This window comes from Somniosus microcephalus, unplaced genomic scaffold, assembly GCF_052327205.1.
Source record: "Somniosus microcephalus isolate GS21.2 unplaced genomic scaffold, FLI_Smic_1.0 unresolved_chr9, whole genome shotgun sequence".
NCBI lineage: Eukaryota > Metazoa > Chordata > Chondrichthyes > Squaliformes > Somniosidae > Somniosus > Somniosus microcephalus.
The window spans coordinates 10,030,609-10,318,966 of NW_028225187.1; the positions used below are offsets into that span (position 1 = coordinate 10,030,609).

At 48.6% G+C, this 288,358-nt stretch overlaps 1 long non-coding RNA gene and 1 pseudogene across 1 annotated transcript; one reads left to right on the plus strand and one right to left on the minus strand.

Moving 5' to 3' along the window:
* Positions 1–23,297: 23,297 nt before the first annotated feature.
* Positions 23,298–200,587, minus strand: LOC147084739 (uncharacterized; annotated as a pseudogene).
* Positions 200,588–230,722: 30,135 nt separating this feature from the next.
* On the plus strand, positions 230,723–284,696 carry LOC147084740 (uncharacterized). The gene is made up of 4 exons (XR_015075853.1): positions 230,723–230,783; positions 235,786–235,815; positions 274,803–274,967; positions 284,607–284,696. It is a non-coding gene; the product is annotated as an uncharacterized LOC147084740 (long non-coding RNA).
* Positions 284,697–288,358: the final 3,662 nt, after the last annotated feature.

The following is a 288,358-nucleotide window of genomic DNA, read 5'->3' on the forward strand; positions in this document are numbered from 1 at the left end:
TGCAGAGAAGGTTCACGAGGTTGATTCCTGGGATGAAGGGCTTGACGTATGACGAAAGGTTGAGCAGGTTGGGCCTATGCTCATTGGAGTTTTGAAGAATGAGAGGTGACCTTATTGAAACATATAAGATTCTGAGGGGGATTGACAGGGTGGATGCTGAGAGGATGTTTCCCCGAGTGGGGGAATCTAGAACTAGGGGGCATAGTTTCAGAATAAGGGATCGCCCATTTAGGACGGTGATGAGGAGGAATTTATTCTCTGAGGGTCGTGAATCTTTGGAATTCTCTACCCCGGAGAGCTGTGGAGGCGGAGTCATTGAATATACACAAGGCTGTGATTGACAGATATTTCAACTACAAGAGAGTCAAGGGGTATGGGGAGAGAGCAGGGAAGTGGTGTTGAGGCCAAGATTGGATTAGCCATGATCTTATTGAATGATGGAGCAGGCTCGAAGGTCCGATTTGCCGACTCCTGCTTCTGGTTCTTATGTTTTCCTTATGTATCTAACCTGTGCTGTACCTGCCCCGGGCGTGTATGATGGGACAATGTAGACGGAGCTTTACTCTGTATCTAACCCGTGCTGTACCTGCCCTGGGAGTGTTTGATGGGAAAGTGTAGAGGGAGCCTTACTCTGTATCTAAACCCGTGCTGTACCTGCCCTGGGAGTGTTTGATGGGACATTGTAGAGGGAGCGTTACTCTGTATCTAACCCTGTGCTGTACCTGGCCTGCGAGTGTTTGATGGGACAGTGTAGATGGAGCTTTACTGTGTATCTAACCCGTGCTGTACCTGCCCTGGGCGTGTTTGATGGGAAAGTGTAGAGGGAGCTTTAATCTGTATCTAACCCCGTGCTGTACCTGCCCTGGGAGTGTTTGATGGGACAGTGTAGATGGAGCTTTACTCTGTATCTAACCCCGTGCTGTACCTGCCCTGGGAGTGTTTGATGGGACAATGTAGAGGGAGCATTACTCTGTATTTAACCCGTCCTGTGCCTGTCCTGGGAGTGTTTGGTGGGACAGTGTAGAGGGAGGTTTACTCTGTATCTAACCCGTGCTGTACCTGCCCTGGGAGTGTTTGATGGACAGTGTAGAGGGAGCTTTAGTCTGTATCTAACCTGTGCTGTTCCTGTCCTGGGAGTGTTTGATGGGACAGTGTAGAGGGAGCTTTACCCTGTATCTAACCCATCCTGTACCTGCCCCAGGAGTGTTTGATGGGACAGTGTAGATGGAGCTCTACTCTGTATCTAACCCGTGCTGTACCTGGGCCAGGAGTGTTTGATGGGACAGTGTAGATGGAGCTTTACTCTGTATCTAACCCATCCTGTACCTGCCCTGGGAGTGTTTGATGGGACAATGTAGGGGGAGCTTTACTCTGTATCTAACCCATGCTGTACCTGCCCTGGGAGTGTTTGATGGAACAGTGTAGAGGGAGCTTTACTCTGTATCCAACCCATCCTGTACCTGCCCTGTGAGTGTTTAATGGGACAGTGTAGAGGGAGCTTTACTCTGTATCTAAGCCGTTCTGTACTTACCCTCGGAGTGTTTGAGCGGAGATTCTAGATGGAGCTTTACTCTGTATCTAACCACTTCTGATACAGAACAACGTTTTCAGGTGATACACTTGGAAACGTAGATGATAGTGATGAGAATGGTCATAGTCGTCAGGGTGACATAGCAAGGATTTTGCAATGGAAGAAGCATGGCAGGGAAGTGCGGAGAAGTGTGAAGTGATGCATTTTGGGAGGACTAAAATGGAAAGACAGTGTGCTATAAATGGCTCAGTGACAGGAAGCCAGTGGTGGACGTGAATGGATGTTTTTTCAGACTGGGGGCGATGTTAGGGTTGGGAGATAGTTGTTCATGGTGTTCATCAAGCGTCATTTTGGGCCTTCAACTTTGCACCACATTTGCAAAAGACCATCCACTTTGGACCCAAGTAAGATAACTCGGAGTATTTTCTAAATGATGGGAAGCTATTAACTTGAGGAGCAAAGAGGTTTGTGAGTCCCAGTTCACAAAGCATTAAAAACTAGTATACATGTGCAAAGATGTGTTTGATAATTCCGGCATAAGTGAATGTTAGCTAAACTTGATGCTCGTGGAATTGAAGGCAAATTATTGTCCAGGTTAGGAAATTGGTTGAGTGACAGGATTCAGAGTGTACGGATAATGGGCAGGTACTTCAGTTGGCAGGATATGACTAGTGGTGTCCTGAGGGTTCTGTGTTGAGGGCCTTTACTATTCACCATATTTATTAACGACTTAGATGATGAGATTGAGAGCCACATATCAAAGTTGGATGATGACACAGATAGGCGGCATTGTAAGCAGTGTAGATGGAAGCATAACATTACATAGAGATATTAATAGATTAAGGGAATGGGCAAAGTTGTGGCAACTGGATTTACGTATTGAGGAAGGTTGTATTAGCTTTGGAGATATTAAGGTGAACTAATAGGGGAGATATAAAGAAACAATGTGTGATGGTTGTGAAGTCTAGGACTAGGGGACAAAGCCTCAAAAATTAGAGCCAGGAGTGAAGTTAGGAAACAATTCGATTTGCAAAGGGTGGTAGAAATTTGGAAATTCCTTTGATAAATGGCATTTCTTTCAGAGGTGAGGTGAGAGTGACTGTCCTTGACATGAAGGCAGCATTTGACTGAGTGCAGCATCAAAGGACACTAGTAAAATTGAAGTTAATGGTAATCAGGGGTAAAACTCTCCACTTGCTGGAGTCATACCGAGCACAAAGGAAGATGGTTGTGGCTGCTGCAGGCCAAACATTTCAGCCCCAGGACAGCGCTGCAGGAGCTCCTCAGGGCAATGTCCCAGGACCAACCATCTTCAGCTGCTTCATGAATGACCTTCCCCCCAGCATAAGGTCACAAGTGGAAATGTTCGCTGATGATTGAACAGTGTTCAGTTCCATTCGCAAATCTTCAGATAATGAAGCAGTCCATGCCTGCATGCAGCAAGACCTGGATGACATTCAGGGTTGGGCTGATAAATGGCAAGTAATATTCGCACCACACAAGTGCCAGACAATGACTACCTCCAACAAGCAAGAGTCTAACCACCGTATCTTGAAATTCAATGTGATTACTGTCGCCGAATCCCTGACCATCTACATCCTGGGGGTCACCATTGACCAGAAACTAAACTGGACCAGCCACGTAAATACTGTGTCTACAAGAGCAGGTCAGAGGCTGGGTATTCTGTGGCATGTGTCTCACCTCCTGACTCCCCAAAGCCTTTCCACCATCTACAAGGCACAAGTAAGGAGTGTTGTGGAATAATTTCCACTTGGCGGGACGGGTGCTGCTCCAATAACACTCCAGAAGCTCCACACCATCCAAGATAAAGAAGCCCGCTTGATTGGCACCCCATTCCACCACCTTAAACATTCACTCCCTGTAACACCGGCGCTCCTGCAGTGTGTACAATCTACAAGATGGCAACTCGCCAAGGCTTCTTCGAAAGCACCTCCCAAACCTGTGACCTCTACCACCTAGAAGGACAAGGGCAGGAGGCGCAGGGGAACAGCAACACCTCCAATTTCCCTCTGTTAGATCCGTATGTTAATGGAGACACGGAATGCAGGAGTTGATTAACAAGTGTTTACTGAACAAAGTCTGGAGGTGAACTAACAACACAAAACGCTACACAGGCTTATATACCCGAGTGGTCACTACTGGTACTACAGCATACAGGGGCTACAAAAACATAGTTCCTCTTAAAGGTACATAGACTACAATTCCTCCCCTTTTTGATAAATAGTACATAACATTTTAAGTAATCATTAAATAACATTTTTACAAGAACAATGATATACACATTTGCTGAAGTTAATCAATTACAAATTCAGTCTCTCTGGAAGCTTCCTGACTCGGTCTGGATAACGCCTCGGTGGTGTAGTAGGTTCTTTTCGCAAGGTCGATTCGGCTTCAATGCCAGTGTCGGGTTCATCTGGTTCCAGTATCACCAAATCAGAGGTAGATACTATGGGTGTCTCTGCTTCATCACTGGGCGTATAGACTTGTGGTGTAGGTTGTCCTTTTTTGGATGACTCTATGATCTGGTCAGCATGGCGCCTTATTATGCTTTCTCCAATGTCCACGGTATACATCAGCGGTCCTAGTCATGTGCAAATAGTTCCAGGATGCCATTCCTCAGTACGGTAGTCCCGGGACAAAACTGGTTGACCTATCCGGAAGGTTCTAGTTGGCCTTTCATTCATGCTTTGAAATTGCCGGTTCTCTACGTCCCTTCTGACATTTGGCTTGACCAAATCCAGCCGGCATCTTAGTCTTCTATTGAAAAACATCATGGCGGGGGTTTGGTTTGTAACCACATGTGTTGCATTCCTGTACGCAAACAAGAACTTATCAACCTTATGTTGTAGATTTATGTCTTCATTACCCATGGCCTTTATGGCCTTCTTGAAGGTCTGGACAAACCTTTCAGCCAATCCACTGGTGGCGGGATGGTATGAGGCGGACGTGTTGTGCTTAAACCCATTGTTTTTTAAGAACTTCCTGAATTCTTTGGATACAAATTGCGGTCCATTAACAGAACAGACCTGTTCAGGCAGCCCATTACTGGCGAATATGGTCCTTAATACTGTGATGGTTTTTTCCGTGGTGGTGGAGGACATCTTTATTACCTCCGGCCACTTGGAGTGTGCATCCACCGCGATTAAGAACATTGAGTCCATAAATGGACCAGCAAAGTCGATATGTACCCTTTGCCATGGAGATGAGGGCCACTCCCATGGATGTAGAGGGGCTTGTGGTGGGACGTTTTGGACCTTCTGGCATCCTGGACAGCTCTTGGTCATTTCTCCATCGATACCTGGCCACCACACAAAGGCTCTGGCTAACTTCTTCATTTTCATTCCACCCAGATGCCCCTCATGGAGCTCCTTTAGCACTCTATCCTTGAGTTTGTGAGGAATCACCACTCTGGATCCACACATCAAGGTTCCTCGGCACACTGACAGCTGTTCTCTTCTTTGCGAGAATGCTGGCAACAGTGGTTCTCCATGTGCTGGCCATCCCTTCACCGTTAATTCGTAGACTTGTGAGAGAGTTGGGTCATTTCGCGTTTCCTTTTCAATGCTAGAATTTGTCACCGGTAGACATTCCACTATGGTCGAGTGGAATATCTCCACTGGGTCCACTGTAGGCGCCTCTTCCACCGTTGGCAACGGTAGGCGCAATAACCCGTCAGCATTCCCATGCTGTTTTGTTCCTTTGTACTCTATGTCATACTGGTGTGCCCCTAGGAAAAGGGACCACCTCTGTCGCCTTTGCACTGTCATAATGGGAACGCCCTTTTTAGGGTTGAATATGGAGACGAGGGGTTGATGGTTAGTAAACAAGGCAAATTTTTGTCCGTGTAGTTAATGGTTGAATTTCTTCACCCCCCCACACCAGGCTGAGTGCCTCCCTGTCGATCTGGGCATAGTTACGCTCAGCTGAGTTCAATGAGCGTGACGCAAAAGCTATCGGCCGCTCCGAGCCATCAGGGAATCTATGTGATAATACCACTCCCACGCCATAAGAGGATGCATCGCACGCCACTCTGATTGGCAGTGATGGGTTGTAATGAGCCAACACTTCCCTAGACGTGATCAAGCCTTTGCAGTTATAGAAGGCACATTTACAGTCTTCGCTCCATTTCCAAACTACTCCCGTTTGTAGCAGTGCGTTAAGTGGGTGCAGAACCGTCGAAAAGTTTGGTAAAAATTTATGATAGTAATTTATTAATCACAGGAACGACCTTAATTGTGAGACATTTTCAGGTGCTGGGGCCTTTACGACTGCTTCAATTTTTTCAGCTGACTTATGCAACCCTTCTTCGTCAATGACATGACCACAATATGATATTTGTTTCTGGAAAAATTCGCACTTGGGGCGATTTGCTCGTAGGCTCCATTCTCTCAGCCTCGTGAGCACCTGCTCCACGTTGGCAAGGTGCTCGTTGTCGTTTTCTCCTGTTACAAGGATGTCGTCTAGGTAGCATTGAGTCCCCGGAATCTCTTGCAGGACTTGCTCCATATCTCTTTCCCAGATAGCCGGAACTGATGCCACTCCGAAAACCAGTCGATTGTACTGGTACAGGCCTTTGTGTGTGTTAATCGTGAGATACTTTTTAGAGGCCTCCTCAACCGCCATCTGTAGATATGCCTGTGCGAAGTCAATTTTGGTGAAACGTTTCCCTCTGGATAGTGAGGCGAAAATATCTTCTATCCTCGGAAGAGGATACTGTACCATGTGAAGAACCGGGTTTACAGTCACCTTGAAGTCCCCACAGATGCGAACTTTTCTCTGTTCTTCAGATTTATCATTATTCAACGTTTTCTTTATGACCGGGACGATGGGTGTTGCCCTCTCGCTCCAATCTACCTGGGATAACACGCCTGCTTTTTCCAAATTCTCCAGCTCTGCCTCGACGGCTGGACAAATTGCGTATGGCACCGGCCTTGCCTTAAAACACTTGGGAATTGCCGCTTCTTCCACTTTTATTGAGGTGGTGGTGTGTTTCAGGGTTCCTAGTTCCTGTTGAAACACTTCTTTGGCGTTAGCCAAGATTTCTTTTAACCGTCCAGGTATGACGTGATCATCTTTTTTTCTTACTGGTCACCGTCAGTGTCTGAATGGAGTGCCAGTCTAAACGTATCTTTCTGATCCATTCACGTCCCAACAATGGTGGACCACCATCTTGCAGAACGTATAAATACAACTTCTGTATTTCCTTGCCGTTGTATACAACAGGCACCCTTAATTTCCCTCTGGGGTATACTTTCTGCCCCTTATATGTCTTCAAGACAATGGATGTGTCTTTCAAAGGTATATGCGGAAATAGCCGCTCATAATCCCATCGACTCATGACGGTCAGAGCTGATCCTGTATCTAGCTCCATTTTGACTGGGGACCCCGCTATCGTGAGGGTAACCCAAATGGTCTGGTAATCTTCTTTGGCAATTACATTATGTAATTTGAGGCAGCTTAGTCTCTTGTTTCCGGAGTCGCTATCGCTCTTCTGGTCTTTGGAGCTACTGTCCGTCATCATTTGTACCTTTCTGTACTTTTCCTTATTGGCCTTTTTACTGTCAGTGGATTTCTTTTCAGATCTGCACACACATGCAATATGTCCCAACTTTCCGCAGTGCCTGCATGCTTTGTCCTTGAACCAGCAGTCGTTCTGGTCATGGGTGGATCTGCTGCAGCGATAACATCTCTCGAAATCCCGTGTCATTTCATGGGTGCCGAAGTCCTGCGTCTTTTGCTATATCTCTGCAGCTCATCTTGCTGCTGCTTTGTATGATACAGCCACACTGAAAGCCTTGTCCAGTGTCAAATCTTTCTCAGAAAGTAGCCTTTTCTGTGTTCCTTCGCTTAGGAGACCGCAGACAAATTTGTCTCGTAGCGAATCTGCCAGTCCTGCCCTGATTTGGCAGTGCTTTGACAGCTTTCGTAATTCGGTGAGGTAATCAGCGTTACTTTCATTCTTGTGCTGATTCCTCCTGAAGAATTTGAATCGTTCCGCTATCAGCAGCGGAGTTTAGTTTAAGTGCTCCTGTAAGTTATCAACAATCTCATTAAAATTCTTGTCCATCGGTTTGGCTGGAGTGATCAAGTTTCGTAACAGCCTGTATGTCCTTGCACCCATCAGATTTAGAAGTACCGATGCCTTTTTATCATCCGCTACTTCATTTGCCTTGCAATATACCTCCACTCTTTCCACATATGTGGTCCAATCTTCTATATCACTATCGAAAGCAGTAATATTGCCAGTCTTCGGCATCTTGAAAATCTAAAATGGCACTTCCCGCGCTTTTCCTCCATCCCCAATGGATCAAAATGGTGCCTCCCGCGCTTTTGTTTCTTCCCCGCTGCATTAAGATGGCGCCTCCCGCGCTTTCCCGCCACTGCCACTGCTGCCAATGCTGTTGCTGGCGATTAATTTATTTATTTATAATGGGGACGCACTATGGTCTTTGCGCCTCCCCAATCGCTGCTGCCAATGCTGCTCTCTGCGGTTCCCGTTGCGACCTGCAGCTTTTTGAGGTGTTTTTTAATTTTTTTTATATCGCTTCAATATTCTCTCCATAATTGAAGAACCATTCCCGTCGTATAGTGGACCCTCTGCGACTTCTTTTTTTATAGTACTTCAATAGTTTCTCCGTTACTTGAAGAACTGTTCCCGTCATGGAGCAGACCCTCTGGGACTTTCCCTTCCCTCTGCTTCGTCCGAACGCCGACCTGCTTCACAGCACCAGCTGCGCCGAGTGCTCCACCCCCTCTCTCTCTTTGCTTCTGCTTCCCGACTCGCTGCCCGGCCCCATTGCAGAGCCACCTGATCGAGCTATAGACCGCCGCAGCCCAGGAAGGATCAGTGCACTACCTGCCACCAACCCGTTTAGCTGGGGAAACCAGAGACTGGAGACCAAGCCTGGCCCTCGACAGTCTCTCCTGCAACTTTTTACTTCGATGATTTAGAGGGCGGTTGCCCACGGTCGACACCCATTTTTTGAGTTTCTTCGAGTTATTTCTTTTTTCTTGCTTCTGGCTTCGACCTTCATCTGAGGAATCGATCCCCTTGAGGTGCTGCCGAATTTCAGGTAAGTTCGTTTCTAACTCATCGCCACTGTTAGATCCGTGTGTTAATGGAGACACGGAATGCAGGAGTTGATTTAACAAGCATTTACTGAACAAAGTCTGGAGGTGAACTAACAACACAAAACGCTACACAGGCTTATATACCCGAGTGGTCACTACTGGTACTACAGTATACAGGGGCATCAAAAACATAGTTCCTCTTAAAGGTACATAGACTACACCGTCCAAATCACATATGATCCTGACTTGGAAATATATCACCATTCCTTCATTGTTGCTGGGACAAAATCCTGGAACTCCCTTCCTAACAGCAATGTGGGAGTACCTTCACCACTCAGACTATAGCAGTTCACGAAGGTGGCTCACCACCACCTTCTCAAGGGACAGTTAGGAATAGGACTTTAATGCTGGCCTTGCCAGCGACGCCCACATCACACGAATGAAGAAAAGAAGTTATTGGTGAAGATTAAAAAAATATATAATTCATTATTTTTTAACCTTTTCTTTTGTCTCTTGTATCTCTCACTCTCTTTTATTCACATATTGATTTTCTTTCTGCATTGAGGGTTGATGAGGGCAATGCGGTTGATGTGGTGTACATGGACTTCCAAAAAGCGTTCGATAAAGTGTCACATAATAGGATTGCCAGGAAAGTTGAAGCCCATGGAATAAAAGGGACAGTGGCAGCATGGTACGCAATTGGCTAAGTGACAGTACACAGAGAGTAGTGGTGAATGGTTGTTTTTCAGACTGGAGGAAAGTATGCAGTGGTGTTCCCCAGGGGCCGGTACCAGGACCACTGCTTTACTGGATATATATTAATGACTTGGACATGGGTATACAGGGCACAATTTCAAAATATGCAGATGACACAAATCTCGGAAGTATAGTGAACAGTGAGGAGGGTAGTGATAGACTTCAGGAAGACATGGACAGGCTAAGAGTGAATCGGTGGACACCTGGCAGATGAAATTTAACCCAGAAATGTGTGAATGATACATTTCGGTAGGAAGAATGAAAAGAGGCAATATAAACTAAAGGGTACGATAGCAAAATACTGCAGATGTTGGAAATCCAAAATAACAAAAGAAAATGCTGGAAAAACTCAGCAGGTCAGGCCTCTCCACGGATGGTGCCTGACCTGCTGAGTTTTTCCAGCATTTTCTGCTGTTATTTATAAACTAAAGGGTACAATTCTAAAGGGGGTGCATGAACAGAGTAACCTGGGTGTAGATGTGCACAAATCGTTGAAGGTGGCAGGGTAGGTTGGGAAAGCAGAATCCTGGGCTTCATAAATAGGGGCATAGAGTAGAAAAGTACAGAAGTTGTGATGGACCTTTACAAAACACTGTTTCGGTCTCAACTGCAGCATTGTGTCCAATTCATGGGACCACACTTTAGGAAGGAGGTGAAGGCCTCAGTGAGGATGCAGAAAAGATTTACAAGAATGGTTCCAGGTATGAGGGACTTCAGTTACATGGATAGGCTGGAGAAGCTGGGGTTGTTCTCCTTAGAGCTGTGAAGTTTGAGAGGAGATTTGATAGAGGTGTTCAAAATCATGAGGTGTATAGTCAGAGTAGAGAGAGGAAAACTGTTCCCATTGGTGGAAGGGTCGTGAACCAGAGGACACAGCTTTAAGGTGATTGGCAGAAGAACCAAAAACAACATGAGGGAAAAAGAATTATGCAACGAATGGTTATGATCTGGAATGCCCTGCCTGAAAATGTGGTGGAGGCAGATTCAATCGTGGTTTTCAAAAGGGAATTGGATAAGAACATGAAGGAAAAATTACCAGGGCTACGGGGACAGGGAAGGGGAGTGGGTCTAGTTCAAGTTCTCTTGCAGAGAGCTGGCAGGGGCCCGACGGGCCGAATGGCCTCTTTCTATGTGGTAAATTTGTCTAATTTTATTATTGTCCTTTGCAATGAAATAGCACTTTACAATGGAATAGATCTTTTCAATATAATAGTACTTTACAATGGAATAGCACTTTGCAGTATAATTGTGCTTTTCGGTGGACTGTGAATTTAAATGGGCGCCACTTGTGTTGCAGGATGGGGTCCCGCGCCGCTGCTTTGTGCCATTGTCTGGAGCCACTCACAGGCTGTGCTGTTGCTCACACATACCCAGGCAGGCAACACATGGTGCAGGAAGGAAGGAAGGAAGGAATGGCAGCTGCAGCTCGCCAGCTCGGCTCCTGTGTGTGAGTGAGTGTGGAGCTCAGGACCACAAGGGGCTGGGGGATTGGCGGGGGTGAAAATGAATGTAGGGGGTGATTGACGCCCCAGGAGATGGGCACAGAGGGAGGGTGAATAGAAACAAATACAATCAAGAGTAAATAATAATAACAACATATGGACTTTACTTCTGTAAATGAAGTGTCTGCATTCTGTGATTTGAATGGAGTGAAATAAAATGAATGGAAAGATCCCACAGCAGCTTTTGCTCTGGAAACACTCCAGAAACCTTCTGCAATAGAGCCCAGTCCAGAAAAACATCAAATGGACTATTCTGAAAATAATAAAATAAATATAATATATATATATATATATACTTTGTTTTTACAAAATCTTGTCTTTTCTTTGTTGTGTTGGGAATTAAAGGGAGAGCAAGGTCCCACAGCAGGATATGCTCTGACACTTCCCACAAACATTCCCCGATAAAGTCCAGTCCAGAAAAAAATCAAATGGCTTGTTTTATTTATGTAGCTTTGATTTTTACAAGTCTTGAAAGAAAGGCAAAGTAAGATCCCACAGCAGTGCGGTCTGGAATGAAATCAGTATGATCTAATGGTGTACACTTTGTTTTTACAGACATGAGATGCAGTACCAATGCACATGGCAGATAACTTGAACACAGACAAGCCCTTCCTACACACCAGCTTTTGCTCTCTGTCTCTCTTTCTCACACACACACAAGGACAGGCCAGCCTGCAATATTTCCACACAACACTGTCAGCAATGAAAGAAAGTTGATTTCTCTCATTGCTCTGCTGTGTTTGGCAGTTTAAAAGTAAAAAAACACTTTTCAGTTTCTTATCTTTTCATTTTGCGGCCTGCAGAATTAAGCTTTCTATTTTGCATCAAAAGCAAAATACTGCAGAAGCTGGAAATCTGAAATTAAAACAGAAAATGCTGCAAATACTCAGCAGGTCAGGCAGCATCTGTGGAGAGAGAGAGAAACAGAGTTAATTCAGCTCGATGACCTTTCGTCAGATTCTGGCAAGGTTCTGTCGACAGGTCATCGAACTGAAACGTTAACTATGTTTCTCCCTCTCTCCAGGTGCTGCCTGACCTGGAGTATTTCCAGCATTTTCTGTTTGGATTTCTATTCTGCCTGTTGTCTTAATTGCATGTGTCTCTCTCATTGCCTACCTGCCTTGTCTTGATTTGAGTGGAGTGGAATAAAAAGATTGCAATGATCTCAGAGCAGCTTTTACTGTCAGGCAGTCCAAAAGGACATTTTTCACTATCGCACTGACTGACTGTCTGTCTTACATAGATACATAGAAGATAGGAGCAGGAGTAGGCCATTCGGCCCTTCGTGCCTGCTCCGCCATTCGATGAGATCATGGCTGATCCTTTAATTCAGTATCCCGTCCCCGCCTTCTCTCCGTAACCCTTAACCCCTTTTGCCCGTAGAAATATATCTAATTCCCTCTTAAATATATTTAATGAGCTGGCGTACACTGCCCTCTGTGGCAATGAGTTCCACAGGTTCACCACTCTCTGAGTGAAGAAATTCCCCCTCATCTCTGTCCTAAATGGTTTAGCCCTTATCCTTAAATTATGTCCTCTAGTTCTGTTCTCACCCGCCAAGGGAAACATTCCTTCTGCATCCAGTCTGTCTAGACCTGTCAGAATTTTATACACTTCTATGAGGTCCCCTCTCAATCTTCTAAACTCCAGTGTGTACATCCCTAAACTACATAGTCTCTCCTCATAGGTCATTCCCGCCATTCCTGGTATCAGCCTGGTGAATCGCCGCTGCACCCCCTCCATGGCAAGAACATCCTTCCTCAGATGAGGCGACCAAAACTGTACACAGTACTCGAGGTGTGGTCTCACCAGTGCCCTGTACAGCTGCAGCAAGGTATCCCTGTTCCTGTATTCTAACCCTTTTGCTATGAAGGCCAGCATACCGTTTGCCTTCTTGACCGCCTGTTGCACCTGCATGCTCGCCTTCAGTGACTGGTGTACAAGAACACCCAGGTCTCTCTGTACTTCCCCCTCTCCCAATCTATTGCCATTTAAATAATAATTTGCCCTCCCGTTCCTGCACCCAAGGTGGATAACTTCGCACTTGTCCACATTATAGTGCATCTGCCATTTATCCGCCCAATCGCCCAGTCTGTCCAAATCGCTCTGGAGCTTCCTGGTCTCTTCCTCTGAGCCCACCCCCCCTCCTAGTTTAGTGTCGTCTGCAAATTTGGAAATGCTGCATCCGACTCCCTGATCCAGGTCATTAATGTAAATTGTGAACAGCTGGGGGCCCAGGACAGATCCCTGTGGTACCCCACTTGTTACTGCCTGCCATTCAGAAAATGAGCCGTTTATTCCAACTCTCTGTTTTCTATCTGACAGCCAGTTCCCTATCCACGCCAAAACTTTCCCCTTTATCCCATGAGCCTCAATTTTCCATGCTAATCTTTTATGTGGGACCTTATCGAAGGCCTTTTGGAAGTCCAGGTACACCACATCTACTGGCTCTCCCCCATCTATTCTACCAGTTACTCCCTCAAAAAATTCCAATAGATTAGTCAAGCACGATTTACCCTTTGTAAATCCATGTTGACTCTGTCCTATCCTGTCCCCATTTGCTAAGTGCTCCGCTATTTCATCCTTAATGATGGACTCCAGCATTTTGCCCACAACTGATGTAAGGCTTACAGGTCTGTAATTACCTGCTTTTTCCCTACCCCCCTTTTTGAATAGTGGGGTAACGTTAGCTACCCTCCAATCCATCGGTACTGTTCCCGAGTCTAATGAATTCTGAAAAATCATCCTTAGTGCATCCGCTATCTCTAGGGCCACCTCCTTCAGTACCCTAGGATGCATGTTATCAGGCCCTGGGGATTTGTCCACCTTCAATCCCTTTAGCTTCCTTAACACCATATCCTTAGAGATATTGATTTGCGTCAGTTCCTCCTTTGCCAATGTCCCTATTTTTCCCGATATCCCAGGGAGGTTTTTTGTGTCTTCCTTCGTAAAGACTGACCCAAAGTATGCATTTAGTTGATCTGCCATTTCCTTATTTCCCATTATATATTCCCCCGTATCTGACTGCAATGGACCAACTTTGGTTTTCACCAGTCTTTTCCTTTTGATATACTTATAAAAGCTTTTGGAGTTAGTTTTTATATTTTCCGCCAGCTTGTTTTCGTAAGCTATTTTGCCCCTCTTGATTATGCCCTTTGCCCTCCTTTGCTCTATCTTAAACTGTTCCCAATCTTCCGCTCTGGCGCTTTTTTTGGCTATTTTATACGCCCTATCTTTGGATTTTATGCTGTCTCTAATTTCCCCTGTTATCCACGGTTGAGTCACCTTTTTAGATTTCCTTTTATGCCAGATTGGTATAAACAATTTTTGCAATTTTGTCATTCTATCTTTAAATGTTTGCCATTGTTTATCTACCTCCAGTCCTCCCAGGAACGTTGTCCACTCAGACCTACTCAGTTCCCGTCTCATGGCATCATAATTCCCCTTGTTTAAATTCAGGACCTTAGTCTCTGAGTCAATTTCTTCGCTCTCCATTTCGAGTGAGAAATCGATCATGTTATGATCGCTCTGACCCAAGGGTCCCCGTACAACAAGATTACTGATTAGTCCCTTCTCATTGCACAGTACCCAGTCCAATATAGCCTGTTCCCGAGTTGGTTCCTCGACATATTGATCCAGATAACCATCCCTCAAACACTCAAGGAATTCCTCCTCCTCATTATTTTTACTGATTAGGCTAGTCCAATCTATATGTAAGTTAAAGTCACCTATGATGACAGCTGTGCTCTTATTGCACGCTTCTCTAATTTCCCTCGTGATGCCCTCCCTAACCTCTATTTTACTATTTGGAGGCCTATATACCACTCCTATTAATGTTTTTCGCCCCTCGCTATTTCTTAGCTCCACCCATATAGATTCTGTATTAACTGAGTTAATATCCTTCCTTTCAATTGCATTTATCCCCTCTTTTACTAGCAATGCTACCCCTCCTCCCTTTCTTTTTTGTCGATCCTTCCTAAATACTGAATACCCCTGTATGTTAAGCTCCCAGCCCTGCTCACCCTGCAACCATGTTTCCGTAATCCCAATTAGATCATAATTATTAACCTCTATTTCCACAGCTAATTCATCTACCTTGTTCCTGATGCTTCTCGCATTAAGGTATAAAACCCTCAGGCTTTTTGTATGCTCACATTTTTTATGAATTAGTTTGGCCCTTTGTTTTTTGTTCCTCACCCTTTTATCATTTATTTCTGTCTGCCTTTCACTTTCCTCTATTTCACTACATAGGTTTCTAGCCCCCTGCCATACTAGTTTAAATGCTCCCGAACTGCTTTATCAAAAATTACCCCGAGAACATCAGTTCCATCTCTGCACAGGTGTAGACCGTCCCTTTTGTATAGGTCACACCTACCACAAAACTGGTTCCAATGCCTCAAAAATTTAAAACCCTCCCTCTTACACCACTGATCAAGCCACGTATTTAGCCTAACTATCCTGTTCTCTGTACTCTTACTAGCACGTGGCACTGGTAGTAAGTGCAATAAAGTGATGCACAGCAGCATTACATGTGGACCAGGCCAGAATGAAATCAATAGCGTTTAATACAACAACAGCAGATAATAAGACAGCAGACCACATCTCACACAAACACGAGCTTTTGCTCTCTTTCACACACACACAGCCTGGCCAGCCTGCAGAATGATGACTGCAGTGTTGGAAAATTAAAACCAGAAATACTTTTCTGTAACTTATCTTTTCACTTTGTGGCCTACAGAAACAGGCTTTCTGTTCTGCATCTTGCCTTTTGATTTCATGTCTCGCTCTCACTGGCTGTCTGTCTGTCTCTCACTCATTCACACTCCCTCCCATCCACAGTGAACTAAAACTTAGTGACATGACACACAGACACTCACAGACTCTGCAATTTGCAGACACACAGACACCCATGCACATACAGACACACACACACAGACTCTGCAATTTACAGACACACAGACACCCACTCACATACAGACATACTCACACAGACTCTGCAATTCGCAGAAACTCACACACACACATCCATTATGAAAGGGGTGCAGCCTGTGAGTGTCTTTTTTTGATGATGTCCCTTCCTGGCTGTGTGTCCATGTTTGATGAGGTCAATCCAACAGGAAGAACGGAAGCCGAGGCCCCAGAAATCCGGGTCCCTGAGAGGAAATGAAAGCCTGGGAGGGTGAAAAGAAGTAAATACAATCAGGAATAAATAATAATATATATACTTTACTTCTGTTAATTAAATGTCTGCCTGTCTGTGGTTTGCCTGGAGCGTAATAAAATGAATGGAAAGATCGCACAGCAGCTTTTGCTCTGAAAACATCCCAAGCACGTTCCCCAATAAAGCCCAGTCCAGAAAAAAATCAAATGGATTGTTCTGAAAATAATTTTTAAAATATATACTTTTATTTACAAATATCTTGTCTTGTTTGGGGAGGGATGATGGGGAGAGTAAGGTCTCACAGCAGGATATGCCATGAAACACCCCACAAACATTCCCCTATAAAGTCCAGCCCAGAAAATATCAAATGGCTTGATGTATAGATGTAGATTTGCTTCTTACAAAATTCTTGAATGAAAGGCAAAGTAAGATCCCACAACAGTGCAGTCTGGAATTAAATCAGTGTGATCTAATGGTATATACTTTGTTATTTCAGACATGAGATGCAATACCAATTCACACAGCAGATAACTTGAACACAGACAAGCCCTGCATACACACCAGCTTTTGCTCTCAGAGTCATAGAGTTTTACAGCACAGAAACAGGCCCTTCAGCCCATCGTGTCTGCACCGTCCATCAATCCCTGTCCAGTCTAATCACATTTTCCAGCATTTGGTCCATAGCCTTGTATGCAATGGCATTTCAAGTGCTCATCCAAATGCTTCTTGAATGTTGTGAGGGTTCCTGCCTCTACCACCCTTTCAGGCAGTGAGTTCCAGCTTCCAACCACCCTCTGGGTGAAAATGTTCCTCCTCAAATCCCCCCTAAATCTCCAGCCCCTTACCCTGAATCTGTGCCCCCTTCTTATTGACCCCCTACTAAGGGGAAAAGTTCCTCTTTGTCTACCCTATCTATGCACCTCATCATTTTGTACACCTCAATCAGGTCCCCCCTCAGCCTTCTTTGCTCCAAGGAAAACAACCCCAGCCTGTCCAGTCTCTCTTCATAGCTGAGGCGCTCCATCCCAGGTAACATCCTGGTGAATCTTCTCTGCACCCTCTCCAAAGCAATCACATCCTTCCTATAGTGAGGCGACCAGAACTGCACACAGTACTCCAGCTGTGGTTCACCAGCGTTTTGTACAGCTCCATCATAACCTCCCTGCTCTTATATTCTATGCCTCTGCTAATGAAGGCAAGTATCCCATAAGCCTTTTTAACCACCTTATCTACCTGTTCCGCTGCCTTCAGGGATCTATGTACATGTACACCAAGGTCCCTCTGACCCTCTGTACTTCCTAGAGTCCTACCACTCATTGTGTATTCCCTTGCCTTATTTGTCCGTCCAAAATGCATCACCTCGCACTTTTCCGGGTTAAATTCCATTTGCCACTTTTCCGCCCATCTGACCAACCCGTTAATATTGTCCTGTAGCCTGAGGCTTTCCTCCTTGCAATTTACCACCCCACCAATTTTCGTGTCATCCGCGAACTTACTGATCATACCCTTTACATTCTCATCCAAATCATTAATATAGATCACAAACAGCAAGGGACCCAGCACCGATCCCTGAGCTACCCCACTGGACACAGGCTTCCAGTCACAAAAGCAACCTTCGACCATCACCCTCTGCCTCCTGCCACTCAGCCAGTTTAGGATCCAACACGCCAAGGCCCCCTGGGTCCCATGGGCTCTTACCTTCTTGACCAGTCTCCTATGCGGGACCTTGTCAAAAGCTTTACTGAAGTCCATGTAAACCACATCCACAGCATTTCCCTCATCCACACACCTAGTCCGGGTTCCTCAGAGCCACAGCCACTAGTTTCACTCCCGAATCTCCCAGATTATTATAACCCAGGTCCAGATCTGTCAGTGAGCGGTTTGTACTGAGAGCGGAGGCGAGATCCTCGACACAAGAATGTATGAGACCGACATCATTCAACCTGGGGATCAGAGAGAGAAATAACAGGAATCAGAGTAATACCCAGAGTTTATTAATAACGCTATTACTGATACTAATAATAATGTACAGTGTCAGACATCCAGTTATTATAAACACAATCTCACACATCTGGTACTTACCCCAGCTTCTGTATTTTACAGTCCGGGTTCCTCAGAGCAGCAGACAGTGGTTTCACTCCTGAATCTCCCAGTTTATTGTGACTCATTCTAAACACAAACAGAGAGAGAGAAACCAACTGAATCCAAGCCTGGATCTGATATTTTTCTCTGTCGGATATTACAAAAATCACTGAAAGTACTTCAGGACATTAATAACCCAGTTTCCCCCAACGAATTCCCACCTGGGCGGGTTGGTGGCCGGGGGACCGGGGTGGGTGGGGGGCTGCTGCTTGGGTCGAGTCGGGTGTCCCTCAGTCCAGTCTCATTCCCTGATGATCAGAATTACCCTCCTGGAGCTCAGTGACCGGCCTCGTCATGTTTGGAGAAACTTGTCTCATTTCTGCTGCTCCTTAAATCCCGGACTTTATGGGAATGGGGCGATTTTCCCAGAATTAAATGATGAAGCGGCAATTCCCTGCACTTTCTGCTCTCTGCATTATATTAATCTGTATAATATCTTGGGGTGAGTTATATTGTGAAACGCTATCTGCTGCTGTAAAATCCACCCCCCAGGATTTTATATAACATGGAGAATTTATTCTGAATTAAAACAGGAAATACCCAGCAGGTCAGGCAGCATCTATAGAGAGAGAAACAGAGTTAATGTTTCAGGTCAAGGACCCCTACGTCAGAACCGGAACAAGTTACAGATGTAACAGATTTTTAAGCAAGTGTCGGGGCCGGGAAAGGTTGGGGGAGCGGAGGAAAGAACAAAAGGGAAGGTCTGTGATAGGGCGGAAGACAGGAGAGATTAAAAGACAAAAGGGATGATGGTGCAAGCAAAAGGAGGTGGTAATGGGACAAGTTAAAAATCAAAGGATGAATCTAGATGAAGTGTGAATGTCAATGACAGAATCATCAACAGCTGACACGCAAGAAGAACAAGGGAAAAGGAAAAACAATAATGAAACAAATAAAACAGGGGCCGAGTTTATAGTCTGAAATTGTTGAACTCGATGTTGAGTCCAGAAGGCTGTAAAGTGCCTCATTGAAAGATGAGGTGCTGTTCCTCGATCTTATATTGTACTTTGTTGGAAGAGTGTAAGAGGCTGAGAAGGGAGAGATCAGAGTGGGAGTGGAGCAGAGAATAAAGCGATAGGCAACCAGAAGCTCAGGGTCACACTTACAGACTGAGCAGAGGTGTTCCACAAAGCGATCACCCAATCTGCATATTTCTCCCCAATGTAGAGGAGACCGCATCGTGAGCAGCGAATACAGTAATACTAAATTGCAAGAAGTAAAAGTAAATCACTGTTTCACCTGGAAGGAGCGTTTGGGGCCCTGGACAGTGGGAAGGGAAGAGATAAAAGGGCAGGTGTAGCATCTCCTGCGCTTGCATGTGAAGCTGATGTGGGAAGGGGAATGGGTGTTGGGGTGTTTGAGGAGTGGACCAGGATGTCGAGGAGGGAGCAGTCCCTTCAGAATGCTGAAAGGGGAGGTGAGAGGAAGATGTGTTTGGTGGTGGGATCACGCTGGCTGTGGCGGAAATGGCGGAGGATGATCCGTTGAATGCAGAGGCTGGTGGGGTGAAAGGCGAGGACAAGGTGAACCCTATCATGGTTCTGGGAGGGAGGGGAAGGGGTGAGAGCAGAAATGCGGGAGATAGAATGAACATGGTGAAGAGCCGTGTCAACCACGGTGGAGGGGAATCCTCGGTTGTGGAAAAAGGAAGACATGTCGGAAGCACTAATATGGAAGGTGGCATCATCAGAGCAGATGTGGCAGGGACATAAAAACTGGGAGAATGAACATGCATTCTTACAGGAAGCGAGGTGGGAGGAACTGTATTCCAGGTAGCTGTGGGAGTCAGAAGGCTTATAGTGAACGTTTGTCAATAGCAGCAATAGAGTTTATTCTGTCCCGTTACAAGTTTTAAATGTCCCTGTGCTTCGAGTTTATAGGGGAGGGGAGTCTCTCACTTAATTCCCATTAAACTGGCTCTACAGTTTTTGGGGAATTTTCTGACGTTCCCTCCCCGAGCGGGGCCTCACACAGAGGGAGTGGATTATGGGGAATTCCCGGGTTCACTGCCCCCGGTTTACCCAGGAGCCACCCGCTGTGTGCGAGGCCCCACCGCTGGCCGGTGTGTGTCCGTACTCCAGTTAGATTGGAACCTTTTCACCGGCAGGTTTAAGATCCTGAATATCAATCTTTACTCAATGTTCAGGACTGTGAATAATTGTAAACATTTACAGCTGAAAGAATTACCGATTCCCCAATATTCCCAATACAGGAAAATAACCCCTCGACAGGACACACCCTGCACGGTATTGGAGTAAATATCGAACTGTTAGTGATTTAAACTCGGGTTTCTCTCCTGTTTTCAGTTGAAATGGTGGATGTGGAAAACATTTTAAATTAATTTTATCTTTACTGCCGGATTATATTTTATACATAGATACATAGAAGATAGGAGCAGGAGTAGGCCATTCGGCCCTTCGTGCCTGCTCCGCCATTTAATGAGATCATGGCTGATCCTTTAATTCAGTATCCCGTCCCCGCCTTCTCTCCGTAACCCTTAACCCCTTTTGCCCGTAGAAATATATCTAATTCCCTCTTAAATATATTTAATGAGCTGGCGTACACTGCCCTCTGTGGCAATGAGTTCCACAGGTTCACCACTCTCTGAGTGAAGAAATTCCCCCTCATCTCTGTCCTAAATGGTTTAGCCCTTATCCTTAAATTATGTCCTCTAGTTCTGTTCTCACCCGCCAAGGGAAACATTCCTTCTGCATCCAGTCTGTCTAGACCTGTCAGAATTTTATACACTTCTATGAGGTCCCCTCTCAATCTTCTAAACTCCAGTGTGTACATCCCTAAACTACATAGTCTCTCCTCATAGGTCATTCCCGCCATTCCTGGTATCAGCCTGGTGAATCGCCGCTGCACCCCCTCCATGGCAAGAACATCCTTCCTCAGATGAGGCGACCAAAACTGTACACAGTACTCGAGGTGTGGTCTCACCAGTGCCCTGTACAGCTGCAGCAAGGTATCCCTGTTCCTGTATTCTAACCCTTTTGCTATGAAGGCCAGCATACCGTTTGCCTTCTTGACCGCCTGTTGCACCTGCATGCTCGCCTTCAGTGACTGGTGTACAAGAACACCCAGGTCTCTCTGTACTTCCCCCTCTCCCAATCTATTGCCATTTAAATAATAATTTGCCCTCCCGTTCCTGCACCCAAGGTGGATAACTTCGCACTTGTCCACATTATAGTGCATCTGCCATTTATCCGCCCAATCGCCCAGTCTGTCCAAATCGCTCTGGAGCTTCCTGGTCTCTTCCTCTGAGCCCACCCCACCTCCTAGTTTAGTGTCGTCTGCAAATTTGGAAATGCTGCATCCGACTCCCTGATCCAGGTCATTAATGTAAATTGTGAACAGCTGGGGGCCCAGGACAGATCCCTGTGGTACCCCACTTGTTACTGCCTGCCATTCAGAAAATGAGCCGTTTATTCCGCTGTCCAGCCTCATTAAATATGATTTATTGTAATTAAATTATCAGACTCTCAGTGACCTGCATCTGCTGATCCGATAAAGACTGTAAAATCCCTACTTGTTCACAAGGATCCAATTTAGATTCTCCAGTCCTTGGGGAATTACTGACCGATCCTCTTATTATTGGTCATATTTGTGTTGAATCTGCTTTTCTCTGGTTTAACCGAACTGTTTGTTTCCCTACATTATGGAGCAACAACACAATCCGTGACTGTTCTGCAATTCACCCAACAGTTAGAGACAAATAAACAGTTACCTCAAAACCCAGCATTTGTGCAGTACGGGTCCCAGCCGCTGGAGTCCTTCACACTGAATGGAGCAGCTCTCCAGATCGAGGTCTTTTATTGTATCACAGAGTCCAATGATGTGAGACAAGACCGCACAGTCAATCGGGGTCAATGGCAATCCTCTAAATTTAAGTTTTTTCACAGATCCCACTGTGGTCCGAGCCAGTGCTTTATTCTGGGACTCAAACAGGTAGTGGAATGTGTTCAGGAGGTTCCTTTTACCAGTTTCACTCTCTGTGTCTCCAATCTGTCCTTCAATCTTCCCCTTCACCCAGTCAATCACTCGGCAGGTGGTTTAATGAAGAAATGGGCCCAGAAACTCCTCCAGGGGCCGAGCTGCCTGTGGGGAGGAGAGACCAGCAACAAAACAGAGAAATATCTCAAATCGCCCATCTTTCTTGCTGTGGGCTTTTCTGAGGAGTTTCAGGATGTCCCCGGGATCTGGAGTCAGGAATTGAGAGAGTGCGGCTACAAACTCTTGGATGGTGAGGTGCGGGAATGTGTACACCATGCTCTGGACAGAATCATCTCTCTCCAGAAGTTCCATCATGAATCCAGACAGGAACTGGGAAGGTTGCAGATTGTACTTGATCAAATCTCCATTTCTAAACACAATCTTCTTCTCGGAGACTCCTGTGAAGGCCATCTCACAAAGCTTCAGTAACACATCACGGGGGCTTTCAATCTCTCGGCCATGGTTTTTCAGAATGTTGTCAATATAGTAGGAATCTAGTTGGGTGATGGTCTTGGGAACTCGCTGCTGTTTCCTGTCTCTTTGTGTAAAGAAGGGACCCAGTGACAGACCGAGGATCCAGCAGTAGCAAGGGTTGTAGCACATGGTGTACAGGATCTCGTTCTCCTCCACATGTTTGAAAACAGCTGCTGCCACCGTCTAATCTTCAAAAAACTTGTTGAAATATTCCTTCCATTCTTCACCAACAAATCCCAGGATTTCAGCCCAGACACTGATCTCAGCCTTTTCCAATAAATGTAATGCAATGGGGCGGCTGGTCACTAGCACTGAACATCCTGGGAGCAGCTTGTGCTGTATTAAACTGTACACAATGTCAGACACTTCACACCAGTCTTCAGGATCTGTGCACATGTGCTGAGGTTCTTTATTTCTCTGATTGTCTGCAAAATCGATGCTGTCCTTAAATTCATCCAAACCATCGAATATAAACAGCAATCCCTCTGGGTTCTTCCAGAGCTCCCTAAGAATATTCCCAAAGTAAGGATACTGATCCAGTATCAGATTCCTCAGGTTTATTCTACAGTTAATAGCGTTCAAATCCCGGAATTTAAAACAGTAATAAAATTGAAAGTTTAGGTATATTTTCCCAGTGGCCCAGTCATGAACAATCTTTTGTACCATTGTAGTTTTTCCAATCCCTGGGACTCCGCTCACTGCTCGTGAACTCCCAGATTTGGATTTTTTCTGGGAAAAACTGCTGTGGAACAATTGATCAGCTCGGATTTTCTCCAGTTCTCAGTCATAGAGTCATAGAGTTTTACAGCACAGAAAGAGGCCCTTCGGCACATCGTGCCTGCGCCGTCCATCAATCCCTGTCCAGTCTAATCCCATTATCCAGCATTTGGTCCATAGCCTTGTATGCAATGGCATTTCAAGTGCTCATCCAAATGCTTCTTGAATGTTGTGAGGGTTCCTGCCTCTACCATCCTTTCAGGCAGTGAGTTCCAGATTCCAACCACCCTCTGGGTGAAAAAATTCCTCCTCAAATCCCCTCTAAATCTCCTGCCCCTTACCCTGAATCTATGCCCCCTTGTTATTGACCCCCCTACTAAGGGGAAAAGTTCCTCTTTATCTACCCTATCTATGCCCCTCATCATTTTGTACACCTCAATCATGTCCCCCCTCAGCCTTCTTTGCTCCAAGGAAAAGAACCCAACCTGTTTAGCCTTTCTTCATAGCTGAGGCGCTCCATCCCAGGTAACATCCTGGTGAATATTATCTGCACCCTCTCCAAAGCAATCCCATCCTTCCTATAGTGAGGCGACCAGAACTGCACACAGTACTCCAGCTGTGGCCTCACCAGCGTTTTGTACAGCTCCATCATAACCTCCCTGCTCTTATATTGTATGCCTCGGCTAATGAAGGCAGGTATCCCATATGCCTTTTAACCACTTTATCTACCTGTTCCACTGCCTTCAGTGATCTATGTACATGTACACCAAGGTCCCTCTGACCCTCAGTACTTCCTGGGGTACTACCACTCATTATGTACTCCCTTGCCTTATTTGTCCGTCCAAAATGCATCACCTCGCACTTTTCAGGGTTAAATTCCATTTGCCACTTTTCCGCCCATCTGACCAACCCGTTTATATCGTCCTGTAGCCTGAGGCTTTCCTCCTCGCAATTTACCATCCCACCAATTTTCGTGTCATCTGCGAACTTACTGATCATACATTTACATTCTCATCCAAATCATTTATGTAGATCACAAACAGCAAGGGACCTAGCACCGATCCCTGAGGAACCCCACTGGACACAGGCTTCCAGTCACAAAACCAACCTTCGACCATCACCCTCTGCCTGCTGCCACTCAGCCAGTTTAGGATCCAACGCGCCAAGGCACCCTGGATCCCATGGGCTCTTACCTTCTTGACCAGTCTCCTATGCGGGACTTTGTCAAAAGCTTTACTGAAGTCCATGTAAACCACATCCACAGCATTCCCCTCATCCACACACCTAGTCACCCCCTCGAAAAATTCAATCAGATTGGTCAGACATGATTTACCCTTGACAAAGCCATGCTGACTATCCCTGATTAATCCTTGCCTCTCCAAGTGGTGACTAATTTTGTCCCTCAGAATTTTTTCCAATAATTTCCCTACCACAGATGTCAGGCTCACTGGCCTATAATTCCCTGGTTTATCCCTGCTACCCTTCTTGAATAATGGTACTAAGTTAGCTGTTCTCCAGTCCTCTGGTACATCCCCTGTGGCCAGAGAGGTTCTGAAAATTTGTGTCATAGCCCCTGCAATCTCCTCCTTTGCCTCACACAACAGCCTGGGATACATCTCGTCTGGGCCTGGGGATTTATCCAATTTTTGGCCTGCTAAAACCGCTAGTACCTCCTCCCTCTCGATGCTAATATGTTCAAGTATGTCACAGTCCCCTTGCCCGATTTCTATGTCTACATCGTCTTTCTCCATAGTGAACACAGATGCAAAAAATTCATTTAACACCCCGCCTACATCATCTGGCTCTACACACAGATTGCCACTATGGTCCCTAATCGGCCCTACCCTTTCCCTGGTTATCCTCTTGCCCTTAATATACTTATAAAACATCTTAGGATTTTCCTTTATTTTGCTCGCCAGTGTTATTTCATGGCCCCTCCTCGCCCTCCTAATTTCTCTTTTAATATGCCCCTGCACTTTTTATACTCCTCTAGGGCTTCCTCCGTTTTTAGTCTTTTGCAACTGCCAAAAGCCCCCCTTTTTTTCCTAATGCATTTTTGTATATCCCTTGTCATCCAAGGTTACCTTTGCTTGTTGGTCCCTCCCTTGACCTTTACAGGAACATGTTGGCGTTGTACTCTCTCTATTTCCCTTCTGAAAGTCTCCCACTGTTTTAATGTGGATTTTTCTATAAGTAGCTGCTCCCAGTCCACTTTGGCCAGAACCTGACTTATCATATTAAAATCGGCCTTCCCCCAAATTAGAACCCTTATTTCCGGGCCGTCTTTGTCTTTTTCCATGACCCCCTTAAATCTCACCGAATTATGGTCACTGTCGCCAAAATGTTCTCCTACTGACACTTCCACCACTTGCCCGGCTACATTCCCTAGAATTAGGTCCAGTACCGCCCCCTCTCTTGTAGGACTTTCCACATGTTGGCTGAAAAAGCTCTCCTGGGTGCACTTTAAGAATTCTGCACCCTCTAAGCCTTTCACACTCTAACTATCCCAATTTCTATTGGGGAAGTTGAAATCCCCCACTATTACTACCCTATTATTTTCGCACTTCTCTGAGATTTGCCTACATATCTGTTCCTCTATCTCCCCCTGACTGTTTGGGAGCCTATAGTACACTCCCAGCAAAGTGCTTGCCCCTTTTTGTTTTTAAGTTCTACCCATATGGCCTCATTAGAGGAACCCGCTAATATATCGTCCCTCCTTACAGCAGTAATTGAATCATTAATTAATATTGCAACACCCCCTCCCCTTTTACACCCCCCTCTGTCTCGCCTGAAGATTCTATACCCCGGAATATTGAGCTGCCAGTCCTGACCCTCCCTCAACCATGTCTCCGTGATAGCAACAATATCGGACTCCCATGTGTTCAACAACAACTTCAGTTCATCCACCTTATTTGCAAGACTCCTTGCATTAAAATAAATGCCTTCCAGGCCTGCCATATTCCCTTTTGCCTTCACATATTTGCTCTGCCTTCCCAGCTGACTTGTTTTTCCCTCCGTATTTGGCTGTAACTCACCCCTACTATCGCTCCACTCTGTATCCCATCCCCCTGCCACGTTAGTTTAAACCTCCCCCAGCAGTGCTAGCAAACCTCCCCGCAAGGATATTGGTTCCCCTCTGGTTCAGGTGTAAACCGTCCGACTTGTACAAGTCCCACCTTTCCCAGATGCAGACCCAGTGATCCAGGAAACTAAAGCCCTCCCTCCTGCACCATCCCTTTATCCACGCATTCATCTGTTCTATCTTCCTATTCCTATACTCACTAGCACGTGGAGATGTTGTTTTCTCCACTCTTCATGGTCTCGGCCTCTTGCCAGCAGTTCATGTTCTACAAGTGCCCGATCGCGAACAGTAGAAATGACCGTTAGCTCAGCGTATCGATCAATCAGCTGGAAAATCTTAACCTTCTCGTTTATTAGGATAGTGTTCACTCTCAGTGTTTCAGTTTGTACCGGGAGTGTTTCCATGTGTTTCTGTTGAACATCTTCAATTAGAACAGACAGAAAATGGTTCTTAATGTTAGTTGTATTGACATAAAACAACTTCTCAATACTATTTAATGTTCAGCAAAATATTGCAAGGTTTAATTCACAGCTTCAATAGAGGTGCGTGCTGAAATTAAATCTCAGTTAATGGAAACCTCACTTGAAAGTGAACAATGGCCGAGAAAAGTTTCAAATCCTCAGTTAATTCTAATATTCAATGAACACGGAGATTTCTATGAAGGTGATATTATCCCTCTGATGATTAATATTATCCGGCCTGCCCTGTGCTTCAGAAATCACGTTACAAATCCACACATGATCCTGTTTATACGACAGTAGATGCTCTAGTGGATCAATCTCTGAAACCGTCTGTGGTGATTCCCTTCAGCAGCAATGGAAAATGGGATTGATTGCTCAGCAAGAAAAATCATGTACAGAAGATCCGCCGTTACTGTATCAGACCGTGGGCAGGTTATCTGGGTTAGTGTGTACACTGGGAGACGGACAGACTGTGAATGGACAGAATTTGCACTGTTACTGCATCAGACCGTGGGCAGGTTACCTGGGTTAGTGTGTACACTGGGAGAGGGACAGACTGTGAATGGACAGAAGTTGCACTGTTACTGAATCAGACCGTGGGCAGGTTATCTGGGTTAGTGTGTACACTGGGAGAGGGACAGACTGTGAATGGACAGAACTTGCACTGTTACTGTATCAGACCGTGGACAGGTTATCTGGGTTAGTGTGTACACTGGGAGAGGGAGAGACTGTGAATGGACAGAACTTGCACTGTTACTGTATCAGACTGTGGGCAGGTTATCTGGGTTAGTGTGTACACTGGGAGAGGGACAGACTGTGAATGGACAGAACTTGCACTGTTACTGTATTCGACCGTCGCAGGTTATCTGGGTTAGTGTGTACACTGGGAGAGGGACAGACTGTGAATGGACAGAACTTGCACTGTTACCGTATCATACGGTGGGCAGGTTATCTGGGTTAGTGTGTACACTGGGAGAGGGACAGACTGTGAATGGACAGAACTTGCACTGTTACTGTATCAAACCGTGGGCATGTTATCTGCGTTAGTGTGTACACTGGGAGAGGGACAGATTGTGAATGGACAGAACTTGCACTGTTACTGTATCAGACCGTGGGCAGGTTATCTGGGTTAGTGTGTACACTGGGAGAGGGACAGACTGTGAATGGACAGAACTTGCACTGTTACTGTATCAGACCGTGGACAGGTTATCTGGGTTAGTGTGTACACTGGGAGAGGGAGAGACTGTGAATGGACAGAACTTGCACTGTTACTGTATCAGACTGTGGGCAGGTTATCTGGGTTAGTGTGTACACTGGGAGAGGGACAGTCTGTGAATGGACAGAACTTGCACTGTTACTGTATTCGACCGTCGCAGGTTATCTGGGTTAGTGTGTACACTGGGAGAGGGACAGACTGTGAATGGACAGAACTTGCACTGTTACCGTATCATACGGTGGGCAGGTTATCTGGGTTAGTGTGTACACTGGGAGAGGGACAGACTGTGAATGGACAGAGCTTGCACTGTTACTGTATCAGACCGTGGGCATGTTATCTGCGTTAGTGTGTACACTGGGAGAGGGACAGACTGTGAATGGACAGAACTTGCACTGTGACTGTATCAGAACGTGGGCAGGTTATCTGTGTTAGCGTATACACTAGGAGAGGGACAGACTGTGAATGGACTGAAATTGCACTGTTACTGTATCAGAACGTGGGCAGGTTAACTGGGTTAGTGCTTACACTGGGGGAGGGACAGACTGTGAATGGACAGAACTTGCACTGTTACTATATCAGACCGTGGGCAGGTTATCTGGGGTAGTGTGTACACTGGGAGAGGGACAGACTGTGAATGGACAGAACTTGCACAGTTACTGTATCAGACCGTGGGCAGGTTATCTCGGTTAGTGTGTACACTGGGAGAGGGACAGACTGTGAATGGACAGAACTTGCACTGTTACTGTATCTGGCCGTGGGCAGGTTATCTGGGTTAATGTGTACACTGGGAGAGGGACAGATTGTGAATGGACAGAACTTGCACTGTTACTGTATCAGACTATGGGCAGGTTATCCGTGTTAGTGTGTACACTGGGAGAGGGACAGACAGTGAATGGACATAACTTGCACTGTTACTGTATCAGACCATGGTTATGTTATCTGGGTTAGTGTGTACACTGGGAGCGGGACAGACTGTGAATGGACAGAACTTGCACTGTTATTGTATCAGACCGTGGGCAGGTTATCTGTGTTAGTGTGTACACTGGGAGAGGGTCAGACTGTAAATGGACAGAACTTGCACTCTTACTGTATCAGACCGTGTGCAGTTTATCTGGTTTAGTTTGTACACTGTGAGCGGGACAGACTGTGAATGGACAGAACTTGCACTGTTACTGTATCAGACCGTGGGCAGGTTATCTGGGTTAGTGTGTACACTGGGAGAGGGACAGACTGTGAATGGACAGAACTTGTACTGTTACTGTAGCAGACCGTGGGCAGGTATTCTGGGTTAGTGTGTACACTGGGAGAGTGACAGACTGTGAATGGACAGAACTTGAACTGTTAATGTATCAGACCGTGGGCAGGTTATCTGGGTTAGTGTGTACACTGGGAGAGGGACAGACTATGAATGGACAGAACTTGCACTGTTACTGTATCAGACCGTGGGCAGGTTATCTGTGTTAGTGTGTACACTGGGAGACGGACAGACTGTGAATGGACAGAACTTGCACTGTTACTGTATCAGACCATGTGCAGGGTATCTGGGTTAGCGTATAAACTGGGAGAGGGACAGACTGTGAATGGACAGAACTTGCACTGTTACTGTATCAGACCGTGGGCAGGTTATCTGTGTTAGTGTGTACACTGGGAGAGGGACAGTCTGTGAATGGACAGAACTTGCACTGTTACTGTATCAGGACGTGGGCAGGTTATCTGGATTAGTGTGTACACTGGGAGAGGGACAGACTGTGAATGGACAGAACGTGCACTGTTACTGTATCAGACCGTGGGCAGGTTATCAGGGTTAGTGTGTACACTGGGAGAGGGGCAGACTGCGAATCGACAGAACTTGCACTTTTACTGTATCAGACCGTGGGCATGTTATCTGGGTTAGTGTGTACACTGGGAGAGGGACAGACTGTGAATGGACAGAACTTTCAGTTAATGTATCAGACTGTGGGCAGTTTATCTGGGTTATTGTGTACACTGGGAGAGGGAGAGACTGTGATTGGACAGAACTTGCAGTTACTGTATCAGACCGCGGGCAGGTTATCTGTGTTAGTGTGTACACTGGGAGAGGGATAGACTGTGAATGGACAGAACTTGCACTGTTACTGTATCAGACCGTGGGCAGGTTATCTGGGTTAGTGTGTACACTGGGAGAGGGACAGACTGTGAATGGACAGAGCTTGTACTGTTACTGTATCAGACCGTGGGCAGGTTATCTGGGTTAGTGTGTACACTGAGAGAGTGACAGACTGTGAATGGACAGATCTTGCACTGTTACTGTATCAGACCGTGGGCAGGTTATCTGGGTTAGTGTGTACACTGGGAGAGGGACAGTCTGTGAATGGACAGAATTTGCACTGTTACCGTATCAGACCGTGGGCAAGTTATCTACGTTAGTGTGTACACTGGGAGAGGGACAGAGTGTGAATGGACAGAACTTGCACTGTTACTGTATCAGACCATGGTTAAGTTATCTGGGTTAGTGCGTACACTGGGAGAGGGACAGACTGTGAATGGTCAGAACTTGCACTCTTACTGTATCAGACCTTGGGCAGGTTAACTGTGTTAGTGTGTCCACTGTGAGAGGGACAGACTGTGAATGGACAGAACTTGCACTGTTACTGTATCAGACCTTGGGCAGGTTATCTGTGTTAGTGTGTACATTGGGAGAGAGACAGACTGTGAATGGACAGAATTTGCACTCTTACTGTATCAGACCGTGTGCAGTTTATCTGGTTTAGTTTGTACACTGGGAGCGGGGCAGACTGTGAATGGACAGAACTTGCACTGTTACTGTATCAGACCGTGTGCAGTTTATCTGGTTTAGTTTGTACACTGGGAGCGGGGCAGACTGTGAATGGACAGAACTTGCACTGTTACTGTATCAGACCGTGGGCAGGTTATCTGGGTTAGTGTGTACACTGGGAGAGGGACAGACTATGAATGGACAGAACTTGCACTGTTACTGTATCAGACCATGGGCAGGTTATCTGGGTTAGTGTGTACACTGGGAGAGGGACAGACTGTGAATGGACAGAACTTGCACTGTTACTGTATCAGACCGTGGGCATGTTACCTGGGTTAGTGTGTAAACTGGGAGAGGGACAGACTGTGAATGGACAGTACTTGCACTGTTACTGTATCAGACCGTGGGCAGGTTATCTGTTTTAGTGTGTACACTGGGAGAGGGACAGACTGTGAATGGACAGTACTTGCACTGTTACTGTATCAGACCGTGGGCAGGTTATCTGGGTTAGTGTGTACACTGGGAGAGGGACAGACTGTGAATGGACAGAACGTGCACTGTTACTGTATCAGACCGTGGGCAGGTTATCAGTGTTATTGTGTACACTGGGAGAGGGGCAGACTGCGAATGGGCAGAACTTGCACTGTTACTGTATCAGACCGTGGGCATGTTATCTGGGTTAGTGTGTACACTGGGAGAGGGACAGACTGTGAATGGACATAACTTGCAGTTAATGTATCAGACTGTGGGCAGGTCATCTGGGTTAGTGTGTACACTGGGAGAGGGAGAGACTGAATGGACAGAACTTGCACTGTTACTGTATCAGACCGTGGGCAGGTTATCTGGGTTAGTGTGTACCCTGGGAGAGGGCCAGACAGTGAATGGACAGAACGAGCACTGTTACTATATCGGACCATGGGCAGGTTATCTGGTTTAGTGTATACACTGGGAGAGGGACAGACTGTGAATGGACAGAACTTGCACTGTTAATGTATCAGACCGTGGGCAGGTTATCTGGCTTAGTGTGTTCACTGGGAGAGGTACAGACTGTGAATGGACAGAACGTGCACTGTTACTGTATCAGACCGTGGGCAGGTTATCTGGGTTAGAGTGTTCACTGGGAGAGGGACAGACTGTGAATGGACAGAACTTGCACTGTTACTGTATCAGACCGTGGGCAGGTTATCTGGGTTGGCGTGTACACTGGGAGAGGGACAGAGTGTGAATGGACAGAATTTGCACTGTTACTGTATCAGACCGTGGGCAGGTTAGCTGGGTTAGTGTGTACACTGGGAGAGGGACAGACTGTGAATGGACAGAACTTGCACTTTTACTGTATCAGAACGTGGGCAGGTTATCTGGGGTAGTGTGTACACTGGGACAGGGACAGACAGTGACTGGACAGAACTTGCACTTTTACTGTATCAGACCGTGGGCTGGTTATCTGGGTTTGTGTGTACACTGGGAGAGGGACAGACTGTGAATGGACAGAACTTGCACTGTTACTGTATCAGACCGTGTGCAGTTTATTTGGTTTAGTTTGTACACCGGGAGCGGGGCAGACTGTGAATGGACAGAACTTGCACTGTTACTGTATCAGACCGTGGGCAGTTTATCTGGGTTAGTGTGTACACTGGGAGAGGGACAGACTGTGAATTGACAGAACTTGTACTGTTACTATATCAGACCGTGGGCAGGTTATGTGGGTTAGTGTGTACACTGGGAGAGTGACAGACTGTGAATGGACAGAACTTGCACTGTTACTGAATCAGACCGTGGGCAGGTTATCTGGGTTAGTGTGTACACTGGGAGAGGGACAGACTGTGAATGGACAGAACTTGCACTGTTACTGTATCAGACCATGGGCATGTTATCTGGGTTAGTGTGTACACTGGGAGAGGGACAGACTGTGAATGGACAGAACTTGCACTGTTACTGTATCAGACCGTGGGCAGGTTATCTGGGTTAGTGTGTAAACTGGGAGAGGGACAGACTGTGAATGGACAGAACTTGCACTGTTACTGTATCAGACCGTGGGCAGGTTATCTGTGTTCGTGTGTACACTGGGTGAGGGACAGACTGTGAATGGACAGAACTTGCATTGTTACTGTATCAGACCGTGGGCAGGTTATCTGGGTTAGTGTGTACACTGGGAGAGGGACAGACTGTGAATGGACAGAACGTGCACTGTTACTGTTTCAGACCGTGGGCAGGTTATCAGTGTTAGTGTGTACACTGGGAGAGGGGCAGCCTGCGAATGGACAGAACGAGCACTGTTACTGTATCGGACCATGGGCAGGTTATCTGGTTTAGTGTATACACTGGGAGAGGGACAGACTGTGAATGGACATAACTTGCAGTTAATGTATCAGACTGTGGGCAGGTTATCTGGCTTAGTGTGTACACTGGGAGAGGTACAGACTGTGAATGGACAGAACGTGCACTGTTACTGTATCAGACCGTGGGCAGGTTATCTGGGTTAGTGTGTTCACTGGGAGAGGGACAGAATGTGAATGGACAGAACTTACACTGTTACTGTATCAGACCGTGGGCAGGTTATCTGGCTTAGTGTGTACACTGGGAGAGGTACAGACTGTGAATGGACAGAACGTGCACTGTTACTGTATCAGACCGTGGGCAGGTTATCTGGGTTAGTGTGTTCACTGGGAGAGGGACAGACTGTGAATGGACAGAACTTGCACTGTTACTGTATCAGACCGTGGGCAGGTTATCTGGGTTGGTGTGTACACTGGGAGAGGGACAGACTGTGAATGGACAGAACTTGCACTGTTACTGTATCAGACCGTGGGCAGGTTAGCTGCGTTAGTGTGTACACTGGGAGAGGGACAGACTGTGAATGGACAGAACTTGCACTGTTACTGTATCAGACCGTGGGCAGGTTATCTGGGTTGGTGTGTACACTGGGAGAGGGACAGACTGTGAATGGACAGAACTTGCACTGTTACTGTATCAGACCGTGGGCAGGTTATCAGTATTAGTGTGTACACTGGGGGAGGGACAGACTGTGAATGGACAGAACTTGCACTGTTACTGTATCAGACCGTGGGCAGGTTATCTGGGGTAGTGCGTACACTGGGACAGGGAAAGACAGTGACTGGACAGAACTTGCACTTTTACTGTATCAGACCTTTGGCTGGTTATCTGGGTTTGTGTGTACACTGGGAGAGGGACAGAATGTGAATGGACAGAACTTACACTGTTACTGTATCAGACCGTGGGCAGGTTATCTGGGTTAGTGTGCACACTGGGAGAGGGACAGACTGTGAATGGACAGAACCTGCACTGTTACTGTATCAGACCGTGGGCAGCTTATCTGGGTTAATGTGTACACTGGGAGAGGGACAGATTGTGAATGGACAGAACGTGCACTGTTACTGTATCAGACCGTGGGCAGGTTATCAGTGTGAGTGTGTACACTGGGAGAGGGGCAGACTGCGAATGGACAGATCTTGCACTCTTGCTTTATCAGACCGTGGGCAGGTTATCTGGGTTAGTGTGTGCACTTGGAGAGGGACAGACTGTGAATGGACAGAACTTGCACTGTGACTGTATCAGAACGTGGGCAGGTTAACTGCGTTAGTGCTTACACTGGGGGAGGGACAGACTGTGAATGGACAGACCTTGCACTGTTACTGTATCAGACCGTGGGCAGGTTATCTGGGGTAGTGTGTACACTGGGACAGGGACAGACAGTGACTGGACAGAACTTGCACTTTTACTTTATCAGCCCGTGGGCAGGTTATCTGGGTTTGTGTGTACACTGGGAGAGGGACAGACTGTGAATGGACAGAACTTGCACTGTTACTGTATCAGACCGTGGGCAGGTTATCTGGGTTAGTGTGTGCACTTGGAGAGGGACAGACTGTGAATGGACAGAACTTGCACTGTTACTGTATCAGACCGTGGGCAGGTTATCTGAGTTAATGTGTACACTGGGAGAGGGACAAACTGTGAATGGACAGAACTTGCACTGTTACTGTATCAGACCATGGGCAGGTTATCTGCGTTAGTGTGTACACTGGGATAGGGACAGTCTGTGAATGGACAGAATTTGCACTGTTACTGTATCAGTCCGTGGGCAGGTTATCTACGTTAGTGTGTACATTGGGAGAGGGACAGACTGTGAATGGACAGAACTTGCACTGTTACTGTATCAGACCGTGGTTAAGTTATCTGGGTTAGTGTGTACACTGGGAGAGGGACAGACTGTGAATGGTCAGAATTTGCACTGTTACTGCATCAGACCATGGGCAGGTTATCTGTGTTAGTGTGTCCACTGGGAGAGGGACAGCTGTGAATGGACAGAACCTGCACTGTTACTGTATCAGACCGTGATCAGGTTATCTGTGTTAGTGTGTACACTGGGAGAGGGACAGACTGTGAATGGACAGAACTTGCACTCTTACTGTATCAGACGGTGTGCAGTTTATCTGGTTTCGTTTGTACACTGGGAGCGGGACAATCTGTGAATGGACAGAACTTGCACTGTTACTGTATCAGACAGTGGGCAGGTTACCTGGGTTAGTGTGTACACTGGGAGAGGGACAGACTGTGAATGGACAGAACTTGTACTGTCACTGTATCAGACCGTGGGCGGGTTATCTGGGTTAGTGTGTACACTGGGAAAGTGACAGACTGTGAATGGACAGAACTTGCACTGTTACTGAATCAGACCGTGGGCAGGTTATCTGGGTTAGTGTGTACACTGGGAGAGGGACAGACTATGAATGGACAGAACTTGCACTGCTACTGTATCAGACCGTGGGCAGGTTATCTGTGTTAGTGTGTACACTGGGAGAGGGACAGATTGTGAATGGACAGAACTTGCACTGTTACTGTATCAGACCGTGGGCAGGTTATCTGGGTAAGTGTGTACACTGGGAGAGGGACAGACTGTGAATGGACAGAACGTGCACTGTTACTGTATCAGACCGTGGGCAGGTTATCAGTGTTAGTGTGTACACTGGGAGAGGGGCAGACTGCGAATGGACAGAACTTGCACTGTTACTGTATCAGACCGTGGGCATGTTATCTGGGTTAGTGTGTACACTGGGAGAGGGACAGACTGTGAATGGACATAACTTGCAGTTAATGTATCAGACTGTGGGCAGGTTATCTGGGTTAGTGTGTACACTGGGAGAGGGATAGACTGAATGGACAGAACTTGCACTGTTCCTGTATCAGACCGTGGGCAGGTTATCTGGGTTAGTGTGTACCCTGAGAGAGGGCCAGACAGTGAATGGACAGAACGAGCACTGTTACTGTATCGGACCATGGGCAGGTTATCTGGTTTAGTGTATACACTGGGAGAGGGACAGGCTGTGAATGGACAGAACTTGCACTGTTAATGTATCAGACCGTGGGCAGGTTATCTGGGTTAGTGTGTACACTGGGAGAGGTACAGACTGTGAATGGACAGAACTTGCAATGTTACTGTATCAGACCGGGGGCAGCTTATCTGGGTTATTGTGTTCACTGGGAGAGGGACAGACTGTGAATGGACAGAACTTGCACTGTTACTGTATCAGACCGTGGGCAGGTTATCTGGGTTGGTGTGTACACTGGGAAAGGGACAGAGTGTGAATGGACAGAATTTGCACTGTTACTGTATCAGACCGTGGGCAGGTTAGCTGGGTTAGTGTGTACACTGGGAGAGGGACAGACTGTGAATGGACAGAACTTGCACTGTTACTGTATCAGACCGTGGGCAGGTTATCTGGGGTAGTGTGCACACTGGCACAGGGACAGACAGTGACTGGACAGAACTTGCACTTTTACTGTATCAGACCGTGGGCTGGTTATCTGGGTTTGTGTGGACACTGGGAGAGGGACAGACTGTGAATGGACAGAACTTGCACTGTTACTGTATCAGACCGTGGGCAGGTTATCTGGGTTAGTGTGTACACTGGGAGAGGGTCAGACTGTGAATGGACAGAACTTGCACTGTTACTGTATCAGACCGTGGGCAGGTTATCTGTGTTAGTGTGTACACTGGGAGAGTGACAGACTGTGAATGGACAGAACTTGCACTGTTACTGTATCAGACCGTGGGCAGGTTATCTGGGTTAGTGTCTACACTGGGAGAGGGACAGACTGTGAATGGACAGAACTTGCACTGTTACTGTATCAGACCGTGGGCAGGTTATCAGTGTTAGTGTGTACACTGGGAGAGGGGCAGACTGCGAATGGACAGAACTTGCACTGTTACTGTATCAGACCGTGGGCATGTTATCTGGGTTAGTGTGTACACTGGGAGAGGGACAGGCTGTGAATGGACATAACTTGCAGTTAATGTATCAGACTGTGGGCAGGTTATCTGGGTTAGTGTGTACACTGGGAGAGGGAGAGACTGTGAATGGACAGAACTTGCAGTTACTGTATCAGACCGCGGGCAGTTTATCTGGGTTAGTGTGTACACTGGGAGAGGGATAGACAGAATGGACAGAACTTCCACTGTTACTGTATCAGACCGTGGGCAGGTTATCTGGGTTAGTGTGTACCCTGGGAGAGGGCCAGACAGTGTATGGACAGAACGAGCACTGTTACTGTGTCGGACCATGGGCAGGTTATCTGGTTTATTGTTTCCACTGGGAGAGGGACAGACTGTGAATGGACAGAACTTGCACTGTTAATGTATCAGACCGTGGGCAGGTTATCTGGGTTAGTGTGTACACTGGGAGAGGTACAGACTGTGAATGGACAGAACATGCACTGTTACTGTATCAGACCGTGGGTAGGTTATCTGGGTTTGTGTGTTCAATGGGAGAGGGACAGACTGTGAATGGACAGAACTTGCACTGTTACTGTATCAGACCGTGGGCAGGTTATCTGGGTTAGTGTGTACCCTGGGAGAGGGCCAGACAGTGAATGGACAGAACGAGCACTGTTACTGTATCGGACCATGGGCAGGTTATCTGGTTTAGTGTATACACTGGGAGAGGGACAGACTGTGAATGGACAGAACTTGCACTGTTAATGTATCAGACCGTGGGCAGGTTATCTGGTTTAGTGTATACACTGGGAGAGGGACAGACTGTGAATGGACAGAATGTGCACTGTTACTGTATCAGACCGTGGGCAGGTTATCTGGGTTAGTGTGTTCACTGGGAGAGTGACAGACTGTGAATGGACAGAACTTGCACTGTTACAGTATCAGACCGTGGGCAGGTTATCTGGGTTGGTGTGTACACTGGGAGAAGGACAGACTGTGAATGGACAGAACTTGCACTGTTACTGTATCAGACCGTGGGCAGGTTATCTGGGTTAGTGTGTACACTGGGAGAGGGACAGACTGTGAATGGACAGAACTTGCACTGTTACTGTATCAGACCGTGGGCAGGTTATCTGGGGTAGTGTGTACACTGGGACAGGGAAAGACAGTGACTGGACAGAACTTGCACTTTTACTGTATCAGACCGTTGGCTGGTTATCTGGGTTTGTGTGTACACTGGGAGAGGGACAGACTGTGAATGGACAGAACTTGCACTATTACTGTATCAGACCGTGGGCAGGTTATCTGGGTTAGTGTGCACACTGGGAGAGGGACAGACTGTGAATGGACAGAACTTGCACTGTTACTGTATCAGACCGTGGGCAGCTTATCTGGGTTAATGTGTACACTGGGAGAGGGACAGATTGTGAATGGACAGAACGTGCACTGTTACTGTATCAGACCGTGGGCAGGTTATCAGTGTGAGTGTGTACACTGGGAGAGGGGCAGACTGCGAATGGACAGAACTTGCTCTGTTACTGTATCAGACCGTGGGCATGTTATCTGGGTTAGTGTGAACACTGGGAGAGGGACAGGCTGTGAATGGACATAACTTGCAGTTAATGTATCAGACTGTGGGCAGGTTATCTGGGTTAGTGTGTACACTGGGAGAGGGAGAGACTGTGAATGGACAGAACTTGCAGTTACTGTATCAGACCGCGGGCCGGTTATCTGGGTTAGTGTGTACACTGGGAGAGGGATAGACTGAATGGACAGAACTTCCACTGTTACTGTATAAGACCGTGGGCAGGTTATCTGGGTTAGTGTGTACCCTGGGAGAGGGCCAGACAGTGTATGGACAGAACGAGCACTGTTACTGTGTCGGACCATGGGCAGGTTATCTGGTTTAGTGTATAAACTGGGAGAGGGACAGACTGTGAATGGACAGAACTTGCACTGTTAATGTATCAGACCGTGGGCAGGTTATCTGGGTTAGTGTGTACACTGGGAGAGGTACAGACTGTGAATGGACAGAACATGCACTGTTACTGTAACAGACCGTGGGCAGGTTATCTGGCTTAGTGTGTACACTGGGAGAGGTACAGACTGTGAATGGACAGAACATGCACTGTTACTGTATCAGACCGTGGGCAGGTTATCTGGCTTAGTGTGTACACTGGGAGAGGGACAGACTGTGAATGGACAGAACGTGCACTGTTACTGTATCAGACCGTGGGCAGGTTATCTGGGTTAGTGTGTTCACTGGGAGAGGGACAGACTGTGAATGGACAGAACTTGCACTGTTACTGTATCAGACCGTGGGCAGGTTATCTGGGTTGGTGTGTACACTGGGAGAGGGACAGAGTGTGAATGGACAGAACTTGCACTGTTACTGTATCAGACCGTGGGCAGGTTATCTGGGTTGGTGTGTACACTGGGAGAGGGACAGAGTGTGAATGGACAGAATTTGCACTGTTACTGTATCAGACCGTGGGCAGGTTAGCTGGGTTAGTGTGTACACTGGGAGAGGGACAGACTGTGAATGGACAGAACTTGCACTGTTACTGTATCAGACCGTGGGCAGGTTATCAGTGTTAGTGTGTACACTGGGAGAGGGGCAGACTGCGAATGGACAGAACTTGCACTGTTACTGTATCAGAACGTGGGTAGGTTATCTGGGTTTGTGTGTTCACTGGGAGAGGGACAGACTGTGAATGGACAGAACTTGCACTGTTACTGTATCAGACCGTGGGCAGGTTATCTGGGTTAGTGTGTACCCTGGGAGAGTGCCAGACAGTGAATGGACAGAACGAGCACTGTTACTGTATCGGACCATGGGCAGTTTATCTGGTTTAGTGTATACACTGGGAGAGGGACAGACTGTGAATGGACAGAACTTGCACTGTTAATGTATCAGACCGTGGGCAGGTTATCTGGCTTAGTGTGTACACTGGGAGAGGTACAGACTGTGAATGGACAGAACGTGCACTGTTACTGTATCAGACCGTGGGCAGGTTATCTGGGTTAGTGTGTTCACTGGGAGAGGGACAGACTGTGAATGGACAGAACTTGCACTGTTACTGTATCAGACCGTGGGCAGGTTATCTGGGTTGGTGTGTACACTGGGAGAGGGACAGACTGTGAATGGACAGAACTTGCACTGTTACTGTATCAGACCGTGGGCAGGTTATCTGGGTTAGTGTGTTCACTGGGAGAGGGACAGACTGTGAATGGACAGATCTTGCACTGTTACTGTATCAGACCGTGGGCAGGTTAGCTGCGTTAGTGTGCACACTGGGAGAGGTACAGACAGTGAATGGACAGAACTTGCACTGTTACTGTATCAGACAAGGGGCAGGTTATCTGGGTTGGTGTGTACACTGGGAGAGGGACAGACTGTGAATGGACAGAACTTGCACTGTTACTGTATCAGACCGTGGACAGGTTATCTGGGTTAGTGTGTACACTGGGAGAGGGACAGACTGTGAATGGACAGAACTTGCACTGTTACTGTATCAGACCGTGGGCAGGTTATCTGGGGTAGTGTGTACACTGGGACAGGGAAAGACAGTGACTGGACAGAACTTGCACTGTTACTGTATCAGACCGTGGGCAGCTTATCTGGGTTAATGTGTACACTGGGAGAGGGACAGATTGTGAATGGACAGAACGTGCACTGTTACTGTATCAGACCGTGGGCAGGTTATCAGTGTGAGTGTGTACACTGGGAGAGGGGCAGACTGCGAATGGACAGATCTTGCACTCTTGCTTTATCAGACCGTGGGCATGTTATCTGGGTTAGTGTGTACACTGGGAGAGGGACAGACTGTGAATGGACAGAACTTGCAGTTAATGTATCAGACTGTGGGCAGGTTATCTGGTTTAGTGTGTACACTGGGAGAGGGAGAGACTGTGAATGGGCAGAACTTGCAGTTACTGTATCAGACCGTGGGCAGGTTACCTGGGTTAGTGTGTACACTGGGAGAGGGACAGAATGCGAATGGACTGAACTTGCACTGTTACTGTATCAGAACGTGGGCAGGTTAACTGCATTAGTGCTTACACTGGGGGAGGGACAGACTGTGAATGGACAGACCTTGCACTGTTACTGTATCAGACCGTGGGGAGGTTATCTGGGGTAGTGTGTACACTGGGACAGGGACAGACAGTGACTCGACAGAACTTGCACTTTTACTTTATCAGCCCGTGGGCAGGTTATCTGGGTTAGTGTGTACACTGGGAGAGGGACAGACTGTGAATGGACAGAACTTGCACTGTTACTGTATCAGACCGTGGGCAGGTTATCTGGGTTAGTGTGTGCACTTGGAGAGGGACAGACTGTGAATGGACAGAACTTGCACTGTTACTGTATCAGACCGTGGGCAGGTTATCTGAATTAATGTGTACACTGGGAGAGGGACAAACTGTGAATGGACAGAACTTGCACTGTTACTGTATCGGACCATGGGCAGGTTATCTGTGTCAGTGTGTACACTGGGATAGGGACAGTCTGTGAATGGACAGAATTTGCACTGTTACTGTATCAGACCGTGGGCAGGTTATCTACGTTAGTGTGTACACTGGGAGAGGGACAGACTGTGAATGGACAGAACTTGCACTGTTACTGTATCACACCGTGGTTAAGTTATCTGGGTTAGTGTGTACACTGGGAGAGGGACAGACTGTGAATGGTCAGAATTTGCACTGTTACTGCATCAGACCATGGGCAGGTTATCTGTGTTAGTGTGTCCACTGGGAGAGGGACAGACTGTGAATGGACAGAACCTGCACTGTTACTGTATCAGACCGTGGGCAGGTTATCTGTGTTAGTGTGTACACTGGGAGAGGGACAGACTGTGAATGGACAGAACTTGCACTCTTACTGTATCAGACCGTGTGCAGTTTATCTGGTTTAGTTTGTACACTGGGAGCGGGACAGTCTGTGAATGGACAGAACTTGCACTGTTACTGTATCAGACCGTGGGCAGGTTACCTGGGTTAGTGTGTACACTGGGAGAGGGACAGACTGTGAATGGACAGAACTTGTACTGTCACTGTATCAGACCGTGGGCAGGTTATCTGGGTTAGTGTGTACACTGGGAGAGTGACAGACTGTGAATGGACAGAACTTGCACTGTTACTGAATCAGACCGTGGGCAGGTTATCTGGGTTAGTGTGTACACTGGGAGAGGGACAGACTGTGAATGGACAGAACGTGCACTGTTACTGTATCAGACCGTGGGCAGGTTATCTGGGTTAGTGTGTACACTGGGAGAGGGACAGACTGTGAATGGACAGAACGTGCACTGTTACTGTATCAGACCGTGGGCAGGTTATCAGTGTTAGTGTGTACACTGGGAGAGGGGCAGACTGCGAATGGACAGAACGTGCACTGTTACTGTATCAGACCGTGGGCAGGTTATCAGTGTTAGTGTGTACACTGGGAGAGGGACAGATTGTGAATGGACAGAACTTGCTCTGTTACTGTATCAGACCGTGGACAGGTTATCTGGGTTAGTGTGTACACTGGGAGAGGGACAGACTGTGAATGGACAGAACGTGCACTGTTACTGTATCAGACCGTGGGCAGGTTATCAGTGTTAGTGTGTACACTGGGAGAGGGGCAGACTGCGAATGGACAGAACTTGCACTGTTACTGTATCAGACCGTGGGCATGTTATCTGGGTTAGTGTGTACACTGGGAGAGGGACAGACTGTGAATGGACATAACTTGCAGTTAATGTATCAGACTGTGGGCAGGTTATCTGGGTTAGTGTGTACACTGGGAGAGGGATAGACTGAATGGACAGAACTTGCACTGTTCCTGTATCAGACCTTGGGCAGGTTATCTGGGTTAGTGTGTACCCTGGGAGAGGGCCAGACAGTGAATGGACAGAACTTGCACTGTTACTGTATCAGACCATGGGCAGGTTATCTGTGTTAGTGTGTACACTGGGATAGGGACAGTCTGTGAATGGACAGAATTTGCACTGTTACTGTATCAGACCGTGGGCAGGTTATCTACGTTAGTGTGTACACTGGGAGAGGGACAGACTGTGAATGGACAGAACTTGCACTGTTACTGTATCACACCGTGGTTAAGTTATCTGGGTTAGTGTGTACACTGGGAGAGGGACAGACTGTGAATGGTCAGAATTTGCACTGTTACTGCATCAGACCATGGGCAGGTTATCTGTGTTAGTGTGTCCACTGGGAGAGGGACAGACTGTGAATGGACAGAACCTGCACTGTTACTGTATCAGACCGTGGGCAGGTTATCTGTGTTAGTGTGTACACTGGGAGAGGGACAGACTGTGAATGGACAGAACTTGCACTCTTACTGTATCAGACCGTGTGCAGTTTATCTGGTTTAGTTTGTACACTGGGAGCGGGACAGTCTGTGAATGGACAGAACTTGCACTGTTACTGTATCAGACCGTGGGCAGGTTACCTGGGTTAGTGTGTACACTGGGAGAGGGACAGACTGTGAATGGACAGAACTTGTACTGTCACTGTATCAGACCGTGGGCAGGTTATCTGGGTTAGTGTGTACACTGGGAGAGTGACAGACTGTGAATGGACAGAACTTGCACTGTTACTGAATCAGACCGTGGGCAGGTTATCTGGGTTAGTGTGTACACTGGGAGAGGGACAGACTATGAATGGACAGAACTTGCACTGCTACTGTATCAGACCGTGGGCAGGTTATCTGTGTTAGTGTGTACACTGGGAGAGGGACAGATTGTGAATGGACAGAACTTGCTCTGTTACTGTATCAGACCGTGGGCAGGTTATCTGGGTTAGTGTGTACACTGGGAGAGGGACAGACTGTGAATGGACAGAACGTGCACTGTTACTGTATCAGACCGTGGGCAGGTTATCAGTGTTAGTGTGTACACTGGGAGAGGGGCAGACTGCGAATGGACAGAACTTGCACTGTTACTGTATCAGACCGTGGGCATGTTATCTGGGTTAGTGTGTACACTGGGAGAGGGACAGACTGTGAATGGACATAACTTGCAGTTAATGTATCAGACTGTGGGCAGGTTATCTGGGTTAGTGTGTACACTGGGAGAGGGATAGACTGAATGGACAGAACTTGCACTGTTCCTGTATCAGACCTTGGGCAGGTTATCTGGGTTAGTGTGTACCCTGGGAGAGGGCCAGACAGTGAATGGACAGAACGAGCACTGTTACTGTATCGGACCATGGGCAGGTTATCTGGTTTAGTGTATACACTGGGAGAGGGACAGGCTGTGAATGGACAGAACTTGCACTGTTAATGTATCAGACCGTGGGCAGGTTATCTGGGTTAGTGTGTACACTGGGAGAGGTACAGACTGTGAATGGACAGAACTTGCAATGTTACTGTATCAGACCGGGGGCAGCTTATCTGGGTTATTGTGTTCACTGGGAGAGGGACAGACTGTGAATGGACAGAACTTGCACTGTTACTGTATCAGACCGTGGGCAGGTTATCTGGGTTGGTGTGTACACTGGGAGATGGACAGAGTGTGAATGGACAGAATTTGCACTGTTACTGTATCAGACCGTTGTCTGGTTAGCTGGGTTAGTGTGTGCACTGGGAGAGGGACAGACTGTGAATGGACAGAACATGCACTGTTAATGTATCAGACCGTGGGCAGGTTATCTGGGGTCGTGTGCACACTGGCACAGGGACAGACAGTGACTGGACAGAACTTGCACTTTTACTGTATCAGACCGTGGGCTGGTTATCTGGGTTTGTGTGGACACTGGGAGAGGGATAGACTGTGAATGGACAGAACTTGCACTGTTACTGTATCAGACCGTGGGCAGGTTATCTGGGTTAGTGTGTACACTGGGAGAGGGTCAGACTGTGAATGGACAGAACTTGCACTGTTACTGTATCAGACCGTGGGCAGGTTATCTGTGTTAGTGTGTACACTGGGAGAGGGACAGACTGTGAATGGACAGAACTTGCACTGTTACTGTGTCAGACCGTGATCAGGTTATCTGGGTTAGTGTCTACACTGGGAGAGGGACAGACTGTGAATGGACAGAACTTGCACTGTTACTGTATCAGACCGTGGGCAGGTTATCAGTGTTAGTATGTACACTGGGAGAGGGGCAGACTGCGAATGGACAGAACTTGCACTGTTACTGTATCAGACCGTGGGCATGTTATCTGGGTTAGTGTGTACACTGGGAGAGGGACAGGCTGTGAATGGACATAACTTGCAGTTAATGTATCAGACTATGGGCAGGTTATCTGGGTTAGTGTGTACACTGGGAGAGGGAGAGACTGTGAATGGGCAGAACTTGCAGTTACTGTATCAGACCACGGGCAGGTTATCTGGGTTAGTGTGTACACTGGGAGAGGGATAGACTGAATGGACAGAACTTCCACTGTAACTGTATCAGACCGTGGGCAGGTTATCTGGGTTAGTGTGTACCCTGGGAGAGGGCCAGACAGTGTATGGACAGAACGAGCACTGTTACTGTGTCGGACCATGGGCAGGTTATCTGGTTTAGTGTATACACTGGGAGAGGGACAGACTGTGAATGGACAGAGCTTGCACTGTTAATGTATCAGACCGTGGGCAGGTTATCTGGGTTAGTGTGTACACTGGGAGAGGTACAGACTGTGAATGGACAGAACATGCACTGTTACTGTATCAGACCGTGGGTAGGTTATCTGGATTTGTGTGTTCACTGGGAGAGGGACAGACTGTGAATGGACAGAACTTGCACTGTTACTGTATCAGACCGTGGGCAGGTTATCTGGGTTGGTGTGTACACTGGGAGATGGACAGAGTGTGAATGGACAGAATTTGCACTGTTACTGTATCAGACCGTGGGCAGGTTAGCTGGGTTAGTGTGTACACTGGGAGAGGGACAGACTGTGAATGGACAGAAATTGCAATGTTACTGTATCAGACCGTGGGCAGGTTATCTGGGGTAGTGTGTACACTGGGACAGGGACAGACAGTGACTGGACAGAACTTGCACTTTTACTGTATCAGACCGTGGGCTGGTTATCTGGGTTTGTGTGTACACTGGGAGAGGTTCAGACTGTGAATGGACAGAACTCGCACTGTTACTGTATCAGACCGTGGGCAGGTTATCTGGGTTAGTGTGTACACTGGGAGAGGGACAGACTGTGAATGGACCGAACTTGCACTGTTACTGTGTCCGACCGTGGGCAGCTTATCTGGGTTAATGTGTACACTGGGAGAGGGACAGACTGTGAATGGACAGAACGTGCACTGTTACTGTATCAGACCGTGGGCAGGTTATCAGTGTTAGTGTGTACACTGGGAGAGGGGCAGACTGCGAATGTACAGAACTTGCACTGTTACTGTATCAGACCGTGGGCATGTTATCTGGGTTAGTGTGTACACTGGGAGAGGGACAGACTGTGAATGGACATAACTTGCAGATAATGTATCAGACTGTGGACAGGTTATCTGGGTTAGTGTGTACACTGGGAGAGGGAGAGACTGTGAATGGACAGAACTTGCAGTTACTGTATCAGACCGCGGGCAGGTTATCTGGGTTACTGTGTACACTGGGAGAGGGATAGACTGAATGGACAGAACTTGCACTGTTACTGTATCAGACCGTGGGCAGGTTATCTGGGTTAGTGAGTACCCTGTGAGAGGGCCAGACAGTGAATGGACAGAACGAGCACTGTTACTGTATCGGACCATGGGCAGGTTATCTGGTTTAGTGTATACACTGGGAGAGGGACAGACTGTGAATGGACAGAACTTGCACTGTTAATGTATCAGACCGTGGGCAGGTTATCTGGCTTAATGTGCACTGGGAGAGGTACAGACTGTGAATGGACAGAACGTGCACTGTTACTGTATCAGACCGTGGGCAGGTTATCTGGGTTAGTGAGTTCACTGGGAGAGGGACAGACTGTGAATGGACAGAACTTGCACTGTTACTGTATCAGACCGTGGGCAGGTTATCTGGGTTGGTGTGTACACTGGGAGAGGGACAGAGTGTGAATGGACAGAATTTGCACTGTTACTGTATCAGACCGTGGGCAGGTTAGCTGGGTTAGTGTGTACACTGGGAGAGGGACAGACTGTGAATGGACAGAACTTGCACTGTTACTGTATCAGAACGTGGGCAGGTTATCTGGGGTAGTGTGTACACTGGGACAGGGACAGACAGTGACTGGACAGAACTTGCACTTTTACTGTATCAGACCGTGGGCTGGTTATCTGGGTTTGTGTGTACACTGGGAGAGGGACAGACTGTGAATGGACAGAACTTGCACTGTAACTGTATCAGACGGTGGGCAGGTTATCTGTGTTAGTGTGCACACTGGGAGCGGGACAGACTGTGAATGGACAGAACTTGCACTGTTACTGTATCAGACCGTGGGCAGCTTATCTGGGTTAATGTGTACACTGGGAGAGGGACAGATTGTGAATGGACAGAACGTGCACTGTTACTGTATCAGACCTTGGGCAGGTTATCTGGGTTAGTGTGTACACTGGGAGAGGGACAGACTGTGAATGGACAGAACGTGCACTGTTACTGTATCAGACAGTGGGCAGGTTATCAGTGTGAGTGTGTACACTGGGAGAGGGGCAGACGGCGAATGGACAGATCTTGCACTCTTGCTTTATCAGACCGTGGGCATGTTATCTGGGTTAGTGTGTACACTGGGAGAGGGACAGACTGTGAATGGACATAACTTGCAGTTAATGTATCAGATTGTGGGCAGGTTATCTGGTTTAGTGTGTACACTGGGAGAGGGACAGAATGCGAATGGACAGAACTTGCACTGTTACTGTATCATACCGTGGGCAGGTAATCTGGGTTAGTGTGTACACTGGGAGAGGGACAGACTGTGAATGGACAGAACTTGCAGTTACTGTATCAGAACGTGGGCAGGTTAACTGCGTTAGTGCTTACACTGGGGGAGGGACAGACTGTGAATGGACAGAACTTGCACTGTTACTGTATCTGACCGTTGGCAGGTTAACTGTGTTAGTGTGTACACTGGGAGAGGGACAGACTGTGAATGGACAGACCTTGCACTGTTACTGTATCAGACCGTGGGCAGGTAATCTGGGGTAGTGTGTACACTGGGACAGGGACAGACAGTGACTGGACAGAACTTGCACTTTTACTGTATCAGCCCGTGGGCAGGTTATCTGGGTTTGTGTGTACACTGGGAGAGGGACAGACTGTGAATGGACAGAACTTGCACTGTTACTGTATCAGACCGTGGGCAGGCTATCTGGGTTAGTGTGTACACTGGGAGAGGGACAGACTGTGAATGGACAGAGCTTGCTATGTTACTGTATCAGACCGTGGGCAGGTTATCTGGGTTAGTGTGTACACTGGGAGAGTGACAGACTGTGAATGGACAGAACTTGCACTGTTACTGAATCAGACCGTGGGCAGGTTATCTGGGTTAGTGTGTACACTGGGAGAGGGACAGACTATGAATGGACAGAACTTGCACTGTTACTGTATCAGACCATGGGCAGGTTATCTGGGTTAGTGTGTACACTGGGAGAGGGACAGACTGTGAATGGACAGAACCTGCTCTGTTACTGTATCAGACCGTGGGCAGGTTATCTGGGTTAGTGTGTAAACTGGGAGAGGGACAGACTGTGAATGGACAGAACGTGCACTGTTACTGTATCAGACCGTGGGCAGGTTATCAGTGTTAGTGTGTACACTGGGAGAGGGGCAGACAGCGAATGGACAGAACTTGCACTGTTACTGTATCAGACCGTGGGCAGGTTATCTGGGTTAGTGTGTACACTGGGAGAGGGACAGACTCTGAATGGACAGAACTTGCACTGTTACTGTATCAGACCGTGGGCATGTTATCTGGGTTAGTGTGTACACTGGGAGAGGGACAGACTGTGAATGGACATAACTTGCAGATAATGTATCAGACTGTGGGAAGGTTATCTGGGTTAGTGTGTACACTGGGAGAGGGAGAGACTGTGAATGGACAGAACTTGCAGTTACTGTATCAGACCGCGGGCAGGTTATCTGGGTTACTGTGTACACTGGGAGAGGGATAGACTGAATTGACAGAACTTGCACTGTTACTGTATCAGACCGTGGGCAGGTTATCTGGGTGAGTGTGTACCCTGGGAGAGGGCCAGACAGTGAATGGACAGAACGAGCACTGTTACTGTATCGGACCATGGGCAGGTTATCTGGTTTAGTGTATACACTGGGAGAGGGACAGACTGTGAATGGACAGAACTTGCACTGTTAATGTATCAGACCGTGGGCAGGTTATCTGGCTTAATGTGCACTGGGAGAGGTACAGACTGTGAATGGACAGAACGTGCACTGTTACTGTATCAGACCGTGGGCAGGTTATCTGGGTTAGTGAGTTCACTGGGAGAGTGACAGACTGTGAATGGACAGAACTTGCACTGTTACTGTATCAGACCGTGGGCAGGTTATCTGGGTTGGTGTGTACACTGGGAGAGGGACAGAGTGTGAATGGACAGAATTTGCACTGTTACTGTATCAGACCGTGGGCAGGTTAGCTGGGTTAGTGTGTACACTGGGAGAGGGACAGACTGTGAATGGACAGAACTTGCACTGTTACTGTATCAGAACGTGGGCAGGTTATCTGGGGTAGTGTGTACACTGGGACAGGGACAGACAGTGACTGGACAGAACTTGCACTTTTACTGTATCAGACCGTGGGCTGGTTATCTGGGTTTGTGTGTACACTGGGAGAGGGACAGACTGTGAATGGACAGAACTTGCACTGTAACTGTATCAGACGGTGGGCAGGTTATCTGTGTTAGTGTGCACACTGGGAGCGGGACAGACTGTGAATGGACAGAACTTGCACTGTTACTGTATCAGACCGTGGGCAGCTTATCTGGGTTAATGTGTACACTGGGAGAGGGACAGATTGTGAATGGACAGAACGTGCACTGTTACTGTATCAGACCTTGGGCAGGTTATCTGGGTTAGTGTGTACACTGGGAGAGGGACAGACTGTGAATGGACAGAACGTGCACTGTTACTGTATCAGACAGTGGGCAGGTTATCAGTGTGAGTGTGTACACTGGGAGAGGGGCAGACGGCGAATGGACAGATCTTGCACTCTTGCTTTATCAGACCGTGGGCATGTTATCTGGGTTAGTGTGTACACTGGGAGAGGGACAGACTGTGAATGGACATAACTTGCAGTTAATGTATCAGATTGTGGGCAGGTTATCTGGTTTAGTGTGTACACTGGGAGAGGGACAGAATGCGAATGGACAGAACTTGCACTGTTACTGTATCATACCGTGGGCAGGTAATCTGGGTTAGTGTGTACACTGGGAGAGGGACAGACTGTGAATGGACAGAACTTGCAGTTACTGTATCAGAACGTGGGCAGGTTAACTGCGTTAGTGCTTACACTGGGGGAGGGACAGACTGTGAATGGACAGAACTTGCACTGTTACTGTATCTGACCGTTGGCAGGTTAACTGTGTTAGTGTGTACACTGGGAGAGGGACAGACTGTGAATGGACAGACCTTGCACTGTTACTGTATCAGACCGTGGGCAGGTAATCTGGGGTAGTGTGTACACTGGGACAGGGACAGACAGTGACTGGACAGAACTTGCACTTTTACTGTATCAGCCCGTGGGCAGGTTATCTGGGTTTGTGTGTACACTGGGAGAGGGACAGACTGTGAATGGACAGAACTTGCACTGTTACTGTATCAGACCGTGGGCAGGCTATCTGGGTTAGTGTGTACACTGGGAGAGGGACAGACTGTGAATGGACAGAGCTTGCTATGTTACTGTATCAGACCGTGGGCAGGTTATCTGGGTTAGTGTGTACACTGGGAGAGTGACAGACTGTGAATGGACAGAACTTGCACTGTTACTGAATCAGACCGTGGGCAGGTTATCTGGGTTAGTGTGTACACTGGGAGAGGGACAGACTATGAATGGACAGAACTTGCACTGTTACTGTATCAGACCATGGGCAGGTTATCTGGGTTAGTGTGTACACTGGGAGAGGGACAGACTGTGAATGGACAGAACCTGCTCTGTTACTGTATCAGACCGTGGGCAGGTTATCTGGGTTAGTGTGTAAACTGGGAGAGGGACAGACTGTGAATGGACAGAACGTGCACTGTTACTGTATCAGACCGTGGGCAGGTTATCAGTGTTAGTGTGTACACTGGGAGAGGGGCAGACAGCGAATGGACAGAACTTGCACTGTTACTGTATCAGACCGTGGGCAGGTTATCTGGGTTAGTGTGTACACTGGGAGAGGGACAGACTCTGAATGGACAGAACTTGCACTGTTACTGTATCAGACCGTGGGCATGTTATCTGGGTTAGTGTGTACACTGGGAGAGGGACAGACTGTGAATGGACATAACTTGCAGATAATGTATCAGACTGTGGGAAGGTTATCTGGGTTAGTGTGTACACTGGGAGAGGGAGAGACTGTGAATGGACAGAACTTGCAGTTACTGTATCAGACCGCGGGCAGGTTATCTGGGTTACTGTGTACACTGGGAGAGGGATAGACTGAATTGACAGAACTTGCACTGTTACTGTATCAGACCGTGGGCAGGTTATCTGGGTGAGTGTGTACCCTGGGAGAGGGCCAGACAGTGAATGGACAGAACGAGCACTGTTACTGTATCGGACCATGGGCAGGTTATCTGGTTTAGTGTATACACTGGGAGAGGGACAGACTGTGAATGGACAGAACTTGCACTGTTAATGTATCAGACCGTGGGCAGGTTATCTGGCTTAGTATGTACACTGGGAGAGGTACAGACTGTGAATGGACAGAACGTGCACTGTTACTGTATCAGACCGTGGGCAGGTTATCTGGGTTAGTGTGTTCACTGGGAGTGGGACAGACTGTGAATGGACAGAACTTGCACTGTTACTGTATCAGACCGTGGGCAGGTTATCTGGGTTGGTGTGTACACTGGGAGAGGGACAGAGTGTGAATGGACAGAATTTGCACTGTTACTGGATCAGACCGTGGGCAGGTTAGCTGGTTTAGTGTGTACACTGGGAGAGGGACAGACTGTGAATGGACAGAACTTGCACTGTTACTGTATCAGAACGTGGGCAGGTTATCTGGGGTAGTGTGTACACTGGGACAGGGACAGACAGTGACTGGACAGAACTTGCACTTTTACTGTATCAGACCGTGGGCTGATTATCTGGGTTTGTGTGTACACTGGGAGAGGGACAGACTGTGAATGGACAGAACTTGCACTGTTACTGTATCAGACGGTGGGCAGGTTATCTGTGTTAGTGTGCACACTGGGAGAGGGACAGACTGTGAATGGACAGAACTTGCACTGTTACTGTATCAGACCGTGGGCAGCTTATCTGGGTTAATGTGTACACTGGGAGAGGGACAGATTGTGAATGGACAGAACGTGCACTGTTACTGTATCAGACCTTGGGCAGGTTATCTGGGTTAGTGTGTACACTGGGAGAGGGACAGACTGTGAATGGACAGAACGTGCACTGTTACTGTATCAGACCGTGGGCAGGTTATCAGTGTGAGTGTGTACACTGGGAGAGGGACAGACGGCGAATGGACAGATCTTGCACTCTTGCTTTATCAGACCGTGGGCATGTTATCTGGGTTAGTGTGTACACCTAGAGAGGGACAGACTGTGAATGGACAGAACTTGCAGTTAATGTATCAGACTGTGGGCAGGTTATCTGGTTTGTGTGTACACTGGGAGAGGGAGAGACTGTGAATGGACAGAACTTGCAGTTACTGTATCAGACCGTGGGCAGTTTACATGGGTTAGTGTGTACACTGGGAGAGGGACAGAATGCGAATGGACAGAACTTGCACTGTTACTGTATCATACCGTGGGCAGTTAATCTGGGTTAGTTTGTACACTGGGAGAGGGACAGACTGTGAATGGACAGAACTTGCAGTTACTGTATCAGAACGTGGGCAGGTTAACTGCGTTAGTGCTTACACTGGGGGAGGGACAGACTGTGAATGGACAGAACTTGCACTGTTACTGTATCTGACCGTTGGCAGGTTAACTGTGTTAGTGTGTACACTGGGAGAGGGACAGACTGTGAATGGACAGACCTTGCACTGTTACTGTATCAGACCGTGGGCAGGTAATCTGGGGTAGTGTGTACACTGGGACAGGGACAGACAGTGACTGGACAGAACTTGCACTTTTAGTGTATCAGCCCGTGGGCAGGTTATCTGGGTTTGTGTGTACACTGGGAGAGGGACAGACTGCGAATGGACAGAACTTGCACTGTTACTGTATCAGACCGTGGGCAGGCTATCTGGGTTAGTGTGTACACTGGGAGAGGGACAGACTGTGAATGGACAGAACTTGCTATGTTACTGTATCAGACCGTGGGCAGGTTATCTGGGTTAGTGTGTACACTGGGAGAGTGACAGACTGTGAATGGACAGAACTTGCACTGTTACTGAATCAGACCGTGGGCAGGTTATCTGGGTTAGTGTGTACACTGGGAGAGGGACAGACTATGAATGGACAGAACTTGCACTGTTACTGTATCAGACCATGGGCAGGTTATCTGGGTTAGTGTCTACACTGGGAGAGGGACAGACTGTGAATGGACAGAACTTGCACTGTTACTGTATCAGACCGTGGGCAGGTTATCTGGGTTAGTGTGTAAACTGGGAGAGGGAGAGACTGTGAATGGACAGAACTTGCACTGTTACTGTATCAGACCATGGGCAGGTTATCTGTGTTAGTGTGTACACTGGGAGAGGGACAGACTGTGAATGGACAGAAATTGCACTGTTACTGTATCAGACCGTGGGCAGATTATCTGGGTTAGTGTGTACACTGGGAGAGGGACAGACTGTGAATGGACAGAACTTGCACTGTTAATGTATCAGACCGTGGGCAGGTTATCTGGCTTAGTGTGTACACTGGGAGAGGTACAGTCTGTGAATGGACAGAACGTGCACTGTTACTGTATCAGACCATGGGCAGGTTATCTGGGTTAGTGAGTTCACTGGGAGAGGGACAGACTGTGAATGGACAGAACTTGCACTGTTACTGTATCAGACCGTGGGCAGGTTATCTGGGTTGGTGTGTACACTGGGAGAGGGACAGAGTGTGAATGGACAGAATTTGCACTGTTACTGTATCAGACCGTGGGCAGGGTAGCTGGGTTAGTGTGTACACTGGGAGAGGGACAGACTGTGAATGGACAGAACTTGCACTGTTACTGTATCAGACCGTGGGCAGGTTATCTGGGGTAGTGTGTACACCTGGACAGGGACAGAAAGTGACTGGACAGAACTTGCACTTTTACTGTATCAGACCGTGGGCTGGTTATCTGGGTTTGTGTGTACACTGGGAGAGGGACAGACTGTGAATCGACAGAACTTGCTCTGTTACTGTATCAGACCGTGGGCAGGTTATCTGGGTTAGTGTGCACACTGGCAGAGGGACAGACTGTGAATGGACAGAACTTGCACTGTTACTGTATCAGACCGTGGGCAGCTTATCTGGGTTAATGTGTACACTGGGAGAGGGACAGATTGTGAATGGACAGAACGTGCACTGTTACTGTATCAGACCTTGGGCAGGTTATCTGGGTTAGTGTGTACACTGGGAGAGGGACAGACTGTGAATGGACAGAACGTGCACTGTTACTGTATCATACCGTGGGCAGGTTATCAGTGTGAGTGTGTACACTGGGAGAGGGGCAGACGGCGAATGGACAGATCTTGCACTCTTGCTTTATCAGACCGTGGGCATGTTATCTGGGTTAGTGTGTACACTGGGAGAGGGACAGACTGTGAATGGACAGAACTTGCAGTTAATGTATCAGACTGTGGGCAGGTTATCTGGTTTAGTGTGTACACTGGGAGAGGGAGAGACTGTGAATGGACAGAACTTGCAGTTACTGTATCAGACCGTGGGCAGGTTACATGGGTTAGTGTGTACACTGGGAGAGGGACAGAATGCGAATGGACAGAACTTGCACTGTTACTGTATCATACCGTGGGCAGGTAATCTGGGTTAGTGTGTACACTGGGAGAGGGACAGACTGTGAATGGACAGAACTTGCAGTTACTGTATCAGAACGTGGGGAAGGTTAACTGCGTTAGTGCTTACACTGGGGGAGGGACAGACTGTGAATGGACAGAACTTGCACTGTTACTGTATCTGACCGTTGGCAGGTTAACTGTGTTAGTGTGTACACTGGGAGAGGGACAGACTGTGAATGGACAGACCTTGCACTGTTACTGTATCAGACCGTGGGCAGGTAATCTGGGGTAGTGTGTACACTGGGACAGGGACAGACAGTGACTGGACAGAACTTGCACTTTTACTGTATCAGCCCGTGGGCAGGTTATCTGGGTTTGTGTGTACACTGGGAGAGGGACAGACTGTGAATGGACAGAACTTGCACTGTTACTGTATCAGACCGTGGGCAGGTTATCTGAGTTAATGTGTACACTGGGAGAGGGACAAACTGTGAATGGACAGAACTTGCACTGTTACTGTATCAGACCATGGGCAGGTTATCTGTGTTAGTGTGTACACTGGGAGAGGGACAGTCTGTGAATGGACAGAATTTGCACTGTTACTGTATCAGACTGTGGGCAGGTTATCTACGTTAGTGTGTACACTGGGAGAGGGACAGACTGTGAATGGACAGAACTTGCACTGTTACTGTATCAGACCGTGGTTAAGTTATCTGGGTTAGTGTGTACACTGGGAGAGGGACAGACTGTGAATGGTCAGAACTTGCACTGTTACTGTATCAGACCGTGGGCAGGTTATCTGTGTTAGTGTGTCCACTGGGAGAGGGACAGACTGTGAATGGACAGAACTTGCACTGTTACTGTATCAGACCGTGGGCAGGTTATCTGTGTTAGTGTGTACACTGGGAGAGGGACAGACTGTGAATGGACAGAACTTGCACTGTTACTGTATCAGACCGTGGGCAGGTTATCTGGGTTAGTGTGTACACTGGGAGAGGGACAGACTGTGAATGGACAGAACTTGTACTGTTACTGTATCAGACCGAGGGCAGGTTATCTGGGTTAGTGTGTACACTGGGAGAGGGACAGACTGTGAATGGACAGAACTTGCAGTTAATGTATCAGACTGTGGGCAGGTTATCTGGTTTAGTGTGTACACTGGGAGAGGGAGAGACTGTGAATGGACAGAACTTGCAGTTACTGTATCAGACCGTGGGCAGGTTACATGGTTTAGTGTGTACACTGGGAGAGGGACAGAATGCGAATGGACAGAACTTGCACTGTTACTGTATCATACCGTGGGCAGGTAATCTGGGTTAGTGTGTACACTGGGAGAGGGACAGACTGTGAATGGACAGAACTTGCAGTTACTGTATCAGAACGTGGGCAGGTTAACTGCGTTAGTGCTTACACTGGGGGAGGGACAGACTGTGAATGGACAGAACTTGCACTGTTACTGTATCTGACCGTTGGCAGGTTAACTGTGTTAGTGTATACACTGGGAGAGGGACAGACTGTGAATGGACAGACCTTGCACTGTTCCTGTATCAGACCGTGGGCAAGTAATCTGGGGTAGTGTGTACACTGGGACAGGAACAGACAGTGACTGGACAGAACTTGCACTTTTACTGTATCAGCCCGTGGGCAGGTTATCTGGGTTTGTGTGTACACTGGGAGAGGGACAGACTGTGAATGGACAGAACTTGCACTGTTACTGTATCAGACCGTGGGCAGGCTATCTGGGTTAGTGTGTACACTGGGAGAGGGACAGACTGTGAATGGACAGAACTAGCACTGTTACTGTATCAGACCGTGGGCAGGTTATCTGAGTTAATGTGTACACTGGGAGAGGGACAAACTGTGAATGGACAGAACTTGCACTGTTACTGTATCAGACCATGGGCAGGTTATCTGTGTTAGTGTGTACACATGGAGAGGGACAGTCTGTGAATGGACAGAATTTGCACTGTTACTGTATCAGACCGTGGGCAGGTTATCTACGTTAGTGTGTACACTGGGAGAGGGACAGACTGTGAATGGACAGAACTTGCACTGTTACTGTATCAGACCGTGGTTAAGTTCCCTGGGTTAGTGTGTACACTGGGAGAGGGACAGACTGTGAATGGTCAGAACTTGCACTCTTACTGTATCAGACCGTGTGCAGTTTATCTGGTTTAGTTTGTAATCTGGGAGCGGGACAGACTGTGAATGGACAGAACTTGCACTGTTACTGTATCAGACCGTGGGCAGGTTATCTGGGTTAGTGTGTACACTGCGAGAGGGACAGACTGTGAATGGACAGAACTTGTACTGTTACTGTATCAGACCGTGGGCAGGTTATCTGGGTTAGTGTGTACACTGGGACAGTGACAGACTGTGAATGGACAGAACTTGCACTGTTACTGAATCAGACCGTGGGCAGGTTATCTGGGTTAGTGTGTACACTGGGAGAGGGACAGGCTGTGAATGGACAGAACTTGCACTGTTACTGTATCAGACCGTGGGCAGGTTATCTGGGTTAGTGTGTACACTGGGAGAGGGACAGACTGTGAATGGACAGAACTTGCACTGTTACTGTATCAGACCGTGGGCAGGTTATCTGTGTTAGTGTGTACACTGGGAGAGGGACAGACTGTGAATGGACAGAACTTGCACTGTTACTGTATCAGACCGTGGGCAGGTTATCTGGGTTTGTGTGTACACTGGGAGAGGGACAGACTGTGAATGGACAGAACGTGCACTGTTACTGTATCAGACCGTGGGCAGGTTATCAGTGTTAGTGTGTAAACTGGGAGAGGGGCAGACTGCGAATGGACAGAACTTGCACTGTTACTGTATCAGACCGTGGGCATGTTATCTGGGTTAGTGTGTACACTGGGAGAGGGACAGCCTGTGAATGGACATAACTTGCAGTTAATGTTTCAGACTGTGGGCAGGTTATCTGGGTTAGTGTGTACACTGGGAGAGGGATAGACTGAATGGACAGAACTTGCACTGTTACTGTATCAGACCGTGGGCAGGTTATCTGGGTCAGTGTGTACCCTGGGAGAGGGCCAGACAGTGAATGGACAGAACGAGCACTGTTACTGTATCGGACCATGGGCAGGTTATCTGGTTTAGTGTATACACTGGGAGAGGGACAGGCTGTGAATGGACAGAACTTGCACTGTTAATGTATCAGACCGTGGGCAGGTTATCTGGGTTGGTGTGTACACTGGGAGAGGTACAGACTGTGAATGGACAGAACGTGCACTGTTACTGTATCAGACCGTGGGCAGGTTATCTGGGTTAGTGTGTTCACTGGGAGAGGGACAGACTGTGAATGGACAGAACTTGCACTGTTACTGTATCAGACCGTGGGCAGGTTATCTGGGTTGGTGTGTACACTGGGAGAGGGACAGAGTGTGAATGGACAGAATTTGCACTGTTACTGTATCAGACCATTGGCAGGTTAGCTGGGTTAGTTTGTACACTGGGAGAGGGACAGACTGTGAATGGACAGAACTTGCACTGTTACTGTATCAGACCGTGGGCAGGTTATCTGGGGTAGTGTGTACACTGGGACAGGGACGGACAGTGACTGGACAGAACTTGCACTTTTACTGTATCAGACCGTGGGCTGGTTATCTGGGTTTGTGTGGACACTGGTAGAGGGACAGACTGTGAATGGACAGAACTTGCACTGTTACTGTATCAGGCCGTGGGCAGGTTATCTGGGTTAATGTGTACACTGGGAGAGGGTCAGACTGTGAATGGACAGAACTTGCACTGTTACTGTATCAGACCATGGGCAGGTTATCTGTGTTAGTGTGTACACTGGGAGAGGGACAGACTGTGAATGGACAGAACTTGCACTGTTACTGTATCAGACAGTGGGCAGGTTATCTGGGTTAGTGTGTACACTGGGAGAGGGACAGACTGTGAATGGACAGAACTTGCACTGTTACTGTATCAGACCGTGGGCAGGTTATCTGTGTTAGTGTGTACACTGGGAGAGGGACAGACTGTGAATGGACAGAACTTGCACTGTTACTGTATCAGACCGTGGGCAGGTTATCTGGGTTTGTGTGTACACTGGGAGAGGGACAGACTGTGAATGGACAGAACGTGCACTGTTACTGTATCAGACCGTGGGCAGGTTATCAGTGTTAGTGTGTAAACTGGGAGAGGGGCAGACTGCGAATGGACAGAACTTGCACTGTTACTGTATCAGACCGTGGGCATGTTATCTGGGTTAGTGTGTACACTGGGAGAGGGACAGCCTGTGAATGGACATAACTTGCAGTTAATGTTTCAGACTGTGGGCAGGTTATCTGGGTTAGTGTGTACACTGGGAGAGGGATAGACTGAATGGACAGAACTTGCACTGTTACTGTATCAGACCGTGGGCAGGTTATCTGGGTCAGTGTGTACCCTGGGAGAGGGCCAGACAGTGAATGGACAGAACGAGCACTGTTACTGTATCGGACCATGGGCAGGTTATCTGGTTTAGTGTATACACTGGGAGAGGGACAGGCTGTGAATGGACAGAACTTGCACTGTTAATGTATCAGACCGTGGGCAGGTTATCTGGGTTGGTGTGTACACTGGGAGAGGTACAGACTGTGAATGGACAGAACGTGCACTGTTACTGTATCAGACCGTGGGCAGGTTATCTGGGTTAGTGTGTTCACTGGGAGAGGGACAGACTGTGAATGGACAGAACTTGCACTGTTACTGTATCAGACCGTGGGCAGGTTATCTGGGTTGGTGTGTACACTGGGAGAGGGACAGAGTGTGAATGGACAGAATTTGCACTGTTACTGTATCAGACCATTGGCAGGTTAGCTGGGTTAGTTTGTACACTGGGAGAGGGACAGACTGTGAATGGACAGAACTTGCACTGTTACTGTATCAGACCGTGGGCAGGTTATCTGGGGTAGTGTGTACACTGGGACAGGGACGGACAGTGACTGGACAGAACTTGCACTTTTACTGTATCAGACCGTGGGCTGGTTATCTGGGTTTGTGTGGACACTGGTAGAGGGACAGACTGTGAATGGACAGAACTTGCACTGTTACTGTATCAGGCCGTGGGCAGGTTATCTGGGTTAATGTGTACACTGGGAGAGGGTCAGACTGTGAATGGACAGAACTTGCACTGTTACTGTATCAGACCATGGGCAGGTTATCTGTGTTAGTGTGTACACTGGGAGAGGGACAGACTGTGAATGGACAGAACTTGCACTGTTACTGTATCAGACAGTGGGCAGGTTATCTGGGTTAGTGTGTACACTGGGAGAGGGACAGACTGTGAATGGACAGAACTTGCACTGTTACTGTATCAGACCGTGGGCAGGTTATCAGTGTTAGTGTGTACACTGGGAGAGGGGCAGTCTGCGAATGGACAGAACTTGCACTGTTACTGTATCAGACCGTGGGCATGTTATCTGGGTGAGTGTGTACACTGGGAGAGGGACAGACTGTGAATGGACATAACTTGCAGTTAATGTATCAGACTGTGGGCAGGTTATCTGGGTTAGTGTGTACACTGGGAGAGGGGGAGACTGTGAATGGACAGAACTTGCAGTTACTGTATCAGACCGCGGGCAGGTTATCTGGGTTAGTGTGTACACTGGGAGAGGGATAGACTGAATGGACAGAACTTGCACTGTTACTGTATCAGACCGTGGGCAGGTTATCTGGGTTAGTGTGTACCCTGGGAGAGGGCCAGACAGTGAATGGACAGAACGAACACTGTGACTGTGTCGGACCATGGGCAGGTTATCTGGTTTAGTGTATACACTGGGAGAGGGACAGACTGTGAATGGACAGAACTTGCTCTGTTAATGTATCAGACCGTGGGCAGGTTATCTGGGTTAGTGTGTACACTGGGAGAGGTACAGACTGTGAATGGACAGAACATGCACTGTTACTGTATCAGACCGTGGGCAGGTTATCTGGGTTAGTGTGTTCATTGGGAGAGGGACAGAGTGTGAATGGACATAATTTGCACTGTTACTGTATCAGACCGTGGGCAGGTTACCTGGGTTAATGTGTACACTGGGAGAGGAACAGAGTGTGAATGGACAGAATATGCACTGTTACTGTATCAGACCGTGGGCAGGTTAGCTGTGTTAGTGTGTACACTGGGACAGGGACAGACAGTGACTGAACAGAACTTGCACTTTTACTGTATCAGACATAGGGCTGGTTATCTGGGTTTGTTTGTACACTGGGAGAGGGACAGACTGTGAATGGACAGAACTTGCACTGTTACTGTATCCGACCGTGGGCAGGTTATCTGGGTTAGTGTGTACACTGGGAGAGTAACAGACTGTGAATGGACCGAACTTGCACTGTTACTGTATCAGACCGTGGGCAGCTTATCTGGGTTAATGTGTACACTGGGAGAGGGACAGATTGTGAATGGACAGAACGTGCACTGTTACTGTATCAGACAGTGGGCAGGTTATCTGGGTTAGTGTGTACACTGGGAGAGGGACAGACTGTGAATGGACAGAACTTGCACTGTTACTGTATCAGACCGTGGGCAGGTTATCAGTGTTAGTGTGTACACTGGGAGAGGGGCAGTCTGCGAATGGACAGAACTTGCACTGTTACTGTATCAGACCGTGGGCATGTTATCTGGGTGAGTGTGTACACTGGGAGAGGGACAGACTGTGAATGGACATAACTTGCAGTTAATGTATCAGACTGTGGGCAGGTTATCTGGGTTAGTGTGTACACTGGGAGAGGGGGAGACTGTGAATGGACAGAACTTGCAGTTACTGTATCAGACCGCGGGCAGGTTATCTGGGTTAGTGTGTACACTGGGAGAGGGATAGACTGAATGGACAGAACATGCACTGTTACTGTATCAGACCGTGGGCAGGTTATCTGGGTTAGTGTGTACCCTGGGAGAGGGCCAGACAGTGAATGGACAGAACGAACACTGTGACTGTGTCGGACCATGGGCAGGTTATCTGGTTTAGTGTATACACTGGGAGAGGGACAGACTGTGAATGGACAGAACTTGCTCTGTTAATGTATCAGACCGTGGGCAGGTTATCTGGGTTAGTGTGTACACTGGGAGAGGTACAGACTGTGAATGGACAGAACATGCACTGTTACTGTATCAGACCGTGGGCAGGTTATCTGGGTTAGGGTGTTCATTGGTAGAGGGACAGAGTGTGAATGGACAGAATTTGCACTGTTACTGTATCAGACCGTGGGCAGGTTACCTGGGTTAGTGTGTACACTGGGAGAGGAACAGAGTGTGAATGGACAGAATATGCACTGTTACTGTATCAGACCGTGGGCAGGTTATCAGTGTTAGTGTGTACACTGGGAGAGGGACAGACTGTGAATGGACAGAACTTGCACTGTTACTGTATCAGACAGTGGGCAGGTTATCTGGGTTAGTGTGTACACTGGGAGAGGGACAGACTGTGAATGGACAGAACTTGCACTGTTACTGTATCAGACCGTGGGCAGGTTATCAGGGCTAGTGTGTACACTGGGAGAGGGGCAGACTGCGAATGGACAGATCTTGCACTCTTACTGTATCAGTCCGTGGGCATGTTATCTGGGTTAGTGTGTACACTGGGACAGGGACAGACTGTGAATGGACAGAACTTTCAGTTGATGTATCAGACTGTGGGCACGTTATCTGGGTTAGTGTGTACACTGGGAGAGGGAGAGACTGTGAGTGGACAGAACTTGCAGTTACTGTATCAGACTTGGGCAGGTTATCTGGGTTAGTGTGTACACTGGGAGAGGGATAGACTGTGAATGGACAGAACTTGCACTGTTACTGTATCAGACAGTTTGCAGGTTATCTGGGTTAGTGTGTACCCTGGGAGAGGGCCAGACAGTGAATGGGCAGAACGTGCACTGTTACTGTATCGGACCGTGGGCAGGTTATCTGGGTTAGTGTATACACTGGGAGAGGGACAGACTGTGAATGGACAGAACTTGCACTGTTACTGTATCAGACCGTGGGCAGGTTATCCGTGTTAGTGTGTTCACTGGGAGAGGGACAGACTGTGAATGGACAGAACTTGCACTGTTACTGTATCAGACCGTGGGCAGGTTATCTGGGTTAGTGTGTGCACTGGGAGAGGGACAGGGTGTGAATGGACAGAATTTGCACTGTTACTGTATCAGACCGTGGGCAGGTTAGCTGGGTTAGTGTATACACTGGGAGAGGGACAGACTGTGAATGGACAGAACTTGCACTGTTACTGTATCAGACCGTGGGCAGGTTATCTGGGTTAGTGTGTACGCTGGGACAGGGACAGACAGTGACTGGACAGAACTTGCACTTTTACTGAATCAGACCGTGGGCAGGTTATCTGGGTTTGTGTGTACACTGGGAGAGGGACAGACTGTGAATGGACATAACTTGCACTGTTACTGTATCAGACCGTGGGCAAGTTATCTGGGTTAGTGTGTACACTGGGAGAGGGACAGAGTGTGAATGGACAGAACTTGCACTTTTACTGTATCAGACCGTGGGCAGGTTATCTGGGTTAGTGTGTACACTGGGAGAGGGCCAGACAGTGAATGGACAGAACGAACACTGTGATTGTGTCGGACCATGGGCAGGTTATCTGGTTTAGTGTATACACTGGGAGAGGGACAGACTGTGAATGGACAGAACTTGCTCTGTTAATGTATCAGACCGTGGGCAGGTTATCTGGGTTAGTGTGTACACTGGGAGAGGTACAGACTGTGAATGGACAGAACATGCACTGTTACTGTATCAGACCGTGGGCAGGTTATCTGGGTTAGTGTGTTCATTGGGAGAGGGACAGAGTGTGAATGGACAGAATTTGCACTGTTACTGTATCAGACCGTGGGCAGGTTACCTGGGTTAGTGTGTACACTGGGAGAGGAACAGAGTGTGAATGGACAGAATATGCACTGTTACTGTATCAGACCGTGGGCAGGTTAGCTGGGTTAGTGTGTACACTGGGACAGGGACAGACAGTGACTGAACAGAACTTGCACTTTTACTGTATCAGACATTGGGCTGGTTATCTGGGTTTGTGTGTACACTGGGAGAGGGACAGACTGTGAATGGACAGAACTTGCACTGTTACTGTATCCGACCGTGGGCAGGTTATCTGGGTTAGTGTGTACACTGGGAGAGTAACAGACTGTGAATGGACCGAACTTGCACTGTTACTGTATCAGACCGTGGGCAGCTTATCTGGGTTAATGTGTACACTGGGAGAGGGACAGATTGTGAATGGACAGAACGTGCACTGTTACTGTATCAGACAGTGGGCAGGTTATCTGGGTTAGTGTGTACACTGGGAGAGGGACAGACTGTGAATGGACAGAACTTGCACTGTTACTGTATCAGACCGTGGGCATGTTATCTGGGTGAGTGTGTACACTGGGAGAGGGACAGAATGTGAATGGACATAACTTGCAGTTAATGTATCAGACTGTGGGCAGGTTATCTGGGTTAGTGTGTACACTGGGAGAGGGGGAGACTGTGAATGGACAGAACTTGCAGTTACTGTATCAGACCGCGGGCAGGTTATCTGGGTTAGTGTGTACACTGGGAGAGGGATAGACTGAATGGACAGAACTTGCACTGTTACTGTATCAGACCGTGGGCAGGTTATCTGGGTTAGTGTGTACCCTGGGAGAGGGCCAGACAGTGAATGGACAGAACGAACACTGTGACTGTGTCGGACCATGGGCAGGTTATCTGGTTTAGTGTATACACTGGGAGAGGGACAGACTGTGAATGGACAGAACTTGCTCTGTTAATGTCTCAGACCGTGGGCAGGTTATCTGGGTTAGTGTGTACACTGGGAGAGGTACAGACTGTGAATGGACAGAACATGCACTGTTACTGTATCAGACCGTGGGCAGGTTATCTGGGTTAGTGTGTTCATTGGGAGAGGGACAGAGTGTGAATGGACAGAATTTGCACTGTTACTGTATCAGACCGTGGGCAGGTTACCTGGGTTAGTGTGTACACTGGGAGAGGAACAGAGTGTGAATGGACAGAATATGCACTGTTACTGTATCAGACCGTGGGCAGGTTAGCTGGGTTAGTGTGTACACTGGGACAGGGACAGACAGTGACTGAACAGAACTTGCACTTTTACTGTATCAGACATTGGGCTGGTTATCTGGGTTTGTGTGTACACTGGGAGAGGGACAGACTGTGAATGGACAGAACTTGCACTGTTACTGTATCCGACCGTGGGCAGGTTATCTGGGTTAGTGTGTACACTGGGAGAGTAACAGACTGTGAATGGACCGAACTTGCACTGTTACTGTATCAGACCGTGGGCAGCTTATCTGGGTTAATGTGTATACTGGGAGAGGGACAGATTGTGAATGGACAGAACGTGCACTGTTACTGTATCAGACCGTGGGCAGGTTATCTGGGTTAGTGTGTACACTGGGAGAGGGACAGAGTGTGAATGGACAGAATTTGCACTGTTACTGTATCAGACCGTGGGCAGGTTACCTGGGTTAGTGTGTACACTGGGAGAGGGACAGACTGTGAATGGACAGAACTTGCACTGTTACTGTATCAGACCGTGGGCAGGTTATCAGTGTTAGTGTGTACACTGGGAGAGGGACAGACTGTGAATGGACAGAACTTGCACTGTTACTGTATCAGACAGTGGGCAGGTTATCTGGGTTAGTGTGTACACTGGGAGAGGGACAGACTGTGAATGGACAGAACTTGCACTGTTACTGTATCAGACCGTGGGCAGGTTATCAGGGTTAGTGTGTACACTGGGAGAGGGGCAGACTGCGAATGGACAGATCTTGCACTCTTACTGTATCAGTCCGTGGGCATGTTATCTGGGTTAGTGTGTACACTGGGACAGGGACAGACTGTGAATGGACAGAACTTTCAGTTGATGTATCAGACTGTGGGCACGTTATCTGGGTTAGTGTGTACACTGGGAGAGGGAGAGACTGTGAGTGGACAGAACTTGCAGTTACTGTATCAGACTTGGGCAGGTTATCTGGGTTAGTGTGTACACTGGGAGAGGGATAGACTGTGAATGGACAGAACTTGCACTGTTACTGTATCAGACAGTTTGCAGGTTATCTGGGTTAGTGTGTACCCTGGGAGAGGGCCAGACAGTGAATGGGCAGAACGTGCACTGTTACTGTATCAGACCGTGGGCAGGTTATCTGGGTTAGTGTATACACTGGGAGAGGGACAGACTGTGAATGGACAGAACTTGCACTGTTACTGTATCGGACCGTGGACAGGTTATCCGTGTTAGTGTGTTCACTGGGAGAGGGACAGACTGTGAATGGACAGAACTTGCACTGTTACTGTATCAGACCGTGGGCAGGTTATCTGGGTTAGTGTGTGCACTGGGAGAGGGACAGGGTGTGAATGGACAGAATTTGCACTGTTACTGTATCAGACCGTGGGCAGGTTATCTGGGTTAGTGTGTACACTGGGAGAGGGACAGACTGTGAATGGACCGAACTTGCACTGTTACTGTATCAGACCGTGGGCAGCTTATCTGGGTTAATGTGTACACTGGGAGAGGGCCAGATTGTGAATGGCCAGAACGTGCACTGTTACTGTATCAGACCGTGGGCAGGTTATCTGGGTTAGTGTGTACACTGGGAGAGGGACAGAGTGTGAATGGACAGAATTTGCACTGTTACTGTATCAGACCGTGGGCAGGTTACCTGGGTTAGTGTGTACACTGGGAGAGGGACAGACTGTGAATGGACAGAACTTGCACTGTTACTGTATCAGACCGTGGGCAGGTTATCAGGGTTAGTGTGTACACTGGGAGAGGGGCAGACTGCGAATGGACAGATCTTGCACTCTTACTGTATCAGACCGTGGGCATGTTATCTGGGTTAGTATGTACACTGGGAGAGGGACAGACTGTGAATGGACAGATCTTTCAGTTAATGTATCAGACTGTGGGCAGGTTATCTGGGTTAGTGTGTACACTGGGAGAGGGAGAGACTGTGAATGGACAGAACTTGCAGTTACTGTATCAGACCGTGGGCAGGTTATCTGGGTTAGTGTGTACACTGGGAGAGGGATAGACTGTGAATGGATAGAACTTGCACTGTTACTGTATCAGACAGTGGGCAGGTTATCTGGGTTAGTGTGTACCCTGGGAGAGGGCCAGACAGTGAATGGACAGAACGTGCACTGTCACTGTATCGGACCGTGGGCAGGTTATCTGGGTTAGTGTATACACTGGGAGAGGGACAGACTGTGAATGGACAGATCTTGCACTGTTACTGTATCAGACCGTGGGCAGGTTTTCTGGGTTAGTGTGTACACTGGGAGAGGGACAGAGTGTGAATGGACAGAATTTGCACTGTTACTGTATCAGACAGTGGGCAGGTTAGCTGGGTTAGTGTGTACACTGGGAGAGGGACAGACTGTGAATGGACAGAATTTGCACTGTTACTGTATCAGACCGTGGGCAGGTTATCTGGGGTAGTGTGTACACTGGGACAGGGACAGACAGTGACTGGACAGAACTTGCACTTTTACTGTATCAGACCGTGGGCAGGTTATCTGGGTTTGTGTGTACACTGGGAGAGGGACAGACCGTGAATGGACATAACTTGCACTGTTACTGTATCAGACCGTGGGCAGGTTATCTGGGTTAGTGTGTACACTGGGAGAGGGACAGACTGTGAATGGACAGAACTTGCACTGTTACTGTATCATACCGTGGGCAGCTTTTCTGGGTTAATGTGTACACTGGGAGAGGGACAGATTGTGAATGGGCAGAACGTGCACTGTTACTGTATCAGACCGTGGGCAGGTTATCTGGGTTAGTGTGTACACTGGGAGAGGGACAGAGTGTGAATGGACAGAATTTGCACTGTTACTGTATCAGACCGTGGGCAGGTTACCTGGGTTAGTGTGTACACTGGGAGAGGGACAGACTGTGAATGGACAGAACTTGCACTATTATGTATCAGACCATGGGCAGGTTATCAGGGTTAGTGTGTACACTGGGAGAGGGGCAGACTGCGAATGGACAGATCTTGCACTCTTACTGTATCAGGCCGTGGGCATGTTATCTGGGTTAGTGTGTACACTGGGAGAGGGACAGACTGTGAATGGACAGAACTTTCAGTTAATGTATCAGACTGTGGGCAGGTTATCTGGGTTAGTGTGTACACTGGGAGAGGGAGAGACTGTGAATGGACAGAACTTGCAGTTACTGTATCAGACCGTGGGCAGGTTATCTGGGTTAGTGTGCACACTGGGAGAGGGATAGACTGTGAATGGACAGAACTTGCACTGTTACTGTATCAGACAGTGGGCAGGATATCTGGGTTAGTGTGTACCCTGGGAGAGGGCCAGACAGTGAATGGACAGAACGTGCACTGTTACTGTATCGGACCGTGGGCAGGTTATCTGGGTTAGTGTATATACTGGGAGAGGGACAGACTGTGAATGGACAGAACTTGCACTGTAACTGTATCAGACCGTGGGCAGGTTATCTGGGATAGTGTGTACACTGGGAGAGGTACAGAGTGTGAATGGACAGAACGTGCACTGTTACTGTTTCAGACCTTGGGCAGGTTATCTGGGTTAGTGTGTTCTCTGGGCGAGGGACAGACTGTGAATGGACAGAACTTGCACTGTTACTGTATCAGACCGTGGGCAGGATACCTGGGTTAGTGTGTACACTGGGAGAGGGACAGACTGTGAATCGACAGAATTTGCACTGTTACTGCATCAGACCGTGGGCAGGTTACCTGGGTTAGTGTGTAAACTGGGAGAGGGATAGACTGTGAATGGACAGAACTTGCACTGTTACTGTATCATACCGTGGGCAGGTTATCTGGGTTAGTGTGTACTCTGGGAGAGGGACAGACTGTGAATGGACAGAACTTGCACTGTCACTGTATCAGACCGTGGGCATGTTATCTGGGTTAGTGTGTACACTGGGAGAGGGACAGACTGTGAATGGACTGAAGTTGCAGTGTTACTGTATCAGAACGTGGGCAGGTTATCTGTGTTAGCGTATACACTAGGAGAGGGACAGACTGTGAATGGACAGAACTTGCACTGTTGCTGTATCAGACCGTGGGCAGCTTATCTGGGTTAATGTGTACACTGGGAGAGGGACAGATTGTGAATGGACAGAACGTGCACTGTTACTGTATCAGACCGTGGGCAGCTTATCTGGGTTAGTGTGTACACTGGGAGAGGGACAGAGTGTGAATGGACAGAATTTTCACTGTTACTGTATCAGACCGTGGGCAGGTTACCTGAGTTAGTGTGTACACTGGGAGAGGGACAGACTGTGAATGGGCAGAACTTTCATTTAATGTATCAGACTATGGGCAGGTTATCTGGGTTAGTGTGTACACTGGGAGAGGGAGAGACTGTGAATGGACAGAACTTCCAGTTTCTGTATCAGACCGTGGGCAGGTTATCTGGGTTAGTGTGTACACCGGGAGAGGGATAGACTGTGAATGGACAGAACTTGCACTGTTACAGAATCAGACAGTGGGCAGGTTATCTGGGTTAGTGTGTACCCTGGGAGAGGGCCAGACAGTGAATGGACAGAACGTGCACTGTTACTGTATCGGACCGTGGGCAGTTTATCTGGGTTAGTGTATAAACTGGGAGAGGGACAGACTGAATGGACAGAACTTGCACTGTTACTGTATCAGACCGTGGGCAGGTTATCTGGGTTAGTGTGTACACTGGGAGAGGGACAGACTGTGAATGGACAGAACTTGCACTGTTACTGTATCAGACTGTGGGCAGGTTATCTGGGTTAGTGTGTACACTGGGAGAGGGACAGACTGTGAATGGACAGAACTTGCACTGTTACTGTATCAGACCGTGGGCAGGTTACCTGGGTTAGTGTGTACACTGGGAGAGGGACAGACTGTGAATGGACAGAACTTGCACTGTTACTGTATCAGACCGTGGGCATGTTATCTGGGTTAGTGTGTACACTGGGAGAGGGACAGACTGTGAATGGACTGAAGTTGCGTTGTTACTGTATCAGAACGTGGGCAGGTTATCTGTGTTAGCGTGTACACTTGGAGAGGGACAGACTGTGAATGGACAGAACTTGCACTGTTACTGTATCAGAACGTGGGCAGGTTAACTGGGTTAGTGCTCACACTGGGGGAGGGACAGACTGTGAATGGACAGAATTGCACTGTTACTGTATCAGACCATGGGCAGGTTATCAGGGTTAGTGTGTACACTGGGAGAGGGGCAGACTGCGAATGGACAGATCTTGCACTCTTACTGTATCAGGCCGTGGGCATGTTATCTGGGTTAGTGTGTACACTGGGAGAGGGACAGACTGTGAATGGACAGAACTTTCATTTCATGTATCAGACTGTGGGCAGGTTATCTGGGTTAGTGTGTACACTGGGAGAGGGAGAGACTGTGAATGGACAGAACTTGCAGTTACTGTATCAGACCGTGGGCAGGTTATCTGGGTTAGTGTGTACACTGGGAGAGGGATAGACTGTGAATGGACAGAACTTGCACCGTTACTGTATCAGACAGTGGGCAGGATATCTGGGTTAGTGTGTACCCTGGGAGAGGGCCAGACAGTGAATGGACAGAACGTGCACTGTTACTGTATCGGACCTTGGGCAGGTTATCTGGGTTAGTGTATATACTGGGAGAGGGACAGATTGTGAATGGACAGAACTTGCACTGTAACTGTATCAGACCGTGGGCAGGTTATCTGGGATAGTGTGTACACTGGGAGAGGTGCAGAGTGTGAATGGACAGAACGTGCACTGTTACTGTATCAGACCTTGGGCAGGTTACCTGGGTTAGTGTGTTCACTGGGCGAGGGACAGACTGTGAATGGACAGAACTTGCACTGTTACTGTATCAGACCGTGGGCAGGTTACCTGAGTTAGTGTGTACTCTGGGAGAGGGACAGACTGTGAATGGACAGAATTTGCACTGTTACTGCATCAGACCGTGGGCAGGTTACCTGGGTTAGTGTGTACACTGGGAGAGGGATAGACTGTGAATGGACAGAACTTGCACTGTTCCTGTATCATACTGTGGGCAGGTTATCTGGGTTAGTGTGTACTCTGGGAGAGGGACAGACTGTGAATGGACAGAACTTGCACTGTCACTGTATCAGACCGTGGGCATGTTATCTGGGTTACTGTGTACACTGGGAGAGGGACAGACTGTGAATGGACTGAAGTTGCAGTGTTACTGTATCAGAACGTAGGCAGGTTATCTGTGTTAGCGTATACACTAGGAGAGGGACAGACTGTGAATGGACAGAACTTGCACTGTTACTGTATCAGACCGTGGGCAGCTTATCTGGGTTAATGTGTACACTGGGAGAGGGACAGATTGTGAATGGACAGAACGTGCACTGTTACTGTATCAGACCGTGGGCAGGTTATCTGGGTTAGTGTTTACACTGGGAGAGGGACAGAGTGTGAATGGACAGAATTTGCACTGTTACTGTATCAGACCGTGGGCAGGTTACCTGGGTTAGTGTGTACACTGGGAGAGGGACAGACTGTGAATGGACAGAACTTTCATTTAATGTATCAGACTGTGGGCAGGTTATCTGGGTTAGTGTGTACACTGGGAGAGGTAGAGAATGTGAATGGACAGAACTTCCAGTTACTGTATCAGACCGTGGGCAGGTTATCTGGGTTAGTGTGCACACTGGGAGAGGGATAGACTGTGAATGGACAGAACTTGCACTGTTACTGTATCAGACAGTGGGCAGGATATCTGGGTTAGTGTGTACCCTGGGAGAGGGCCAGACAGTGAATGGACAGAACGTGCACTGTTACTGTATCGGACCGTGGGCAGGTTATCTGGGTTAGTGTATATACTGGGAGAGGGACAGACTGTGAATGGACAGAACTTGCACTGTAACTGTATCAGACCGTGGGCAGGTTATCTGGGATAGTGTGTACACTGGGAGAGGTACAGAGTGTGAATGGACAGAACGTGCACTGTTACTGTTTCAGACCTTGGGCAGGTTATCTGGGTTAGTGTGTTCTCTGGGCGAGGGACAGACTGTGAATGGACAGAACTTGCACTGTTACTGTATCAGACCGTGGGCAGGATACCTGGGTTAGTGTGTACACTGGGAGAGGGACAGACTGTGAATCGACAGAATTTGCACTGTTACTGCATCAGACCGTGGGCAGGTTACCTGGGTTAGTGTGTAAACTGGGAGAGGGATAGACTGTGAATGGACAGAACTTGCACTGTTACTGTATCATACCGTGGGCAGGTTATCTGGGTTAGTGTGTACTCTGGGAGAGGGACAGACTGTGAATGGACAGAACTTGCACTGTCACTGTATCAGACCGTGGGCATGTTATCTGGGTTAGTGTGTACACTGGGAGAGGGACAGACTGTGAATGGACTGAAGTTGCAGTGTTACTGTATCAGAACGTGGGCAGGTTATCTGTGTTAGCGTATACACTAGGAGAGGGACAGACTGTGAATGGACAGAACTTGCACTGTTGCTGTATCAGACCGTGGGCAGCTTATCTGGGTTAATGTGTACACTGGGAGAGGGACAGATTGTGAATGGACAGAACGTGCACTGTTACTGTATCAGACCGTGGGCAGCTTATCTGGGTTAGTGTGTACACTGGGAGAGGGACAGAGTGTGAATGGACAGAATTTTCACTGTTACTGTATCAGACCGTGGGCAGGTTACCTGAGTTAGTGTGTACACTGGGAGAGGGACAGACTGTGAATGGGCAGAACTTTCATTTAATGTATCAGACTATGGGCAGGTTATCTGGGTTAGTGTGTACACTGGGAGAGGGAGAGACTGTGAATGGACAGAACTTCCAGTTTCTGTATCAGACCGTGGGCAGGTTATCTGGGTTAGTGTGTACACCGGGAGAGGGATAGACTGTGAATGGACAGAACTTGCACTGTTACAGAATCAGACAGTGGGCAGGTTATCTGGGTTAGTGTGTACCCTGGGAGAGGGCCAGACAGTGAATGGACAGAACGTGCACTGTTACTGTATCGGACCGTGGGCAGTTTATCTGGGTTAGTGTATAAACTGGGAGAGGGACAGACTGAATGGACAGAACTTGCACTGTTACTGTATCAGACCGTGGGCAGGTTATCTGGGTTAGTGTGTACACTGGGAGAGGGACAGACTGTGAATGGACAGAACTTGCACTGTTACTGTATCAGACTGTGGGCAGGTTATCTGGGTTAGTGTGTACACTGGGAGAGGGACAGACTGTGAATGGACAGAACTTGCACTGTTACTGTATCAGACCGTGGGCAGGTTACCTGGGTTAGTGTGTACACTGGGAGAGGGACAGACTGTGAATGGACAGAACTTGCACTGTTACTGTATCAGACCGTGGGCATGTTATCTGGGTTAGTGTGTACACTGGGAGAGGGACAGACTGTGAATGGACTGAAGTTGCGTTGTTACTGTATCAGAACGTGGGCAGGTTATCTGTGTTAGCGTGTACACTTGGAGAGGGACAGACTGTGAATGGACAGAACTTGCACTGTTACTGTATCAGAACGTGGGCAGGTTAACTGGGTTAGTGCTCACACTGGGGGAGGGACAGACTGTGAATGGACAGAATTGCACTGTTACTGTATCAGACCATGGGCAGGTTATCAGGGTTAGTGTGTACACTGGGAGAGGGGCAGACTGCGAATGGACAGATCTTGCACTCTTACTGTATCAGGCCGTGGGCATGTTATCTGGGTTAGTGTGTACACTGGGAGAGGGACAGACTGTGAATGGACAGAACTTTCATTTCATGTATCAGACTGTGGGCAGGTTATCTGGGTTAGTGTGTACACTGGGAGAGGGAGAGACTGTGAATGGACAGAACTTGCAGTTACTGTATCAGACCGTGGGCAGGTTATCTGGGTTAGTGTGTACACTGGGAGAGGGATAGACTGTGAATGGACAGAACTTGCACCGTTACTGTATCAGACAGTGGGCAGGATATCTGGGTTAGTGTGTACCCTGGGAGAGGGCCAGACAGTGAATGGACAGAACGTGCACTGTTACTGTATCGGACCTTGGGCAGGTTATCTGGGTTAGTGTATATACTGGGAGAGGGACAGATTGTGAATGGACAGAACTTGCACTGTAACTGTATCAGACCGTGGGCAGGTTATCTGGGATAGTGTGTACACTGGGAGAGGTGCAGAGTGTGAATGGACAGAACGTGCACTGTTACTGTATCAGACCTTGGGCAGGTTACCTGGGTTAGTGTGTTCACTGGGCGAGGGACAGACTGTGAATGGACAGAACTTGCACTGTTACTGTATCAGACCGTGGGCAGGTTACCTGAGTTAGTGTGTACTCTGGGAGAGGGACAGACTGTGAATGGACAGAATTTGCACTGTTACTGCATCAGACCGTGGGCAGGTTACCTGGGTTAGTGTGTACACTGGGAGAGGGATAGACTGTGAATGGACAGAACTTGCACTGTTCCTGTATCATACTGTGGGCAGGTTATCTGGGTTAGTGTGTACTCTGGGAGAGGGACAGACTGTGAATGGACAGAACTTGCACTGTCACTGTATCAGACCGTGGGCATGTTATCTGGGTTACTGTGTACACTGGGAGAGGGACAGACTGTGAATGGACTGAAGTTGCAGTGTTACTGTATCAGAACGTAGGCAGGTTATCTGTGTTAGCGTATACACTAGGAGAGGGACAGACTGTGAATGGACAGAACTTGCACTGTTACTGTATCAGACCGTGGGCAGCTTATCTGGGTTAATGTGTACACTGGGAGAGGGACAGATTGTGAATGGACAGAACGTGCACTGTTACTGTATCAGACCGTGGGCAGGTTATCTGGGTTAGTGTTTACACTGGGAGAGGGACAGAGTGTGAATGGACAGAATTTGCACTGTTACTGTATCAGACCGTGGGCAGGTTACCTGGGTTAGTGTGTACACTGGGAGAGGGACAGACTGTGAATGGACAGAACTTTCATTTAATGTATCAGACTGTGGGCAGGTTATCTGGGTTAGTGTGTACACTGGGAGAGGTAGAGAATGTGAATGGACAGAACTTCCAGTTACTGTATCAGACCGTGGGCAGGTTATCTGGTTTAGTGTGTACACCGGGAGAGGGATAGACTGTGAATGGACAGAACTTGCACTGTTACTGTATCAGACAGTGGGCAGGTTATCTGGGTAAGTGTGTACCCTGGGAGAGGGCCAGACAGTGAATGGACAGAACGTGCACTGTTACTGTATCGGACCGTGGGCAGGTTATCTGGGTGAGTGTATAAACTGGGAGAGGGACAGACTGTGAATGGACAGAACTTGCACTGTTACTGTATCAGACCGTGGGCAGGTTATCTGGGTTAGTGTGTATACTGGGAGAGGGACAGACTGTGAATGGACAGAACTTGCACTGTTACTGTATCAGAACGTGGGCAGGTTATCTGGGTTAGTGTGTACACTGGGAGAGGGACAGACTGTGAATGGACAGAACTTGCACTGTTACTGTATCAGACCGTGGGCAGGTTACCTGGGTTAGTGTGTACACTGGGAGAGGGACAGGCTGTGAATGGACAGAATTTGCACTGTTACTGCATCAGACCGTGGGCAGGTTTATGGGTTAGTGTGTACACTGGGAGAGGGACAGACTGTGAATGGACAGAACTTGCACTGTTACTGTATCATACCGTGGGCAGGTTACCTGGGTTAGTGTGTAAACTGGGAGAGGGGCAGACTGTGAATGGACAGAACTTGCACTGTCACTGTATCAGACCGTGCGCATGTTATCTGGGTTAGTGTGTACACTGGGAGAGGGACAGACTGTGAATGGACTGAAGTTGCAGTGATACTGTATCAGAACGTGGGCAGGTTATCTGTGTTAGCGTGTACACTAGGAGAGGGACAGACTGTGAATGGACAGAACTTGCACTGTTGCTGTATCAGAATGTGGGCAGGTTAACTGGGTTAGTGCTCACACTGGGGGAGGGACAGACTGTGAATGGACAGAACTTGCACTGTTACTGTATCTGACCGTTGGCAGGTTAACTGTGTTAGTGTGTACACTGGGAGAGGGACAGACTGTGAATGGACAGAACTTGCACTGTTACTGTATCAGACCGTGGGCAGGTTATCTGGGTTAGCGTGTACACTGGGACAGGGACAGACAGTGACTGGACAGAACTTGCACTTTTACTGTATCAGACCGTGGGCAGGTTATCTGGGTTTGTGTGTACACTGGGAGAGGGGCAGACTGTGAATGGACAGAACTTGCACTTTTACTGTATCATACTGTGGGCAGCTTATCTGGGTTAATGTGTACACTGGGAGAGGGACAGATTGTGAATGGACAGAGAGTGCACTGTTTCTGTATCAGACCGTGGGCAGGTTATCTGGGTTAGTGTGTACACTGGGAGAGGGACAGAGTGTGAATGGACAGAATTTGCACTGTTACTGTATCAGACAGTGGGCAGGTTACCTGGGTTAGTGTGTATACTGGGAGAGGGACAGACTGTGAATGGACAGAACTTGCACTGCTACTGTATCAGACCATGGGCAGGTTATCAGGGTTAGTGTGTACACTGGGAGAGGGGCAGACTGCGAATGGACAGATCTTGCACTCTTACTGTATCAGGCCGTGGGCATGTTATCTGGGTTAGTGTGTACACTGGGAGAGGGACAGACTGTGAATGGACAGAACTTTCAGTTAATGTATCAGACTGTGGGCAGGTTATCTGGGTAAGTGTGTACACTGGGAGAGGGAGAGACTGTGAATGGACAGAATTTGCAGTTACTGTATCAGACCGTGGGCAGGTTATCTGGGTTAGTGTGTACACTGGGAGAGTGATAGACTGTGAATGGACAGAACTTGCACTGTTACTGTATCAGACAGTGGGCAGGATATCTGGGTTAGTGTGTACCCTGGGAGAGGGCCAGACAGTGAATGGACAGAACGTGCACTGTTACTGTATCGGACCGTGGGCAGGTTATCTGGGTTAGTGTATTTCCTGGGAGAGGGACAGACTGTGAATGGACAGAACTTGCACTGTAACTGTATCAGACCGTGGGCAGGTTATCTGGGATAGTGTGTACACTGGGAGAGGTACAGAGTGTGAATGGACAGAACGTGCACTGTTACTGTATCAGACCTTGGGCAGGTTATCTGGGTTAGTGTGCTCACTGGGCGAGGGACAGACTGTGAATGGACAGAACTTGCACTGTTACTGTATCAGACCGTGGGCAGGTTACCTGGTTTAGTGTGTGCACTGGGAGAGGGACAGACTGTGAATGGACAGAATTTGCACTGTTACTGCATCAGACCGTGGGCAGGTTACCTGGGTTAGTGTGTACACTGGGAGAGGGATAGACTGTGAATGGACAGAACTTGCACTGTTACTGTATCATACCGTGGGCAGGTAATCTGGGTTAGTGTGTACTCTGGGAGAGGGACAGACTGTGAATGGACAGAACCTGCACTGTCACTGTATCAGACCGTGGGCATGTTATCCGTGTTAGTGTGTACACTGGGAGAGGGACAGACTGTGAATGGACTGAAGATGCAGTGTTACTGTATCAGAACGTGGGCAGGTTATCTGTGTTAGCGTATACACTAGGAGAGGGACAGACTGTGAATGGACAGAACTTGCACTGTTACTGTATCAGACCGTGGGCAGCTTATCTGGGTTAATGTGTACACTGGGAGAGGGACAGATTGTGAATGGACAGAACGTGCACTTTTACTGTATCAGACCGTGGGCAGGTTATCTGGGTTAGTGTGTACACTGGGAGAGGGACAGAGTGTGAATGGACAGAATTTGCACTGTTACTGTATCAGACCGTGGGCAGGTTACCTGGGTTAGTGTGTACACTGGGAGAGGGACAGACTGTGAATGGACAGAACTTCCAGTTACTGTATCAGACCATGGGCAGGTTATCTGGGTTAGTGTGTACACCGGGAGAGGGATAGACTGTGAATGGACAGAACTTGCACTGTTACAGTATCAGACATTGGGCAGGTTATCTGGGTTAGTGTGTACCCTGGGAGTGGGCCAGACAGTGAATGGACAGAACGTGCACTGTTACTGTATCGGACCGTGGGCAGGTTATCTGGGTTAGTGTATAAACTGGGAGAGGGACAGACTGTGAATGGACAGAACTTGCACTGTTACTGTATCAGACCGTGGGTAGGTTATCTGGGTTAGTGTGTACACTGGGAGAGGGACAGACTGTGAATGGACAGAACTTGCACTGTTACTGTATCAGACCGTGGGCAGGTTATCTGGGTTAGTGTGTACACTGGGAGAGGGACAGACTGTGAATGGACAGAACTTGCACTGTTACTGTATCAGAACGTGGGCAGGTTAACTGGGTTAGTGCTCACACTGGGGGAGGGACAGACTGTGAATGGACAGAACTTGCACTGTTACTGTATCTGACCGTTGGCAGGTTAACTGTGTTAGTGTGTACACTGGGAGAGGGACAGACTGTGAATGGACAGAACTTGCACTGTTACTGTATCAGACCGTGGGCAGGTTATCTGGGTTAGCGTGTACACTGGGACAGGGACAGACAGTGACTGGACAGAACTTGCATTTTACTGTATCAGACCGTGGGCAGGTTATCTGGGTTTGTGTGTACACTGGGAGAGGGGCAGACTGTGAATGGACAGAACTTGCACTTTTACTGTATCATACCGTGGGCAGCTTATCTGGGTTAATGTGTACACTGGGAGAGGGACAGATTGTGAATGGACAGAACTTGCACTGCTACTGTATCAGACCACGGGCAGGTTATCAGGGTTAGTGTGTACACTGGGAGAGGGGCAGACTGCGAATGGACAGATCTTGCACTCTTACTGTATCAGGCCGTGGGCATGTTATCTGGGTTAGTGTGTACACTGGGAGAGGGACAGACTGTGAATGGAGAGAACTTTCAGTTAATGTATCAGACTGTGGGCAGGTTATCTGGGTTAGTGTGTACACTGGGAGAGGGAGAGACTGTGAATGGACAGAATTTGCAGTTACTGTATCAGACCGTGGGCAGGTTATCTGGGTTAGTGTGTACACTGGGAGAGTGATAGACTGTGAATGGACAGAACTTGCACTGTTACTGTATCAGACAGTGGGCAGGATATCTGGGTTAGTGTGTACCCTGGGAGAGGGCCAGACAGTGAATGGACAGAACTTGCACTGTTACTGTATCAGACCGTGGGCAGGTTATCTGGGTTAGCGTGTACACTGGGACAGGGACAGACAGTGACTGGACAGAACTTGCACTTTTACTGTATCAGACCGTGGGCAGGTTATCTGGGTTTGTGTGTACACTGGGAGAGGGGCAGACTGTGAATGGACAGAACTTGCACTTTTACTGTATCATACAGTGGGCAGCTTATCTGGGTTAATGTGTACACTGGGAGAGGGACAGATTGTGAATGGACAGAGAGTGCACTGTTTCTGTATCAGACCGTGGGCAGGTTATCTGGGTTAGTGTGTACACTGGGAGAGGGATAGAGTGTGAATGGACAGAATTTGCACTGTTAATGTATCAGACCGTGGGCAGGTTACCTGGGTTAGTGTGTATACTGGGAGAGGGCCAGACTGTGAATGGACAGAACTTGCACTGCTACTGTATCAGACCATGGGCAGGTTATCAGGGTTAGTGTGTACACTGGGAGAGGGGCAGACTGCGAATGGACAGATCTTGCACTCTTACTGTATCAGGCCGTGAGCATGTTATCTGGGTTAGTGTGTACACTGGGAGAGGGACAGACTGTGAATGGACAGAACTTTCAGTTAATGTATCAGACTGTGGGCAGGTTATCTGGGTAAGTGTGTACACTGGGAGAGGGAGAGACTGTGAATGGACAGAATTTGCAGTTACTGTATCAGACCGTGGGCAGGTTATCTGGGTTAGTGTGAACACTGGGAGAGTGATAGACTGTGAATGGACAGAACTTGCACTGTTACTGTATCAGACAGTGGGCAGGATATCTGGGTTAGTGTGTACCCTGGGAGAGGGCCAGACAGTGAATGGACAGAACGTGCACTGTTACTGTATCGGACCGTGGGCAGGTTATCTGGGTTAGTGTATTTCCTGGGAGAGGGACAGACTGTGAATGGACAGAACTTGCACTGTAACTGTATCAGACCGTGGGCAGGTTATCTGGGATAGTGTGTACACTGGGAGAGGTACAGAGTGTGAATGGACAGAACGTGCACTGTTACTGTATCAGACCTTGGGCAGGTTATCTGGGTTAGTGTGTACTCTGGGAGAGGGACAGACTGTGAATGGACAGAACTTGCACTGTCACTGTATCAGACCGTGGGCATGTTATCCGTGTTAGTGTGTACACTGGGAGAGGGACAGACTGTGAATGGACTGAAGTTGCAGTGTTACTGTATCAGAACGTGGGCAGGTTATCTGTGTTAGCGTATACACTAGGAGAGGGACAGACTGTGAATGGACAGAACTTGCACTGTTACTGTATCAGACCGTGGGCAGCTTATCTGGGTTAATGTGTACACTGGGAGAGGGACAGATTGTGAATGGACAGAACGTGCACTTTTACTGTATCAGACCTTGGGCAGGTTATCTGGGTTAGTGTGTACACTGGGAGAGGGACAGAGTGTGAATGGACAGAATTTGCACTGTTACTGTATCAGACCGTGGGCAGGTTACCTGGGTTAGTGTGTACACTGGGAGAGGGACAGACTGTGAATGGACAGAACTTCCAGTTACTGTATCAGACCATGGGCAGGTTATCTGGGTTAGTGTGTACACCGGGAGAGGGATAGACTGTGAATGGACAGAACTTGCACTGTTACAGTATCAGACATTGGGCAGGTTATCTGGGTTAGTGTGTACCCTGGGAGAGGGCCAGACAGTGAATGGACAGAACGTGCACTGTTACTGTATCGGACCGTGGGCAGGTTATCTGGGTTAGTGTATAAACTGGGAGAGGGACAGACTGTGAATGGACAGAACTTGCACTGTTACTGTATCAGACCGTGGGCAGGTAATCTGGGTTAGTGTGTACACTGGGAGAGGGGCAGACTGTGAATGGACAGAACTTGCACTGTTACTGTATCAGACCGTGGGCAGGTTATCTGGGTTAGTGTGTACACTGGGAGAGGGACAGACTGTGAATGGACAGAACTTGCACTGTTACTGTATCAGACCGTGGGCAGGTTACCTGGGTTAGTGTGTACACTGGGAGAGGGGCAGACTGTGAATGGACAGAACTTGCACTGTCACTGTATCAGACCGTGGGCATGTTATCTGGGTTAGTTTGTACACTGGGAGAGGGACAGACTGTGAATGGACTGAAGTTGCAGTGTTACTGTATCAGAACGTGGGCAGGTTATCTGTGTTAGCGTGTACACTAGGAGAGGGACAGACTGTGAATGGACAGAACTTGCACTGTTACTGTATCAGAACGTGGGCAGGTTAACTGGGTTAGTGCTCACACTGGGGGAGGGACAGACTGTGAATGGACAGAACTTGCACTGTTACTGTATCTGACCGTTGGCAGGTTAACTGTGTTAGTGTGTACACTGGGAGAGGGACAGACTGTGAATGGACAGAACTTGCACTGTTACTGTATCAGACCGTGGGCAGGTTATCTGGGTTAGCGTGTACACTGGGACAGGGACAGACAGTGACTGGACAGAACTTGCATTTTACTGTATCAGACCGTGGGCAGGTTATCTGGGTTTGTGTGTACACTGGGAGAGGGGCAGACTGTGAATGGACAGAACTTGCACTTTTACTGTATCATACCGTGGGCAGCTTATCTGGGTTAATGTGTACACTGGGAGAGGGACAGATTGTGAATGGACAGAACTTGCACTGCTACTGTATCAGACCACGGGCAGGTTATCAGGGTTAGTGTGTACACTGGGAGAGGGGCAGACTGCGAATGGACAGATCTTGCACTCTTACTGTATCAGGCCGTGGGCATGTTATCTGGGTTAGTGTGTACACTGGGAGAGGGACAGACTGTGAATGGACAGAACTTTCAGTTAATGTATCAGACTGTGGGCAGGTTATCTGGGTTAGTGTGTACACTGGGAGAGGGAGAGACTGTGAATGGACAGAATTTGCAGTTACTGTATCAGACCGTGGGCAGGTTATCTGGGTTAGTGTGTACACTGGGAGAGTGATAGACTGTGAATGGACAGAACTTGCACTGTTACTGTATCAGACAGTGGGCAGGATATCTGGGTTAGTGTGTACCCTGGGAGAGGGCCAGACAGTGAATGGACAGAACGTGCACTGTTACTGTATCGGACCGTGGGCAGGTTATCTGGGTTAGTGTATTTCCTGGGAGAGGGACAGACTGTGAATGGACAGAACTTGCACTGTAACTGTATCAGACCGTGGGCAGGTTATCTGGGATAGTGTGTACACTGGGAGAGGTACAGAGTGTGAATGGACAGAACGTGCTCTGTTACTGTATCAGACCTTGGGCAGGTTATCTGGGTTAGTGTGCTCACTGGGCGAGGGACAGACTGTGAATGGACATAACTTGCACTGTTACTGTATCAGACCGTGGGCAGGTTACCTGGTTTAGTGTGTGCACTGGGAGAGGGACAGACTGTGAATGGACAGAATTTGCACTGTTGCTGCATCAGACCGTGGGCAGGTTACCTGGGTTAGTGTGTACACTGGGAGAGGGATAGACTGTGAATGGACAGAACTTGCGCTGTTACTGTATCATACCGTGGGCAGGTTATCTGGGTTAGTGTGTACTCTGGGAGAGGGACAGACTGTGAATGGACAGAACTTGCACTGTCACTGTATCAGACCGTGGGCATGTTATCTGGGTTAGTGTGTACACTGGGAGAGGGACAGACTGTGAACGAACTGAAGTTGCAGTGTTACTGTATCAGAACGTGGGCAGGTTATCTGTGTTAGCGTATACACTAGGAGAGGGACAGACTGTGAATGGACAGAACTTGCACTGTTACTGTATCAGACCGTGGGCAGCTTATCTGGGTTAATGTGTACACTGGGAGAGGGACAGATTGTGAATGGACAGAACGTGCACTGTTACTGTATCAGACCGTGGGCAGGTTATCTGGGTTAGTGTGTACACTGGGAGAGGTAGAGAATGTGAATGGACAGAACTTCCAGTTACTGTATCAGACCGTGGGCAGGTTATCTGGTTTAGTGTGTACACCGGGAGAGGGATAGACTGTGAATGGACAGAACTTGCACTGTTACAGTATCAGACAGTGGGCAGGTTATCTGGGTAAGTGTGTACCCTGGGAGAGGGCCAGACAGTGAATGGACAGAACGTGCACTGTTACTGTATCGGACCGTGGGCAGGTTATCTGGGTGAGTGTATAAACTGGGAGAGGGACAGACTGTGAATGGACAGAACTTGCACTGTTACTGTATCAGACCGTGGGCAGGTTATCTGGGTTAGTATGTATACTGGGAGAGGGACAGACTGTGAATGGACAGAACTTGCACTGTTACTGTATCAGAACGTGGGCAGGTTATCTGGGTTAGTGTGTACACTGGGAGAGGGACAGACTGTGAATGGACAGAACTTGCACTGTTACTGTATCAGACCGTGGGCAGGTTACCTGGGTTAGTGTGTACACTGGGAGAGGGACAGGCTGTGAATGGACAGAATTTGCACTGTTACTGCATCAGACCGTGGGCAGGTTACCTGGGTTAGTGTGTACACTGGGAGAGGGACAGACTGTGAATGGACAGAACTTGCACTGTTACTGTATCATACCGTGGGCAGGTTACCTGGGTTAGTGTGTACACTGGGAGAGGGGCAGACTGTGAATGGACAGAACTTGCACTGTCACTGTATCAGACCGTGGGCATTTTATCTGGGTTAGTGTGTACACTGGGAAAGGGACAGACTGTGAATGGACTGAAGTTGCAGTGTTACTGTATCAGAACGTGGGCAGGTTATCTGTGTTAGCGTGTACACTAGGAGAGGGACAGACTGTGAATGGACAGAACTTGCACTGTTACTGTATCAGAACGTGGGCAGGTTAACTGGGTTAGTGCTCACACTGGGGGAGGGACAGACTGTGAATGGACAGAACTTGCACTGTTACTGTATCTGATCTTGGCAGGTTAAATGTGTTAGTGTGTACACTGGGAGAGGGACAGACTGTGAATGGACAGAACTTGCACTGTTACTGTATCAGACCGTGGGCAGGTTATCTGGGTTAGCGTGTACACTGGGACAGGGACAGACAGTGACTGGACAGAACTTGCACTTTTACTGTATCAGACCGTGGGCAGGTTATCTGGGTTTGTGTGTACACTGGGAGAGGGGCAGACTGTGAATGGACAGAACTTGCACTTTTACTGTATCATACCGTGGGCAGCTTATCTGGGTGAATGTGTATACTGGGAGAGGGACAGATTGTGAATGGACAGAGAGTGCACTGTTTCTGTATCAGACCGTGAGCAGGTTACCTGGGTTAGTGTGTACACTGGGAGAGGGACAGACTGTGAATGGACAGAACTTGCACTGCTACTGTATCAGACCATGGGCAGGTTATCAGGGTTAGTGTGTACACTGGGAGAGGGGCAGACTGCGAATGGACAGATCTTGCACTCTTACTGTATCAGGCCGTGGGCATGTTGTCTGGGTTAGTGTGTACACTGGGAGAGGGACAGACTGTGAATGGACAGAACTTTCAGTTAATGTATCAGACTGTGGGCAGGTTATCTGGGTAAGTGTGTACACTGGGAGAGGGAGAGACTGTGAATGGACAGAATTTGCAGTTACTGTATCAGACCGTGGGCAGGTTATCTGGGTTAGTGTGTACACTGGGAGAGTGATAGACTGTGAATGGACAGAACTTGCACTGTTACTGTATCAGACAGTGGGCAGGATATCTGGGTTAGTGTGTACCCTGGGAGAGGGCCAGACAGTGAATGGACAGAACGTGCACTGTTACTGTATCGGACCGTGGGCAGGTTATCTGGGTTAGTGTATTTCCTGGGAGAGGGACCGACTGTGAATGGACAGAACTTGCACTGTAACTGTATCAGACCGTGGGCAGGTTATCTGGGATAGTGTGTACACTGGGAGAGGTACAGAGTGTGAATGGACAGAACGTGCACTGTTACTGTATCAGACCTTGGGCAGGTTATCTGGGTTAGTGTGCTCACTGGGCGAGGGACAGACTGTGAATGGACAGAACTTGCACTGTTACTGTATCAGACCGTGGGCAGGTTACCTGGTTTAGTGTGTGCACTGGGAGAGGGACAGACTGTGAATGGACAGAATTTGCACTGTTACTGCATCAGACCGTGGGCAGGTTACCTGGGTTAGTGTGTACACTGGGCGAGGGACAGACTGTGAATGGACAGAACTTGCACTGTTACTGTATCAGACCGTGGGCAGGTTACCTGGTTTAGTGTGTGCACTGGGAGACGGACAGACTGTGAATGGACAGAACTTGCACTGTCACTGTATCAGACCGTGGGCATGTTATCTGTGTTAGTGTGTACACTGGGAGAGGGACAGACTGTGAATGGACTGAAGTTGCAGTGTTACTGTATCAGAACGTGGGCAGGTTATCTGTGTTAGCGTATACACTAGGAGAGGGACAGACTGTGAATGGACAGAACTTGCACTGTTACTGTATCAGACCGTGGGCAGCTTATCTGGGTTAATGTGTACACTGGGAGAGGGACAGATTGTGAATGGACAGAACGTGCACTGTTACTGTATCAGACCGTGGGCAGGATATATGGGTTAGTGTGTACACTGGGAGAGGGACAGAGTGTGAATGGACAGAATTTGCACTGTTACTGTATCAGACCGTGGGCAGGTTACCTGGGTTAGTGTGTACACTGGGAGGGGGACAGACTGTGAATGGACAGAACTTCCAGTTACTGTATCAGACCATGGGCAGGTTATCTGGGTTAGTGTGTACACCGGGAGAGGGATAGACTGTGAATGGACAGAAATTGCACTGTTACAGTATCAGACAGTGGGCAGGTTATCTGGGTTAGTGTGTACCCTGGGAGAGGGGCAGACTGTGAATGGACAGAACTTGCACTGTCACTGTATCAGACCGTGGGCATGTTATCTGGGTTAGTTTGTACACTGGGAGAGGGACAGACTGTGAATGGACTGAAGTTGCAGTGTTACTGTATCAGAACGTGGGCAGGTTATCTGTGTTAGCGTGTACACTAGGAGAGGGACAGACTGTGAATGGACAGAACTTGCACTGTTACTGTATCAGAACGTGGGCAGGTTAACTGGGTTAGTGCTCACACTGGGGGAGGGACAGACTGTGAATGGACAGAACTTGCACTGTTACTGTATCTGACCGTTGGCAGGTTAACTGTGTTAGTGTGTACACTGGGAGAGGGACAGACTGTGAATGGACAGAACTTGCACTGTTACTGTATCAGACCGTGGGCAGGTTATCTGGGTTAGCGTGTACACTGGGACAGGGACAGACAGTGTCTGGACAGAACTTGCACTTTTACTGTATCAGACCGTGGGCAGGTTATCTGGGTTTGTGTGTACACTGGGAGAGGGGCAGACTGTGAATGGACAGAACTTGCACTTTTACTGTATCATACCGTGGGCAGCTTATCTGGGTTAATGTGTACACTGGGAGAGGGACAGATTGTGAATGGACAGAACTTGCACTGCTACTGTATCAGACCATGGGCAGGTTATCAGGGTTAGTGTGTACACTGGGAGAGGGGCAGACTGCGAATGGACAGATCATGCACTCTTACTGTATCAGGCCGTGGGCATGTTATCTGGGTTAGTGTGTACACTGGGAGAGGGACAGACTGTGAATGGACAGAACTTTCAGTTAATGTATCAGACTGTGGGCAGGTTATCTGGGTTAGTGTGTACACTGGGAGAGGGAGAGACTGTGAATGGACAGAATTTGCAGTTACTGTATCAGACCGTGGGCAGGTTATCTGTGTTAGTGTGTACACTGGGAGAGTGATAGACTGTGAATGGACAGAACTTGCACTGTTACTGTATCAGACAGTGGGCAGGATATCTGGGTTAGTGTGTACCCTGGGAGAGGGCCAGACAGTGAATGGACAGAACGTGCACTGTTACTGTATCGGACCGTGGGCAGGTTATCTGGGTTAGTGTATTTCCTGGGAGAGGGACAGACTGTGAATGGACAGAACTTGCACTGTAACTGTATCAGACCGTGGGCAGGTTATCTGGGATAGTGTGTACACTTCGAGAGGTACAGAGTGTGAATGGACAGAACGTGCACTGTTACTGTATCAGACCTTGGGCAGGTTATCTGGGTTAGTGTGCTCACTGGGCGAGGGACAGACTGTGAATGGACAGAACTTGCACTGTTACTGTATCAGACCGTGGGCAGGTTACCTGGTTTAGTGTGTGCACTGGGAGAGGGACAGACTGTGAATGGACAGAATTTGCACTGTTACTGCATCAGACCGTGGGCAGGTTACCTGTGTTAGTGTGTACACTGGGAGAGGGATAGACTGTGAATGGACAGAACTTGCACTGTTACTGTATCATACCGTGGGCAGGTTATCTGGGTTAGTGTGTACTCTGGGAGAGGGACAGACTGTGAATGGACAGAACTTGCACTGTCACTGTATCAGACCGTGGGCATGTTATCTGGGTTAGTGTGTACACTGGGAGAGGGACAGACTGTGAACGAACTGAAGTTGCAGTGTTGCTGTATCAGAACGTGGGCAGGTTATCTGTGTTAGCGTATACACTAGGAGAGGGACAGACTGTGAATGGACAGAACTTGCACTGTTACTGTATCAGACCGTGGGCAGCTTATCTGGGTTAATGTGTACACTGGGAGAGGGACAGATTGTGAATGGACAGAACGTGCACTGTTACTGTATCAGACCGTGGGCAGGTTATCTGGGTTAGTGTGTACACTGGGAGAGGGACAGATTGTGAATGGACAGAATTTGCACTGTTACTGTATCAGACCGTGGGCAGGTTACCTGAGTTAGTGTGTACACTGGGAGAGGGACAGACTGTGAATGGACAGAACTTCCAATTACTGTATCAGACCGTGGGCAGGTTATCTGGGTTAGTGTGTACACCGGGAGAGGGATAGACTGTGAATGGACAGAACTTGCACTGTTACAGTATCAGACAGTGGGCAGGTTATCTGGGTTAGTGTGTACCCTGGGAGAGGGCCAGACAGTGAATGGACAGAACGTGCACTGTTACTGTATCGGACCGTGGGCAGGTTATCTGGGTTAGTGTATAAACTGGGAGAGGGACAGACTGTGAATGGACAGAACTTGCACTGTTAATGTATCAGACCGTGGGCAGGTTATCTGGGTTAGTGTGTACACTGGGAGAGGGACAGACTGTGAATGGACAGAACTTGCACTGTTACTGTATCAGACCGTGGGCAGGTTATCTGGGTTAGTGTGTACACTGGGAGAGGGACAGACTGTGAATGGACAGAACTTGCACTGTTACTGTATCAGACCGTGGGCAGGTTACCTGGGTTAGTGTGTACACTGGGAGAGGGACAGGCTGTGAATGGACAGAATTTGCACTGTTACTGCATCAGACCGTGGGCAGGTTACCTGGGTTAGTGTGTACACTGGGAGAGGGACAGACTGTGAATGGACAGAACTTGCACTGTTACTGTATCATACCGTGGGCAGGTTACCTGGGTTAGTGTGTACACTGGGAGAGGGCAGACTGTGAATGGACAGAACTTGCACTGTCACTGTATCAGACCGTGGGCATGTTATCTGGGTTAGTGTGTACACTGGGAGAGGGGCAGACTGTGAATGGACTGAAGTTGCAGTGTTACTGTATCAGAACGTGGGCAGGTTATCTGTGTTAGCGTGTACACTAGGAGAGGGACAGACTGTGAATGGACAGAACTTGCACTGTTACTGTATCAGAACGTGGGCAGGTTAACTGGGTTAGTGCTCACACTGGGGGAGGGACAGACTGTGAATGGACAGAACTTGCACTGTTACTGTATCTGACCGTTGGCAGGTTACCTGGGTTAGCGTGTACACTGGGACAGGGACAGACAGTGACTGGACAGAACTTGCACTTTTACTGTATCAGACCGTGGGCAGGTTATCTGGGTTTGTGTGTACACTGGGAGAGGGGCAGACTGTGAATGGACAGAACTTGCACTGTTACTGTATCATACCGTGGGCAGCTTATCTGGGTTAATGTGTACACTGGGAGAGGGACAGATTGTGAATGGACAGAAAGTGCACTGTTTCTGTTTCAGACCGTGGGCAGGTTATCTGGTTTAGTGTGTACACTGGGAGAGGGACAGAGTGTGAATGGACAGAATTTGCACTGTTACTGTATCAGACCGTGGGGAGGTTACTTGGGTTAGTGTGTACACTGGGAGAGGGACAGACTGTGAATGGACAGAACTTGCACTGCTACTGTATCAGACCATGGGCAGGTTATCAGGGTTAGTGTGTACACCGGGAGAGGGATAGACTGTGAATGGACAGAACTTGCACTGTTACAGTATCAGACAGTGGGCAGGTTATCTGGGTTAGTGTGTACCCTGGGAGAGGGCCAGACAGTGAATGGACAGAACGTGCACTGTTACTGTATCGGACCGTGGGCAGGTTATCTGGGTTAGTGTATAAACTGGGAGAGGGACAGACTGTGAATGGACAGAACTTGCACTGTTAATGTATCAGACCGTGGGCAGGTTATCTGGGTTAGTGTGTACACTGGGAGAGGGACAGACTGTGAATGGACAGAACTTGCACTGTTACTGTATCAGACCGTGGGCAGGTTACCTGGGTTAGTGTGTACACTGGGAGAGGGACAGGCTGTGAATGGACAGAATTTGCACTGTTACTGCATCAGACCGTGGGCAGGTTACCTGGGTTAGTGTTTACACTGGGAGAGGGACAGACTGTGAATGGACAGAACTTGCACTGTTACTGTATCATACCGTGGGCAGGTTACCTGGGTTAGTGTGTACACTGGGAGAGGGGCAGACTGTGAATGGACAGAACTTGCACTGTCACTGTATCAGACCGTGGGCATGTTATCTGGGTTAGTGTGTACACTGGGAGAGGGACAGACTGTGAATGGACTGAAGTTGCAGTGTTACTGTATCAGAACGTGGGCAGGTTATCTGTGTTAGCGTGTACACTTGGAGAGGGACAGACTGTGAATGGACAGAACTTGCACTGTTACTGTATCAGAACGTGGGCAGGTTAAGTGGGTTAGTGCTCACACTGGGGGAGGGACAGACTGTGAATGGACAGAACTTGCACTGTTACAGTATCAGACAGTGGGCAGGTTATCTGGGTTAGTGTGTACACTGGGAGAGGGACAGACTGTGAATGGACAGAAAGTGCACTGTTTCTGTATCAGACCGTGGGCAGGTTATCTGGGTTAGTGTGTACACTGGGAGAGGGACGGAGTGTGAATGGACAGAATTTGCACTGTTACTGTATGAGACCGTGGGCAGGTTACCTGGGTTAGTGTGTACACTGGGAGAGGGACAGACTGTGAATGGACAGAACTTGCACTGTCACTGTATCAGACCGTGGGCATGTTATCTGGGTTAGTGTGTACACTGGGAGAGGGACAGATTGTGAATGGACAGAAAGTGCACTGTTTCTGTATCAGACCGTGGGCAGGTTATCTGGGTTAGTGTGTACACTGGGAGAGGGACGGAGTGTGAATGGACAGAATTTGCACTGTTACTGTATGAGACCGTGGGCAGGTTACCTGGGTTAGTGTGTACACTGGGAGAGGGACAGACTGTGAATGGACAGAACTTGCACTGCTACTGTATCAGACCATGGGCAGGTTATCAGGGTTAGTGTGTACACTGGGAGAGGGGCAGACTGCGAATGGACAGATCTTGCACTCTTACTGTATCAGGCCGTGGGCATGTTATCTGGATTAGTGTGTACACTGGGAGAGGGACAGACTGTGAATGGACAGAACTTTCAGTTAATGTATCAGACTGTGGGCAGGTTATCTGGGTTAGTGTGAACACTGGGAGAGGGAGAGACTGTTAATGGACAGAATTTGCAGTTACTTTATCAGACCGTGGGCAGGTTATCTGGGTTAGTGTGTACACTGGGAGAGGGATAGACTGTGAATGGACAGAACTTGCACTGTTACTGTATCAGACAGTGGGCAGGATATCTGGGTTAGTGTGTACCCTGGGAGAGGGCCAGACAGTGAATGGACAGAACGTGCACTGTTACTGTATCGGACCGTGGGCAGGTTATCTGGGTTAGTGTATATACTGGGAGAGGGACAGACTGTGAATGGACAGAACGTGCACTGTTACTGTATCAGACCTTGGGCAGGTTATCTGGGTTAGTGTGCTCACTGGGCGAGGGACAGACTGTGAATGGACAGAACTTGCACTGTTACTGTATCAGACCGTGGGCAGGTTACCTGGTTCAGTGTGTACACTGGGAGAGGGACAGACTGTGAATGGACAGAATTTGCACTGTTACTGCATCAGACCGTGGGCAGGTTACCTGGGTTAGTGTGTACACTGGGAGAGGGATAGACTGTGAATGGACAGAACTTGCACTGTTACTGTATCATTCCGTGGGCAGGTTATCTGTGTTAGTGTGTACTCTGGGAGAGGGACAGACTGTGAATGGACAGAACTTGCACTGTCACTGTATCAGACCGTGGGCATGTTATCTGGGTTAGTGTGTACACTGGGAGAGGGACAGACTGTGAATGGACTGAAGTTGCAGTGTTACTGTATCAGAACGTGGGCAGGTTATCTGTGTTAGCGTATACACTAGGAGAGGGACAGACTGTGAATGGACTGAAGTTGCAGTGTTACTGTATCAGAACGTGGGCAGGTTATCTGGGTTAGTGTGTACACTGGGAGAGAGAGAGACTGTGAATGGACAGAACTTCCAGTTACTGTATCAGACCGTGGGCAGGTTATCTGGGTTAGTGTGTACACTGGGAGAGGGATAGACTGTGAATGGACAGAACTTGCACTGTTACAGTATCAGACAGTGGACAGGTTATCTGGGTTAGTGTGTACCCTGGGAGAGGGCCAGACAGTGAATGGACAGAACGTGCACTGTTACTGTATCGGACCATGGGCAGGTTATCTGGGTTAGTGTATAAACTGGGAGAGGGACAGACTGTGAATGGACAGAACCTGCACTGTTACTGTATCAGACCGTGGGCAGGTTATCTGGGTTAGTGTGTACACTGGGAGAGGGACAGACTGTGAATGGACAGAACTTGCACTGTTCCTGTATCAGACCGTGGGCAGGTTACCTGGGTTAGTGTGTACACTGGGAGAGGGACAGACTGTGAATGGACAGAATTTGCACTGTTACTGCATCAGACCGTGGGCAGGTTACCTGGGTTAGTGTGTACACTGGGAGAGGGACAGACTGTGAATGGACAGAACATGCACTGTTACTGTATCATACCGTGGGCAGGTTATCTGGGTTAATGTGTACACTGGGAGAGGGGCAGACTGTGAATGGACAGAACTTGCACTGTCACTGTATCAGACCGTGGGCATGTTATCTGGGTTAGTGTGTACACTGGGAGAGGGACAGACTGTGAATGGACTGAAGTTGCAGTGTTACTGTATCAGAACGTGGGCAGGTTATCTGTGTTAGCGTATAAACTAGGAGAGGGACAGACTGTGAATGGACAGAACTTGCACTGTTACTGTATCAGAACGTGGGCAGGTTAACTGGGTTAGTGCTTACACTGGGGGAGGGACAGACTGTGAATGGACAGAACTTGCACTGTTACTGTATCTGACCGTTGGCAGGTTAACTGTGTTAGTGTGTACACTGGGAGAGGGACAGACTGTGAATGGACAGAACTTGCACTCTTACTGTATCAGACCGTGGGCAGGTTATCTGGGTTAGCGTGTACACTGGGACAGGGACAGACAGTGACTGGACAGAACTTGCACTTTTACTGTATCAGACCGTGGGCAGGTTATCTGAGTTTGTGTGTACACTGGGAGAGGGGCAGACTGTGAATGGACAGAACTTGCACTGTTACTGTATCAGACCGTGGGCAGGTTATCTGGGTTAGTGTGTACACTGGGAGAGGGACAGACTGTGAATGGACAGAACTTGCTCTGTTACTGTATCAGACCATGGGCAGGTTATCTGTGTTAGTGTGTACAATGGGAGAGGGACAGTCTGTGAATGGACAGAATTTGCACTGTTACTGTATCAGACCGTGGGCAGGTTATCTACGTTAGTGTGTGCACTGGGAGAGGGACAGACTGTGAATGGACAGAACTTGCACTGTTATTGTATCATACCGTGGGCAGGTTATCTGGGTTAGTGTGTACACTGGGAGAGGGGCAGACTGTGAATGGACAGAACTTGCACTGTCACTGTATCAGACCGTGGGCATGTTATCTGGGTTAGTGTGTACACTGGGAGAGGGACAGACTGTGAATGGACTGAAGTTGCAGTGTTACTGTATCAGAACGTGGGCAGGTTATCTGTGTTAGCGTGTACACTAGGAGAGGGACAGACTGTGAATGGACAGAACTTGCACTGTTACTGTATCAGACCGTGGGCACGTTACCTGGGTTAGTGTGTACACTGGGACAGGGACAGAGTGTGAATGGACAGAATTTGCACTGTTACTGTATCAGACCGTGGGCAGGTTACCTGGGTTAGTGTGTATACTGGGAGAGGGACAGACTGTGAATGGACAGAACTAGCACTGCTACTGTATCAGACCATGGGCAGGTTATCAGGGTTAGTGTGTACACCGGGAGAGGGATAGACTGTGAATGGACAGAACTTGCACTGTTACAGTATCAGACAGTGGGCAGGTTATCTGGGTTAGTGTGTACCCTGGGAGAGGGCCAGACAGTGAATGGACAGAACGTGCACTGTTACTGTATCGGACCGTGGGCAGGTTATCTGGGTTAGCGTGTACACTGGGACAGGGACAGACAGTGACTGGACAGAACTTGCACTTTTACTGTATCAGACCGTGGGCAGGTTATCTGAGTTTGTGTGTACACTGGGAGAGGGGCAGACTGTGAATGGACAGAACTTGCACTGTTACTGTATCAGACCGTGGGCAGGTTATCTGGGTTAGTGTGTACACTGGGAGAGGGACAGACTGTGAATGGACAGAAATTGCTCTGTTACTGTATCAGACCATGGGCAGGTTATCTGTGTTAGTGTGTACAATGGGAGAGGGACAGTCTGTGAATGGACAGAATTTGCACTGTTACTGTATCAGACCGTGGGCAGGTTATCTACGTTAGTGTGTGCACTGGGAGAGGGACAGACTGTGAATGGACAGAACTTGCACTGTTATTGTATCATACCGTGGGCAGGTTATCTGGGTTAGTGTGTACACTGGGAGAGGGGCAGACTGTGAATGGACAGAACTTGCACTGTCACTGTATCAGACCGTGGGCATGTTATCTGGGTTAGTGTGTACACTGGGAGAGGGACAGACTGTGAATGGACTGAAGTTGCAGTGTTACTGTATCAGAACGTGGGCAGGTTATCTGTGTTAGCGTGTACACTAGGAGAGGGACAGACTGTGAATGGACAGAACTTGCACTGTTACTGTATCAGACCGTGGGCAGGTTACCTGGGTTAGCGTGTACACTGGGACAGGGACAGACAGTGACTGGACAGAACTTGCACTTTTACTGTATCAGACCTTGGGCAGGTTATCTGGGTTTGTGTGTACACTGGGAGAGGGGCAGACTGTGAATGGACAGAACTTGCACTGTTACTGTATCATACCGTGGGCAGCTTATCTGGGTTAATGTGTACACTGGGAGAGGGACAGATTGTGAATGGACAGAAAGTGCACTGTTTCTGTATCAGACCGTGGGCACGTTATCTGGGTTAGTGTGTACACTGGGAGAGGGACAGAGTGTGAATGGACAGAATTTGCACTGTTACTGTATCAGACCGTGGGCAGGTTACCTGGGTTAGTGTGTACACTGGGAGAGGGACAGACTGTGAATGGACAGAACTAGCACTGCTACTGTATCAGACCATGGGCAGGTTATCAGGGTTAGTGTGTACACCGGGAGAGGGATAGACTGTGAATGGACAGAACTTGCACTGTTACAGTATCAGACAGTGGGCAGGTTATCTGGGTTAGTGTGTACCCTGGGAGAGGGCCAGACAGTGAATGGACAGAACGTGCACTGTTACTGTATCGGACCGTGGGCAGGTTATCTGGGTTAGTGTATAAACTGGGAGAGGCACAGACTGTGAATGGACAGAACTTGCACTGTTACTGTATCAGACCGTGGGCAGGTTATCTGGGTTAGTGTGTACACTGGGAGAGGGACAGACTGTGAATGGACAGAACTTGCACTGTTACTGCTTCAGACCGTGGGCAGGTTATCTGGGTTAGTGTGTACACTGGGAGAGGGACAGACTGTGAATGGACAGAACTTGCACTGTTACTGTATCAGACCGTGGGCAGGTTACCTGGGTTAGTGTGTACACTGGGAGAGGGACAGGCTGTGAATGGACAGAATTTGCACTGTCACTGCATCAGACCGTGGGCAGGTTACCTGGGTTAGTGTGTACACTGGAAGAGGGACAGACTGTGAATGGACAGAACTTGCACTGTTACTGTATCATACCGTGGGCAGGTTACCTGGGTTAGTGTGTACACTGGGAGAGGGGCAGACTGTGAATGGACAGAACTTGCACTGTCACGGTATCAGACCGTGGGCATGTTATCTGGGTTAGTGTGTACACTGGGAGAGGGACAGACTGTGAATGGACTGAAGTTGCAGTGTTACTGTATCAGAACGTGGGCAGGTTATCTGTGTTAGCGTGTACACTAGGAGAGGGACAGACTGTGAATGGACAGAACTTGCACTGTTACTGTATCAGAACGTGGGCAGGTTAACTGGGTTAGTGCTCACACTGGGGGAGGGACAGACAGTGAATGGACAGAACTTGCACTGTTACTGTATCTGACCGTTGGCAGGTTAACTGTGTTAGTGTGTACACTGGGAGAGGGACAGACTGTGAATGGACAGAACTTGCACTGTTACTGTATCATACCGTGGGCAGGTTACCTGGGTTAGCGTGTACACTGGGACAGGGACAGACAGTGACTGGACAGAACTTGCACTTTTACTGTATCAGACCGTGGGCAGGTTATCTGGGTTCGTGTGTACACTGGGAGAGGGACAGACTGTGAATGGACAGAACTTGCACTGTTACTGTATCATACCGTGGGCAGGTTATCTGGGTTAATGTGTACACTGGGAGAGGGGCAGACTGTGAATGGACAGAACTTGCACTGTCACTGTATCAGACCGTGGGCATGTTATCTGGGTTAGTGTGTACACTGGGAGAGGGACAGACTGTGAATGGACTGAAGTTGCAGTGTTACTGTATCAGAACGTGGGCAGGTTATCTGTGTTAGCGTATAAACTAGGAGAGGGACAGACTGTGAATGGACAGAACTTGCACTGTTACTGTATCAGAACGTGGGCAGGTTAACTGGGTTAGTGCTTACACTGGGGGAGGGACAGACTGTGAATGGACAGAACTTGCACTGTTACTGTATCTGACCGTTGGCAGGTTAACTGTGTTAGTGTGTACACTGGGAGAGGGACAGACTGTGAATGGACAGAACTTGCACTCTTACTGTATCAGACCGTGGGCAGGTTATCTGGGTTAGCGTGTACAGTGGGACAGGGACAGACAGTGACTGGACAGAACTTGCACTTTTACTGTATCAGACCGTGGGCAGGTTATCTGAGTTTGTGTGTACACTGGGAGAGGGGCAGACTGTGAATGGACAGAACTTGCACTGTTACTGTATCAGACCGTGGGCAGGTTATCTGGGTGAGTGTGTACACTGGGAGAGGGACAGACTGTGAATGGACAGAACTTGCTCTGTTACTGTATCAGACCATGGGCAGGTTATCTGTGTTAGTGTGTACAATGGGAGAGGGACAGTCTGTGAATGGACAGAATTTGCACTGTTACTGTATCAGACCGTGGGCAGGTTATCTACGTTAGTGTGTGCACTGGGAGAGGGACAGACTGTGAATGGACAGAACTTGCACTGTTATTGTATCATACCGTGGGCAGGTTATCTGGGTTAGTGTGTACACTGGGAGAGGGGCAGACTGTGAATGGACAGAACTTGCACTGTCACTGTATCAGACCGTGGGCATGTTATCTGGGTTAGTGTGTACACTGGGAGAGGGACAGACTGTGAATGGACTGAAGTTGCAGTGTTACTGTATCAGAACGTGGGCAGGTTATCTGTGTTAGCGTGTACACTAGGAGAGGGACAGACTGTGAATGGACAGAACTTGCACTGTTACTGTATCAGACCGTGGGCAGGTTACCTGGGTTAGCGTGTACACTGGGACAGGGACAGACAGTGACTGGACAGAACTTGCACTTTTACTGTATCAGACCGTGGGCAGGTTATCTGGGTTTGTGTGTACACTGGGAGAGGGGCAGACTGTGAATGGACAGAACTTGCACTGTTACTGTATCATACCGTGGGCAGCTTATCTGGGTTAATGTGTACACTGGGAGAGGGACAGATTGTGAATGGACAGAAAGTGCACTGTTTCTGTATCAGACCGTGGGCACGTTATCTGGGTTACATAGATACATAGAAGATAGGAGCAGGAGTAGGCCATTCGGCCCTTCGTGCCTGCTCCGCCATTCGATGAGATCATGGCTGATCCTTTAATTCAGTATCCCGTCCCCGCCTTCTCTCCGTAACCCTTAACCCCTTTTGCCCGTAGAAATATATCTAATTCCCTCTTAAATATATTTAATGAGCTGGCGTACACTGCCCTCTGTGGCAATGAGTTCCACAGGTTCACCACTCTCTGAGTGAAGAAATTCCCCCTCATCTCTGTCCTAAATGGTTTAGCCCTTATCCTTAAATTATGTCCTCTAGTTCTGTTCTCACCCGCCAAGGGAAACATTCCTTCTGCATCCAGTCTGTCTAGACCTGTCAGAATTTTATACACTTCTATGAGGTCCCCTCTCAATCTTCTAAACTCCAGTGTGTACATCCCTAAACTACATAGTCTCTCCTCATAGGTCATTCCCGCCATTCCTGGTATCAGCCTGGTGAATCGCCGCTGCACCCCCTCCATGGCAAGAACATCCTTCCTCAGATGAGGCGACCAAAACTGTACACAGTACTCGAGGTGTGGTCTCACCAGTGCCCTGTACAGCTGCAGCAAGGTATCCCTGTTCCTGTATTCTAACCCTTTTGCTATGAAGGCCAGCATACCGTTTGCCTTCTTGACCGCCTGTTGCACCTGCATGTTCGCCTTCAGTGACTGGTGTACAAGAACACCCAGGTCTCTCTGTACTTCCCCCTCTCCCAATCTATTGCCATTTAAATAATAATTTGCCCTCCCGTTCCTGCACCCAAGGTGGATAACTTCGCACTTGTCCACATTATAGTGCATCTGCCATTTATCCGCCCAATCGCCCAGTCTGTCCAAATCGCTCTGGAGCTTCCTGGTCTCTTCCTCTGAGCCCACCCCCCCTCCTAGTTTAGTGTCGTCTGCAAATTTGGAAATGCTGCATCCGACTCCCTGATCCAGGTCATTAATGTAAATTGTGAACAGCTGGGGGCCCAGGACAGATCCCTGTGGTACCCCACTTGTTACTGCCTGCCATTCAGAAAATGAGCCGTTTATTCCAACTCTCTGTTTTCTATCTGACAGCCAGTTCCCTATCCACGCCAAAACTTTCCCCTTTATCCCATGAGCCTCAATTTTCCATGCTAATCTTTTATGTGGGACCTTATCGAAGGCCTTTTGGAAGTCCAGGTACACCACATCTACTGGCTCTCCCCCATCTATTCTACCAGTTACTCCCTCAAAAAATTCCAATAGATTAGTCAAGCACGATTTACCCTTTGTAAATCCATGTTGACTCTGTCCTATCCTGTCCCCATTTGCTAAGTGCTCCGCTATTTCATCCTTAATGATGCACTCCAGCATTTTGCCCACAACTGATGTAAGGCTTACAGGTCTGTAATTACCTGCTTTTTCCCTACCCCCCTTTTTGAATAGTGGGGTAACGTTAGCTACCCTCCAATCCATCGGCACTGTTCCCGAGTCTAATGAATTCTGAAAAATCATCCTTAGTGCATCCGCTATCTCTAGGGCCACCTCCTTCAGTACCCTAGGATGCATGTTATCAGGCCCTGGGGATTTGTCCACCTTCAATCCCTTTAGCTTCCTTAACACCATATCCTTAGAGATATTGATTTGCGTCAGTTCCTCCTTTGCCAATGTCCCTATTTTTCCCTATATCCCAGGGAGGTTTTTTGTGTCTTCCTTCGTAAAGACTGACCCAAAGTATGCATTTAGTTGATCTGCCATTTCCTTATTTCCCATTATATATTCCCCCGTATCTGACTGCAATGGACCAACTTTGGTTTTCACCAGTCTTTTCCTTTTGATATACTTATAAAAGCTTTTGGAGTTAGTTTTTATATTTTCCGCCAGCTTGTTTTCGTAAGCTATTTTGCCCCTCTTGATTATGCCCTTTGCCCTCCTTTGCTCAATCTTAAACTGTTCCCAATCTTCCGCTCTGGCGCTTTTTTTGGCTATTTTATACGCCCTATCTTTGCATTTTATGCTGTCTCTAATTTCCCCTGTTATCCACGGTTGAGTCACCTTTTTAGATTTCCTTTTATGCCAGATTGGTATAAACAATTTTTGCAATTTTGTCATTCTATCTTTAAATGTTTGCCATTGTTTATCTACCTCCAGTCCTCCCAGGAACGTTGTCCAATCAGACCTACTCAGTTCCCGTCTCATGGCATCATAATTCCCCTTGTTTAAATTCAGGACCTTAGTCTCTGAGTCAATTTCTTCGCTCTCCATTTCGAGTGAGAAATCGATCATGTTATGATCGCTCTGACCCAAGGGTCCCCGTACAACAAGATTACTGATTAGTCCCTTCTCATTGCACAGTACCCAGTCCAATATAGCCTGTTCCCGAGTTGGTTCCTCGACATATTGATCCAGATAACCATCCCTCAAACACTCAAGGAATTCCTCCTCCTCATTATTTTTACTGATTAGGCTAGTCCAATCTATATGTAAGTTAAAGTCACCTATGATGACAGCTGTGCTCTTATTGCACGCTTCTCTAATTTCCCTCGTGATGCCCTCCCTAACCTCTATTTTACTATTTGGAGGCCTATATACCACTCCTATTAATGTTTTTCGCCCCTCGCTATTTCTTAGCTCCACCCATATAGATTCTGTATTAACTGAGTTAATATCCTTCCTTTCAATTGCATTTATCCCCTCTTTTACTAGCAATGCTACCCCTCCTCCCTTTCTTTTTTGTCGATCCTTCCTAAATACTGAATACCCCTGTATGTTAAGCTCCCAGCCCTGCTCACCCTGCAACCATGTTTCCGTAATCCCAATTAGGTCATAATTATTAACCTCTATTTCCACAGCTAATTCATCTACCTTGTTCCTGATGCTTCTCGCATTAAGGTATAAAACCCTCAGGCTTTGTTTATGCTCACATTTTTTATGAATTAGTTTGGCCCTTTGTTTTTTGTTCCTCACCCTTTTATCATTTATTTCTGTCTGCCTTTCACTTTCCTCTATTTCACTACATAGGTTTCTAGCCCCCTGCCATACTAGTTTAAATGCTCCCGAACTGCTTTATCAAAAATTACCCCGAGAACATCAGTTCCATCTCTGCACAGGTGTAGACCGTCCCTTTTGTATAGGTCACACCTACCACAAAACTGGTTCCAATGCCTCAAAAATTTAAAACCCTCCCTCTTACACCACTGCTCAAGCCACGTATTTAGCCTAACTATCCTGTTCTCTGTACTCTTACTAGCACGTGGCACTGGTAGTAATCCAGAGATTACTACCTTCGAGGTCCTACTTTTTAGCTTGGCTCCTAACTCCCGAAATTCTACTTGTAGGACCTCTTCCCTTTTTTTAGCTACGTCGTTGGTACCAACATGTATCACGACAACTGGCTGTTCCCCCTCCCCCTCCAGAATGTTCTGCACCCGCGCCGAGACATCCTTGACCCTTGCACCAGGGAGGCAACATACCATCCTGGAGTCTCGGTCGTGTACACTGGGAGAGGGACAGAGTGTGAATGGACAGAATTTGCACTGTTACTGTATCAGACCGTGGGCAGGTTACCTGGGTTAGTGTGTACACTGGGAGAGGGACAGACTGTGAATGGACAGAACTAGCACTGCTACTGTATCAGACCATGGGCAGGTTATCAGGGTTAGTGTGTACACCGGGAGAGGGATAGACTGTGAATGGACAGAACTTGCACTGTTACAGTATCAGACAGTGGGCAGGTTATCTGGGTTAGTGTGTACCCTGGGAGAGGGCCAGACAGTGAATGGACAGAACGTGCACTGTTACTGTATCGGACCGTGGGCAGGTTATCTGGGTTAGTGTATAAACTGGGAGAGGCACAGACTGTGAATGGACAGAACTTGCACTGTTACTGTATCAGACCGTGGGCAGGTTATCTGGGTTAGTGTGTACACTGGGAGAGGGACAGACTGTGAATGGACAGAACTTGCACTGTTACTGTTTCAGACCGTGGGCAGGTTATCTGGGTTAGTGTGTACACTGGGAGAGGGACAGACTGTGAATGGACAGAACTTGCACTGTTACTGTATCAGACCGTGGGCAGGTTACCTGGGTTAGTGTGTACACTGGGAGAGGGACAGGCTGTGAATGGACAGAATTTGCACTGTCACTGCATCAGACCGTGGGCAGGTTACCTGGGTTAGTGTGTACACTGGAAGAGGGACAGACTGTGAATGGACAGAACTTGCACTGTTACTGTATCATACCGTGGGCAGGTTACCTGGGTTAGTGTGTACACTGGGAGAGGGGCAGACTGTGAATGGACAGAACTTGCACTGTCACGGTATCAGAACGTGGGCATGTTATCTGGGTTAGTGTGTACACTGGGAGAGGGACAGACTGTGAATGGACTGAAGTTGCAGTGTTACTGTATCAGAACGTGGGCAGGTTATCTGTGTTAGCGTGTACACTAGGAGAGGGACAGACTGTGAATGGACAGAACTTGCACTGTTACTGTATCAGAACGTGGGCAGGTTAACTGGGTTAGTGCTCACACTGGGGGAGGGACAGACAGTGAATGGACAGAACTTGCACTGTTACTGTATCTGACCGTTGGCAGGTTAACTGTGTTAGTGTGTACACTGGGAGAGGGACAGACTGTGAATGGACAGAACTTGCACTGTTACTGTATCAGACCGTGGGCAGGTTACCTGGGTTAGCGTGTACACTGGGACAGGGACAGACAGTGACTGGACAGAACTTGCACTTTTACTGTATCAGACCGTGGGCAGGTTATCTGGGTTTGTGTGTACACTGGGAGAGGGGCAGACTGTGAATGGACAGAACTTGCACTGTTACTGTATCATACCGTGGGCAGCTTATCTGGGTTAATGTGTACACTGGGAGAGGGACAGATTGTGAATGGACAGAAAGTGCACTGTTTCTGTATCAGACCGTGGGCAGGTTATCTGGGTTAGTGTGTACACTGGGAGAGGGACAGAGTGTGAATGGACAGAATTTGCACTGTTACTGTATCAGACCGTGGGCAGGTTACCTGGGTTAGTGTGTACACTGGGAGAGGGACAGACTGTGAATGGACAGAACTTGCACTGCTACTGTATCAGACCATGGGCAGGTTATCAGGGTTAGTGTGTACACCGGGAGAGGGATAGACTGTGAATGGACAGAACTTGCACTGTTACAGTATCAGACAGTGGGCAGGTTATCTGGGTTAGTGTGTACCCTGGGAGAGGGCCAGACAGTGAATGGACAGAACGTGCACTGTTACTGTATCGGACCGTGGGCAGGTTATCTGGGTTAGTGTATAAACTGGGAGAGGGACAGACTGTGAATGGACAGAACTTGCACTGTTACTGTATCAGACCGTGGGCATGTTATCTGGGTTAGTGTGTACACTGGGAGAGGGACAGACTGTGAATGGACAGAACTTGCACTGTTACTGTATCAGACCGTGGGCAGGTTATCTGGGTTAGTGTGTACACTGGGAGAGGGACAGACTGTGAATGGACAGAACTTGCACTGTTACTGTATCAGACCGAGGGCAGGTTATCTGTGTTAGTGTGTACAATGGGAGAGGGACAGTCTGTGAATGGACAGAATTTGCACTGTTACTGTATCAGACCGTGGGCAGCTTATCTACGTTAGTGTGTGCACTGGGAGAGGGACAGACTGTGAATGGACAGAACTTGCACTGTTATTGTATCATACCGTGGGCAGGTTATCTGGGTTAGTGTGTACACTGGGAGAGGGGCAGACTGTGAATGGACAGAAATTGCACTGTCACTGTATCAGACCGTGGGCATGTTATCTGGGTTAGTGTGTACACTGGGAGAGGGACAGACTGTGAATGGACTGAAGTTGCAGTGTTACTGTATCAGAACGTGGGCAGGTTATCTGTGTTAGCGTGTACACTAGGAGAGGGACAGACTGTGAATGGACAGAACTTGCACTGTTACTGTATCAGAACGTGGGCAGGTTAACTGGGTTAGTGCTCACACTGGGGGAGGGACAGACTGTGAATGGACAGAACTTGCACTGTTACTGTATCTGACCGTTGGCAGGTTAACTGTGTTAGTGTGTACACTGGGAGAGGGGCAGACTGTGAATGGACAGAACTTGCACTGTTACTGTATCATACCGTGGGCAGCTTATCTGGGTTAAGGTGTACACTGGGAGAGGGACAGATTGTGAATGGACAGAAAGTGCACTGTTTCTGTATCAGACCGTGGGCAGGTTATCTGGGTTAGTGTGTACACTGGGAGAGGGACAGAGTGTGAATGGACAGAATTTGCACTGTTACTGTATCAGACCGTGGGCAGGTTACCTGGGTTAGTGTGTACACTGGGAGAGGGACAGACTGTGAATGGAAAGAACTTGCACTGCTACTGTATCAGACCATGGGCAGGTTATCAGGGTTAGTGTGTACACCGGGAGAGGGATAGACTGTGAATGGACAGAACTTGCACTGTTACAGTATCAGACAGTGGGCAGGTTATGTGGGTTAGTGTGTACCCTGGGAGAGGGTCGGACAGTGAATGGACAGAACGTGCACTGTTACTGTATCGGACCGTGGGCAGGTTATCTGGGTTAGTGTATAAACTGGGAGAGGGACAGACTGTGAATGGACAGAACTTGCACTGTTACTGTATCAGACCGTGGGCATGTTATCTGGGTTAGTGTGTACACTGGGAGAGGGACAGACTGTGAATGGACAGAACTTGCACTGTTACTGTATCAGACCGTGGGCAGGTTATCTGGGTTAGTGTGTACACTGGGAGAGGGACAGACTGTGAATGGACAGAACTTGCACTGTTACTGTATCAGACCGTGGGCAGGTTATCTGTGTTAGTGTGTACAATGGGAGAGGGACAGTCTGTGAATGGACAGAATTTGCACTGTTACTGTATCAGACCGTGGGCAGGTTATCTACGTTAGTGTGTGCACTGGGAGAGGGACAGACTGTGAATGGACAGAACTTGCACTGTTATTGTATCATACCGTGGGCAGGTTATCTGGGTTAGTGTGTACACTGGGAGAGGGGCAGACTGTGAATGGACAGAACTTGCACTGTCACGGTATCAGACCGTGGGCATGTTATCTGGGTTAGTGTGTACACTGGGAGAGGGACAGACTGTGAATGGACTGAAGTTGCAGTGTTACTGTATCAGAACGTGGGCAGGTTATCTGTGTTAGCGTGTACACTAGGAGAGGGACAGACTGTGAATGGACAGAACTTGCACTGTTACTGTATCAGAACGTGGGCAGGTTAACTGGGTTAGTGCTCACACTGGGGGAGGGACAGACTGTGAATGGACAGAACTTGCACTGTTACTGTATCTGACCGTTGGCAGGTTAACTGTGTTAGTGTGTACACTGGGAGAGGGACAGACTGTGAATGGACAGAACTTGCACTGTTACTGTATCAGACCGTGGGCAGGTTACCTGGGTTAGCGTGTACACTGGGACAGGGACAGACAGTGACTGGACAGAACTTGCACTTTTACTGTATCAGACCGTGGGCAGGTTATCTGGGTTTGTGTGTACACTGGGAGAGGGGCAGACTGTGAATGGACAGAACTTGCACTGTTACTGTATCATACCGTGGGCAGCTTATCTGGGTTAATGTGTACACTGGGAGAGGGACAGATTGTGAATGGACAGAAAGTGCACTGTTTCTGTATCAGACCGTGGGCACGTTATCTGGGTTAGTGTGTACACTGGGAGGGGGACAGAGTGTGAATGGACAGAATTTGCACTGTTACTGTATCAGACCGTGGGCAGGTTACCTGGGTTAGTGTGTACACTGGGAGAGGGACAGACTGTGAATGGACAGAACTTGCACTCCTACTGTATCAGACCATGGGCAGGTTATCAGGGTTAGTGTGTACACCGGGAGAGGGATAGACTGTGAATGGACAGAACTTGCACTGTTACAGTATCAGACAGTGGGCAGGTTATCTGGGTTAGTGTGTACCCTGGGAGAGGGCCAGACAGTGAATGGACAGAACGTGCACTGTTACTGTATCGGACCGTGGGCAGGTTATCTGGGTTAGTGTATAAACTGGGAGAGGGACAGACTGTGAATGGACAGAACTTGCACTGTTACTGTATCAGACCGTGGGCATGTTATCTGGGTTAGTGTGTACACTGGGAGAGGGACAGACTGTGAATGGACAGAACTTGCACTGTTACTGTTTCAGACCGTGGGCAGGTTATCTGGGTTAGTGTGTACACTGGGAGAGGGACAGACTGTGAATGGACAGAACTTGCACTGTTACTGTATCAGACCGTGGGCAGGTTACCTGGGTTAGTGTGTACACTGGGAGAGGGACAGGCTGTGAATGGACTGAAGTTGCAGTGTTACTGTATCAGAACGTGGGCAGGTTATCTGTGTTAGCGTGTACACTAGGAGAGGGACAGACTGTGAATGGACAGAACTTGCACTGTTACTGTATGCGAACGTGGGCAGGTTAACTGGGTTCGTGCTCACACTGGGGGAGGGACAGACTGTGAATGGACAGAACGTGCACTGTTACTGTATCTGACCGTTGGCAGGTTAACTGTGTTAGTGTGTACACTGGGAGAGGGACAGACTGTGAATGGACAGAACTTGCACTGTTACTGTATCAGACCGTGGGCAGGTTACCTGGGTTAGCGTGTACACTGGGACAGGGACAGACAGTGACTGGACAGAACTTGCACTTTTACTGTATCAGACCGTGGGCAGGTTATCTGGGTTTGTGTGTACACTGGGAGAGGGGCAGACTGTGAATGGACAGAACTTGCACTGTTACTGTATCATACCGTGGGCAGCTTATCTGGGTTAATGTGTACACTGGGAGAGGGACAGATTGTGAATGGACAGAAAGTGCACTGTTTCTGTATCAGACCGTGGGCAGGTTATCTGGCTTAGTGTGTACACTGGGAGAGGGACAGAGTGTGAATGGACATAATTTGCACTGTTACTGTATCAGACCGTGGGCAGGTTACCTGGGTTAGTGTGTTCACTGGGAGAGGGACAGACTGTGAATGGACAGAACTTGCACTGCTACTGTATCAGACCATGGGCAGGTTATCAGGGTTAGTGTGTACACCGGGAGAGGGATAGACTGTGAATGGACAGAACTTGCACTGTTACAGTATCAGACAGTGGGCAGGTTATCTGGGTTAGTGTGTACCCTGGGAGAGGGCCAGACAGTGAATGGACAGAACGTGCACTGTTACTGTATCGGACCGTGGGCAGGTTATCTGGGTTAGTGTATAAACTGGGAGAGGGACAGACTGTGAATGGAGAGAACTTGCACTGTTACTGTATCAGACCGTGGGCAGGTTATCTGGGTTAGTGTGTACACTGGGAGAGGGACAGACTGTGAATGGACAGAACTTGCACTGTTACTGTATCAGACCGTGGGCAGGTTATCTGGGTTAGTGTGTACACTGGGAGAGGGACAGACTGTGAATGGACAGAACTTGCACTGTTACTGTATCAGACCGTGGGCAGGTTACCTGGGTTAGTGTGTACACTGGGAGAGGGACAGGCTGTGAATGGACAGAATTTGCACTGTTACTGCATCAGACCGTGGGCAGGTTACCTGGGTTAGTGTGTACACTGGGATAGGGACAGACTGTGAATGGACAGAACTTGCACTGTTACTGTATCATACCGTGGGCAGGTTACCTGGGTTAGTGTGTACACTGGGAGAGGGGCAGACTGTGAATGGACAGAACTTGCACTGTCACGGTATCAGACCGTGGGCAGGTTATCTGTGTTAGCGTGTACACTAGGAGAGGGACAGACTGTGAATGGACAGAACTTGCACTGTTACTGTATCAGAACGTGGGCAGGTTAACTGGGTTAGTGCTCACACTGGGGGAGGGACAGACTGTGAATGGACAGAACTTGCACTGTTACTGTATCTGACCGTTGGAAGGTTAACTGTGTTAGTGTGTACACTGGGAGAGGGACAGACTGTGAATGGACAGAACTTGCACTGTTACTGTATCAGACCGTGGGCAGGTTACCTGGGTTAGCGTGTACACTGGGACAGGGACAGACAGTGACTGGACAGAACTTGCACTTTTACTGTATCAGACCGTGGGCAGGTTATCTGGGTTTGTGTGTACACTGGGAGAGGGGCAGACTGTGAATGGACAGAACTTGCACTGTTACTGTATCATACCGTGGGCAGCTTATCTGGGTTAATGTGTACACTGGGAGAGGGACAGATTGTGAATGGACAGAAAGTGCACTGTATCTGTATCAGACCGTGGGCAGGTTATCTGGGTTAGTGTGTACACTGGGAGAGGGACAGAGTGTGAATGGACAGAATTTGCACTGTTACTGTATCAGACCGTGGGCAGGTTACCTGGGTTAGTGTGTACACTGGGAGAGGGACAGACTGTGAATGGACAGAACTTGCACTGCTACTGTATCAGACCATGGGCAGGTTATCAGGGTTAGTGTGTAAACCGGGAGAGGGATAGACTGTGAATGGACAGAACTTGCACTGTTACAGTATCAGACAGTGGGCAGGTTATCTGGGTTAGTGTGTACCCTGGGAGAGGGCCAGACAGTGAATGGACAGAACGTGCACTGTTACTGTACCGGACCGTGGGCAGGTTATCTGGGTTAGTGTATAAACTGGGAGAGGGACAGACTGTGAATGGACAGAACTTGCACTGTTACTGTATCAGACCATGGGCATGTTATCTGGGTTAGTGTGTACACTGGGAGAGGGACAGACTGTGAATGGTCAGAACTTGCACTGTTACTGTATCAGACCGTGGGCAGGTTACCTGGGTTAGTGTGTACACTGGGAGAGGGACAGACTGTGAATGGACAGAACTTGCACTGTTACTGTATCAGGCCGTGGGCAGGTTACCTGGGTTAGTGTGTACACTGGGAGAGGGACAGGCTGTGAATGGACAGAATTTGCACTGTTACTGCATCAGACCGTGGGCAGGTTACCTGGGTTAGTGTGTACACTGGGAGAGGGACAGACTGTGAATGGACAGAACTTGCACTGTTACTGTATCATACCGTGGGCAGGTTACCTGGGTTAGTGTGTACACTGGGAGAGGGGCAGACTGTGAATGGACAGAACTTGCACTGTCACTGTATCAGACCGTGGGCATGTTATCTGGGTTAGTGTGTACACTGGGAGAGGGACAGACTGTGAATGGACTGAAGTTGCAGTGTTACTGTATCAGAACGTGGGCAGGTTATCTGTGTTAGCGTGTACACTAGGAGAGGGACAGACTGTGAATGGACTGAACTTGCACTGTTACTGTATCAGAACGTGGGCAGGTTAACTGGGTTAGTGCTCACACTGGGGGAGGGACAGACTGTGAATGGACAGAACTTGCACTGTTACTGTATCTGACCGTTGGCAGGTTAACTGTGTTAGTGTGTACACTGGGAGAGGGACAGACTGTGAATGGACAGAACTTGCACTGTTACTGTATCAGACCGTGGGCAGGTTACCTGGGTTAGCGTGTACACTGGGACAGGGACAGACAGTGACTGGACAGAACTTGCACATTTACTGTATCAGACCGTGGGCAGGTTATCTGGGTTTGTGTGTACACTGGGAGAGGGGCAGACTGTGAATGGACAGAACTTGCACTGTTACTGTATCATACCGTGGGCAGCTTATCTGGGTTAATGTGTACACTGGGAGAGGGACAGATTGTGAATGGACAGAAAGTGCACTGTTTCTGTATCAGACCGTGGGCAGGTTATCTGGGTTAGTGTGTACACTGGGAGAGGGACAGAGTGTGAACGGACAGAATTTGCACTGTTAATGTATCAGACCGTGGGCAGGTTACCTGGGTTAGTGTGTACACTGGGAGAGGGACAGACTGTGAATGGACAGAACTTGCACTGCTACTGTATCAGACCATGGGCAGGTTATCAGGGTTAGTGTGTACACTGGGAGAGGGGCAGACTGCGAATGGACAGATCTTGCACTCTTACTGTATCAGGCCGTGGGCATGTTATCTGGGTTAGTGTGTACACTGGGAGAGGGACAGACTGTGAATGGACAGAACTTACAGTTAATGTATCAGACTGTGGGCAGTTTATCTGGGTTAGTGTGTACACTGGGAGAGGGAGAGACTGTGAATGGACAGAATTTGCAGTTACTGTATCAGACCGTGGGCAGGTTATCTGGGTTAGTGTGTACACTGGGAGAGGGATAGACTGTGAATGGACAGAACTTGCACTGTTACTGTATCAGACAGTGGGCAGGATATCTGGGTTAGTGTGTACCCTGGGAGAGGGCCAGACAGTGAATGGACAGAACGTGCACTGTTACTGTATCGGACCGTGGGCAGGTTATCTGGGTTAGTGTATATACTGGGAGAGGGACAGACTGTGAATGGACAGAACTTGCACTGTAACTGTATCAGACCGTGGGCAGGTTATCTGGGATAGTGTGTACACTGGGAGAGGTACAGAGTGTGAATGGACAGAACGTGCACTGTTACTGTATCAGACCTTGGGCAGGTTATCTGTGTTAGTGTGCTCACTGGGCGAGGGACAGACTGTGAATGGACAGAACTTGCACTGTTACTGTATCAGACCGTGGGCAGGTTACCTGGTTTAGTGTGTACACTGGGAGAGAGATAGACTGTGAATGGACAGAACTTGCACTGTTACTGTATGATACCGTGGGCAGGTTATCTGGGTTAGTGTGTACTCTGGGAGAGGGACAGACTGTGAATGGACAGAACTTGCACTGTTACTGTATCAGACCGTGGGCAGCTTATCTGGGTTAATGTGTACACTGGGAGAGGGACAGATTGTGAATGGACAGAACGTGCACTGTTACTGTATCAGACCGTGGGCAGGTTATCTGGGTTAGTGTGTACACTGGGAGAGGGACAGAGTGTGATTGGACAGAATTTGCACTGTTACTGTATCAGACCGTGGGCAGGTTACCTGGGTTAGTGTGTACACTGGGAGAGGGACAGACTGTGAATGGACAGAACTTTCAGTTAATGTATCAGACTGTGGGCAGGTTATCTGGGATAGTGTGTACACTGGGAGAGAGAGAGACTGTGAATGGACAGAACATCCAGTTACTGTATCAGACCGTCGGCAGGTTATCTGGGTTAGTGTGTACACTGGGAGAGGGATAGACTGTGAATGGACAGAACTTGCACTGTTACAGTATCAGACAGTGGACAGGTTATCTGGGTTAGTGTGTACCCTGGGAGAGGGCCAGACAGTGAATGGACAGAACGTGCACTGTTACTGTATCGGACCGTGGGCAGGTTATCTGGGTTAGTGTATAAACTGGGAGAGGGACAGACTGTGAATGGACAGAACTTGCACTGTTACTGTATCTGACCGTTGGCAGGTTAACTGTGTTAGTGTGTACACTGGGAGAGGGACAGACTGTGAATGGACAGAACTTGCACTGTTACTGTATCAGACCGTGGGCAGGTTACCTGGGTTAGCGTGTACACTGGGACAGGGACAGACAGTGACTGGACAGAACTTGCACTTTTACTGTATCAGACCGTGGGCAGGTTATCTGGGTTTGTGTGTACACTGGGAGAGGGGCAGACTGTGAATGGACAGAACTTGCACTGTTACTGTATCATACCGTGGGCAGCTTATCTGGGTTAATGTGTACACTGGGAGAGGGACAGATTGTGAATGGACAGAAAGTGCACTGTTTCTGTATCAGACCGTGGGCAGGTTATCTGGGTTAGTGTATAAACTGGGAGAGGGACAGACTGTGAATGGAGAGAACTTGCACTGTTACTGTATCAGACCGTGGGCAGGTTATCTGGGTTAGTGTGTACACTGGGAGAGGGACAGACTGTGAATGGACAGAACTTGCACTGTTACTGTATCAGACCGTGGGCAGGTTATCTGGGTTAGTGTGTACACTGGGAGAGGGACAGACTGTGAATGGACAGAACTTGCACTGTTACTGTATCAGACCGTGGGCAGGTTACCTGGGTTAGTGTGTACACTGGGAGAGGGACAGGCTGTGAATGGACAGAATTTGCACTGTTACTGCATCAGACTGTGGGCAGGTTACCTGGGTTAGTGTGTACACTGGGATAGGGACAGACTGTGAATGGACAGAACTTGCACTGTTACTGTATCATACCGTGGGCAGGTTACCTGGGTTAGTGTGTACACTGGGAGAGGGGCAGACTGTGAATGGACAGAACTTGCACTGTCACGGTATCAGACCGTGGGCAGGTTATCTGTGTTAGCGTGTACACTAGGAGAGGGACAGACTGTGAATGGACAGAACTTGCACTGTTACTGTATCAGAACGTGGGCAGGTTAACTGGGTTAGTGCTCACACTGGGGGAGGGACAGACTGTGAATGGACAGAACTTGCACTGTTACTGTATCTGACCGTTGGAAGGTTAACTGTGTTAGTGTGTACACTGGGAGAGGGACAGACTGTGAATGGACAGAACTTGCACTGTTACTGTATCAGACCGTGGGCAGGTTACCTGGGTTAGCGTGTACACTGGGACAGGGACAGACAGTGACTGGACAGAACTTGCACTTTTACTGTATCAGACCGTGGGCAGGTTATCTGGGTTTGTGTGTACACTGGGAGAGGGGCAGACTGTGAATGGACAGAACTTGCACTGTTACTGTATCATACCGTGGGCAGCTTATCTGGGTTAATGTGTACACTGGGAGAGGGACATATTGTGAATGGACAGAAAGTGCACTGTATCTGTATCAGACCGTGGGCAGGTTATCTGGGTTAGTGTGTACACTGGGAGAGGGACAGAGTGTGAATGGACAGAATTTGCACTGTTACTGTATCAGACCGTGGGCAGGTTACCTGGGTTAGTGTGTACACTGGGAGAGGGACAGACTGTGAATGGACAGAACTTGCACTGCTACTGTATCAGACCATGGGCAGGTTATCAGGGTTAGTGTGTACACCGGGAGAGGGATAGACTGTGAATGGACAGAACTTGCACTGTTACAGTATCAGACAGTGGGCAGGTTATCTGGGTTAGTGTGTACCCTGGGAGAGGGCCAGACAGTGAATGGACAGAACGTGCACTGTTACTGTACCGGTCCGTGGGCAGGTTATCTGGGTTAGTGTATAAACTGGGAGAGGGACAGACTGTGAATGGACAGAACTTGCACTGTTACTGTATCAGACCATGGGCATGTTATCTGGGTTAGTGTGTACACTGGGAGAGGGACAGACTGTGAATGGTCAGAACTTGCACTGTTACTGTATCAGACCGTGGGCAGGTTACCTGGGTTAGTGTGTACACTGGGAGAGGGACAGACTGTGAATGGACAGAACTTGCACTGTTACTGTATCAGGCCGTGGGCAGGTTACCTGGGTTAGTGTGTACACTGGGAGAGGGACAGGCTGTGAATGGACAGAATTTGCACTGTTACTGCATCAGACCGTGGGCAGGTTACCTGGGTTAGTGTGTACACTGGGAGAGGGACAGACTGTGAATGGACAGAACTTGCACTGTTACTGTATCATACCGTGGGCAGGTTCCCTGGGTTAGTGTGTACACTGGGAGAGGGGCAGACTGTGAATGGACAGAACTTGCACTGTCACTGTATGAGACCGTGGGCATGTTATCTGGGTTAGTGTGTACACTGGGAGAGGGACAGACTGTGAATGGACTGAAGTTGCAGTGTTACTGTATCAGAACGTGGGCAGGTTATCTGTGTGAGCGTGTACACTAGGAGAGGGACAGACTGTGAATGGACTGAACTTGCACTGTTACTGTATCAGAACGTGGGCAGGTTAACTGGGTTAGTGCTCACACTGGGGGAGGGACAGACTGTGAATGGACAGAACTTGCACTGTTACTGTATCTGACCGTTGGCAGGTTAACTGTGTTAGTGTGTACACTGGGAGAGGGACAGACTGTGAATGGACAGAACTTGCACTGTTACTGTATCAGACCGTGGGCAGGTTACCTGGGTTAGCGTGTACACTGGGACAGGGACAGACAGTGACTGGACAGAACTTGCACATTTACTGCATCAGACCGTGGGCAGGTTATCTGGGTTTCTGTGTACACTGGGAGAGGGGCAGACTGTGAATGGACAGAACTTGCACTGTTACTGTATCATACCGTGGGCAGCTTATCTGGGTTAATGTGTACACTGGGAGAGGGACAGATTGTGAATGGACAGAAAGTGCACTGTTTCTGTATCAGACCGTGGGCAGGTTATCTGGGTTAGTGTGTACACTGGGAGAGGGACAGAGTGTGAATGGACAGAATTTGCACTGTTACTGTATCAGACCGTGGGCAGGTTACCTGGGTTAGTGTGTACACTGGGAGAGGGACAGACTGTGAATGGACAGAACTTGCACTGCTACTGTATCAGACCATGGGCAGGTTATCAGGGTTAGTGTGTACACTGGGAGAGGGGCAGACTGCGAATGGACAGATCTTGCACTCTTACTGTATCAGGCCGTGGGCATGTTATCTGGGTTAGTGTGTACACTGGGAGAGGGACAGACTGTGAATGGACAGAACTTACAGTTAATGTATCAGACTGTGGGCAGTTTATCTGGGTTAGTGTGTACACTGGGAGAGGGAGAGACTGTGAATGGACAGAATTTGCAGTTACTGTATCAGACCGTGGGCAGGTTATCTGGGTTAGTGTGTACACTGGGAGAGGGATAGACTGTGAATGGACAGAACTTGCACTGTTACTGTATCAGACAGTGGGCAGGATATCTGGGTTAGTGTGTACCCTGGGAGAGGGCCAGACAGTGAATGGACAGAACGTGCACTGTTACTGTATCGGACCGTGGGCAGGTTATCTGAGTTAGTGTATATACTGGGAGAGGGACAGACTGTGAATGGACAGAACTTGCACTGTAACTGTATCAGACCGTGGGCAGGTTATCTGGGATAGTGTGTACACTGGGAGAGGTACAGAGTGTGAATGGACAGAACGTGCACTGTTACTGTATCAGACCTTGGGCAGGTTATCTGTGTTAGTGTGCTCACTGGGCGAGGGACAGACTGTGAATGGACAGAACTTGCACTGTTACTGTATCAGACCGTGGGCAGGTTACCTGGTTTAGTGTGTACACTGGGAGAGAGATAGACTGTGAATGGACAGAACTTGCACTGTTACTGTATGATACCGTGGGCAGGTTATCTGGGTTAGTGTGTACTCTGGGAGAGGGACAGACTGTGAATGGACAGAACTTGCACTGTCACTGTATCAGACCGTGGGCATGTTATCTGGGTTAGTGTGTACACTGGGAGAGGGACAGACTGTGAATGGACTGAAGTTGCAGTGTTACTGTATCAGAACGTGGGCAGGTTATCTGTGTTAGCGTATACACTAGGAGAGGGACAGACTGTGAATGGACAGAACTTGCACTGTTACTGTATCAGACCGTGGGCAGCTTATCTGGGTTAATGTGTACACTGGGAGAGGGACAGATTGTGAATGGACAGAACGTGCACTGTTACTGTATCAGACCGTGGGCAGGTTATCTGGGTTAGTGTGTACACTGGGAGAGGGACAGAGTGTGATTGGACAGAATTTGCACTGTTACTGTATCAGACCGTGGGCAGGTTACCTGGGTTAGTGTGTACACTGGGAGAGGGACAGACTGTGAATGGACAGAACTTTCAGTTAATGTATCAGACTGTGGGCAAGTTATCTGGGATAGTGTGTACACTGGGAGAGAGAGAGACTGTGAATGGACAGAACATCCAGTTACTGTATCAGACCGTCGGCAGGTTATCTGGGTTAGTGTGTACACTGGGATAGGGATAGACTGTGAATGGACAGAACTTGCACTGTTACAGTATCAGACAGTGGACAGGTTATCTGGGTTAGTGTGTACCCTGGGAGAGGGCCAGACAGTGAATGGACAGAACGTGCACTGTTACTGTATCGGACCGTGGGCAGGTTATCTGGGTTAGTGTATAAACTGGGAGAGGGACAGACTGTGAATGGACAGAACTTGCACTGTTACTGTATCAGACCGTGGGCAGGTTATCTGGGTTAGTGTGTACACTGGGAGAGGGACAGACTGTGAATGGACAGAACTTGCACTGTTACTGTATCAGACCGTGGGCAGGTGACCTGGGTTAGTGTGTACACTGGGAGAGGGACAGACTGTGAATGGACAGAATTTGCACTGTTACTGCATCAGACCGTGGGCAGGTTACCGGGTTAGTGTGTACACTGGGAGAGGGAAAGACTGTGAATGGACAGAACTTGCACTGTTACTGTATCATACCGTGGGCAGGTTATCTGGGTTAGTGTGTACACTGGGAGAGGGGCAGACTGTGAATGGACAGAACTTGCAGTGTTACTGTATCAGAACGTGGGCAGGTTATCTGTGTTAGCGTATAAACTAGGAGAGGGACAGACTGTGAATGGACAGAACTTGCACTGTTACTGTATCAGAATGTGGGCAGGTTAACTGGGTTAGTGCTTACACTGGGGGAGGGACAGACTGTGAATGGACAGAACTTGCACTGTTACTGTATCTGACCGTTGGCAGGTTAACTGTGTTAGTGTGTACACTGGGAGAGGGACAGACTGTGAATGGACAGAACTTGCACTCTTACTGTATCAGACCGTGGGCAGGTTATCTGGGTTAGCGTGTACACTGGGACAGGGACAGACAGTGACTGGACATAACTTGCACTTTTACTGTATCAGACCGTGGGCAGGTTATCTGAGTTTGTGTGTACACTGGGAGAGGGGCAGACTGTGAATGGACAGAACTTGCACTGTTACTGTATCAGACCGTGGGCAGGTTATCTGGGTTAGTGTGTACACTGGGAGAGGGACAGACTGTGAATGGACAGAACTTGCTCTGTTACTGTATCAGACCATGGGCAGGTTATCTGTGTTAGTGTGTACAATGGGAGAGGGACAGTCTGTGAATGGACAGAATTTGTACTGTTACTGTATCAGACCGTGGGCAGGTTATCTACGTTAGTGTGTGCACTGGGAGAGGGACAGACTGTGAATGGACAGAACTTGCACTGTTATTGCATCATACCGTGGGCAGGTTATCTGGGTTAGTGTGTACACTGGGAGAGGGGCAGACTGTGAATGGACAGAACTTGCACTGTCACTGTATCAGACCGTGGGCATGTTATCTGGGTTAGTGTGTACACTGGGAGAGGGACAGACTGTGAATGGACTGAAGTTGCAGTGTTACTGTGTCAGAACGTGGGCAGGTTATCTGTGTTAGCGTATACACGAGGAGAGGGACAGACTGTGAATGGACAGAACTTGCACTGTTACTGTATCAGAACGTGGGCAGGTTAACTGGGTTAGTGCTTACACTGGGGGAGGGACAGACTGTGAATGGACAGAACTTGCACTGTTACTGTATCTGACCGTTGGCAGGTTAACTGTGTTAGTGTGTACACTGGGAGAGGGACAGACTGTGAATGGACAGAACATGCACTGTTACTGTATCAGACCGTGGGCAGGTTATCTGGGTTAGCGTGTACACTGGGACAGGGACAGACAGTGACTGGACAGAACTTGCACTTTTACTGTATCAGACCGTGGGCAGGTTATCTGGGTTTGTGTGTACACTGGGAGAGGGGCAGACTGTGAATGGACAGAACTTGCACTGTTACTGTATCAGACCGTGGGCAGGTTATCTGGGTTAGTGTGTACACTGGGAGAGGGACAGACTGTGAATGGACAGAACTTGCTCTGTTACTGTATCAGACCATGGGCAGCTTATCTGTGTTAGTGTGTACAATGGGAGAGGGACAGTCTGTGAATGGACAGAATTTGCACTGTTACTGTATCAGACCGTGGGCAGGTTATCTACGTTAGTGTGTGCACTGGGAGAGGGACAGACTGTGAATGGACAGAACTTGAACTGTTACTGTATCAGACCATGGTTAAGTTATCTGGGTTAGTGTGTACACTGGGAGAGGGACAGACTATGAATGGTCAGAACTTGCACTGTTACTGTATCAGACCGTGGGCAGGTTATCTGTGTTAGTGTGTCCACTGGGAGAGGGACAGACTGTGAATGGACAGAACTTGCACTGTTATTGTATCAGACCGTGGGCAGGTGATCTGGGTTAGTGTGTACACTGGGAGAGTGACAGACTCTGAATGGACAGAGCTTGCACTGTTACTGTATCAGACCGTGGGCAGGTTATCTGTGTTAGTGTATCCACTGGGAGAGGGACAGACTGTGAATGGACAGAACTTGCACTGTTTCTGTATCAGACCGTGTGCAGTTTATCTGGATTAGTTTGTACACTGGGAGCGGGACAGACTGTGAATGGACAGAACTTGCACTGTTACGGTATCAGACCGTGGGTCGGTTATCTGGGTTAGTGTGTACACTGGGAGAGGGACAGACTCTGAATGGACAGAACTTGTACTGTTACTGTATCAGACCATGGGCAGGTTATCTGGGTTAGTGTGTACACTGGGAGAGTGACAGACTGTGAATGGATAGAACTTGCACTGTTACTGTATCAGACCGTGGGCAGGTTACCGGGTTAGTGTGTACACTGGAGGAGGGACAGACTGTGAATGGACAGAACTTGCACTGTTACTGTATCATACCGTGGGCAGGTTATCTGGGTTAGTGTGTACACTGGGAGAGGGGCAGACTGTGAATGGACAGAACTTGCACTGTCACTGTATCAGACCATGGGCATGTTATCTGGGAATAGTGTGTACACTGGGAGAGGGACAGACTGTGAATGGACTGAAGTTGCAGTGTTACTGTATCAGAACGTGGGCAGGTTATCTGTGTTAGCGTATAAACTAGGAGAGGTACAGACTGTGAATGGACAGAACTTGCACTGTTACTGTATCAGAACGTGGGCAGGTTAACTGGGTTAGTGCTTACACTGGGGGAGGGACAGACTGTGAATGGACAGAACTTGCACTGTTACTGTATCTGACCGTTGGCAGGTTAACTGTGTTAGTGTGTACACTGGGAGAGGGACAGACTGTGAATGGACAGAACTTGCACTCTTACTGTATCAGACCGTGGGCAGGTTATCTGGGTTAGCGTGTACACTGGGACAGGGACAGACAGTGACTGGACAGAAATTGCACTTTTACTGTATCAGACCGTGGGCAGGTTATCTGAGTTTGTGTGTACACTGGGAGAGGGGCAGACTGTGAATGGACAGAACTTGCACTGTTACTGTATCAGACCGTGGGCAGGTTATCTGGGTTAGTGTGTACACTGGGAGAGGGACAGACTGTGAATGGACAGAACTTGCTCAGTTACTGTATCAGACCATGGGCAGGTTATCTGTGTGAGTGTGTACAATGGGAGAGGGACAGTCTGTGAATGGACAGAATTTGCACTGTTACTGTATCAGACCGGGGGCAGCTTATCTACGTTAGTGTGTGCACTGGGAGAGGGACAGACTGTGAATGGACAGAACTTGCACTGTTATTGTATCATACCGTGGGCAGGTTATCTGGGTTAGTGTGTACACTGGGAGAGGGGCAGACTGTGAATGGACAGAACTTGCACTGTCACTGTATCAGACCATGGGCATGTTATCTGGGTTAGTGTGTACACTGGGAGAGGGACAGACTGTGAATGGACTGAAGTTGCAGTGTTACTGTATCATAACGTGGGCAGGTTATCTGTGTTAGCGTATACACTCGGAGAGGGACAGACTGTGAATGGACAGAACTTGCACTGTTACTGTATCAGAACGTGGGCAGGTTAACTGGGTTAGTGCTTACACTGGGGGAGGGACAGACTGTGAATGGACAGAACTTGCACTGTTACTGTATCTGACCGTTGGCAGGTTAACTGTGTAAGTGTGTACACTGGGAGAGGGACAGACTGTGAATGGACAGAACATGCACTGTTACTGTATCAGACCGTGGGCAGGTTATCTGGGTTAACGTGTACACTGGGACAGGGACAGACAGTGACTGGACAGAACTTGCACTTTTACTGTATCAGACCGTGGGCAGGTTATCTGGGTTTGTGTGTACACTGGGAGAGGGGCAGACTGTGAATGGACAGAACTTGCACTGTTACTTTATCAGACCGTGGGCAGGTTATCTGGGTTAATGTGTACACTGGGAGAGGGACAGACTGTGAATGGACAGAACTTGCTCTGTTAATGTATCAGACCATGGGCAGCTTATCTGTGTTAGTGTGTACAATGGGAGAGGGACAGTCTGTGAATGGACAGAATTTGCACTGTTACTGTATCAGACCGTGGGCAGGTTATCTACGTTAGTGTGTGCACTGGGAGAGGGACAGACTGTGAATGGACAGAACTTGAACTGTTACTGTATCAGACCATGGTTAAGTTATCTGGGTTAGTGTGTACACTGGGAGAGGGACAGACTATGAATGGTCAGAACTTGCACTGTTACTGTATCAGACCGTGGGCAGGTTATCTGTGTTAGTGTGTCCACTGGGAGAGGGACAGACTGTGAATGGACAGAACTTGCACTGTTACTGTATCAGACCGTGGGCAGGTTATCTGTGTTAGTGTATCCACTGGGAGAGGGACAGTGTATCAGGGTCCTGCCATGTGTGTATGGGGTTTCACAGTGTATCAGGATCCTGCCATGTGAGTATGGGGTTTCACAGTGTTTCAGGATCCTGCCGGGTATTTATGGGGTTTCACAGTGTATCAGGGTCCTGCCAGGTGTGTATGGGGCTTCACAGTGTATCCGGATCCTGCCAGGTGTGTATGTGGTTTCACAGTGTATCAGGATCCTGCCAGGTGTTTATGGGGTTTCACAGTTTATCAGGTTCCTGCCGGAGTGTATGGGGTTTCACAGTGAATCAGGATCCTCCCAGGTGTATATGGGGTTTCACAGTGTATCAGGATCCTGCCAGGTGTGTTTGGGGTTTCACAGTGTACCAGGATCCTGCCAGGTGGGTATGGTGTTTCACAGTGTGTCAGGATCCTGCCAGGTGCGTATGGGGTTTCACAGTGTATCTGGATCCTGCCAGGTGTGTATGGGGTTTCACAGTCTATCAGGATCCTTTCAGGTGTGTATGGGGTTTCACAGTGTATCATTATCCTGCCAGGTGTGTTTGGTGTTTCACAGTGTATCAGGATCCTGCCAGGTGTGTATGGGGTTTCACAGTTTATCATGACCTGCCAGGTGTGTATGGGGTTTCACAGTGTATCGGGATCCTGCCAGGTGTGTATGGGGTTTCACATTGTATCAGGATCCTGCCAGGTGTGTATGGGGTTTCACAGTGTATCAGGAACGTGCCAGGTGTGTATGGGTTTAAACAGTGTATCAGGAGCGTGCCAGGTGTGTATGGGGTTTCAAATAGTTTTAGGATCCTGCCAGGTATGTATGGGGTTTACCAGTGTAACAGGATCCTGCCAGGTGTGTATGGGGATTCACAGTGTATCAGGATCCTGCCAGGTGTGTCTGGGGTTTCACAGTGTATCAGGACCTGCCAGGTGTGTATGGGGTTTCACAGTGTATCAGGATCCTGCCAGGTGTGTTTGGGGTTTCACAGTGTATCAGGATCCTGCCAGGTGTGTTTGGGGTTTCACAGTGTACCAGGATCCTGCCAGGTGTGTATGGGGTTTCACAGTGTGTCAGGATCCTGCCAGGTGTGTATGGAGTTTCACAGTGTATCGGGATCCTGCCAGGTGTGTATGGGGTTTCACAGTGTATCAGGGCCCTGCCAGGTGTGCATGGGGTTTCACAGTTATCAGGATCCTGCCAGGTGTTTATGGGGTTTCACAGTGTATCATGATCCTGCCAGGTGTCTATGGGGTTTCACAGTGTATCAGGATTCTGCCAGGTGTGTATGGGGTATCAGTGTATAAGGATCCTGCCAGGTGTGGATGGGGTTTCACAGTGTTTCAGGATCCTGCCGGGTATGTATGGGGTTTCATAGTGCATCAGGATCCCGCCAGGTGAGTATGCGGTTTCACAGTGTATCAGGATCCTGCCAGGTGTGTATGGGGTTTCACAGTGTATCAGGTTCCTGCCAGGTGTGTTTGGGGTTTCACAGTGTATCAGGATCCTGCCAGGTGTGTATGGGGTTTCACAGTGTATCAGGTTCCTGCCAGGTATGTTTGGGGTTTCGCAGTGTATCAGGATCCTGCCAGGTGTGCATGGGGTTTCACAGAGTATCAGGATCCTGCCAGGTGTGTATGGGGTTTCACATTGTATCAGGATCCTGCCAGGTGTGTATGGGGTTTACCAGTGTAACAGGATCCTGCCAGGTGTGTATGGGGTTTCACAGTGTATCAGGATCCTGCCAGGTTTGCCTGGGATTTCACAGTGTATCAGGATCCTGACAGGTGTGTATGGGGTTTCACAGTGTATCAGGATCCTGCCAGGTGTGTATAGTGTTTCGCAGTGTATCAGGATCCTGCCAGGTTTGTATGGGGTTTCACAGTGTATCAGGTTCCTGCCAGGTGTGTATGTGGTTTCACAGTGTATCAGGATCCTGCCAGGTGAGTATGGTGTTTCACAGTGTATCAGGATTCTGCCAGGTGTGTATGGGGTTTCACAGTGTATCAGGATCCTGCCAGGTGTGTATGAGGTTTCACAGTGTATCAGGATCCTGCCAGGTGTGTATGGGGTTTCACAGTGTATCAGGATCCTGCCAGGTGTGTATAGGGTTTCACAGTGTATCAGGACCCTGCCAGGTGTGTATGGGGTTTCACAGTGTATCAGGATCCTGCCAGGTGTGTATGAGGTTTCACAGTGTATCAGGATCCTGCCAGGTGTGTATGGGGTTTCACAGTGTATCAGGATCCTGCCAGGTGTGTATAGGGTTTCACAGTGTATCAGGATCCTGCCAGGTGTGTATGGGGTTTCACAGTGTATCAGGATCCTGCCAGGTGTGTATAGGGTTTCACAGTGTATCAGGATCCTGCCAGGTGTGTGTGAGGTTTCACAGTGTATCAGGATCCTGCCAGGTGTGTTTGGGGTTTCACAGTGTATCAGGATCCTGCCAGGTGTGTATAGGGTTTCACAGTGTATCAGGATCCTGCCAGGTGTGTATGGGGTTTCACAGTGTATCAGGATCCTGCCAGGTGTGTATAGGGTTTCACAGTGTATCAGGATCCTGCCAGGTGTGAATGGGGTTTCAAAGTGTATCAGGATCCTGCCAGGTGTGTATAGGGTTTCACAGTGCATCAGAATCCTGCCAGGTGTGTATGGGTTTTCACAGGGTATCAGGTTCCTGCCAGGTGTGTATGAGGTTTCACAGTGTATCACGATCCTGTCAGGTGATTATGGGGTTCCACAGTGTATCCGGATCCTGCCAGGTGTGTATGGGGTTCCACAGTGTATCAGGATAGTGCCAGGCATGTATGGGGTTTCAGTGGTTCAGGATCCTGCCAAGTGTGTATGGGGTTTCCCAGTGTATCAGGATCCTGCCAGCTGTGTATGGGGATTCACAGTGTATCAGGATCCTGCCAGGTGTGTATGAGGTTTCACAGTGTATCAGGATCCTGCCAGGTGTGTATGGGGTTTCACAGTGTATCAGGATCCGGCCAGATGTGTGTGGGATTTCACAGTGTATCAGGATTCTGCCAGGTGTGTATGGGGTATCAGTGTATAAGGATCCTGCAGGTGTGTATGGAGTTTCACAGTGTTTCAGGATCCTGCCGCGTATGTATGGGGTTTCATAGTGTATCAGGATCCTGCCAGGTGTGTATGGGGTTTCACCGTGTATCAGGATCCTGCCAGGTGTGTATGGGGGTTCACAGTGTATCAGGATCCTGCCAGGTGTGTATGGCGTTTCACAGTGTATCAGGATCCTGCCAGGTGTGTATGGGGTTTCACAGTGTAACAGGATCCTGCCAGGTGTTTATGGGGTTTCACGGTGTATCAGGATCCTGCCAGGTGTGTATGGGGTTTCACGGTGTATCAGGATCCTGCCAGGGGTGTATGGGGTTCACAGTCTATCAGGATCCTGCCAGGTGTGTATGGGGTTTCACAGTGTATCAGGGTCCTGCCAGGTGTGTATGGGTTTTCAGAGTGTATCAGGATCCTGCCATGTGAGTATGGGGATTCACAGTGTATCAGGATCCTGCCAGATGTGTATGGGGTTTCACAGTGTATCAGGATCCTGCCAGGTGTGTATGGGTTTCACAGTGTATCAGGATCCTGCCAGGTGTGTATGGGGTTTCACAGTGTATCAGGATCCTTCCAGGTGTGTATGGGGTTTCACAGTGTATCAGGATCCTGCCAGGTGTGTATGGGATTTCACAGTGTATCAGGATCCTGCCAGTTGTGTATGGGGTTTCACAGTGTATCAGGATCCTTCCAGGTGTGTATGGGGTTTCACAGTGTATCAGGTTCCTGCCAGGTGTGTTTGGGGTTTCGCAGTGTATCATGATCCTGCCAGGTGTGCATGGGGTTTCACAGTGTATCAGGATCCTGCCAGGTGTGTATGGGGTTTCACATTTTATCAGGATCCTGCCAGGTGTGTATGGGGTTTACCAGTGTAACAGGATCCTGCCAGGTGTGTATGGGGTTTCACAGTGTATCAGGGTCCTGCCAGGTTTGTCTGGGGTTTCACAGTGTATCTGGATCCTGACAGGTTTGTATGGGGTTTCACAGTGTATCAGGATCCTGCCAGGTGTGTATAGGGTTTCGCAGTGTATCAGGATCCTGCCAGGTGTGTATGGGGTTTCACAGTGTATCAGGTTCCTGCCAGGTGTGTATGGGGTTTCACAGTGTATCAGGATCCTGCAAGGTGCGTATGGTGTTTCACAGTGTATCAGGATTCTGCCAGGTGTGTATGGGGTGTCACAGTGTATCAGGATCCTGCCAGGTGTGTATGAGGTTTCACAGTGTATCAGGATCCTGCCAGGTGTGTATGGGGTTTCACAGTGTATCAAGATCCTGCCAGGTGTGTATAGGGTTTCCCAGTGTATCAGGACCCTGGCAGGTGTGAATGGGGTTTCAAAGTGTATCAGGATCCTGCCAGGTGTGTATAGGGTTTCACAGTGTATCAGGATCCTGCCAGGTGTGTATGGGGTTTCACAGGGTATCAGGTTCCTGCCAGGTGTGTATGGGTTTCACAGTGTATCAGGATCCTGCCAGGTGTGTATAGGGTTTCACAGTGTACTAGGATCCTGCCAGGTGTGTATGGGGTTTCACAGTGTATCAGGATCCTGCCAGGTGTGTATAGGGTTTCACAGTGTATCAGGATCCTGCCAGGTGTGTATGAGGTTTCACAGTGTATCAGGATCCTGCCAGGTGTGTATGGGGTTTCACAGTGTATCAGGATCCTGCCAGGTGTGTATAGGGTTTCACAGTGTATCAGGATCCTGCCAGGTGTGTATGGGGTTTCACAGTGTATCAGGATCCTGCCAGGTGTGTATAGGGTTTCACAGTGTATCAGGATCCTGCCAGGTGTGAATGGGGTTTCAAAGTGTATCAGGATCCTGCCAGGTGTGTATAGGGTTTCACAGTGCATCAGAATCCTGCCAGGTGTGTATGGGTTTTCACAGGGTATCAGGTTCCTGCCAGGTGTGTATGAGGTTTCACAGTGTATCACGATCCTGTCAGGTGATTATGGGGTTCCACAGTGTATCCGGATCCTGCCAGGTGTGTATGGGGCTCCACAGTGTATCAGGATAGTGCCAGGCATGTATGGGGTTTCAGTGGTTCAGGATCCTGCCAAGTGTGTATGGGGTTTCACAGTGTATCAGGATCCTGCCAGCTGTGTATGGGGATTCACAGTGTATCAGGATCCTGCCAGGTGTGTATGAGGTTTCACAGTGTATCAGGATCCTGCCAGGTGTGTATGGGGTTTCACAGTGTATCAGGATCCGGCCAGGTGTGTGTGGGATTTCACAGTGTATCAGGATTCTGCCAGGTGTGTATGGGGTATCAGTGTATAAGGATCCTGCCAGGTGTGTATGGGGTTTCACAGTGTTTCAGGATCCTGCCGCGTATGTATGGGGTTTCATAGTGTATCAGGATCCTGCCAGGTGTGTATGGGTTTTCACCGTGTATCAGGATCCTGCCAGGTGTGTATGGGTGTTCACAGTGTATCAGGATCCTGCCAGGTGTGTATGGCGTTTCACAGTGTATCAGGATCCTGCCAGGTGTGTATGGGGTTTCACAGTGTAACAGGATCCTGCCAGGTGTTTATGGGGTTTCACGGTGTATCAGGATCCTGCCAGGTGTGTATCGGGTTTCACGGTGTATCAGGATCCTGCCAGGGGTGTATGGGGTTCACAGTCTATCAGGATCCTGCCAGGTGTGTATGGGGTTTCACAGTGTATCAGGGTCCTGCCAGGTGTGTATGGGTTTTCAGAGTGTATCAGGATCCTGCCATGTGAGTATGGGGATTCACAGTGTAACAGGATCCTGCCAGATGTGTATGGGGTTTCACAGTGTATCAGGATCCTGCCAGGTGTGTATGGGTTTCACAGTGTATCAGGATCCTGCCAGGTGTGTATGGGGTTTCACAGTGTATCAGGATCCTTCCAGCTGTGTATGGGGTTTCACAGTGTATCAGGATCCTGCCAGGTGTGTATGGGATTTCACAGTGTATCAGGATCCTGCCAGTTGTGTATGGGGTTTCACAGTGTATCAGGATCCTTCCAGGTGTTTATGGGGTTTCACAGTGTATCAGGTTCCTGCCAGGTGTGTTTGGGGTTTCGCAGTGTATCATGATCCTGCCAGGTGTGCATGGGGTTTCACAGTGTATCAGGATCCTGCCAGGTGTGTATGGGGTTTCACATTTTATCAGGATCCTGCCAGGTGTGTATGGGGTTTACCAGTGTAACAGGATCCTGCCAGGTGTGTATGGGGTTTCACAGTGTATCAGGGTCCTGCCAGGTTTGTCTGGGGTTTCACAGTGTATCAGGATTCTGACAGGTTTGTATGGGGTTTCACAGTGTATCAGGATCCTGCCAGGTGTGTATAGGTTTTCGCAGTGTATCAGGATCCTGCCAGGCGTGTATGGGGTTTCACAGTGTATCAGGTTCCTGCCAGGTGTGTATGGGGTTTCACAGTGTATCAGGATCCTGCAAGGTGCGTATGGTGTTTCACAGTGTATCAGGATTCTGCCAGGTGTGTATGGGGTGTCACAGTGTATCAGGATCCTGCCAGGTGTGTATGAGGTTTCACAGTGTATCAGGATCCTGCCAGGTGTGTATGGGGTTTCACAGTGTATCAAGATCCTGCCAGGTGTGTATAGGGTTTCACAGTGTATCAGGACCCTGGCAGGTGTGAATGGGGTTTCAAAGTGTATCAGGATCCTGCCAGGTGTGTATAGGGTTTCACAGTGTATCAGGATCCTGCCAGGTGTGTATGGGGTTTCACAGGGTATCAGGTTCCTGCCAGGTGTGTATGGGTTTCACAGTGTATCAGGATCCTGCCAGGTGTGTATGGGGTTCCACAGTGTATCAGGATCCTTCCAGGTGTGTATGGGGTTTCACAGTGTATCAGGAACCTGCCAGGTGTGTTTGGGGTTTCACAGTGTATCAGGATCCTGCCATTTGTGTATGGGGTTTCACCGTGTATCAGGATCCTGCCAGGTGTGTATGGGGTTTCACAGTGTATCAGGTTCCTGCCAGGTGTGTTTGGGGTTGCGCAGTGTATCAGGATCCTGCCAGGTGTGCATGGGGTTTCACAGTGTATCAGGATCCTGCCAGGTGTCTATGGGGTTTCACAGTGTATCAGGATTCTGCCAGGTGTGTATGGGGTATCAGTGTATAAGGATCCTGCCAGGTGTGTATGGGGTTTCACAGTGTTTCAGGATCCTGCCGGGTATGTATGGGGTTTCATAGTGCATCAGGATCCCGCCAGGTGAGTATGCGGTTTCACAGTGTATCAGGATCCTGCCAGGTGTGTATGGGGTTTCACAGTGTATCAGGTTCCTGCCAGGTGTGTTTGGGGTTTCGCAGTGTATCAGGATCCTGCCAGGTGTGCATGGGGTTTCACAGAGTATCAGGATCCTGCCAGGTGTGTATGGGGTTTCACATTGTATCAGGATCCTGCCAGGTGTGTATGGGGTTTACCAGTGTAACAGGATCCTGCCAGGTGTGTATGGGGTTTCACAGTGTATCAGGATCCTGCCAGGTCTGCCTGGGGTTTCACAGTGTATCAGGATCCTGACAGGTGTGTATGGGGTTTCACAGTGTATCAGGATCCTGCCAGGTGTGTATAGTGTTTCGCAGTGTATCAGGATCCTGCCAGGTGTGTATGGGGTTTCACAGTGTTTCAGGTTCCTGCCAGGTGTGTATGGGGTTTCACAGTGTATCAGGATCCTGCCAGGTGAGTATGGTGTTTCACAGTGTATCAGGATTCTGCCAGGTGTGTATGGGGTTTCACAGTGTATCAGGATCCTGCCAGGTGTTTATGAGGTTTCACAGTGTATCAGGATCCTGCCAGGTGTGTATGGGGTTTCACAGTGTATCAGGATCCTGCCAGGTGTGTATAGGGTTTCACAGTGTATCAGGATCCTGCCAGGTATGTATGGGGTTTCACAGTGTATCAGGATCCTGCCAGGTGTGTATAGGGTTTCACAGTGTATCAGGATCCTGCCAGGTGTGAATGGGGTTTCAAAGTGTATCAGGATCCTGCCAGGTGTGTATAGGGTTTCACAGTGCATCAGAATCCTGCCAGGTGTGTATGGGGTTTCACAGGGTATCAGGTTCCTGCCAGGTGTGTATGAGGTTTCACAGTGTATCACGATCCTGTCAGGTGATTATGGGGTTCCACAGTGTATGTGGATCCTGCCAGGTGTGTATGGGGTTCCACAGTGTATCAGGATAGTGCCAGGCATGTATGGGGTTTCAGTGGTTCAGGATCCTTCCAAGTGTGTATGGGGTTTCACAGTGTATCAGGATCCTGCCAGCTGTGTATGGGGATTCACAGTGTATCAGGATCCTGCCAGGTGTGTATGAGGTTTCACAGTGTATCAGGATCCTGCCAGGTGTGTATGGGGTTTCACAGTGTATCAGGATCCGGCCAGGTGTGTGTGGGATTTCACAGTTTATCAGGATTCTGCCAGGTGTGTATGGGGTATCAGTGTATAAGGATCCTGCCAGGTGTGTATGGGGTTTCACAGTGTTTCAGGATCCTGCCGCGTATGGATGGGGTTTCATAGTGTATCAGGATCCTGCCAGGTGTGTATGGGGTTTCACCGTGTATCAGGATCCTGCCAGGTGTGTATGGGGGTTCACAGTGTATCAGGATCCTGCCAGGTGTGTATGGGGTTTCACAGTGTATCAGGGTCCTGCCAGGTTTGTCTGGGGTTTCACAGTGTATCAGGATCCTGACAGGTTTGTATGGGGTTTCACAGTGTATCAGAATCCTGCCAGGTGTGTATAGGGTTTCGCAGTGAATCAGGATCCTGCCAGGTGTGTATGGGGTTTCACAGTGTATCAGGTTCCTGCCAGGTGTGTATGGGGTTTCACAGTGTATCAGGTTCCTGCCAGGTGTGTGTGGGGTTTCACAGTGTATCAGGATCCTGCCAGGTGCGTATGGTGTTTCACAGTGTATCAGGATTCTGCCAGGTGTGTATGGGGTGTCACAGTGTATCAGGATCCTGCCAGGTGTGGATGAGGTTTCACAGTGTATCAGGATCCTGCCAGGTGTGGATGAGGTTTCACAGTGTATCAGGATCCTGCCAGGTGCGTATGGTGTTTCACAGTGTATCAGGATTCTGCCAGGTGTGTATGGGGTGTCACAGTGTATCAGGATCCTGCCAGGTGTGTATGGGGTTTCACAGTGTATCAGGATCCTGCCAGGTGTGTATGGGATTTCACAGTGTATCAAGATCCTGCCAGGTGTGTATAGGGTTTCACAGTGTATCAGGACCCTGCCAGGTGTGAATGGGGTTTCAAAGTGTATCAGGATCCTGCCAGGTGTGTGTAGGGTTTCACAGTGTATCAGGATCCTGCCAGGTGTGTATGGGATTTCACAGGGTATCAGGTTCCTGCCAGGTGTGTATGGGTTTCACAGTGTATCAGGATCCTGCCAGGTGTGTATGGGTTTCACATTGTATCAGGATCCTGCCAGGTGTGTATGAGGTTTCACAGTGTATCAGGATCCTGCCAGGTGTGTATGGGGTTTCACAGTGTATCAGGATCCGGCCAGGTGTGTGTGGGATTTCACAGTGTATCAGGATTCTGCCAGGTGTGTATGGGGTATCAGTGTATAAGGATCCTGCCAGGTGTGTATGGGGTTTCACAGTGTTTCAGGATCCTGCCGCGTATGTATGGGGTTTCATAGTGTATCAGGATCCAGCCAGGTGTGTATGGGGTTTCACCGTGTATCAGGATCCTGCCAGGTGTGTATGGGGGTTCACAGTGTATCAGGATCCTGCCAGGTGTGTATGGCGTTTCACAGTGTATCAGGATCCTGCCAGGTGTGTATGGGGTTTCACAGTGTAACAGGATCCTGCCAGGTGTTTATGGGGTTTCACGGTGTATCAGGATCCTGCCAGGTGTGTATGGGGTTTCACGGTGTATCAGGATCCTGCCAGGGGTGTATGGGGTTCACAGTCTATCAGGATCCTGCCAGGTGTGTATGGGGTTTCACAGTGTATCAGGGTCCTGCCAGGTGTGTATGGGTTTTCACAGTGTATCAGGATCCTGCCATGTGAGTATGGGGATTCACAGTGTATCAGGATCCTGCCAGATGTGTATGGGGTTTCACAGTGTATCAGGATCCTGCCAGGTGTGTATGGGTTTCACAGTGTATCAGGATCCTGCCAGGTGTGTATGGGGTTTCACAGTGTATCAGGATCCTTCCAGGTGTGTATGGGGTTTCACAGTGTATCAGGATCCTGCCAGGTGTGTATGGGATTTCACAGTGTATCAGGATCCTGCCAGTTGTGTATGGGGTTTCACAGTGTATCAGGATCCTGCCAGGTGTGTATGGGGTTTCACAGTGTATCAGGTTCCTGCCAGGTGTGTTTGGGGTTTCGCAGTGTATCATGATCCTGCCAGGTGTGCATGGGGTTTCACAGTGTATCAGGATCCTGCCAGGTGTGTATGGGGTTTCACATTGTATCAGGATCCTGCCAGGTGTGTATGGGGTTTACCAGTGTAACAGGATCCTGCCAGGTGTGTATGGGGTTTCACAGTGTATCAGGGTCCTGCCAGGTTTGTCTGGGGTTTCACAGTGTATCAGGATCCTGACAGGTTTGTATGGGGTTTCACAATGTATCTGGATCCTGCCAGGTGTGTATATGGTTTCGCAGTGAATCAGGATCCTGCCAGGTGTGTATGGGGTTTCACAGTGTATCAGGTTCCTGCCAGGTGTGTATGGGGTTTCACAGTGTATCAGGTTCCTGCCAGGTGTGTGTGGGGTTTCACAGTGTATCAGGATCCTGCCAGGTGCGTATGGTGTTTCACAGTGTATCAGGATTCTGCCAGGTGTGTATGGGGTGTCACAGTGTCTCAGGATCCTGCCAGGTGTGTATGAGGTTTCACAGTGTATCAGGATCCTGCCAGGTGTGTATGGGATTTCACAGTGTATCAAGATCCTGCCAGGTGTGTGTAGGGTTTCACAGTGTATCAGGATCCTGCCAGGTGTGATTGGGGTTTCAAAGTGTATCAGGATCCTGCCAGGTGTGTATGGGTTTCACAGTGTATCAGGATCCTGCCAGGTGTGTATGGGGTTTCACAGTGTATCAGGATCCTTTTGGTGTGTATGGGGTTTCACAGGATATCCGGTTCCTGCCAGGTGTGTATGGGTTTCACAGTGTATCAGGATCCTGCCAGGTGTGTATGGGTTTCACATTGTATCAGGATCCTGCCAGGTGTGTATGGGGTTTCACAGTGTATCAGGATCCTTCTAGGTGTGTATGGGGTTTCACAGTGTATCAGGATCCTTCCAGGTGTGTTTGGGGTCTCACAGTGTATCAGGATCCTGCCATTTGTGTATGGGGTTTCACAGTGTATCAGGATCCTGCCAGGTGTGTATGGGGTTTCACAGTGTATCAGGTTCCTGCCAGTTGTGTTTGGGGTTGCGCAGTGTATCAGGATCCTGCCAGGTGTGCATGGGGTTTCACAGTGTATCAGGATCCTGCCAGGTGTGCATGGGGTTTCACATTGTATCAGGATCCTGCCAGGTGTGTATGGGTTTTACCAGTGTAACAGGATCCTGCCAGGTGTGTATGGGGTTTCACAGTGTATCAGGATCCTGCCAGTTTTGTCTGGGGTTTCACAGTGTATCAGGATCCTGACAGGTGTGTATGGGGTTTCACAGTGTATCAGGATCCTGCCAGGTGTGTATAGGGTTTTGCAGTGTATCAGGATCCTGCCAGGTGTGTATGGGGTTTCAGAGTATCAGGATCCTGCCAGGTGTGTATGGGGTTTCACAGTGTATCAGGTTCCTGCCAGGTGTGTATGGGGTTTCACAGTGTATCAGGATCCTGCCAGGTGCGTATGGTGTTTCACAGTGTACCAGGATTCTGCCAGGTGTTTATTGGGTTTCACAGTGTATCAGGATCCTGCCAGGTGTGTATGAGGTTTCACAGTGTATCAGGATCCTGCCAGGTGTGTATGGGGTTTCACAGTGTATCAGGATCCTGCCAGGTGTGTATGGGGTTTCACAGTGTATCAGGTGCCTGCCAGGTGTGTATGGGGTTTCACAGTGTATCAGGACCCTGCCAGGTGTGAATGGGGTTTCAAAGTGTACAGGATCCTGCCAGGTGTGTATAGGGTTTCACAGTGTATCAGGATCCTGCCAGGTGTGTATGGGGTTTCACAGGGTATCAGGTTCCTGTCAGGTGTGTATGAGGTTTCACAGTGTATCACGATCCTGTCAGGTCAGTATGGGGTTCCACATGTATCAGGATTCTGCCAGGTGTGTATGGGGTTCCACAGTGTATCAGGATCCTGCCAGGCATGTATGGGGTTTCAGTGATTCAGGATCCTGCCAGGTGTGTATGAGGTTTCACAGTGCATCAGGATCCTGCCAGGTGTGTATGGGGTTTCACAGTGTATCAGGATCCGGCCAGGTGTGTGTGGGGTTTCACAGTTTATCAGGATTCAGCCAGGTGTGTATGGGGTATCAGTGTATAAGGATCCTGCCAGGTGTGTATGGGGTTTCACAGTGTTTCAGGATCCTGCTGCGTATGTATGGGGTTTCATAGTGTATCAGGATCCTGCCAGGTGTGTATGGGGTTTCACCGTGTATCAGGATCCTGCCAGGTGTGTATGGGGGTTCACAGTGTATCAGGATCCTGCCAGGTGTGTATGGCGTTTCACAGTGTATCAGGATCCTGCCAGGTGTGTATGGGATTACACAGTGTAACAGGATCCTGCCAGGTGTGTATGGGGATTCACGGTGTATCAGGATCCTGCCAGGTGTTTATGGGGTTTCACGGTGTATCAGGTTCCTGCCAGGGGTGTATGGGGTTCACAGTCTATCAGGATCCTGCCAGGTGTGTATGGGGTTTCACAGTGTATCGGGGTCCTGCCAGGTGTGTATGGGTTTTCACAGTGTATCAGGATCCTGCCATGTGTGTATGGGGTATCACAGTGTATCAGGATCCTGCCAGATGTGTATGGGGTTTCACAGTGTATCAGGAACCTGCCAGGTGTGTATGGGTTTCACAGTGTATCAGGATCCTGCCAGGTGTGTATGGGGTTTCACAGTGTATCAGGATCCCTCCAGGTGTGTATGGGTTTCACAGTGTATCAGGATACTGCCAGGTGTGTTTGGGGTTTCACAGTGTATCAGGATCCTGCTATTTGTGTATGGGGTTTCACAGTGTATCAGGATCCTGCCAGGTGTGTATGGGGTTTCACAGTGTATCAGGTTCCTGCCAAGTATGTTTGGGGTTGCGCAGTGTATCAGGATCCTGCCAGGTGTGCATGGGGTTTCACAGTGTATCAGGATCCTGCCAGGTGTGCATGGGGTTTCACATTGTATCAGGATCCTGCCAGGTGTGTATGGGGTTTACCAGTGTAACAGGATCCTGCCAGGTGTGTATGGGGTTTCACAGTGTATCAGGATCCTGCCAGGTTTGTCTGGGGTTTCACAGTGTATCAGGATCCTGACAGGTGTGTATGGGGTTTCACAGTGTATCAGGATCCTGCCAGGTGTGTATAGGGTTTTGCAGTGTATCAGGATCCTGCCAGGTGTGTATGGGGTTTCACAGTGTATCAGGTTCCTGCCAGGTGTGTATGGGGTTTCACAGTGTATCAGGATTCTGCCAGGTGCGTATGGTGTTTCACAGTGTACCAGGATTCTGCCAGGTGTTTATGGGGTTTCACAGTGTATCAGGATCCTGCCAGGTGTGTATGAGGTTTCACAGTGTATCAGGATCCTGCCAGGTGTGTATGGGGTTTCACAGTGTATCAGGATCCTGCCAGGTGTGTATGGGGTTTCACAGTGTATCAGGATCCTGCCAGGTGTGTATGAGGTTTCACAGTGTATCAGGATCCTGCCAGGTGTGTATGGGGTTTCACAGTGTATCAGGATCCTGCCAGGTGTGTATGAGGTTTCACAGTGTATCAGGATCCTGCCAGGTGTGTATAGGGTTTCACAGTGTATCAGGACCCTGCCAGGTGTGAATGGGGTTTCAAAGTGTACAGGATCCTGCCAGGTGTGTATAGGGTTTCACAGTGTATCAGGATCCTGCCAGGTGTGTATGGGGTTTCACAGGGTATCAGGTTCCTGCCAGGTGTGTATGAGGTTTCACAGTGTATCACGATCCTGTCAGGTGAGTATGGGGTTCCACATGAATCAGGATCCTGCCAGGTGTGTATGGGGCTCCACAGTGTATCAGGATCCTGCCAGGCATGTATGGGGTTTCAGTGATTCAGGATCCTGCCAGGTGTGTATGGGGGTTCACAGTGTATCAGGATCCTGCCAGGTGTGTATGGGGATTCACAGTGTATCAGGATCCTGCCAGGTGTGTATGAGGTTTCACAGTGCATCAGGATCCTGCCAGGTGTGTGTGGGGTTTCACAGTTTATCAGGATTCAGCCAGGTGTGTATGGGGTATCAGTGTATAAGGATCCTGCCAGGTGTGTATGGGGTTTCACAGTGTTTCAGGATCCTGCCGCGTATGTATGGGGTTTCATAGTGTATCAGGATCCTGCCAGGTGTGTATGGGGTTTCACCGTGTATCAGGATCCTGCCAGGTGTGTATGGGGGTTCACAGTGTATCAGGATCCTGCCAGGTGTGTATGGCGTTTCACAGTGTATCAGGATCCTGCCAGGTGTGTATGGGTTTTCACAGTGTAACAGGATCCTGCCAGTTGTGTATGGGGTTTCACGGTGTATCAGGATTCTGCCAGGTGTTTATGGGGTTTCACGGTGTATCAGGATCCTGCCAGGGGTGTATGGGGTTCACAGTCTATCAGGATCCTGCCAGGTGTGTATGGGGTTTCACAGTGTATCGGGGTCCTGCCAGGTGTGTATGGGTTTTCACAGTGTATCAGGATCCTGCCATGTGTGTATGGGGTATCACAGTGTATCAGGATCCTGCCAGATGTGTATGGGGTTTCACAGTGTATCAGGATCCTGCCAGGTGTGTATGGGTTTCACAGTGTATCAGGATCCTGCCAGGTGTGTATGGGGTTTCACAGTGTATCAGGATCCTTCCAGGTGTGTATGGGGTTTCACAGTGTATCAGGATCCTGCCAGGTGTGTATGGGGTTTCACAGTGTATCAGGATCCTGCCAGTTGTGTATGGGGTTTCACAGTGTATCAGGATCCTGCCAGGTGTGTATGGGGTTCCACAGTGTATCAGGACCCTGCCAGGTGTGTATGGGATTTCACAGTGTATCAGGATCCTTCCAAGTGTGTATGGGGTTTCACAGTGTATCAGGTTCCCACCCAAGTGTGTATTGGGTTTCACAGTGTCTCAGATTACTGCCAGGTGAGTATGGGGTTTCACAGTGTATCAAGATCCTGCCAGGTGTGTATGGGGTTTCACAGTATATCAGGATCTGCCAGGTGTGTATGGGGTTACACAGTGTATCAGGATCCTGCCAGGTGTGCTTGGGGTTTCACACTGTACCAGGATCCTGCCAGCTGTGTATGGTGTTTCACAGTGTGTCAGGATTCTGCCATGTGTGTATGGAGTTTCACAGTGTATCAGGATCCTGCCAGGTGTGCATGGGGTTTCACAGTGTATCAGGATCCTGCCAGGCGTGTATGGGGTTATACAGTGTATCAGGAACCTGCCAGGTGTGTATGGGGATTCACAGTGTATCAGGATCCTGCCAGGTGTGTGTGGGGTTTCACAGTGTATCAGGATTCTGCCAGGTTTGTATGGGGTATCAGTGTATAAGGATCCTGCCAGGTGTCTATGGTGCTTCTCAGTGTATCAGGATCCTGCCAGGTGTGTATGGGGTTTCACAGGGTATCAGGATACTGCCAGGTGTGTATGGGGTTTCAAAGTGTATCAGGATCCTGCCAGGTGTGTATGGGGTTTCACAGTGTAACAGTATCCTGCCAGGTGGATATGGGGTTTCACGGTGTATCAGGATCATGCCAGGTGTGTATGGGGTTTCACGGTGTATCAGGATCCTGCCAGGTGTGTATGGGGTTTCACAGTGTATCAGGATCCTGCCAGGTGTGTATGGGGTTTCACAGTGTATCAGGATCCTGCCAGGTGTGTATGGGGTTTCACAGTGTATCAGGCTCCTGCCAGGTGTGTATGGGGTTTCACAGTGTATCAGGATCCTGCCAGGTGTGTATGGGGTTTCAGTGAATCAGGATCCTGCCAGGTATGTATGAGATTTCACAGTGTATCAGGATCCTGCCAGGTGTATATGGGGTTTCACAGTGTATCAGGATCCTGACAGGTGTGTATGGGGTTTCACAGTGTATCACGACCCTGTCAGGTGAGTATGGGGTTTCACAGTGTATCATGTTCCTGCCAGGTGTGTATGGGGTTTTGCAGTGTATCAGGATCCTGCCAGGTGTGTATGGGGTTTCACAGTGTATCACGTTCCTGTCAGGTGAGTATGGGGTTTCACAGTGTAACAGGATCCTGCCAGGCGTGTATGGGGTTTCACAGTGCACCAGGATACTGCCAGGTGTGTATGGGGTTTCTCAGTGTATCAGGATCCTGCCAGGTGAGTATGTGGTTTCACATGGTATCAGGATCCTGCCAGGTATATATGGGATTTCACAGTGTATCAGGATCCTGCCAGGTGTGTATGGGGTTTCTCAGTGTCTCAGCCTCCTGCCAGGAGTGTGTGGGGTTTCACAGTGTATCAGGATCCTGCCAGGTGTGTGTGGGGTTTCACAGTGTATCACGATACTGTCAATTGTGTATGGGGTTTCACAGTGTATCAGGATCCTGCCAGGTGTGTATGGGGCTTCACAGTGTATCAGGATCCTGCCAGGTGTGTATGTGGTTTCACAGTGTATCAGGATCCTGCCAGGTGTGTATGGGGTTTCACAGTTTATCAGGTTCCTGCCAGGAGTGTATGGGGTTTCACAGTGTATCAGGATCCTCCCAGGTGTATATGGGGTTTCACAGTGTATCAGGATCCTGCCAGGTGTGTTTGGGGTTTCACAGTGTACCAGGATCCTGCCAGTTGTGTATGGTGTTTCACAGTGTGTCAGGGTCTTGCCAGGTGTGTATGGGGTTTCAAAGTGTATCAGGATCCTGCGAGGTGTATATGGGGTTTCACAGTGTATCAGGATCCTGCCAGGTGTGCATGGGGTTTCACAGTGTATCATTATCCTGCCAGGAGTGTTTGGTGTTTCACAGAGTATCAGGATCCTGCCAGGTGTGTATGGGGTTTCACAGTGTATCAGAGCCTGCCAGGTTTGTATGGGGTTTCACAGTGTATCAGGATCCTGCCAGGTGTGTCTGGGGTTTCACATTGCATCAGGATCCTGCCAGGTGTGTATGGGGTGTCACAGTGTATCAGGATCGTGCCAGATGTGTATGGGTTTTAACAGTGTATCAGGAGCCTGCCAGGTGTGTATGGGGTTTCACATTGTTTCAGGATCCTGCCAGTTATGTATGCGGTTTACCGGTGTAACAGGATCCTGCCAGGTGTGTATGGGGATTCACAGTGTATCAGGATCCTGCCAGGTGTGTCTGGGGTTTCACAGTGTATCAGGACCTGCCAGGTGTGTATGGGGGTTCACAGTGTATCAGGATCCTGCCAGGTGTGTTTGGGGTTTCACAGTGTACCAGGATCCTGCCAGGTGTGTATGGGGTTTCAAAGTGTGTCAGGATCCTGCCAGGTGTGTATGGAGTTTCACAGTGTATCGGGATCCTGCCAGGTGTGTATGGGGTTTCACAGTGTATCAGGATCCTGCCAGGTGTGCATGGGGTTTCACAGTGTATCAGGATCCTGCCAGGTGTGTATGGGGTTTCACAGTGTATCATGATCCTGCCAGGTGTCTATGGGGTTTCACAGTATATCAGGATACTGCCAGGTGTGTATGGGGTATCAGTGTATAAGGATCCTGCCAGGTGTGTATGGGGTTTCACAGTGTTTCAGGAACCTGCCGGGTATGTATGGGGTTTCATAGTGCATCAGGATCCTGCCAGGTGAGAATGCGGTTTCACAGTGTATCAGGATCCTGCCAGGTGTGTATGGGGTTTCACAGTGTATCAGGTTCCTGCCAGGTGTGCATGGGGTTTCGCAGTGTATCAGGATCCTGCCAGGTGTGTATGGGGTTTCACAGTGTTTCAGGTTCCTGCCAGGTGTGTTTGGGGTTTCGCAGTGTATCAGGATCCTGCCAGGTGTGCATGGGGTTTCACAGTGTATCAGGAGCCTGCCAGGTGTGTATGGGGTTTCACATTGTATCAGGATCCTGCCAGGTGTGTACAGGGTTTACCAGTGTAACAGGATCGTGCCAGGTGTGTATGGGGTTTCACAGTGTATCAGGTTCCTGCCAGGTGTGTATGGGGCTTCACAGTGTATCAGGATCCTGCCAGGTGCGTATGGGGTTTCAAAGTGTATCAGGATTCTGCCAGGTGTGTTTGGCGTTTCACAGTGTATCAGGATCCTGCCAGGTGTGTATGAGGTTTCACAGTGTATCAGGATCCTGCCAGGTGTGTATGGGGTTTCACAGTGTATCAGGATCCTGCCAGGTGTGTATGGGGTTTCACTGGGTATCAGGATCCTGCCAGGTGTGTATGGGGTTTCACAGGGTATCAGGTTCCTGCCAGGTGTGTATGAGGTTTCACAGTGTATCACGATCCTGTCAGGTGAGTATGGGGTTCCACAGTGTATCAGGATCCTGCCAGGTGTGAATGGGGTTTCAAAGTGTATCAGGATCCTGCCAGGTGTGTATGGGGTTTCACAGGGTATCAGGTTCCTGCCAGGTGTGTATGAGGTTTCACAGTGTATCACGATCCTGTCAGGTGAGTATGGGGTTCCACAGTGTATCAGGATCCTGCCAGGTGTGTATGGGGTTCCACAGTTTATCAGGATCCTGCCAGGCATGTATGGGGTTTCAGTGGATCAGGATCCTGCCAGGTGTGTATGGGGTTTCACAGTGTATCAGGTTCCTGCCTGGTGTGTATGGGGATTCACAGTGTGTCAGGATCCTGCCAGGTGTGTATGAGGTTTCACAGTGTATCAGGATCCTGCCAGGTGTGTATGGGGTTTCACAGTGTATCAGGATCCGGCCGGGTGTGTGTGGGGTTTCACAGTGTATCAGGATTCTGCCAGATGTGTATGGGGTATCAGTGTATAAGGATCCTGCCAGGTGTGTACGGGGTTTCACAGTGTTTCAGGATCCTGCCGCGTATGTATGGGGTTTCATAGTGTATCAGGATCCTGCCAGGTGTGTATGGGGTTTCACAGTGTATCAGGATCCTGCCATGTGTGTATGGGGTTTCACAGTGTAACAGGATCCTGCCAGCTTTGTATGGGGTTTCACGGTGTATCAGGATCCTGCCAGATGTGTATGGGGTTTCACGGTGTATCAGGATCCTGCCAGGGGTGTATGGGGTTCACAGTCTCTCAGGATCCTGCCAGGTGTGTATGGGGTTTCACAGTGTATCAGGGTCCTGCCAGGTGTGTATGGGCTTCACAGTGTATCAGGATCCTGCCAGGTGTGTATGGGGTTTCACAGTGTATCAGGATCCTGACAGGTGTGTATGGGGTTTCACAGTGTGTCAGGATCCTGCCAGGTGTGTATGGGGTTTCACAGTGTATCAGGATCCTGCCAGTTGTGTATGGGTTTTCACAGTGTATCAGGATCCGGCCAGGTGTGTATGGGGTTTCACAGTGTATCAGGATCCTGCCAGGTGTGTATGGCGTTTCGCAGTGTATCAGGATCGTTCCAAGTGTGTATGGGGTTTCACAGTGTATCAGGTTCCCACCAAGTGTGTATGGGGTTTCACAGTGTCTCAGGAAACTGCCAGGTGAGTATGGGGTTTCACAGTGTATCAAGATCCTGGCAGGTGTGTATGGGGTTTCACAGTGTATCAGGACCCTGCCAGGTGTTAATGGGGTTTCACAGTCTATCAGGATCCTGCCAGGTGTGTATGAGGTTTCACAGTGTATCAATATCCTGCCAGGTGTGTATGGTGTTTCACAGTGTATCAGGATCCTGCCAGGTGTGTATGGGGTTTCACAGTGTATCAGGATCTGCCAGGTGTGTATGGGGTTTCACAGTGCATCAGCATCCTGCCAGGTGTGTTTGGGGTTTCACACTGTACAAGGATCCCGCCAGGTGTGTATGGTGTTTCACAGTGTGCCAGGATCCTGCCAGGTGTGTATGGGGTTTCACAGTGAATAAGGATCCTGCCAGGTGTGTATGGAGTTTCACAGTGTATCAGGATCCTGCCAGGTGTGCATGGGGTTTCACAGTGTATCAGGATCCTGCCAGGTGTGTATGGGGTTTCTCAGTGTATCAGGATCCTGCCAGGTGAGTATGTGGTTTCACATGGTATCAGGATCCTGCCAGGTGTATATGGGATTTCACAGTGTATCAGGATCCTGCCAGGTGTGTATGGGGTTTCTCAGTGTCTCAGCATCCTGCCAGGAGTGTGTGGGGTTTCACAGTGTATCAGGATCCTGCCAGGTGTGTGTGGGGTTTCACAGTGTATCACGATACTGTCAATTGTGTATGGGGTTTCACAGTGTATCAGGATCCTGCCTGGTGTGTATGGGGCTTCATAGTGTATCAGGATCCTGCCAGGTGTGTATGTGGTTTCACAGTGTATCAGGATCCTGCCAGGTGTGTATGGGGTTTCACAGTTTATCAGGTTCCTGCCAGGAGTGTATGGGGTTTCACAGTGTATCAGGATCCTCCCAGGTGTATATGGGGTTTCACAGTGTATCAGGATCCTGCCAGGTGTGTTTGGGGTTTCACAGTGTACCAGGATCCTGCCAGGTGTGTATGGTGTTTCACAGTGTGTCAGGGTCTTGCCAGGTGTGTATGTGGTTTCAAAGTGTATCAGGATCCTGCGAGGTGTATATGGGGTTTCACAGTGTATCAGGATCCTGCCAGGTGTGCATGGGGTTTCACAGTGTATCATTATCCTGCCAGGTGTGTTTGGTGTTTCACAGAGTATCAGGATCCTGCCAGGTGTGTATGGGGTTTCACAGTGTATCAGAGCCTGCCAGGTGTGTATGGGGTTTCACAGTGTATCAGGATCCTGCCAGGTGTGTCTGGGGTTTCACATTGCATCAGGATCCTGCCAGGTGTGTATGGGGTGTCACAGTGTATCAGGATCGTGCCAGATGTGTATGGGTTTTAACAGTGTATCAGGAGCCTGCCAGGTGTGTATGGGGTTTCACATTGTTTCAGGATCCTGCCAGGTATGTATGCGGTTTACCGGTGTAACAGGATCCTGCCAGGTGTGTATGGGGATTCACAGTGTATCAGGATCCTGCCAGGTGTGTCTGGGTTTCACAGTGTATCAGGACCTGCCAGGTGTGTATGGGGGTTCACAGTGTATCAGGATCCTGCCAGGTGTGTTTGGGGTTTCACAGTGTACCAGGATCCTGCCAGGTGTGTATGGGGTTTCAAAGTGTGTCAGGATCCTGCCAGGTGTGTATGGAGTTTCACAGTGTATCGGGATCCTGCCAGGTGTGTATGGGGTTTCACAGTGTATCAGGATCCTGCCAGGTGTGCATGGGGTTTCACAGTGTATCAGGATCCTGCCAGGTGTGTATGGGGTTTCACAGTGTATCATGATCCTGCCAGGTGTCTATGGGGTTTCACAGTATATCAGGATACTGCCAGGTGTGTATGGGGTATCAGTGTATAAGGATCCTGCCAGGTGTGTATGGGGTTTCACAGTGTTTCAGGAACCTGCCGGGTATGTATGGGGTTTCATAGTGCATCAGGATCCTGCCAGGTGAGAATGCGGTTTCACAGTGTATCAGGATCCTGCCAGGTGTGTATGGGGTTTCACAGTGTATCAGGTTCCTGCCAGGTGTGCATGGGGTTTCGCAGTGTATCAGGACCCTGCCAGGTGTGTATGGGGTTTCACAGTGTTTCAGGTTCCTGCCAGGTGTGTTTGGGGTTTCGCAGTGTATCAGGATCCTGCCAGGTGTGCATGGGGTTTCACAGTGTATCAGGAGCCTGCCAGGTGTGTATGGGGTTTCACATTGTATCAGGATCCTGCCAGGTGTGTACAGGGTTTACCAGTGTAACAGGATCGTGCCAGGTGTGTATGGGGTTTCACAGTGTATCAGGTACCTGCCAGGTGTGTATGGGGCTTCACAGTGTATCAGGATCCTGCCAGGTGCGTATGGGGTTTCAAAGTGTATCAGGATTCTGCCAGGTGTGTTTGGCGTTTCACAGTGTATCAGGATCCTGCCAGGTGTCTATGAGGTTTCACAGTGTATCAGGATCCTGCCAGGTGTGTATGGGGTTTCACAGTGTATCAGGATCCTGCCAGGTGTGTATGGGGTTTCACTGGGTATCAGGATCCTGCCAGGTGTGTATGGGGTTTCACAGGGTATCAGGTTCCTGCCAGGTGTGTATGAGGTTTCACAGTGTATCACGATCCTGTCAGGTGAGTATGGGGTTCCACAGTGTATCAGGATCCTGCCAGGTGTGAATGGGGTTTCAAAGTGTATCAGGATCCTGCCAGGTGTGTATGGGGTTTCACAGGGTATCAGGTTCCTGCCAGGTGTGTATGAGGTTTCACAGTGTATCACGATCCTGTCAGGTGAGTATGGGGTTCCACAGTGTATCAGGATCCTGCCAGGTGTGTATGGGGTTCCACAGTTTATCAGGATCCTGCCAGGCATGTATGGGGTTTCAGTGGATCAGGATCCTGCCAGGTGTGTATGGGGTTTCACAGTGTATCAGGTTCCTGCCAGGTGTGTATGGGGATTCACAGTGTGTCAGGATCCTGCCAGGTGTGTATGAGGTTTCACAGTGTATCAGGATCCTGCCAGGTGTGTATGGGGTTTCACAGTGTATCAGGATCCGGCCGGGTGTGTGTGGGGTTTCACAGTGTATCAGGATTCTGCCAGATGTGTATTAGGTATCAGTGTATAAGGATCCTGCCAGGTGTGTACGGGGTTTCACAGTGTTTCAGGATCCTGCCGCGTATGTATGGGGTTTCATAGTGTATCAGGATCCTGCCAGGAGTGTATGGTGTTTCACAGTGTATCAGGACCCTGCCATGTGTGTATGGGGTTTCACAGTGTAACAGGATCCTGCCAGGTGTGTATGGGGTTTCACGGTGTATCACGATCCTGCCAGATGTGTATGGGGTTTCACGGTGTATCAGGATCCTGCCAGGGGTGTATGGGGTTCACAGTCTATCAGGATCCTGCCAGGTGTGTATGGGGTTTCACAGTGTATCAGGGTCCTGCCAGGTGTGTATGGGTTTTCACAGTGTATCAGGATCCTGCCATGTGAGTATAGGGTTTCACAGTGTATCAGGATCCTGCCAGATGTTTATGGGGTTTCACAGTGTATCAGGAACCTGCCAGGTGTGTATGGGCTTCACAGTGTATCAGGATCCTGCCAGGTGTGTATGGGGTTTCACAGTGTATCAGGATCCTGCCAGGTGTGTATGGGGTTTCACAGTGTGTCAGGATCCTGCCAGGTGTGCATGGGGTTTCACAGTGTATCAGGATCCTGCCAGTTGTGTATGGGTTTTCACAGTGTATCAGGATCCTGCCAGGTGTGTATGGGGTTTCACAGTGTATCAGGATCCTGCCAGGTGTGTATGGCGTTTCGCAGTGTATCAGGATCGTTCCAAGTGTGTATGGGGTTTCACAGTGTATCAGGTTCCCGCCAAGTGTGTATGGGGTTTCACAGTGTCTCAGGAAACTGCCAGGTGAGTATGGGGTTTCACAGTGTATCAAGATCCTGGCAGGTGTGTATGGGGTTTCACAGTGTATCAGGACCCTGCCAGGTGTGTATGGGGTTTCACAGTCTATCAGGATCCTGCCAGGTGTGTATGAGGTTTCACAGTGTATCAATATCCTGCCAGGTGTGTATGGTGTTTCACAGTGTATCAGGATCCTGCCAGGTGTGTATGGGGTTTCACAGTGTATCAGGATCTGCCAGGTGTGTATGGGGTTTCACAGTGCATCAGCATCCTGCCAGGTGTGTTTGGGGTTTCACACTGTACAAGGATCCTGCCAGGTGTGTATGGTGTTTCACAGTGTGCCAGGATCCTGGCAGGTGTGTATGGGGTTTCACAGTGAATAAGGATCCTGCCAGGTGTGTATGGAGTTTCACAGTGTATCAGGATCCTGCCAGGTGTGCATGGGGTTTCACAGTGTATCAGGATCCTGCCAGGTGTGTATGGGGTTAAACAGTGTATCAGGAAGCTGCCAGGTGTGTATGGGGATTCACAGTGTATCAGGATCATGCCAGGTGTGTGTGGGGTTTCACAGTGTCTCAGGATCCTGCCGGGTATGCATGGGGTTTCATAGTGTATCAGGATCCTGCCAGGTGTGTATGGTGCTTCACAGTGTATCAGGATCCTGCCAGGTGTGTATGGGGTTTCACAGTGTATCAGGATCCTGCCAGGTGTGTATGGGGTTTCACTGTTTATCAGGATCCTGCCAGGTGTGTATGGAGTTTCACAGTGTAACAGTATCCTGCCAGGTGTATATGGGGTTTCACGGTGTATCAGGATCCTGCCAGGTGTGTATGGGGTTTCACGGTGTATCAGGATCCTGCCAGGTGTGTATGGGGTTTCACAGTGTATCAGGATCCTGCCAGGTGTGTATGGGGTTTCACAGTGTATCAGTATCCTGCCAGGTGAGTATGGGGTTTCACAGTGTATCAGGCTCCTGCCAGGTGTGTATGGGGTTTCACAGTGTATCAGGATCCTGCCAGGTGTGTATGGGGTTTCAGTGAATCAGGATCCTGCCAGGTATGTATGAGATTTCACAGTGTATCAGGATCCTGCCAGGTGTATATGGGGTTTCACAGTGTATCAGGATCCTGCCAGGTGTGTATGGGGTTTCACAGTGTATCAGGATCATGCCAGGTTGGTATGGATTTTCACAGTGTATCAGGATCCTGCCAGGTTGGTATGGGTTTTCACAGTGTATCAGGATCATGCCAGGTGTGTATGAGGTTTCACAGTGTATCAGGATCCGGACAGGTGTGTATGGGGTTTCACAGTGTATCACGATCCTGTCAGGTGAGTATGGGGTTTCACAGTGTATCATTATCCTGCCAGGTGTGTATGGGGTTTTACAGTGTATCAGGATCCTGCCAGGTGTGTATGAGGTTTCACAGTGTAGCACGATCCTGTCAGGTGAGTATGGGGTTTCACAGTGTAACAGGATCCTGCCAGGCGTGTATGAGGTTTCACAGTGTACCAGGATACTGCCAGGTGTGTAATGGGTTTCACAGTGTATCAGGATCCTGCCAGGTGTGTATGGGGTTTCACAGTGTATCAGGATCCTGCCAGGTGTATATGGGATTTCACAGTGTATCAGGATCCTGCCAGGTGTGTATGGGGTTTCACAGTGTCTCAGCATCCTGCCAGGAGTGTGTGGGGTTTCACAGTGTGTCAGGATCCTGCCAGGTGTGTGTGGGGTTTCACAGTGTATCACGATACTGTCAATTGCGTATGGGGTTTCACAGTGTATCAGGATCCTGCCAGGTGTGTATGGGGTTTCAGTGAATCAGGATCCTGCCAGGTATGTATGAGATTTCACAGTGTATTAGGATCCTGCCAGGTGTATATGGGGTTTCACAGTGTATCAGGATCCTGCCAGGTGTGTATGGGGTTTCACAGTGTATCAGGATCCTGCCAGGTGTGTATGGGGTTTCACAGTGTAACAGGACCCTGCCAGGTTGGTATGGGTTTTCACAGTGTATCAGGATAATGCCAGGTGTGTATGAGGTTTCACAGTGTATCAGGATCCTGACAGGTGTGTATGGGGTTTCACAGTTTATCACGATCCTGTCAGGTGAGTATGGGGTTTCACAGTGTATCATGATCCTGGCAGGTGTGTATGGGGTTTTACAGTGTATCAGGATCCTGCCAGGTGTGTATGGGGTTTCACAGTGTATAAGGATCCTGCCAGGCTGTTATGGGTTTTCACAGTGTATCAGGATCATGCCAGGTGTGTATGAGGTTTCACAGAGTATCAGGATCCTGACAGGTGTGTATGGGGTTTCACAGTGTATCACGATCCTGTCAGGTGAGTATGGGGTTTCACAGTGTATCATGTTCCTGCCAGGTGTGTATGGGGTTTTGCAGTGTATCAGGATCCAGCCAGGTGTGTATGAGGTTTCACAGTGTATCACGATCCTGTCAGGTGTGTATGGGGTTTCACAGTGTAACAGGATCCTGCCAGGCATGTATGGGGTTTCACAGTGCACCAGGATACTGCCAGGTGTGTATGGGGTTTCACAGTGTATCAGGATCCTGCCAGGTGAATATGGGGTTTCACAGGGTATCAGGATCCTGCCAGGTGTATATGGGATTTCACAGTGTATCAGGATCCTGCCAGGTGTGTATGGGGTTTCTCAGTGTCTCAGCATCCTGCCAGGAGTGTGTGGGGTTTCACAGTGTATCAGGATCCTGCCAGGTGTGTGTGGGGTTTCACAGTGTATCACGATACTGTCAATTGTGTATGGGGTTTCACAGTGTATCAGGATCCTGCCAGGTGTGTATGGGGCTTCACAGTGTATCAGGATCCTGCCAGGTGTGTATGTGGTTTCACAGTGTATCAGGATCCTGCCAGGTGTGTATGGGGTTTCACAGTTTATCAGGTTCCTGCCAGGAATGTATGGGGTTTCACAGTGTATCAGGATCCTCCCAGGTGTATATGGGGTTTCACAGTGTATCAGGATCCTGCCAGGTGTGTTTGGGGTTTCACAGGGCACCAGGATCCTGCCAGGTGTGTATGGTGTTTCACAGTGAGTCAGGGTCTTGCCAGGTGTGTATGGGGTTTCAAAGTGTATCAGGATCCTGCCAGGTGTGTATGGGGTTTCACAGTCTATCAGGATCCTGCCAGGTGTGTATGGGGTTTCGCAGTGTATCATTATCCTTCCAGGTGTGTTTGGTGTTTCACAGTGTATCAGGATCCTGCCAGGTGTGTATGGGGTTTCAGATTGTATCAGGGCCTGCCAGGTGTGTATGGGGTTTCACAGTGTATCAGGATCCTGCCAGGTGTGTCTGGGGTTTCACATTGCATCAGGATCCTGCCAGGTGTGTATGGGGTTTCACAGTGTATCAGGATCGTGCCAGATGTGTATGGGATTTAACAGTGTATCAGGAGCCTGCCAGGTGTGTATGGGGTTTCACATTGTTTCAGGATCCTGCCAGGTATGTATGCGGTTTACCGGTGTAACAGGATCCTGCCAGGTGTGTATGGGTATTCACAGTGTATCAGGATCCTGCCAGGTGTGTCTGGGGTTTCAAAGTGTATCAGGACCTGCCAGGTGTGTATGGGGGTCCACAGTGTATCAGGATCCTGCCAGGTGTGTTTGGGGTTTCACAGTGTACCAGGATCCTGCCAGGTGTGTATGGGGTTTCACAGTGTGTCAGGATCCTGCCAGGTGTGTATGGAGTTTCACAGTGTATCTGGATCCTGCCAGGTGTGTATGGGGTTTCACAGTGTATCAGGATCCTGCCAGGTGTGCATGGGGTTTCTCAGTGTATCAGGATCCTGCCAGGTGTGTATGGGGTTTCACAGTGTATCATGATCCTGCCAGGTGTCTATGGGGTTTCACAGTGTATCAGGATACTGCCAGGTGTGTATGGGGTATCAGTGTATAAGGATCCTGCCAGGTGTGTATGGGGTTTCACAGTGTCTCAGGAACCTGCCGGGTATGTATGGGGTTTCATAGTGCATCATGATCCTGCCAGTTGAGAATGCGGTTTCACAGTGTATCAGGATCCTGCCAGGTGTGTATGGCGTTTCACAGTGTATCAGGTTCCTGCCAGGTGTGTATGGGGTTTCGCAGTGTATCAGGATCCTGCCAGGTGTGTATGGGGTTTCACAGTGCATCAGGTTCCTGCCAGGTGTGTTTGGGGTTTCGCAGTGTATCAGGATCCTGCCAGGTGTGCATGGGGTTTCACAGTGTATCAGGATCCTGCCAGGTGTGTATGGGGTTTCACATTGTATCAGGATCCTGCCAGGTGTGTACAGGGTTTACCAGTGTAACAGGATCCTGCCAGGTGTGTATGGGGTTTCACAGTGTATCAGGACCCTGCCAGGTTTGCCTGGGTTTTAACAGTGTATCAGGATCCTGACAGGTTTGTATGGGGTTTCACAGTGTATCAGGATCCTGCCAGGTGTGTATAGGGTTTCGCAGTGTATCAGGATCCTGCCAGGTGTGTATAGGGTTTCACAGTGTATCAGGACCCTGCCAGGTGTGTATGGGGTTTCACAGTGTATCAGGATTCTGCCAGGTGTGTATGGGGTTTCACAGTGTATCAGGACCCTGCCAGGTGTGTATGGGGTTTCACAGTGTATCAGGATTCTGCCAGGTGTGTATGGGGTTTCACAGTGTATCAGGATCCTGCCAGGTGTGTATAGGGTTTCACAGTGTATCAGGACCCTGCCAGGTGTGTATGGGGTTTCACAGTGTATCAGGATTCTGCCAGGTGTGTATGGGGTTTCACAGTGTATCAGGATCCTGCCAGGTGTGTATCGGGTTTCACAGTGTATCAGGACCCTGCCAGGTGTGAATGGGGTTTCAAAGTGTATCAGGATTCTGCCAGGTGTGTATGGGGTTTCACAGTGTATCAGGATCCTGCCAGGTGTGTATAGGGTTTCACAGTGTATCAGGACCCTGCCAGGTGTGTATGGGGTTTCACAGTGTATCAGGATCCTGCCAGGTGTGAATGGGGTTTCAAAGTGTATCAGGATCCTGCCAGGTGTGAATGGGGTTTCACAGTGTATCAGGATCCTGCCAGGTGTGTATGGGGTTTCACAGTGTATCAGGACCCTGCCAGGTGTGAATGGGGTTTCAAAGTGTATCAGGATCCTGCCAGGTGTGAATGGGGTTTCACAGTGTATCAGGATCCTGCCAGGTGTGAATGGGGTTTCACAGTGTATCAGGATTCTGCCAGGTGTGTATGGGGTTTCAAAGTGTATCAGGATCCTGCCAGGTGTGTATAGGGTTTCACAGTGTATCAGGACCCTGCCAGGTGTGAATGGGGTTTCAAAGTGTATCAGGATTCTGCCAGGTGTGTATGGGGTTTCACAGTGTATCAGGATCCTGCCAGGTGTGTATGAGGTTTCACAGTGTATCAGGATCCTGCCAGGTGTGTATGAGGTTTCACAGTGTATCAGGATCCTGCCAGGTGTGTATGGGGTTTCACAGTGTATCAGGATCCTGCCAGGTGTGTATGGGGTTTCACAGGGTATCAGGTTCCTGCCAGGTGTGTATGAGGTTTCACAGTGTATCACGATCCTGTCAGGTGAGTATGGGGTTCCACAGTGTATCAGGATCCTGCCAGGTGTGTATGGGGTTCCACAGTTTATCAGGATCCTGCCAGGTGTGTATGGGGTTTCAGTGGATCAGGATCCTGCCAGGTGTGTATGGGGTTTCATAGTGTATCAGGTTCCTGCCAGGTGTGTATGGGGATTCACAGTGTGTCAGGATCCTGCCAGGTGTGTATGAGGTTTCACAGTGTATCAGGATCCTGCCAGGTGTGTATGGGGTTTCACAGTGTATCAGGATCCGGCCGGGTGTGTGTGGGGTTTCACAGTGTATCAGGATTCTGCCAGGTGTGTATGGGGTATCAGTGTATAAGGATCCTGCCAGGTATGTACGGGGTTTCACAGTGTTTCAGGATTCTGCCGCGTATGTATGGGGTTTCATAGTGTATCAGGATCCTGCCAGGTGTGTATGGGGTTTCACAGTGTATCAGGATCCTGCTAGGTGTGTATGGGGTTTCACAGTGTAACAGGATCCTGCCAGGTGTGTATGGGGTTTCACGGTGTATCAGGATCCTGCCAGATGTGTATGGGGTTTCACGGTGTATCAGGATCCTGCCAGGGGTGTATGGGGTTCACAGTCTATCAGGATCCTGCCAGGTGTGTATGGGGTTTCACAGTGTATCAGGGTCCTGCCAGGTGTGTATGGGTTTTCACAGTGTATCAGGATCCTGCCATGTGAGTATGGGGTTTCACAGTGTATCAGGATCCTGCCAGATGTGTATGGGGTTTCACAGATTATCAGGATCCTGCCAGGTGTGTATGGGCTTCACAGTGTATCAGGATCCTGCCAGGTGTGTATGGGGTTTCACAGTGTATCAGGATCCTGCCAGGTGTGTATGGGGTTTCACAGTGTGTCAGGATCCTGCCAGGTGTGTATGGGGTTTCACAGTGTATCAGGATCCTGCCAGTTTTGCATGGGTTTTCACAGTGTATCAGGATCCTGCCAGGTGTGTATGGGGTTTCACAGTGTATCAGGAACCTGCCAGGTGTGTATGGGGTTTCGCAGTGTATCAGGATCGTTCCAAGTGTGTATGGGGTTTCACAGTGTATCAGGTTCCCGCCAAGTGTGTATGGGGTTTCACAGTGTCTCAGGATACTGCCAGGTGAGTATGGGGTTTCACAGTGTATCAAGATCCTGCCAGGTGTGTATGGGGTTTCACAGTGTATCAGGACCCTGCCAGGTGTTTATGGGGTTTCACAGTCTATCAGGATCCTGCCAGGTGTGTATGGGGTTTCACAGTGTATCAGGATCTTGCCAGGTGTGTATGGGGTTTCACTGTTTATCAGGATCCTGCCAGGTGTGTATGGAGTTTCACAGTGTAACAGTATCCTGCCAGGTTTATATGGGGTTTCACGGTGTATCAGGATCCTGCCAGGTGTGTATGGGGTTTCACGGTGTATCAGGATCCTGCCAGGTGTGTATGGGGTTTCACAGTGTATCAGGATCCTGCCAGGTGTGTATGGGGTTTCACAGTGTATCAGGATCCTGCCAGGTGAGTATGGGGTTTCACAGTGTATCAGGCTCCTGCCAGGTGTGTATGGGGTTTCACAGTGTATCAGGATCCTGCCAGGTGTGTATGGGGTTTCAGTGAATCAGGATCCTGCCAGGTATGTATGAGATTTCACAGTGTATCAGGATCCTGCAAGGTGTATATGGGGTTTCAAAGTGTATCAGGATCCTGCCAGGTGTGTATGGGGTTTCACAGTGTATCAGGATCCTGCCAGGTTGGTATGGGTTTTCACAGTGTATCAGGATCCTGCCAGGTTGGTATGGGTTTTCACAGTGTATCAGGATCATGCCAGGTGTGTATGAGGTTTCACAGTGTATCAGGATCCGGACAGGTGTGTATGGGGTTTCACAGTGTATCACGATCCTGTCAGGTGAGTATGGGGTTTCACAGTGTATCATGATCCTGCCAGGTGTGTATGGGGTTTTACAGTGTATCAGGATCCTGCCAGGTGTGTCTGAGGTTTCACAGTGTATCACGATCCTGTCAGGTGAGTATGGGGTTTCACAGTGTAACAGGATCCTGCCAGGCGTGTATGGGGTTTCACAGTGTACCAGGATACTGTCAATTGCGTATGGGGTTTCACAGTGTATCAGGATCCTGCCAGGTGTGTATGGGGTTTCAGTGAATCAGGATCCTGCCAGGTATGTATGAGATTTCACAGTGTATTAGGATCCTGCCAGGTGTATATGGGGTTTCACAGTGTATCAGGATCCTGCCAGGTGTGTATGGGGTTTCACAGTGTATCAGGATCCTGCCAGGTGTGTATGGGGTTTCACAGTGTATCAGGATCCTGACAGGTGTATATGGGGTTTCACAGTGTATCAGGATCCTGCCAGGTGTGTATGGGGTTTCACAGTGTACCAGGATACTGCCAGGTGTGTAATGGGTTTCACAGTGTATCAGGATCCTGCCAGGTGCGTCTGGGGTTTCACAGTGTATCAGGATCCTGCCAGGTGTATATGGGATTTCACAGTGTATCAGGATCCTGCCAGGTGTGTATGGGGTTTCACAGTGTCTCAGCATCCTGCCAGGAGTGTGTGGGGTTTCACAGTGTGTCAGGATCCTGCCAGGTGTGTGTGGGGTTTCACAGTGTATCACGATACTGTCAATTGCGTATGGGGTTTCACAGTGTATCAGGATCCTGCCAGGTGTGTATGGGGTTTCAGTGAATCAGGATCCTGCCAGGTATGTATGAGATTTCACAGTGTATTAGGATCCTGCCAGGTGTATATGGGGTTTCACAGTGCATCAGGATCCTGCCAGGTGTGTATGGGGTTTCACAGTGTATCAGGATCCTGCCAGGTGTGTATGGGGTTTCACAGTGTATCAGGATCCTGACAGGTGTATATGGGGTTTCACAGTTTATCAGGATCCTGCCAGGTGTGTATGGGGTTTCACAGTGTATCAGGATCCTGCCAGGTTGGTATGGGTTTTCACAGTGTATCAGGATCCTGCCAGGTTGGTATGGGTTTTCACAGTGTATCAGGATCATGCCAGGTGTGTATGAGGTTTCACAGTGTATCAGGATCCGGACAGGTGTGTATGGGGTTTCACAGTGTATCACGATCCTGTCAGGTGAGTATGGGGTTTCACAGTGTATCATGATCCTGCCAGGTGTGTATGGGGTTTTACAGTGTATCAGGATCCTGCCAGGTGTGTATGAGGTTTCACAGTGTATCACGATCCTGTCAGGTGAGTATGGGGTTTCACAGTGTAACAGGATCCTGCCAGGCGTGTATGGGGTTTCACAGTGTACCAGGATCCTGCCAGGTGTGTATAGGGTTTCACAGTGTATCAGGATTCTGCCAGGTGTGTATGGGGTTTCACAGTGTATCAGGATCCTGCCAGGTGTGTATCGGGTTTCACAGTGTATCAGGACCCTGCCAGGTGTGAATGGGGTTTCAAAGTGTATCAGGATTCTGCGAGGTGTGTATGGGGTTTCACAGTGTATCAGGATCCTGCCAGGTGTGTATAGGGTTTCACAGTGTATCAGGACCCTGCCAGGTGTGTATGGGGTTTCACAGTGTATCAGGATCCTGCCAGGTGTGAATGGGGTTTCAAAGTGTATCAGGATCCTGCCAGGTGTGAATGGGGTTTCACAGTGTATCAGGATCCTGCCAGGTGTGTATGGGGTTTCACAGTGTATCAGGACCCTGCCAGGTGTGAATGGGGTTTCAAAGTGTATCAGGATCCTGCCAGGTGTGAATGGGGTTTCACAGTGTATCAGGATCCTGCCAGGTGTGAATGGGGTTTCACAGTGTATCAGGATTCTGCCAGGTGTGTATGGGGTTTCAAAGTGTATCAGGATCCTGCCAGGTGTCTATAGGGTTTCACAGTGTATCAGGACCCTGCCAGGTGTGAATGGGGTTTCAAAGTGTATCAGGATTCTGCCAGGTGTGTATGGGGTTTCACAGTGTATCAGGATCCTGCCAGGTGTGTATGAGGTTTCACAGTGTATCAGGATCCTGCCAGGTGTGTATGAGGTTTCACAGTGTATCAGGATCCTGCCAGGTGTGTATGGGGTTTCACAGTGTATCAGGATCCTGCCAGGTGTGTATGGGGTTTCACAGGGTATCAGGTTCCTGCCAGGTGTGTATGAGGTTTCACAGTGTATCACGATCCTGTCAGGTGAGTATGGGGTTCCACAGTGTATCAGGATCCTGCCAGGTGTGTATGGGGTTCCACAGTTTATCAGGATCCTGCCAGGTGTGTATGGGGTTTCAGTGGATCAGGATCCTGCCAGGTGTGTATGGGGTTTCATAGTGTATCAGGTTCCTGCCAGGTGTGTATGGGGATTCACAGTGTGTCAGGATCCTGCCAGGTGTGTATGAGGTTTCACAGTGTATCAGGATCCTGCCAGGTGTGTATGGGGTTTCACAGTGTATCAGGATCCGGCCGGGTGTGTGTGGGGTTTCACAGTGTATCAGGATTCTGCCAGGTGTGTATGGGGTATCAGTGTATAAGGATCCTGCCAGGTATGTACGGGGTTTCACAGTGTTTCAGGATTCTGCCGCGTATGTATGGGGTTTCATAGTGTATCAGGATCCTGCCAGGTGTGTATGGGGTTTCACAGTGTATCAGGATCCTGCTAGGTGTGTATGGGGTTTCACAGTGTAACAGGATCCTGCCAGGTGTGTATGGGGTTTCACGGTGTATCAGGATCCTGCCAGATGTGTATGGGGTTTCACGGTGTATCAGGATCCTGCCAGGGGTGTATGGGGTTCACAGTCTATCAGGATCCTGCCAGGTGTGTATGGGGTTTCACAGTGTATCAGGGTCCTGCCAGGTGTGTATGGGTTTTCACAGTGTATCAGGATCCTGCCATGTGAGTATGGGGTTTCACAGTGTATCAGGATCCTGCCAGATGTGTATGGGGTTTCACAGATTATCAGGATCCTGCCAGGTGTGTATGGGCTGCACAGTGTATCAGGATCCTGCCAGGTGTGTATGGGGTTTCACAGTGTATCAGGATCCTGCCAGGTGTGTATGGGGTTTCACAGTGTGTCAGGATCCTGCCAGGTGTGTATGGGGTTTCACAGTGTATCAGGATCCTGCCAGTTGTGCATGGGTTTTCACAGTGTATCAGGATCCTGCCAGGTGTGTATGGGGTTTCACAGTGTATCAGGAACCTGCCAGGTGTGTATGGGGTTTCGCAGTGTATCAGGATCGTTCCAAGTGTGTATGGGGTTTCACAGTGTATCAGGTTCCCGCCAAGTGTGTATGGGGTTTCACAGTGTCTCAGGATACTGCCAGGTGAGTATGGGGTTTCACAGTGTATCAAGATCCTGCCAGGTGTGTATGGGGTTTCACAGTGTATCAGGACCCTGCCAGGTGTTTATGGGGTTTCACAGTCTATCAGGATCCTGCCAGGTGTGTATGGGGTTTCACAGTGTATCAGGATCTTGCCAGGTGTGTATGGGGTTTCACTGTTTATCAGGATCCTGCCAGGTGTGTATGGAGTTTCACAGTGTAACAGTATCCTGCCAGGTTTATATGGGGTTTCACGGTGTATCAGGATCCTGCCAGGTGTGTATGGGGTTTCACGGTGTATCAGGATCCTGCCAGGTGTGTATGGGGTTTCACAGTGTATCAGGATCCTGCCAGGTGTGTATGGGGTTTCACAGTGTATCAGGATCCTGCCAGGTGAGTATGGGGTTTCACAGTGTATCAGGCTCCTGCCAGGTGTGTATGGGGTTTCACAGTGTATCAGGATCCTGCCAGGTGTGTATGGGGTTTCAGTGAATCAGGATCCTGCCAGGTATGTATGAGATTTCACAGTGTATCAGGATCCTGCAAGGTGTATATGGGGTTTCAAAGTGTATCAGGATCCTGCCAGGTGTGTATGGGGTTTCACAGTGTATCAGGATCCTGCCAGGTTGGTATGGGTTTTCACAGTGTATCAGGATCCTGCCAGGTTGGTATGGGTTTTCACAGTGTATCAGGATCATGCCAGGTGTGTATGAGGTTTCACAGTGTATCAGGATCCGGACAGGTGTGTATGGGGTTTCACAGTGTATCACGATCCTGTCAGGTGAGTATGGGGTTTCACAGTGTATCATGATCCTGCCAGGTGTGTATGGGGTTTTACAGTGTATCAGGATCCTGCCAGGTGTGTCTGAGGTTTCACAGTGTATCACGATCCTGTCAGGTGAGTATGGGGTTTCACAGTTTAACAGGATCCTGCCAGGCGTGTATGGGGTTTCACAGTGTACCAGGATACTGTCAATTGCGTATGGGGTTTCACAGTGTATCAGGATCCTGCCAGGTGTGTATGGGGTTTCAGTGAATCAGGATCCTGCCAGGTATGTATGAGATTTCACAGTGTATTAGGATCCTGCCAGGTGTATATGGGGTTTCACAGTGTATCAGGATCCTGCCAGGTGTGTATGGGGTTTCACAGTGTATCAGGATCCTGCCAGGTGTGTATGGGGTTTCACAGTGTATCAGGATCCTGACAGGTGTATATGGGGTTTCACAGTGTATCAGGATCCTGCCAGGTGTGTATGGGGTTTCACAGTGTACCAGGATACTGCCAGGTGTGTAATGGGTTTCACAGTGTATCAGGATCCTGCCAGGTGCGTCTGGGGTTTCACAGTGTATCAGGATCCTGCCAGGTGTATATGGGATTTCACAGTGTATCAGGATCCTGCCAGGTGTGTATGGGGTTTCACAGTGTCTCAGCATCCTGCCAGGAGTGTGTGGGGTTTCACAGTGTGTCAGGATCCTGCCAGGTGTGTGTGGGGTTTCACAGTGTATCACGATACTGTCAATTGCGTATGGGGTTTCACAGTGTATCAGGATCCTGCCAGGTGTGTATGGGGTTTCAGTGAATCAGGATCCTGCCAGGTATGTATGAGATTTCACAGTGTATTAGGATCCTGCCAGGTGTATATGGGGTTTCACAGTGCATCAGGATCCTGCCAGGTGTGTATGGGGTTTCACAGTGTATCAGGATCCTGCCAGGTGTGTATGGGGTTTCACAGTGTATCAGGATCCTGACAGGTGTATATGGGGTTTCACAGTTTATCAGGATCCTGCCAGGTGTGTATGGGGTTTCACAGTGTATCAGGATCCTGCCAGGTTGGTATGGGTTTTCACAGTGTATCAGGATCCTGCCAGGTTGGTATGGGTTTTCACAGTGTATCAGGATCATGCCAGGTGTGTATGAGGTTTCACAGTGTATCAGGATCCGGACAGGTGTGTATGGGGTTTCACAGTGTATCACGATCCTGTCAGGTGAGTATGGGGTTTCACAGTGTATCATGATCCTGCCAGGTGTGTATGGGGTTTTACAGTGTATCAGGATCCTGCCAGGTGTGTATGAGGTTTCACAGTGTATCACGATCCTGTCAGGTGAGTATGGGGTTTCACAGTGTAACAGGATCCTGCCAGGCGTGTATGGGGTTTCACAGTGTACCAGGATACTGCCAGGTGTGTAATGGGTTTCGCAGTGTATCAGGATCCTGCCAGGTGTGTCTGGGGTTTCACAGTGTATCAGGATCCTGCCAGGTGTATATGGGATTTCACAGTGTATCAGGATCCTGCCAGGTGTGTATGGGGTTTCACAGTGTCTCAGCATCCTGCCAGGAGTGTGTGGGGTTTCACAGTGTGTCAGGATCCTGCCAGGTGTGTGTGGCGTTTCACAGTGTATCACGATACTGTCAATTGCGTATGGGGTTTCACAGTGTATCAGGATCCTGCCAGGTGTGTATGGGGTTTCAGTGAATCAGGATCCTGCCAGGTATGTATGAGATTTCACAGTGTATTAGGATCCTGCCAGGTGTATATGGGGTTTCACAGTGTATCAGGATCCTGCCAGGTGTGTATGGGGTTTCACAGTGTATCAGGATCCTGCCAGGTGTGTACGGGGTTTCACAGTGTATCAGGATCCTGACAGGTGTATATGGGGTTTCACAGTGTATCAGGATCCTGCCAGGTGTGTATGGGGTTTCACAGTGTATCAGGATCCTGCCAGGTTGGTATGGTTTTTCACAGTGTATCAGCATCCTGCCAGGTTGGTATGGGTTTTCACAGTGTATCAGGATCATGCCAGGTGTGTATGAGGTTTCACAGTGTATCAGGATCCGGACAGGTGTGTATGGGGTTTCACAGTGTATCACGATGCTGTCAGGTGAGTATGGGGTTTCACAGTGTATCATGATCCTGCCAGGTGTGTATGGGGTTTTACAGTGTATCAGGATCCTGCCAGGTGTGTATGAGGTTTCACAGTGTATCACGATCCTGTCAGGTGAGTATGGGGTTTCACAGTGTAACAGGATCCTGCCAGGCGTGTATGGGGTTTCACAGTGTACCAGGATACTGCCAGGTGTGTAATGGGTTTCACAGTGTATCAGGATCCTGCCAGGTGTGTCTGGGGTTTCACAGTGTATCAGGATCCTGCCAGGTGTATATGGGATTTCACAGTGTATCAGGATCCTGCCAGGTGTGTATGGGGTTTCACAGTGTCTCAGCATCCTGCCAGGAGTGTGTGGGGTTTCACAGTGTGTCAGGATTCTGCCAGGTGTGTGTGGGGTTTCACAGTGTATCACGATACTGTCAATTGCGTATGGGGTTTCACAGTGTATCAGGATCCTGCCAGGTGTGTATGGGGTTTCAGTGAATCAGGATCCTGCCAGGTATGTATGAGATTTCACAGTGTATTAGGATCCTGCCAGGTGTATATGGGGTTTTACAGTGTATCAGGATCCTGCCAGGTGTGTATGGAGTTTCACAGTGTATCAGGATCCTGCCAGGTGTGTATGGGGTTTCACAGTGTATCAGGACCCTGCCAGGTTGGTATGGGTTTTCACAGTGTATCAGGATAATGACAGGTGTGTATGAGGTTTCACAGTGTATCAGGATCCTGACAGGTGTGTATGGGGTTTCACAGTTTATCACGATCCTGTCAGGTGAATATGGGGTTTCACATTGTATCATGATCCTGCCAGGTGTGTATGGGGTTTTACAGTGTATCAGGATCCTGCCAGGTGTGTATGGGGTTTCACAGTGTATAAGGATCCTGCCAGGCTGGTATGGGTTTTCACAGTGTATCAGGATCATGCCAGGTGTGTATGAGGTTTCACAGTGTATCAGGATCCTGACAGGTGTGTATGGGGTTTCACAGTGTATCACGATCCTGTCAGGTGAGTATGGGGTTTCACAGTGTATCATGTTCCTGCCAGGTGTGTATGGGGTTTTGCAGTGTATCAGGATCCAGCCAGGTGTGTATGAGGTTTCACAGTGTATCACGATCCTGTCAGGTGAGTATGGGGTTTCACAGTGTAACAGGAACCTGCCAGGCATGTATGGGGTTTCACAGTGCACCAGGATACTGCCAGGTGTGTATGGGGTTTCACAGTGTATCAGGATCCTGCCAGGTGAGTATGGGGTTTCACAGGGTATCAGGATCCTGCCAGGTGTATATGGGATTTCACAGTGTATCAGGATCCTGCCAGGTGTGTATGGGGTTTCTCAGTGTCTCAACATCCTGCCAGGAGTGTGTGGGGTTTCACAGTGTATCAGGATCCTGCCAGGTGTGTGTGGGGTTTCACAGTGTATCACGATACTGTCAATTGTGTATGGGGTTTCACAGTGTATCAGGATCCTGCCAGGTGTGTATGGGGCTTCACAGTGTATCAGGATCCTGCCAGGTGTGTATGTGGTTTCACAGTGTATCAGGATCCTGCCAGGTGTGTATGGGGTTTCACAGTTTATCAGGTTCCTGCCAGGAGTGTATGGGGTTTCACAGTGTATCAGGATCCTGCCAGGTGTGTATGAGGTTTCACAGTGTATCAGGGCCTGCCAGGTGTGTATGGGGTTTCACAGTGTATCAGGATCCTGCCAGGTGTGTCTGGGGTTTCACATTGCATCAGGATCCTGCCAGGTGTGTATGGGGTTTCACAGTGTATCAGGATCGTGCCAGATGTGTATGGGTTTTAACAGTGTATCAGGAGCCTGCCAGGTCTGTATGGGGTTTCACATTGTTTCAGGATCCTGCCAGGTATGTATGCGGTTTACCGGTGTAACAGGATCCTGCCAGGTGTGTATGGGGATTCACAGTGTATCAGGATCCTGCCAGGTGTGTCTGGGGTTTCAAAGTGTATCAGGACCTGCCAGGTGTGTATGGGGGTCCACAGTATATCAGGATCCTGCCAGGTGTGTTTGGGGTTTCACAGTGTACCAGGATCCTGCCAGGTGTGTATGGGGTTTCACAGTGTGTCAGGATCCTGCCAGGTGTGTATGGAGTTTCACAGTGTATCGGGATCCTGCCAGGTGTGTATGGGGTTTCACAGTGTATCAGGATCCTGCCAGGTGTGCATGGGGTTTCACAGTGTATCAGGATCCTGCCAGGTGTGTATGGGGTTTCACAGTGTATCATGATCCTGCCAGGTGTCTATGGGGTTTCACAGTGTATCAGGATACTGCCAGGTGTGTATGGGGTATCAGTGTATAAGGATCCTGCCAGGTGTGTATGGGGTTTCACAGTGTTTCAGGAACCTGCCGGGTATGTATGGGGTTTCATAGTGCATCAGGATCCTGCCAGGTGAGAATGCGGTTTCACAGTGTATCAGGATCCTGCCAGGTGTGTATGGGGTTTCACAGTGTATCAGGTTCCTGCCAGGTGTGTATAGGGTTTCGCAGTGTATCAGGATCCTGCCAGGTGTGTATGGGGTTTCACAGTGTATCAGGTTCCTGCCAGGTGTGTTTGGGGTTTCGCAGTGTATCAGGATCCTGCCAGGTGTGCATGGGGTTTCACAGTATATCAGGATCCTGCCAGGTGTGTATGGGGTTTCACATTGTATCAGGATCCTGCCAGGTGTGTACATGGTTTACCAGTGTAACAGGATCCTGCCAGGTGTGTATGGGGTTTCACAGTGTATCAGGACCCTGCCAGGTTTGCCTGGGTTTTAACAGTGTATCAGGATCCTGCCAGGTGTGTATGGGGTTTCACAGTGTATCAGGTTCCTGCCAGGTGTGTATGGGGCTTCACAGTGTATCAGGATCCTGCCAGGTGCGTATGGGGTTTCAAAGTGTATCTGGATTCTGCCAGGTGTGTATGGGGTTTAACAGTGTATCAGGATCCTGCCAGGTGTGTATGAGGTTTCACAGTGTATCAGGATCCTGCCAGGTGTGTATGGGGTTTCACAGTGCATCAGGATGCTGCCAGGTGTGTATAGGGTTTCACAGTGTATCAGGATTCTGCCAGGTGTGTATGGGGTATCAGTGTATAAGGATCCTGCCAGGTGTCTATGATGCTTCTCAGTGTATCAGGATCCTGCCAGGTGTGTATGGGGTTTCACAGGGTGTCAGGATCCTGCCAGGTGTGTATGGGGTTTCAAAGTTTATCAGGATCCTGCCAGGTGTGTATGGTGTTTCACAGTGTAACAGTATCCTGCCAGGTGGATATGGGGTTTCACGGTGTATCAGGATCATGCCAGGTGTGTATGGGGTTTCACGGTGTATCAGGATCCTGCCAGGTGTGTATGGGGATTCACAGTGTGTCAGGATCCTGCCAGGTGTGTATGGGGTTTCACAGTGTATCAGGATCCTGCCAGGTGAGAATGGGGTTTCACAGTGTATCAGGCTCCTGCCAGGTGTGTATGGGGTTTCACAGTGTATCAGGTCCTGCCAGGTGTGTATGGGGTTTCAGTGAATCAGGATCCTGCCAGGTATGTATGAGGTTTCACAGTGTATCAGGATCCTGCCAGGTGTATATGGGGTTTCACAGTGTATCAGGATCCTGCCAGGTGTGTATGGGGCTTCACAGTGTATCAGGATCCTGCCAGGTGTGTATGGGGTTTCACAGTGTATAAGTATCCTGCCAGGCTGGTATGGGTTTTCACAGTGTATCAGGATCATGCCAGGTGTGTATGAGGTTTCACAGTGTATCAGGATCCTGAAAGGTGTGTCTGGGGTTTCACAGTGTATCACGATCCTGTCAGGTGAGTATGGGGTTTCACAGTGTAACAGGATCCTGCCAGGCGTGTATGGGGTTTCACAGTGCACCAGGATACTGCCAGGTGTGTATGGGGTTTCTCAGTGTATCAGGATCCTGCCAGGTGAGTATGTGGTTTCACATGGTATCAGGATCCTGCCAGGTGTATATGGGATTTCACAGTGTATCAGGATCCTGCCAGGTGTGTATGGGGTTTGTCAGTGTCTCAGCATCCTGCCAGGAGTGTGTGGGGTTTCACAGTGTATCAGGATCCTGCCAGGTGTGTGTGGGGTTTCACAGTGTATCACGATACTGTCAATTGTGTATGGGGTTACACAGTGTATCAGGATCCTGCCAGGTGTGTATGGGGCTTCACAGTGTATCAGGATCCTGCCAGGTGTGTATGTGGTTTCACAGTGTATCAGGATACTGCCAGGTGTGTATGGGGTTTCACAGTTTATCAGGTTCCTGCCAGGAGTGTATGGGGTTTCACAGTGTATCAGGATCCTCCCAGGTGTATATGGGGTTTCACAGTGTATCAGGATCCTGCCAGGTGTGTTTGGGGTTTCACAGTGTACCAGGATCCTGCCAGGTGTGTATGGTGTTTCACAGTGTGTCAGGGTCTTGCCAGGTGTGTATGGGGTTTCAAAGTGTATCAGGATCCTGCCAGGTGTGTATGGGGATTCACAGTCTATCAGGATCCTGCCAGGTGTGTATGGGGTTTCACAGTGTATCATTATCCTGCCAGGTGTGTTTGGTGTTTCACAGTGTATCAGGATCCTGCCAGGTGTGTATGGGGTTTCACAGTTTATCAGGGCCTGCCAGGTGTGTATGGGGTTTCACAGTGTATCAGGATCCTGCCAGGTGTGTCTGGGGTGTCACATTGCATCAGGATCCTGCCAGGTGTGTATGGGGTGTCACAGTGTATCAGGATCGTGCCAGATGTGTATGGGTTTTAACAGTGTATCAGGAGCCTGACAGGTGTGTATGGGGTTTCACATTGTTTCAGGATCCTGCCAGGTATGTATGCGGTTTACCGGTGTAACAGGATCCTGCCAGGTGTGTATGGGGATTCACAGTGTATCAGGATCCTGCCAGGTGTGTCTGGGGTTTCACAGTGTATCAGGACCTGCCAGGTGTGTATGGGGGTTCACAGTGTATCAGGATCCTGCCAGGTGTGTTTGGGGTTTCACAGTGTACCAGGATCCTGCCAGGTGTGTATGGGGTTTCACAGTGTGTCAGGATCCTGCCAGGTGTGTATGGAGTTTCACAGTGTATCGGGATCCTGCCAGGTGTGTATGGGGTTTCACAGTGTATCAGGATCCTGCCAGGTGTGCATGGGGTTTCACAGTGTATCAGGATCCTGCCAGGTGTGTATGGGGTTTCACAGTGTATCATGATCCTGCCAGGTGTCTATGGGGTTTCACAGTATATCAGGATACTGCCAGGTGTGTATGGGGTATCAGTGTAAAAGGATCCTGCCAGGTGTGTATGGGGTTTCACAGTGTTTCAGGAACCTGCCGGGTATGTATGGGGTTTCATAGTGCATCAGGATCCTGCCAGGTGAGAATGCGGTTTCACAGTGTATCAGGATCCTGCCAGGTGTGCATGGGGTTTCACAGTGTATCAGGAGCCTGCCAGGTGTGTATGGGGTTTCACATTGTATCAGGATCCTGCCAGGTGTGTATGGGGTTTCACAGTGTATCAGGTTCCTGCCAGGTGTGTATGGGGCTTCACAGTGTATCAGGATCCTGCCAGGTGCGTATGGGGTTTCAAAGTGTATCAGGATTCTGCCAGGTGTGTTTGGGGTTTCACAGTGTATCAGGATCCTGCTAGGTGTGTATGAGGTTTCACAGTGTATCAGGATCCTGCCAGGTGTGTATGGGGTTTCACAGTGCATCAGGATCCTGCCAGGTGTGTATAGGGTTTCACAGTGTATCAGGACCCTGCCAGGTGTGTATGGGGTTTCACAGTGTATCAGGATCCTGCCAGGTGTGAATGGTGTTTCAAAGTGTATCAGGATCCTGCCAGGTGTGTATGGGGTTTCACAGGGTATCAGGTTCCTGCCAGGTGTGTATGAGGTTTCACAGTGTATCACGATCCTGTCAGGTGAGTATGGGGTTCCACAGTGTATCAGGATCCTGCCAGGTGTGTATGGGGTTCCACAGTTTATCAGGATCCTGCCAGGCATGTATGGGGTTTCAGTGGATCAGGATCCTGCCAGGTGTGTATGGGTTTTCACAGTGTATCAGGTTCCTGCCAGGTGTGTATGGGGATTCACAGTGTGTCAGGATCCTGCCAGGTGTGTATGAGGTTTCACAGTGTATCAGGATCCTGCCAGGTGTGTATGGGGTTTCACAGTGTATCAGGATCCGGCCGGGTGTGTGTGGGGTTTCACAGTTTATCAGGATTCTGCCAGGTGTGTATGGGGTATCAGTGTATAAGGATCCTGCCAGGTGTGTACGGGGTTTCACAGTGTTTCAGGATCCTGCCGCGTATGTATGGGGTTTCACGGTGTATCAGGATCCTGCCAGGGGTGTATGGGGTTCACAGTCTATCAGGATCCTGCCAGGTGTGTATGGGGTTTCACAGTGTATCAGGGTCCTGCCAGGTGTGTATGGGTTTTCACAGTGTATCAGGATCCTGCCATGTGAGTATGGGGTTTCACAGTGTATCAGGATCCTGCCAGATGTGTATGGGGTTTCACAGTGTATCAGGTTCCCGCCAAGTGTGTATGGGGTTTCACAGTGTCTCAGGATACTGCCAGGTGAGTATGGGGTTTCACAGTGTATCAAGATCCTGCCAGGTGTGTATGGGGTTTCACAGTGTATCAGGACCCTGCCAGGTGTGTATGGGGTTTCACAGTCTATCAGGATCCTGCCAGGTGTGTATGGGGTTTCACAGTGTATCAATATCCTGCCAGGTGTGTATGGTGTTTCACAGTGTATCAGGATCCTGCCAGGTGTGTATGGGGTTTCACAGTGTATCAGGATCTGCCAGGTGTGTATGGGGTTTCACAGTGTATCAGGATCCTGCCAGGTGTGTTTGGGGTTTCACACTGTACAAGGATCCTGCCAGGTGTGTATGGTGTTTCACAGTGTGTCAGGATCCTGCCAGGTGTGTATGGGGTTTCACAGTGAATAAGGATCCTGCCAGGTGTGTATGGAGTTTCACAGTGTATCAGGATCCTGCCAGGTGTGCATGGGGTTTCACAGTGTATCAGGATCCTGCCAGGTGTGTATGGGGTTATACAGTGTATCAGGAAGCTGCCAGGTGTGTATGGGGTTTCACAGTGTATCAGGTTCCTGCCAGGTGTGTGTGGGGTTTCACAGTGTATCAGGATTCAGCCAGGTATGTATGGGGTATCAGTGTATAAGGATCCTGCCAGGTGTATATGGGGTTTCACAGTGTTTCAGGATCCTGCCGGGTATGTATGGGGTTTCATAGTGTATCAGGATCCAGCCAGGTGTGTATGGTGCTTCACAGTGTTTCAGGATCCTGCCAGGTGTGTATGGGGTTTCACAGTGTATCAGGATCCTGCCAGGTGTGTATGGGGTTTCACTGTTTATCAGGATCCTGCCAAGTGTGTATGGAGTTTCACAGTGTAACAGTATCCTGCCAGGTGTATATGGGGTTTCACGGTGTATCAGGATCCTGCCAGGTGTGTATGGGGTTTCACGGTGTATCAGGATCCTGCCAGGTGTGTATGGGGTTTCACAGTGTATCAGGATCCTGGCAGGTGTGTATGGGGTTTCACAGTGTATCAGGATCCTGCCAGGTGAGTATGGGGTTTCACAGTGTATCAGGCTCCTGCCAGGTGTGTATGGGGTTTCACAGTGTATCAGGATCCTGCCAGGTGTGTATGGGGTTTCAGTGAATCAGGATCCTGCCAGGTATGTATGAGATTTCACAGTGTATCAGGATCCTGCCAGGTGTATATGGGGTTTCACAATGTATCAGGATCCTGCCAGGTGTGTATGGGGTTTCACAGTGTATCAGGATCCTGCCAGGTTGGTATGGGTTTTCAGAGTGTATCAGGATCCTGCCAGGTTGGTATGGGTTTTCACAGTGTATCAGGATCATGCCAGGTGTGTATGAGGTTTCACAGTGTATCAGGATCCGAACAGGTGTGTATGGGGTTTCACAGTGTATCACGATCCTGTCAGGTGAGTATGGGGTTTCACAATGTATCATGATCCTGCCAGGTGTGTATGGGGTTTTACAGTGTATCAGGATCCTGCCAGGTGTGTATGAGGTTTCACAGTGTATCACGATCCTGTCAGGTGAGTATGGGGTTTCACAGTGTAACAGGATCCTGCCAGGCGTGTATGGGGTTTCACAGTGTACCAGGATACTGCCAGGTGTGTAATGGGTTTCACAGTGTATCAGGATCCTGCCAGGTGTGTATGGGGTTTCACAGTGTATCAGGATCCAGCCAGGTGTTTATGGGATTTCACAGTGTATCAGGATCCTGCCAGGTGTGTATGCGGTTTCACAGTGTCTCAGCATCCTGCCAGGAGTGTGTGGGGTTTCACAGTGTGTCAGGATCCTGCCAGGTGTGTGTGGGGTTTCACAGTGTATCACGATACTGTCAATTGCGTATGGGGTTTCACAGTGTATCAGGATCCTGCCAGGTGTGTATGGGGTTTCAGTGAATCAGGATCCTGCCAGGTATGTATGAGATTTCACAGTGTATTAGGATCCTGCCAGGTGTATATGGGGTTTCACAGTGTATCAGGATCCTGCCAGGTGTGTATGGGGTTTCACAGTGTATCAGGATCCTGCCAGGTGTGTATGGGGTTTCACAGTGTATCAGGACCCTGCCAGGTTGGTATGGGTTTTCACAGTGTATCAGGATAATGCCAGGTGTGTATGAGGTTTCAGAGTGTATCAGGATCCTGACAGGTGTGTATGGGGTTTCACAGTTTATCACGATCCTGTCAGGTGAGTATGGGGTTTCACAGTGTATCATGATCCTGCCAGGTGTGTATGGGGTTTTACAGTGTATCAGGATCCTGCCAGGTGTGTATGGGGTTTCACAGTGTATAAGGATCCTGCCAGGCTGGTATGGGTTTTCACAGTGTATCAGGATCATGCCAGGTGTGTATGCGGTTTCACAGTGTATCAGGATCCTGACTGGTGTGTATGGGGTTTCACAGTGTATCACGATCCTGTCAGGTGAGTATGGGGTTTCACAGTGTATCATGTTCCTGCCAGGTGTGTATGGGGTTTTGCAGTGTATCAGGATCCAGCCAGGTGTGTATGAGGTTTCACAGTGTATCACGATCCTGTCAGGTGAGTATGGGGTTTCACAGTGTAACAGGATCCTGCCAGGCATGTATGGGGTTTCACAGTGCACCAGGATACTGCCAGGTGTGTATGGGGTTTCACAGTGTATCAGGATCCTGCCAGGTGAGTATGGGGTTTCACAGGGTATCAGGATCCTGCCAGGTGTATATGGGATTTCACAGTGTATCAGGATCCTGCCAGGTGTGTATGGGGTTTCTCAGTGTCTCAGCATCCTGCCAGGTGTGTATGGGGTTTCACAGTGTATCAGGATCCTGCCAGGTGTATATGGGATTTCACAGTGTATCAGGATCCTGCCAGGTGTGTATGGGGTTTCACAGTGTCTCAGCATCCTGCCAGGAGTGTGTGGGGTTTCACAGTGTTTCAGGATCCTGCCAGGTGTGTGTGGGGTTTCACAGTGTATCATGATGCTGTCAATTGCGTATGGGGTTTCACAGTGTATCAGGATCCTGCCAGGTGTGTATGGGGTTTCAGTGAATCAGGATCCTGCCAGGTATGTATGAGATTTCACAGTGTATTAGGATCCTGCCAGGTGTATATGGGGTTTCACAGTGTATCAGGATCCTGCCAGGTGTGTATGGGGTTTCACAGTGTATCAGGATCCTGCCAGGTGTGTATGGGGTTTCACAGTGTATCAGGACCCTGCCAGGTTGGTATGGGTTTTCACAGTGTATCAGGATAATGCCAGGTGTGTATGAGGTTTCACAGTGTATCAGGATCCTGACAGGTGTGTATGGGGTTTCACAGTTTATCACGATCCTGTCAGGTGAGTATGGGGTTTCACAGTGTATCATGATCCTGCCAGGTGTGTATGGGGTTTTACAGTGTATCAGGATCCTGCCAGGTGTGTATGGGGTTTCACAGTGTATAAGGATACTGCCAGGCTGGTATGGGTTTTCACAGTGTATCAGGATCATGCCAGGTGTGTATGAGGTTTCACAGTGTATCAGGATCCTGACAGGTGTGTATGGGGTTTCACAGTGTATCACGATCCTGTCAGGTGAGTATGGGGTTTCACAGTGTATCATGTTCCTGCCAGGTGTGTATGGGGTTTTGCAGTGTATCAGGATCCAGCCAGGTGTGTATGAGGTTTCACAGTGTATCACGATCCTGTCAGGTGAGTATGGGGTTTCACAGTGTAACAGGATCCTGCCAGGCATGTATGGGGTTTCACAGTGCACCAGGATACTGCCAGGTGTGTATGGGGTTTCACAGTGTATCAGGATCCTGCCAGGTGAGTATGGGGTTTCACAGGGTATCAGGATCCTGCCAGGTGTATATGGGATTTCACAGTGTATCAGGATCCTGCCAGGTGTGTATGGGGTTTCTCAGTGTCTCAGCATCCTGCCAGGAGTGTGTGGGGTTTCACAGTGTATCAGGATCCTGCCAGGTGTGTGTGGGGTTTCACAGTGTATCACGATACTGTCAATTGTGTATGGGGTTTCACAGTGTATCAGGAACCTGCCAGGTGTGTATGGGGCTTCACAGTGTATCAGGATCCTGCCAGGTGTGTATGTGGTTTCACAGTGTATCAGGATCCTGCCAGGTGTGTATGGGGTTTCACAGTTTATCAGGTTCCTGCCAGGAGTGTATGGGGTTTCACAGTGTATCAGGATCCTCCCAGGTGTATATGGGGTTTCACAGTGTATCAGGATCCTGCCAGGTGTGTTTGGGGTTTCACAGTGTACCAGGATCCTGCCAGGTGTGTATGGTGTTTCACAGTGTGTCAGGGTCTTGCCAGGTGTGTATGGGGTTTCAAAGTGTATCAGGATCCTGCCAGGTGTGTATGGGGTTTCACAGTCTATCAGGATCCTGCCAGGTGTGTATGGGGTTTCGCAGTGTATCATTATCCTGCCAGGTGTGTTTAGTGTTTCACAGTGTATCAGGATCCTGCCAGGTGTGGATGGGGTTTCACAGTGTATCAGGGCCTGCCAGGTGTGTATGGGGTTTCACAGTGTATCAGGATCCTGCCAGGTGTGTCTGGGGTTTCACATTGCATCAGGATCCTGCCAGGTGTGTATGGGGTTTCACAGTGTATCAGGATCGTGCCAGATGTGTATGGGTTTTAACAGTGTATCAGGAGCCTGCCAGGTGTGTATGGGGTTTCACATTGTTTCAGGATCCTGCCAGGTATGTATGCGGTTTACCGGTGTAACAGGATCCTGCCAGGTGTGTATGGGGATTCACAGTGTATCAGGATCCTGCCAGGTGTGTCTGGGGTTTCAAAGTGTATCAGGACCTGCCAGGTGTGTATGGGGGTCCACAGTGTATCAGGATCCTGCCAGGTGTGTTTGGGGTTTCACAGTGTACCAGGATCCTGCCAGGTTTGTATGGGGTTTCACAGTGTGTCAGGATCCTGCCAGGTGTGTATGGAGTTTCACAGTGTATCGGGATCCTGCCAGGTGTGTATGGGGTTTCACAGTGTATCAGGATCCTGCCAGGTGTGCATGGGGTTTTACAGTGTATCAGGATCCTGCCAGGTGTGTATGAGGTTTCACAGTGTATCACGATCCTGTCAGGTGAGTATGGGGTTTCACAGTGTAACAGGATCCTGCCAGGCGTGTATGGGGTTTCACAGTGTACCAGGATACTGCCAGGTGTGTAATGGGTTTCACAGTGTATCAGGATCCTGCCAGGTGTGTATGGGGTTTCACAGTGTATCAGGATCCTGCCAGGTGTATATGGAATTTCACAGTTTATCAGGATCCTGCCAGGTGTGTATGGGGTTTCACAGTGTCTCAGCATCCTGCCAGGAGTGTGTGGTGTTTCACAGTGTGTCAGGATCCTGCCAGGTGTGTGTGGGGTTTCACAGTGTATCACGATACTGTCAATTGCGTATGGGGTTTCTCAGTGTCTCAGCATCCTGCCAGGTGTGTATGGGGTTTCACAGTGTATCAGGATCCTGCCAGGTGTATATGGGATTTCACAGTGTATCAGGATCCTGCCAGGTGTGTATGGGGTTTCACAGTGTCTCAGCATCCTGCCAGGAGTGTGTGGGGTTTCACAGTGTTTCAGGATCCTGCCAGGTGTGTGTGGGGTTTCACAGTGTATCATGATGCTGTCAATTGCGTATGGGGTTTCACAGTGTATCAGGATCCTGCCAGGTGTGTATGGGGTTTCAGTGAATCAGGATCCTGCCAGGTATGTATGAGATTTCACAGTGTATTAGGATCCTGCCAGGTGTATATGGGGTTTCACAGTGTATCAGGAACCTGCCAGGTGTGTATGGGGTTTCACAGTGTATCAGGATCCTGCCAGGTGTGTATGGGGTTTCACAGTGTATCAGGACCCTGCCAGGTTGGTATGGGTTTTCACAGTGTATCAGGATAATGCCAGGTGTGTATGAGGTTTCACAGTGTATCAGGATCCTGACAGGTGTGTATGGGGTTTCACAGTTTATCACGATCCTGTCAGGTGAGTATGGGGTTTCACAGTGTATCATGATCCTGCCAGGTGTGTATGGGGTTTTACAGTGTATCAGGATCCTGCCAGGTGTGTATGGGGTTTCACAGTGTATAAGGATACTGCCAGGCTGGTATGGGTTTTCACAGTGTATCAGGATCATGCCAGGTGTGTATGAGGTTTCACAGTGTATCAGGATCCTGACAGGTGTGTATGGGGTTTCACAGTGTATCACGATCCTGTCAGGTGAGTATGGGGTTTCACAGTGTATCATGTTCCTGCCAGGTGTGTATGGGGTTTTGCAGTGTATCAGGATCCAGCCAGGTGTGTATGAGGTTTCACAGTGTATCACGATCCTGTCAGGTGAGTATGGGGTTTCACAGTGTAACAGGATCCTGCCAGGCATGTATGGGGTTTCACAGTGCACCAGGATACTGCCAGGTGTGTATGGGGTTTCACAGTGTATCAGGATCCTGCCAGGTGAGTATGGGGTTTCACAGGGTATCAGGATCCTGCCAGGTGTATATGGGATTTCACAGTGTATCAGGATCCTGCCAGGTGTGTATGGGGTTTCTCAGTGTCTCAGCATCCTGCCAGGAGTGTGTGGGGTTTCACAGTGTATCAGGATCCTGCCAGGTGTGTGTGGGGTTTCACAGTGTATCACGATACTGTCAATTGTGTATGGGGTTTCACAGTGTATCAGGAACCTGCCAGGTGTGTATGGGGCTTCACAGTGTATCAGGATCCTGCCAGGTGTGTATGTGGTTTCACAGTGTATCAGGATCCTGCCAGGTGTGTATGGGGTTTCACAGTTTATCAGGTTCCTGCCAGGAGTGTATGGGGTTTCACAGTGTATCAGGATCCTCCCAGGTGTATATGGGGTTTCACAGTGTATCAGGATCCTGCCAGGTGTGTTTGGGGTTTCACAGTGTACCAGGATCCTGCCAGGTGTGTATGGTGTTTCACAGTGTGTCAGGGTCTTGCCAGGTGTGTATGGGGTTTCAAAGTGTATCAGGATCCTGCCAGGTGTGTATGGGGTTTCACAGTCTATCAGGATCCTGCCAGGTGTGTATGGGGTTTCGCAGTGTATCATTATCCTGCCAGGTGTGTTTAGTGTTTCACAGTGTATCAGGATCCTGCCAGGTGTGGATGGGGTTTCACAGTGTATCAGGGCCTGCCAGGTGTGTATGGGGTTTCACAGTGTATCAGGATCCTGCCAGGTGTGTCTGGGGTTTCACATTGCATCAGGATCCTGCCAGGTGTGTATGGGGTTTCACAGTGTATCAGGATCGTGCCAGATGTGTATGGGTTTTAACAGTGTATCAGGAGCCTGCCAGGTGTGTATGGGGTTTCACATTGTTTCAGGATCCTGCCAGGTATGTATGCGGTTTACCGGTGTAACAGGATCCTGCCAGGTGTGTATGGGGATTCACAGTGTATCAGGATCCTGCCAGGTGTGTCTGGGGTTTCAAAGTGTATCAGGACCTGCCAGGTGTGTATGGGGGTCCACAGTGTATCAGGATCCTGCCAGGTGTGTTTGGGGTTTCACAGTGTACCAGGATCCTGCCAGGTTTGTATGGGGTTTCACAGTGTGTCAGGATCCTGCCAGGTGTGTATGGAGTTTCACAGTGTATCGGGATCCTGCCAGGTGTGTATGGGGTTTCACAGTGTATCAGGATCCTGCCAGGTGTGCATGGGGTTTTACAGTGTATCAGGATCCTGCCAGGTGTGTATGAGGTTTCACAGTGTATCACGATCCTGTCAGGTGAGTATGGGGTTTCACAGTGTAACAGGATCCTGCCAGGCGTGTATGGGGTTTCACAGTGTACCAGGATACTGCCAGGTGTGTAATGGGTTTCACAGTGTATCAGGATCCTGCCAGGTGTGTATGGGGTTTCACAGTGTATCAGGATCCTGCCAGGTGTATATGGAATTTCACAGTGTATCAGGATCCTGCCAGGTGTGTATGGGGTTTCACAGTGTCTCAGCATCCTGCCAGGAGTGTGTGGGGTTTCACAGTGTGTCAGGATCCTGCCAGGTGTGTGTGGGGTTTCACAGTGTATCACGATACTGTCAATTGCGTATGGGGTTTCACAGTGTATCAGGATCCTGCCAGGTGTGTATGGGGTTTCAGTGAATCAGGATCCTGCCAGGTATGTATGAGATTTCACAGTGTATTAGGATCCTGCCAGGTGTATATGGGGTTTCACAGTGTATCAGGATCCTGCCAGGTGTGTATGGGGTTTCACAGTGTATCAGGATCCTGCCAGGTGTGTATGGGGTTTCACAGTGTATCAGGACCCTGCCAGGTTGGTATGGGTTTTCACAGTGTATCAGGATAATGCCAGGTGTGTATGAGGGTTTCAGAGTGTATCAGGATCCTGACAGGTGTGTATGGGATTTCACAGTTTATCACGATCCTGTCAGGTGAGTATGGGGTTTCACAGTGTATCATGATCCTGCCAGGTGTGTATGGGGTTTTACAGTGTATCAGGATCCTGCCAGGTGTGTATGGGGTTTCACAGTGTATAAGGATCCTGCCAGGCTGGTATGGGTTTTCACAGTGTATCAGGATCATGCCAGGTGTGTATGCGGTTTCACAGTGTATCAGGATCCTGACAGGTGTGTATGGGGTTTCACAGTGTATCACGATCCTGTCAGGTGAGTATGGGGTTTCACAGTGTATCATGTTCCTGCCAGGTGTGTATGGGGTTTTGCAGTGTATCAGGATCCAGCCAGGTGTGTATGAGGTTTCACAGTGTATCACGATCCTGTCAGGTGAGTATGGGGTTTCACAGTGTAACAGGATCCTGCCAGGCATGTATGGGGTTTCACAGTGCACCAGGATACTGCCAGGTGTGTATGGGGTTTCACAGTGTATCAGGATCCTGCCAGGTGAGTATGGGGTTTCACAGGGTATCAGGATCCTGCCAGGTGTATATGGGATTTCACAGTGTATCAGGATCCTGCCAGGTGTGTATGGGGTTTCTCAGTGTCTCAGCATCCTGCCAGGAGTGTGTGGGGTTTCACAGTGTATCAGGATCCTGCCAGGTGTGTGTGGGGTTTCACAGTGTATCACGATACTGTCAATTGTGTATGGGGTTTCACAGTGTATCAGGATCCTGCCAGGTGTGTATGGGGCTTCACAGTGTATCAGGATCCTGCCAGGTGTGTATGTGGTTTCACAGTGTATCAGGATCCTGCCAGGTGTGTATGGGGTTTCACAGTTTATCAGGTTCCTGCCAGGAGTGTATGGGGTTTCACAGTGTATCAGGATCCTCCCAGGTGTATATGGGGTTTCACAGTGTATCAGGATCCTGCCAGGTGTGTTTGGGGTTTCACAGTGTACCAGGATCCTGCCAGGTGTGTATGGTGTTTCACAGTGTGTCAGGGTCTTGCCAGGTGTGTATGGGGTTTCAAAGTGTATCAGTATCCTGCCAGGTGTGTATGGGGTTTCACAGTCTATCAGGATCCTGCCAGGTGTGTATGGGGTTTCGCAGTGTATCATTATCCTGCCAGGTGTGTTTGGTGTTTCACAGTGTATCAGGATCCTGCCAGGTGTGTATGGGGTTTCACAGTGTATCAGGGCCTGCCAGGTGTGTATGGGGTTTCACAGTGTATCAGGATCCTGCCAGGTGTGTCTGGGGTTTCACATTGCATCAGGATCCTGCCAGGTGTGTATGGGGTTTCACAGTGTATCAGGATCGTGCCAGATGTGTATGGGTTTTAACAGTGTATCAGGAGCCTGCCAGGTGTGTATGGGGTTTCACATTGTTTCAGGATCCTGCCAGGTATGTATGCGGTTTACCGGTGTAACAGGATCCTGCCAGGTGTGTATGGGGATTCACAGTGCATCAGGATCCTGCCAGGTGTGTCTGGGGTTTCAAAGTGTATCAGGACCTGCCAGGTGTGTATGGGGGTCCACAGTGTATCAGGATCCTGCCAGGTGTGTATGTGGTTTCACAGTGTATCAGGATCCTGCCAGGTGTGTATGGGGTTTCACAGTTTATCAGGTTCCTGCCAGGAGTGTATGGGGTTTCACAGTGTATCAGGATCCTCCCAGGTGTATATGGGGTTTCACAGTGTATCAGGATCCTGCCAGGTGTGTTTGGGGTTTCACAGTGTACCAGGATCCTGCCAGGTGTGTATGGTGTTTCACAGTGTGTCAGGGTCTTGCCAGGTGTGTATGGGGTTTCAAAGTGTATCAGGATCCTGCCAGGTGTGTATGGGGTTTCACAGTCTATCAGGATCCTGCCAGGTGTGTATGGGGTTTCGCAGTGTATCATTATCCTGCCAGGTGTGTTTAGTGTTTCACAGTGTATCAGGATCCTGCCAGGTGTGGATGGGGTTTCACAGTGTATCAGGGCCTGCCAGGTGTGTATGGGGTTTCACAGTGTATCAGGATCCTGCCAGGTGTGTCTGGGGTTTCACATTGCATCAGGATCCTGCCAGGTGTGTATGGGGTTTCACAGTGTATCAGGATCGTGCCAGATGTGTATGGGTTTTAACAGTGTATCAGGAGCCTGCCAGGTGTGTATGGGGTTTCACATTGTTTCAGGATCCTGCCAGGTATGTATGCGGTTTACCGGTGTAACAGGATCCTGCCAGGTGTGTATGGGGATTCACAGTGTATCAGGATCCTGCCAGGTGTGTCTGGGGTTTCAAAGTGTATCAGGACCTGCCAGGTGTGTATGGGGGTCCACAGTGTATCAGGATCCTGCCAGGTGTGTTTGGGGTTTCACAGTGTACCAGGATCCTGCCAGGTTTGTATGGGGTTTCACAGTGTGTCAGGATCCTGCCAGGTGTGTATGGAGTTTCACAGTGTATCGGGATCCTGCCAGGTGTGTATGGGGTTTCACAGTGTATCAGGATCCTGCCAGGTGTGCATGGGGTTTTACAGTGTATCAGGATCCTGCCAGGTGTGTATGAGGTTTCACAGTGTATCACGATCCTGTCAGGTGAGTATGGGGTTTCACAGTGTAACAGGATCCTGCCAGGCGTGTATGGGGTTTCACAGTGTACCAGGATACTGCCAGGTGTGTAATGGGTTTCACAGTGTATCAGGATCCTGCCAGGTGTGTATGGGGTTTCACAGTGTATCAGGATCCTGCCAGGTGTATATGGAATTTCACAGTGTATCAGGATCCTGCCAGGTGTGTATGGGGTTTCACAGTGTCTCAGCATCCTGCCAGGAGTGTGTGGGGTTTCACAGTGTGTCAGGATCCTGCCAGGTGTGTGTGGGGTTTCACAGTGTATCACGATACTGTCAATTGCGTATGGGGTTTCACAGTGTATCAGGATCCTGCCAGGTGTGTATGGGGTTTCAGTGAATCAGGATCCTGCCAGGTATGTATGAGATTTCACAGTGTATTAGGATCCTGCCAGGTGTATATGGGGTTTCACAGTGTATCAGGATCCTGCCAGGTGTGTATGGGGTTTCACAGTGTATCAGGATCCTGCCAGGTGTGTATGGGGTTTCACAGTGTATCAGGACCCTGCCAGGTTGGTATGGGTTTTCACAGTGTATCAGGATAATGCCAGGTGTGTATGAGGTTTCAGAGTGTATCAGGATCCTGACAGGTGTGTATGGGATTTCACAGTTTATCACGATCCTGTCAGGTGAGTATGGGGTTTCACAGTGTATCATGATCCTGCCAGGTGTGTATGGGGTTTTACAGTGTATCAGGATCCTGCCAGGTGTGTATGGGGTTTCACAGTGTATAAGGATCCTGCCAGGCTGGTATGGGTTTTCACAGTGTATCAGGATCATGCCAGGTGTGTATGCGGTTTCACAGTGTATCAGGATCCTGACAGGTGTGTATGGGGTTTCACAGTGTATCACGATCCTGTCAGGTGAGTATGGGGTTTCACAGTGTATCATGTTCCTGCCAGGTGTGTATGGGGTTTTGCAGTGTATCAGGATCCAGCCAGGTGTGTATGAGGTTTCACAGTGTATCACGATCCTGTCAGGTGAGTATGGGGTTTCACAGTGTAACAGGATCCTGCCAGGCATGTATGGGGTTTCACAGTGCACCAGGATACTGCCAGGTGTGTATGGGGTTTCACAGTGTATCAGGATCCTGCCAGGTGAGTATGGGGTTTCACAGGGTATCAGGATCCTGCCAGGTGTATATGGGATTTCACAGTGTATCAGGATCCTGCCAGGTGTGTATGGGGTTTCTCAGTGTCTCAGCATCCTGCCAGGAGTGTGTGGGGTTTCACAGTGTATCAGGATCCTGCCAGGTGTGTGTGGGGTTTCACAGTGTATCACGATACTGTCAATTGTGTATGGGGTTTCACAGTGTATCAGGATCCTGCCAGGTGTGTATGGGGCTTCACAGTGTATCAGGATCCTGCCAGGTGTGTATGTGGTTTCACAGTGTATCAGGATCCTGCCAGGTGTGTATGGGGTTTCACAGTTTATCAGGTTCCTGCCAGGAGTGTATGGGGTTTCACAGTGTATCAGGATCCTCCCAGGTGTATATGGGGTTTCACAGTGTATCAGGATCCTGCCAGGTGTGTTTGGGGTTTCACAGTGTACCAGGATCCTGCCAGGTGTGTATGGTGTTTCACAGTGTGTCAGGGTCTTGCCAGGTGTGTATGGGGTTTCAAAGTGTATCAGGATCCTGCCAGGTGTGTATGGGGTTTCACAGTCTATCAGGATCCTGCCAGGTGTGTATGGGGTTTCGCAGTGTATCATTATCCTGCCAGGTGTGTTTGGTGTTTCACAGTGTATCAGGATCCTGCCAGGTGTGTATGGGGTTTCACAGTGTATCAGGGCCTGCCAGGTGTGTATGGGGTTTCACAGTGTATCAGGATCCTGCCAGGTGTGTCTGGGGTTTCACATTGCATCAGGATCCTGCCAGGTGTGTATGGGGTTTCACAGTGTATCAGGATCGTGCCAGATGTGTATGGGTTTTAACAGTGTATCAGGAGCCTGCCAGGTGTGCATGGGGTTTCACATTGTTTCAGGATCCTGCCAGGTATGTATGCGGTTTACCGGTGTAACAGGATCCTGCCAGGTGTGTATGGGGATTCACAGTGCATCAGGATCCTGCCAGGTGTGTCTGGGGTTTCAAAGTGTATCAGGACCTGCCAGGTGTGTATGGGGGTCCACAGTGTATCAGGATCCTGCCAGGTGTGTTTGGGGTTTCACAGTGTACCAGGATCCTGCCAGGTTTGTATGGGGTTTCACAGTGTGTCAGGATCCTGCCAGGTGTGTATGGAGTTTCACAGTGTATCGGGATCCTGCCAGGTGTGTATGGGGTTTCACAGTGTATCAGGATCCTGCCAGGTGTGCATGGGGTTTCACAGTGTATCAGGATCCTGCCAGGTGTGTATGGGGTTTCACAGTGTATCATGATCCTGCCAGGTGTCTATGGGGTTTCACAGTGTATCAGGATACTGCCAGGTGTGTATGGGGTATCAGTGTATAAGGATCCTGCCAGGTGTGTATGGGATTTCACAGTGTTTCAGGAACCTGCCGGATATGTATGGGGTTTCATAGTGCATCAGGATCCTGCCAGGTGAGAATGCGGTTTCACAGTGTATCAGGATCCTGCCAGGTGTGTATGGGGTTTCACAGTGTATCAGGTTCCTGCCAGGTGTGTATGGGGTTTCGCAGTGTATCAGGATCCTGCCAGGTGTGTATGGGGTTTCACAGTGTATCAGGTTCCTGCCAGGTGTGCTTGGGGTTTCGCAGTGTATCAGGATCCTGCCAGGTGTGCATGGGGTTTCACAGTGTATCAGGATCCTGCCAGGTGTGTATGGGGTTTCACATTGTATCAGGATCCTGCCAGGTGTGTACAGGGTTTACCAGTGTAACAGGATCCTGCCAGGTGTGTATGGGGTTTCACAGTGTATCAGGACCCTGCCAGGTTTGCTTGGGTTTTAACAGTGTATCAGGATCCTGACAGGTTTGTATGGGGTTTCACAGTGTATCAGGATCCTGCCAGGTGTGTATAGGTTTTCGCAGTGTATCAGGATCCTGCCAGGTGTGTATGGGGTTTCACAGTGTATCAGGATCCTGCCCGGTGTGTATGGGGTTTCACAGTGTATCAGGATCCTGCCAGGTGTGTATGGGGTTTCACAGTGTATCAGGTTCCTGCCAGGTGTGTATGGGGCTTCACAGTGTATCAGGATCCTGCCAGGTGCGTATGGGGTTTCAAAGTGTATCAGGATTCTGCCAGGTGTATATGGGGTTTAACAGTGTATCAGGATCCTGCCAGGTGTGTATGAGGTTTCACAGTGTATCAGTATCCTGCCAGGTGTGTATGGGGTTTCACAGTGTATCAGGACCCTGCCAGGTGTGTATGGGGTTCCACAGTTTATCAGGATCCTGCCAGGCATGTCTGGGGTTTCAGTGGATCAGGATCCTGCCAGTTGTGTATGGGGTTTCACAGTGTATCAGGTTCCTGCCAGGTGTGTATGGGGTTTCACAGTGTATCAGGTTCCTGCCAGGTGTGTATGGGGATTCACAGTGTGTCAGGATCCTGCCAGGTGTGTATGAGGTTTCACAGTGTATCAGGATCCTGCCAGGTGTGTATGGGGTTTCACAGTGTATCAGGATCCGGCCGGGTGTGTGTGGGGTTTCACAGTGTATCAGGATTCTGCCAGATGTGTATGGGGTTTCACAGTGTATCAGTATCCTGCCAGGTGTGTATGGGGTTTCACAGTGTATCAGGGCCCTGCCAGGTGTGAATGGGGTTTCAAAGTGTATCAGGATCCTGCCAGGTGTGTACGGGGTTTCACAGTGTTTCAGGATCCTGCCGCGTATGTATGGGGTTTCATCGTGTATCAGGATCCTGCCAGGTGTGTATGGGGTTTCACAGTGTATCAGGATCCTGCTAGGTGTGTATGGGGTTTCACAGTGTAACAGGATCCTGCCAGGTGTGTATGGGGTTTCACGGTGTATCAGGATCCTGCCAGATGTGTATGGGGTTTCACGGTGTATCAGGATCCTGCCAGGGGTGTATGGGGTTCACAGTCTATCAGGATCCTGCCAGGTGTGTATGGGGTTTCACAGTGTATCAGGGTCCTGTCGGTGTGTATGGGTTTTCACAGTGTATCAGGATCCTGCCATGTGAGTATGGGGTTTCACAGTGTATCAGGATCCTGCCAGATGTGTATGGGGTTTCACAGTGTATCAGGATCCTGCCAGGTGTGTATGGGCTTCACAGTGTATCAGGATCCTGCCAGGTGTGTATGGGGTTTCACAGTGTATCAGGATCCTGCCAGGTGTGTATGGGGTTTCACAGTGTATCAGGTTCCTGCCAGGTGTGTATGGGGATTCACAGTGTGTCAGGATCCTGCCAGGTGTGTATGAGGTTTCACAGTGTATCAGGATCCTGCCAGGTGTGTATGGGGTTTCACAGTGTATCAGGACCCTGCCAGGTGTGTATGGGGTTCCACAGTTTATCAGGATCCTGCCAGGCATGTCTGGGGTTTCAGTGGATCAGGATCCTGCCAGTTGTGTATGGGGTTTCACAGTGTATCAGGTTCCTGCCAGGTGTGTATGGGGTTTCACAGTGTATCAGGTTCCTGCCAGGTGTGTATGGGGATTCACAGTGTGTCAGGATCCTGCCAGGTGTGTATGAGGTTTCACAGTGTATCAGGATCCTGCCAGGTGTGTATGGGGTTTCACAGTGTATCAGGATCCGGCCGGGTGTGTGTGGGGTTTCACAGTGTATCAGGATTCTGCCAGATGTGTATGGGGTTTCACAGTGTATCAGTATCCTGCCAGGTGTGTATGGGGTTTCACAGTGTATCAGGGCCCTGCCAGGTGTGAATGGGGTTTCAAAGTGTATCAGGATCCTGCCAGGTGTGTACGGGGTTTCACAGTGTTTCAGGATCCTGCCGCGTATGTATGGGGTTTCATCGTGTATCAGGATCCTGCCAGGTGTGTATGGGGTTTCACAGTGTATCAGGATCCTGCTAGGTGTGTATGGGGTTTCACAGTGTAACAGGATCCTGCCAGGTGTGTATGGGGTTTCACGGTGTATCAGGATCCTGCCAGATGTGTATGGGGTTTCACGGTGTATCAGGATCCTGCCAGGGGTGTATGGGGTTCACAGTCTATCAGGATCCTGCCAGGTGTGTATGGGGTTTCACAGTGTATCAGGGTCCTGTCGGTGTGTATGGGTTTTCACAGTGTATCAGGATCCTGCCATGTGAGTATGGGGTTTCACAGTGTATCAGGATCCTGCCAGATGTGTATGGGGTTTCACAGTGTATCAGGATCCTGCCAGGTGTGTATGGGCTTCACAGTGTATCAGGATCCTGCCAGGTGTGTATGGGGTTTCACAGTGAATCAGGATCCTGCCAGGTGTGTATGGGGTTTCACAGTGTATCAGGTTCCTGCCAGGTGTGTATGGGGTTTCACAGTGTATCAGGTTCCTGCCAGGTGTGTATGGGGATTCACAGTGTGTCAGGATCCTGCCAGGTGTGTATGAGGTTTCACAGTGTATCAGGATCCTGCCAGGTGTGCATGGGGTTTCACAGTGTATCAGGACCCTGCCAGGTGTGTATGGGGTTTCACAGTTTATCAGGATCCTGCCAGGCATGTCTGGGGTTTCAGTGGATCAGGATCCTGCCAGTTGTGTATGGGGTTTCACAGTGTATCAGGTTCCTGCCAGGTGTGTATGGGGTTTCACAGTGTATCAGGTTCCTGCCAGGTGTGTATGGGGATTCACAGTGTGTCAGGATCCTGCCAGGTGTGTATGAGGTTTCACAGTGTATCAGGATCCTGCCAGGTGTGTATGGGGTTTCACAGTGTATCAGGATCCGGCCGGGTGTGTGTGGGGTTTCACAGTGTATCAGGATTCTGCCAGATGTGTATGGGGTTTCACAGTGTATCAGTATCCTGCCAGGTGTGTATGGGGTTTCACAGTGTATCAGGGCCCTGCCAGGTGTGAATGGGGTTTCAAAGTGTATCAGGATCCTGCCAGGTGTGTAAGGGGTTTCACAGTGTTTCAGGATCCTGCCGCGTATGTATGGGGTTTCATCGTGTATCAGGATCCTGCCAGGTGTGTATGGGGTTTCACAGTGTATCAGGATCCTGCTAGGTGTGTATGGGGTTTCACAGTGTAACAGGATCCTGCCAGGTGTGTATGGGGTTTCACGGTGTATCAGGATCCTGCCAGATGTGTATGGGGTTTCACGGTGTATCAGGATCCTGCCAGGGGTGTATGGGGTTCACAGTCTATCAGGATCCTGCCAGGTGTGTATGGGGTTTCACAGTGTATCAGGGTCCTGTCGGTGTGTATGGGTTTTCACAGTGTATCAGGATCCTGCCATGTGAGTATGGGGTTTCACAGTGTATCAGGATCCTGCCAGATGTGTATGGGGTTTCACAGTGTATCAGGATCCTGCCAGGTGTGTATGGGCTTCACAGTGTATCAGGATCCTGCCAGGTGTATATGGGGTTTCACAGTGTATCAGGATCCTGCCAGGTGTGTATGGGGTTTCACAGTGTGTCAGGATCCTGCCAGGTGTGTATGGGGTTTCACAGTGTATCAGGATCCTGCCAGTTGTGTATGGGTTTTCACAGTGTATCAGGATCCTGCCAGGTGTGTATGGGGTTTCGCAGTGTATCAGGATCGTTCCAAGTGTGTATGGGGTTTCACAGTGTATCAGGTTCCCGCCAAGTGTGTATGGGGTTTCACAGTGTCTCAGGATACTGCCAGGTGAGTATGGGGTTTCACAGTGTATCAAGATCCTGCCAGGTGTGTATGGGGTTTCACAGTGTATCAGGACCCTGCCAGGTGTGTATGGGGTTTCACAGTCTATCAGGATCCTGCCAGGTGTGTATGGGGTTTCACAGTGTATCAGTATCCTGCCAGGTGTGTATGGTGTTTCACAGTGTATCAGGGTCCTGCCAGGTGTGTATGGGGTTTCACAGTGTATCAGGATCTGCTAGGTGTGTATGGGGTTTCACAGTGTATCAGGATCCTGCCAGGTGTGTTTGGGGTTTCACACTGTACAAGGATCCTGCCAGGTGTGTAAGGTGTTTCACAGTGTGTCAGCATCCTGCCAGGTGTGTATGGGGTTTCACAGTGAATAAGGATCCTGCCAGGTGTGTGTGGAGTTTCACAGTGTATCAGGATCCTGCCAGGTGTGCATGGGGTTTCACAGTGTATCAGGATCCTGCCAGGTGTGTATGGGGTTATACAGTGTATCAGGAAGCTGCCAGGTGTGTATGGGGTTTCACAGTGTATCAGGATCCTGCCAGGTGTGTATGGGGTTTCACAGAGTATCAGGTTCCTGCCAGGTGTGCTTGGGGTTTCGCAGTGTATCAGGATCCTGCCAGATGTGCATGGGGTTTCACAGTGTATCAGGATCCTGCCAGGTGTGTATGGGGTTTCACATTGTATCAGGATCCTGCCAGGTGTGTACAGGGTTTACCAGTGTAACAGGATCCTGCCAGGTGTGTATGGGGTTTCACAGTGTATCAGGACCCTGCCAGGTTTGCCTGGGTTTTAACAGTGTATCAGGATCCTGACAGGTTTGTATGGGGTTTCACAGTGTATCAGGATCCTGCCAGGTGTGTATAGGTTTTCGCAGTGTATCAGGATCCTGCCAGGTGTGTATGGGGTTTCACAGTGTATCAGTATCCTGCCCGGTGTGTATGGGGTTTCACAGTGTATCAGGATCCTGCCAGGTGTGTATGGGGTTTCGCAGTGTATCAGGTTCCTGCCAGGTGTGTATGGGGCTTCACAGTGTATCAGGATCCTGCCAGGTGCGTATGGGGTTTCAAAGTGTATCAGGATTCTGCCAGGTGTGTATGGGGTTTCACAGTGTATCAGGATCCTGCCAGGTGTGTATGAGGTTTCACAGTGTATCAGTATCCTGCCAGGTGTGTATGGGGTTTCACAGTGTATCAGGGCCCTGCCAGGTGTGAATGGGGTTTCAAAGTGTATCAGGATCCTGCCAGGTGTGTATGGGGTTTCACAGGGTATCAGGTTCCTGCCAGGTGTGTATGAGGTTTCACAGTGTATCACGATCCTGTCAGGTGAATATGGGGTTCCACAGTGTATCAGGATCCTGCCAGGTGTGTATGGGGTTCCACAGTTTATCAGGATCCTGCCAGGCATGTCTGGGGTTTCAGTGGATCAGGATCCTGCCAGTTGTGTATGGGGTTTCACAGTGTATCAGGTTCCTGCCAGGTGTGTATGGGGTTTCACAGTGTATCAGGTTCCTGCCAGGTGTGTATGGGGATTCACAGTGTGTCAGGATCCTGCCAGGTGTGTATGAGGTTTCACAGTGTATCAGGATCCTGCCAGGTGTGTATGGGGTTTCACAGTGTATCAGGATCCGGCCGGGTGTGTGTGGGGTTTCACAGTGTATCAGGATTCTGCCAGATGTGTATGGGGTATCAGTGTATAATGATCCTGCCAGGTGTGTACGGGGTTTCACAGTGTTTCAGGATCCTGCCGCGTATGTATGGGGTTTCATCGTGTATCAGGATCCTGCCAGGTGTGTATGGGGTTTCACAGTGTATCAGGATCCTGCTAGGTGTGTATGGGGTTTCACAGTGTAACAGGATCCTGCCAGGTGTGTATGGGGTTTCACGGTGTATCAGGATCCTGCCAGATGTGTATGGGGTTTCACGGTGTATCAGGATTCTGCCAGGGGTGTATGGGGTTCACAGTCTATCAGGATCCTGCCAGGTGTGTATGGGGTTTCACAGTGTATCAGGGTCCTGCCAGGTGTGTATGGGTTTTCACAGTGTATCAGGATCCTGCCATGTGAGTATGGGGTTTCACAGTGTATCAGGATCCTGCCAGATGTGTATGGGGTTTCACAGTGTATCAGGATCCTGCCAGGTGTGTATGGGCTTCACAGTGTATCAGGATCCTGCCAGGTGTGTATGGGGTTTCACAGTGTATCAGGATCCTGCCAGGTGTGTATGGGGTTTCACAGTGTGTCAGGATCCTGCCAGGTGTGTATGGGGTTTCACAGTGTATCAGGATCCTGCCAGTTGTGTATGGGTTTTCACAGTGTATCAGGATCCTGCCAGGTGTGTATGGGGTTTCACAGTGTATCAGGATCCTGCCAGGTGTGTATGGGGTTTCGCAGTGTATCAGGATCGTTCCAAGTGTGTATGGGGTTTCACAGTGTATCAGGTTCCCGCCAAGTGTGTATGGGGTTTCACAGTGTCTCAGGATACTGCCAGGTGAGTATGGGGTTTCACAGTGTATCAAGATCCTGCTAGGTGTGTATGGGGTTTCACAGTGTATCAGGACCCTGCCAGGTGTGTATGGGGTTTCACAGTCTATCAGGATCCTGCCAGGTGTGTATGGGGTTTCACAGTGTATCAGTATCCTGCCAGGTGTGTATGGTGTTTCACAGTGTATCAGGATCCTGCCAGGTGTGTATGGGGTTTCACAGTGTATCAGGATCTGCCAGGTGTGTATGGGGTTTCACAGTGTATCAGGATCCTGCCAGGTGTGTTTGGGGTTTCACACTGTACAAGGATCCTGCCAGGTGTGTATGGTGTTTCACAGTGTGTCAGGATCCTGCCAGGTGTGTATGGGGTTTCACAGTGAATAAGGATCCTGCCAGGTGTGTGTGGAGTTTCACAGTGTATCAGGATCCTGCCAGGTGTGCATGGGGTTTCACAGTGTATCAGGATCCTGCCAGGTGTGTATGGGGTTATACAGTGTATCAGGAAGCTGCCAGGTGTGTATGGGGTTTCACAGTGTATCAGGATCCTGCCAGGTGTGTGTGGGGTTTCACAGTGTATCAGGATTCTGCCAGGAGTGTATGGGGTATCAGTGTATAAGGATCCTGCCAGGTGTGTATGGGGTTTCACAGTGTTTCAGGATCCTGCCGGGTATATATGGGGTTTCATAGTGTATCAGGATCCTGCCAGGTGTGTATGGTGCTTCACAGTGTATCAGGATCCTGCCAGGTGTGTATGGGGTTTCACAGTGTATCAGGATCCTGCCAGGTGTGTATGGGGTTTCACTGTTTATCAGGATCCTGCCAGGTGTGTATGGGGTTTCACAGTGTAACAGTATCCTGCCAGGTGTATATGGGGTTTCACGGTGTATCAGGATCCTGCCAGGTGTGTATGGGGTTTCACGGTGTATCAGGATCCTGCCAGGTGTGTATGGGGTTTCACAGTGTATCAGGATCCTGCCAGGTGTGTATGGGGTTTCACAGTGTATCAGGATCCTGCCAGGTGTGTATGGGGTTTCAGTGAATCAGGATCCTGCCAGGTATGTATGAGATTTCACAGTGTATCAGGATCCTGCCAGGTGTATATGGGGTTTCACAGTGTATCAGGATCCTGCCAGGTGTGTATGGGGTTTCACAGTGTACCAGGATCCTGCCAGGTTGGTATGGGTTTTCACAGTGTATCAGGATCCTGCCAGGTTGGTAGGGGTTTTCACAGTGTATCAGGATCATGCCAGGTGTGTATGAGGTTTCACAGTGTATCAGGATCCGGACAGCTGTGTATGGGATTTCACAGTGTATCACGATCCTGTCAGGTGAGTATGGGGTTTCACAGTGTATCATGATCCTGCCAGGTGTGTATGGGGTTTTACAGTGTATCAGGATCCTGCCAGGTGTGTAATGGGTTTCACAGTGTATCAGGATCCTGCCAGGTGTGTATGGGGTTTCACAGTGTATCAGGATCCTGCCAGGTGTATATGGAATTTCACAGTGTATCAGGATCCTGCCAGGTGTGTATGGGGTTTCACAGTGTCTCAGCATCCTGCCAGGAGTGTGTGGGGTTTCGCAGTGTGTCAGGATCCTGCCAGGTGTGTGTGGGGTTTCACAGTGTATCACGATACTGTCAATTGCGTATGGGGTTTCACAGTGTATCAGGATCCTGCCAGCTTTGTATGGGGTTTCAGTGAATCAGGATCCTGCCAGGTATGTATGAGATTTCACAGTGTATCAGGATCCTGCCAGGTGTATATGGGGTTTCACAGTGTTTCAGGATCCTGCCAGGTGTGTTTGGGGTTTCACAGTGTATCAGGATCCTGCCAGGTGTGTATGGGGTTTCACAGTGTATCAGGACCCTGCCAGGTTGGTATGGGTTTCCACAGTGTATCAGGATCATGCCAGGTGTGTATGAGGTTTCACAGTGTATCAGGATCCTGACAGGTGTGTATGGGGTTTCACAGTGTATCACGATCCTGTCAGGTGAGTATGGGGTTTCACAGTGTAACAGGATCCTGCCAGGCGTGTATGGGGTTTCACAGTGTACCAGGATACTGCCAGGTGTGTAATGGGTTTCACAGTGTTACAGGATCCTGCCAGGTGTGTGTGGGGTTTCACAGTGTATCAGGATCCTGCCAGGTGTATATGGGATTTCACAGTGTATCAGGATCCTGCCAGGTGTGTATGGGGTTTCACAGTGTCTCAGCATCCTGCCAGGAGTGTGTGGGGTTTCACAGTGTGTCAGGATCCGGCCAGGTGTGTGTGGGGTTTCACAGTGTATCACGATACTGTCAATTGCGTATGGGGTTTCACAGTGTATCAGGATCCTGCCAGGTGTGTATGGGGTTTCAGTGAATCAGGATCCTGCCAGGTATGTATGAGATTTCACAGTGTATCAGGATCCTGCCAGGTGTATATGGGGTTTCACAGTGTATCAGGATCCTGCCAGGTGTGTATGGGGTTTCACAGTGTATCAGGATCCTGCCAGGTGTGTATGGGGTTTCACAGTGTATCAGGACCCTGCCAGGTTGGTATGGGTTTTCACAGTGTATCAGGATCATGCCAGGTGTGTATGAGGTTTCACAGTGTATCAGGATCCTGACAGGTGTGTATGGGGTTTCACAGTTTATCACGAACCTGTCAGGTGAGTATGGGGTTTCACAGTGTATCATGATCCTGCCAGGTGTGTATGGGGTTTTACAGTGTATCAGGATCCTGCCAGGTGTGTATGAGGTATCACAGTGTATCACGATCCTGTCAGGCGAGTATGGGGTTTCAAAGTGTAACAGGATCCTGCCAGGCGTGTATGGAGTTTCACAGTGTACCAGGATACTGCCAGGTGTGTATGGGGTTTCACAGTGTATCAGGATCCTGCCAGGTGTGTATGGGGTTTCACAGTGTATCAGGATCCTGCCAGGTGTATATGGGATTTCACAGTGTATCAGGATCCTGCCAGGTGTGTATGGGCTTTCACAGTGTCTCAGCATCCTGCCAGGAGTGTGTGGGGTTTCACAGTGTGTCAGGATCCTGCCAGGTGTGTGTGGGGTTTCACAGTGTATCACGATACTGTCAATTGCGTATGGGGTTTCACAGTGTATCAGGATCCTGCCAGGTGTGTATGGGGTTTCACAGTGTATCAGGATCCTGCCAGGTGTGTATGGGGTTTCACAGTTTATCAGGATCCTGCCAGGTGTGTATGGGGTTTCACAGTAGATCAGGATCCTGCCAGATGTGCATGTGGTTTCACAGTGTATCAGGATCCTGCCAGGTTTCTATGGGGTTTCACCGTGTATCAGGATCCTGCCAGCTCTGTATGGGGTTTCACAGTGTATCAGGATCCTGCCAGATGTGTATGGAGTTTCACAGTGTATCAGGAACCTGCCAGGTGTGTGTGGGGTTTCAGAGTGTATCAGGATCCTGCCAGGTGTGTATGGGGTTTCACAGTGTATCAAGATCCTGCCAGGTGTGTATGGGGTTTCACAGTGTATCAGGATCCTGCCAGGTGTGTATGGGGTTTCACAGTGTCTCAGCATCCTGCCAGGAGTGTGTGGGGTTTCACAGTGTGTCAGGATCCTGCCAGGTGTGTGTGGGGTTTCACAGTGTATCACGATACTGTCAATTGCGTATGGGGTTTCACAGTGTATCAGGATCCTGCCAGGTGTGTATGGGGTTTCAGTGAATCAGGATCCTGCCAGGTATGTATGAGATTTCACAGTGTATCAGGATCCTGCCAGGTGTATATGGGGTTTCACAGTGTATCAGGATCCTGCCAGGTGTGTATGGGGTTTCACAGTGTATCAGGATCCTGCCAGGTGTGTATGGGGTTTCACAGTGTATCAGGACCCTGCCAGGTTGGTATGGGTTTTCACAGTGTATCAGGATCATGCCAGGTGTGTATGAGGTTTCACAGTGTATCAGGATCCTGACAGGTGTGTATGAGGTTTCACAGTTTATCACGAACCTGTCAGGTGAGTATGGGGTTTCACAGTGTATCATGATCCTGCCAGGTGTGTATGGGGTTTTACAGTGTATCAGGATCCTGCCAGGTGTGTATGAGGTTTCACAGTGTATCACGATCCTGTCAGGTGAGTATGGGGTTTCAAAGTGTAACAGGATCCTGCCAGGCGTGTATGGGGTTTCACAGTGTACCAGGATACTGCCAGGTGTGTATGGGGTTTCACAGTGTATCAGGATCCTGCCAGGTGTGTATGGGGTTTCACAGTGTATCAGGATCCTGCCAGGTGTATATGGGATTTCACAGTGTATCAGGATCCTGCCAGGTGTGTATGGGCTTTCACAGTGTCTCAGCATCCTGCCAGGAGTGTGTGGGGTTTCACAGTGTGTCAGGATCCTGCCAGGTGTGTGTGGGGTTTCACAGTGTATCACGATACTGTCAATTGCGTATGGGGTTTCACAGTGTATCAGGATCCTGCCAGGTGTGTATGGGGTTTCACAGTGTATCAGGATCCTGCCAGGTGTGTATGGGGTTTCACAGTTTATCAGGATCCTGCCAGGTGTGTATGGGGTTTCACAGTAGATCAGGATCCTGCCAGGTGTGCATGTGGTTTCACAGTGTATCAGGATCCTGCCAGGTTTCTATGGGGTTTCACCGTGTATCAGGATCCTGCCTGCTCTGTATGGGGTTTCACAGTGTATCAGGATCCTGCCAGATGTGTATGGAGTTTCACAGTGTATCAGGAACCTGCCAGGTGTGTGTGGGGTTTCAGAGTGTATCAGGATCCTGCCAGGTGTGTATGGGGTTTCACAGTGTTTCAAGATCCTGCCAGGTGTGTATGGGGTTTCACAGTGTATCAGGATCCTGCCAGGTGTGTATGGGGTTTCACAGTGTATCAGGATCCTGCCAGGTGTGTATGGGGTTTCACAGTGTATCAGGTTCCTGCCAGGTGTGTATGGGGTTTCACAGTGTATCAGGATCCTTCCAGGTGTGTATGGGGTTTCACAGTGTATCAGGTTCCTGCCAGGTGTAGGCAATGTGCAGTTAGTTTAACTGGAGCATACAAGACCTGCAAATTTGCCAATAATTCCAAAATCGGAGTTAATTGTAAATTGAACCTATGCAGAACTTTTGTGGATTAATCACAAATCCAAATGACGTTTAAGGCTTTTTTCTCTGGCCTTTGTACCTCTGACTGCCAGATTCTGACAACCTCTCACCAAACAGCTACTGTCAAATACTTGGATTCTATAGTGAAATAAACGGTTTTATCTCCCCATTTCATCACTTACCTCTCAGCTTACTGGGTATTTCGGATAAACCTTCTGCGATGTTCATGTAATCAAATGGATCGGAACCTGTTTAAAACAATTAACTTTCATCAATTCAGATCTGGGTGATATTATAGTAAAATCTGCAGTGTTAGAATCTGTCATTGAATTCAGTGGGTGATGTTAACGTACCAAGTTCCTGTATCTCTTTCAGTATTTTGTTCAGCTTTGGTAACCTGTGGCGCATTTTCACCAAGGATTCCCACATCACCCTTCGGGCCCCAGAGCATTTCTCCATCACCAGAGTTAGGAGAAGTTTGGAACTGTCCGCCCGGTTTCCCTTCTCCGTGAGCTCAGTGACTATCTGTAAAGAATAATAATGAATATATTGAGGAGTGGAGTGAATGACAAACACTGATAATGAGAAGGAAAGGATCTGCTCAGTGATATGATCTCCCAATTGTTTTGAGCACAGAAAGCAATCACTGGGACGGGTACTGATCCATTCTGAACATGGGCTGAATATTCTGTGAACATCTTGATTCACTCATTAACGGGAAATAAATGAGATAAAAGGAAAATAGAAATCAGGAATATTGTTCTCGGAGAGTGAGCAGTCACTGAGAATCGGCAATAGTTTCAATGGGATTAGTATTCTCTGTGCTTCAGTGACCAACATGACATCAGCTTCCTGATTAACAATATGATGCACTCGTTTCTCACTCTTACTTCCTGCTGTCACACTTTGTTATTTACCAAGAACTGAACCAACAGCGAATCGGAATTCGAGTGGCAGGGAAGGGACGATTCTGAAGTCAGGGAAGCTGCTAGAAAACTACCTGAGGAATTACATCGACTAATCGACACAACCACTGTTGATTTATTCGAAATAACAACAGAAAACCCTGGAAAAACTCTGCAGGCCAGACAACATTCGTGCAGAGAGAAACAAGAGTTAATGTTTCAGGTCGAAACCCTTCCTCAGAACTGAGAAAAAAGCAGGAAATGAGACAGATTGAACAGCGAGTTTGGGGGCTGGGAAATGGTGGAAGGGATGAAAGGGAAGGTCTGAGAGGTGGAGAGACATTAAGAGATATTCAAGGCGAGACGAGATGGTAATAGGACAGGTAAGGAGACAGAGGATGGCTCTAGATGAAGTGTGAAATGCGCTGGCATATTGGTCAGCAGAATCAAAAATAAGGATAATAATGATGACAAATCCAATCACTCCAATCGCATGCTTCTTCGGCAATTGAAATGACAGGCACTCAATTTTTTGCACAATCGCTACCGGTATGAAACCTCAGTAACCAGGATCACGTGTCCACCAATGGATAGTCAGCACTTCAATCACCAACTTACATTTATATGGGGCTTTTAAAGTAGAAACTAGTCCCAGGGTGTTTCAGAGAGGTGGAATCAGACAATGAACCCGAGACAAAGCAGGATAAGTTAGCAGAGGTGCTCAGAAGCTGGAGGAAAGATAAGGATTAAGGAGAAGAGGGAGGTGGAGAGGCCGAGGGGTTGATGGAGTGATTTCCTGAGCGTGGGGCCCAAGACAACTGAACGCGCAGCCACCAGTGGTGGTGTGAAGGACTGGGTGCACAAGAGGCCAGAGTCAATGGAGAATTCCAGTGGCATAGGAGGTTGTAGGGCTGGAGTGGGTTACAGAGTTAGGAAGGGTCGAGGTCCTTTATTTGTTTCAAGAGCAGCATGGGAATTTTAAATTAAGGCATTCGAGGAGCGGGTGCCATGAAAGGTGATGGAGCACACGAGTGATATCTGAATGACTCCTGGGCAGGTTGCAGAATTTGGGAGTTACTGAAGATTAGAGAGGGTGCAAGGATGGAGGCTGGCCAGGGGAGCATCGGGACAGTCGGGATAAGAGATGGGCCGAGGCAGGGGCGGGCAATGTTACGGGGACAGAAGTAGGCGATCTTTGTGATGGCGAGTATATAGTGCAGGGAGTTCAGCTCAAGGTTGGACGTGGAATTTGCGAACAGCCTGGCTAGTCTCCGGCAGTGGCCAGGGAGGGAGATGGACTCAAGCAATGAGGAGACAGAATTTGTGGTGGGTTAGCAGACGATGGCATCAGTCTTCCTAAATGGAGGAAATAGGGAGTGACGTTCCACACCAAGAGCGCTGGGGCAGGTCATTTACCCAGATGAATATAGTTTTGGAAACTCAATTATAGAAAGGAAATAAAATTCCTTGAGGAACTGCTCAGCGGGTTTACTGGGATGTGGAATTCCTGTTAGAGGGGATTTGAGAATTTAGGAATTATGCTTTGCGAGTTGAGCAGATTAGGTGAGGAGTTGATGGAAGTCTTCAGTTTCTCAAAGCTTATGATGAAAGAAATGTTTACAGATTTTCTCCACTGTTTGGTCAGAAGGCTTATTCGAAGTATTAAGGGTGAGGGTGGATACATTCATTTCTGTACATGGCGGTTAGATGTATAATTTATTCCCACAAACTGTTGAGGAACCAAGTCAATCAATTTCTTTGATTGTTGACTGTTGCCTCACAGCGCCAGAGACCCGGGTTCGAATCCGGCCTCGGGCGACTGTCTGTGTGGAGTTTGCACATTCTCCCCGTGTTTGCGTGGGTTTTCTCCGGGTGCTCCGGTTTCCTCCCACAGTCCAAAGATGTGCGGGTTAGGTTGATTGGCTATGATAAATTGACCCTTAGTGTTGGGGGATTAAATACGTGGGGTTACAGGGATAGGGTGGGATATGTGTTGGTGTAGGGGTTACGGGGATCGGGTGGGATATGTGTCGGTGCAGGCTCGATGGGCCGAAATGGCCTCTATCTGCACTGTGGGGTTTCTGTGATTCTGTGATTCTGAAAAAGGACGTTTAGAGTTCAGGGAGTGAGCAGGAGGTTGGGATTGGACTAGATGGGATATTAACGGTAATGGGTAGTGAGCAGGAGGTTGGGATTAGACTGGTGGGATATTAAACATAATGAGCAGTGAGCAGGAGGTAGGGATTAGACTAGGTGGGATATTAACAGTAATGGGTAGTGAACAGGAGGTTGGGATTAGACTAGGTGGGATATTAACGGTAATGGGCAGTGAGCAGGAGGTTGGGATTAGACTAGGTGGGATATTAACGGGAATGGACAGTGAGCAGGTGGTTGGGATTAGACTAGGTGGGATATTAACAGTAATGGGCAGTGAGCAGGAGGTTGGATTAGTCGAGGTGGGATATTAACTGTAATGGGTGGTGAGCAGGAGGTTGGGAATAGACTAGGTGGGATGTTAACGGTAATCGACAGTGAGCAGGAGGTTGGGATTAGACTAGGTGGGATATTAACGGTAATGGGTAGTGAGCAGGAGGTTGGGATTAGACTAGGTGGGATATTAACAGTAATGGGTAGTGAGCAGGAGGTTGGGATTAGACTAGGTGAGATATTAACTGTAATGGGTAGTGAGCAGGAGGTTGGATTAGACTAGGTGGGATATTAACAGTAATGTGTATTGAGCAGGGGGTTGGGATTAACCTCGGTGACTCGATGGAGAAAACTAACAATTGCACTGTACTGAATGGGGACTGTCCGGTTTTTCCATCCTCAGTGCTTTTGTTGGCTTGTTTCCTTTCTTTGTGTCGCAATATTTCACCGTATGAGTGAACTCTCCTGTTTTTAACCTCTTTTCTTTAACCCAGAGGGATTTTTTCGTGTCATCTAACCTTTCCCCGATTTACTATGAAGTAGTTTCCTGGTCACTCAGCACATTGCCTTCCCTCTAACTCCTGTCTGTTGCCTCTGGTCTCTCCTTTCCCAGTCCCACTAAAACCATTTCCCTTTGTTTTCAGTCCACACCAGTGTTATACCCGACCCGTTCCCCTGTTCTTTGTCCAGATACTGATGGATCCGCTGGGTATTTTCACCTCTTCGTATCATTGTTTCAGTTTCACAATAATTGCAGTTTTATCCATCTATTTGATATTTTGCCAATTCCATTCTGTAACATTCTCAGATTCCAATATTTGATATTGAAACAATTCTCAGTGGCAGTGAGGAAAGAAAATCAGATTTTGGATGTGCTCACAGATCAATATTGAGCAGATGTAGTGAGATAATCCCACTACTTTATTAATCATTGGTGTGACCGCACTGAGAATATTGTGTACAGTTCTGATTGCCTCAGTACAAAAAGGTTATCACAGCTATTGAAGTGATCAACTAGAGTGACTGAGGGAATGGAGGGGTTGGATTAGGAGGAGCTATTGTCTAAATTGAGCATGTTCTCACTGGAAGAGAAAAGGTTGAGAGGTGATATGATCGCTGATTCACTTTGTCCAGTATATGAAGGAGGGTAATTCCAAAACTAGTCTGTGGAAAACGATTTCAGTGAGCGAGTGGTCAATCTGGGGAACAGGCTCCCTAGGGAGACGGTGGAAGCGTTAATATTGAATCATTAAACAGCAAATTAGATAGATTTACTTCAGAAAATCACATTTTGGGATGCAGTATATGAGTAATTTGAAATATGACGTGGTAAGTATAGAATGCGTGAGGGGAACAGGTGACTTTTGGACTCTGGTTCCCAAAGTGCTCCACCTCTGGGGTTTCCTCACCTCATGTCTGGGTCTGTTGTAGATTAATTGATATAGATCGATTAGTCAACAACTCCATTATCATTGTAGCAGTCGATTATCAGCATGTTAGGATGGGGAATTACATAGACCGTGATCTTTTTTCAATCGAGTTCCTATGTTAGGATATTGTCAGTTCTGTGATGTTAGAATAAACTAAACTCATTCCGTGTCCCTCCCACTCACAGAAATCACAGAAACCCCACAGTGCAGATAGAGGCCATTTCGGCCCATCGAGCCTGCACCGACACATATCCCACCTGATCCCCGTAACCCCTACACCAACACATATCCCACCCTATCCCCATAACCCCACGTATTTAATCCCCCTAATACTAAGGGTCAATTTATCATAGCCAATCAACCTAACCCGCACGTCTTTGGACTGTGGGAGGAAACCGGAGCACCCGGAGGAAACCCACGCAAACACGGGGAGAATGTGCAAACTCCACACAGACAGTCACCCGAGGCCGGATTCGAACCCGGGTCCCTGGCGCTGTGAGGCAACAGTGCTAACCACTATGCCACGTGATACTCTTCTCCACTGAAATGTTCCTCGCCTGTTAACCAGAGACCGAGTCCCTCCACACCATCTTCAATCGCCTGTTCCAGTCTGTTCCGGTAGAATTTCGTCAACTGGAACAGCTAGTAATCGTTGTATTTTGTCAAGAACTTATTGATTGTCGAGTTTGGATCTGTGAACACAAAGAACCACATTAACAAACAGATTCTGAAAACCCACATGCATCGCATGTGCTAAATTCCTCAATCTATAAAGTCAATTCTGTGTGCAAATTTGTCAAACACGACTTATCGACAGCTTATCGGATCCAGCCAACCCGATCATCCCCTGTATCAGTAAATGTTTACTAATATACCTTCATAGAAACATAGATATAGAAACATAGAAGATAGGAGCTGGAGTAGGCCATGCGGCCCCTCGAGCCTGCTCCGCCTTTTAATGAGATCATGGCTGTTCATCCAAATTCACTACCTGATCCCTGCTTTCTCCCCATATGCCTTGATCCTTTTAGCCTTAAGAAATATATCCAACTCCTTCTTGAATATATTTAATGTATTGGCCTGTTCTGCCTTCTGAGGTAGAGAATTCCACAGGTTCACCACTCTCTGGGTGAAGAAATTCCTCCTCATTTCTGTCCTAAATGGGCTACCCCTTATCCTTAGACTGTGACCCCTGGTTCTGGACTCCCCGAACATCGGGAACATCCTTCCTGCATCTAGTCTATCCAGTCCTGTTAGAATTTTATAAGTTTCAATGAGATCTGCTCTCATTCTTCAAAACTCCAGCGAATACAAGCCCAATCGACCCAATCTCTCCTCATACGTCATTCCTGCCATCCCAGGTATCAGCCTGGTGAATCTTCGCTGAACTCCTTCCATGGCAAGAACATCCTTCCTCAGATAAGGCGACCAAAACTGCACACAATAATCAAGATGTGGTCTCACCAAGGCCCTGTACAACTGCAGCAAGACATCGTTGTTCCTGTACTCAAATCCTCTCGCTACGAAGGCCAAAATACCATTTGCCCTCTTAACCGCCTGCTGCACCTGCATGCTTACCTTCAGCGACTGGTGCACAAGGACACCCAGGTCTCGTTGCACTTCCCCTTCTGCCAATCTAGTGCCATTCAAATAATAATCTGTCTTCCTGTTTTTGCCACCAAAGTGGATAACCTCGCATTTATCCACATTATACTGCACCTGCAATGATTCTGCCCAATCAACCAACCTGTCCAAATCATCCTGTAATTTCTCGGCATCCTTCTCACAGCACACACGTCCACCCAGCTTTGTGTCGTCTGCAAATTTGGAGATATTACATCTGGTTCCCTTGTCCAGATCATTAATATATATTGTGAATAGCTGGGGTACAAGGACCGATCCCTGCGGTACCCCACTAGTCACTGCCTGACACTTGGAATAAGACCCATTTATTCCAACTCTTTGCTTTCTGTCTGCCAACCAGTTCTCTATCCAAGTCAATACCTTGCCCCCAATCCCATGTGCCTTAACTTTACATGCCAATCTGTTATGCGGGAACTTATCAAAAGCCTTCCGAAAGTCCAAATACACCACATCCACTGGTTCTCCCTGATCTATTTTACCAGTTACATCCTCAAAAAATTCCAGATTAGTCAAGCACGATTTGCCTTTCGTAAATCCATGTTGACTTTGTCCGATCCTGTCACTGTTTTCGAAGTGCTTTGCTATTACACCTTTTATAATGGACTCTTGCATTTTCCCCACTAGCGATGTCAGGCTTACCGGTCTGTAATTCACCATTTTCTCTCTACCACCTATTCTGAATAGTGGGGTAACATTAGCTACCCTCCAATCCATGGGTACTGTTCCAGATTCCATTGAATGTTGGAAGATGATCAGTAATGCATCTACTATTTCTAGGGCCACTTCCTAAAGCACCCTAGGATGTAGATTATCAGGCCCTGGGGATTTATCGGCCTTCAATCCCATCAATTTCCCTAACACCATTTCCCTACAAATACTGATTTTATTCAGTTCCTCCCTTTCATCAGACCCTATGTTCCCCGACATCTCTGGTAGGTTATTTGTGTCCTCCTTTGTGAAGACAAAACCAAAATATGTATTTAATTTGTTTGCCATTTCTTTGTTCCCCTTTATATATTCCCCTGGTTCTGACTGCCAGGGACCTACGCTTGACTTCATCAATCTTTTTCGCTTCACATATCTATAAAAGCTTTTACAGTCAGTTTTTATGTTCTCTGCAAGCTTACTCTCATATTCTATTTTCCCTTTCTTAATTAATCCCTTTGTCCTCCTTTGTTGAATCCTAAACTGCTCCCAATCCTCAGGTTTACTGCTCCTTCTGGCCAATTTATATGTCCTCTCCTTGGATCTTATGCTATCCCTAATTTCCCTTGTTAGCCATGGTTAAATCACCTTTTTTGTTTTATTTTTATGCCAAATTGGGATGAGCAAATTCTGTAGTTCATCCATGCGGTCTTTGAATGTTTGCCATTGCCTATCCACCGTCAACCATTTGAGTGAAATTCCCCAATCAATCCTACCCAACTCGCGCCTCAGACCATCGTAGTTTCCTTTATTTAAATTCAGGACCCTAGTCTCTGAGTCAACTACTTCATTCTCCATCTTAATGAAGAATTCGATCATATTATGATTGCTCCGACCCAAGGGGCCTCGTACAACAAGATTGCTAATTAGTCCTTTCTCGTTACATAATTCCCAGTCTAAGATGGCCTGATGTCTAGTTGGTTCCTCGACATATTGGCCCAGGAAACCATCCCGTAAATGCTCCAGGAATTCATCCTCCACAGTATTGTTACTAATTTGGTTAGCCCAATCTATATGTAGATTAAAGTCACCCATGATGACTGCTGTGCCCTTATTGCACACTTCTCTAATTTCCCTTTTAATGCCATCCCCAACCTCCGCATTACTGTTTGGAGGTCTATATACCACTCCCACTAACGTTTTCTGCCCCTTGGTATTTCTCAGTTCTACCCATACAGATTCCACATCATCAGAGCTAATATCCTCCCTTACAATTGTGTTAATCCCTTCTTTAACCAGCAATGCTACCCCACCTCCCTTTCATCTTTGCCTATAATTCCTGAATATCGAATACCCCTGGATGTTGAGTTCCCAGCCTTGGCCACCCTGGAGCCATGTTTCCGCTATCCCAATCAAATCATATTAGTTTACCTCTTTTTGCGCAGCTAATTCATCCACCTTATTTCGAATGCTCCTCGCATTAAGACACAAAGGCCTAGAAATTCAGTTGATAGCGCCACCGATTAGCGCCGAAAATAAGCGTTAAAAGGGGCTATAAGCAATTTCAGGTGGGTCGCAGGGAGTTTAGCACCATGTCCCATATTGTTGATGGGTAAGGCGCACACTGGTCATGATGTCATTTCAAGGTGCAACGCCTCTTTAACGCCCCCTGCCAAAAATTGGGTAGTTCCAGAACTGTTTGCGCCTGGCGCTATTAGTGACAGCTCAAGGGAACATTACCAAGGCACTCTCGCCGTCCAGTGGCGCTATTTAAAGGGGACACCACTGCTGTGAGAAGGTCAGCCCTTCTGTGAGCACTACCTGTTGGGTGCTTACATCTTGTGGCGCTTCTGCATTTGGAGATCCTTACAGCCATTGCCCCAGCGGCGCCAGAGGATCTTTGGCCCTTTGAGCAGCACCTAGCTGCTGATAAGACATTTAGGTCCCTTATTCACTGGTATGATGGGGGCTGCTTTGGAAGGGAACCTTCTTCTGCTGGATCATTTTGAGAGGGCACAGAGACGGATGGAGAGGGGCCCAGGAGTGGGCAGATGGAGGAGGTCCAACAGACATCGACACACCAGACCTTACGCAGCGAGGGTTTTCAGAGACCACTTCCACTACAACAACATGTCGGAGGAGCAGTTTGTCAGCAGGCTCCTATTACATTAGGAAGTACTGACTGAGCTGTTCCAACTGCTTCAGGATGATCTTCTGCCACGCATACGGTGCAGGACATCTCTGTCGGTGCCTGTAAATGTTCCCCTTTAAGAGCTGGCCGGCTACTGACTCTCTCGTGATCATCGATGACTGACAGCACCTGCACTGCACCCAGCCGCCACGATATTCGGTAGCGCCACCATGTTAGCACCTTTATTCGACCGTGCAATGCCAGAATTAGTGCCATGATCACTTTAGGCAGGCTACAACCCAATATCGCGGTAGATGGCGCTAATTTTCAAATAGCGCTAAAAATTAGTCCTGTGCCTTCTCCAGCACCCCACTGGTGGCTATAACCAATTTCTTGGCCAAAGCCTTCAGGGTTATTTTTTTTAACGCTCTTAGACATTTTAGAATTATTATTTACTGTGGCCATGTTTGATTTAAACCATTGATTTCTCTGACTGCCACTTTTGTTTTTCTCCTTCATATCTTTTGCTTTTATCCTTGTTTCCCTTTCCTCTGTCCCGCTGCTCAGGTTCCCAAACACCTGCCATTTTAGTTTAAACCCTCCCCCAGAGCACTAGCAAACACTCCCCCTAGGACATCGGTCCCAGCCCTGCTCAGGTGCAAACCGTCCGGTTTGAACTGGTCCCAACTCCCCCAGAACCGGTTCCAAAGTCCCAGGAATTGAGTATTGTGTGCAGTTTTGGTCACCTTATCTGAGGAAGGATGTTCTTGCCATGGAAGGAGTTCAGCGAAGATTCACCAGGCTGATACCTGGGATGGCAGGAATGACGTATGAGGAGAGATTGGGTCGATTGGGCTTGTACTCGCTGGAGTTCAGAAGAATGAGAGGGGATCCCATTGAATCTTTTAAAATTCTGACACGACTGGACAGACTAGATGCAGGAAGAATGTTCCCGATGGTCAGGGAGTCCAGAAACAGGGGTCACGGTCTAAGGATAAGGGGTAGGCCATTTAGGACAGAAATGAGGAGGAATTTTTTCACGCAGAGAGTGGTGAACCTGTGGAGCTCACTACCACAGAAGGCGTGGAGGCCAGTTCATTAAATATATTCAAGAAGGCGTTGGATATATTTCTTCAGGCAAAAGGGATCAAGGGGTATGGGGAGAAAGCAGGGACCGGGTACTAAATTTGGATGCTCAGCCATGATCGCATTGAATGGCGGAGCAGGCTCGAGGTGCCGAATGGCCTACTCCTGCTCCTACTTTCTGTGAATGTTTCTGCACTCCTTCAGCAGCCCAATGCAAAATAATCCGGAGTTTAACAGCTTGACGCCTTGTTTCTCAGTTTAATGCCTCAGTCTTAATAGTCCCTCTATAAACGTATTTCTGTCCGTGTTATTGGTTCTGACCATGGCTATTTTCTGCTCCCCTTTGCTTCCCTGAGACAGTCACATATGTTTCAGGATGTTCTTCCCTCTGGCAGCAGGGAGGTAACTAATCATACCTGACCTGCTCAGGGCTGCAGAAAAGTCTGTCTATTCCGCCGATGATAGAATTTCTCACCAGTATCGCTCTCCTATCCCTGGGCCCCACCTGCCTCTCACCCCCGCCCCACTGCGTGTCCTCCTGCTCTCTGGTGCCGCTGATACTCAGGAAGACGATCCTCTGAGTCACTCTCTCTCGTTACCTTACAATCCCCAATACCAGGTATCTATTGGACAGCTCCAGTACTCAGGGGCTTCCTCCACTGTGACTGTGATCCTCTGAGTCACTGTCTCTCTCCACCTTACAGTCTCCAATACCAGGTATCTTTTGGACAGTTCCAGTACTCAGGGGCTTCCTCCACCTGTGACTGCGGTGTCCCTCTAGATGGTCACTCACTTCCCTCTTTGTACTCAGCCCCTGTCCTGTTCCCTCGACCTGTGAGAGCTTCAGGTTCAGGCAATAGATCTGGACCTTTTGTCAGGACAGAAATTGTATTTTAAAGTATTTTGTGAATCTACCTATTTCAATTCTCATTCTTCTTGAAGATGTTGGTTCTTCTCCCCTGTCTGGACCTTCAGCCATGGTGGTGACAGGCGTTCCCAGGCTCTGTTGCTCTGTAACAAATATAATATAAATGGGAGGGTTAGACGGAAATATTAAAATGAGGAGAATGTTGCCTTGTTAAACATGATATCAAGGCCTCCTCCCCCATCAGTACAGCAGCTGGTAGCTCTGGGATCTCAGAAAACACCATGAATATACAACTGGTGGATGTGACTGCTGTTTTACAATCATAATTCCCCATTTGTGTGTTTGCCCGTGCACGTGTGTCCATTGAAACAATCAATCAGTGGCCTTTCATTTCCCCACTGTGGAAATGTAAAAGTGATTCAGTTAATTCAGTACCAGTTTCAGACTTTGTGACTTTGTAAAATTCATTACATTGCTGTTTCACTAACGCAGCCACTAGTGGAATAAACACACAAAAGCAACAGAGGGGCAAGGAGAATGTATGAGAAATGATTAGTGGTAACATAATATGGAACACAAACGCCTTTTATAAACAATATAAATAGTGAAAGCGTAGTCCAAGCAAAGGTGGGGCTGATTAAGGACCAAAAAGGCAATCATCTTGTGGAAGCAGAGGACATGGCTGAGGTATAAATTAACACTTTGCATCCGTATTCACTAAAGGAGAGGATGCTGCCAATCGTACAATAAAGGAGGAGGTGGTAGAGAAATTGGACAGGATATAAATAGATTAGAACGATGTACTCAAATGGTCGACAGGGCTCAAAGTTGAAATGTCACCCGCTCTGCCACAATTTTCCAATCCTTGGATATGGGAAAGGTGCCAGCGGACGGGAGGGCTGCAAACATTACTTCCCTTTTCAAAAAAAGAGTGATGAACCAAATAACTACAGGCGACTCAGCTTAACATCGGTTTTGAGGAAACTCTTCGGGACAACATTTCCGAAACAAAATTAACTGTCACTTGGAAGAACATGGGTTAATTAGCAACAGCCAAAATTGATTTTTTTTTAAAGGCAAATCTAACCTGGCTGACTTGAATGAGCTAATGGATGAAATAGGACAGGGTTGATGAAGGCGGTGCAGTTGATGTTCTGTATATGAACTTTCAGAAGGCGTTTGATAAAGTACCTCGTAATAGACTTGTTAACAAAATTGGAGCCAATGATATTAAAGGAGCAGTGGCAGCGTGGATACTAAATTGGTGAAGGGACAGAAAACAGACAGAAGTTGTGAACCGATATTGTTCACACTGGAGGGAAGTTTACAGTGTCCCCAGGGGTCGGTATTAGGACCACTGCTCTTTTTGATATATTTCAGTGACATGGACTTAGGTATACAGGGCATAAGTTAAAAGTTTGTCGGTGACACGAATCTCGGAAAAGTCGTAAACCATGAGGGGGATAGCAGAAGAGTTGAGGAGGAAATAGAGACACTGGTGAAATGGGCAGACACATGGCAGGTGAAATTTAATGCAGAGAAGTGTGAAATGCTGCATTTTGGAAGGAGGAATGAGGAGATGCAATTTAAACCAACTGGTAAAATTTAAAGGGGTTGCAGGAACAGTAAAACTTGGGGGGATAGATAGAAATATCTTTGACAGTGGCAGGACAGCACGATAAAGCTTTTAGAAAAGTATATGGGAGCATTGGCTTTGTAAATTGTGGCACAGGAACATAGGAACAGGAGTAGGCCACTCATTCGTTCCAGCTTGTTCCTCCATTCAATTCGATCATGGCTGAGCTGTATCTTAACTCCATCTCCCCACCTTGGTTCCATAACCCTAAATACCATTGCCTAACACAAATCTATCAATCACAGTTTTGCCATTTTCAATTGACCGAGACTCAACAGCTTTTTGAGGGCGAGTGTTCCAGATTTCCACTAAACTGTGTCTGAAGAAATGCTTTCTAACATCACCCCTGAACGGCCTCGCTCTGAGTTTAAGGTTATGCCCACTTTTTCTGGACTGGTCCACCGAAGGACATAGTTAACTCTTTCTGTCCTAGCCATTCGTTTGATCATCTTAAACACCTCAATTAGATCACCCCTTAATCTTATATAATCAATGGAATAAAAGCTTCATCTGTGCAATCTATCCTCATAATTTAAAGCTTTTAGCCCCGGTATCGTTCTGGTGAATCTGAACTGCACCACCTCCAAAGCCAAGATATTGTTGCCGAGGTGCGGTTCTCTAAATGGGTCTAACCAGAGCTCTGTACAGCTGGAACAGGACTTCTACCCATTTGTATTCCAGCCCTCGAGATAAAGCCCAACGTTTCATTCGACTTTTACTTATTTTTGGTACCTATCAACTAGCTTCTAGTGATTCCTGTACTTGGACCCCTAGGTCTCTCTGCTCATCCACAGTTCCTAACTTATAACCATTTAGAAAATTCTCTGATTTATCCTTTTGAGCTCCAACGTGAATGAGCTAATTTTTCTGAAGTGAGGGGAGTGCGACAAACTCACTCAATCCATTCCAGGAGGACGGGTTCTCCGGCGTTCTGAATGTTATTTAATGTTGGTGTCGCGAGTCTAACGCTCTCGAATGTATATGTGGATACGGTGCCAAGATGTAATTAGAGTGGGAGGAGGCTCCCGTGGAGTACAAAGACAGCATAGACCACTTGAGCCGAATGGACTGTTTCTCTGCTGCAGTTTCTATGTAAATCTAATCTGCCCTGAACAGTCAAAAACTACAATCTCTGTGACTGTGACCATGGTGTGTAACCCTTCCTTGTCCATGATTCACCTTCCAACAGCATTCGATATAGTCTCATCTGGCATCCTTTTCCATGTTCCCTGTCTCCATTGTCCATCCCATAAAAATGTTTTTTAATTTGCTAATGGCATCTGGCGTCGCTGGCAAGGCCAGCATTTATTGACCATCCCTAGTGGTCCTCGAGAAGGTGGTGGTGAGCCACCTTCTTCAACTGCTGCAGTCTGTGTGGTGAAGGTACTCCCACAGCGCTGTTAGGGAGTTCCAGGATTTTGACCCAGCGACGAAGGATCGGTGATATACTTCCAAGTCAGGATGGTGTGTGACTTGGAGGGGAACTTGGAGGTGGTGGTGTTCCCATGCACCTGCTGCCCTTCTCCTAGGTGGAAGTGGTCGCGGGTTCGGGAGGTGCTGCTGAAGAAGCCTTGGCGAGTTGCTGCAGTGCATCTTGTAGATTGTACACACTGCAGCCACGGTACGCTGGTGGTGGAGGGAGTGAATGTTTAAGGTGGTGGATGGGGTGCCAATCAAACGTGCTGCTTTGTCCTGGATGGTGTCGAGCTTCTTGAGTGCTGTTGGAGCTGCACTAATCCAGGCAAGTGGGGAATATTCCATCACAGTCCTTACTTGTGCCTTGTAGATGGTGGGAAGGCTTTGGGGAGTCAGGAGGTGCGAAACGCCGCAGAATACCCAGCCTCTGACCTGCTCTTTTTGTCACAGTATTTATGTGGCTGGTCCAGTTAAGTTTCTGGTCAATGGTAAGCCCCAGGATGTTGATGGTGGGGGATTCGGTGATGAAAATGCCTTTGAATGTCAAGGGGAGGCGGTTAGACTCTCACTTGTTGGAGATAGTCATTGCCTGGCACTTCTGTGGTGCGAACATTACCTGTCACTTATAAGCCCAAGCCTGAACGTCGTCCGGGTCTTGTTGCATGTGGGCATGGACTACTTCATTATCTGATGAATTGTGAATGGCGCTGAACACTGTGCAGTCATCAGCGAACTTCCCCATTTCTGACCTTATGTTGGAGGGAAGGACGTTGATGAAGCAGCTGAAGATGGTTGGGCCTAGGAAATTGCCCTGAGGAACTCCTGCCTCGGTATCCTGGGGCTCTGATGATTGACCTTCAACCACCACAACCATCTTCCTTTGTGCTAGGTATGACTCAAGCCAGTGGAGTGTTCCCCCGATTCCCACTGACTTCAATTTTACGAGGCCTCCTTGATGCCACAGTTGGTCAAATGCTGCCTTGATGTCAAGGGCAGTCACTCTCACTTCCCCTCACGTCTGGAATTCAGCTCCTTTGTCCATCTTTGGACCAAGGTCGGAAGCCGAGTGGTTTTTGTGGAACCCAAACTGGGCATCATTGAGCAGGTTATTGGTAAGTGCCGCTTGCTAGCACTGTCGACGACACTTTCCATCAATTGGCTGATCATTGAGGGTAGATTGATGGGGCGGTAATTGGCCAGGTTGGATTTGTCCTGCTTTTTGTGGACAGGACATACCTGGGCAGTTTTCCACATTGTCGGATAGATGCCAGTGTTGTAGCTTTACTGGAACAGCTTGGCTAGAGGCGCGACTAGTTCTGGAGCACAAGTCTTCAGCATGATAGCTGGGATGTTGTCGGGGCCCATATCCATTGCTGTGTGCAATGCAGTCAGCCATTTCTTGATGTCACGTGCGAACAGTATGTTTAAATCTGAGACACTGATTGGGATGGGGAGGGAACAGAATTCCTGGCAGCGGCCAAAGACCATGTCTTTGGTCTTCCCAATGTTTAATTGGAGAAATGTGTAGCTCATCACAGATGGATGTTGGACAAGCAGCGTGAGAAAGCAGAGTCAGTGGAGTGTTCGAGAGAGCCAGTGGAGATGTGGAGCAGAGTGTCGTCAGGGTACATGTGAAAGCTGACCACTTGTCTTCGGCTGTCTCCAAGGGGTAGCACGTGGATGAGAAATAGGAGGGGGTGAGGATAGATCCATGGGGGACTCCAGAGGGAATAGTGCGGGAGCGGGAAGAGAAGCCATTGATGGAGATTCTCTGGCTACGACTGGATGGGTAAAAGTGGAACCAAGTGACTGCAGTCCCACTGAGCTGGACAACGGGGGTGAGGCGTTGGAGGATGTTGCGCTCGACCGTGTCAAATATGGCAGAGGTCGAGAAGAATGAGGAGGGATGGTTTACCACGGTCACAGTTTCAGAATGTATCGATTGGGACTTTGGTTACTGCCATTTCAGTGCTGTGGCAGGAGCAGAAACCCGATTGGAGAGACTCAAATATGAGGCTGTGAAAAAGATGGGCAGAAATTCGGGAGGTGACAAAGCATTGAGGAAAGGGAGGCTGGAGATGGAGATGCATCTGCCTGACTCTTCACCCACGTGTCAAACGGGAACAGTCTCTGATCAAACCCTCTTCTGTGACATACACAAGCCTTATTTGTGATTTAATATTTTAGAAGTAGTTAAACTCATTTCACTTTTACAGAATATACTACGCGCTCTGGCTGGGCGACTAGAATCTCCCAGTTCCACCGGAGGAGTTTGCTTGTTCCAGCTACAGAATTAGAGCAATGTTTTTGATGTTCTCTTTATACCAAACTGTCTCAGAAAATGCAGCATCGTCACCTCCTGTTTTACATCGAATTAACAGCAGAGAAACAAGCTATTCAGCCAAAGTGGTCTGTGCCACTTTATGGTCCACACGAGCCTGCTGCCAGCGCTCTTCATCTAACCCCATCAGCATTACCTTATAATCCTTTCTCCCTCATGCAGTTATAATGGGGAACAAAGAAATGGCAGACCAATTAAATACAAATTTAATGGCATAGTGGTTAGCACTGTTGCCTCACAGCGCCAGGGACCCGGGTTCGAATCCGGCCTCGGGTGACTGTCTGTTTGGAGTTTGCACATTCTCCCCATGTTTGCGTGGGTTTCCTCCGGGTGCTCCGGTTTCCTCCCACAGTCCAAAGATGTGCGGGTTAGGTTGATTGGCTATGATAAATTGACCCTTAGTGTTAGGGGGATTAAATACATGGGGTTACGGGGATAGGGTGGGATATGTGTTGGTGTAGGGGTTACGGGGATCTGGTGGGATATGTGTCGGTGCAGGCTCGATGGGCCGAAATGGCCTCTATCTGCACTGTGGGGTTTCTGTGATTCTGTGATTCTGTGAAATTCTGGTTCTGTCTTCACAAAGGAGGACACATTGAAACGTATAATATTCTAACAGGTCTAGACAGACTAGATGCAGGAAGGATGTTTCCGATCGTGGTGGAGTCCAGAACCAGGGGGTCACAGTCTTAGGATAAGGGGTAAGCCATTTAGGACTGAGATGAGGAGGAATTTCTTCACGCAGAGAGTGGTGAACTTGTGGAATTCCCTGCCACACAAGGCAGTTGGGGCCAATTCATTAAATATATTCAAGAAGGAGTTAGATATATTTCTTAAGGCTAAAGGGATCAAGGGGTATGGGGAGAAAGCAGGGACAGGGTACTGAATTTGGATGGTCAGCCATGACCTCATTGAATGGCGGAGCAGGCTCGAGGCATCGAATGGCCTGCTCCTGCTCCTATCTTCTATGTTTCTATCAAACACCTCATTCAATGTATATTTTACTTGGTGAGGCTCAGCAACATGGAACTTTCCTTCTGACCGACCCTGTACAATTCAAGTGATGTTGTTCATCCGTACCCCCACAGGATCAGCGCCCCCTCCCCCAAACTGACTCAGCCCCCCGCCACCTCACTGGCCCAGATACCCGGCCCTATGGCCCATCACTCCGCACTCTCCCACGCTGGTCCAGGCCTCCGCCCCCCACACCCACTGGCCCACCCCCCGCCACCTCACTGGTTTCAGATACCCGCCACCTCTGGCCCAGATAACCACCACCTCACTGGCCCAGATACCCAACCCCCCCACTGACCCAGCCCCCGCCACCTCATTGGTGCACGTGCCCGCTACCTCACTGTCCCAGCCCCCTGTAGCCCCCGCACTCCGCAACCCCCCCACACTGGCCCAGGCCTCCGCCCCCTACGACCCAGCACTCCACAGCCCCCCCACACTGGCCCAGCCCCCTGCCACCTCACTGGCCCAGCCACCCGCCACCTCTGCCCCTGCACTCCACACCCCCCACACGCACTGGCCCAGGCCTCCACCGCCCACACGCACTGGCCCAGACCCCCGCACCCTCACCATAACTGAAGAAGTTACGGATAGCATTAGATTGAAAGAAGAAGATTATAATGTTGCAAAGAATAATAGTAAGCCTGAGGATTGGGGGAGATTCAAAAACCAGCAAAGCTTGACCAAAACATTGATGAGGGGAAAAAAAAATTGAGAGAAAACTAGCAAGAAATATAAAAGCAGATTGTAAGAGCCTCTACAAGTATGTAAAAAGGAAGAGAGTAGTAAAAGTAAACATTGGTCTCTTAGAGGCTGAGACAGGAGAAATTATTAAGGGGAATAAGGAAATGGCAGAAACGTTAAACAAATACAAACTTTGTATCTGTCTTCACAGTAGAAGACACAAAAAGCATACCAAAAATGGTAGGGAACCAAGGGTCTAATGAGGGTGAGGAACTTAACGTAATTAATATAAGTAGAGAAAAAGTACTAGAGAAACTAATAGGACTGAAAACCGACAAATCCCCTGGACCTGTCGGCCTACATCCTAGGGTTCTAAAAGAGGTGGCTGAAGAGATAGTGGATGCATTGGTTTTGATCGTCCAAAATTCCCTAGATTCTAGAATGGTCCCAGCGGATTGGAAGGTCGCAAATGTAACACCGCTATTCAAGAAAGGAGGGAGAGAGAAAACAGGAAACTACAGGCCAGTCATCGGGAAAATGCTGGAATCCATTGTTAAGGAAGTTGTATCAGGGCACTTAAAAATCATAACATGATTAGGCAGAGTCAACATGGTTTTATGAAAGGGAAATCATGTTCGACAAATTAGAGTTTTTTGAGGATGTAACTAGCAGGATAGATAAAGGGGAAACAGTGGATGTAGTATATTTGGATTTCCAAAAGGCATTCGATAAGGTGCCACATAAAAGGTTAGGGCTCTTAGGGTTGGGGGTAATAAAGCAGCATGGATAAAGGATTGGTTAACGGACAGAAAACAGAGTGTAGGGATAAATGATCTTTTTCAGTTTGGCAGGCTGTACCAAGTGGGGTGCCACAAGGATCAGTGTTGGGGCCTCAGCTATTTACAATCTACATTAATGACCTAGATGAAGGGATCGAGTGTAATGTATCCAAGTTTGCTGACGATACAAATCTAGGTGGGACAGTAAGCTGCGAGGGGAACACAGAGCCTGCAAAGGGATATAGAGAGACTAATTGAGTGGGTAGGCAGGTGGCAGATGCAGTATAATGTAGGGAAATGTGAGGAAGAATAGAAAAACACAATACTTTTTAAATGGTGAAAAACTTTCAAATGCTGGTGATCAGAGAGGTTTGTGTGTTCACATGCAAGAAACACAGAAAGCTAACATGCAGGTAGAGCAAGCATAAGGAAGGCAATGGTATGTTGGCCTTCATTGCAAGCGGCCTGGAGTATAAGAGTAAGGAATTCTTGCCACAGTTGTACAGGGCCTTGGTGAGACCACACCTGGAGTACTGTGCAGAGTTTTGGTCTCCTTATCTAAGGAAGGATATACTTGCCTTAGAGGCGGTGCAAAGAAGGTTCACTTGATTGATTCCTGGGATGAGAGAGCTGTCCTATGAGGAGAGACTGTGTAGAATGTGCCGATACTCTATGGAGTTTAGAAGAATGAGGTGTGATCTCATTGAAACATATAAGATTCTGAAGGAGATTGACAGGGTAGATGCTGCGAGGTTGTTTCCCCTGGCTTGAGTGTCTAGAACTAGGGGGCATAGTCTCAGGATAAGTGTTCGGCCATTAAAGACTGAGGTGAGGAGGAATTTCTTCACTCAGAGGGTTGTGACTCTTTGGAATTCTCTGCCCCAGAGGGCTGTGAATGCTGAGTCATTGAGTACATTCAAGGCTGAGATAGATAGATTTTTGGACTCTAGGGGAATCAAGGGATATGGAGATCGGGCGGGAGAGTGGAGTTGAGGTCGATGATCAGCCATGATCGTATTGAACGGTGGAACAGGCTCTAGAGGCTGTGTTGCCTACTCCTGCTCCTACTTCTTACGTAATAACGCTGTGTTCAGCATTCAGTATCTGACAATACTCCATATCTGCTGGTCACAGGCTATAGGTTTGTCTCTGAATCGTGATCAATGAATTGATTTTTATTAGATTCCCTGTTCAACCTTTGCCCTTGATTTGTCACCAGATCTGAGCTATTTTAACACTGAGATCTGAAGGTGTCGGTGTGAGTTCTGCCCCACCTAACAAACAGACACGTGTCCATCTGCTGGGCTCTGCCCCAGAGTCACTTCTTAGATAAAACCACTTTACTTTAAAACATGCAAAAGATTCAGTGTGACTGTATGTTTAGAGACAGAAACGGATCTCACTTCACATCCCATTGCACAGCCTCATGCTGGATAATTGTGCTCGGTGGTCAGACTTGCCCAGTCTCATTCTCACCATTTCCTGCCTCACTTTGTAACCTGTGTGTACTGTCCCCAGGACCAGTGTGTATCTGAGTCAATGGGACTCTCTCTGACCTTTCTCCCCATTCCATCTCTAGGACCAGTGTGTATCTGAGTCACTGGGACTGTCTCTGACCTTTCTCCACAGTCCATCTCCAGGACCAGTGTGTATCTGAGTCAATGGGACTCCCTCTGACAATTCTCGCCAGTCCATCCCCAGGACCAGTGTGTATCTGAGTCAATGGAACTCCCTCTGACCATTCTCGCCAGTCCATCTCCAGGACCAGTGTGTATCTGAGTCAATGGGACGCTATCTGACCTTTCTCCCCGGTCCATCTCCAGGACCAGTGTGTATCTGAGTCAGTGGGATTCTCTCTGACCTTTCTCCCCAGTCCATCTCCAGGACCAGTGTGTATCTGATTCACTGGGACTCTCTCTGACCTTTCTCCCCAGTCCACCTCCAGGACCAGTGTGTATCTGAGTCAATGGGACTCCCTCTGACCTTTCTCCCCAGTCCATCTCCAGGACCAGTGTGTATCTGAGTCAATGGGACTCTCTCTGACCTTTCTCCCCAGTCCATCTGCAGGACCAGTGTGTATCTGAGTCAATGGGACTCTCTCTGACCTTTCTCCCCAGTCCATCTCCAGGACCAGTGTGTACCTGAGTCAATGGGACTCTCTGACCTTTCTCCCCAGTCTATCTCCAGGACCAGTGTGTATCTGAGTCAATGGGACTCTCTCTGACCTTTCTCCCCAGTCCATCTCCAGGACCAGTGTGTATCTGAGTCAATGGGACTCTCTCTGACCTTTCTCCCCGGTCCATCTCCAGGACCAATGTGTATCTGAGTCAATGGGACTCTCTCTGACCTTTCTCCCCAGTCCATCTCCAGGACCAGTGTGTATCTGAGTCAGTGGGATTCTCTCTGACCTTTCTCCCCAGTCCATCTCCAGGACCAGTGTGTATCTGATTCACTGGGACTTTCTCTCTGCCCATTCTCCCCAGTCTAACTCCAGGACCTGTGTGTATCTGAGTCAATGGGACATTCTGACCTTTTTCCCCAGTCCATCTCCAGGTCCAGTGTCTATTTGAGTCAATAGGACTTTCTGACCTTTCTCCCCTGTCCATCTCCAGGACCAGTGTGTATCTGAGTCAATGGGACTCTCTCTGACCTTTCTCCCCAGTCCTCTGCAGGACCAGTGTGTATCTGAGTCAATGGGACTCTCTCTGACCTTTCTCCCTGGTCTATCTCCAGGACCAGTGTGTATCTGAGTCAATGGCACTCTCTCTGACCTTTCTCCCTGGTCTATCTCCAGGACCAGTGTGTATCTGAGTCAATGGGACTCTCTGACCTTTCTCCCCAGTCCATCTCCAGGACCAGTGTGTATCTGAGTCAATGGCACTCTCTCTGACCTTTCTCCCTGGTCTATCTCCAGGACCACTGTGTATCTGAGTCAATGGGACTCTCTCTGACCTTTCTCCCCAGTCTATCTCCAGGACCAGTGTGTATCTGAGTCAATGGGACTCTCTCTGACCTTTCTCCCCAGTCTATCTCCAGGACCAGTGTGTATCTGAGTCAATGGGACTCTCTGACCTTTCTCCCTGGTCTATCTCTGGAAGCTCTGTGAATCGGAAGGGTTCTCTCCGGTCGGTGCTCACAATCCTGCGCTGGTTCACCTACTGTCGTTCCTCAGTCTAAAATCCCTGTTTCCTTCCAGCTGTGGACCTTCCTCAATCACTCCGTCATTCACCAGGAGATCTAATTATGTTAGAGCAGAAAATTAGAACAATATATATTGAAAGCGTGAAATAATGTAATGTAGGCTTTTAATCTGCTTACTAAAAATCCAATTTGAAGGCCGAGTATTTGTTTGATTTTGTGCCTTTCCTCAGATCCCCAGTTGCGAGGCTGTGTGTTTAGTTTGGAAATTTTCCTCATAGTAAATTTCCGCCCTCCTGAGACTCCCCAATTCTCACTGCTCTGGGTGGAAATGCGCCATTTTCTGTGCGGAGTTACTGCCCAGAACGGTGACCCTGTGAATCCGCTCCCTCCCTCGCTGTGATCTAAACTCGGGGCTGAGCAGCCACTATCGGGCCGGGTGCTGAATGGAGACGAGTTCCCTCAGTCACAGAGCAGGCCCTGTAACCCGGACAACCAGCCTGTGTCTGAGCCTCACTCACCGACCAACCCACGCCATGCCGCGCTGCCCAGCACTGCGCCTGCGCGGAATGGCAAGAGAGTGGCACTGCGCCTGTGCGGTATTGTGATCATTAATAACTAGACATTCTTATTATGAACACAGCTAGCTTCTAAGCTAGTCACTTTATTTAGTAATATGAGGACTTCAGCCCATGAGGACTTCTACAGCATCATTCTAGATGTTTCCATCTTGACTACTGCCTTGTGGGTAGCCTAGTGCATCGTGGGTAGTGTAGTCTTAAACACATACAGCTGGGTAGTGTAGTCTTATATACATACAGCTATATACAGCTCTACGGCTCCACCTAGTGTCCACTATAGAATGACATGTTATTGATCATTACATCCCCCTTTCTTTGAGGTTAAACAAAATCAATATCAATCAACTTTCAAGAAAAACAATAAAGATGATATCAGTAACACTTTTGTTAGTGCTCTATAAACATATAAACATTTTCACAACAGTCAACACATTTTCATAGCTTTACATTATACTCAAAGGTTAAGCCTATCAGGCTTCTTTACTTCACGTGTGGATCTTCTCAACACGGGAAAGTCTGATGTGTATTCATGAGATGGTTCTGGTGGTGATTGACAAGATGCAGTTGTGGCATTGTCATCAATCTGCTCTTGGATAGTTTCTTGTGTTTTCAGGAGGGAACGGCGGTTCCTCCTGAGAATCAGTCGTCAGTCGTTCCTCAGTTCTAACAGTGTATGACCTTGGTCGTACTTCCTCAAGAACTGTAGCTTTCCTGCTCCATGCATCTGGATCCTCAATCCTGACAACACCATCCCTTGTCAATGGTTTTAGAGGTTTGGATGACTTGTCATAGTATGATTTCTGTTTCAGCTTTAACAGTTGATGTCTCTGTCTCAGTTCCTTACTTTGCTTTTCTTCTGCACTGCAGGGTAGTGTGGTGCACAACTTGCGACCCATTAGTAGTTCACCAGGAGAAGAACCACAGTCTAAAGGTGAGGCTCGGTAGCTCAGCAGGGCGAGATAAGGATCAGACTTGCTTTCTGTCGCTTTCTTCAATAGCTGCTTGAGAACCTGAACTACTTTCTCTGCCTTACCATTTGACTGAGCATACAGAGGACTGGATGTGATGTGCTGAAAGTCATACTGTGCTGCAAACCGTTGCCACTTCTTACAGTTGAAGCGCGGACCATTGTTGCTAATGGCAATCCTGGGAATTCCATGTCTGGCGAAGATGGATTTCACATGCATTATGACACTGCTTGCTGTGGTGCTTGAGAGCAGTGCCATCTCAGGATAGTTAGAATAGTAGTCAATCACTAATAGATATTCTTTACCATTTAAATGAAAAAGGTCCATACCAAACTTATGCCATGGTGCTGTTGGTATGTCAGCTACTATCATTGGTTCCTTTGTTTGTTTGTTTTGGTGTTTCTGACATGTCTCACATTTGCCTATCATGTTCTCAATGTCCTGATTTATGCCAGGCCAATAAACAGTGTCTCTTGCTCTCCTTTTGCATTTATCAATTCAGAGGTGTCTCTCATGAATCCTTTTGAGCATGTCTTGATGTAGAGCCTGTGGAATGACTATTCTGCTCTGTTTTAGTAATAGTCCACTTGCGACACTCAATTCTGACCTTATGTGAAAATATTTTGGACAGGAACCTTTTGGCCAACCATGATGAATGTTCTCTATTACTGTTTGTAATACTGTATCATTTACTGTTTCTTCTGCTATTTGCTTTGATTTTGCGTCGGACATGGGCAGCGCAGCAGTAACCATACTCACATGAACATCCACGTCTTCTTCAGTAGAGCTCACATGACTCAATGTGGGTGCTCGGGATCGTGCATCTGCTAACACTATATATTTGCCTGGTGTGTAGATCAGTTCAAAGTCATATCTTTGCAGCTTCATCATGAGTTGTTGAATCCTTGGAGACACCTCATTCAGATTTTTTTATGATGGCAACCAGTGGGCTGTGGTCTGTCTCAACTGTGAAGGTGGGAAGTCCATATATGTAGCCATGAAACTTTTCTAGTCCAACTACCAAGCCTAGACATTCCTTTTCAATCTGGGCGTATCAACACTCAGCATCAGTCATAGACCTGGAGGCATAGGCAGCAGGTTTCCAATCTTCACCCTCTGCTTGTAGCAAGACCGCGCCTAGGCCATCTTTTGATGCATCCATTGACACTTTGATTCTCTTTGTTGGGTCAAAGAAGGTGAGTACAGGTGTGGTTGTCAGCACTGTTTTGAGATTCATCCAACCTTGTTCATGCCTTTCCGTCCATGCAAACTCATTTCTTTTATGTAGCACGTCTCGCAGACAGGCTGTCTTGGCTGACAAGTTAGGAATGAACTTTCCAATGAAGTTTATCATCCCCATGATGCGTAGCACTCCTTTTTTGTCAGTGGGTCGGGGCATTTTGAGTATGGCGTTTACTTTTTCCATATCTGGCTCTATTCCTTTACCAGATAGATTATCTCCTAGGAAAGTGACTTCCTGGACGCCAAACTGACACTTCGCTTTGTTGAGCTTCAGTCCATTCCGGTGTATGCTCTGTAGCACTTTAGTCAGCCTCTCATTGTGTTCTTTCAGTGTGGAGCCCCAGATGATGATATCATCAACATAGACCCGAACTGCTTCCAGACCTTCAATTATGTGTTCCATCACTCTATGAAAGATTTCAGAAGCAGATATTATCCCGAAAGGCATTCTGAGGAAACAATACCTGCCAAATGGTGTGTTGAAGGTACAGTATTTGGTGCTCTCTTCATCCAGTTTTAGTTGCCAAAATCCTTGTGAGGCATCGAACTTTGTAAAGTATCTGGCACCTGACATTTCACTGGTGATTTCTTCTCGCTTGGGAATCTGGTAGTGTTCACGTTTTATGTTTGCATTTAAGTCCTTTGGATCCATGCATATTCTTAGATCGTTGTTCTTTTTCTTTACACATACCATGGAGTTAACCCAGTCTGTTGGCTCTTCAACTTTCCTGATGACTCCTAGTGTGGTCATTCTGTCCAGTTCATTCTTGAGCCGGTCACGCAGGGGTGCTGGAACTCTTCGTGGAGCATGTACCACTGGCTGAGCATTCTCTTTTAGCTGGATCTTGTAAGTGAATGGTAGAATTCCAAATCCTTTGAACACATCCTGGAAGTTATTTACTACAGAATCCACTGAGTCATCTGGTCTGCTTATTGTACAGTTTATACGGTATACTCTCTTGACCAGTTCTAAGTCATCACAAGCTTTGTCACCCAGTAGTGAATCAAGTCATTCAGCCACAACAGAAAACATGAGATGATGCACTTTGTCTTTGACTGTCACTTTAAGTCTGTATACACCTAAGCTATCTATTTTCTGTCCATTATAGTCCTTCAGTAGTACTGACTGTTTCTGTATTTTGGGCTTTTCCTTCATGTTTTTAATGTCACCCATACTGATTAAGTTTGCTTTTGCCCCAGTGTCCAGTTTCAATGTAACTAATGCTCCATTTACCTGCAGTGGGATCATCCATTTGTCCTCTTTTACTGCATTAATTTTATGTTCAGCATTGTCCATATCTGAGGGCTGCACATTTTCTGTATCCTTTTTGATATTGTCACATGACACCATTCGTACAAAAAATGTCTCACTTAAATCAGTGTCCTCAATCACATTGACTTGGACTTATTGCCCTTTCTTTGTTTTTACTTTAGAAAAGCATTGTTTGGCAAAGTGATTCTTTCCATGACATTTTGTTCACATTTTTCCAAACGCTGGACATTGTTTTAACTGGTGTTTGTAACCACAGCGTTTACAATTAAAAATTCCTTCCTCCGATTGCTTTTCATTTCTGTTCTGCCCACGTTTCTTCCCTTTGTAGGACACAGCACCGACAGCAATCGCATCATTATTGATTTCACTGAAAGTCTTCGCATGCTTTTGAGCTAGCTCGCTGGCTTGGCATATTGTCACAGCATTTTCCAATGTTACTTCGGTTTCTCTCAACAGACGTTCCCTGACCTTTTTATCATGAATACCGAACACAATTTGATCACGAATCATGGATGCTTTCAGCTCAGAGAAATTACATGTCTGTGCTTTCAGTTTTAGATCGGTCACAAAGCTATCAAAAGCTTCATTTTGCCCCTGTGTCCTCGAACAGAACAGGAACTTTCATAGGTTCCATTCTTTTTGGGAGAACAATGTGTATCAAATTTCTTTAGCACTTCATCTAATTTTCCTCTGTTCTCCTCTGGATTAAATACACATGTATTAAATACCTGCATCGCCTGTGGGCCTGCAAACTTGAGCAGCAACGCTATCTTCCTTGTGCCTGGCTTCGTACCGAACCCGATGGCAGCAATGTAGAGTTCGAATTGTTGTTTAAAACTCTGCCAATTGTAGTCAACATTTCCCATGAGATTCAAACCTCCTGGTGGCTTCAAAGACTCCATGTCGTGTTTCACAATGTTTAGCAGATTTTCACAACTCCTGTTACCATATTATGTTCATTAATAACTAGACATTCTTATTATGAACACAGCTAGCTTCTAAGCTAGTCACTTTATTTAGTAATATGTGGACTGCAGTCCATGAGGACTTCTACAGCATCATTCTAGAGGTTTCCATCTTCACTACTGCCTTGTGGGCAGCCTAGTGCATCGTGGGTAGTGTAGTCTTAAACACATACAGCTGGGTACTGTAGTCTTATATACATACAGCTATATACAGCTCTACGGCTCCACCTAGTGTCCACTATAGAATGACATGTTATTGATCATTACACGCGGGACAATGGAGCAGCACTGCACCTGTGCGGGAGGGCAAGGGAGCGGCACTGCACCTGACGGCAAGGGAGCAGCACTGCGCCTGTGCGGGACGGCAATGGCGCGGCACTGCGCCTGCGTGGGAGGGTAACACAGCAGGAGAGTATCACTATCGCTCCCCCAGCGTTGGGAGGTCTTCATCGGAACACAGCAACAGGAGGCGGCCATTCAGCCCCTCCAGCCTGTTCCACCATTCATTTAGACCATGGCTGATCTGTGTCTTAACCACATGGACCTGTCTTGGTTCTGTAACCATTAATGACCAGCAAACATCTATTAATACAATAGCAAAATACTGTGGATGTTGAAATCTGAAATAACAACAGAAAATGCTGGAAACACTAATCAGGTCAGGCACCATCCGTGGCGAGAGGAAAACATCTATTAATCTCAGTTTTGATATTTTCAATTATCCCCCAGCTTGAACAGCTCTTTGGGGGAGAGATTTCCAGATTTTTACTACCCTTTGTATTAAGAAATGCTTTCTGCCCTCCAAATGGAACTGGAGAATTACCTGAAAAAATTGCAGGGCTACGGAGAAAGGGCGGGGGATTGAGCTGAAGTGCTCTTGGAGAGAGCCAGCACTGGCTGGACGGGCCAAATGGCCACCTACTGTGCCATGACAATTTTTCTATGATTCTATCCCCCCTGAACAGCCTCGCTCTAAGTTGAAGTTTAAGCCTCATTATTCAGGACTCCCCCAGCAGAGGAAAAATAGTTTTTCTCGATCTATCCTGTCAACTCCTTTAATCATCTTAAACACCTCAATTAGATCACCCCTTGATCTTCTATATTCAAGGGAATACAAGCCTAGTCTTTGCAACCTGTCCTCATAATTTAACACTTTTAGCTCAGGTATCATCCGATGAATTGGCGCTACATCCCCTCCAAGGCCAAAATCTCTTTCCTGAGGGGCGGTGCCCAGAACTGAATAACATGTGAACAATATTCCCGACTCAAAAATATATTGTGACAGAGGTTATCAAATTTAAAAAAGAACGTTACATACCATTGCAAGAGGAAGTCTGACCAATTATATGTATCTACATACCTACTGCTCAGAAACAACAGGTTCCTACTCCTGGACTGCCGAGTACATAGACAAGAGTTTACACTGAATGTTTCACGGTCTTTCAGATATAAATTGGAGCCAAGGCCTCTTGTACTGAGATCTGACAGATTGTTACCCTGGCAATAGAGGAAATCACGCACCGACAATAACTGAAGACCGAAATATCTAAACCAACATCACATTTTCGGAGTTTAGTGAAGAACATTAACCCTGAACATTCAGCCAGTGTTTCTAACCATGAAGCTGCGATTCCAATAACGGATTTTTTACAACACCAGACCTGACACTGCGGGTTCACTGAATCCACCGTCAGTTCCAGCTGTACAGAATATTAAGCAGTGCCGCATCTACAGAAGTACATCAATAAAATAGTGATATTGTTGGAGATTCACCCTGTGACCGCTGAAAATCAGATTGTCTTAAACCATCTAAATCTGTTACTGTTATGGAATTGTATGTATCTATACACCTGGATCATGGGACCAACAAGAAACTTTTCTGACAACACAAAATAAATTTACTAATAATCATTAAAATATATGATTTACATATCATTTTATCAGTTTATACTTAAAAAATAATCATTTAATTCAACTGCCATCGTGAAATTCAGAAATAGATTTGCTGATAGAAAATAACTCAGTAAATCCAGCGTCCAGTTCAGAATTGTAATTCACAACTGATGCAGTTTGTCATGGAGTGCAGCTTAGAACAGAAACATAGAAACATAGAAACATAGAAGATAGGAGCAGGAGTAGGCCATTCGGCCCCTTGAGCCTGCTCCACCATTCAATGGGATCATGGCTGATCATCCAAATTCAGTACCCTGTCCCTGCCTTCTCTCCATATCCCTTGATCCCTTTAACATTAAGAAATATATCCAACTCCTTCTTGAATATATTTAATGAATTGGCCTCTACTGCCTTCTGTGGTAGAGAATTCCACAGGTTCACCACTCTCTGGGTGAAGAACTTCCTCCTCATCTCTGTCCTAAATGGCTTACCCCTTATCCTTATACTGTGACCCCTGGTTCTGGACTCCCCCACCATCGGAAACATGCTTCCTGCATCTAGTCTGTCTAGTCCTGTTAGAATTTTATAAGTTTCAATCAGATACCCTCTCATTCTGCTAAACTCCAGTGAGTATAAGCCCAATCGACCCAATCTCTCCTCATACGTCCTTCCTGCCATCCCAGGTATCAGTCTGGTGAATCTTCGCTGAACTGCCTCCATGGCAAGAACATCCTTCCTCAGATAAGGCGACCAAAACTGTACACAGAACTCAAGATGTTGTCTCACCAAGGCCCTGTACAACTGCAGCAAGACATCCTTGTTCCTGTACTCAAACACTCTCGCTACGAATGCCAACATAACATTTGTCTTCTTACCCGCCTGCTGCACATGCATGCTTACCTTCAGCGACTTTTGCACAAGGACACCCAGGTCTCGTTGCACTTCCCCTTCTCCCAATCTATAGCCATTCAGAAAATAATCTGCCTTCTTGTTTTTGACACCAAAGTGGATAACCTCGCATGTATCGCCGTTATATTGCATCTGCCACGATTCTGCCCAATCACCCAACCTGGCCAAATCATCCTGGAGTTTCTTGGCATTCTCCTGACAGCACACAGTGGGAGACTTTCAGAAGGGAAATAGAGAGAGTACAACACCAACATGTTCCTGTAAAGGTCAAGGGTGGGACCAACAAGCAAAGGGAACCTTGGATGACAAGGGATATACAAAAATGCATTAGGAAAAAAAGGGGGGCTTTTGGCAATTACAAAAGACTAAAGACGGAGGAAGCCCTAGAGGGGTATAAAAAGTGCAGGGCCATGAAATAACACTGGCGAGCAAAATAAAGGAAAATCCTAAGATGTTTTATAAGTATATTAAGGTCAAGAGGATAACCAGGGAAAGGGTAGGGCCGATTAGGGACCAAAGTGGCAATCAGTGTGTTGAGCCAGATGATGTAGGCGGTGTTTTAAATGAATTATTTGCATCTGTGTTCTCTATGGAGAAAGACGATGTAGACATATAAATCGGGCAAGGGGACTGTGACATACTTGAACATATTAGCATCGAGAGGGAGGAGGTACTAGCGGTTTTAGCATGCCAAAAAGTGGATAAATCCCCAGGCCCGGACGAGATGTATCCCAGGCTGTTGTGTGAGGCAAAGGAGGAGATTGCAGGGGCTCTGACACAAATTTTCAGAACCTCTCTGGCCACAGGAGATGTACCAGAGGACTGGAGAACAGCTAACATAGTACGATTATTCAAGAAGGGAAGCAGGGATAAATCAGGGAATTACAGGCCAGTGAGCCTAACATCTGTGGTAGGGAAATTATTGGAAAAAATTCTGAGGGACAAAATTAGTCACCACTTGGAAAGGCAAGGATTAATTGGGGATATTCAGCATGGCTTTGTCAAGGGTAAATCATGTCTGACCAATCTGATTGAATTTTTCGAGGGGGTGACAAGGTGTGTGGATGAGGGGAATGCTGTGGATGTGGTTTACATGGACTTCAGTAAAGATTTTGACAAAGGCCCGCATAGGAGACTGTTCAAGAAGGTAAGAGCCCATGGGATCCAGGGTGCTTGGCGCGTTGGATCCTAAACTGGCTGAGTGGCAGGAGGCAGAGGGTGATGGTCGAAGGTTGCTTTTGTGACTGGGAGCCTGTGTCCAGTGGGGTACCACAGGGATCGGTGCTGGGTCCCTTGCTGTTTGTGATCTACATAAATGATTTGGATGAGAATGTAAAAGGTATGATCAGTAAGTTCGCAGATGACACGAAAATTGGTGGGGTGGTAAATTGCGAGGAGGAAAGCCTCAGGCTACAGGACGATATAAATGGGTTGGTCAGATGGGCGGAAAAGTGGCAAATGGAATTTAACCCTGAAAAGTGCGAGGTGATGAATTTTGGAATGACAAATAAGGCAAGGGAATACACAATGAGTGGTAGGACCCTAGGAAGTACAGAGGGTCAGAGGGACCTTGGTGTACATGTACATAGATCGCTGAAGGCAGCGGAACAGGTAGATAAGGTGGGTAAAAAGGCATATCGGATACTTGCCTTCATTAGCCGAGGCATAGAATATAAGAGCAGGGAGGTAATGATGGAGCTGTACAAAACGCTGGTGAGGCCACAGCTTGAGCACTGTGTGCAGTTCTGGTCGCCTCACTATAGGAAGGATGTGATTGCTTTGGAGAGGGTGCAGAGAAGATTCACCAGGATGTTACCTGGGATGGAGCGCCTCAGCTATGAAGAAAGGCTAAACAGGCTGGGGTTGTTTTCCTTGGAGCAAAGAATGCTGAGGGGGGACCTGATTGAGGTGTACAAAATGATGAGGGGCATAGATAGGGTAGATAAAGAGGAACTTTTCCCCTTAGTGGGGGGTCAATAACAAGGGGGCATAGATTCAGTGTAAGGGGCAGGAGATTTAGAGGGGATTTGAGGAGGAACTTTTTCACCCAGAGGGTGGTTGGAGTCTGGAACTCACTGCCTGAAAAGGTGGTAGAGGCAGGAACCCTCAAAACATTCAAGAAGCATTTGGATGAGCACTTGAAATGCCATAGCATACAAGGCTATGGACCAAATGCTGGAAAATGGGATTAGACTGGACAGGGATTGATGGACGGCGCAGACACGATGGGCCGAAGGGCCTCTTTCTGCGCTGTAAAACTCTATGACTCTGTGACTCACACACGCCCACCCAGCTTTGTGTCGTCTGCAAACTTGGAGATATTACATCTAGTTCCCTCTTCCAGATCATTAATATATATTGTGAATAACTGGAGTCCTAGCACAGATCCCTGCGGTACACCACTAGTCACTAACTGCCACTCAGAAAAAGACCCATTATTTCCAACTCTTTGCTTTCTATCTGCCAGCCAGTTCTCAATCCAGTCAATACCTTGCCCCCAATCCCATGTGACTTAACTTTACACAGAGTGTAAACCTGCGTGTTTGATGAGAAATGGAGTTAGGCGAGGAGTGAAAAGAGGTGCTCCTTTCTTTATCTATCCCTTGCCCTCCCACGCAGGCGCAGTGCCACTCCCTTGTTGTGCGCAGGTGCAGTGCCGTGCAGTGCCGGGCGGTGCGGCATGGGTTGATCGGTGAGTGAGGGTCAGACAGAGCGAGCATAAAACACGTGCTGCAAATAGTTGAGCTTAAGTCTAATATGGAAGCAGGTGAGAAGGTTAAGATTTAGCTCTGATCCTTCATGAAAGACTCATGGTTACTAGCAGATCTGTTAGATTAGCATCATGGCAGCGGGATATGATGTGAGGTAACTGCTGCAGTTTCCTGTGTTTGCAAACTGTTTGTCTAATACGAACACATCTTCATGCTTCAGGCCTAGTTCATTTGGTCGCACTCTCACTCTGATATGGCAGTCCCTGGGTTTGAGCCCCACTCTAGAGATTTGAGCCTCGATATAGCCGAGGTTGACACTCCCACAGTTGAGGGAGTGCTGCACTGTCGGAGGCGCCGTCTTTAGAATGTAAAAGTCCCACGGCACTATTGGAAGAACAGAAAGAGTGTTTCCCAGATTATAACAGTGTCTACACTCCAAAAAGTACTTAATTGGCTGTAAAGCGCTTTGGGACGTCTTGGGAACGAGAAAGACGCTTTCTTTCTTTCATGAAGTTCAGAACACCCATTGAAAATCGAGGATTGATTTGAGTTAAACAACACGATTCACCAACTGTAACTGTAACTGAGGAGAAACAGGAATGTATTGTTGCGGTGATACACCGAGATGAATAAAAGCGAGCGATAAATTGCAGTGAATGAAAGGAATAGCTCTTAAACTAATGCAAAATCAAAAATAAAAGCTGCATATGCTTGAAATTTGAAAAAAGAGACAATGCTGGAAATGCTCAGCAGGTCAGGCAGCATCTATGAGAGGAGAGCAGAGCAGACGACCTTCCATCAGGCCTGAAACGTTAACTCTATTACTCTCTCCACAGATGCTGCCTGACCTGCTGAGTATTTCCAGCATTGCATTTGTTTTTATAACACGGATTGTGTTTAGGTGCCAGAGGGAGTGGAAATAACTGGAATAGATAAGTGTGTGCTGCTGTGTATATGAGTGTCTGTACATCACCTGTGCAGTAATCAATCCCCTCACCCTCTTCTCCATTGTAGTCAACCTGCCAGGAGCAGAAATAGGCCATTGGGTTCTGTCTGAAGTGCAATTACCCACCATAGCTCAATAATATATCTCTATCCGTTTGCCCCCCGCCCCTCCATTAGTGACCATGCCTTTAGCCGCCTGAGCTCTAAGCTCCGGAATTTCATCACTCAACCTCTCTGCCTCTCCCTCCTCCTTTAAGGCACTCATTAAAACCTACCTCTTTGAAGAATGTTTTGGTCACTCGCCATAATATTTAGCTCGGTGTCAAATTGTATTTGATTATCGCTCCTGCGAAGAGCATTGGGACGTTTTACTACGTCAGAGGCGCTATACAAATGACAGTTATTGTTGCTGATACCGTTACATAACAGAAACCTAGCGATTTCACTTTTGAAAGCATCAATTGACCCCTGCTTCCACAGCCTTTTTTTGGGTACAAATGCCAGTTTTAACTACCTCTGTTTCAAAAAGTGCTCCCCGAATGAACAAGCTCTATTGTTAAATTTAAGTCCTACTTTCTTAATTATAGAGAGCTGTTTTTAACTCCACATTGCTCCTTAACCTCCCCAATCTCCACATCCCATACCACTTTTAACCTTTATGACCTCCCTCCCATACTTTCTGTTAGCCTTCCTTATCTCCATCCAATACACAATTTCATCCTTGCTAATCTCCCTCTCATACTCCATCTTCTCCTTTCCTATGCTTCCTCCCATACTATCCCCATTTTCCTAATCGCGCTACCATAACCCTACATCCTTACTAATCACCCAACCACACCTCCGCATTCTTCTTCATTGTCCTCCTATACTCTCCCAAGTCTTCCTAATCACCATCCTTTACTCTATTTTAACCTTCCTAATTTCGGTTTCATGCGGATTTACGTTTCCTGAACTCCCTTCCGTATTCCTCTCAAACATGCTAATCTCCACAATTGTCCCTCTTAGCATTCCCAATGACCACACCATATTCCCATTATCCTTATTGATCTGCCCTTTCGTCCTTATCCATATTAGCCTCTCTGTATTTATATTGTGCTTATTTGAATCTATTTTTGTTCTACTCTATCTCCATCAGTGGAACCCTAATCTATAGATTCACACTCAGTCCTAGTTAGAATGTTTTAATAGGTAAATGGTCTTTGTTATTCTTAAATAACTCCCACTGCAACTCAGCTGGTTGATCTGTCTATTCCAGCTGGTTAATGTAAACCAGGCCATCTGCGTATCGCACTGAGAAGAACTTATTTCCTGACAAACTATTCTGTTTGATTCATTTCTTTCTAAATTTCTATCGTGAAACTCATTAATTTACTGGCAGTAATTGCTAACAGTTATCCTACCGTTAGGTTGTTAACATGCTCTGCTGGTTCCTTAAGGTCAGCTTATAAGATTCCAGAGGGACCCAGGCTCCAAATGATTCGAGATTGACCAGGAGTGCAGACAATGACTTAACTTGATTCAGCACAAGCAGGACTCAATAAAATACAGTATTCGAAAAGCAGTTCACAGAATATAATTTAGACTTATATTACCATGTATACTTTGAGTAGAAGCCGTAACCATGTGTAAGCTGCACCCTGTGTCTCTTGCCACTCTCTCTCTCTCCGCCTCGCGGGTGTCTCCTTGCTTCATCCTGTAATCTTTTACTCCTGAAATCCACTACTCCTGAAATCTTCTGCAATTTGTAGCTTTTAAGTCCCCCTTCTTATACACTCACTCTCAATCAAAACGTATGGAGTCCTCCTGAACCAATCAAAGTCTGACACCCAACCCCAAAATTCAATCGTTTAGATAACCTGATCGTAGCACATAGGCTTATGCAGGTATTTGGTCTGATGACACTCTTACCCCGGTTGCTTTTGACCATCAAGTCTCATATCTGTGATAATTATGTAAATACACAAGGAATATGTCTCCATGGGGTGAGACACGGCCCTTGCTGTTGGCCTTTTTTTTATAATTCACTGCGGATGTTATTATATTCCAGCACAATGGCAAACTGCAGCTAACCTTCGTTCCCAGTCTAACTGCAGTCTATTCGACCATGGCAATCTCATTCTCACCCCAGGCTGTCTGGTTACATCTTTCTTACAGACTTTTAGACAAAAGGAATAGAGTTACATGTTATACATAATTCAGGTTATACTTGCATGCAGTTGATGATTAGAAACAGTTAACTGTTACACCCGATTATAGATCTATTACTGATGATTATAAGATAATAATGTTTACAAGAAGTCGAAACAAATATTCAAAAAAAACAACTAACAAGTAATTCTTAACAATCCCACAGTCCCTGCCTCATGCCTAATCCTCTGGAAATCCTGCAATTCTCTCAACTGTTCGCACAGACTGCTAGCAAGTCTTGTTGAAGTCTGTATTTTTAATATTTTGACAAGAAGGCCTAAAGTAAGAACATAAGGTTATAAGAACATAGTAAGAAACAGGAGCAGGAACAGGCACATCTGGCCCTCAGCACCTGCCCCGCCGTTCAATAAGATCATGGCTGATCATCTATATCATTTCCATTTCCCTGCACTATCCCCATATACCTTTCACTATCCCCATATCCCTTGCACTATCCCCATATCCCTTGCACTATCCCCATATCCCCTTGCACTATCCCCATATCACTTGCACTATCCCCATATCCATTGCACTATCCCACATCCCCTTGCACTATCCTCATATCCCCTTGTACTATCCCCATATCCCTTGCACTATCCCATATCCCCTTGCACTATCCCCATATCCCCTTGTTCTATCCCCATATCCCCTTGCACTATCCCCACATCCCTTGCTCTATCCCCATATCCCTTGTACTATCCCCATATCCCCTTGCACTATCCCCATATCCCTTGCTCTATACCCATATCCTTGCACTATCCCCATATCGCTTGCACTATCCCCATACCCTTGCACTATCCCCATACCCTTGCACTATCCCCATACCCTTGCACTATCCCCATATCCCTTGCACTATCCCCATACCCTTGCACTATCCCCATACACTTGCATTATCCCCATATCCCTTGCACTATCTCCATACACTTTCACTATCCCCATATCCCTTGCACTATCCCCATATCCCTTGGACTATCCCCATATCCCTTGCACTATCCCCATACTCTTGCATTATCCCCATATCCCTTGCACTATCCCCATACCACTTGCACTATCCCCATATCCCTTGCACTATCCCCATATCCCTTGCACTATCCCCATACCCTTGCACTATCCTCATACCCTTGCACTATCCTCTTCTACCTTGCACTATCCCCATATCCATTGCACTATCCCCATACCCTTGCACTATCCCCATACCCTTGCACTATCCCCATACCCTTGCACTATCCCCATACCTTTGCACTATCCCCATATCCCTTGCAATATCCCCATATCCCTTGCACTATCCCCATACCCTTGCACTATCCCCATATCCATTGCACTATCCCCATACCCTTGCTCTATCCCCATATCCCTTGCACTATCCCCATATCCCTTTCACTATCCCCATACTCTTGCACTATCCCCATATCCTTTGCACTATACCCATATCCCTTGCACAATCCCCATATCGCTTGCACTATCCCCATATCCCTTGCACTATCCCCATACCCTTGCACTATCCCCATACCCTTGCACTATCCCCATATCCCTTGCACTATCCCCATACCCTTGCACTATCCCCATACACTTGCATTATCCCCATATCCCTTGCACTATCTCCATACACTTTCACTATCCCCATATCCCTTGCACTATCCCCATATCCCTTGGACTATCCCCATATCCCTTGCACTATCCCCATACTCTTGCATTATCCCCATATCCCTTGCACTATCCCCATACCACTTGCACTATCCCCATATCCCTTGCACTATCCCCATATCCCTTGCACTATCCCCATACCCTTGCACTATCCTCATACCCTTGCACTATCCTCTTCTACCTTGCACTATCCCCATATCCATTGCACTATCCCCATACCCTTGCACTATCCCCATACCCTTGCACTATCCCCATACCCTTGCACTATCCCCATACCTTTGCACTATCCCCATATCCCTTGCAATATCCCCATATCCCTTGCACTATCCCCATACCCTTGCACTATCCCCATATCCATTGCACTATCCCCATACCCTTGCTCTATCCCCATATCCCTTGCACTATCCCCATATCCCTTTCACTATCCCCATACTCTTGCACTATCCCCATATCCTTTGCACTATACCCATATCCCTTGCACAATCCCCATATCGCTTGCACTATCCCCATATCCCTTGCACTATCCCCATACTCTTGCAGTATCCCCATACCCTTGCACAATCCCCATATCCCTTGCACTATCCCCATATCCCTTGCATTATCCCCATACCGTTGCACTATCCCATACCCTTGCACAATCCCCATACCGTTGCACTATCCCCATACCCTTGCACTATCGCTATATCCCTTGCACTATCCCCATATCTCTTGCACTATCCCCATATCCCCTTGCACTATCCCCATACCCCTTGCACTATCCCCATAACCTTGCACTATCCCCATATCTCTTGCACTATCCCCATATCCCTTGCACTATCCCCATATCCCTTGCACTATCCCCATATCCCCTGCACTATATCCTTATCCCTTGATTTCCTTAATATTCAAAATCTATATATCTCTACCTTGAATATACTCAATGACTGAGCATCCACAGCCCTCTATGGTAGAGAACTCCAAAGATTCACCACCCTCTGAGTGAAGAAATTCCTCCTCATCTCAGTCCTAAATGGTCGATTTGGCGTAAGGCCTGCTTTTACTAACATAAAAGTTTAAAAGATTAAAATAAAGTCTGTTTTCACTCATTTATAATTTTAAAATACTTTTTAAAAAAGTAAGTTTATTTTTAGCCCCGTAAAAAAATTACTTTTTCCAAAAAATTAATTTAAAAAAAAATTAATTCAATATAATTAACTAATTTTAAATATTAGATTTTTTTAATTGATTTAACATTTTAGTGTGTTTTTGAGTCATTCCCCATTCATACTTTTCACAGGTCTATCTGGAGAGACCTGTCAAAAGTGTGCACGGGGATTCTCATCTTCCATTGGTTCCCCGTGGCCAACGTGATCCCAGGGATGCTTGAGAACTGCCTGCTCCGCTGGGATACCTGTGCCTCTGCACGCGCGCACCTGGAGAGGCCCAGGAGGGGAAGTGTCGGGACCTACAAAGCTAGCAGATAACTTCGTAGATTTTGTCCAGATCATAGGCATCCGCACGCAGGAAGCCTCTGATTGGAAAATCCGGGCCCTTATGTTATTAACACAGATAAAAAAAGTAGTCAATTTCACTGTTAATAAAGAGGAAAGGAAATCTTCTTGCAAGATCTAATGAAATCAGCCAGAATTCTGAAAATTTTACACCAATCGGAAGTCTGGTAGGGGGTGCCATCGAAATTTTGCAGAGGTTTGATGGTTGGCTCGTGGGCCGAGCGCAGTAACGGTAATACCGTGTCCTAACTCGCACGAAGTCTAGTTCAGTCATCTCTCCTGTGCTCGATGAACTACCTTTGCCCTCGGTCCGGCAACAACTCGATGTAAAAATGTTCGTCCTTCTTTTGAAATCCCTCCGTGGCTTACCTCCCCGACCCCCCACTAGCTGTGTAACATCCTTCAGCCCAACCAACATCCGCGATCTCTGCGCTCCACCAAATCTGGCCTTTTGAGCACCATTGGTGGCCGTGCCTTCAGCTGCCTTGGCCCAAAGCTCTGGAATTACCACCCTAGACCTCTTTGCATCTCTACCTCTCTTTCCTCCTTTAAGTTGCCCCTTTAAACTTATCTCTTACATGAGACTTTTGGTCACCTGACCTAATATCTGCTTATATTGTTCGATATATATAGTGGTACTGAAATTGGATGATCAGCCATGATCTCATTGAATGGCGCAGCAGGCTCGAGGGGCCGAATGGCCTACTCCTGCTTGTATCTTCTATCTTTCTATGTTTCTATGATATCAGTTTTTGTCCCATTGACGTTCCTGTGCACGCCTTGGTGACGTTTTACATTAAAGGCGCTATCCAACTTCAAGTTGTTGTTGTTGTGCCTGACGTTGGTTCTGGGGAGATGGGGTAAGATCACACGGATGCAACAGAGCCCTCGGTTTCTCGGTCGACTGTAATTGATACTTTCAGACGCTTCACCTAGCGATCCATCCCACCAGATATTCCACTTTCCGTTCCTCATATGTGTTGCAGAATGCCCGGGCCTGAAGTCGAAAATCCGATTCCATTAGTGAAGCTTCACAAAGGCTTTGAAAATTATTTTCTGGGCAAGTATCCACTCCCAGTGAGAGTGTGAGCAGCACAAAAGACGGCCCTGATACCTGGCTAAATGGATAGACATCACAAACCTATACTCGTTTACCTGGTTCAGGCATCTGTGCCTTTCAGTCCAGGAAAGTTCCGGGGAGTCATTTAAATCTGGCTGGTATCAGCCCAGCAACAAGTATTCTGTCCAAGATGTCCTGGTGATGCCCCACCCAGTTAAATAGTCGTCCTTACCACAACATTGCAAATAAAGCACTGTGGTTCATTTGTAGGTCAATAGAATTTAAATGAAGAGATGCTATGTTAAAGTTAAGTAGAATCTTGGTTAGACCACTCTTAGAGCATTGTGCACAGTTGTGGCCTCCAGATTACAGAAATGATAAAGAAGTACTGCAGAAGGAGCAAAAATATTTAAACAGATGATACCAAAACTGAGAGGAAAGACTGATCACGCAAGGGCAAAGAGAAGGCTGAGAGGTGGCCTGACAGAGGTCTTCAAATCGTTGAAGGGATTTGACAGGGCAGAGGTAGAGAAAATGTTTCCCCTTGTGGGGCGTGCAACACTGGGGCCATAAATATAAGATAGTCAGTAATAAATCAAATAAGGAATTCAGGGTGAACTTCATTACTCAGAGAATGGTTAGCATGTGAGATGTGTTACAAGAGGGGGTATTAGAGGTGAATAGCACCGATACTTTTAAGGGGAATTTAGATAAACTCACGAGAGAGAAAGGAATACAAGAATGTGCTAACATGGTGAGATGAAGAGCGGTGGGACGAGGCTCCTGTGGAGCAGAAACACCGGCATACACCAGTTGAACCCAATGGCCTGTTAATGCGCTGTAATTTCTATGTAATACTTTGTAGCCTGATTGAGCTGACGAGTGGCGAGGCATCAGCTGATTGAGGCACTAGACGACCCTCAGCAGAAGCATCAATCTCTCCGGGGAAAGGAGAAAGGGCCAATTGTTTTTTGGAAATGAGAGAAAGGAAATTCTCCTTTTCTTAAAAAAAAACGTGTGGTTTGGAGCCAGTTCTTAACAGAATGGAACACGGTTTCCGCCCAGGGTTTGAGATTTCCTGAGGCTCCAAGATCTCTGCTCGGCCGTTGAACTTTTTGAAGTTTGATTGTTCACTTCAGAGTTGAGCACTTGCGGTCACAATTTCAGGAACTTTTCTTGTTTCGCCGAATAATGCAGTTTCGTTCACACATTTCTCCAACTGAAAACTGCAACTTGCAATTCTCTCGGCCTCTGATTTCACAACTAACTGTCCATTTATCGAATCACTTCCTTATAGGTTTTGTGTTTACACTATAAAACTCTGCTTTCTGACTGCTGTCTGTGAGCGGAAACTCCCTTTCTTTGCGGTCAAAACCTGCTAAACCCAGATACTAACTGAGGACAGCTTCCTCTCAGCCTGTCAGCTAACGGTCACAGTCCATCTCTTCAGAGACAGAGTTCCAACTGCGAGTTGTGTAACAGTAGGTAAGCAGCAATGTGGTGGCCCCTGTGCTTGTTTTAAGGAGACGGTGAAAGTGTCCTGTCCCGTCTTTACTGGAACGGCTGCGAAACTGACTTGTAAAGCCCACGAGTGCTGTGCCGTTGTCTGTCCCTGGGGATTGCCACTTCCCTCCGAGATTATAAGCTGTGCAGCGCCGCTCCGTGCCGTGCTATTGTCCCCGTGCCATCGTCTCTTTGTCCAATAGTTCTGGCTTCATTGTTTTTGGCTGATTTGGTGAGTTTGTGTTTGTGTGTGTGTTACTAGGCTAGCGGGTTCCTCTAGAGCACACGATGCTTTTGAATACCTCGTCTATCTCTTTCAAACTCGCTGCTCTTCCATGGCTCAGAACTGAAAAGAAAACGAGCAGAGAAAGTCATGCAGATTTCGGCAGTGCTGACGCGGCTCTGAGTTGGTGAAGCAATTTCTGTTACAGAGAGAGAGCAAGATGTATCTTCCATTGGCTTTTGTACTACTCTGTAAGTATCGCGATTTATTATTATGGTTATAATTGTGTCTCTTGAAGCTTACCTCACCTCACATCAAGCGTAGAATCTGAAAAAAAAAAAAAATTTTCGAAGGTGCAGCCTGGTTTCCTTACGAAAGTGCTCAGTGGATTGTAATCCTTTACAAATAAGCGAGACAGGAAATTGCAACTGGCTAAATCAATGCCCGGCGATTGATCCCAGGGCACCGTGAGCGAGTGATGTAGGCGGGAAGAGCGTCCTTAGTGGACATAAGGGTCTGGGAAAATGCCTTGATTTACCGTTGTTACATTCGGTGAGATTTGAAAGCAAACTTGGCGTGACTGAGCGCCACTTGCACAACGAGGGAAATGGAATTTGTGTTTTGTGTCTGTGCGGATGTGTGAAAATGTGTGTGTGTGTGTGAGAGAGAGAGTGTGCGTGTATATGTTTAGTGGGGAGAAGGGGCCGAGAAGGACGGTCGGGAGCAGAAAGGTTAGCCCGTAACCTGCCGCCCCTCCGTGTGTGTACGAGGTGCGCACGCACCCGTAAGGGTCGCGCAAGTTCCGGGTTTTCGCGTATGCACATTCGAAATGTCAATATCAATTCCCTTGACAGATGATCCACATCCCCGGGAAAGAGGCCTACGCGGGCGGAGGGTTGGGCTATTTCCTCAACTTCTGTCCAGTGAATGACTGTGAAATTCTAGAGTTAAAAATAGACATAACACATGTATTTTTGTTCCATCATTTAAACATTATAAAACCTCTACAGTAAGGTGACGTTATCTTATCCCATCTAAAACATATAATTATATTTTTCAAAAAATTACATTTTTGTTTTAAATATTTAATTAAGTGAATTTTAATACATTTTAAATATGTAATTTTTAATTGACTTAAGGTGTAGATGTATTATTAGGGTATTCCCAGTCATGCCTAAGGGGTTTCCATACATACGGAATCCCCTTCATGCATTGCTTGGGCCGGCCCATGTGATCAGAGGGGCGTCTGTTCTGAGATAGTGGATACACATATAACAGGAGTGGGAGGAAGTCTGCAAAGGGAATTCAGGATTTTAGACGCATGAGTAGGCCTCTCTCTGATATGGTAATCAGTGATGAAGTATCGTGATTTTGGAAGAAGGGAGGAATGTCTGGTAGGGGACATGGATAATGAGGCGCCAAGAGGTGGTGTGGTAAGGGCTGAGATTGGGAATCATTGAATCGTAGAATTATACAGCACAGAAGGAGTCCATTCGGCCCCTTGCCTGTGCTGCTGGAAAAGCTATACATTTAGTCCCACGCCCATGTTTGTACAATATAGACCTGCAAAATTTTACCCGACAAGTACTTATCCAATTCTCTTTTAATATTTTATTTTTTTAAACTGTTGCCTCCACACTTTCAGGCAGGGCTTTCCAGTTCATAACAAATGCATGTTTATTTTTTTCCCACTTGTCGTCTCTGGCTATGACACCAATTACCTTAAATGCGTTTTCTATCAGTAACAACCCTGCTGCCATTGGAAGCAATTTTTCCTTATTTACTCTATCAAAACCCGTCATGATTTTGAACAACTCTATCAAATATCGCCTTAGCCTTCTCTGCTCCAAGAAGAACAATCCCAGTTTCTCCACGTAGCTGAAGTCTTTCAGCCCTGCTACCATTCAAGTAAAGGTCCCCTGCACCCTCTCCAAGGCCTTGACATCCTTCCTAAAGTGTGGTTCCCAGAATTGAAATTGCAGCATAACCAGTAATTCATAAAGTTTTAGCAGAACCTCCTTGCTTTTGAACACTGTGCCACTATTTAATAAAGCCAAAGATTCTGCTCGCCTTTTTAATAACCTTCCAAACCAGTCCTGCCGCCTTCAAGGAGCTGTGCACATACACCCCCAGGTCTTGCTGTTCCTGTGCCACCTTAAAAATTGAACCACTTTGTTTAAAATGCCTCTCCTGATTCTTCCCATTTCCCACTACTTTAGGTTAAATTTGATCTGCTATATTTTCAATGACTGAAGTGTCGACAACCAGAGGGCACAGGTTTAGGATGATTGGCAAGAGAACCACAGGAGACTTGAAGAAAAATTCTTGTTTGCAACGATTCGTTAGGATTTGGAATGGACTGCCTGATAGGGTTTTGGATATAGATTCAATAGTAGCCTTCAAAGGGAGATTGGATAAATGTTTGAAGGAGAAAATATTGCAATGCTATGGGAAAAGAGTGGGGTGGGGGTAAGTGGGACTAACTAGATTTCTCTTCAAAAGATTCAGCGCAAACTCGATAGGCCGAATTGCCTTCTACTGTGCCGCACTATTCTCTGATTCTCTTGTCCGTCCATGACAAATGTCTGCCTATGTCCTCCTGAAGTCTATTGCTATCCTCCTCAATAAAGACATTAAGAACATAAGAAATAGGAGCACGAGTAGACCATTCGGCTCTACGTGCCTGCTCCATAGCTGATCTTCTACCTCAACTCCACTGTCCCGCATAATCACCTTGATTCCCCTTGAGTCCAAAAATCTATCGATCACAGTCCTGAATATACTCAACGACTGAGCATCCACAGCCCACTGGGGTAGATAATTCCAAAGATTCACAATCCTTTGATTAAAAAAATAATTCCTCATCTCAGTCCTAAATGGTTGAACACTTATTCTGTGACTGTTACCCACAGTTCTAGACTAACCAGCCGGGGGATATATCCTCCCAGAGTCTACTCTGTCAAGCCTTGTAAGAATTGTATATGTTTCAATGAGTTCACTCCAGGTGTGATCAAAACAAAGCCCAATGTAATTGCATAAACACTTATTTACTCTAACACTCCACACCTTTTCCAATAAAGTCTAACATCGCATTTGCTTCCCTAGGTACTTGCTGCACCTACAGGTTAACTTTCATTGATTCATGTATACAGACACCAACGAACCTCTGAATACCAACATTTCCAAACTCTCAAAATCCTTGTTTTCAAATCCCTCCAATGTCTCACCCCTTGCTAACTCGGTAATCTCCTTCAGCCCCAACACCCACCAAGTTATCTGTGCTCCTCCAATTCTGCCCCCTTGAGCATCCCTGATTATAATCGCTCAACCTTTGGTGGTCGTGCTTTCTGTTGCCTAGGCCCTAACCTCTGGAATTCCCTTCCTAAACCTCTCCGCCTCTCTATCTCTCTTTCCTCCTTTAAGACACTCCTTATAACCTATCTCTTTACCAAGCTTTTGGTCACCTGCCCTAAGTTATCCTAATGTGCATCTGTGTCAAATTTGTTGTCTTAAAATACCCCTGTGCAGCGCTTTGGAATATTTTATTACGATAAAGGCGCTACATAAAAACATATTGTTGTTGTTGTTCAAAATGTTTTACTATTCTATATTTCCTACCAAAGTTGATAATTTCATATTTCTCCACATTATACTCCATCTGCCATGTTGTTTCCCACAGATAAACCTGTCTATATACGTTTGCATCCTCTTTACATCCTCCTCTCAAAGTTATCAAATTCCTTCTGAAAGTTCATATATGGTGCATCCACTTCACTACCCTCATCAACACTGCCCATTACACCACCAAAGAACTCCATCAAATTATTCATAAACGATTTGCCGTTAAAGCATCCGTGCTTTATTGGATATTTGATCCCACATTTTTCCAAGTGGCAGTTTGCTGTGTCCCAGTTTATTGTCGCTTGGAGTTTTCCCACCAATGTTAGAATTACTGGCCTGTCATTGCCGGGTTCATGCATCTCCCCTTCTTTGAACAGGGGTGTAATATTTGTAATCATCCAGTCCTCAGGCATCATTACCATATGGAAGGAGAATTGCCTCTGCAATTTTGATCCTATTATTTATTTATGTATTTAACTATTTAGTGCTGCACTTTGGTTGCACCTCTGCACCGAATTCCCATTCTCACCAAATTCCCACTTTCATGTTTTCACTCTGTTTGCAGTTCACTCCGTTTGGCATAAACGTCAAGCTCTGTGCTCAAGCTCTGTGCTTTTGCAGACTTCTCTCTAATATATAAATTTCAGCAGCATGCTAGCTACAACTGAGCAGCCAGCTTTCATCCAGGAAACTCACACATAGTCATGGACCCACTTACAGCTGGTTGGCTGTTACCTGCTACAGATCTTGTGTTTTTAAAGTTAGAAAACGTATTTAAATGACAGTTTCATAAACACAGCATTACTATACTACTCACCCACTACTTACCAGAAAGTTCCCTCTCACCAAATTCCTGTTTTACTTTTTTCTTGCAATGGACTCCGTTTTTCAGATTCACCCAACTCTCACCAATTTCTCTGCCAAAGTACTGGAAAGACAGCCTTGATTCTAATAATTACCATTCGGGATCAGTGATAATTTAAACAGAGCTTTTGGTCAAAGGCTCATTTCTAAGTTTGTGGATTCAAACAATGTCAATTAACAACTATGAATGAGTTCATCGCTTACTCTCCTTTGTCAGACTAACATTACTATAAATCACAGGAAACTTATACTTTATATTTCTGTTTATCCCTCCAGTGGGAATGATGCCCTCGGAGACAGCACCAGGTAGGTTGAGTTGAAAACTTTCTGATATAAGCATGTTGTGTGTCCTTTAACAATCTGTTATTGAACTCATAGTCATAGAGTCATAATGGCACACAGGAGGCCATTCGGCCCATCGATTCAGTGCCAGCTCTCTGTAGAGCAATCCAGTCAGTCCTATTCCCCCGCTTTATCCCCGTAGCCCTGCAAGTTTATTTCCCTCAATTGCCTATCCACTCTCCCGTTTGAAAACTTTGAGTGTCTCCGCTTCCACCACGTCTGTCAGCAGCGAATTCCAGGTCCTCAACACTCGCTGTGTAAAAAAGTTTTTCCTCACATCCCCCCCGCATCTCTTGCCCAAAACCTTAAATCTATGTCGCCTAGTCCTTGAGCCATCAACTAGTGGGAACAGCCTTTCCCTGTTTAGCCTATCGAAACCCGTCATAATCTTGTACACCTCTATCAAATCGCCCATCAAATTCCTTTGCTCTAATGAAAAAAATTACAGCTTCCCCAACCTGGCCCTGTAGCTAAGATCCCCCATCCCCAGAAACATTCTGGAAAATCTCCTCTGCACCCCCTCAAGGGAATTCACATCCTTCCTAACGTGTGGTGAACCAGAACTGGACGCAAAACTCATGCTGTGGTCTAACCAGTGCTTTATAATGATTCAGCATAACTTCTCTACCTTTGTACTCAATACATCTATTTATGAAGCCCAAGATCCAATATGCTATATTAAGCACATCCTCAATATGTCCTGCCACATTCAGGGATTCATGCAATTGAATTCCCAGCTCCCTCAGTCCCTGCACAGCATCTAAAACTGTGCCATTACGTTTATATTGCCGCGCCCGGTTGCTTCTATGAAAATGCATCACCTCACAGTTCTCTGTATTAAATAATACCTGCCACTTGTCTGCCCATTCTGCTAGCATTTCTATGTCCTTTTGCAGTAGATTGATATCATCACCACTGTTTGCCACACCCCCAAATTTGGTGTCATCGGCAAAGTTAGAAATTGTACTCTGTATTCCAGTATCCAGGCCATTTATATATATCAAAAGAAGCAGTGGCCCCAGCACTGAACCTAGGGGAACACCACTGACTACCATCCTCCAGTCTGTAAAACAGCAAATTAACACAACTCGCTGTTTTCTGTCCTTAAGCCAATTCCTTATCCAAGCTGTCACTGATCCACCTATTCCCAAGAGCCTCAATTTTGTTAACCAACCTCCTATGTGGTACTTTTTCAAACGCCTGCCGAATTTCCATGTAGACAACATCCACTGCATTCCATTCATCAATTCCTCTCCCTCCTTTCCCTTGACCCGAGCATTATACCAATCAATATTTGGGTAATTAAAGACCCCAATATCACCACTCAATAGCTCTTGCATATCCCTGCAGTTTACGTGCAAATTTGCTCCTGTACTTCACTCTCACTATTTGGAGGCCTACAGGAGGCCCCCAATAGCACGTGTGATAGCGGCATGACATCTGCCAGTAAATGTGCTCTAACTTAAAATAAGGAACAGGCATAGCCTTAATTAAGGGGCATTTTTTAGATTCGTTCACGTGGGCGTCGCTGGCAAAGGCCAGCATTTATTGTCCATCCCTAGATAAGAACATAAGAACATAAGAAATAGGAGAAGGAAGAGGACACTTTGCCCCTCGAGCCTGCTCTCCCATTCAATAAGATCTTGGGTGATCTTGGGCTCAGAGCCACTTCCCCACCCGCTACACATAACCCTTCATAGAGTCATAGAGTTTTACAGCACAGAAAGAGGCCCTTCGGCCCATCGTGTCTGCGCCGCCCATCCATCCCTGTCCAGTCTAATCCCATTTTCCAGCATTTGGTCCATAGCCTTGTATGCAATGGCATTCCAAGTGCTCATCCAAATGCTTCTTGAATGTTGTGAGGGTTCCTGCCTCTACCACCCTTTTGGGCATTGAGTTCCACATCCCAACCACCCTCTGGGTGAAAAAGTTCCTCCTCAAATCCCCTCTAAATCTCCTGCCCCTTACCCTGAATCTATGCCCCCTTGTTATTGACCCCCCTACTAAGGGGAAAAGTTCCTCTTTGTCTACCCTATCTATGCCCCTCATCATTTTGTATACCTCAATCAGGTCCCCCTCAGCCTTCTTTGCTCCAAGGAAAACAACCCCAGCCTGTTTAGTCTTTCTTCATAGCTGAGGCGCTCCATCCCAGGTAACATCCTGGTGAATCTTCTCTGCACCCTCTCCAAAGCAATCACATCCTTCCTATAGTGAGGCGACCAGAACTGCACACAGTACTCCAGCTGTGGCCTCACCAGCGTTTTGTACAGCTCCATCATAACCTCCCTGCTCTTATATTCTATGCCTCGGCTAATGAAGGCAAGTATCCCATATGCCTTTTTAACCACCTTATCTACCTGTTCCGCTGCCTTCAGGGATCTATGTACATGTACACCAAGGTCCCTCTGACCCTCTGTACTTCCTAGGGTCCTACCACTCATTGTGTATTCCCTTGCCTTATTTGTCCATCCAAAATGCATCACCTCGCACTTTTCAGGGTTAAATTCCATTTGCCATTTTTCCGCCCATCTGGCCAACCCATTTATATTGTCCTGTAGCCTGAGGCTTTCCTCCTCGCAATTGACCACCCCACCAATTTTCGTGTCATCTGCGAACTTGCTGATCGTACCTTTTACATTCTCATCCAAATCATTTATGTAGATCACAAACAACAAGGGACCCAGCACCGATCCCTGAGGTATCCCACTGGACACAGGCTTCCAGTCACAAAAGCAACCTTCGACCATCACCCTCTGCCTCCTGCCACTCAGCCAGTTTAGGATCCAACGCGCCAAGGCACCCTGGATCCCATGGGCTCTTACCTTCTTGACCTGTCTCCTATGCGGGACTTTGTCAAAGGCTTTACTGAAGTCCATGTAAACCACATCCACAGCATTTCCCTCATCCACCCCCCTCGTCACCCCCTCGAAAAATTCAATCAGATTTGTCAGACATGATTTACCCTTGACAAAGCCATGCTGACTATCCCTGATTAATCCTTGCCTCGCCAAGTGGAGACTAATTTTGTCCCTCAGAATTTTTTCCAATAATTTCCCTACCACAGATGTTAGGCTCACTGGCCTGTAATTCCCTGGTTTATCCCTGCTACCCTTCTTGTATAATGGTACTACATTAGCTGTTCTCCAGTCCTCTGGTACATCCCCTGTGGCCAGAGAGGTTCTGAAAATTTGTGTCAGAGCCCCTGCAATCTCCTCCTTTGCCTCCCACAGCAGCCTGGAATACATCTCGTCCGGGCCTGGGGATTGATCCTCTTTTTGGCCTGCTAAAACCGCTAGCACCTCCTCCCTCTCGATGCTAATATGTTCAAGTGTGTCACAGTCCCCTTGCCCGATTTCTATGTCTGCATCGTCTTTCTCCATAGTGAACAGAGATGCAAAAAATTCATTTAAAACCCCGCCTACATCATCTGGCTCTACACACAGATTGCCACTTTGGTCCCTAATGGGCCCTACCATTTCCCTGGTTATCCTCTTGCCCTTAATATACTTATAAAACATCTTAGGATTTTCCTTTATTTTGCTCGCCAGTGTTATTTCATGGCCCCTCCTCGCCCTCCTAATTTCTTTTTTAAATATGCCCCTGCACTTTTTATACTCCTCTAGGGCTTCTTCCGTCTTTAGTCTTTTGTAACTGCCAAAAGCCCCCCTTTTATTTCTAATGCATTTTTGTATATCCCTTGTCATCCAAGGTTCCCTTTCCTTGTTGGTCCCACCCTTGACCTTTACAGGAACATGTTGGTGCTGTACTCTCTCTATTTCCCTTCTGAAAGTTTCCCACTGTTTTGATGTGGATTTTCCTATAAGTAGCTGCTCCCAGTCCACTTTGGCCAGATCCTGCCTTATCATATTAAAATCGGCCTTCCCCCAATTTAGAACCCTTATTTCCGGGCCGTCTTTGTCTTTTTCCATGACCACCTTAAATCTCACCGAATTATGGTCACTGTCGCCAAAATGTTCTCCTACTGATACTTCCACCACTTGCCCGGCTACATTCCCCAGAATTAGGTCCAGTACCACCCCCTCTCTTGTAGGACTTTCTACATGTTGGCTCAAAAAGCTCTCCTGGATGCACTTTATGAATTCTGCACCCTCTAAGCCTTTCACACTCTGACTATCCCAATTTATATTGGGGAAGTTGAAATCCCCCACTATTATTACCCTATTATTTTCGCACTTCTCTGAGATTTGCCTACATATCTGTTCCTCTATCTCCCCCTGACTGTTTGGGGGCCTATAGTACACTCCCAGCAAAGTGCTTACCCCCTTTTTGTTTTTAAGTTCTACCCATATGACCTCATTAGAGGAACACGCTAATATATCGTCCCTCCTTACAGCAGTAATTGACTCCTTAATTAATATTGCAACACCCCCTCCCCTTTTACACCCCCCTCTGTCTCGCCTGAAGATTCTATACCCCGGAATATTGAGCTGCCAGTCCTGACCCTCCCTCAACCATGTCTCTGTGATAGCAACAATATCGTACTCCCATGTGTTCAACAACAACTTCAGTTCATCCACCTTATTTGTAAGACTCCTTGCATTAAAATATGTGCCTTCCAGCCCTGCCATATTCCCTTTTGCCTTCACATATTTGCTCTGCCTTCCCAGCTGACTTGTTTTTTCCTCTGTATTTGGCTGTAAATCACCCCCTACTATAGCTCCACTCTGTACCCCATCCCCCTGCCAAGTTAGTTTAAACCCCCCCCAGCAGTGCTAGCAAACCTCCCCGCAAGGATGTTGGTTCCCCTCTGGTTCAGGTGTAAACCGTCCGACTTGTACAAGTCCCACCTTTCCCAGAAGCAGACCCAGTGATCCAGGAAACTAAAGCCCTCCCCCCTGCACCATCCCTTTAGCCACGCATTCATCTGTTCTATCTTCCTATTCCTATACCCACTAGCACGTGGCACGGGGAGTAATCCAGAGATTACAACCTTTGAGGTCCTGCTCTTTAATCCTTCACCTAGCTCCTTAAATTCTTGCTGCAGGACCTCATCCCTCTTTTTACCTATGTCGTTGGTACCAATGTGGACCACGACCTCCGGCTGTTCACCCTCCCCCTCCAGAATGCCCTGCAGCCGCTCAGTGATATCCTTGACCCTTCACTTCCTTAACTTGCAAAAATCTATCTATCTCCACCCTAAATGTATTTAATGACCGAGCCTCCAGGACTCTCTGAGGCAGAGAATTCCACAGATATAACTCCCTCTGAGAGAAGAATTTCCTCATTATCTCAGTTCTAAAAGGGCGACCCTTTATTCTGAAATTATGAGTTCCAAATTTCCGCACGAGGGGATATATACTCTCTGCATCGACATTTTCGAGCCCCCTCAGTATCTTATATATTTCAATAAGATCACCTCTCATTCTTCTAACTTCCAATGAGTATATGGCCAACCTGCTCAACCTTTCATCATAATCAACCCCGCATCTCTGGATTTAACCTCCAATGCAAATATATCCTTCCTTTCATAAGGAGACAAAGTTTGCATGGTGTACTCAAGGTGTGGGCTCACAAATACCCTGAACAGTTGACCTTGAGAAGGTGGTGGTGTGCCGCTTTCTTTAAACACTGCAGTCCATTAGGTGAAGCTACTCCCACAGTGCTGCTAGGGAGGGAGTTGCAGGATTTTGACCCAGGGATGATGAAGGAACGGCCGATATATTTTCAAGTCAGGATGGCGTGTGACTTGGAGGAGAACTTGGAGGTGGTGGTGTTCCCATTCGCCTGCTGTCCTTGTCCTTCTAGTTTGTAGATGTTGTTAGGTTTGGGAGGAGCTGCCGAAGAAGCCTTGCAGATAATCTTGCAGATGGTACACACAGCAGCCATGGTGCGCCTGTGTTGGAGGGAGTGACTGTTTCTTATTTCTGTATTATTTGATTAATAAGCTATTTATGCTGTTGATGAGGATATAAACGCTTCTAGCAATGAAAATATTGTTTCCATTTCGATACTGACACTCGCTTTCAGAAGTTACGGCAGCCATATAGCACAGAAATGTTTTCTAAAGAACTTAGGAATAGAGATAAGCAGAGAAATCTCCAATGTGGTCAATCCTGCTAGTCCCAGTTCTTTACTATCTTTCCTCAGTTATTTTCTATTGTCACCAAATACGTGCTCGCCTGCCTCTTAAAATGATGGTTATTATTGAAATCTTCATTCTCTAGTGAATTTTACCCACAAATTCACTAATCTCTGCGTGAACTAACAGAATCGTTTCAGGGCGTTTGTCACCGTTTGCTGGAGTCCCTTAGGAGGACGCAAGGAGTCTGCAAAGCGATGTAAACAAGTTATGTGGGTGGGCAAGAGCGCGGCATATGGAACATGATGGGGAGAAATGTGAAGTTATCCACTTTGGTAGGACAAACATAAAAGCAGAATGTTTTTATAAAAGGTGAGAGATTGGAAAATGTTGATATTCAGAGGAACCTGGATGTCCTTGCACACGAATAACTGAAAGCTAACATGTAGGTACAGCAAGAAATTATGAAAGCAAATTGTATGTTAGCCTTTATTACAAAGGTATTGGAGTAAATACAGCTTACTACAATTATATAGGGTCATGGCGAGACCACACCTGGGGTTCTGTGTCCAGTTTTGTTCTCCTTACCAAAGGAACGATATACTTACCTTGGAAAGAGTTCAACGGAGGTTCACCAGACTGTTTCCTGGGATGAGAGGATTGTCCCATGAGGACAGATTGAGTGGATTAGGCCTATATTCCCTAGACTTTGGAAAAATGATAGGTGATCTCATTGGAACATATACAATTCTTAAGGGGCTTCACAGGGTAGATACTGGGATGATGATTCCCCTTGCTGGGGATTCTAGAAATAGGGGTCACAGTCTCAGAATAAGGGGTCAGTAATTTCGGACTGAGGTGAAGAGAAATATCTTTATTCGAAAGGCTGTGAATCTTTGGAAATCTCTACCCCAGGTGGTTGTGGATGCTCAGTCATTGATTATATTGATGACTGATATCGATATATTTTTGGTTACTAAGGGAATCATGGGATATGGGAATAGTGCGGGAGATGGAGTTCAGGTAAGAGATCTGCCATGATCTTATTGAATAGCGGAGCTGGCTCGCGGGCTGCATGGCCTAATCCTGCAATATTTCATATGTTCTGATGTTATTAACATTTAGGGGACATGGGGATTCTTACAGAAGCAATACATTGAAGCCATGGTAGAATATAAACATGCCTGTAGTGTATAATAAAAACCTTAATCTGTGTACATGATCTGTTTACATATCTTATATCCTGGTGTCATAGGTATGTCAAACTTCCATGTCAGCTTTTTCTATTATAATATACATGGTATTTATCACATTGTACAAACAGTTTCTCTTTTCGAACCCTCAAGTAAATCGGGCTTGTCTTGTCTAATATTATCCGTGAGGGCAATGCATGGGGTGTGGTCGCATCGTGGTTATGTTGCTGGATAAGTAATCCAAAGCCTGGACTGATAATTTGTAAACATGAATTCAAATCCCACCATAGCAGTTTGTGAATTTAAATTCTGTTAATTGAATAAAAAGCATGATTTATTTATAAGGGAGAACCAGTGGATGTGGTGTATTTGGACTTTCAGAAGGCTTTTGATAAGGTCCCACATAAGAGATTAGCGTGCAAAATTAAGGCACATGGGATTGGGGCAAGGTATTGACTTGGATAGAGAACTGGTTGGTGGACAGAAAGCAAGGAGTTGGAATAAACGGGTCGTTTTCCGAGTGGCAGGCAGTGACTAGTGGGGTACCGCAAGGATCGGTCCTAGGCCCCCAGCTGTTCAAAATATATATTAATGATCTGGACGAGGGAATTGGGTGTAATATGTCCAAATTTGCAGATGACACAAAGCCGGGTGGGAGGGTAAGCTGTGAGGAGGATGTCGTGAAACTCCAGTACGATTTGGACAGGTTGGGTGATTGAGCAGAAACATGGCAAATGCATTATAATGTGGATAAATGTGAGGTTATCCACTTTGGTGGCAAAAACAGGAAGGCAGATTATTATTTGAATTGCAATAGATTGGGAGAAGGGGAAGTGCAAAGAGACCTGGGTGTTCTTGTGCACCAGTCGCTGAAGGCAAGCATGCAGGTGCAGCAGGCGGTTAAGAAGGCAAATGGTATGTTGACCTTCGTAGCAAAAGGGTTCGAGTACAGGAACAAGGATGTCTTGTTACAGTTGTACAGGGCCTTGGTGAGACCACACCTTGGGTATTGTGTGCAGTTTTGATCGCCTTACCTGAGGAAGGACGATCTTGCCATGGAAGGAGTGCAGCGAAGATTCACCTGGCTGATACCTGGGATGGCGGGAAAGACGTATGAGGAGAGATTGTGTCGATTGGGCTTATACTCACCGGAGTTTAGAAGATTGAGAGGGGACCTCATCGAAACCTATAAAATTCAGTCAGGCCAGGACAGACTAGATGCAGGAAGGATGTTTCTGATGGCCGTGGAGTCCTGAACCAGGCGTCATAGTCTAACGATAAGGGGTAAGCCATTTAGGACTGAAATGAGGAGGAATTTCTTCATGTAGAGAGTGGTGAACCTGTGGAATTCTCTGCCACAGAGGGCGATGGAGGCCAGTTCATTAAATATATTCAAGAAAGAGTTGGATATATTTCTTAAGGCTAAAGGGATCAAGGGATATGGGGAGAAGGCAGCGACAGGGTACTGAATTTGTATGATCAGCCATGATCTCATTGAATGGCGGAGCAGGCGCGAAGGGCCGAATGGCCTACTCCTGCTCCAATCTTCTATATTTCTATGTTTCTATGTTTCTTTGTTGATCAAGACTGCCTCCCCTCCTGCTTTTCTCCCTTCCTATCACTCCTGAATATTTTGTAGCCGAGAATGTTTAATTCGCATTCCAGCCCATGTTGAAAATAGTTCTCTGTTAAATCAACAATATTATAACCCCCACGTGTCAACTTGCGACTGTAGCTCCTCATCCATATTTGTAAAGCTCCTTGCATTAAAACACATGTGTTCCAACAGAATGCTGGTCTGCTCTACTCTCCCCACCTCAACTATTTCGTGCACTTTCTACATTTTTCCTTGTTCTGTTGTTGTTTTTCTCTCTTGCTTTTCCATGTGCCTTGTCTCTACTACCTACTGTCGTGTCCTGGTGCCCCTACATCAGCCAAATTAGGCTAAATGCTCCCTCACAGCATTCGTTAACCTCCCCGTCAGGACATTGGTCCCAGCCCTGTTCAGGTGCAACGCATCCAGCTTGTCCATGTCCCTCCTGCCACTGGACCTGGAATCTGAACCTCTCCCTCCTGCACCACCTCTCGTGCTACACATTGACCGGCACTATCTTACTATTTTCTATACTCACTAGCACGTTGCACTGGGATCAACCCACAGATTAACACCATTGAGGTCCTGTGTTATAATCATTTTTTAGCTCCTGATATTGTACCACTAGGGCCTCAACCCTTTCCCTACGTATGTCATTGGCTCAACACGGGCCACGACTTCTGGCTGCTCCCCTTCCCCTCGCAGCGTGTCCTGTACCTACTCATTGATATCCTTTACCCTAGCACATTAACCTGCAAATTCATTTTCCAACTGTCCATGGATAAACATCGATGCTATTAATATCTTAAAAAGGTCGCTCTCTTCGTGCTCGGCAGATATTGAACCACCTGCAATTCTGCCGTGCATTCTTCACTGGAATTGCTCTCATGCAGCCTTCGATTTGAACTTACCACTTTGTATGCATAGAGTATAATCTATCTCATTTAGCAAGCTTTTGCTCACCTGTCCTAATATCTCTTTCTGTGGCTTGGTGTCAAGCTCAGTTAGATCAAAGCATGAGTGCCCTGGGTCGTCCATGTCATGTGGTTTTGCACATTTTCCCAACGGCAGAAACCAGTTGAGGCTGAACTGTTGCTGACATATTTTGTTCTGAGATGAGTCACGAGCCTCCTGATATCCGGACTTGGGCAGGACGGATTGTGTCAGCCAGAAATCTTTGAGCAGCGCAGTCCAAAATTCAAAATGAATCCAGAGAAAAAGGAACAAGTAAACACAGAAACGGGAAATAGTTCACTACCTAAAATAAAATCACGATTACATAGAAACATAGAAACATAGAAGATAGCAGCAGGAGTAGGACATTCGGCCCCTCGAGCCTGTTCTGCTATTAAATGAGATCGTGGCTGATCATCCAAATTCAGTACCCTGTCCCTGCTTTCTCCAAATATCCCTTGATCCCTTTAGCCATAAGAAATATATCTAACTCCTTCTTGAATATATTTAATGAACTGGCCTCCACTGCCTTGTGTGGTAGAGAATTCCACAGGTTCACCACTCTCTGGGTGAATAAATTCCTCCCCATCTCTGTCCTAATTGGTTTACCCCTTAACTTTAGACAGTGATCCCTCGTTCTCGACTCCCCCGCCATCGAGATCATCCTTCCTGCATCTAGTCTGTCTAGTCCTGTTAGCATTTTATAAGTTTCAATGAGATCCCCTCTCATTCTTCTAAATCCCAGCGAATATAAGCCCAATCGACCCAATGTCTCCCCTACGTCCTTCCTGCGATCCCAGGTATCAATCTGATGAATCTTCGCTGCACTCCCTCCATGGCAAGAACATCCTTCCTCAGATAAGGCGACCAAAACGGCACTCAATACTAAAGGTGTGGACTCACCAAGGCCCTGTGCAACTGCAGCAAGATATTTTTGCTCCTGTACTCGAATACTCTGGCTATGAAGGCCAACATACCATTTGTCTTCTTAACCGTCTGCTGCACCTGTATGCTTACCTTCAGTGACTGGTACACAGGGACACCCAGGTCTCCTTTCACCTCCCCTTGTTCCAATCTATTGCCGTTCAGATAATAATCTGACTTCCCGTTTTTGCCACCAAAGTGGATAACCTCGCCTTTATCCACATTATACTGCATCTGTCATGCATCTGCCCAATCACCTAAAGAGTCCAAATCATATTGGAATTTCTCAGCATCCTCCTCACAACATACACGCACACCCAGCTTTGTGTCGTCTGCAAACTTGGAGATATTACATCTAGTTCCCTCGTCTAGATCATTAATATATATTGTGAACAGCTGGGGACCTCGCACCGATCCCTGCAGTACCTCACTAGACACTCGGAAAAAGAGCCATTTATTCCAATTCTTTTCTTCCTGTCTGCCAACCAGTTGTCTATCCAAGTCAGAACCTTACCCCAAATCCCATGTGCTTTAACTTAACGCACTATTCTGTTATGCTGGACCTTATTGAAAGCCTTCAGAAAGTCCAAATACACCACATCCACTGGTTCTTCCTTATCTATTCTACAAGTAACGTCATCAAAAAATTCCTGTAATTGGTCAATCACGATTTACCTTTCGTAGATTTATGTTGACTTTGTCCGATCCTGTCATGGTTTTCCAGGTGCTCTGCTATTACATTCATTGTGCTCAATGAAACTTAAAAATTCTAACAGGACTAGATGCAAGAAGGATGTTTCCGATGGTGGGGGAGTCCAGAACCATGGGTCGCAGTCTAAGGATAAGGGGAAAGCCATTTAGGACTGAGAGGAGGAGGTATTTCTACACCCAGAGAGTGGTGAACCTGTGGAATTCTCTGCCACACAGGGAAGTTGAGGCCAAATCATTAAATATATTCAAGAAGGAGTTGGATATATTTCTTGAGGCTAATGTGATCAAGTGATATGTGGAGAAAGCAGCGACAGGGTGCTGAATACGGATGATCAGCCATGATCTCATTAAATCACTCGAGGGGCCGAATGGCCTACTCCTGGTCCAATCTTCTATATTTCTATACATCTTTTATAATGGATTCTAGCATTTTCCCACTACCAATGTCAGGCTTACTGGACTATAATTCCCCATTTTCTCTCCACCACCTTTTTTGAAAAGTGGGGTTACATTAGCTACACTCCAATCCATGGGAACTGTTACAGAGTCTATAGAATTTTGGAAGATGACCAGCAATGCATCTACTATTTCTAGGGCCTCTTCGTTAAGTAACCTAGGAGGTAGATTATCAGATCCTAGTGATTTACCGGCCTTCAATCCTGTCAATTTCTCTAACACGATTTCCCTACAAATACTGATTTCATTCATGTCCTCCCACTCATTAGACCCCATGATACTCGACATCCCTGGGAGGTTAGATGTGTCATCTTTTGTGAAGACAGAACCAAAGTATGTATTTAATTTGTCTGCCAACATAAATTCCCCTGATTCTGACTGCAAGGGACCTGCGCTTGACTTCACCAATCTTTTTCTCTTAACAGATCTATAAAAGCTTTTACAGCCAGTTTTTATGTTCCTCGCTGGCTTACTCTCATATTCTACTTTCCACCTCTTAATTAACCCCTTTGTCCTCGTTTGCTGAATCCTAAACTTATCCCAATCTTCAGGTTTGCTGATGTTTCTGTTCAATTTATATGTCCTCACCTTGTATCTTATGCTATCCCTAATTTCCCTTGTTAGCCACGTTTGAGTCAACTTTTTTGTTTATTTTTATGCCAAACAGTGATGAACAAATTCTGTAGTTCATCCATGAGACCTTTAAATGTTTGCCATTGCCTTTCCACCATCTAGCCTCAAAGCAACGTTTCCCAATCCATCCTAGCTAACTCGCGCTTCATACCATTGTAGTTTCCTTTATTAAACTTCAGGACCCTAGTTGTTGAGTCAAATACATCACTCTCCATCTTAATAAAGAATTCTATCATATTATGATCGCTCCACCCCAAGGGGCCTTGCACAACAAGATTGCTAATAAATCCTTTTGCATTACATAATACCCAGTCTAAGATGGCCTGATCTCTAGCTGGTTCCTTGACATATTGACCCAGGAAAGCACCCCATATACACTCTAGGAATTCATCCTCCGTAGTATTATTACAAATTTGGTTAGCCCAATCCATATGTAGATTAATGTCACCCATGATAACTGCTGTGCCCTTATTGCACACATCTCTAATTTCCCGTTTAATGCCATCCCCAACCTCAGCATTAATGCTTGGGGGTCTGTAAACAATTCCCTCTAATATATTCTGCCCCTTGGTATTCTCAGCTCTACCCATACAGATTCCACCTCATCCGAGCTACTATCCTTCCTTAATATTGTGTTATTCTCCTCCTTAACCAGCAATACTACCCCACCTCCTTTTCCTTTTTGCCCCTCTTTCCTGAATATTGAATAACCCTGGATGTTGAGTTCCCAGCCTTCGTCACCCTGGAGCCATGGCTCCGTAATCACAATTACATCATATCTGTTTACATCTATTTGCGGAGCTAATTCCTCCACCTTATTACGAATGCTCCTCACATTAAGACTCAAAGACTTCAGGCTTGTTGTTTAGCACTCTTAGACCTTTTCGAATTATTATTTACTGTGGCCATGTTTAATTTAAACCCATGATTTCTCTGACTGACACTTATGTTTTTCTCCTTCCTGTCTTTTGCTTCTAACCTTTCTTCACTTTCCTCTCTCTCCCTGCACAGTTTCCCCACCTCCTGCCATTTTATTTAATCCCTCCCCAGCAGCACTAGCAAACACTCCCCCTAGGTCATCGGTCCTGGTCCTGCCCAGGTGCAAACCGTCCAGTTTGTACTGGTCCCACCACCCCCAGAAACGGTTGCAATGTCCCAGGAATTTGAATCACTCCCCCTTGCACCATTCCTCTAGCCACGTATGCATCTGCAATATCCTTCTATTTCTACTCTGACTAGCACGGGGTACTGGTAGCAATCCATAGAGTAGTGTCATTTAAATGTTAATTCACACAGTTTGAAGGAAGCTCGGGTTTATGGGGGCCTGCAGGAGAGTGCTTTGCTACAAACTTTACAGGGGCTAAGCTTTGGATCAGTACCATAGAGGGAAACACATCAGAGATTTCTTGACAGATCAGAAATGCCGGTTTCCAGCGCATGCACAGTGCATGCCTGAACACGGCATTTCTGATGTCCCTACGGGGGAGTACACAATGCATACACACCCGTAGTGATTGGAATATCCAGCCCATTGACTATAACTGTAACCGATATTGTAGACCTCATCTCATGAATGGTTTGTCATTATTTCAATTATTTTCACTTCAATCCAGTGCATTCCTGATAAGGAAAATTTGTATGTATAGTGTCGCCTTCCAATTATTTCTTTCTTTCAATTGCTTGGCCTGTATTTACCGACCGCAGGCATCCCGCAGGTGGACACTTGTGAGCTGGAGAAATCTACGCCCTTACCTGATGGCTCCGGGGACCCATATGTTTCCACTGCTGGGACTCGCCAATCTTGAAGTGTGCAGGGCCCAGGTATCCCAGAGGCGCATGTAGTTCACAGCATCTCTGAAATTAAGTGGGCCACGGGCAGACAATCACAGAACGGAATCTCCCTTCATACATTTGTCAGGAAAACCTGTCAAATATATGAATGGAGATCACCCCAAAAACATAGTAAAACTTTAAATCAATTTAAAAAACACCATATTTTTTAACTGACTTGAAATTACAATAAATTAAGTACTTTAAAGAAAAAAATTAATTTTTGGAAAAAAATAATTCAAGATTTTTACGGGGCAAAAAATAAACTTACCTTTTCTAAATATATTTATAAATGACAAATCAGTGAAAAAAATGTGTTTTTCCTTTTTCGAGCTCCTTTCCTGGAAAAGCAGGTCTTATGCCTGCTTTTACCAGGTCCAAGAATTGTAAGTGTTTTCTGCGGGTGGAGGGTCTCCAAAAAGCAGAACTACCCACCCACAGATGCCCTTCTCCATGGTAGCCACAGGATCTGTCAAGAGCATTCTTGACAGATCGGAAATGCCGCTTTTCAGTGCACGCGCTGTGCATGCCTGAAACCAGCATTTCCGATGTCCCTATGGGTGGGTGCACAGCTCGAATATACCCGTAAGGATCGGAATATCTGTGCCAATATACACAACCAAATACAATGTGGAATCATAGAACAGTACGGCACAGGTGGGGGCCATTCGGCCCATCGAGACACTGCCCACTCGTTGGAAGAGCGACGCAGTAAATCCCACTCCCCCGCTCTGTCCCCATACCTCTGCAATTTTTCCTCCTTCAAGTGTTGATATAATTTCCCTTTAAAAGCTACTATTGAATCTATATCCACTACCCTATCAGGATGTGCATTCAATATCCCAAACACTCCTTATGTAAAAGAGATTTTTCTCCGATTCTTTTGCCAATTTCCTTCTCCAATTTCTATTTTCTTACGTTATTAACATTTAGGTGGCAAGGGGATTCTTACAGAAGCAATACATGGAAACCATGGTAGAATATACATCTGGATGTAGTGTATAAAAAAACCTTAATATGTGTACACAGTCTGTCTACAAAGCCTATATCCTGGCGTCATAGATATGTCCAACATCTGTGTCACCTTTTTCTATTATAATATCTATGGCCTTTATCTCATTCTACAAACAGATTGTGTTTTCAAGCCCTCAAGTAAATTGTTCCACTCTAGAACTCTAATATTAGCCTTGATCAAGACTGCCTTCCCTCCTTCTTTTCCCCCTCCCTAGCCCTCCTGTATAATTTGTAGCCAGGAATGTTTAATTCGCATTCCAGCCCATGTTTAACATAGTTCTCTGTTAAAGCCACAATATTATAACCCCACGTGACAACTTGTGACTGTAGCTCCTCACCCTTATTTGTAAAGCTCCTTGCATTAACACACATGAGTTCCAAAGTAATGCTGGTCTGCTTTACTCTCCACCCCTCAACTACTTTGTGCACCTTCTACATTTGTCTTTGTTCTATTGCTGTTTGTCCCTCGTGATTTTCCATTCACCTTGACTCTCCTGTCTGCTGGTGCCCCGCCCTCTGCCAAATTAGGCTAAATGCTCCCTCACAGCATTAGTAAACCTCCCTGTCAGGTCATTGGTCCCAGCCCTGTTCAGGTGCAACCCCTCCAGCTTGTCCATGTCCCTCCTGCCCCAGTAATATTCCAATACCACTGGAATCTGAAACGCTCCCTCCTGCACCACCTCTCCTGCTACACATTCACCGGCACTATCTTACTTTTTTCTATGCTCATTAGCACGTGGCACTGGGATCAATCCACATATTACCACCATTCAGGTCCTGTTCTTTAATGTTGTTCTTAGCTTCTGACACTGTTCCTGTAAGACCTCAACCCTTTCCCTAAATATGTCATTGGTTCAACATGGGCCACGACTTCTGGCTGTTGTCCTTCCCCTCGCAGAGTGTCCTGTACCCGCTCATTGATATCCTTTATCCTAGCAAGTTAACCTGCAAGTCCATTTTCCAACTATCCATGGATAAACAGCCATGCTATTAATATGTTAAAAGCTCTCAATGTTCGTGCTTGGCAGATATTGAACCATCTGCAATTCTGCCATTCACTCTTCACTGGAATTGCTCCCATGCAGCTTTCGAGTTGAACTACCACTCTGTAAGTATAGAGTATAATCTGTCTCATTTACCAAGCGTTTGGTCACCTGTCCTAATATCTCTTTCTGTGCCTAGTTGTCAAGTTTTGGTTGATCAGATCAAGAGTGCCACTAGGTCGTCCAAATCATAACCTGGTGCACATTTTCTCAATGGCAGAAAGCATTTGAGGCCGAACTGTTGCTGATACATTTTGCGCTGAGAAAGTCACGAGGTTCCTGATATCCTGATTTGGGCAGAACAGCGTGTGTCAGCCAGAAATCCTTGAGAAGCGCTGTCCAAAATTCAAAGTGAATCCACAGAAAAAGGAACAACTAAACACAGAAACGGGAAACAGTTCACGACCTGAAATAAAATCACGATTAGTATCATTCAAATGTCAGTTCACACAGTTTAGAAGCAGCTCGGGTTTCTAGGGGCCTGCAAGACTGTGCTTTGCTAGAATCTTTTCAGGGGCTAACCTTTGGATCAGTTCCATAGAGGGAAATCCATCAGAATTTCTTCAGCAGCAACGACACGCCCCAAATAAATGCACTGATAGCGACATATTGTAATCAAACCTCCAGTTCTCTGTGTTCATGTCCATTGCACAATCCGGAGCAAGTGCCTTCTAGCTGCATTGGTACTCATCCTCCTTTCTGCTCTCTCCATCCTCACTATATGTCCGAACCCACAAAGCACAGAAGTGCGATTTCAGCCCCATATTGACGTTAACTGTATGCTGTATTGTAGCCCTGACCTCATCAATAAATTATCCTCATTTCAATTATTTTCCCTTCAATCCAGTGCATTCCTGATAAGGAAAAGCAGTGTCGCCATACAATTATTTCGTTCAATTGCAGGAATAATATACACAATCGAACACAATGTAGAATCATAATATCATAGAACAGTACAGCACAGAAGAAGGCCATTCAGCCCATCGAGTCGGTGCCTGCTCTTTCGAAGAGCGACCCAGTTAGTTCCACTCCCCGCTCTTTCCCCATGTCCCTGCAATTTTTTCTCCTTCAAGCATTTAACTAATTTCCCTTTGAAAGCTGCTACTGAATCTGTATCCACCACCCTATCAGGAAGTGCATTCAATATCCTAACCACTCCTTGCGTAAAAGAACTGTTTCTCTGGTTCTTTTGCAAATTACCTTAATTTTGTGACTTCTTGTCATCTATTGTGAAAACATAGATCTAACTTGATACCGTAAAAATAGTTCTTAATGCTCCTCCAATTATTTACCCTTGTTTTAATAAATGAATAATCTACCAGCTTCTGTACTAAGCTTCCTGTTAAAATAAATGTGAACTTTTAGCTGAATGCTCGCCTTCCCCCCCCGTCCCATAATTTAATATTTTAAGTATATAAGCCAATATAAACAATTGCATATAAAACGGCCATCAAAGCACAAATTACATGGACAAAGGTGTCCTTTACAGCCCAGTCCAAAAGGGCGAGTCTGAACAAATGTTAGCAGCACCGCAGCAAAGTTGCTCAGGAAGAGAGGGACAGGAGAAAGACAAACGGCAGGAAATGAATGGAGAACCTGAGCAATGGGGCCACAGAGAAAACATGCCAAACTCCTGCAGTGCCAGAAAGAATTGGCCCGCTGACCAACAGGTCCAAAAATGCTCCACCTTTGGATTAGAGGGCTACTGGCGTACTGTAGGGGGAATAATATGACACTGTAGGAACGGAGGTTCCTAACTGAAGAATTGAGATCGACTCAGAGAATCAAAAACAATAAAATTTAATGAACAGTTGAAAAGTAAACTGCTGGATACAATATAAAGAGGTCTGGTCTTGCTGGAAGCTCCTCGAGGACTGCTAGAATGTTCCGAACGCTGACGTCATGACGTCATCACGTTCTTCCCGCCATTGGGAGATCACGTGACGGGCTGCATGACGTCGTCACGCAGAGTAAAAGTAACAAGCCATAGTACAGTTAACAGATACATTAAAGGTACAGCCACAGGCTGCACTACATTGCTGTTAAAGGAATTATGTACAACTGTCCTGAGTCCCCTGCTGGCTCCACCACATGCAACCCCCAGAAATGTCTTTAACAGAAAAGGTAAGACAAGAATGGGGTCTGGCGAGTCTGTCCGAATGACTTCGAGAACCTGGCAGCTGCAATGGAGCACTGGAGGACGAGCTGGTAGTCGGCCATGGCTGCGGTGGTGCAGCCGGCATAGGTGAAGAGGTGGCTGGCAATGGTTGAACCAGTGCGGTGGGCATACGTGAACTAGCAGATGGCTGTAGCTGCCCTTGACCAGCCCCTGTATTGTGAGCTGGTTCAGCTCATTCCCCGGGACCAGATGAACGCACCACGCTGTCCACCCCCGGACCACTCCTGTATTGTGAGTCGGTTCAGCTCATTCCCCGGGACCTGATGAACCCACAGCGCCCTCCACCCCCGGACCAGCCCCTGTATTGTGAGCAGGTTTAGCTCATTCCTGGACCTGATGAACCCACCGCACCCTCCACCCACTGACCAGCCCCTGTAATGTGAGCCGGTTCAGTTCATTCCCCGGGACCTGATGAACCCACCGAGCCCTCCACCGCTGGACCAGCATCTGTACTGTGAGCCATTTCAGCTCATTCCCCGGGACCTGATGAATCCACCGCGCACTCCAACCCCGGACTAGCCCCTGTATTGAGAGCTGGTTCAGCTTATTCCCCGGGACCTGATGAAGCTACTGCGCCCTCCACCCCCGGACCAGCCCCTGTATTGTGAGCCAGTTCAGCTCAAACCCCGAGACCTGATGAGCCCACCGCGCCCTCCAACCCCGGTCCAGCACTTGTATTGTGAGCTGGTTCAGCTCATTCCCCGGAACCTGATGAACCCACCGCAACCTCCACACTCGGACCAGCCCCTGTAATGTGAGCTGGTTCAGCTCATTCCCCGGGACCTGATGAACCCATCACGCCCTCCACCCACGGACCAGCACCTGTATCGTCAGCCAGCTCAGCTCATTCTCCAGGACCTGATGAACCCACCACGCCCTCCACCCCCGGACCAGCCCCTGTATTGTGAGTCAGTTCAGCTCATTCCCCGGGAACTGATGAAGCCACCGCGCCCTTCACCCCCGGACCAGCACCTGTATTGTGAGCTGGTTCAGCTCATTCCCTGGGACCTGATGAACCCACCGTGCCCTGCACCCCCGGACAAGCCCCTGTATTGTGAGCCAGTTCAGCGTATTCCTTGGGACCTGATGAACCCACCCTGCCCTCAAACCCCGGACCAGCCCCTGCATTGTTGGGCAGTTCAGCTCATTCCCCAGGATGTGATGAACCCACCGTGCTCTCCTCCCCCGGAGTAGCCCCTGTATTGTGAGATCGTTCAGCTCATTCACGGGGACCTGTTGATCCCACCGCGCCCTCCACCACTGGACCAGCCCCTGTATTGTGAGACAGTTCAGCTCATTCCCCGGGACCTGATGAACACACCGCGCCCTCCTCCACTGGATCAGCCCCTGTATTGTAATATGGTTCAGGTCAATCCCCGGGACCTGATGAACTCACTGCGCCCTCCACCCCCAGACCAGCCCCTCTATTGTGAGGTGGTTCAGCTCATTCCCCGGGACCTCATGAACCCACCGCGCCCTTCACCCACGGACCAGCACCTGTATCGTCAGCCAGTTCAGCTCATTCTCCAGGACCTGATGAACCCACCACGCCCTCCACCCCCGGACCAGCCCCTGTATTGTGAGTCAGTTCAGCTCATTCCCTGGGAACTGAAGAAGCCACCGCGCCCTCCACCCCGGACCAGCCCCTGTATTGTGAGCTGGTTCAGCTCATTCCCCGGGACCTGATGAACCCACCGTGCCCTCCACCCCCGGACAAGCCCCTGTATTGTGAGCTGGTTCAGCTCATTCCCCGCGACCTGATGAATCCCCCGCGCCCTCCACAGATGGACCAGCCCCTGTATTGTGAGCCAGTTCAGCGTATTCCTTGGGATCTGCTGAACCCACCCTGCCCTCAAACCCCGGGCCAGCCCTTGCATTGTGAGCCGGTTCAGCTCATTCCCCAGGATGTGATGAACCCACCGTGCTCTCCACCCCCGGAGCAGCCCCTGTATTGTGAGATCTTTCAACTCATTCACGGGGACCTGTTGAACCCACCGCGCCCTCCACCACCGGACCAGCCCCTGTATTGTGAGACAGTTCAGCTCATTCCCTGGGACCTGATGAACACACTGCGCCCTCCACCATTGGATCAGCCCCTGTATTGTGAGATGGTTCAGCTCAATCCCCGGGACCTGATGAACTCACCGCACCCTCCACCCCCGGACCAGCCCCTGTATTGTGAGGCAGTTCAGCTCATTCCCCGGGACCGGATGAACCCACTGCACCCTCCACTCCCGGACCAGCCCCTGTAGTGTGAGCTGGTTCAGCTCATTCTCCAGGACCTCATGAACCTACTGTGCCCTACACCACCGGGCCAGCCCCTGTATTGTGAGCTGATTGAGAACATTCCCTGGGACCTGATGAACCCTCCGCGCCCTCCACCCCCGGAACAACTCCTGTTTTGTGAGCCAGTTCAACTCATTCCCTGGGACCTGATGAACACACCGCCCCATCCACCCCCAGACCAGCCCCTGTATTGTGAGCCAGTTCAGCTCATTCCCCGGGACCTGATGAACCCACCGCAACCACTCCCCACGTACCAGAACCTGTATTTTGAGCCAGTTCAACTCATTCCCCGGGACCTGAGGAACCCACCGCTCCCTCCACCCACGGACCAGACCCTGTATTGTGAGCCATTTCAGCTCATTCCACAGGACCTGATCAACCTACCGTACCCTCAAAACCCGGACCAGCCCCTGTATTGTGAGCCGGTTCAGCTCAATCCCCAGGACCTGATGCAACACCCACACCTCCATCACCGGACAAGCCCCTGTATTGCGAACCAGATCAGCTCATTCCCCGGAATATGATGAACCCTCCGCACCCTCCACCACCGGACTAGCCCCTGTATTGTGAGCCGGTTCAGCTCATTCCCCGGTACCTTATGAACCCACCGCAGCCTCCGCCCCTGGACCAGCACCTGTATTGTGAGCCAGATCAGCTCATTCCCCGGAACATGATGAGCACTCTGCGCCCTCCAACACCGGATTAGCCCCTGTATTGTGAGCTGGTTCAGCTCATTCCCCTGGAACTGTTGAACCCACCGCGCCCTCCACCCCCGGACTAGCCCCTGTATTGTGAGCTGATTCAGCTCATTCCCCGGGACCTGATGAACCCACCGCACCCTCCTCACCCGGACCAGCCCCTGTAATGTGAGCTGGGTCAGCTTATTCCCCTGGACCTGGTGAACCCACCGCGCCCTTCACCCCCCGGACCAGTCCCTGTATCGTCAGCCAGTTCTGCTCATTCTCCGAGACCTGATGAACCCACCGCGCCCTCAAACCCCGGACCAGCCCCTGTATTGTGAGTCTTTTTAGCTCTTTCCCCGGGATCTGATGAAGCAACCACTCCCTCCACCCCCGGATCAGCCCCCATATTGTGAGCAGGTTGAGCTCATTCCCCGGGACCTGATGAACCCCCTGCGCCCTCCACAGATGGACAGACCCTGTATTGTGAGCTGGTTCAGCACATTCCCCGGGACCTGATGAACCCACCGACTCCTCCACCCCCGGACCAGCCCCTGCATTGGGAGGTCGTTCAGCTCATTCACGGGGAACTGTTGAACCCACTGCGCCCTCCACCCCTGTACCAGCCCCTGTATTGTGAGCTGGTTCAGCGCATTCCTCGGGGCCTGCTGAATCAACCGCGCCCTCCACCCCCGGACCAGCCTTTGTATTGTGAGCCATTTCAGCTCATTTCCCAGGACCTAATGAACCCACCGCGCCCTCCACCAACGGACCAGCCCCTGTATTGTGAGACGGTTCAGCTCATTCCCCGGGACCTGATGAACCTACCGCGCCCTTCACCCCCGGACCAGCCCCTGTATTGTGAGCCAGTTCAGCTCATTCCCCGGGACCAGATGAACCCACTGCGCCCTCCACTCCCGGACCAGCCCCTGTATTGTGAGCTGGTTCAGCTCATTCCCCGGGACCTAATGAACCCACCGTGCCCTCCACCCCCGGACCAGCCCTGTATTGTGAGCCGGTTCAGCTCATTCCCCGGGAATGATGAACACACAGCGCCCTCCACCCCCGGACCAGCCCCTGTATTGTGAGCTGGTACAGCTCATTCCCTGGGACCTGATGAACCCACTGCGCCCTCCACCACTGGACCAGTCCCTGTATTATGAGCTGGTTCAGCTCATTCTCCGGGACCTGATGAACCTACTGCGCCCTACACCACCGGACCAGCCCCTGTATTGTGAGCCGATTGAGATAATTCCTCGGGACATGATGAACCCACCGCGCCCTCCACCCCCGGACCAACCCTAGTATTGTGAGTTGGTTCAGCTCATTACCCAGGACCTGATGAACCCTCCAAGCCCTCAAACCCGGACCAGCACATGTATTGTGAGCCAGTTCAACTCATTACCCGGGACCTGATGAACCCACCGCGCCATCCACCCCCAGACCAGCCCTTGTATTGTGAGCCAGTTCAACTCATTACCCGGGACCTGATGAACCCACCGCGCCTCCACCCCCGGACCAGCCCCTGTATTGTGAGGCGGTTCAGCTCATTCCCCGGGACCGGATGAACCCACTGCACCCTCCACTCCCGGACCAGCCCCTGTATTGTGAGCTGGTTCAGCTCATTCTCCAGGACTTCATGAACCTACTGTGCCCTACACCACCGGACCAGCCCCTGTATTGTGAGCTGATTGAGATCATTCCCTGGGACCTGATGAACCCTCCGCGCCCTCCACCCCCGGAACAACCCCTGTATTGTGAGCCAGTTCAACTCATTCCCTGGGACCTGATGAACCCACCGCCCCATCCACCCCCAGACCAGCCCCTGTATTGTGAGCCAGTTCAGCTCATTCCCCGGGACCTGATGAACCCACCGCAACCACTCCCCACGTACCAGAACCTGTATTTTGAGCCAGTTCAACTCATTCCCCGGGACCTGAGGAACCCACCGCTCCCTCCACCCACGGACCAGACCCTGTATTGTGAGCCATTTCAGCTCATTCCCCACGACCTGATCAACCTACCGTACCCTCAAAACCCGGACCAGACCCTGTATTGTGAGCCGGTTCAGCTCAATCCCCAGGACCTGATGCAACACCTGCACCTCCATCACCGAACAAGCCCCTGTATTGTGAACCAGATCAGCTCATTCCCCGGAATATGATGAACCCTCCGCACCCTCCACCACCGGACTAGCCCCTGTATTGTGAGCCGATTCAGCTCATTCCCCGGTACCTTATGAACCCACCGCAGCCTCCGCCCCTGGACCAGCACCTGTATTGTGAGCCAGATCAGCTCATTCGCCGGAACATGATGAACACTCTGCGCCCTCCAACACCGGATTAGCCCCTGTATTGTGAGCTGGTTCAGCTCATTCCCCTGGAACTGATGAACCCACTGCGCCCTCCACCACCGGACTAGCCCCTGTATTGTGAGCTGGTTCAGCTCATTCCCCGGGACCTGATGAACCCACCGCACCCTCCACACCCGGACCAGCCCCTGTAATGTGAGCTGGGTCAGCTTATTCCCCTGGACCTGGTGAACCCACAGCGCCCTTCACCCCCCGGACCAGTCCCTGTATCGTCAGCCAGTTCTGCTCATTCTCCGAGACCTGATGAACCCACCGCGCCCTCAACCCCCGGACCAGCCCCTGTATTGTGAGTCTTTTTAGCTCTTTCCCCGGGATCTGATGAAGCAACCATTCCCTCCACCCCCGGATCAGCCCCCGTATTGTGAGCTGGTTGAGCTCATTCCCCGGGACCTGATGAACCCCCCGCGCCCTCCACAGATGGACAGACCCTGTATTGTGAGCCGGTTCAGCACATTCCTCGGGACCTGGTGAACCCACCGTGACCTCAAACCCCGGACCAGCCCCTGCATTGTGAGCCGGTTCAGCTCATTCCCCTTGATGTGATGAACGCACCTCGGTCTCCACCCACGGAGTAGCCCCTGTATTGTGAGCTGGTTCAGCTCATTCCCCGGGACCTGATGAACCCACCGAATCCTCCACCCCCGGACCAGCCCCTGCATTGGGAGCTCGTTCAGCTCATTCACGGGGAACTGTTGAACCCACTGCGCCCTCCACCCCTGTACCAGCCCCTGTATTGCGAGCTGGTTCAGCGCATTCCTCGGGGCCTGCTGAATCAACCGCGCCCTCCACCCCCGGACCAGCCTTTGTATTGTGAGCCATTTCAGCTCATTTCCCAGGACCTAATGAACCCACCGCGCCCTCCACCAACGGACCAGCCCCTGTATTGTGAGATGGTTCAGCTCATTCCCCGGGACCTGATGAACCTACCGCGCCCTCCACCCCCGGACCAGCCCCTGTATTGTGAGCCAGTTCAGCTCATTCCCCGGGACCAGATTAACCCACTGCGCCCTCCACTCCCGGACCAGCCCCTGTATTGTGAGCTGGTTCAGCTCATTCCCCGGGACCTGATGAACCCACCGTGCCCTCCACCCCCGGACCAGCCCCTGTATTGTGAGCCGGTTCAGCTCATTCCCCGGGAATGATGAACCCACAGCGCCCTCCACCCCCGGACCAGCCCCTGTATTGTGAGCTGGTACAGCTCATTCCCCGGGACCTGATGAACCCACTGCGCCCTCCACCACTGGACCAGTCCCTGTATGATGAGCTGGTTCAGCTCATTCTCCGGGACCTGATGAACCTACTGCACCCTACACCACCAGACCAGCCCGTGTATTGTGAGCCGATTGAGATAATTCCTCGGGACATGATGAACCCACCGCGCCCTCCACCCCCGGACCAACCCTAGTATTGTGAGTTGGTTCAGCTCATTACCCAGGACCTGATGAACCCTCCAAGCCCTCAAACCCGGACCAGCACATGTATTGTGAGCCAGTTCAACTCATTACCCGGGACCTGATGAACCCACCGCGCCATCCACCCCCAGACCAGCCCTTGTATTGTGAGCCAGTTCAACTGATTACCCGGGACCTGATGAACCCACCGCACCTCCACCCCCGGACCAGCCCCTGTATTGTGAGGCAGTTCAGCTCATTCCCCGGGACCGGATGAATCCACTGCACCCTCCACTCCCGGACCAGCCCCTGTATTGTGAGCTGGTTCAGCTCATTCTCCAGGACCTCATGAACCAACTGTGCCCTACACCACCGGACCAACCCCTGTATTGTGAGCTGATTGAGATCATTCCCTGGGACCTGATGAACCCTCCGCGCCCTCCACCCCCGGAACAACCCCTGTATTGTGAGCCAGTTCAACTCATTCCCTGGGACCTGATGAACCCACCGCCCCATCCACCCCCAGACCAGCCCCTGTATTGTGAGCCAGTTCAGCTCATTCCCCGGGACCTGATGAACCCACCGCAATCACTCCCCACGTACCAGAACCTGTATTTTGAGCCAGTTCAACTCATTCCCGGGGACCTGAGGAACCCACCGCTCCCTCCACCCACGGACCAGACCCTGTATTGTGAGCCGTTTCAGCTTATTCCCCAGGACCTGATCAACCTACCGTACCCTCAAAACCCGGACCAGCCCCTGTATTGTGAGCCGGTTCAGCTCAATCCCCAGGACCTGATGCAACACCCGCACCTCCATCACCGGACAAGCCCCTGTATTGTGAACCAGATCAGCTCATTCCCCGGAATATGATGAACCCTCCGCACCCTCCACCACCGGACTAGCCCCTGTATTGTGAGCCGGTTCAGCTCATTCCCCGGTACCTTATGAACCCACCGCAGCCTCCGCCCCTGGACCAGCACCTGTATTGTGAGCCAGATCAGCTCATTCCCCGGAACATGATGAACACTCTGCGCCCTCCAACACCGGATTAGCCCCTGTATTGTGAGCTGGTTCAGCTCATTCCCCTAGAACTGATGAACCCACCGCGCCCTCCACCCCCGGACTAGCCCCTGTATTGTGAGCTGGTTCAGCTCATTCCCCGGGACCTGATGAACCCACCGCACCCTCCACACCCGGACCAGCCCCTGTAATGTGAGCTGGGTCAGCTTATTCCCCTGGACCTGGTGAACCCACAGCGCCCTTCACCCCCCGGACCAGTCCCTGTATCGTCAGCCAGTTCTGCTCATTCTCCGAGACCTGATGAACCCACCGCGCCCTCAACCCCCGGACCAGCCCCTGTATTGTGAGTCTTTTTAGCTCTTTCCCCGGGATCTGATGAAGCAACCACTCCCTCCACCCCCGGATCAGCCCCCGTATTGTGAGCTGGTTGAGCTCATTCCCCGGGACCTGATGAACCCCCCGCGCCCTCCACAGATGGACAGACCCTTTATTGTGAGCTGTTTCAGCACATTCCTCGGGACCTGGTGAACCCACCGTGCCCTCAAACCGCGGACCAGCCCCTGCATTGTGAGCCGGTTCAGCTCATTCCCCTTGATGTGATGAATGCACCTCGGTCTCCACCCACGGAGTAGCCCCTGTATTGTGAGCTGGTTCAGCTCATTCCCCGGGACCTGATGAACCCACCGAATCCTCCACCCCCGGACAAGCCCCTGCATTGGGAGCTCGTTCAGCTCATTCACGGGGAACTGTTGAACCCACTGCGCCCTCCACCCGTGTACCAGCCCCTGTATTGCGAGCTGGTTCAGCGCATTCCTCGGGGCCTGCTGAATCAACCGCGCCCTCCACCCCCGGACCAGCCTTTGTATTGTGAGCCATTTCAGCTCATTTCCCAGGACCTAATGAACCCACCGCGCCCTCCACCAACGGACCAGCCCCTGTATTGTGAGATGGTTCAGCTCATTCCCCGGGACCTGATGAACCTACCGTGCCCTCCACCCCCGGACCAGCCCCTGTATTGTGAGCCAGTTCAGCTCATTCCCCGGGACCAGATGAACCCACTGCGCCCTCCACTCCCAGACCAGCCCCTGTATTGTGAGCTGGTTCAGCTCATTCCCCGGGACCTGATGAACCCACCGTGCCCTCCACCCCCGGACCAGCCCCTGTATTGTGAGCCGGTTCAGCTCATTCCCCGGGAATGATGAACCCACCGCGCCCTCCACCCCCGGACTAGCCCCTGTATTGTGAGCTGGTTCAGCTCATTCCCCGGGACCTGATGAACCCACCGCACCCTCCACACCCGGACCAGCCCCTGTAATGTGAGCTGGGTCAGCTTATTCCCCTGGACCTGGTGAACCCACAGCGCCCTTCACCCCCCGGACCAGTCCCTGTATCGTCAGCCAGTTCTGCTCATTCTCCGAGACCTGATGAACCCACCGCGCCCTCAACCCCCGGACCAGCCCCTGTATTGTGAGTCTTTTTAGCTCTTTCCCCGGGATCTGATGAAGCAACCACTCCCTCCACCCCCGGATCAGCCCCCGTATTGTGAGCTGGTTGAGCTCATTCCCCGGGACCTGATGAACCCCCCGCGCCCTCCACAGATGGACAGACCCTTTATTGTGAGCTGTTTCAGCACATTCCTCGGGACCTGGTGAACCCACCGTGCCCTCAAACCGCGGACCAGCCCCTGCATTGTGAGCCGGTTCAGCTCATTCCCCTTGATGTGATGAATGCACCTCGGTCTCCACCCACGGAGTAGCCCCTGTATTGTGAGCTGGTTCAGCTCATTCCCCGGGACCTGATGAACCCACCGAATCCTCCACCCCCGGACAAGCCCCTGCATTGGGAGCTCGTTCAGCTCATTCACGGGGAACTGTTGAACCCACTGCGCCCTCCACCCCTGTACCAGCCCCTGTATTGCGAGCTGGTTCAGCGCATTCCTCGGGGCCTGCTGAATCAACCGCGCCCTCCACCCCCGGACCAGCCTTTGTATTGTGAGCCATTTCAGCTCATTTCCCAGGACCTAATGAACCCACCGCGCCCTCCACCAACGGACCAGCCCCTGTATTGTGAGATGGTTCAGCTCATTCCCCGGGACCTGATGAACCTACCGTGCCCTCCACCCCCGGACCAGCCCCTGTATTGTGAGCCAGTTCAGCTCATTCCCCGGGACCAGATGAACCCACTGCGCCCTCCACTCCCAGACCAGCCCCTGTATTGTGAGCTGGTTCAGCTCATTCCCCGGGACCTGATGAACCCACCGTGCCCTCCACCCCCGGACCAGCCCCTGTATTGTGAGCCGGTTCAGCTCATTCCCCGGGAATGATGAACCCACAGCGCCCTCCACCCCCGGACCAGCCCCTGTATTGTGAGCTGGTACAGCTCATTCCCCGGGACCTGATGAACCCACTGCGCCCTCCACCACTGGACCAGTCCCTGTATTATGAGCTGGTTCAGCTCATTCTCCGGCACCTGATGAACCTACTGCGCCCTACACCACCGGACCAGCCCCTGTATTGTGAGCCGATTGAGATAATTCCTCGGGACATGATGAACCCACCGCGCCCTCCACACCCGGACCAACCCTAGTATTGTGAGTTGGTTCAGCTCATTACCTAGGACCTGATGAACCCTCCAAGCCCTCAAACCCGGACCAGCACATGTATTGTGAGCCAGTTCAACTCATTACCCGGGACCTGATGAACCCACCGCGCCATCCACCCCCAGACCAGCCCTTGTATTGTGAGCCAGCTCAGCTAAATCTCCGGGACCTGATGAACCCTCCGCAACCACCCCCCATGTAACAGAACCTGTATTTTGAGCCAGTTCAACTCATTCCCCGGGACCTGATGAACCCACCGCTCCCTCCACCCCCGGACCAGCCCCTGTATTGTGAGCCAGTTCAGCTCATTCCCCGGGACCTGATGAACCCACTGCACCCTCCAAACCCGGACCAGCCCCTGTATTGTGAGCCAGATCAGCTCATTCCCCGGAAAATGATGAACCCTCCGCGCCCTCCACCACCGGACTAGCCCCTGTTTTGTGAGCCGGTTCTGCTCATTCACCGGTACCTTATGAACTCACCGCAACCTCCAACCCCGGACCAGCCCCTGTATTGTGAGCCAGATCAGCTCATTCCCCGGAACATGATGAACCCTCCGCGCCCTCCACCACTGGATTAGCCCCTCTATTGTGAGCTGGTTCAGCTCATTCCCCTGGAACTGATGAACCCACCGTGCCCTCCACCCCCGGACTAGCCCCTGTATTGTGAGCTCATTCAGCTCCTTACCCGGTAACTTATGAACCCACCGCGCCCTCCACCACCGGACCAGCCCTTGTATTGTGAGCCAGTTCAGCTCATTCCCCGGGACCAGATGAACCCACTGCGCCCTCCACCCCTGGACCAGCACCTGTATTGTGAGCCAGTTCAGCTCATTCCCCTGGAACTGATGATCCCACCGTGCCCTCCTCCCCCGGACAAGCCCCTGTATTGTGAGCCAGTTCAGCTCATTCCCCGGGACCTGATGAACCCACCGCGCCCTCCACCACCGGACAAGCCCCTGTATTGTGTGCCAGTTCAGCTCAATTCCCAGGACATGATGATCCCACCGTGCCCTCCACCCCCGGACCAGCCCCTGTATTGTGAGTTGGTTCAGCTCATTCCCCGGGACCTGATGAATGCACCGTGCCGTCCACCCCTGGACTGGCCTCTGTTTTGTGAGCTGGTTCAGCTCATTCCCCGGGACCTGATAAACCCACTGCGCCCTCCACTCCAGGACCAGCCCCCGTATTGTGAGCTGGTTCAGCTCATTCCCCAGGACCTGATGAACCCACCGCTCCCGCCACCATCGGACCAGCCCCTGCATTCTGAGCTGGTTCATCTCATTCCCCGGGAATGATGAACCAACAGCGCCCTCCACCACTGGACCAGCTCTTGTATTGTGAGCTGGTTCAGCTCATTCCCCGGGAATGATGAACCAACAGCGCCCTCCACCACTGGACTAGCCACTGTATTGTGAGTCAGTTCAGCTCATTCCCGGGACCTGGTGAACCCACCATGCCGTACATCCCAGGACCAGCCCCTGCATTGTGAGCTGGTTCAGCTCATTCCCTGACAACTGATGAACCCACCGCTCCCTCCACCCCCAGACCAGCTCTTGTATTGTGAGCTTGTTCAGCTTATTCCCCAGGACCTGATGAATGCACTGTGCCCTCCACCCCTGGACTGGCCCCTGTATTGTGAGTTGATTCAGCTCATTCACCGGGACCTGATCAATCCACTGCGCACTCCACTCCCGGACCATCTCCTGTATTGTGAGCTGGTTCAGCTCATTCTCCGGGACCTGATGACCCCCCGTGCCCTCCACCCCCGGACCAGCCCCTGTATTGTGAGCCGGTTCAGCTCATTCCCCGGGAATGATGAACCCACCGCACCCTCCACCCCCGGACCATCCCTATATTGTGAGCTGGTTCAACTCATTACCTAGGACCTAATGTACCCTCCGAGCCCCCCACACCCGGACCCGCACCTGTATTGTGCGTCAGTTCAACTCATTCACCGGGACCCGATGAGCACACCGCGCCATCCACCCCCACACCAGCCCTTATATTGTGAACCAGTACAGCTCATTCCCCGGGACCTGATGAACCCTCCGCAACCACCCCCCACGTACCAGAGCCTGTATTTTGAGCCAGTTCAACTCATTCCCCGGGACCTGATGAACCCACCGCTCCCTCCACCCCCGGACCAGCCCCTGTATTGTGAGCCGGTTCAACTCATTCCCCGGGACCTGATGAACCCACCGCAACCTCCAAACCCTGACCAGCCCCTGTATTGTGAGCCAGTTCTGCTCAAACCCCAGGATCTGATGCAACACCAGGACCGCAACCCCCGGACAAGCCTCTGTATTGTGAGCCAGATTAGCTCTTTCCCCGGAACATGATGAGCCCACCGCAACCTCTACCCCCGGACCAGCCCCTGTATTGTGAGCCAGATCAGCTCATTCCCCGGAACATGATGAACCATCCACGCCCTCCACCACTGGATTAGCCCCTGTATTGTGAGCCGGTTCAGCTCATTCCCCTGGAACTGATGAACCCACCGCGCCCTCCACCCCCGGACCAGCCCCTGTATTGTGAGCCAGTTCAGCTCATTTCCCGGGACCTTATGAACCCACTGTGCCCTCCACCCCTGGACCAGCCCCTGTATTGTGAGCCAGTTCATCTCATTCCCCTGGAACTGATGAACCTACCGCGCCCGCCACCCCTGGACCAGCCCCTGTATTGGGAGCCGGTTCAGCTCATTCCCCGGGACCTGATGAACCCACTGTGCCCTCCACCCCTGGACCAGCCCCTGTATTGTGAGCCAGTTCAGCTCATTCCCCTGGAACTGATGAACCCACCGCGCCCTCCACCCCCGGACCAGCCCCTGTATTGGGAGCCGGTTCAGCTCATTCCCCGGGACCTGATGAACCCACCGTGCCCTCAACGCCCGGGCCAGCACCTGTATTGTGAGCTGTTTCAACTAATTCCCCGGGACCTGATGAAACCACAGTGCCATCCACTCCCGGACCAGCCCCTGTATTTTGTGCCCGTTCAGCTCAATCCCCAGGACATGATGATCCCACCGTGCCCTCCACCCGTGGACCAGCCCCTGTATTGTGAGCCGCTTCAGCAGATTCCCCGGACCCTGATGAACACATCGCGCCCTCCACCCCCGGACCAGCCCCAGTATTGTGAGCCAGTTCAGCTCATTCCCCGGGACCTGATGAACCCACCGCGCCCTCCACCACCGGACCAGCCCCTGCATTCTGAGCCGGTTCATCTCATTCCCCGGGAATGATAAACCCACAGCGCCCTCCACCTTCGGACCTGCCACTGTATTGTGAGTCAGTTCAGCTCATTCCCGGGACCTGGTGATCCCACCGCGCCCTACACCCCAGGGCCAGCCCCTGTATTCTGAGCTGGTTCAGCTCATTCCCTGGCACCTGATGAATCCACTGCCCCCTCCACCCCCGGACCAGCCCCTGTATTGTGAGCTGGTTCAGCTCATTCCCTGGGAGCTGATGAACCCACCGCATCCTCCACCCCCGGACTAGCTCCTGTATTGTGAGCAGGTTCAGCTCATTTCCCGGGACCTGATGAACCCACCACGCCCTCCAACACCGGACCAGCCCCTGTATTGTGAGCAGGTTCAGCTCATTCTCCGGGTCTTGATGACACTGTGAATCTGCTCCATCCCTTTTCTGTGCAGTGTTACTGGCCGGAGTTGTGACCCTGTGTATCCGCTCCCCACTCGCTGTGACTTAAACTCGGGGCTGAGCAGCAGCTGTTGGGCCGGGTGCTAAATGGAGCTGAGTTTCCTCAGTCACAGAGCAGGCCCTGTAATCCGGGCAACCAGCCTCTGTCTGGCCCTCACTCACCGATCAACCCATGCCACACCACCCGGCACTGCAACTGCGTGCTTTTGGGTGTGGCACTGCGCCTGCGTGTGAGGGCAAGGGATAAATAAAGAAAGGAGCACCGCCTTCCACTCCTCCCTTAACTCCCTTTCTCATCAAACACGCAGGTTTACACTCTGTGTAAAGTTAAGTCACATGGGATTGGGGGCAAGGTATTGACTTGGATAGAGAACTGGTTGGCAGATAGAAAGCAAAGAGTTGGAAATAATGGGTCTTTTTCTGAGTGGCAGTTAGTGACTAGTGGTGTACCGCAGGGATCTGTGCTAGGACTCCTGTTATTCACAATATATATTAATGATCTGGAAGAGGGAACTAGATGTAATATCTCCAAGTTTGCAGATGACACAAAGCTGGGTGGGCGTGTGTGCTGTGAGGAGGATGCCAAGAAACTCCAGGATGATTTGGACAGGTTGGGTGATTGGGCAGAAGCATGGCAGATGCAATATAACGGCGATAAATGCGAGGTTATCTACTTTGGTGTCAAAAACAAGAAGGCAGATTATTATCTGAATGGCAATAGATTGGGAGAAGCGGAAGTGCAACGAGACCTGGGTGTCCTTGTGCAAAAGTCGCTGAAGGAATGCATGCAGGTGCAGCAGGTGGTTAAGAATACAAATGTTATGTTGGCCTTCGTAGCGAGAGGGTTTGTGTACAGGAACAAGGATGTCTTGCTGCTGTTGTACAGGGCCTTGGTGAGACAATATCTTGAGTAGTGTGTGCAGTTTTGGTCGCCTTATCTGAGGAAGGATGTTCTTGCCATGGAGGGAGTTCAGCGAAAATTCACCAGACTGATACCTGGGATGGCAGGAAGGACGTATGAGGAGAGATTGGGTCGATTGGGCTTATACTCACTGGTGTTTAGCAGAATGAGAGGGGATCTCATTGAAACTTATAAAATTCTAACAGGACTAGACAGACTAGATGCAGGAAGGATAAATGAATTTTTTGCATCTGTTTTCACTATGGAGAAGGACGATGTAGACATAGAAATAGAGCGGGGGGACTGTGATATGCTCGAACATATTAACATCGAGAGGGAGGAGGTATTGGCGGTTTTAGCTGGCCTAAAAATGGATAAGTCCCCAGGCCCGGATGAAATGTATCCCAGGCTGCTGTGTGAGGCAAAGGAGGAGATTGCGGGGGCTCTAACACATATATTCAGGACCTCTCTGGCCACAGGGGATGTGCCAGAGGACTGGAGAACCGCTAATGTAGTACCATTATTGAAGAAGGGTATTAGGGAAAAACCGGGGAACTACAGGCCAGTGAGCCCAACATCAGTGGTAGGAAAATTATTGGAAAAAATCCTGAGGGACAAAATTTGTCTCCACTTGGAGAGGCAAGGATTAATCAGGGATAGTCAACATGGCTTTGTCAAGGGAAGATCATGTCTGACTAATTTGATTGAATTTTTTGAGGGGGTGACTAGGTGCGTGGATGAGGGTAATGCAGTGGATGTGGTATACATGGATTTCAGTAAGGCCTTCGATAAAGTTCCGCACAGGAGACTGGTCAAGAAGGTAAGAGCCCATGGAATCCAGGGTGCCTTGGCACATTGGATACAAAACTGGTTAGTGGCAGAAGGCAGAGGGTGATGGTCGAAGGTTGTTTTTGTGATTGGAAGCCTGTGGCCAGTGGGGTACCACAGGGATCAGTGCTGGGTTCCTTGCTGTTTGTGGTCTACATTAATGACTTGGATATGAATGTAAAGGGTATGATCAGTAAGTTCGCGGATGATACAAAAATTGGTAGGGTGGTAAATAGCGAGGAGGGTAGCCTCAGTCTGCAGGACGATATAGATGGGTTGGTCAGATGGGCGGAACAGTGGCAAATGGAATTTAACCCGGAAAAGTGCGAGGTGATGCACTTTGGGGGACTAACAAGGCAAAGGAATACACAATGAATGGAAAGACCCTAGGCAAGACGGAGGGTCAGAGGGATCTGGGTGTGCAAGTACACAGATCCCTGAAGGCGGCGGAACAGGTGGATAAGGTGGTAAAAAAAGGATATGGGATACTTGCCTTCATTAGCCGAGGCATTGAATATAAGAGCAAGGAGGTTATGATGGAGCTGTATAAAACACTGGTTAGGCCACAGCTGGAATACTGTGTGCAGTTCTGGTCGCCACACTACAGGAAGGATGTGATCGCATTAGAGAGGGTGCAGAGGAGGTTCACCAGGATGTTACCAGGGCTGGAGCGCTTCAGCTATGAAGAGAGACTGGGCAGATTGGGTTTGTTTTCCTTGGAGCAGAGGAGGCTGAGGGGGGACATGATTGAGGTGTACAAAATTATGAGGGTCATAGATAGGATGGATGCTGAGGAGCTTTTTCCCTTAGTAGAGGGGTCAATAACTAGGGGGCATAGATTCAAGGTAAAGGGCGGGAGGTTTAGAGGGGATTTGAGAAAGAACTTTTTCACCCAGAGGGTGGTTGGAGTCTGGAACTCACTGCCTGAAAGGGTTGTGGAGGCAGAAACCCTCACAACATTTAAGAAGCATTTGGATGTGCACTTGAAATGCCATAGCATACAAGGCTACGGGCCAAATGCTGGAATATGGGATTAGATTAGACAGGGCTTGATGGCCGGCGCGGACACGATGGGCCGAAGGGCCTCTAACAGTGCTGTATTACTCTATGACTCTATGACTCTATGTTCCCGATGGTGGGGGAGTCCAGAGCCAGAGGTCACAGTCTAAGGATTAGGGGTAAGGCATTTATGACAGGGATGAGGAGGAAGTTCTTCACCCAGAGAGTGTTGAACCTGTGGAATTCTCTACCACAGAAGGCAGTAGAGGCCAATTCATTAAATATATTCAAGAAGGAGTTGGATATATTTCTTAAGGTTAAAGGGATCAAGGGCTATGGAGAGAAGGCAGGGACAGGGTACTGAATTTGGATGATCAGCCATGACCCCATTGAATGGCGGAGCAGGCTCAAGGTGCCGAAAGGCCTACTCCTGCTCCTATCTTCTATGTTTCTATGTTTCTGTTCCAAGCTGCACTCCGTGACAAACTGCACTCAGTTGTGAATTACAATTCTGAACTGGACGCTGGATTTACTGAGTTATTTTCTATCAGTGAATCTATTTCTGAATTTCACGATGGCAGTTGAATTAAATGATTATCGTTTAAGTATAAACTGATAAAATGACATGTAAATCTTATATTTTAATGATTATTTGTAAAATTATTTTGTGTTGTCAGAACAGTTTCTTGTTGGTCCCATGATCCAGGTGTATAGATACATACAATTCGATAACAGTAACAGATTTAGATGGTTTAAGACAATCTGATTTTCAGCAGTCACAGGGTGAATCTCCAACAATGTCACTATTTTATTGATGTACTTCTGTAGATGCGGCACTGCTTAATGTTCTGTGCAGCTGCAACTGACGGTGGATTCAGTGAACCCGCAGTGTCAGGTCTGGTGGTGTAAAATTCTGTTATTTGAATCGCAGCTTCATGGTTGGAAACACTGGTTGAATGTTCAGGGTTAATGTTCTTCACTAAACTCCGAACATGTGATGTTGGTTTTGTTATTTCCGTTTTCAGTTATTGTCGGTGAGTGATTTCCTCTATTGCCAGGGTAGCAATCTGTCAGATCTCAGTACAAAAGGCCTTGGCTCCAATTTATATCTGAATGACTGTGAAACATTCAGTGTAAACTCCTGTCTATGTACTCGGCAGTCCAGGAGTAGGAACCTGTTGTTTCTGAGCAGTAGGACATGTAGATACATATAATTGGTAAGACTTCCTGTTGCCATGGTTTATTAAGTTATTTTTAAATTTGATAACCTCTGTCACATTATATTTTTGAGTGGGGAATATCGTTCCACATGTTATTCAGTTCTGGGCACCGCCCCTCAGGAAAGAGATGTTGGCCTTGGAGGGTATGTAGCGCCGATTCATCGGATGATACCTGAGCTAAAATGGTTAAATTATGAGGACAGGTTGCAAAGACTAGGCTTGTATTCCCTTGAATATAGAAGATCAAGGGGTGATCTAATTGAGGTGTTTAAGATGATTAATGGAGTTGACAGGATAGATCTTGAAAAACTATTTTTCCTCTGGTGCGGGAGTCCTGAACAATGAGGCTTAAACTTCAACTTAGAGCGAGGCTGTTCAGGGGGGATAGAATCATAGAATAATTGTCATGGCACAGTAGGAGGCCATTCGGCCCGTCCAGCCAGTGCTGGCTCTCTCCAAGAGCACTTCAGCTCAATCCCCCGCCCTTTCTCCGTAGCCCTGCAATTTTTTCAGGTAATTCTGCAGTTCCATTTGGTTGGCAGAAAGTATTTCTTAATACAAAGGGTAGTAAAAAGCTGGAAATCTTTCCCCCAAAGAGCTGTTCAGGCTGGGGGACAATTGAAAATGTCAAAACTGAGATTAATAGACGTTTTCTCTCTCCACGGATGGTGCCTGACCTGCTTAGTGTCTCCAGCATTTTCTGTTGTTATTTCAGATTTCAACATTACAGTATTTAGCTATTGTATTAATAGATGTTTGTTGGGCATTAAGGGTTACGGAACCACGACAGGTCCATGGGGTTAAGATACAGATCAGCCATGGTCTAAATGATTGGTGGAACAGGCTGGAGGGGCTGAATGGCCGCATCCTGTTGCTGTGTTCGATGAAGACATTCCACCACTGGGGGACCGACAGTGATACTCTCCTGCTGTGTCACTCTCCCGCGCAGGTGCAGTGCCACGCCCTTGCTGTCCCGCGCAGGTGCAGTGTCGCTCCCTTACTGACCCGCGCAGGCGCAGTGCCACTCACTTGCTGTCCCATGCAGGCACACTGCCGCTCCCTTGCCACGCAGAAGAGGCGCAGTGCCGGGCCCCTGCCGTGCCACGCAGAAGCAGTGCCGGGCCCTTGCCGTGCCACGCAGTGCCGAGCCCTTGCCGCGCAGGTGCAGTGCCGGCCCCTTGCCGCATAGCAGAGGCGCAGTGCCAGGCCCCTGCCACACCGCCCATGCACAGTGCCAGGCCCGCGCAGGCGCAGTGGCCGGACCCTTGCAAAACGTGCAGGCGCAGTGGCCGGGCCCTTGCCACGCAGGCTCAGTGGCCAGGCCATTGCGGCACAGGTGCAGTGGCTGGACCCTTGCCATGCATCGCAGGCGCGGTGGCCGGACGCTTGCCGTGCCATGCAGGCACAGTGGCCGGGCCCTTGCCACGCAGGTGCAGTGGCCGGGCCCTTGCCGCGCAGGCGCAGTGGCCAGGCCCTTGCCACGCAGGCGCAGTGGCCGGGCACTTGCCGTGCAGGCGCAGTGGCCGTGCCCTTGCCACGCAGAAGCAGTGGCTGGGCCCTTGCCATGCCATGCAGGTGCAGTGGATGGGCCCTTGCCGCACAGGCGCAGTGGCCGGTCCCTTGCCGCGCATGCGCAGTGGCCGGGCCCTTGCCGTGCAGGTGAGTGGCCGGGCCCTATCCGCACAGGTGCAGTGGCCGGGCCCTTGCCACGCCGACGCAGTGGCCGGGCCCTTGCCGCGCAAGTGTCAGGTCCTTTCCACCGCGCAGGCACCGTGCCCACGCCGCGCAAGCGCCGGGCCCTCGCCGTGCAGGCGCCGGGCCCTCACGGCACCATGCCCACTGGTCAGCCAGGCCCTTGCCGCGCCGCGCAGTCGCAGTGCTGCGCAGGCGCCGGGCCGTGGCGTGCCCATGCCATGCAGGCGCAGTGACGGGCCCTTTCACTCTCCCACACAGGCGCAGTGCCGCTCCCCTGGTGATCATGGGTTTGCTGTGTGCTGGGCCGCGCGGCGCCGGCCGCTCAGTAACAGGATCATTGCCCGGGTTACAGGTCCTGCTCTGTGACTGAGGGAACTCGGCTCCATCCAGCATCCGGCCCGACAGCGGCTGCTCAGCCCCGAGTTCAGATCAAAGCGAGGGAGCAAATTCACACGGTCACCGCTGCGGTCAGTAACTCCGCACAGAAAATGGCGCATTTCCGCCCAGAGCAGTGAAAATGGGGGAGTCTCAGGGGGCCGGAATTTTACTGTGAGGAAAATCTCCAAACTAAACACACAGCCCTGCAACTGGGGATCTGAGGAAAGGGACAAAATCAAACAAATACTCGGCCTTCAAATTGGATTTTTAGTAAGCAGATTAAAAGTCGACATTACATTATTTCACGCTTTCAATAAATATTGTTCTAATTTTCTGTTCTACCATAATTAGATATCCCAGTGAATGATGGAGTGATTGAGGAAGGTCCACAGCTGAGAGTAAACAGGGTTTGTAGACGGAGGAATGACAGCAGGTGAACCAGCACAGGATTGTGAGCACCAACCAGAGAGAACCCTTCCGATTGAAAGAGCTTCCAGAGATCGACTGTGGAACAAGGTAAGAGAGAGTCCCATTGACTGAGATACACACTGGTCCTGGAGATGGACTGGGGAGAAAGGTCAGAGAGAGTCCCATTGACTCAAATAGACACTGGTCCTGGAGATGGACTCGGGAGAAAGGTCAGAGGTCGTCCCATTGACTCAGATACACACTGGTCCCGGAGATGAACTGGGGAGAAAGTTCAGAGAGAGTCCCATTGACTCAGAGAAACACTCGTCCTGGAGATGGACTGGTGAGAAAGGTCAGAGAGAGTCCCATTGACTCAGATACACACTGGTCCTGGAGATGGACTGGGGAGAAAGGTCAGAGAGAGTCCCATTGACGCAGATACACATGGGTCCTGGAGATGGACTGGGGAGAAAGGTCAGAGAGAATCCCATTGACTCAGATACACACTGGTCCTGGAGATAGACTGGGGGGAAAGGTCAGAGAGAGTCCCATTGACTCAGACACACACTGGTCCTGGAGATGGACTGGGGAGAAAGGTCAGAAACACTGATCCTGGAGATGGACTGGGGAGAAAGGTCAGAGAGAGTCCCATTGACTCAGATACACACTGGCCCTGGAGATGGATTGGGGAGAAAGGTCAGAGAGCGTCCCATTGACTCAGATACACACTGGTCCTGGAGATGGGCTGGGGAGAAAGGTCAGAGAGAGTCTCATTGACTCAGGTACACTCTGGTCTTGGGGACAGTACATACAGGTTACAAAGTGAGGCAGGTATTGGTGAGAATGAGGCTGGTAATGTCTGACCACCGAGCACAATTATCCAGCATGAGGCTGTGCAATGGGATGTGAAGTGAGACCTGTTTCTGTCTCTGAACACACAGTCACACTGAATCTTGTGTATGTTTTAAAGTAAAGGGGTTTGATCTAAGAGGTGACTCTGGAGCAGAGCCCAGCAGATGGACACGTGTCTGTTTGTTAGTTGGGACTGCACTCACACCGACACCTTCAGATCTCAGTGTTAAAATAGTTCAGATCTGGTGACAAATCGAGGGGAAAGATTGAACAGGCAATCTAATTAAAGTCAATTCATTGAACAGGATTCAGAGACAAACCTACAGCCTGTGACCAGCAGATATGGAGTATTGTCAGATAGTGAATGCTGAGCACAGCGTTATTACGTAAGGAGCAGGTGTAGGCCACACAGCCCCTAGAGCCTGTTCCACCATTCAATAAGATCATGGCTGATCATCGACCTCAACTCCACCCTCCCGCCCGATCTCCATATCCCTTGATTCCCCTAGAGTCCAAAAATCTATCTATCTCAGACTTGAATGTACTCAATGACTCAGCATTCACAGCCCTCTGGGCAGAGAATTCCAAAGAGTCACAACACTCTGAGTGAAGAAATTCCTCCTCACCTCAGTCTTTAATGGCCGACCACTTATCCTGAGACTATGCCCCCTAGTTCTAGAAACTCCAGCCAGGGGGAGCAACCTCGCAGCATCAACCCTGTCAATCCCCTTCAGAATCTTATATGTTTCAATGAGATCACCACTCATTCTTCAAATCTCCCGAGAGTATAGGCCCATTCTACACAATCTCCCCTCATAGGACAACCCTCTCATCCCAGGAATCAATCTAGTGAACCTTCGTTGCACCGCCTCCAAGGCAAGTATATCCTTCCTTAGATAAGGAGACCAAAACTGTGCACAGTACTCCAGGTGTGGTCTCACCAAGGTCCTGTACAATTGCAGCAAGACTTCCTTACTCTTGTACTCCAGGCCCCTTGCGATAAAGGCTGACATACCATTGCCTTCCTTATGCTTGCTCTACCTGCATGCTAGCTTTCTGTGTTTCTTGCATGAGGACACCCAAACCTCTCTGATCACCAACATTAGAAAGTTTCTCACCATTTAAAAACTATTGTGCTTTTCTATTCTTCCTCACGTTTCCCTACATTATACTGCATCTGCCACCTGACTGCCCACGCAATTAGTCTCTCTATATCCCTTTGCAGACTCTGTGGTCCCCTCGCAGCTTACTGTCCCACCTAGATTTGTATCGTCAGCAAACTTGGATACATTACACTCGGTCCCTTCATCTAGGTCATTAATGTAGATTGTAAATAGCTGAGGCCCCAGCACTGATCCTTGTGGCACCTCACTAGTTACAGCCTGCCAAACTGAAAAAGATCCGTTTATCCCTACTCTCTGTTTTCTGACCGTTAACGAATCCTCTATCCATGCTGCTTTATTACCCCCAACCCCATGGGCCCTAATCTTGTGTAGTAACCTTTTATGTGGCGCCTTATTGAATGCCTTTTGGAAATCCAAATATACTACATCCACTGGTTCCCCTTTATCTACCCTGCTAGTTACATCCTCAAAAAACTCTAATTTGTCAAACATGATTTCCCTTTCATAAAACCATGTTGACTCTGCCTAATCATGTTATGATTTTTCTAAGTGCCCTGATACAACTTCCTTAACAATGGATTCCAGCATTTTCTGAATGACTGATGTCAGGCTAACTGGCCTGTAGTTTCCTTCTTTCTCTCTCCCTCCTTTCTTGAATAGCGGTGTTACATTTGCAACCTTCCAATCCACTGGGACCGTTCTAGAATCTGGGGAATTTTGGAAAATCGATACCAATCTATCCACTATCTCTTTGGCCACCTCTTTTAGAACCCTAGGATGTAGGCCGTCAGGTCCAGGGGATTTGTCTGCTTTTAGCCCCATTAGTTTATCTAGTACTTTTTCTCTACTTATATTAATTACGTTAAGTTCCTCACCCTTGGTTCCCCACCATTATTGGTATGCTTTTTGTGTCCTCTACTGTGAAGATAGATACAAAGTTTGTATTTGTTTAATGTTTCTGCCATTTCCTTTTTCCCCTTAATAATTTCTCCTGTCTCAGCCTCTAAGAGACCAATGTATACTTTTACTACTCTCTTCCTTTTTACATACTTGTAGAGGCTCTTACAATCTGCTTTTATATTTCTTGCTAGTTTTCTCTCATTCTATTTTTTCCCTTATTAATTTTTTGGTCAATCTTTGCTGGTTTTTGAATCTCTCCCAATCCTTAGGCTTACTATTATTCTTTGCAACATTATAAGCTTCTTCTTTCAATCTAATGCTATCCCTAACTTCTTTAGTTAGGGCGGGGGGCTGGGCCAGTGGGTGTGATGGGCGGAGACCTGGGCCAGTGTTGGGGGGTGTGGAGTGCGGGTGCGGAGGGAGCGGGTATGTGGGCCAGTGAGGTGGTGGGGGGCTGGGCCAGTGTGGGGGGGGGGTTGCAGTGTTGGGCCAGAGGGGGCAGTGGGGACCTGGGCCAGTGAGGTGGCTGGTATCTGGGCCAGTGAAGTGGTGGGTATCTGGGCCAGTGAGGTGGCGGGGGGCTGGGTCAGTGGAGGGGGCGTGTATTTGAGCCAGTGAGATGGTGGGGGCTGGGCCAGTGTGTGTGGGGGGCGGAGGCCTGGGACAGTGTGGGAGGCTGCGGAGTTCTGGGCCTTAGGGGGTGTGTATCTGGGCCGGAGGTGGTGGCTATCTGGGCCAGTGAGGTGGCGGGTGGTGGGCCAGTGGGTGTGGGGGGCGGAGGACTGGGCCTGTGTGGGGGATGTGGAATGCTGGGCCAAAGGGGGCGGGTATCTGGGCCAGTGTGGTGGTGGGGGGCTGAGCCAGTTTGGGGGAGGGGGCGCTGTGCCCGTGGGGTGACGGAGGAACAACATCACTTGAATTGTACAGGGTCGGTCAGAAGGTAAGTTCCATGTTGCTGAGCCTCACTGCAAGTAAAATATGCTTTGACTGAGGTGTTTGATAGAAACATAGAAGAAAGGAGCAGGAGTAGGCCATTTGGCGCCTCGAGTCTGCTCCGCCATTCAATGAGATCATGGCTGATCAACCAAATTCAGTACCCTGTCCCTGCTTTCTCCGCATATCCCTTGATCCCTTTAGCCTTAAGAAATATATTTAACTCCTTCTTGAATATATTTAATGAATTGGCCTCAACTGCTTTGTGTGGCAGGGAATTCCACAAGTTCACCACTCTCTGGGTGAAGAAATTCCTCCTCATCTCAGTCCTAAATGGCTAACCCCTTATCCTTAGACTGTGACCCCTGGTTCTGGACTCCCCGACCACCAGAAACATCCTTCCTGCATCTAGTCTGTCTAGTCCTGTTAGAATTTTATACGTTTCAATGTGTCCTCCTTTGTGAAGACAGAACCAAAGTATGTATTTAATTGGTCTGCCATTTCTTTGTTCCACATTATAAATGCATGAGGGAGAAAGGAATCTAAGTTTATGCTGATGGGGTTGGATGAAGAGCGCTGGCAGCAGGCTCGTGTGGAACATAAAGTGGCACAGACCACTTGGGCTGAATAGTTTGTTTCTCTGCTGTTAATTCCATGTAAAACAGGAGGTGACGATGCTGCATTTTCTGAGACAGTTTGGTATAAAGAGAACATCAGAAGCTTTGCTCTAATTCTGTAGCCTGCAACAAGCAAACTCCTCCGGTGGAACTGAGAGATTCCAGTCGCCCAGCCAGAGCACGTGGAATATTCTGTAAAAGTGAACTGAGTTTAACTGTTTCTTAAACATTGAATCACAAATAAGGTTTGTGTATTTCACAGAGGAGGGTTTAATCAGAGACTCGTCCCATTTGGCACGTGGGTGAAGAGTCAGGCAGGTACATCTCCATCTCCAGCCTCCCTTTCCTCAATGTTTTGCCGCCTCCCGAATTTCTGCCCATCTTTTTCACAGCCTCATGTTTGAAGCTCTCCAATCGGGTTTCTGCACCAGCCACAGCACTGGAATGACAGTAACCAAAGTCCCAATCGACACAATCTGAGACTGTGACCGTGGTAAACCATCCCTCCTCATTCTTCACGACCTCTGCCGTCTTTGACACGGTCGAGCACAACATCTTCCAACGCCTCACCCCCATTGTCCAGCTCAGTGGGACTGCCCTCAATTGGTTCCTCTTTTACCCATCCAGTCGTAGCCAGAGAATCACCATCAATGGCTTCTCTTCCCGCTCCCACACTGTCCCCTCTGGAGTCCCCCGTGGATCTATCCTCGCCCCCTCCTATTTCTCATCTACGTGCTACCCCTTGGAGACAGCGAAAGACAAGTGGTTAACTTTCACATGTACCCTGACGACACTCTGCTCCACATCGCCACCAGCTCTCTCGAACCCGCCACTGACTCTGCTTTCTCACGCTGCTTGTCCGACATCCATCTGTGATGAGCTACACGTTTCTCCAATTAAACTTTGTGAAGACCAAAGACATGGTCTTTGGCCCCTGCCAGGAATTCTGTTGCCTCCCCGTCCCAATCAGAGTCTCAGATTTAAACAGACTTTTTGCACGTGATATCAAGAAATGTCTGACTGCATTGGATACAGCAAAGGATATGGGCCCCGACAACATCCCAGCTATCGTACTGAAGACTTGTGCTCCAGAACTAGTCGCGCTCTAGCCAAGCTGTTCCAGTACAGCCACAACACTTGCATCTATCCGACCATGTGGAAAACTGCCCAGGTACGTCCTGTCCACAAAAAGCAGGACAAATCCAACCTGGCCAATTACTGCTCCATCAGTCTACCCTCAATGATCAGCAAAGTGATGGAAGGTGTCGTCGACAGTGCTATCTTGCGGCACTTAGTCACCAATAACCTGCTCAATGATGTCCAGTTTGGGTTCCACCAGGACCACTCGGCTCCCGAGCTCATTACAGCCTTGGTCCAAACATGGACAAAGGAGCTGAATTCCAGAGGTGAGGGGAGAGTGACTGCCGTTGATATCAAGGCAGCATTTGACCAACTGTGGCATCAAGGAGCCCTAGTAAAACTGAAGTCAATGGGAATCGGGGGGAGCACACCACTGGCTGTAGTCATACCTAGCACAAAGGAAGATGGTTGTGGTGGTTGAAGGTCAATCATCAGAGCCCCAGGATATCGAGGCAGGAGTTCCTCAGGGCAATATCCTAGGCCCAACCATCTTCAGCTGCTTCATCAACGTCCTTCCCTCCAACATAAGGTCAGAAATGGGGATGTTCGCTGTTGACTGCACAGTGCTCAGCGCCATTCACAACTCCTCAGATAATGAAGCAGGCCATGCCCGCATGCAACAAGACCTGGCCGACGTTCAGGCTTGGGCTGATAAGTGGCAGGTAATGTTCGCACCACAGAAGTGCCAGGCAATGACTATCTCCGACAAGTGAGAGTCTAAACGACTCCCCTTGACATTCAATGGAATTTTCATCACCGAATCCCCCACCATCAACATCCTGGGGTTCACCATTGACCAGAAACTTAACTGGACAAGCCACATAAATACTGTAGCAACAAGAGCAGGTCAGAAGCTGGGTATTCTGCAGCGAATATCTCACCACCTGACTCCCCAAAGCCTTTCCACCATCTACAAAGCACAAGTAAGGAGTGTGATGGAATATTCTCCACTTGCCTGGATGAGTGCAGCTGCAACAACACTCAAGAAGCTCAACACCATCCAGGATAAAGCAGCCCGCTTGATTGACACCCCATCCACCACCTTAAACATTCACTCCCTCCACCACCGGCGTACCGTGGCTGCAGTGTGTACCATCTACAAGATGCACTGCAGCAACTCGCCAAGGCTTCTTCGGCAGCACCTCCCAAACCCGCGACCTCTTCCACATAGAAGGACAAGGGCAGCAGGCGCATGGGAACTCCACCACCTCCAAGTTCCCCTCCAAGTCACACACCATCCTGTCTTAAAAGTATATCGCTGATCCTTCATCGTCGCTGGGTCAAAATCCTGGAACTCCCTCCCTGACAGCACTGTGGGAGTACCTTCACCACACGGACTGCAGCGGTTCACGAAGGCGGCTCACCATCACCTCCTCAAGGACAAGTAGTGATGGTCAATAAATGCTGGCCTTGCCAGTGACGCCAGATGCCATTAACGAATAAAAAAACAGTTTTATGGAATGGATAATGGAGACATAGAACATGGAAAAGGATGCCAGATGAGACTATCGAATGCCGTTGGAAGGTGAATGATGGATAAGGAAGGGTTACACACCATGGTCACAGTTTGCGACGGTTCAGGGCAAATTAGAGTTGCATAGAAACTGCAGCAGAGAAACAGTCCATTCACCTCAAGTGGTCTATGCTGTGTTTATACTCCACAGGAGCCTCCTCCTACTCTAATTACATCATGACACTGTATCCACATATACATTCGAGAGCGTTAGACTCGCGACACCAATATTAATAAACATTCAGAAAGCCGGAGAACCCGTCCTCCTGGAGTGGATTGAGCGAGTTTGTCGCACTCCCCTCACTTCAGAAAGAAATGAGGTCATTCACGTTGGACCTAAAAAGGATTGATCAGAGAATTTTCTAAATGGTTAGAAGTTAGGAACTGTGGATGAACAGAGAGAACTAGGGGTCCATGTAAACTTAACCGCAGAGCTCAGCCGTTCAGGGGTGATGTTAGAAAGCATTTCTTCAGACACAGTGTAGTGGAAATCTGGAACACTCGCCCTCAAGTAGCTGTTGAGTTTCGGTCAATTGAAAATGACAAAACTGTGATTGATAGATTTATGTTCGGCAATGGTATCTGGGTTATGGAACCAAGGCGGGGAAATGGAGTTAAGATACAGCTCAGCCATGATCGAATTGAATGGAGGAACAAGCTGGAACGAATGAGTGGCCTACTCCTGTTCCTATGTTCCTGGGCCTCTATTTATAAAGCCAATGCTCCCATATACGTTTCTAAAAGCCTTCTCGCCCTGTCCTGCCACCATCAAAGATTTCTGTGTCTATACCCCAAGTTTTTCTGTTCCAGCAACCCCTTTAAATTGTACCAGTTGGTTTAAATTGCATCGCCTCATTCTTCCTTCCAAAATGCAGCATTTCACACTTCTCTGCATTAAATTTCACCTGCCATGTGTCTGCCCATTTCACCAGTGTCTCTATTTCCTCCTGAAGTCTCCTGCTATCCTCCTCACGGTTTACGACTTTTCTGAGATTCGTGTCATCGACAAAATTTTAAATTATGCCTTGTATACCTAAGTCCATGTCACTGAAATAAATCAAAAAGAGCAGTGGTCCTAATACCGACCCCTGGGGACACTGTAAACTTCCCTCCAGTGTGAACAATATCGGTTCACAACTACTGTCTGTTTTCTGTCCCTTCGCCAATTTAGTATCCACGCTGCCACTGCTCCTTTAATATCATTGGCTCCAATTTTGTTAACCAGTCTATTATGAGGTACTTTATCAAACGCCTTCTGAAAGTCCATATACAGAACATCAACTGCACTACCTTCATCAACCCTCTCCTATTTCATCCATTAGCTCATTCAAGTCAGCCAGGTTTGATTTGTCTGTCGCTAATTAACCCATGTTCTTCCAAGTGACAGTTAATTTTGTTTCAGAAATGTTGTCCCGAGGAGTTTCCTCAACACAGATGTTAAGCTGAGTCGCCTGTAGTTGTTTGGTTCATCACTCTCTCCTTTTTTGAAGAGGGAAGTAACGTTTGCAGCCCTCCCGTCCTCTGGCACCTTTCCCATATCCAAAGATTGGACGATTGTGGCAGAGCGGGTGACATTTCTACTTTGAGCCTTGTCCACTGTTTTAGTACATCGTTCTAATTGATTTATATCCTGTCCAATTTCTCTACCACCTTCTCCTTTACTGTACGATTGGCAGCATCCTCTCCTTTTGTGAATGCATTGGCAAAATGTTAATTTAGTACCTCAGCCATGCCCTCTGCTTCCACAAGATGATTGCCTTTTTGGTCCTTAATCGGCCCCACCTTTACTTGGACTATTCTTTCCCTATTTATATGTATAAAAAAGGCGTTAGTGTTCCCTATTATGTTACCACTAATCATTTCTCATACATTCTCCTTGCCCCTCTGTTGCTGTTGTGTGTTTATTCCACTCGTAAGAAGTCACACAACACCAGCTTATAGTCCAACAGTTTTATTTGAAATCACAAGCTTTCGGAGCGCTGCTCCTTCGACAGGTGAAGTGGAGAGATGCATAAAGACACAGCGTATAAAGTCAGAGAATAATGTCAGATGATTACAGGTAATCTTTCTAGCTGCCATTTATCACACCTTGGCAGAGAGATAATCACAGCGATCAACGGTGTGAATGGTGTCCAAACATGTTAGTCAGGAAAACATTACATCAAAGAACAATGAGGTGGGGTCACAAGGTGTCAAATGTTGCAGATGCTGGGGTCTGTATGAAAAACAAAAAACAGGCAAAAAATCATATTTTTTTGCTGGAAATCACAGCAGGTCCGGCCGCGTCTGTGTGGAGAGAACAAGCCAACGACAACTCCACTATTGGCAGCGTTAGTGAAACAGCAACATACTGAAATTTACAAAGCCTCAAACTGGTACTGAATTAATGAATCGCTTTTACATTTCCACAGTGGGGAAAAGAAAGACGGCTGATTGATAGTTTCAATGGACGCACGAGCACGGGCACACACACAAATTGAGAATTATGATTGTAAATCAGCAGTCACATCCACCAGTTGTATATTCATGGTATTTTCTGAGATCCCAGAGCTACCAGCTGCTGTACTGATGGGGGAGGAGGGACTTGATATAATGTTAACAAGGCAATGTTCTCCTTCTCATTTTAATATTTCCATAGATCCCCCTGTTAATATTATATTTGTTACAGAGCATCAGAGCCTGGGAACACCTGTCACCAGCATGGCTGAAGGTCCAGACAGGGGAGAAGATCCAACATCTTCACCAAGAATGAGAATGGACAGAGGTAGGCTCAGAAAACTCTGTAAAATACAATTTCTGTCCCGACAAAAGGTCCAGATCTAGTGCATGAACCTGCAGCTCTCACAGGTCGAGGGAACAGGACAGGGGCTGAGTACAAAGAGGGGAGTGAGTGACCATCGAGCGGGACACCGCAGTCACAGCTGGAGGAAGCCCCTGAGTACTGGAACTGTCCAATAGATACCTGGTATTGGGGACTGTAAGGTGGATAGAGACTGTGACTCAGAGGATCACAGTCACAGGTGGAGGGGCCCCCTGAGTACTGGAACTGTCCAGTAGATACCTGGTATTGGAGACTGTAAGGTGGATAGAGACAGTGACTCAGAGGAGGGTCATCCTGAGCATCAGTGGCACCAGAGAGCAGGAGGCCACCCCGAGTGTGTCGGGGTGAGAGGCAGGTGCGACACAGGATTAGGAGAATGATAATGGTGGGAGATTCTCTCGTCAGCGGAATGGACAGACTCTTCTGCAGTTCTGAGCAGGTCCCGAATGGTAAGCTGCCTCCCTGGTGCCAGAGGGAAGAAGAACCTTGAACATGTGGGGCCATCTCTGGGAAGGAAAGGAGAGCAGAAAATATCAATGGTTGGAGCCAGTTACACGGATAGAAATACGTTTATAGAGAGAATTTTTAGCCTCGGTTTAACGTCTCCTCCGAAAGACGGCACCTCCGACAGTGCAGCACTCCCACAGTACTCCACTGGAGTGTCAGCCTAGATTTATGTGCTCAAGTCCCAGTTATGAACCCACAACCTTCTGACTCAGAGGCGAGTGTGCTACCCACTGAGACACAGCTGACACTCTGGGAATGAGTGAGTGGAGCAGTGGGAGGGTGAAACGGGGGCGAATGTGTTGTCCACTGAGACACAGCTGACACTCTGGAATGGGTGAATGGAGCAGTGGGAGGGTGACTCGGGCGAGTGTGCTGTCCACTGAGACACAGCTGACACTCTGGGAATGGGTGAGTGGAGCAGTGGGAGGGTGACACAGGGGCAAGTGTGTTACCCACTGAGACACAGCTGACACTCTGGGAATGGGTGAGTGGAGCAGTGGGAGGGTGACTTGGGCGAGTGTGCTACCCACTGAGACACAGCTGACAATCTGGGAATGGGTGAGTGGAGCAGTGGGAGGGTGACTCAGGGGCGAGTGTGCTGTCCACTGAGACACAGCTGACACTCTGGGAATGGGTGAATGGAGCAGTGGGAGGGTGATTCGGGCGAGTGCGCTGTCCACTGAGACACAGCTGACACACTGGGAATGGGTGAGTGGAGAAGTGGGAGGGTGACTCAGGGGCGAGTGTGCTGTCCACTGAGACACAGCTGACACTCTGGGAATGGGTGAATGGAGCAGTGGGAGGGTGACTCGGGCGAGTGTGCTGTCCACTGAGACACAGCTGACACTCTGGGAATGGGTGTGGGGAGCAGTGGGAGGGTGACTCGGGGGCGAGTGTGCTGTCCACTGAGACACAGCTGACACTCTGGGAATGGGTGAATGGAGCAGTGGGAGGGTGACTCGGGCGAGTGTGCTGTCCACTGAGACACAGCTGACACTCTGGGAATGGGTGAGTGGAGCAGTGGGAGGGTGACTCAGGGGCGAGTGTGCTGTCCACTGAGACACAGCTGACACTCTGGGAATGGGTGAATGGAGCAGTGGGAGGGTGACTCGGGCGAGTGTGCTGTCCACTGAGACACAGCTGACACTCTGGGAATGGGTGAATGGAGCAGTGGGAGGGTGACTCAGGGGCGAGTGTGCTGTCCACTGAGACACAGCTGACACTCTGGGAATGGGTGAGTGGAGCCGTGGGAGGGTGACTCAGGGGCGAGTGTGCTGTCCACTGAGACACAGCTGACACTCTGGGAATGGGTGAGTGGAGCAGTGGGAGGGTGACTCGGGCGAGTGTGCAGTCCACTGAGGCACAGCTGACACTCTGGAAATGGGTGAGTGGAGCAGTGGGAGGATATCAGCTGATATGACTGGAGGGTGAGAAATATCCGGATTTGGGGCTAGAAAGCAGAATGACTAAAACTGTTGAAAGAGGAACACTTGGGTAGGGGTTTCCATGATGTTGACCTAGCGATGATGACGAATGGCGATATATGTCTAAGTCAGGTGGGTGCATGACTTGGAGTGTAAATGGGAGCCGGTGGTGTTGCCATGCACATTCTGCCTTTGTCCTCCTGGGTGATGTGATTGATTAACTATGAGACAGCAGTTAGGTTTGAACGGGACTCGGAGCGAAACGATCCTGATTATAACATTTTGAGGAGTGTGAAAATATATTTGTGGATGCCAGTATTACTAAAGGGTTCTATTTCTCTATTTCTGCCCTGGAACACTAGGATGTTCCCTGGAGCTATGTTATGATAGAATCTATATTCTATACAGCTAAGGCATAGGAAGGACAATAGCACATTTCGCGGTGGGTTTTGCAGGCTATCGAGCAGTGGAGATGAGATAGAGCGAGGACTGTGTTGTGAGTAAACTCCTGGAATCTGTATTTGAATGTCAAATTCGTGAACATTTATTGATACAGGGGATGATCGCGGTGGCTGGAACCGATAAGCTGTAGGCAAGTCGTGTTTGACAAAGTTCACACTGTTTTTAAGAATTGTCTACATAGATCGATGGAATGAAACACATGCGATGTATGTGGGTTTTCAGAAGGTATTTATTAATGTGGTTCTTTGTGTTCACAGATCCGAACTCCACAATCAATAAGTTCTTCACAAAGTGCGACGATTACCAGCTGTTCCAGTTGACGAAATTCTACCGGGACAGACTGGAACAGGCGATTGAAGAGGGTGTGGAGGGACTCGGTCTCTGGTTAACAGGCGAGGACCATTTCAGTGGACAAGAGTATCACGTAAGTGGTAGGGACACAGAATGGGTTTAGATTATTCTAATATCACAGAACTGACAGAATATCCTAACATAGGAACAAAGAAATTACTCGATTGAAAAAAGATCAAGGTCTGTGTAATTCCCCTTCTCACACCTTGATAATCGAATGCTACAATGATAATAGAGTTGTTGACTAATCAATCTATCAATTAATCTACAACAGACCCAGACATGAGGTGAGGAAAACCCCAGAGGTCAAAGGTCACCTGTTCCCCTCAAGCATGCTACACTTACCACATCTCATATCTCAAATTACTCATACTGCATCCCCAAATGTGATTTTCAGAAATAAATTTACCTTTTGAAGAATCAAGGCAAACTGTTTCTGCCATCTCCCTAGGGAGCCTGTTCCCCAGATTGACCACTCGCTCACTGAAATATTGTTTCCACAGACTAGTTTTGAATTTACCCTCCAAGCGCAGGCCGTGTCCTCTGTTTCTACTTTATTGGACAAAGTCAATCAGCGAACATACCACCTCTCAAACTTTTCTAATCCAGTGAGAACAGGCCTAATTTACACACGAGCTCCTCCTAATCCAACCCCTCCACCCTCTCGATCACTAGTTGCTGTCTTCATTAGCTGTGATAACCTTTGTACAGAGGCAAGCAGAACTGTACACCGTATTCTCAGTGCGGTCACACCAATGATTTATAAATAGCAGGATTATCTCACTATTAGCCCTCAAAAATGTTAATAAACGCCAACATCGCATTTACTTTATTCACTGCCACCGAGAATAGTTG